Raw genomic sequence first — 288,358 nt, forward strand, 5'->3', positions numbered from 1 at the left:
CAAAAGAAATCAATAACAACATTCTTGTGGTGACTGTACAGCCCACACACCATTCATGTAAGATAAGGAAATTACTTCAAAATAGGAAATCAGAAATGGAGATGGAAATTTCCACACATAGTTATGAACTAGCACGATTAAAGCCTTGCCTTCTCTACTTAACTTGAGACTAAAGAAGCTTTACCACCAGATAAAACTTATTGCAATGTTCAGCCACTCCAGTGCTGGATTCCTGGATTCTCACCCTTACAGACCTGGTTAAAAATGCACTGAAAGACCTCCAAGTTCTAGTATAAATTTTTTTAAGCTTCAGGCTATTTTTGAGCACCTGGAACACTGGCATCATTTGAGTTTCTGTGTTTGAAAGAAATAGGTCTTGGGTCAAGAGAAACAGTATTTTATGCCTGATCAAGGCAATTCAAGCACCTTTTGATGTTCCCTGAACTTCAGGAATACAAAACATACCTCTTTTGATAAAATAAACAGATTCTGGTCTGGTGTTGTATCTTGCCACGGGGAGGGTTGCTACTATTCTCCCACTTAGCCCTGCAAATCCAGTTGCGAGAGGTTTGGGATAGCCATTATCCATAACGCCATTAGTGAAGCGCCAGTACAGGGGACCCTGAGCATTTAAGGAAAAAAAAAAAGAGCTTTAGAGGAAGTTAATTCCTGGTTATTTCAACTGCAAAACAAACATGAAGAATAATCCATAAACAAGCACTACTAGTACTTTAATAGCTACATTGTAAATCTGACTGGAATCACTCCTACATCCAGACAAATGGGAAAAAACTACTACAACTTCATTAAGTACCTCCTGCAGCCTTTTAACCTTTGAGTAGGGCTAGAGTATTTTAAAAGCTAATTTTTAAGGGGGGGGGGGGGGGTACTGAATAAAGGGGTTTCCTTTCTAAATCTCTTAAATTTTCATAGATATACGAGCAGCTTGAATTCCAGGACTGAGTGATTTATTGGGAAGTAACTGCTAACAGCTTTAATGAGGCATGGGTATTTCATTAGCATTTTTTTTCAGGTTGGGAAACATACTAGAAATAATTTTAGGCAATCTTTTTCCCCAGTATTCAATCTGAACCTCCCCTGGTGCAACCTAAGGCCCTTTTCTCTCATCCCTGGGAGTAAAGCCCGACTTCTCTCGGCTGTCCCCTCCTGTCTAGGAGTTGAGCAGAGCCAGAAGGTTCCCCTGAACCTCCTTTTCCCCCAGCTGAGCCTCCCCAGCTGCTCCTCATCAACCTCGCCCCATCGTGCCGGCCGGGACCACTCCCACCTTGACGAAGAAGGTTTTTCCGTCGCAGTTGCACCTGGAGAAGACGGAGTCGATGGGCGAGGGGATGCCCCAGCCGTCGGTGATCCGGCGGGGGTTTGTGGTCGGTGGACTCCGGCCGTTTAGCAGCCAATAATAGTGGCCTGGAGAGGGGGACAGGCGTGAGGGGCGTCGGGGACAGCGAGGGACAGCGCCGTCCTGCCCCCGGGGGACGAGGCTGAGCCGGCCCCATGAGGGGTCTGAGGGGACGGACTCGGCTCGGGAGAGTTCCGTGAGGGGTGAGTGGCACCGGGGAGAGTGAGGGAGGAGAAAGAGGAGGAAGAGCGACGGGGCAGGTGAAGGAGGAAGAGGACGAAGTGATGGTGAAGGTGAAGGATTGGGTTGGGGAAAGGTGAGAGAGGAGGAGAAAGAAGGCTGGGGCAGGTGAGGAAGGAGCTCCGGCGCTGTGCGGGGGAAGGAGGAGGGCCGGGGCCGGTGAAGGAGGAGCGGGGCCACGCCGGGGCAGGTGGAGGATGTTCGGAGCAGCCTCACCTCGGAAGACGGCCAGGGTGCCATTGGGCAGGGCCACCATGCCGTCCGCTGGCTTGCCGCTGCACAGATCCTTCTCGTCGTTCCTCTCTGCAAAACACAGCCAGGTGGGTTTGTTTAAGGTTCCACAAGAACCGCCTTAGCTTTCCCCTCGGCCCCGCCGGTGGGCCAGGGATTAATTCCTCATTGGGGATGTGTTCTCAGGAAGGTCGGCTCTGGTGCTATGGCCCCGGCAGTGCCGAGTGACCAGGTGTGGGTGTCCTTGCTTGTTGCCACGTAAGTACCTATAATTCAGGCAAATGCCTACAAACACCTTATGTGCTACATGCTTTAGGATTTTATTGTTCCTTTAAGCTACTTTAGCAGCTTCTCTTCCCTCTTGTTATTAAAAAAAAAAGCATTTATGCTTCCTTTCAGTTAAATATATATATATATATATATATGCAGTTAAATATAAAGGAAGGATGAATCTCTTTTAGACTGAAATTCAAGTATTTTGCATCTAAACCCCTAGTTTTTTCCCCCAAAACATCTTTCAGTATCTGATTCAAAAATTGCTCAAGAACCTGCAGGCTATGTCTGATTAAAATAAAGAGAAGGCATGAAAAAGGCTGTGGCAAGGCAAGAGACTTCTTGTCTCTTTTATATGATATTTTTAGTTGGTGGCTACAAAATACCAGGTTAGGTACCATGAGGGAGGGTGGGTATGCAGCCTGACTTCTAGCAATTTTTTCATGGGATTTAGAAATTTGTCATCTTTTTCCTTGACTTTTTGTCTGTTTGCATCTTCTACAATAGCAAGCAGGAGGAGGAGAAACTTATAGCAAACAATTTTCAGTAGGACCAATTACTGAAACCAATTATTGTAGATCGTGTTCTAAAGTACCTGGAGGATTTAATTAATTCCACAGCTGCTGATGCTTTTGTACCTGCTGGAATGCACTTACCTGGTGTTTCTCCAGGGAACATTGGCAGGTCCCCAACTTGTATTAAAGGCTTGTTTATCTCGGGCTCTTCTTTTCCTGGCAGAGTTTCAGGTTCAGTTGGATGAGGCTCTTCTAAGGCCTCAGTGACCTCCTGGAAATGTATTGTTGGCTTGGATGTCCCATTAGACACAAGATACATTTCTTCTATTGTGTCCTTTTTATCCCTTGTTGTGGTTTCTTTGGTAACTGTAGTTACCTCTTCTTTGGCAGTACCAGGGGCCTTTTCAGTGACATCTTCCATTTCTTTTCCAGGTGTGGTGCCCATTTCTTGAATGGTTGTTTCCTCTTTTTTACCGGCTGTTGTCATTTCCACAATAACACAAGCAGCACCTGGGCTCTCTTTGTCTGCTGCTGGCCCAGCCTGCTCAGTGTCAGTAGTTGTCTCTTTTTCTTTTGGTGTTACAGCCTCACTGGGCTGAGGAGTTGAATCTTCCTCGATGGTTGTTACCAGCACAGTGTGACTGGGCAAGGGAGCTGTGGCTGCTGTTGTTGCAGTCTTGGTGTCTGTAGAAGTTGTTTCTGATTCAGCTGCTGCAGTGACAGGTTCCTTGGCCATAGGAGCTGCGTTTGGAACATCATCCATACCTTTAGGAGAATCACCTGGTTTAGCTGTTGTCACCATAGCTACAGTAACTGTGTCTTTCCCAGTTGTAGCTGTGAAAATGTCTTTAAGAAGAGTAGTTCTGTCTTTCTTTGGTGTTGTTGTCTCCTTGATCTCCATTGTGGTATCTGAAAGCATTGTCCCTGCCCCAGTTGTGGGGGAATCCTTCCCAACTGTTGTGGGTGCAGCACTACTCGGAGAAGCTGTGGCTTTACTGGCCTCGGGGGCTGCAGGGGTGGTTGGGGAGTCAGCATCCTCTGCTTCAGGGGTGGTGGGAGTGTCTGCCTTGGTGGTTGGCTCTTCTGGGGTTGTTTCTTCAGGTTTTGGGGTAGTAGGAGAGTCTGCCATTGTTGGCTCCTCTGAGGTTGTCTCCTCTGTTATGGGGGTAGTTGGCTCTTCTGGGGTCGTTTCTTCAGGTTTGGGGGTGGTGGGAGAGTGTGCCAAGGTGGTTGGCTCCTCTGGGGTTGTCTTTTCTGGTTTAGGAGTTGTTGGCCCCTCTGGAGTTGTCTCCTCTGGTTTGGGAGTTGTCGCCTCCCCTGGGGTTGTTTCTACTGGTTTAGGAGTTGGCTCTTCTGGTTTAGGAGTTGTGGGCTCCTCTGGGGTTGTCTCCTCTGCTTTAGGAGTTGTGGGCTCCTCTGGAGTTGTCTCCTCTGCTTTAGGAGTTGTGGGCTCCTCTGGGGTGGTCTCCTCTGCTTTAGGAGTTGTGGGCTCCTCTGGGGTGGTCTCTTCTGCTTTAGGAGTTGTGGGCTCCTCTGGGGTGGGCTCCTCTGCTTTAGGAGTTGTGGGCTCCTCTGCTTTAGGAGTTGTGGGCTCCTCTGCTTTAGGAGTTGTGGGCTCCTCTGCTTTAGGAGTTGTGGGCTCCTCTGGGGTGGTCTCTTCTGCTTTAGGAGTTGTGGGCTCCTCTGGGGTGGTCTCTTCTGCTTTAGGAGTTGTGGGCTCCTCTGCTTTAGGAGTTGTTGGTTCTTCTGGGGTTGACTCTTCTGGTTTAGGAGTTGTGGGTTCCTCTGGGGTTGTGGGCTCCTCTGGGGTGGTCTCCTCTGCTTTAGGAGTTGTGGGCTCCTCTGCTTTAGGAGTTGTGGGCTCCTCTGGGGTGGTCTCTTCTGCTTTAGGAGTTGTGGGCTCCTCTGGGGTGGTCTCTTCTGCTTTAGGAGTTGTGGTCTCTTCTGCTTTAGGAGTTGTGGGCTCCTCTGGGGTGGTCTCTTCTGCTTTAGGAGTTGTGGGCTCCTCTGGGGTGGTCTCTTCTGCTTTAGGAGTTGTGGGCTCCTCTGCTTTAGGAGTTGTTGGTTCTTCTGGGGTTGACTTTTCTGGTTTAGGAGTTGTGGGTTCCTCTGGGGTTGTGGGCTCCTCTGGGGTGGTCTCCTCTGGTTTGGGGGTGGTGGGCTCCTCTGGTGTTGGTGTTGTTGGCTCCTCGGGGGTGGTCTCCTCTGGTTTGGGGGTGGTGGGCTCCTCTGGTGGTGGTGTTGTGGGCTCCTCTGGTGGGGGGGTTGTCTCATCAGGTGTTGGTGTGGTTGGTTCTTCTGGGGTTGTCTCTTCTGGTGCTGGCGTTGTTGGCTCCTCTGGTGCTGGCGTTGTCGGCTCCTCTGAGGTCGTCTCTTCTGGTGTTGGTGTTGTCGGCTCCTCTGGGGTCGTCTCCTCTGGTGTTGGTGTTGTCGGCTCCTCTGGGGTCGTCTCCTCTGGTGTTGGTGTTGTCGGCTCCTCTGGGGTCGTCTCCTCTGGTGTTGGTGTTGTCGGCTCCTCTGGGGTCGTCTCCTCTGGTGTTGGTGTTGTCGGCTCCTCTGGGGTCGTCTCCTCTGGTGTTGGTGTTGTCGGCTCCTCTGGGGTCGTCTCCTCTGGTGTTGGTGTTGTCGGCTCCTCTGGCGTCGGCTCCTCTGGTGGGGGGGTTGTCGGCTCCTCTGGTGCGGGGGTTGTCGGCTCCTCTGGGGTTGTCTCCTCTGGTGCTGGTGTTGTCGGCTCCTCTGGGGTTGTCTCCTCTGGTGCTGGTGTTGTCGGCTCCTCTGGGGTTGTCTCCTCTGGTGCTGGTGTTGTCGGCTCCTCTGGGGTTGTCTCCTCTGGTGTGGGGGTTGTCGGTTCTTCTGGGGTTGTCTCCTCTGGTGCTGGTGTTGTTGGTTCTTCTGGAGTTGTCTCCTCTGGTGCTGGTGTTGTTGGCTCCTCTGGGGTTGTCTCCTCTGGTGCTGGTGTTGTCGGCTCCTCTGGGGTTGTCTCCTCTGGTGTGGGGGTTGTTGGTTCTTCTGGGGTTGTCTCCTCTGGTGCTGGTGTTGTCAGCTCCTCTGGGGTTGTCTCCTCTGGTGCTGGTGTTGTTGGTTCCTCTGGAGTTGTCTCCTCTGGTGCTGGTGTTGTTGGCTCCTCTGGGGTTGTCTCCTCTGGTGCTGGTGTTGTCGGCTCCTCTGGGGTTGTCTCCTCTGGTGTGGGGGTTGTCGGTTCTTCTGGAGTTGTCTCCTCTGGTGCTGGTGTTGTCGGTTCTTCTGGGGTTGTCTCCTCTGGTGCTGGTGTTGTCGGTTCTTCTGGGGTTGTCTCCTCTGGTGCTGGTGTTGTCGGTTCCTCTGGGGTTGTCTCCTCTGGTGCTGGAGTTGTCGGCTCCTCTGGGGTTGTCTCCTCTGGTGCTGGAGTTGTCGGCTCCTCTGGGGTTGTCTCCTCTGGTGCTGGAGTTGTCGGCTCCTCTGGGGTTGTCTCCTCTGGTGCTGGAGTTGTCGGCTCCTCTGGGGTTGTCTCCTCTGGTGCTGGAGTTGTCGGCTCCTCTGGGGTTGTCTCCTCTGGTGCTGGAGTTGTCGGCTCCTCTGGGGTTGTCTCCTCTGGTGCTGGTGTTGTCGGCTCCTCTGGGGTTGTCTCCTCTGGTGCTGGAGTTGTCGGCTCCTCTGGGGTTGTCTCCTCTGGTGCTGGAGTTGTCGGCTCCTCTGGGGTTGTCTCCTCTGGTGCTGGAGTTGTCGGCTCCTCTGGGGTTGTCTCCTCTGGTGCTGGTGTTGTCGGCTCCTCTGGGGTTGTCTCCTCTGGTGCTGGTGTTGTCGGCTCCTCTGGGGTTGTCTCCTCTGGTGCTGGAGTTGTCGGCTCCTCTGGGGTTGTCTCCTCTGGTGCTGGAGTTGTCGGCTCCTCTGGGGTTGTCTCCTCTGGTGCTGGAGTTGTCGGCTCCTCTGGGGTTGTCTCCTCTGGTGCTGGAGTTGTCGGCTCCTCTGGGGTTGTCTCCTCTGGTGCTGGAGTTGTCGGCTCCTCTGGGGTTGTCTCCTCTGGTGCTGGAGTTGTCGGCTCCTCTGGGGTTGTCTCCTCTGGTGCTGGAGTTGTCGGCTCCTCTGGGGTTGTCTCCTCTGGTGCTGGTGTTGTCGGCTCCTCTGGGGTTGTCTCCTCTGGTGCTGGTGTTGTCGGCTCCTCTGGGGTTGTCTCCTCTGGTGCTGGAGTTGTCGGCTCCTCTGGGGTTGTCTCCTCTGGTGCTGGAGTTGTCGGCTCCTCTGGGGTTGTCTCCTCTGGTGCTGGAGTTGTCGGCTCCTCTGGGGTTGTCTCCTCTGGTGCTGGAGTTGTCGGCTCCTCTGGGGTTGTCTCCTCTGGTGCTGGAGTTGTCGGCTCCTCTGGGGTTGTCTCCTCTGGTGCTGGTGTTGTCGGTTCTTCTGGGGTTGTCTCCTCTGGTGCTGGTGTTGTCGGTTCTTCTGGGGTTGTCTCCTCTGGTGCTGGTGTTGTCGGTTCTTCTGGGGTTGTCTCCTCTGGTGCTGGTGTTGTTGGTTCTTCTGGGGTTGTCTCCTCTGGTGCTGGTGTTGTTGGTTCTTCTGGGGTTGTCTCCTCTGGTGCTGGTGTTGTTGGTTCTTCTGGGGTTGTCTCCTCAGGCGCCGGGCTGGTGGGAGCCTCGCTGTCGGTTGCTGCTGCCTCGGTGGCATCCGGGGTTGGGTCTTGCGTTGGGGGGAGGTCGGTTGGGTCCATTTCAGTCGGTGGCTCCTCTGTGGCGTCAGGGGTCACATCTTCTGCTGTATCTGGAGTGGGAGGCTCCGCTTCGGTCGCTGGTTCCTCTGTGGCCTCAGGGGTTGTCTCTGCAGGTTCTGTGGTTGGGGCAGGCGTGGTCACTTGGATTTCAGGATCTACAGAACAAATACAAATGCAGTTCAGCCATTGGAGTTACCATGAAGGTAGGTATCGCCCATAATTGTGTTACACCCTTTAGCTACAGGTGCTTCCTTTGGAATAGCGAGTCCTTTTTTAACAGCCAAACTAACCTGGACCCGGTGAAATGGGAGTTCCTTTTGTCTGCATGGAACTTTGCAGCAGCTCAGCTCAGTTTTAGGTGGTCCCTTTTGGCCAACCTGGTGCTGGCCCAAGTTCAGGGTTTAGTTTGGTGCCTGTTGGTGGAGCTGCCAGGGGTTTCCTGCTGCTTTCATGGAATGGAAGCCACTTTGAAAAATAGTCCTTCTAACAGAACACTTCCCTTCTCAGTCTGTTATTTTGATTTATTCCACTGCCCTACATTATAACTTACTCTGCACCAACAACCTGGAATCAGTGGAGAGAGGTAGGGATGCAGGATGAAAATCATTCCTGAACACAGAGCCCTGACTGCATGTCCTGCTGTATCTTTGTTCCTTGGGTTGTTTTCCTCATTGTGATGTATGGATTTAAGGCTCTCTTGTATTTATAGTTACATTGATATCAGTCAAATTGTTATTCAGCAAGAAGAAGAGTAAATTTTTCTGCATTTCAATCTCTCCCTAAGTATTCTCTCTCTGAGATTTTGCAGATTAGTTCTGCATTCACAAATGTTGTGTGTTTAGTATGAGCAGAACATTGCAGAATAGGTTTCACTCCCATCACATGTATCTGAAATACCATAAGCCAGCTGGGATCCTATTAATGGTTATTTGAATTTTCTTTAATTTTCTTTCATTTAACCCACTATAAGGTTTTTAGGATTTTGGGGGGGTTCTTTAGTTGGTTTTTGTTTTGTTTTTTGTTTTGGTTTGGTTTTTTTTTTTTTTTTGTAACAGGAAATTGGAACAGCAGAAAATAAGTACTCCAAATCTAAAACAAAAAATAAGAAGAGGGTGGGAGGATTAAAATATTGACTGACTTCTAGTGTCTTTTCAGTTGTGCTTCAAGTTCAAACTGCTCTCCTGAGTTATCACTTCAAACACTGGAGCGCATTACCAAAGAACACAGGAAAGCAGCATATTTTCCAGTCAGAATAAATAAATAAATGTGTTCTCTGAAGCAGCATAAGGCTGGCTTGATTGAAGCTAAAGAAACCTGCTAGGACGTTTTCCTGTGCTGCCAGTTCACCACTGTCCCACCCTTCCTGTTCCAGCCATGGATGCTGTCCAAGACTGACAATGGTCTGTACCCTGTGTTTGGAGGATGTGTGTGACCATCCAATAGAGACACAGGAGACATCACCTCTCTGCACCGTCTGTGCTGAGTGAACTCTCCAAAGTCCTGAGGGCTTGGTGAGGTAATCAGTTTATAAACCAAGTGCTTCCAAGCTTGCTAACTGTCTGGTAATGTCTAGGATCAGCTTTCTATTTCCAGAGCAGGAAAATGGTCTTTAATTTTCCTTCAGGTAACACCCATCCTGGTGCATCCATATACTTGCCTACCTTCCACAGCTTCCTCTGGTGACTCTTCCTCATCTGTGGAGGACCTTTTAGATGTTGATTTGTTGTCTGGAGGAGTCTCTGGGGTTGGCTTTTCTGTGTGTGCTGAAAGAGAGAAGTGCTCCCATTAACAGATTATTTTATCTTTATAAGTGCTTGGTGTCAACTGTATAAGAGTGATCACAACATTTCAGTGACCCTCTTCCACTCAAAACTAAGTTTCTTTTCATTTATAGGATTCTTTACACAATTATTTGTGTGAAAAAGAGCAAAAATACCCTTTTGATCCTGAAGTGTTTCATCACAGATGGGAGCAATATTTTTCCCAGAAGTTTGAGGTGAGGCATTATTAGCTAATGGCAACTTTGAGGTGGGAAAAGAAATTAATTCTGAGCAGAGCTCTATGTTCTGAAAATTTGCCTTATTTTTTTTTTTTCACTACAGATGACTTTACTACTTGACTTTCACTATACATAACTAACTCTAGTGTAGATAGGAGAGCTGTCACATTAGCCAAGAATTTACTTTGATAATCTCCTTGCAGCTCTTCAGATGTGATAATTCTACACAAATGATTGTTTTGGAGAGATATTTTAAAAGAAATGGTTTCCTTGAAGGAGACAGGAGCTACAAAGCAGTTGTGGACCAAGAAAACAACATGGGTATTAAGCTAACTTCTAGCAGGCTGAGTTTCAGGAGAAATAGGAGGTTTTGTTCAGATTTTTCAGCTCTGAAGAGTGAATGGAAATTCAGTTGCATCCAGTAAGAGCCAGATAATATTTGGTAATTAATTGTTGGCCAAATTGTATAATTGGAAATTAGCTACTGGCATAGCCTTGTAGAAGGAACTTGTTAGTTGTGAAGGAAATGTGGTGGAGCTCAGGGAACTGGCCAAATTATTTTGATACCAGCCAAGGGAGCTGGTAACTGCCAGAGGTGTAATCAGCTTTTTACAAAAGGAATGGATTTTTGTCTCCAAGGGATGACCATGATGTCAAAAGATTTACTTTCACAGTGAGCTAGTGCTCAAAGTAAGGAAGGTTGGGTATTGCACTATATCCTGAAACATTTATTGAGGAAGAGAGAGAAATTGTAGTTGAAGCTGAATGACTCTTTTGAAAGCCAGTTGTTGGGGAGGGGAGCATTTTGTTTATGTGTGTACATGTATTCAGGGATTAAAGCGCTTCTGGAGAACAGGGAAGTTAACAGTGAGCTCTGGATATGCATCGAACACTTGCCTTTACTGTACAGGAAAAAATGTTCAGAGGATGCTAAAACAGCAGATTTATTCCAGGAGGTTTAACAGGTTTCTCAGTTATTCACACATAACATAAATAGTAAAATACTGAGTACAGTGGTTTAGGGGATTTCTGCTGGATTTTTTGACAAAAAATGATAGCAAAGTTTAGTACAACACAGAAGAAATTATTTAAGATTAGAAACAGTTGATTAATTCTTCATTCTATTTTAACTGAAGAAGTGAAATGGTTTAACAGTGTTTTGTGAGTGTTTGGGTGTGATAAACTGAGCAGAAAGAGAGAAATATTAAGCAGCCTCATAAGCAGCAAATTCACCTCAATATGCTTCCAAGACACTTCTCTAGACATTCAGTCAAAAGACATAGAGTCTGTCTGCTGGATAAAGACTCTATTTCAGCCTAAATTACTGTGCAATTGTGTGGCAAAGCCAAGCCACTATCCCAGCACTTGGGGACCACTTGGGTGAAGAGAACCAAATGATAATTTTGACTTGTTGTGTGTTACACTGCAGGCTTTTGGAATTGGCTGCCTTGGGGGTGGGCTGCTCTGTGGATGCAACGACCTCGTGCCAAACCACACTTGTCAAGTGTGTTGACAGAAATTAATTTAGGTCTGTAGGTACCAGAAAGTTTAAGGACATAATGGAATTAAACATATCCTGTTGTTGTTTTTTAGAGTTCATTTGCTGGTGTCCTTAAAGCTACATGAGGGCGGGACTGCACCTCCAGATCTGTGCCTTTGTACTCAGCTGAAACCCCACCAGGCTCTGCAGAAAAGGACAGAACAAAAGAAGTGACTGATTCTGCCCTGGACTGAACTTGCAGCCTAAAGGTAAAATGTGTGTTTTCTTAAATTTTTTCTTGCTACACTGTGAACATGTGACATGCAGTTCCTCCCTCCTACCCTGCAGGATGGGTTTCTGTGTTGGGCTGCTCTTCCCACGTTGGATTTGACATGGGGAGAAGGCAGGATGTGCATCTCTAGTATGCTGCCAGTGACTGTGGTGGCCTCAAGCAAGTGGTCTGGAGCTCCAGGTAGTACAATCCCAAGGCATAGAGTAGCCATTCCCCACTTTTGGATGGGTGGGGATTTTAAGGGGGTTGAACCTTCCACCTTGTTTTTATAAGATGAACTAAACATTTTACTGCAATTCATTTATTCATCTGCCTAGTGGAAAAGGCCCTGGGGGTGCTGGTGCTACATGTGAGCCAGGTGTGCCCAGATGGACCAAGGGCCAATGGCCCTTGGGCTGTGCCAGCCCTGGTGTGGGCACAGGCCCAGGGCAGTGGCTGTGCCCTGTGCTGGCACTGCTGAGGGACCTCGAGTGCTGTGTCCAGTTCTGGCCCTCGTGGCCAGAGAGACCTTGAGGGGCTGGAGCGTGTCCAGGGAAGGGAACGGGGCTGGGGAAGGGGCTGGAGCACCAGGAGGGGCTGAGGGAGCTGGGAAAGGGGCTCAGCCTGGAGCAAAGGAGGCTCAGGGGGCCCTTGTGGCTCTGCACAGCTCCCTGACAGGAGGGGACAGCCGGGGGCGTCGGGCTCTGCTCCCAGGAACATGGGATAGGACAAGAGGAAATGACCCCTAGGAGTTCTAGGGGAGGTTTAGGTTACCAGGCTGCCCAGGGCAGGGGTGGAGTCCCCATCCCTGGAGGGATTTAAAAGCTCTGTGAATGTGGCACTTTGGGGACATGTTTTAGGGGTGGCCTTGGAAGTGCTGGGGGAACGGTTGGATACAATGGTCTCAAAAGATCTTTTCCAAACAAATCTGTTCTGATTCCCCAGCTTCTCTCGCTGAATTCTATTATTGAGGTGCAGACCTTATCTTTACACATGGTATTCTGAGTAAGGTCTCTGACAGAGCATGGCTAGTGCCAAAAGAACCTAATGTAAAATACAACTTTAACCTCAGAATTCACATCTTGGTGATGACTTCCAGGACATCTACCTGGAGGTTTCTGTAAAGTGTTCATGCTTGAGAAGCTGGCCAATTTGTTTGTGAAATTAGGTTTTGTTATTTTTGTTCTATTTTCTTTCGTTTGGTTTTGTTTGTTTTGTTCTGTTTTCTGTTTTTTTCAGTTGTTACCAAAGCCCACAGAGTTTTGTTTATGATAAAGCACCTGTGCTTAAACATGTCTTTGAGAAACAGTTGGAGAAATGCCTTACCCTCTTTACAGTGCTTGGCATAGTCTGGGCAGCATTTTCCGTAGCGCTCGCAGTCGGCGTCGCAGTCACACTCCCTGCCCCTCTCGAAGGCTTCGAAGCAGCGTCCCTCGCAGGAGGCGGCTGCAGGGACACAGAGCACAGTCAGGCTTTGGGCCAGCTCACCTGCAACGCTGGGACCTCTCTACAGTGAAGTCATTGGCTCGGGCTGTGCCAAGAGCAGCTCCGTAAAATCAGGCGCTTATCCTGGTCTGATCCAGGCTTTGTCTGTGATGTGGGGTTTGGATCAGGCAGTGCCACCAGAAGGGCACTGCGCCATGGCAGTGACATTGGATTGACAGTGCGATAAAACCTGACTGCCGCGTTCACTTTAGCCAGGTCCCACCGTAGGAGGCTTCTGCTTCCCCAGCCACAGAGCAGTGATCTCAGGAGTGATCTTGAGATTCTGGGCTGGGTTTGCAGGAAAGTGTTCACCAGGGTATCCCTTTGCAACAAGAATGATGTGTCTACCAAATAATTTCTGAAAAATAATTCACTTAATTAGGTCACAGCCGAGTGTACCTGGTGTGTCCAGGCAAACGCTGCAACCTAATTGTGTGAACAGGTTATCCAAGTTACCTCAAGAGACCAGTTTGGAACTATTTAGTACAGTTCTTAAATTATTAGTACTAAAGGACTATATACCATGTTTTGACATGATTAATAACCACATGATTTTAATATTTCATGTTTGGCTAACTTCTGAAACTTTACTGACCAAACTGCTATTTCATATCAAATAATGACCATGTTGTGTTAGAGTGTGCACAGCTATTAGACTTCAGAAAAAGAACTTTCTCTATGTAGGTCTCTATTGAAGTCATTGCCTCTGTAGCACACAAGGCATAAAATCATGTTATACAACTAAATCAGTATCAAGAAAAATTAGGATTGCTGTATAGGCAAATTCTGAACATCTTTGGATTAGTGCAGTTGTGGAATCAGCGTTGATGGCAATGGATCCATCCCACATGCACAGATGAGAGTTATTTTTATTATCTTAGGGAAATTTTTATTCATAAATAATGTCTGGCGTTTCTGTCATTTAGTCAGTGTTGATTCCACACTAGCTGGACAACAGTCCTTAGACATGCCTGCCTGCATCCTTTCAGGATGGCACCTGCTGTGCTTGCCTGGACTCACTGATTTAGAGTAGAACAGGGAAGACTTCCTCTAGCCTTAAACTTTTGTTAAATGTTGTGCAGAAGCCAGAATACCTTTTGAATCTGACCCACAATGAATAAATAGCCTCCATATTAAAATGCCACACTCTGCATCTTCAGCTGTGAGAAATGCTGATGTCCCCCCACAAAGCAAAATGAGGATGGGGAAGACTGAAAGGCAAAGTGTCCCCAGTGTGTGTCAGGGCAGCAGAACTGGAATCTTAGGGAATGCTATGTCTGCATTTTGAACAACGCTCAGTGGTGTAGCTGGTTCTGAGAAGTATTTGTTACTCCTGAAACCCTACTGGAACCACAGTGTAGTATAACAAACTACTGTTACCCAAATCGCTGACATTTCTGACATTGGCAATTCCTAAGAAAATGCTTTTAATGCTCAGTAAAGCAATAATCTCTTTTTATTTACATTGTGAAGTTTTGCCTATAAATAAAGCATAAATTAATACTCGTCCAAACACCTTTTCCAGCAGACTCTGGACATGGTTCTGATCCAGAGTCAATTTTTGTCCATGGAAGGACACCCTGGCTTTGGATTAAACCCCACAGCATCCACACTTCTTAAATTTGAGTTGGAATATGTCAGAATTTCTTTCTGCAAAACCCTAAATTGGCTTTTAACACTTTTTTTCTTTGTATAAGAGACAGACACATACAGTACAAATGCACTAAGGAGTAGAAAACAAACAGTTTTTGCCAATCTTGCCGAGTTCTGCTTTCATAAAAAGCAAAATTCTTTGCTTGGCAATAATACACAATTTTCTTTGGATTGCAAGAGGTTATCCTGAATATTTGAGGGGAACAACAATACATGTATGAGAGGGAACAAGGACACAGCAAACCAACAGACATTTAAGCATTCAGAGGAGACACTGGTGTGGTAGGGAGATGGGAGGGGAATTTTGAGGAGAGGAACTGGCTGTGTTTGGGAACTTACCCACTGTGCAGACTTTCCTGAAGTCAGGGCAGCACTCCATGTAGTGGTGACAGTTAAAATCACACTGGCAGTCATGCTCTCTAGAATACCCTGCCCCACATCTCCCTGTACAGCTCGATACATCTAAAATCACACAACACTGGTGTAAGCATTGCCCAACCACAACGGTCCTTAAGGAAATGCTGAATGGAAAAGGACTAAAGTTTCTCTCTTTTTTTCCCTACAGAATGTGGTTTCTTCACTCAGTACTGCAGAAGCTGAGGGCCTGGTGTGACCCCTCCTGAAGGTGTGGGGAGCAGAGGTTTGCTCTGAGCCAGCATGAGGACCAGCAGCAGCCTGTGTTCAGGTTAGAGGGGTCTTCCACTGAGCTAACTTAACCTTTTTTGTCTGAAAATTAAGGAATCCTTGAGGATTGGTTCTGTAGTATGACCACAGACTTCCAAACTAGCCCCTTAGACAATATATCAGCTTTGCTGATTTACTTTCCACTTTGATTCACCTTCTGTATGATAATAGGTGTGCATCTACACACCCATACCTGACAGACCCCCTAGATGTCTGATTTTTACTGTTGGTAATGCTGTTCCTAATAACCCATCTAATCAGACTAGCTTGGAAACTGGAGAGCACTGTGATAATAAATACAGGTCCCTGAAACCATTTTTATTGGAAGTTTCAAAATCTGCCTACTCCCTACACTATATTTTTTCCCTGATGTCAAGGAAGAATTTGGTATCAGCTCTCAGGTTAAGAACAGTTGGGATCTAGCCCTGTAACTCCTATGAAGTACATTTTGTTAATTAGAAGATTATGTACTAGCAGACTAACAGAAAAGCTCATCCCATAATGGCTTTACTGCCAGACTGCTAGGAAATGCTGGATAACAAGAAATGGTGCAGATAACAGGTGGCAAAACAAGACATCAGGAGGTGTCCTGCTTTAACCTGTGAGCATTCCAGCTCGGCAGTGCCTTGCTGCCTTCTGCTGCCAAATCAGATATTCACCCTGCAACCCTTCCCTTCCTCTGTGAAATCTCTGAAAACACAACCAGCTAACAGCTTCTTCTGGACATGAAACATGCAGGACCGCAAGTGAAGCGTCCCTAAATACAAACAAAGAAGCTGAACAATCAGCAAGCCCAAACAGATAATCAGCTGAAACATTGAGGAACAACAAGGAAATAACATGTAACACAACACAACACCAAAGACAATTTGTAACACCACACACTCCATGTGTGTGTGTCTGAAGGAAGAGCATGGGATAACAAATATCTGTTACATATACAGTGATTCTCAGACAGTACTTGTAATGCTTGTTATCACTTTGCTACAAATAGAAAAGTGGAACCAAGGGATAACTGGAGACATTAATGGACCTGAGTTACTGGGCTATTAATACAGCAGTTAAAAAGACAAAATGGACATCTTCCTTTATGGGTATATGCCAAATATATTAAACCCTTCTTCCTTTATGGAAAGAAAATAAGTGCAATAGTTATATGGATAATATGTAGTAGTCCAATAGTTGCACCTCTTCACTCATTTGTTTCTTTTAAGTTTATGACTTGTAAGTTATGGAGTTACTTGTAAGGAAAGTGCCTGAATGGTCCTGGTTGCTGTTGGCAAAAGTCTTGATTTTTGCTGAAACTGGTGGGAAGGCATCACTTATCAAGGGGTCAATGTAAGGTTACATCTGGCATGGGGGGTGCCCTGAGGAACTTCTTGGATACATGACATTGTGCTTTCTGCTATCAAGTAGTAATAAATCATTTTCTACCAGCAAGTAATACCTAGTGTCATCCCCCTGAAAATTTGAGAGCTATTAGAAAACTGCAACAGCACAGGATTTGCTAGGGGGCATGTTCTGCTTCATGTAACAGTGTTACTTTAGTAAGGAATCAATCATAGAGCTTGAAGTATCATTAGAGAAATAATTCCCCAAATTTGCCTCAGTAGTGTAATAATGGTGCATTTAATGGGAAAGCCCTTAGCAGGGTAGAGACCTTCCTTTCCCTGAGCTTACTGAAATATTTTTAGCCAACCTTTGTGGATATTCTCATGTTAGATTCTTTCTAAATCAAACTGCAAATCACTAGGGCTAAATACATTAGTATGAGGGCGGGAGACTCTGTAAACTGTCTACAGAAAAAGTAATAGATTCATATACATTTTGCAATATACATTTTGCATTATATTTATATTTTTATGTTATTCCTCAAAAAAAAGAGGACCATGCTACACTAAAATTTATTTATGAAACTATTCAGTGATGATAAAACTGAATAATATTTCCTATCTGAATAAAGTTCTAGAAAGTAGTATTTTTATGAAGGTGCATTTGAAATATTCTTAATGTGTGTCAGGCACACACTCCTAGACACCCTCCCTTCAGCTTTGTATGTTACAGTACCTTGAGAAGACACCTCTGGAATCAAGGACAGTGAAAGGACCACCAGGGATAAGCATAGTATGTTCCATATGATCATAACTTTCAGGTACGACATCATTCCTAAAAAGAAATAATCTCACATCACTATCTGCAATTCACTTAATTCATAATTTTTTTAATGCTGTGCATATCTTTATAGATAAAGACTAACTTGATAAAAATGTAAAATAAATAATAAAATTGTTCAAGGAAAAATCACTAATTTAGATTTTATCCATAAATTCCCTCTTGATTATTAGTCAATTAGCCATTAAATTCTGCAGTAAGACTATAGAAATTCATTAGGAACAATTAATAGAAATAAATTTTTGCAGAATTCTATTACATGAAGACTACAGTCACAGTAATCTTCTAACATAAACTTCAGCACAACTATGTTTAAAGTTATAATACTGATAAATGAAAATCTATAATAAAACCAAATACTGACAGAATATTAGTTATTCAGCAACATAATTTTATAAACCATAACCTAACATTGAAATATGTCAAATGGAAACATAGGCTAAAAGTAAATCTTCTTTCAAAAGGAAAACTTTGGATTTTCTGTCCCAGTTCCTTGTTCTCCTACTGAAGAAGAGCTCTGGGTAGAGACAGGTGTAGCACTTACCTAGCAGAGAGTGTGTCTGCTCCCAGGGCTGTTCCAGAGTCCTTATATATTGCTTTGGAGCTGTGCTGGGGTCAGGTAATTAGGCAGTTTGTTAAACACACCACCACTGACAGCTCATGACAGCAAACTTTCCACAGGGCTTGGAAGAGGGCCCAGATGACTAGACTAACACAACATCTGGAAAATACTCCCATTAAGAAAAACGATTACAGAAAAACTAAATAAGGACTTACTAGTCAAAACACATTTTGATTACTGAGAGAAATGAACAAATTGTCCTCAATGCAGCTGGAAGGCATTAGAGAGTATTGCAGAGCAATAAAAAATCATCACAGGCAAATGCTGAGTGTATTTTCTTTCCTGTCAAATGGAGCTTAGGTGACAGTAGCCTGAAATGATGCAGTATTATCTGCTACTGATGGTGTATCTTCTCCAAAACGTTGTGAGAGCTAATTCATACAGACATAAGTAATTCACCACTTGCACTGAGTATTTTGTACTTTCCCCTGAACGGAATGGAAACGCTGCCAAGGCATTGGCTAGAAATCAAAGAACTGAGTCAAATCACAAAGTTATTGAACATATGATATGTAAGACATCAAAAATGAATGAAAGAGGCCTTAATTGTTTTAATGGTCTTTGTGTTCATTGGTTCCAGATTTGGGATAGTGGAAATGGTCATTTGTAACTCTCAGAGACAGAGTAGGTTTTTACAGTCCTGACTGTTGGTCTTTAGGAGGGATCTTTTATTCAGAAATTATCCTAAAGGCCAGGAAACTTTTAATATACCTCCTTTTTTATATTACTTGAGCCCCAAAGTAGTTCTGTTAACCCCAAAAATAAATATGGTATAGTACACACTGATCCTAGTTGAGGAAAGCACTTCAAATGAGAATAAGTCTCTTAAGGAAAATAATGCAGAACAGGAGTGGGTTTAAACATGTGTTTGAATGTTTCCCTCACTTGGTTCATTGACTGAAAGCTTTAGTAATTTTATGCTAGAATTTCTAATTTCTGTATTATCACAATAGAGAGATTTCCATTCAGTCTTTCTGCATAGTGTGCAGATGGAAGAACTATTTGCTTTAATTAAATGGAGTAACTATTACTTTACTTTGTGGGAAAGGGAAGACTGAGTTTTTATGGAGTTTATTCAAGGTCATACAAAAAGAAGTGTATATTAGATGTCTTATAATAAGACATCTTATTTTCCTTAGTGGACCATAACCTTGATAAAGAAACCCTGGCTTGGGTTGAATGGTACCTGTCTATGATTATTTGAAGCCTGGGGAAGAAGTACTTGTTAGAGTAGCCAAATAGGATCAATAAGATGAGAAGTTTCCTAGAAAAGTACTAAAATCCTTATAACTTAATTTATAATTTGATCAAGCAAAACATCTAAGACTGAATTAATGATTGTATCCTTACTTTGCGATCCATGACATTGAGTAGATTTGTTGTTTTTTCCATCAGTTCACAGCTGGTGCAGCTGTGAGCCCCAGTAAATACTGGCTGGCTACTTGAGGTGAATATATGTGTATGTGTGTGTATGACTCAATAAAAAAACCCAGAAGATCAAAATTATTATCATTTTTCTGTCAACATGCCAGGGCTCAACTGAGTCATACAGTTGGGTACAGACACAGTTGAAAAATGGGTAGTTGTGACTGGCTGCTACATTGTGTTTTGGATGTTCCTTTTGGTAGGATTGTGTTTTTAATTTCTCTTCTGAATTGAACTTTTGGGTTGTTAGAGGTCACATGGAGTTGCAAAGTTTGAGTGAAAAGAATTTGGGAAGTGGATCAACAGGCTCTGAAGAGCACCTAAGTCACCTTAACATTGCAGTGTCACTGTGACATTGAGATGGGTGGGCAGATAACACTAAGGTGAGGGCTGATCCTGACCAGCTTTTGCTGGTCTTCCCTTTGTTTTTAGGCATGGATTTTGAAATCCTGCTTTTAATTACTGTTATAGATTCTCATAGGTGGCAAGAAAAGTATTCAGGGCACACATGCTGGGCAGAGTGTGCTCCTGCTGCTGTGCCCAGGTTGGAGTGCCAGGGAGAAGGGCCCAGAGAGGAATGGGGAGCTGCATCCCAAACACAGATATAACATAGGGAAAGTACAAAATGTTTCATTTCCTTCTTTTGAGTTCAGCTGCCTTTAGGGAAACAAGACTCATTACATTTGCTCATCATTCCTGATGAGTAAATAAGGATACATGGCTTCAGCAGCATTTTATTTTGTCCTAAAGAAGCACATGGGACCTAATATTGTGGTTAGTCACTCCAATCAAAAAGAGAGAACCTTATTTTTTGTCTGATTTTTATTGCTTCACTTAATATCAACTGGCCAGTCATTTGATTTGGCAAGGCTTTCAGGCAACGCAAACCCTTCATCAAACCTTGGCATGTGTATCCAAAATCTTATCTGAACTTCCAATTTCCCTAGTAGGTTGCATTTTGAAAAAAAAGAAGAGGTGAAAAATAAGCCCTTCCTTTGCCTCTGTACTGCAATGATCCCAATTACAGCACAATTGCTGTTATTTTTTGTTTCTGGATGGATTCCTTACACTGATGCCTGTGACCCAGCGGTGCCTTTTCAGGCCTTGGCTTTTTCACAAGCTCATCAGTCAGTCACATTTATGATAGTGGTTTGGGGATGTGATCATATCCACTGGGATCACATGGAAAATGTAAGTCAGTGAAATTCCAGACAACAGTTGTTGGCATGATCTGAGCCTGGTCTGACAGAAGCCATACTGATTTTTCAGTTCACTCATTGGTCCCCTTTGTAGACCCATCAGAATCCTCAGAATATCCTGTGACTTTTGGATGGACACTAAGTTACCTTGGGTGCTCTGAGTCCCTGTAGGATTCAGGGAGAGCTGCTGGGCAATCCCAGCAGAAGTGATAAAGACAAACTGAGCTGAGCAACAGGAAAGGGAAAAGGTATTTGGAGTAGTGTTGGCCTGTTATATATTCACAGATTGGTGAACCCTTATTTCACATAAAAGGAATAGTAGAAAGAATGTAATTGCAAGTTAAATGAGAATGCTGGAGGTCTCATTGAAGTTACTAAGAAAAATTATCAAGAATTACAGAAAAATTTTGGTCTTGCAGAAAGGACTGATAGACTTTCAGGGTTGGGGTCTTGGAGAGGCAAGGAAGGGGATGGTGTAGAGGAGATAGAAGCCTTCATGTGGGAAGCTCATGGGATTGCAGTTCTGGGACAACTGATAATTGATTCTTTGTCTTGCCTTCTACAGTCTGTCACTTTCTTCCATGCACAGCTGGCTACCTTTGACTGGCATTTTATTTGATTGTAGGGGAAAAAAAAGAGTTAATTTGAAAGAGCACCTCTTTCCTTTTAAGAAAAAGGAATATTAACACCCTAGCTTTTCTGTGGTTTATGAGTAGCAGTAGTAGTGCAATGAATTCTTGCTGCACCAAGGCTCAAAATGTTCGCATACATCATCTAGCTGATGTAAATACAGATTTATTGTATTTCCAATTCTGTAAAAGGTGATTAAATTTTTTAAAAGTGAAAAACTAGAGAGGAAAATATGAGAACAAAATAGTTGTTCTCACAGAAATCTCAGGCAAGCCCATAATGATAGGTGGAAGACTGGTAGAATCCCTAAGTCTGTGTTATTTTCATTGTACTACCAATATCAGTACCAGAAATCTTTTTATTCCAGAACAGCCTTTTAACTCGGTGTAGCTGCAGACATTATGGAATATCTTGAAGAGCAGGAGGAGGAGAAGCAGATTTGCTGGCTGGTTACATCTGTGGATGTAATGGACTTCTCTGGAGCCTTGGCTGTAAGTACATCACTTTATAGATGTCATGATATTTCCCAGTGGGTCCTCAAAATTTTCTATAAAATAATTTTAAAGGTTTTATCCCAAAGCTAGAGCATGGGTTTATCTGAGCTATACTGGGATCTCATTTTATGTGGAATCTGTGCTCTGGTTCATCCAACAGGGCAGACTTAGTGGCAGAAAATTACTGGGTGAAATCTTAGGGAGAATGTCTGGCAGAACAGGACCTCGTTAAATAAGAAATGTTGAACTTCTCTTTTTTTTTTCCCCTACAGGAATTATTTCTCTCTGAACCTGGGCCTGGTGAAATGGTTAAAGATTTGAATACAGATAGCTGATAAAAGTGAGTTCTGTTTCATAAAAAATGTCTCACAAAATGAAATATATTTCATCTTGTTGGTTCTTTTTTATTCATACAGTGTATGGACTAGTTCTACTGAATCATAGCTGCAAGAAAGCAAGAGATTTACCTATAGGAAGAAAAAAAGTCAAGCAGCATTTCAACGTGAAGGCCCAGGATAAGAAGAATGAAGAAAAATAACATGAGAAAGGTATATCTAGGAGAGTAAGAAGTTGTATATGTCTGTCTATAATGTAGGAAATTATGTTTAGCAGTTAAACCAGAATTCTCAGTTCAACAGTCGGAGCTGAATTAGCACTGGCTCCTGGAAATCTTGAAAATGAAAGATGCAGACAATTCTTCCAGTTTAGTTACGTCATTACCCCTTCAGGACAGATGGTAGAGACACCCAGAAATAGTCACCATTTTTCATATGGCTGACAAATAACACCCTCAGTTTGGCAAAAGAGCAGTGAAAAGGTGTCAGACTTGGTGTGAGGTAATTTTCTTGTAACATGAAGAATCATCTTTCTTAGACATCACACTCAGGCTACCATAAATAATTCTTTTAACACATTTTCAAGCTTTCCCTTCTTATGTCCTCATGCAAAAATAATCTGTTTAAATGTGTATATGCAAGGGAGGAAATCTTCCTGGATCAGCATAATTGTACAGAAGAGTGAAGAGTAGATTTTAATGTATGTGGTTCTGAGAAGAGGTTTGGGTTTTTTTCTTTTTCTTTTTTTGGTGCTTTTCTGCTGTTGCTTGACTTCAGAGTAAGAACTGAATAGTAACTCGTAATGCACATTCAACAGGAAGCTCTCAAAGGTCGAATATCAAGCTCCTGTACAAAAATTTCCCCTGGCACTATTGAATACTGTATATTAATGGTAGTGGAGAAAGCTTTGGTTAAAGCTGCCAGAAGCTTGTGGAACCTGCTTTCTTTCTTACTGTAAATATTGTTTTACAGGAATTTGAATTATTTCTGTGAAATGTTCAGTACTTCTGTGTATTCAGATTCTGTAGTTTAAAAGACACCTACAGTGAACAAGGGCTGCCTGGGTGTTTGGCAGAGTGAATTGTCCCAGCATGATAAATCCCCTTTTCTTTGGCAGAGGCAAAGGTATTTAAAACACGAGAAAATGTTCATTTCCCCTTCAGTTTCAGTGACCTTTGAAATTGTTGTATTCTCTTTTAAATACTTTCAATATGAACTCTGCCTCTCAAAAATCAGTTTTCTTCTCAGACCTCCTGCAAGAGTTGCACAAGCACAGCATGATTGCAGCAGCTCCAAGCAGGGCACTGAGGCTCAGCAGCTCTGAGTTTGTACTTCAAATATAACAGGAATTTTCTGTCTACAAATGAAACTATGGCAAATATGTAAATTATTCAGCAATGCTATGTTATATCAGAGGTTATGCAGTGTTGATCTGAAGTAGGAATTATCTGCAGCAAAGGCAAAATTCTTGACCTTAACTGATGAGGGAAAATAAAATTCAAAAAATCTCCCAAGCTGTAGTTGTTATCCAGATATCTTTCTGATATATCAGGAAATTTCTAGGCATTGGCTTTTGTTTGTCTTTAATTAAGTCTGGGGTTAGAGCTGAGCATTAGATTTTAGAAATCTAAAACTGAAAGCCCCTGTAATTCCCTGTTTCTCAAGGGCACCAGCATGGGTGCTGGGAGCTCCCTTCTGGCAGGGAGTTCCTTACCTGTCCTGAGCAGTTCTCCTTCACAGCATGGGCTGCCAGCACTCACAGCTGTTGGTGCTGGGGATATGAACTAGTCCCCATATCCTCCCTGAGGGGTGACTGTGCTGGAGGCTGGGGTCAAGGTCAAGTTTTGGAAAGATGAGCCTCTGTGGAATTTAAAAGCTCAAGGAGTTAAGAGGGCTGGCAGCTTTTCTGTTAAAATGATTCATCCCCCTTCTAGACTTCAAATTAATTTTATGGTTTCAATTAAAGTTAGATTATAAGTCAGTGATTCAACTTTGTGGTGTTCAGTTTTAGGGAGGTGCCTGGCATGGCCCTGCTGCTCTCATTTACTGTAGGGATTGATCAATATACTGATATTACTAAGCATTTATTTGGGCTCACAGCCAGGGCTTCTGGTGTTGGAGCTCTGGCACCAGGAGGTTAAAAGGAGGGCTGACAAAGGCCAGCCTTCTGCTTTATCACAGGAATTGAGCTCCACAGTAAAACCCAATTTGGGGTTTTCATGATATTAAAATTTATGGCTAACTTTCAGTATATTCTTAGTAATAGCATTTCAGAGTATTTAATTAAAGTTCAATTTATATATTTCAGTTTTGGTTTAAATTTTCAGAGATTTGTGTGTTTCAGTTGCTTCACATGTTACTGTAGGGATTTGCCTTATTGAGGTTGGCCTAAGGAGGTAGGCTGGGTTAATATTTAGGCTTCTACAGCCCAAAAGATGTCAGCAGACATGACCCACAGCCATGTATTTTACTTTTATAAAGGCACTAACCTCTGCCTATAAGGAAAACTGGATTTATCAATTCAGCACATCAATATATACATTATCTGGGGATTGCAGAGATAGGATTAGAGTTAGGAGAAATCTAATCTGGTACTTAAGATCAGGGTTTAGAGGATTTCAAATTAGGATTATGAAATTTGGAGCCCTATGTAGTATAGGTTTTTGGCCTTTGACATGTCTATGTTTTTAGTGGGGATTGCCTTTGTATTTAGAGTCTGGAGTTCCCAGAACTGCTTTTCTGGTGTACTTTACAGAGCTATAATTTGTACTGATGCCAATCTTTGGGTGCAAATATGTGGTATTTAAACATGTAATAATATTTTTTACTGCATAGATGGGTATGTTGTAGTCTGGTTTGCCATTTAGGAAACTACAGTGTCAGAAACCCATTTTATTGATTGCTGTTATTGGTATATACTTATCCTACCAGGACTTAGACTAAACCCATCACAAACTGTAGCCTTAATAACAGCCAGGGAGCAAATCCTTGTTGTGTTCCCAGAAAGAGAAAACAGAAGCATCTCTCCATCCCAGCTCACTCATCCCCATATAGAGTGTATGAACATGAAGCATGTCTAGAAGAATGTGGGCTATCAACTGCTGTGCTCTAGGACATGTTTAATCACCAGTCAGCAGCAGGAAAAGACAGCTTTCCCTTCCCCAAGGCACAGCATGGGAGTGCAGCTGCATCTGCCAGGATTTTGTACCTTGATTGGCATCAAGGGAAAAGGAACACCAAAGTCTGGCAGCAGTATTCTGTATTTTCTGTGACTGACACCTGAGAATGAGTTGGTGTCACCAAACATGGTCTGCTCTGTTTCTGTCACAGTGTTCTCTGTGCTGATGGCTCTTGAACTCAACTTTTTGAGGGACTCTGAGTTGTAATGAGGACTTAAAAGGAAAATAAAGTCTCTGCAGCAGAGAATCGAGCAGTCTGCATCACTCTCTGATGGGCTGACAGGTTTATAGACAATACCTGCCTGTAATAAAAGCCTGGTTTGAAGAAAGACTATTTCCCTTGGCTGGACTGTGAAGATTCCCTTTCTAGCACAGACAGTGGGAAGGACCCTCTTTTTATCTGTTTTTTTTTCCTCTTATCCCAAAAGATTAGAACAGGATGTCAGATCTGACGTGAGGAGAGAGGTGCATTTGTAAAGGGCATCCTAGGAGAGGGTGTTTAAGGGAAGTAGAAGGTCATCCTTAAAAACTTCTCCCAAAGGAAAAGGAAGGTGCTTTGCAGACCAAACAAGAAAAAGTCCTTTCCCTCAGCACTCAACAATCTTGTTTCAGTACATCATCAGAGATGTATCTGGAGGATGGGACTTTTTACAGTCAGCCTTCTTTTATTCACTTTGGAATGAGTCATATGTTTTTGTGACCAAAGCAGTTGATTTGAAGATGAAAATTATAAATAATGCACCACCCTTAAGACAATTCTATCCCTGAAAGATTGAGCTCAGGGTACTGGCAACATTCTTTGCTCAAAGTTATTTTTCAGAAAATAAGAGAAAATCCTAGGGGTGCTGGTAAAGAATATTGGTTGACATAAGCATATTCTTACAAGAGAACACAATTTATCCTGTGTTTATGGGTGCTGTGCCTGAGAAACAAATATCAAAAAGGCTCATTTAGACTGGAAAGAAAAGAATTTGCATAACTATGATAATATACAATAACTGCTGCTTAAAAGCATGGCCCTCCAGAAATCCTGTCAGTAACAAAATTACATTGCTAATTGCTTCATTTTCTGCTGAGGAGTGAAAACCTTGAGCATGGGGTGGAGATGGAGGTGCATGTGCCAAAGTACTGACAATGAACATTGGAGCCCCTGCTCTGCCTGTGCTTTAGTAAATGATTCAGGCCAATTCTTGCTGCTGTTCAATGCAGGACGTGAGAAATGAGCAGGATGGAGAGACACAATTTATGGGAAAGCTCAGTGTAACAGCATGCCAAAGCCAATCCCACAGGAGCTTAGTGACTACACTGTGATGTCAAATAGCAGTGAAAATGAACTCTCAGATGAATGTGGGGGGCACGTGAGGAAGAACAGCCCAAGATCCTACCATGCTCCTTTCCTGGTACCTGATCATGGGTTCTTGGTTGTCCTGAGTACACTGAAAGGAAAAAGAACCTGGAAAGGGAAGCATTTTGCTCAGCCTCTTATGCTAAGCTTAGTGGAAATTCAGATCTCTTGATGTTTTAATTTTTTGTTTTCCTTAATTCTTAAGGAATATCACATACGTTTCAACTAAGGATGTGCTCCAAACTCACCAGTGTGTTCAGGAGAATAGCAAGTCCTTCTAAGTGTTTAGCATAACTCTTAGATTAAAGTAATTTGATGTGACTGTGATATGAACACCACATTTTCAAAATGATCCTTAGAATCCATGCAGTGGACATCTACTAGAGGAAGAATTGCTAGAAAAGGTTTAAGGATGGAGAAGGTAAAGCAGTGGGACTGCAGGCTGTCTGTCAAATTCTAGGAAATTTATTTCAGAATGCCCAAAAAGATGCAACTTCTGTTTTCAGATAAAGAGTTCCTGTGAAGACACTGTATCTTATATAAAACTGTTGTCGTGTGAAAATATGAGATGAGTTTAAACAAGACAGAACTAAATTATAGAGATAAGGTGCTTCTCCTTGTGTTTTGGGCATGTTTGATCTTTTTAGTTGGGTTAATGTGCTACATAGTCTCATCTCTTTCTATGAATATTTTTTAGCTCCATTAAGCCTAGAAAAAGATAAATTTATATTTGGCTTGAGTGAAATTAGTTTTATAAGCTAAGTGTTCCAGATATCAGACATAAGTGTTTAAATTCCAAATCTATTTTAGGTTTACTTTTAATACATTACAGTGATTTTTATATACAAATACTAGAGCTGTGAGCATAGGCTAGGTTAAAGGGGTTTATTTCTGAAATAGAACATAGATAATATAGGATATTTTTCCAAGCTTATATCAAGCTCTGATGAAGCTTGAATATTAATTGTGCCTATTTTGCCCAGAGTGAAGACCAAACAGAAAAACTCAGTTATTTGCAGTACTTTATAAATGTGATGATAAATGTTTCCTTTAGGCCCTTGCAACAAGTAGTTACTTAAATGATCCTAAGAAAGGATCATTTAACTAGGAAAATTTCATAAATTAATTATTTATGTCAGTAAAATACATACATAAAATAATAGATGTTATTGGAATGTATTCCAGCCTATTACCTCTAAGTGAAAAACCACAAAACATCCAAGGGTTTTTTTCCCATCTGTATCTAATAAATTTTAAACCTTAGGATGCTTTTAAATTCCCAGTTTACAGTAGTTTTAAATTCTCAGTTTCACAGTGGTTTCAGAATATGTACAAATCCTGAATATTGTCTTGAGGCTTTGCTGAGATGGTTGTGGTGTTCCTTTGCAGTATTCCTGATGTGGAAAACATGAAGGACAGACTAGTATTGGGCTATCCTGGTTTGTAGGTAGTGTCCATATGGGATGAACCTTTTTATTTCACCTCAAGTTTACTGAATTATAGATGGCTAGAGGGTGCACTGTGCCAGGGGTTTTAACCAGCTGCATTGTTAGATCCAGTGAGAAATGGGGCCAGTTCAGGAGAATTTTAAATATGGCTTTAATGAGAACTTAGCAGGAGGCAGGTTGAACCTGGGCAGTGAAGATCAAGGGGACTCTGGAAGGCGTAAGCAGAGACCGAGAGGCTCTGGGCACTCAATGAGTCCCTCAGTGTTGGTGGAGATGATGTGCTGGCTTGTTTGGCCAGCGGGGCGTTGATGGGAATGGGCTGGGCTGCAGACACAGGACATGAGAGCAGAAGGAGGATTTGGCGTCAGTGAGCAGCTACCAGGCCATGGGCAGCCAGCACTGCCTGGAATTCTCACTGATGGAGGGGCTGGGAATAGCCCTCCCTGACAGCAGATAGGCTAAAGTGTTTTTGTCTTTGGGAATCCTGAGGGATGGGGGAGATGGCTGTGGAATTTGCAAGGATTGCAGAAGTTTGGCACCATTTTTGGGTTGATGTTATATTCATAACATTCTGTTCCAGGGCTCTGGCTGGGGCTGATGACTCTGCCTTACCTCATGGCAACGCCCTGGTGCTCTGCTCCTCAGGGCTCAGGTTACTCAGTGAACTTCACTGTGTGGCCAGATAAAACTGCCCCATTATTGTGACACGCTGTTCTGGTGACATTTAGACCAGCACAGTTCAGAAATCCAGGGGCCTGGATTCAGTGAAAGCAGACCATGGGGCTTGGTTAATATTTTTATACTGATATGGGATACTGTGAGCAGCTTTGGCTGCCTGAGCACAAGGTACTGAAAGTAAGACAAATGAGAAGAGGCTGCAATAATAAATAAAGTAATGGAAAGATGCAAGAGGAAAGCACGGAGGAGTTCAGTTTGTTAATTCCAGCAAAGAAGGGCTTTATTTCTGTGTGTAAATACCTCCAGGCAATAAGGATATGGGACACCAAGAGAAGAGGATTATTTGAACCTTTAGTTTAATAAAGCCTTTAGCAACAGCAGCCAAAGCCCAGTCATTTTAAGCACTTTGTAAGTAAGATTGCAGGAAGTTAGAACAATGTTCTTAAGCATTATATCACTGAAACTTGGCAACAGCCTGCTGACTAAATGAATTTTAAGATGGAGTTGGATGCATTTTTGAATGAGGAGGGAGACGGATCTTGGTGGCAGGAGTTCCTTCCCAGTGTCCCTCCCTGGCTGCATTGCTGTAAGGGTGCAGTGAAGCTGAGGCTGGAACCTGAGGTGATTTTGGAAGGCTCTTGCTGTGAGACAGTAGAGCAGGGACAGTTATTTTGGAGACATTACTTCAATGTAAACGGATCTGATGTTTTTCCATTTACTAAGTCGTCTATCACAGCCGTCTGTCAGTCTTCTTTGGGCAGCCAGTAAAACCTTGCCATTTCATCATTAATGAAGAGGCAACAACACTCATTTCCCAGCTTCCTGCTGCTGCAGAGCAACTGCCAATGGCCCCAAAATTTTACTTCAGTCCTTCCTCTGCTAGGGTAATTTCTGCTTTCTCAGTGGCTTGGGGTGAGAGGGGAGAATGCCTCAGTCACCCTTCCGAAATTTGTCCTTCCATGTCTGTGAACTCTGTCATTCAATTATTGGTTTCTCTTGCTAACTGTGAAATTTAAGCAAATTTTGACGAGAATAAGAGACAGAAAAATCACTCAGTAGTTGTAAAAGATAAGGTGTGTAGCATCTGCAGCTTTCTGTGTATGAAATTGTGAAAAATATTCATTCCTGCTGCTCAACAGTTTCCCAACCAGTGGTTTGTTTTGGGGGTTTTCACTTTCAGAAGCAATGTTTAAGTAGATAATTGTAGCTGCTGTTAGAGCATTTAGATCACAGTACTAGTTTGCCTTTTAACCCCGTTTTGAAACCAAAGCTAAAATTTAAACTTATACCTCAATGACAAAGATGATGTGTCTGAAAGACTACTTTAGGTTAATGCAAGATAATTTAAAAGCAGCTTGCCTAGTTTGTCGCAAAATCACATCATTAAATAGTGAAGAATGAGAAAGTGTGGATATTTGCCATTAATTCCTCCTTATAACCTTATAACTTATGTACTAATGAAAGGAAATATTGGTATTGGCCTAATGATAAATAAGATTATGATGATCTTTGGAAGTCCATTCCAACTTTGCATTTGTTAATGAAAGCAGTTTAATTCAAAAGCATCACCCTTAATTGTCTCAGTTAATCTATGAACACTCCCTTGAACCATTGAGTTGTCCATAGAACATGATAATCGGTAGGTTTTGCTCCATTTTTCTCTTTTCTTTTCTTTCCTTCATGAACATTGTGCATATTCCCCTTCTGGGATCTTTACTGTCCTGCCAAGACAGTAGTTTGCTTGTGATTCATATGTGAACTTCAGAAAACAGGGACACTTGGTGATGATTTCAGGGATATGATGTTACTCTTATCCTTTTAGGCTTTTTACATTTTTATTATCACTTTATCTGGCATAATATTAAAGAGCATTACAAACAACATTTATTTGGAGTGATTACTCTTGCACAAGACTGTCTGGCAGATTGCAGGCATTTACAGATGTTCTGATTTACAAGTACTGTTGCTCATCTTATTAAAATAAATGTATTTAATGCAAGACCAGAACAGCTTAAAAATAAACAATGACTGCAAAATAAATAAATGCAAACAAAGATTATCTTTACTTACAAAATCTATTTATGGAAAACTGAAATAGGAAATGGACTGAATAACTGACATATCAGTTCTGCTACAGACACAGAAATTACAACTCTCAAAATATTTGATTTTTTTGTTGTTGTTGTTAAAATACAACAGATTTAATCTAAAATCTCAGTCTTCTGAGAACATCTATCAGTAGAAGAGGGCTATCTAACCTGTGACCATTCAGGCAATAGCAATGGTTAGTTTTCATGTCAGTCTCTCTCAAAAGGGATCTACAGCTCACTTGGAACCTGGGGACACAGAATATAACACTCCAGGTGAAATTGTATAGTAACTAATGAAAAATAAGAATGAATGGCATGTAGGCAATGCTTTTTTCAGGTATGTGTAAGGAGCTTTTTCCATCTCTATGTGAGAACATTAACTCTCATTTTATTAATTAATTAGTTAGAGTTTAAATGGAGTTTATCTGGACAGAGTTTGTAAAACTGGAAAAAACAGCTCAAAAACCAACCCTCTCGTAAGGGAAATAATTGTGAAAGCGCTGTTTACCAACATGATGGTGTACTGGAAGGTGTTTAATAGCTTCCAAAACTAATTTTTTAGATAACTTGTACAAAAAATGGTGTTGGACTCATTTCCTGTAGTTACGCATTTCACTATCTTGTATTTATCTCCAATGACAGCCCACAGAGGAGGACTCTGAAGAAAGAGTTGAAAGAGCAAAATGAAGTTGTTCTGTGCAAGGAGCAAACTCTTGCCAAGGGAAAAAAGGCCAATTTGAGAGGAAGGGCAAACAGATCTGGAAGTGTAGCAAGGCTGATTCCTGGCAGTAAAGACAGGCTGAACTTGAAAGGAAAGAAGTAGTGCTTGTGTTTGTAGACTAAGATCAAAGTCTTTGTACCACTACTCAGAGTTATTGTAAGTGAGGGGAAAGGATTTGCTGTAGTCACAGGAGAGGTTATTGCTGTAATTGAGAGGTGGTTGAGAAGTTGATGCATAGGTACATGAAGCTCAGACTTTGACTTCAGTATAATTGGGACCAAATACCTAATTTGAATATGTTGTCTGAATGTGTATCTGAGTGTCAGAAGCATTTGCTGAAAGACACAAATGATGACAGAAAAGTGGAAGAGATTGGGGCTTGCCAAGTGGAACAAGCATCCATTGTGTTTTTCCCAGTTCAGCTTTAGGTGATCAAGGGACTTTGTCAAAATAGTGAAAAAATCTGTGGAAATGGGAGATTGACTCATGCAGCTCTAAATCATGAAAATGTCTCAGACTTTAGCATGGCTGGTTTAAATTCCAGTTTGAGGCTGGAGATTTGTTGATTGTTATTTTCTATTGATTTCTTTCTAGTACACAAGGTGGGAGCAAAACCAGTGCTGTGTGATTTATTTAGATAACCAGCAGGGCTTTGTAAGCAAACAGGGACTAATCTGGTGGTGCTGAACTTCACTGCTGAACCTCACTGCCCAAAAAACAGCTTTTCTTCTCCAAAAAGCTGATTCTCAGCTGGGTTCAGCCTGTTGCCATTAGCTGCTCTGCTGGTGTGTTTTTACATACTGTGGTAATTCATTTTGCAATGGGCTCTTCTGTCCTGTTTATCAGTTTCAAATCTATATCAAGACCATTTGGGTTATATCAGCTCTAAGTAAAACCTAGCTTTGCTATTACTTGTACTATCTGCTGAGACCTTTTCTATGATTAAGAGAGATTTTGATTAGCTGAGGTGCCCAATTTGAAGGCATTTGGAGGATTTTAGCAAGGTCGTGACTGGCTTTCATTAGAAGTGGCTTTTTGGTAATTGCTGATGGATCTTTGCTTGTCTGTAGTAAAGCTACTACAGGTGGTAAAAACACCATGATATTACCTTGCTGTGCATTTGGGCTGGTGAACACAAACCACTTCTGTCTTAGAGCCTCATCTTTTAAAGGACAACATTGTTTATGCATCCAAAAAATTTTCAAAACACGAGCTGTGAAATGTTAGCGGTAATATTTTGGAATGGGTTTGCAGGGTTACACCCAACTTGAGGTTCTCTATCAGTCTCTGCATCACTGAGAGCATTGCAGAGTAACCAGTAAGAAAACCACCAATATTTCCTTTTCAACAAGGCCCCAGCAGCTGAGAAAAGCAGGCTGGCCTGAGGGGTTGGTAAATAGTGAATACTGGTGAGCTAATTCTGCTTGCAGACAGATGAGGAAGGATGAGACAGATGAGGAAGGATGAATAAATTTGATGCAATCAGAGTTATTTACAAGGTTTATATTTAAAGTCCAGTTCTTTTAAGTGAAAGAGAAATTGAAGTGATGGTTTTGTTGCAGATTTTTTCAGCCCATCTCTTTCCCATAAGCTCTGAAGCAAGGGACTTGCTAGGACATCTCAGCAAAAACCATCTGGTTCTGGTGCAAGGAAGCTTTGTCCTCCCTTGCTTATCACTGGGGCTCCTGCAGTCCCTTCAGTGTATGTTTTAATGTTGTTTTCTTATGTTATTTTTGCTTCTTCCATTTCAGTTAGTCATGCAGTGGCACCAGAGACCTCTGCATTTTCTTCTCTGGCCATGGGGAAGTCCTGTTCCTTTGCCTGCTTCATGTGAAGAGGCAGTTGTGAAGGAACCTTGATGCTGTTTGGAACTGGACTTTTTCACGTGCCACTGTGTTTATCAGGGACAGTGGTAATGGGGAATACTCATGGGATTCTTTACTTCAGGGATGCTGGTGGGCTTTGCTTCTGAAGCTGGAGATCCCAAATTAGATACATTGCTTTTTTTGAAGTTTTTACATACAGCTTTGTGTTTGCCAGTGGTTCTGCTACAGTTTTGCATAGCAAGAGTTTGCCTTGCTTGAATTATGGGCTGTGCAGTGCAGATCTCTTGATACCTCTCAGGTGCTCTCTATAAGTGGAGTCCTTGAGACACTTCTTGTGATGGAGCAGGAGGGCAGGACTTGATTTGTGTGATTGCTGTGCAGTGAGCTATTCAAAGGTATGAAGGGGAGCTTGTCTCAGTCCTTAGCAATGAGAATATTAATAAGGAAGTCAGCTGCATCTCACTGCATTGCAAGACTACTGAAGCTATCCAGAACCACAGGAGCTGTGCAGTGGTTCTGGATACAGACAGGGAAAAATAACAGATCGTCTTCTCCTTTCACAGCATTACTTCAGTGCACTTCCTAACCTTTGCTGTGTACTCTGAACAGCCCCTTGGCTTGGTGATATTTATGATGCCCCTATTATTTAGCTATTCATAAACTATAATTTGAATCTGTTAGTGCTGAAGTGCACCTTTTTTATCCATATGCCTTTATCTGTAAGCAAGTCTCCTTCGCTTCCCTTTCTAACACTAAACTTTATCAAAGCAGAATAATCTGGCACCAGTTGTGCCACGAAGATTTGAACATTGAACCCAATGATCTGAGAAGTGATTTGATCTAGTAGAGGAATTGTATTAGAATATCTGTATAGAGGCTTTACCCCAGAGGTCCTGGTTGCCCTCGATGGGCTGCAGCTGCCATGTCCTTAATTGGGCTGCAGCTGTAACCAATGAAGATGACTGGGATAAAAGGGGGTGGGTTAGCCAGTCAGGGAGAGCCTTGGAGGAACCCTGACCTGAGAGAACAGCGTGCAGAAGAAGGAGTCCGTGCAGCGAAGATCTGCAGCCATGAGAATATGCCAAAGAGGTATGGACTTTAGAAATCTAATAACAACAATATGGGACTCTAGAAATAATAGAAGAACAACAATTGGAGTTAAGTGTGTCCAGACATGCAAATTTGTTTATAAAAATCTGCAGCCAGCTAGGGATTACATTTAACCCTATTCAGAGGACCTGGCTGGATGCACTGCTTGGATGTTGAGATGATTAGAGCAATGCTGCTGAAGGTGTGGTGTCTGAGGACCCATTTAGCTCTGGCCATCAGCTGGCACTCTCTGGTGTTTCCTTGCTGTCCCAGCTCTCACCCACAGGCCTGTGCCTCTCAGTTTGACCAGGCTTACAAGGGGCAAATGAAGTAATTCACAAAGAGTTCTTGTAGTCCCTGTGGAGCAGCAGCTCTGCATGAATGCAGGGCTTCTGCATGTGCAAGAGCTGAAAATGTCTCTGATTTCTCCTCAGGAGCTGCACTTAAGCCATTCAGACTCTCCAGCATTAATGGAAGTTGGTGAAGAAGGTGCTTTAGGTTTCCAGACTTCATTGTGGTGCTGAGTGATGGCAGTGAGATCCGTTTGGTTTTGGGCTGAATCAAAGCTCTCCGCTGGATCAGAGACTGAAGCCCACAAGGCCAGAGGAGCCTTATCTGCCTGCAGGATTCTCCACAGAAACAAAGCACAGCAGCCCTCACCCATCCATGCATTTGTACATCCCATATCCTGACAGGTAAGTGGAAATGTGCCAGGTGCCTCCTCTGCACCCCTGCTGGGGGATCCCACAGCCAGTGCTGTGTGTGCTGCTCCCACTCGTGGGCGACAGCGGCGCAGGCGCTGGGATTCCAGCCTTGTAAAATAATCCATGGATTTCAACTGTTGCACTGGGCCAAGTTTTTATTGGCAGCAGCCTTGTATTTGAGCTGCCAGAACTAGAAACGCCTCTGAAGGCAAAGGGCTCCAGAACTCCCCCCTGGACCCTGGGAGCAGTGTCCTGCCTGGAAGTGCCCCGCCGATGTGGGCAGTGACGGCTGCATTACTCAGCATCCGCCTGCGTTTCGCACCCACTGTCTGGATCTGACTTGGAAGTGGACATTTCCAGTCAGGCACAGCTGCTCTGGTCTTTGCTGAGCATCCATCTCACCTGATGACATGTTTTCCCTTTAGCCAACAGCGCTGCGCATCCAGCACAAGCTCATTACTGTACCCATGCAGTAGCTTTTCACTTCAGCCAGTGTGTGAAGGAAAACAAAACCCCAGTGCATTTCCTCTCTCCTGGGGCTGGCAAGATAGATCTCTACAGAAGGTATGAAGGCAATTCCTTACCTGTCTCTGGTTCCTGAACACCTGCCTGTTATGGTGGGTGTGAGATACCTGATGCTGTGGTAGGGCTGGCATTAGGGCATCAGTCACTTTAACAGATGCTGGTTGTGAATTTTCCATCCTTTCTGGCCCCAGTTGGCCCTGGTTTCATCCCTGAACTCCTTTTCCTGCCTTGCTCCTCTCCTAGACCTTAGATTTGGAAGGAATCACATGGGTTTTTCCAAAGGGCTGTATTTAACATGCAGTTTCCTTTAGGCTTTACCAAGAAAGGATTGTTTTTGGGAGGAAGAGTGAGTCTGTTTGTGTTCTTTCAAAGGCTGGGGTTTAGCAGGTGTTCTCCTGGAATACAGGCATGGGCTGAGTGCTCTGGGCACTGCTGCAGCAGCAGGTGGCTGGGATCCAAGGTGTGCCCACAAGGAGGTGAGCTTCAGGAGACTTGTGCCACCAGATGTCACCCTGAAACCACCCCTATGTACCAATTCCTCACTCTGGGAGATACACACCGTGGAAGATGGCAAAAGAGGATTTGTTTGATCCTGGTAAGTGTAGTTAATGAAATGTTGCTATGTTTGCACAGTGGTGAGGGCCAGGAACAGAGGCAGGAACCTGTGGCACAGGACAGTGTTCCAGGGATAAACGTGCCAGGAGAAAATGCTGCTTCAGGAAATCCAATAAGCTGGGGGAACAATAGGCTTGTGCAGAAGGAAGGTAAGCACAGGCCTGAGGTAGCAGTGCAGCATTGACTATCTGTTCATTAACTGCTCTCCCTAAGACTTCCCTTTATTTTTGAAGTATTTTTCTGGTATTGCTCTTAGGATGCTGTTATTAGAGAGTAAGTTCTTTGTGAAAAGAGGGCATTTGCAAATAGTTTTGTGACAAATGCTGTGGTGACCATATCAGCCTTTTATGGGAACGTTTAACTGTGCAAATACTGCTGCAGACTAATAGAGGGGCTTGGACAAAGTGACTGTACAGCCCTGAGACACTGAAAATTGCATCTAAGGGTTGGGAAGCCTTATTCAAAGTGGTAATATATACAGTAGAATATTTGTTGTATTTAAAATTTGAATTTTTGAAAGCAGGATTTTTAACCTTTAGCAAACACCCAATTTCATGTGGGCACATAAACATGTACTAACCTGGCTCTCAAGTTAGACTAGGAAAAGTAATGATAAGCAGCAGCTTTTCCAGCCTGTCAGCAACAGGCCTATGGAGGTAGAGCAGCTGCAGGTACAGTTGCTCTGAGATCTAATTTAACATACTTGCAACCTTTTTAATAGCACAGAAATGAAATTTGTAACACAGCTCAAGACGGCCAAAGAAGAGAAGGCCATGGCACAAGTTCTCCTTTACTCAGCACTTCCCTTCTGAGTCCCGGAGTGAAAACCACCACACCCACAGTGACCACATCTCACTGGTCCCTCAGTCCTGGCATCATCTCAGGGTAAGGAACACCTTCCACATGGACAAGCAGCTCCTCCTTGAGCTGGCTCCTGGAAAGCCTGGATGAGAAGGCAAACTTGGAGCCATGGCTCTGATTAAGTGCCTTCCATCTGGTAAGTGACTGTTACTTTTCGGGTCAGATTGGTCAGAAAAGTTGTCAACTCTGTTGGGTTATTTCCCTTCTCACAAAATATGACAGTAGAAATTTTGGTGTTCTCGGAGTGGAATTAGATTCCCTTAAGTTCATCACTTTCAGTCTGAGTCTCATTCTTAAAAGACACTGAGGTAATTACCTGTACCTATTATAACTTACTCTCATTTCTCCTTCCCTCATGTCTTTTTTATGGGATTTATCATCTTTGAGCTGCTTTTATTTTTCAAGTCAGGTTTCCAAGAAGCAAGCCTGTTCAGTTTAAAGTCTGTAACTCAGATAAATCTGTATAAAGTGCAAAGCAATTTTAAGTCATCCTGGTTTTGCAGGACTGTAGGGGGATGGAATATAAGAAAATAAAGATAGTGTAGAAAGTAATCTTACCCCTAAGGAATTGCAGCTGGGCCAATTATCAAAGATTAGGAACAGGCCTGACTTTAACAGGCCACAGCTGTAAGCAATGAGAAGAAGAGTGCTATAAAAGAGTGGGGGTGGCTGGGTGAGAGGGGAACTGGAGTCAGTGGCTGCTTTGTGAAGAAGAAAGAGTCAGTGCTCTGAGGAGCTGCCCATGAGAAACACCAAGGAGGTATGGAGCTTTTGTGATAAGGAGACAGCAGTATGGAACCCCTGCTATAAGATGACAACAACACAGGACTACTTCACTTAGTGCACTGGAAAGGGAAGAAAAAACAAGGGGACAACAAGTGGGGATAGGGATGTCTAACATTAGTTAATAATATACAAGAATAGAGACGAAGTACTATGGGAGACCATTTGTTCTTGTGGCTGAAAATCTACTTTAAAGCTGGTGATAGTCTCTTACTACCCCAAAGTGCCAGGAAGAGGGAAAAGAGCTGCAGCTGCTCCCTGGTTTGCTGGGCATGGTACCTTCTGCATTGTCCCCTGGTACTTAGGGTGAGAGCTTTAGAAATGGAAAAGATTTTTTTCAAAGATAAAACTCCCAGCAGTCTCAAAGTTGATGGGAACCTTTATTTTGATTATTTTCATTGTACTGACATTGTCCTTTTATGCAAACTTAACTGTAAAACACTCTTGAGATACTGCATAGAAAATACACATAAGAAAAACCACATATATACATGTCCATAAAAATAGAATACATCTTGGCAAAATTACTTGTGTACAGTGTATTGACATTATTGAACCAAACTTACATCACCTTTGGAGAAAAATGTTCCATGTGCGTAAAACCCCAGACCATTTACTGAGCTGGGAGTATGGCAGTGGATATGGGTTTGGGTTAAATAAATGGCTATACCAGAATGGCAGAGTAAAAACAAGTTACAAAATACCTGCTCTATAAAGTAGAAGAAGCCATTTTGGTTTTTTCTTCCAAGAAATAGCAACATCTCTACACTTGCATGGAAACCAAAGATACCAGTTCCAAATTCTCCTGTAGATTCATTAGCTGCAAACAAACTTTAACGTAGTTTGTTTCAGCATTTGCAACCCTTGGGCACAGTGGCATTTGGTGGGTTGGAGCACACAACATAGTATAGCACAGCCCTAATTCTATTGGGTAATTGATAAGGAAAAAAATCTAATAGATATAAAATTTAAAACACTTAGCAACCTTTAAAATATGTAGACCACTTGAAATTATGGGTTTATTTTCTTCAGTTTCTTTCAGTGGAGGCTGCTCCTTGCTTACTTGCTTTGCCTACATGGATTTCTCTGCTGCTTTTCAGAACATACTGTGGAAAGTGACTATTCCAGTGTAATAAATAAAGCAAGTGGTAACAGGTCCTCAAAGCCATGGATCTTCCCCTTGAATTGGAACAACGGAACTGGAGAGGCAGCCTCCAGGAAGCAGGGGAGGAGAAAAGAGCACAGCACCTTTGAAGTGTGGTGGTTGCCCATGTGGGGCAGGCAGCAGAGCAGGCAGGAGCAGCCCTGGCCCCGGGCAGGAGGCTGAGCTCAGTAGGGGAAGGCGGACACGGCGATGTAGATGATGAAGGTGGTGCGGTACTCGACGCTGCCATCGGCGCTGTAGGACAGGGCCCGCACGCCCATGCGGTACGTCCGGGGCTCCCGCAGCGCCCGCGTGGTGAACACCACCCCCTTCCAGTTCTCGTCCCGCAGGGCAAAGGGCACTGCAGGGTCCTCCTCCGCCATCAGGAAGGTGGTCCTGGGGTGCATGACTTGGTCATGAGTGTAGGCCACCAGCCGGATCAGATCCTGCCCCGCAGCAATGCCAAAGGGCAGCGACAGCAGCTTGTACTCCAGGGCGTAGGTGCTCAGGTCACACTCCAGGTCGTTGGCCGGGCAGCTCTTGAGACAGAACCTAGGAAGGAGCAGAAGACTTTAGCCCAGAGAGAAGGCACAGTATCTTAAGTACTGAGATAGGTCTTAGAGGAGAAATTCTTCCCCTGTTTACCCTGCTGCAGATTAGAAGTTCTCTAGAAGTGCTCATGCATTCTTTATCCACCGTTTCCTTAGCCACTGCAGCCCAGTTTAATGTCCCTTTTTGCCTCAACAGGATCATTTCAGAGAGATGTTGGCTGTACTGATGTCATTGATGTCCATAGGGTAAGTTTTAGTGACTGTGTTCTTAAACATTAGAATAGTTTAAAATGTTCTGGGCAGCATTTGAGGTATGTGTCTGTTAGGTCATTAAATAAAGAATTTGGAATGATGGGCAGAATAAAATTTACTTTTATTAATCAAAAGTTAAAACATGAAATCTCTGCTAGTGCAGTTTGCCAGTGCTAATGGAGGTCAAAGGACATGACCTCCATGTCAGCATAGATGTCACTGCAGGTTGAGTTTGATACCAAAAGATGGTTTCTGACTATGAAAAAAGCTATTTTTCTTTGAGGATATTGAAAGATTAAAAGAAATCAATATGGGATTTCTTCCCAGAACAGGGAAATAACAAAGCTTAACAGGAACTTAGAGTTATTTTCATTACTAAAAGAAAGTATTTGATGCTTTGAAGCTGATAGCAAGTCAAGCCATTAGAGAGATTCAGATTAGAGGTTAGGAAGGAATTCTTCCCTGGCAGTTGAGGCAGTAGCACAGATTGCCCAGAGAAATTGTTGCTGCCCCCATCCATTGGAAGTGTCCAAGGCTAGTCTGGACAAGGCTTGGAGCACCCTGGGACAGTGGAAGGTGTCCCTGCCCACAGCAGAGGGTGGGACTGGATGTTCTGTTAAGGTCCTTTCCAACCCAAACCATCCCAGGACTCTGACTCTATGACCTCCAATGGCAATGCCTTACCTTTAGCTACTGTGAGCTCTACTGGTGTCAGGCAAACTTAAATTTTCTCCTTTAACAAGCACAAATTAAGGAGCTGAGCTTGGGACAGGTGAGAAGGGGCTGAGAATAAAACATACCCAGAATGTGGCTCTCGCTGGTAGTTGGGAGGACAAGGGGTGTCTATGCACTGGTAGCTTCCCCTCATGTTGAAACACATCTGATTTGATCCACAATTTATGTCCTCTTCAAGACACTCATCAATATCTGGATGGAAAAACATGCAAGGGATCAACTGCTGGTAGAAGAATTTAAGGGTGAAAATCAAAGTGGGTAAAGGTTGAGCAGGGCTCAGAATGTGCCTCTGTTTGACCCTAGAGCTTGAAGCTCAGTGTGTAATGAGAAAGTCACAGGGGAACTGCAGAGAATCAGAAGTTGCAATTGTCCAGTTTGCTGATGTTTTATGAAACAATAAAGTGTGGCATGTAAAAACTTCTGAAACCTGAAATTTGGGATGCTGACACTCACACAGCCAATCCAGAGAGGTGGCTCAGCCATGTGCTGGGCCTGGCCAGTGTCAGGTTTCTCTGCAGAGCTCCCCCAGAGCCCTGCAGGGACAGCTCTCCTACCTTGGCAGGTTTTGCCGTTGGGCATGAGGCGGTATCCGGCGGGACAGACACACTGGAAGCTGCCCAGGCTGTTCCTGCACTCGTGCTGACACGTGTCTCTGCTCTCACACTCATCAATGTCTGTGGAGAGAAGCACCAACACCTCAGCATTCCCTGAGCCTGCCATGAACACAGGTACTTCTCCCCTATTTATGTACTGCAAGTGTACAGACAGAGCTGGTGGGAGTTGTCTGGATCTCTTTTTCTGATGGGGTTGAACATCTAAGACCAGAGTGTCCTCTTCCCTTACCTGTGCCATTCCTTGTAACTCTGCAGGCACTAAAGGCAGCTTTGAGGGGCTCCTTATGTAAAGTTTTTAGAGCACATTAGCATGGTTTAGACACAGATAATTTGTAATTATAATGGCTTTTGAAACATCTGCCTAGTTCAGGACAGCAGCAAAGTAATCTCAAGCAGGAGTTCAGATTTGCATGGTTAAATAGTGGAAGGAAGGTCTTTGCTTCCCCTGTCTGACTGGCAGGGGTTGCATTAGATCAAAATGCAAACAGAAAAGAGAAACACATGTGACTACAAACATTTGTGCTGTTAGCAAATCCTGATGGTTGCCTATTGAAAAGATTTTCTTTAACAAAAGCATTATTTGGGAGTATTTTTCACATTAAACAATAATTTTAAAATTTAGATGTTTATTCAATGAAATGCAAGTTTCATGGAATATTAATATTAATATTCATGGCATATTAACTAATTCCAACTGGAAGCTGGGATGAAGATCAAAATTGGAAACAAACCCTTCCTTCCTTCAGAGTTGTATACTGGGTCTCTCAAACTCCTACACCATAACAATCCACATGGATGTGACTATTGAAACCTCTCTGGAGCTTAAATACAAGGTTTGATGTCTTCTCCATGCTCACTGAATTACACTGCAACCTGTTTTCTTACATAAAATAATAATAATAATTTAAAAGCCTCTCTGCCTGTTGCCTGTGTGACAGTGGCAGTGCTGGCAGTGGCCCCAGTGTGATTGAGTCTAAAATGTTTATTCCAAACCTTTCTGACACGGATTACTGGTGCCAGTGGGAGTCTGACAGAAGCAGTGTAACTAGGTCGGGGCTTCTGGTGGCTTTTGGAGTGTGAGAAGATTCACCAAGGTGAGCTACCATGATCAGCAGAAAGACAATAACAGAGGGAAATACTTTGCACACAGGTAACAAGCAGCACAATTAAAAAAAGAGGTTATAAGGAGGTTTGAGAACATTTTTGCTACAATGTGAGCCAAGACAGCAGAGACCAGAACATGCAGAACCCTCTGAATATTGACCAGGGTAATAGAAAACACAACCCCAGCACCACAAACCCTCAGCCCTGGTATATATCACACAGTAACCTAAGAATAAGGCCCAAAACAGAGTTGCATAGATAGGACTGACATTTACCTACACATCTGGCATTTCTTGCCTCATAGCCTTCAGGACAAGTTTCTCTAAGGTTCCTTCTAGTCCTGGAGAAAGGTATTCTGCTGTTCCTATACTCTGAGAAGGAGCTGTAGAGATTTGAGGAGTGCCTGTAATAGTGCTGCAGTTGCTGGTTGTCTCTCCCAGGGGAGAACTGAGCATAGTTATAGCTACTGTAAAAGGCACCCGAATTTGGCACCCTCTCCAATCCGGCGCAAGATTTCCCATCACCCAGTAACTGTTGCCCAGGTGGACAGAAACACTTGAAGCTGCCAGGGGTGTTGGTGCAGTGAAGTGCACAGGGTTTAGGCACTTGTTCACATTCATTAATGTCTGCTCATGTGACATGATCCAGAGCCCCAAACCATGTGGAAAGGAGAGAAAACAAACAAACAACAACACATAACTATACGTATATATACACACAGATACTTATCTCAGTATCAGGAACAAGCTGAAGATATAAAAGCGAGGTTTGGAGGCACTAAAACATGGAGAACACTAGGCCAAGCAGGCAGGATCCACTGTCCTGGACTGTAAGAGACCTTCATTCTCCCACAGGCTGATGTGACTGTGCTCACCAGGACAGGAGACCTGCTGAAGCCTTGTTTCAGCCTCAACTGCTCAATACTCTCTTAGTAATTGGGGTTTTTCCTTAAGTGCTCCATAGATGAGCACTTCTGGCTTTTGACTATCAAAAATCTTAGGTTGTTTAAAAAAAAAGAAAGAAAAAACTATTTATCACTTAGGAAAGCTAATCTTGAAGTAGTCATCAGGAAGGAATGCTCTTCTGACATGATACGTAACAGCAACCAAAACCAGCCTCACTTGGTGTTACAAACTCACATTCAGAAATCCTCACTATCAGGGTAGGGCAGCTGTTACATTTTAAGTATTTGACATAAATGCAGTAAAGGTGATGCTAAATGATCCTACTGCCTTCCTGAAGTCTCTTAAATGCCAGGGGAAGTGCTTATGCTTATCCGCTTGCCCTGGCCTCACACATTAAACTCTCCCGCTCCCCACGTCAGAGCTCCAGAGCCTCCTGAGACATGGGAGAAAACCCTGGGTGGCTTTATGCCAAGATGGACAGGGAGTGACTGCATGGCTGGCATTCCTGTGAGTGCCAGGGATCCTATTCCTTCCCTGCTGGGAGCCACCCATGCCAGGAGTGGAGCACTGAGGGAGAAATGCAGATCAGGTCCTTGTGCTCTGTCTACTGAGGAACACCCCTGGCAGTCCTGATCAGGGCAATAGGTGTACTTGGGATGTTCAGGAGCCAAACTCAGTTCTGGGTCTGTTGGGCTTCTTGCAGCTCCTTGGGGTGTGCTCCTAGGGCAACCCACATGACTCCCTGTGTGACTGCCTTCAGGGGTGAGCCAGGGCATGATGAACCAGAGATGAGCACAGCCAGGCACATCAACAAACCCCACCTGATTTTTATAACTGAAGCCTCCTGTGGAGTGGTCATCCATCACAGTGCTCTGAGTCCCTCTTACTCTTTGTTTTCAAAGCACAGCCCCAAACCAATCTCTGTTTGGTACCATTTAGCTCCGACTGTTTGTTTAGAACCATTTAGCTCTGTTTGTTTAGAACAGAACACTTTGTTTTAGACGGCCAATTTGGAAACACAGAGCGAAGGTGTCTCTACAGCGTGGTGTCGCCCAGGGTCAGCACTGCTGGTGTGTTGCAGCAGAAAGGCAGGCAAAGCAGAGCACAGGAGCGAGTGCAGCTTACCCACGCAGGGCCTGGCGGTGCCCTGGGCGCGGAATCCTCGCGGGCACACGCAGCGGTAGCTGCCGCGGGTGTTCTCGCACAGCTGGTTGTAGCGGCACTGGTGCGACCCCGAGCGGCACTCGTCAACATCTGCAGCACACGGCAAGGCAACAGTCACAGCTCTGCAACAGCCCCGCCGCGGGAGGAACCCGGGGCTGCTCCATCCCTGCAGGTGTCCGAGGACAGGCTGCATGGGGCTTGGAGCAACCCAGGATGGTGGATGGTGTCCTTGCTCACAACAAGAGGTAGAAATAGGTGATTTTTAAGGTCCCTTCCAGCCCAAATCATCCCATGATTCCACTAGAACAAAAGCTTTGGTACCACCTGCAACATCCGCTGTGCTTAAAACCCTCCCTGATAAGCAGCAGGGACCTGTGATCTAGATTGAGAGCTCTTGAGCCAAACTCTTAAGAAATCATGCACACACAAAGCAAAATATTTCAGTCAATGAATAACTGAGAGAAATCAAGGTTCCAACACAGAAAAGACCACCAAGGGAAATCTTACTGTTCTTGCTTAAGAACAGTGGAAAACTAGAGGTAGCAAGGATGCATCTGCTTTTTAATACCAACTACAAAGAAAGTTAAATAGAGATGCTCCATAAGCAAAAACAAGTTGGTGCTTTAGTATGTACAAATATTAGTAACTGGAGATGGACAATCTTCAGGATTATTTATAAAAATAAATATCATCATTGTCCCTCTGTTTCCCAGAGCCACACAGTGCATTAATGCTTCTACTCACCAATGCAAGTCCCGTTCTCTGCTTTGGTCATTCCACTGGGACAGAGATCAATGCACTTATAGCCACCACGGGTGTTCTTGCAGAGCTGATCAGGCCTGCACACATTCTGCCTGCACTCATTGACATCTTATTCAAACAAAAGCCAAAAAAAAAAAAAAAAAGCAAGATTGGACTCAATTATGTAATGAAATTACCCTGTGTCCACACATTGAATCATTTCATGCACATGGATCAGTCAGCCCAATTCCTGCTGCTTCTGGCTTTCAGTACTGCTTGACAGATTCCAAACTGTACATCAAGTATATCATCCACAGCAGCATTTTCTTTCATAAGAGAGCAACAAATAAATGTTGAACTCTGTCTGTTGGAAAGAGGAAATGGACATTCAGAACTTCATCCCTACCCACACATTTTCTGCCCTTCAGCTGGAATCCTGGGTCACAGCCACAGTGGAAACTTCCTATGGTATTGAAGCAACGCTGATGGCAGGAGTTGGACTCTTGACACTCGTTAATGTCTGTGGAACAACACAAATCCTTGGCACCAGGGCTGGCAGTTACCCTGTGGGCACTACCTGAGCAGGCTTTGGCTGAGTTCTGCTCAGGAGTTTGCTGCTCTCTCATCTTTGTACAAGAAAATTCACATGGGACACAAACCCAAGAATGCTAATTTCTTCCCTGACAGGATTTTAAATTTTCTAAAGACAGAAGAAGCAAAAGATTAAAAAACAAAACAAACCTAAAGACCAAACCCCCAAAACTCCACAACCTTAAGAATGAAAATGTATAGACAGGTACTTGGAGGCTCCCTCTACAGTGAGTTTCAGCTGCAGAGAGCTGGTGGCCGAGGTGTACCTTGGCAGCTGAAGCCGTCGGGCGTCCGTCGGAAGCCGCTCCCGCAGCGCAGCACGCAGCGGAAGGAGCCGGGCAGGTTCTCACAGTCCTGTCCTGCATGGCAGCTCTGCCCCCCCAGAGCACACTCATCGATGTCTGCAATGGGAAACAAGCTGCAAACCCTGCCCAGCCAGCACAGGGGACACACCAACCTGGTGCCTTCAGCACCAGCAACTAGAAACACGTGACTGCAAGTACATTCAGCTATGAAATAGAATACCACCAATAAATTGTGTTCTTTTAATGAGAAAACGACCCGAATAAAACCTCTCCTTAGCAATTTAAGTGCCTCTTAAGGCATTTTAAGGCCTTCAATTATCTAAAGGGCATTGTATCCAAGCTGTTCCCAGCACCTTCCTTACCCTGACATGTTCTGCCATCAGCAGAGATGGTGAAGCCTTTGGGACAGGAGCAGTAGTAGGATCCCACAGCATTGTGACAGATGTGGGAACAAGGATTTCCCACAGCACATTCGTCTTCATCTGGAACAAGAAAATGTTTGAAAAACCAGTGAGACCTCCCAATCAGTCAGACTACTCCAATCTGATCCTTCCTCAGAGGTGTGCAACTAGTAAACCCCACAGGGCAAAACCAGATCCAGTAATTTCCTTCATCTGCAATCTTTCAAGAAGTAATGAAATAAATCCACAAAATCATCTCAGATTATTTTTCCCTAAAACAACCCCAACTCTTAGAGAGACAGCACTCATGTGCTTCTCTCCACCTCCATCCCCCAAGCAGGAACATGTGGGCTCCTGTCTGAGGTGCCAACACTCAGCCTTTCCTCCACACAGGTCACCCAAGTCCTTCATTGCTCTGCAGGCTCATTGTCCTCCAGGTGTACATGAAGTACTGATTTAAAAGCTGTCTGGGCACTACTCCTATTGTAGGTGAGGACAGAAGTAACATCTTCAGCTGCCCTTGGATCTACAGCCTTTTCGCAAGGATAAGTCACACTTTTAGAAGTGCACACATAAGGGGCTTCCCTTGGATCTACAACCTTTTAGCAAGGATAAGTCACACTTTTAGAAGTGCACACATAAGGGGGATGTAGGTTCTGGTGGTTTAGTAATGTGCCCAGCTCTGGAGCCCTCAGCACAAGGTGGACACGGACCTCTTAGATCAGGTCCAGAGGACACCACGGAGATGCGCCAAGGGCTGGAACCCCTCTGCTCTGAAGCCAGCCTGGGAGAGCTGGAGAGGGACTGTTTACAGGGGCCTGGAGTCACAGGAGAAGGGGAATGGATAACCATTGCCAGAGGGCAGGGATAGATGGGATACTGGGAAGGAATTGTTCTCTGAGATGGTGGGGAGGCCCTGGCACAGGGTGCCCAGAGAAGCTGTCCAAGAAGTGTCCAAGGTCAGGCTGGACAGGGCTTGGAGCACTCTAGGCTAGTGGAAGGTGTCCTTGCCCATGGCAGGGGTGGAAATAGGGGATCTTTAAGGCCCCTTCCCACCCAAAGCAGTCCAGGAGTCCATGGTCACACCCAGCCATGTCAGTCCTTACCTGAGCAGTAAGGCCCAGACGAGTCCAAAGCAAACCCTGCAGGGCACTGGTTGCTCCGATCCCCTGTATGATAAAGGAAGCACACATCACTTGTGGATAAAAATATGGCCATTTCACTACTTTAACAGTGAGAACTGCAGCCCAGCAATTTTACAGTCTTTACTATATTTCAACACCAAACCAGACACTTTTAAATCCAGCCTTTAGTGGTTTTTCTACTTTGGCATCAAAAGTCAGAATTGCATGGCTTCTGCTGGTTTTAGTAACACTGAACAGGTGTGTGGGGGTCCCCTCAGAGTGAGCTGCAAGTCCCATCCCAGCCTAATGCACCCTGGAAAGTTTCTTATTGAAAGAATAAAGAGCATTCAGTTTTACTTCACGTAACAGAAGAACAGTAGACCCAAACCAAACAAATGTCACCATGTCACAAATCTTAGGAGGTCACTGTAGAAGACAACCATGTACTACAAACTGCAATGAGAAACTCAGGGAGAGACTCCTCAAAGGAGACAGGGCTTTGGCTGCTTGAAAACTGAAATTTAAAAAAAATCCCAAGCACCAGTATCTTAATTGTTGGAGGAAATAAATGCTAGTTCAGTAAAGGCTTAGCCAGATTTAATCACAGGCATATCTTCATCCAGAGATTCCCTTTTATCAGATCTCTTTTTAAATTAGAATAAAATGTATTTGGTTTTCAAACTGTACAATGAGTCCATAGTCTGGCAAGTGGGAAAAACCTTATTTTACTTAATTTAGAATCTTGTTACTGAAAAAGAAAGACTGAGACAGCCAATCCCTCTGTTTCATTTACTTCCAAACTAGAGTAATTTCCCTACCACATTAAAAGAAAAGCCCAAATAGCATTAAAAGAAGTAACAGGCCAGCTTGCTCATTAATTAGAGTTTCTGAAAGGAAAATGTGCTCACCTAAATCCATGCCTGTCCCCTTTGGTCACTCAGGTTCATAAAAGCCAGCAGTCAGCAATGCTAACTAATAGTTAATTAAGGGTTACATCAACAAGGTCCTGAGATCTACACTAAAGCTACCCAAGTTTCACAGAACTTCCTTTTGAGACTACAGGTGACTCAATGAATTCTAGGCAGAGAGGACAGTCTTTCCCCATTGTTTGATTCCTGGGAAGGCCTAGAACAATACCTTTTGCAATGGAAGCCTGGATTTTGAAAGCCACGGCCTCCTGCAGCGGGTGGTACTCTGTGGTGATGGAGGCAGCGCGCAGTGTCTGCACCAGGAAGGGCATCCTGCCCTTGGAGGGCTCGTAGGTGATGGAGTGGTTCCACGTGTAGGGAACGCTGACCCCGTCTGCCGCAAAGAGCCGCGTGGAGTGCGCGTGCAGCTGCCCAGGGCCCGTCTGGATGTAATCCTCTGTGTAATCCTGCAACACAACCCTGGCCTTCAGCTGCTCCCACACCAGCACCACCTGGGCTGTGCTTCAGAGCTGGGAGATGTGCTTAGAGAAAGGGGCTTATCTTAACCGCTGAACAAAGAGTATTGCACAAGCACAGGTCCTTTTCACTGTTATTTTAACTGTTGAATCTTAACACTGCCTGGTCTATTACTTTAAAAAACAATTCAGACTGATGTACTGAGGATCCTGATGATGGAAGCCACAGCAGGGGATTTCTAAAAAATATCTTACTCCTCAATAACAATCTTTTGAGGTCTAAATATTTGGCTTTTATTTGAAGTCAGATGCTGACAAATGTGCTAAATAAATAAGTGGTGGAGAAACATTCTGCCACTCAAGAGGGGTATAAATATTGGACATACTACAAATTGCGGTTTTCCAAAATATCAACAACTTCAGGTATATTTATTGCGTGGTAGGATTAATACAGTAAAATACTGGTGGGATTAATACAGTAAAGTACTGTTACTAATTACTACAAGAGGTTAAAGATGCACCTTTCTAGCTCTGCCCAAAGCAACCCTGACATGCCAGCCATCAATAACTACCCTGAAGACCCTCCTCAACACTACCTGCCAACACCTCAAACTCTTGAGAGACTAACACCACCCTCCTAATGAGAACTTTCTGCTTTCAAAGGCAACATCAGCATCATCAGTTCAACCAAACACAAAAGAAGTCACATACAGTACAGCAGGTTGCAGGACTCAGTGTTTCCTGCTTTCCTCTGAGTGAGAGAAGTACAGATGCACGAGAGCAGGGGTGGTACCTGAAGCAGCTTTACCTTGACACTGACGTCAGCCACCGACTGGAGCTGCAGCACGTGGCCACTCACAACAACATCAAGCAGCAGGGCCCCATCCGTGTCCAGGCCCCGGGCAACGTGCGTCATGCGCAGGATCTCACCTGGCAGTTTAACAGCACACTCATTTGGCACACATTCCCAACAGTGACTCCCAACAGCCACATGGAATCGAAACTGGAGTTCCCTGACCAGTAATTTATACTTACATTTTGTAAGCTGTAACATGCCCATTAGAAAAAACATGACATATTTCAAACTACAGCTCTAAAAGGTGGAATAAAGGCTCAGAAGGCTACAGTCAGTCTGAAAATATTAGTGTAAGCACAAGACCCAAATGATCCTCTGCTGTCTTTTCAGAAATGCAGCCTCCATCTGACTTACTGGATACAGAGCTGATCCATCCCAGGCAACTCACCAGTTGCAAACTCCACTTGAGTTTCTCTCTTGAAGACAGCATCAGTGAGTGTAAACCCATTCATTGCTTCCCCAATTTCTTTGGCAGTTGTCCAGTAAACTGGGCTGAGTATGGAAACGAGCTTTCTCATCGCTGGGCCTGAAGGAAACACCACAGAAAATCGGGGAGCTTTGATCTCATCACAGACCCACATGCACAGGAGCTGAATATGAAGATCTAGAACTAGTGTAACCCTTCAGATTTAAACCAGAATACCATAAGTATTGGTGTATTCAGAGAAAAAATTGATCAAAGTCAAAGAGACCTACCAAGGGTCCGAGGGACGTTTGTGATCTTTGCCTGTATCACTCTAGTGTCAGAATCCGGGCTGTCCGTTACTGTGGCGTTCAGGAAAGCAATCCCAAATTCCACATCATTGATATTGCCAATGATGCTGCCCTTGGCACGTGCAGGCCCACCTGTGCAGGGGATGGGGGAGAGGCAAAGCACAACCCCATGTGATAAGTGCTGTTGGGTATTTTAGGGAAGAGAGAACTGGGCTTTAGTTGCAGGGCAGATTTAAGCCCAAAAACTTAAATTACCCAGTCAACTGGCCAAGATGAGAGATAGCACCAGTGAAATCAGGATTGCCACAGACTTTCAGCACACTGTCACTGCATGCAGGCTGTAAATACTCACCAGGACATGCTTGGGTGTTGCACCTGGATATCTGGGAGGAGTCCCCAGGGCAAGGACGGCCACGATTCAATGGGGCCGGGCTGCTGCACAGGCGCACCCGGGTCTGCTCTCCTCCTCCACAGGAAGCAGAGCACTGGCTCCATGACTGCCACTGCCCCCAGTTTCCATCCACTGCAGAATAAAGAATGAAGAAAGCAATTTTTCAATTTAAATGCTTCAGGCCACATTGATCATGCTGAAGTCAATTCCTTCCTGGAGGAACCAAGATTCTAAAGGAATAGCTTAAAGGACAACAAAACCATTGTAACAGGCAGGTGTGAACGCTCCTGCCATCAGAAACACAGAATCCCAGACTGGTTTGGGTTGGAGGGACCTTAAAGCTCATTCAGTCCCACCCCTACCACAGGCAAGGACACCTTTCATTGTCCCAGGTTGCTCCAAGCCCAGTCCAACCTGGCCTTGGACACTTCCTAGGCCAGGTGGTGTCTAGGAAGGTGGTCTGCATTCCTCATGTGGCAGATACCCTGATGTCTTCCAGGGAAAGCTGCATTGCCACTGCTGTTGCGAGCACTGACCTGGGCACAGGTCCGTGCTGCACCTCTGGATCTGCACGTCAGCCCCAGCACAGGCCCTGCCGCCGCTGGCCGGCCGTGGGTTGTCACAGCTCCGGTACCGCCTCGTCTGGCCCCCGTTGCACGTCCGACTGCAAGTTCCCCAACTGCTCCATGGGCCCCAGTTGCCATGAACTGCAGGAATAAGTCAGATTTGATCTTCCTCAGGGATTTACAACCAGACAGTCAAACTGGGAAAGTACTTTTGTTGGAGAGTAACTTCTTTGGTTTTTTTCCTCCCAAAAGAAAACAACCAGACTCAGAGGGTGGGCAAACAGCCCAACCCAAAGCACTCACCTGGGCAAGGATCACTGTTGCAAAAATCCATTTGTATGTCACTCCCCTCACACTTGTGTCCCCCAAACTGTGGGGCTGGGTCAGAGCAGTGGCGCGTCCTCTGCCTGCTGCCTCCCCCGCAGGACACGCTGCAGGAGCTCCAGCTGCTCCATGGGGACCACTTCCCATCCACTGGGGAGAGAGGCACAGCAGTTACAGCCCCAGACTCCAGCAGCAACACAGCACAGAAATGCTGCATCGGGGAAAACTGAACATTGATGGCTCTGCCTCTCTACAGCATCTCAGCTACTCAGGGATTTCTCCCCAGGGACCTGGGGGTGGGTGAGAGCTGGACCAGAACTCCCCATGCCCTGGGCTGACCCCCTGCCTGGGCAGCAGGGAAGAGGGATTCTACCTGTCTGCCCTTCTCAGGTGAGACCCCACCTGCAGAGCTGCTCCAGCCCTGAGGCCAGAAGCAAAGGAATGGAGCTGCTGGAGAGGGTCCAGAGGAGGCTCCAGAGCTGCTCTCAGGGCTAGAGACCCTCTCCACTGGAGCCAGTTTAGGGTTGGAAGGGACATCAAAGCTCTGTCTCCGGGAGAGCTAAGGGTGTTCATCTAGAGAAGAAATGGGGTCCATTTGCAGGGTATATAGCAGATGCTAGGTAGTGACAGAATCAGTGACAATAAAAAGCTTGAAGGGGAGTTTTTTCAGGGATTAGACTTTTAGAACCAGAAAGCGTTAACCACGAGCGAAGCAGAATGCGGGGAGGGAAGGAGAAGTTTGGTCTCACCTGGGCAGCGGCGGCGGAAGCAGAGCTGGAGCTGCGTGTCGGGGCCCTGGCAGCGGGGGCCGCCGTGCGCCGGGGCCGGGCTGGTGCAGAGCCGCGGCCGCGTCTGGCTGCCCTTCCCGCACGTGGTGCTGCACGGCCCCCAGGGGCCCCAGGGGCTCCACTCGCCGGCCACTGCAAGGGCAGCACCGCTTAAACACTGCCCCAGAACGGGCACACACCTGGGATATCCCTGATCCCACACACACTGCCCCAGAACGGGCACACAGCCGGGATATCCCTGATTCCACACACACTGCCCCAGAACGGGCACACACCTGGGATATCCCTGATCACACACACACTGCCCCAGAACAGACACACAGCTGGGATATCCCTGATCCCACACACACTGCCCCAGAACGGGCACACAGCTGGGATATCCCTGATCCCACACACACTGCCCCAGAACGGGCACACAGCCAGGATATCCCTGATCCCACACACTGCCCCAGAACGGGCACACAGCTGGGATATCCCTGATCCCACACACACTGCCTCAGAACGGGCACACAGCCAGGATATCCCTGATCCCACACACTGCCCCAGAACGGGCACACACCTGGGATATCCCTGATCCCACACACTGCCCTAGAACGGGCACACACCTGGGATATCCCTGATCCCACACACTGCCCCAGAACAGACACACACCTGGGATATCCCTGATCCCATACACACTGCCCCAGAACTGACACACAGCCAGGATATCCCTGATCCCACACACTGCCCCAGAACAGACACACACCTGAGATATCCCTGATCACACACACACTGCCCCAGAACTGACACACACCTGGGATATCCCAGACCCCCCCAAAATGTCATGAGCAGTGGCCCAAACAGCACTTTGACAAGCAAAGATTGACTCTTCCCTTTCTGTTTTTTAGCTACATCACCTCACCGCCATCGTGGAACATCGTGAACACTTAATCAAATCTGGAGTTTCCCAATTCCCTGGGTAGGATGGAGGCCTGAGCAGGGCCAAGGCAGCCTGGCTAAAAGCTGCCAGAGAGCAGCAGCCAGAGCTGATTTTCCTGCCAAAACCTAGAGAAATGAGTCTCAGGCCTATGGATGAGTATTTGGCATCACAGTGGCAGCAGAGCCAGGGAAAAATGGAAAAATCGAACACTAAAAATTGTGCAGAAGGGAACATGACAGTGGTGAAGGCTCTGAATAAACTACAACCTGTCAAATGTGGGAAATACTCATGGTACAGGAAGGAAACTTGAACATTCAGGTAGCTGGGAGCAAAATATGGCTAAAAATTATAACAACAGAGGAAAATACACAGATAAGGTCTTAAATTACTAACAATCATTTTTACATAGCTTTAAATAGTTGGTGGTTTGGGTTTGGTTCTTTTCTTATTTAAACTGGCTTTTCAGGATAGGTTTAGAGAAAATTTACACTGTGAGGATGTGGGTAACAAGTACTGGAAAACTAAAATACAAATTAATATTTTTATTTGTGTAAAAATAAAAAAAAAAAAAAGAAATTGCTAAGATTTCTTACACTTACTTTTGTGATTCCTATTTCCAAGAACTCGTGCCATTCAATTTGAAAAAAATAAGTAATGAACAACTAAAAATAAGCTGAGATAATTTGGGTTTGGAGAAACAAAGAGACCTGTATGTGAAGCCTCTCATGCAAATAAGGTTAAATTACTCTTCTCTTACCTGGGCAAGGCTTAAGGTTGCACATGACTGACTCCAGAGCGCTGCCCTCACAGGGCTTCCCTCCGTGCTGAGCTGGGGGGTTACTGCAGGTCCTGCTCCTTGTCCTGTTCCCTTGGCCACAGCTCCTTGAACACTCTTCCCACAGCCCCCACTCTGACCAGCTCCCATCCACTAAGGACCAGAAAAAGCCCAGTTTTCATTAAACAGTATTTTTGCAGTATTTTTGAAATTTCCTATTCCCTTCCAAAACTAATTACAACTACTTAGAAAAATTAATCTGCCATCAAGATCCATGGTGATAAAAGTTCATTGTTTGGGCACTTAATGCAAGGCACATTAAAACTGTCAATTCATTGTGGCTTTTCAGAACTTAAACAGTGTTTACAAAATAGAGGGAGGGAGACTTAGATGGGCAGACAGCAATAGGACAGGGGGCAAAGGTTTTAAATTAGAAGACGAGATATTTAGATTAGGTATTTGGAAGGAATTGCTCTCTGTGAGGGTGGGCAGGCCCTGGCACAGGGTGCCCAGAGCAGCTGTGGCTGCCCCTGGATCCCTGGCAGTGTCCAAGGCCAGGCTGGATGGGGCTTGGAGCACCCTGGGACAATGGAAGGTGTCCCTGCCCATGGCAGGGGTGGCACTGGATGGCTTTGGGGTGCCTCCAACCCAGACCCGTGTGGGACTGTGTCAGCAGCAGTACCTGGGCAGGGCTGGCGGTGGCAGCTGCGCCGGTCGCTGTGGGGCCCCTGGCAGCCGCGGCCCCCGTTGGCCGGCACGGGGCTGTCGCACTGCCGGACGCGCTCCTGCACGCCCTGGCCACAGGTGACGCTGCACGCCCGCCATTCCAGCCAGCTGGAGAACCCGCCGTGCACTGCAACGGGAGCAGGGATGCTGCTGGGCACCGCCGGGGCCTGCAGCTCCCTTAGGCAGGCACAGAGAAGGGAAAACTGCACCTCCTGACCCCTGGAAATCCACCTCACTTCATGTCGTTACTGTGCACAAATCTCTGACCATAGTTCAAAGACAATTACTGTGTATGCTCCTAAATGCTTTTCTTTAGAGACACAGTTCAGTTATGACATGTTCTGAGGACAGGATCTGATTCAAGATCCTTTCATTATAATTTTTGTCTCTCACCCTTCACAGCCTCTATCTCTCCCAGCTGGATGAATAGAATAAAATAAAATCATGAAAGAGAACCCCACTGACACTTCAGACCAGGCTTACCCGAGACCTAGTGCTTATTAAGACCAAACATCTCATCCATAAACATGAGCAAGATGAATATTGACCACATTTGATCCAGATTAATGCTGTCATCTACCAGCTTCAAAGTCACTCTGCTGTTTTGTGCACTTACCCTGCACAGTGAGGGGCACTGTGACGAGGACGGAGCCCAGGAGGTTCCTGGCCACACACTCGTACTGGGAGGTGTCCTCCCTCTGCAGCGCGGCAATGCGCAGGGAGCCGTTGGGCAGCAGGGTCACTCTGTCACTGTCCAGCAGGGGCTGGCCCTGCCGGGACCAGCTGATGGCAGGAGGGGGCTCTCCCCTGGCCTGGCAGTCCAGCACTGCCGTGGCACCGGCCTCCAGCACGGTGCCCACCGGTTCCACAGTGATCACTGGGGGGCCTGAAGAGAAAGGGTCCTTTGGGTGACAGCACATGGGCACAGGCCTGATTGATTTAGTGCTAAAGTGAGTGCAGAGAAATCCCAAGTCAGGTTACTTTGACTAAAATCATTATTGCTGATCCCCTGCTGGCTAAACAGAAACACAGAATCCTTAAGGTTGGAAAACAGATCATCAAGTCCAACTATCGACCCAACACCACCACCGATGTTCACCACTAAACCACGTTCCCCAGTGCCACCAAACAGGCACGTTACAATGCCAACAAGCTGAACATGAACATGCAGCAATCTGAGGACTAAAGCTGAGATTAAGGCCCAGCTATAAGAGCCCATGTTCTTCTTTATTGCTAAAATGGTTTGTTTTTCATAAAACCCACAAGAAGATGATATTATTCATGTCCAGAGACAATTGAGAGGTAAGGAACATACCCACAATGCTTGAGGCTACAGTAGGAGAGGCATGTTTAGAAATTATCCCAGTAGCAAAGAAAACCTCTAACGGATTATTTTTGCCAAAACTAAAATACTGACAATGAGAATTAGAATTCACCTCATATAAGTTGAGAGTCTAGTTTATTCCAGTTGTATTGAGTGAACTAAGAGAAACAAGCCCTTGCAGAAAGTAGTTCAGCTCGTTCCACACTACTTTCTATGATGAGGCTCAACCACTCTTTAGATCCCTCTCTCTTCTTGGATGTCAATCACAGCTTAGATCAGACTCTCACATATTCATAATGAAAGATGCCCAGAGAAGCTCTTGGCTGCCTCATCCCTGAAGTGTTCAAGGACCAACCAGCTCTAGTGGAAGGTATCCCTGCCCACAGCAGGTGATCTTTAAAGTCCCTTCCAACCCAAGCCCCTTCTACAACTCCATGAAAGAGAAGATGAGTCCAAACCTCCAGGGCAGTGCCCAACCTGAAACACTCCCCCAGGAGCTGCCTGCACCTCCCCACAAGCAGTTTACACTCCCTTAAGGGGCCTCCCTTTGAGCCTTACTCTGCAGGGTCAGTGTCAGGCTGCGCTCCACCACACCCACGTCATTGGTCGCCACGCACTTGTAGTCACCAGCATCTTCATTCTGAGGAACAAAACAGGGGCTCAGTCTACAGGGCTCCTCCTGGCAGTGAATTTTAATCCCAATTCAAAATACAGACATGACTACATGGGGAGAAATAGGAGTCTTACTGTTCAGATTAGGATTTTAGATTTGGAATAAGAGATTTGCACAAGGAGAATGCCATTGCTTTTCAGCTGACCTGTAGAAGCCCGGCTCTCTTAAGGTCAGAAGCAAAGGTCCCATTTAACTGGTCATGACCAGGATCTCACACACCAACAATTAGTATGTAAATTCAGTCCTTCTGACAAGCAGGGAGAACTCTGACCCTGTGGGGATTTTTGCCTCAATAATTTGAATCTAATTCCAGTCTGAATTAAAACATTTTTTAAAGTTGAAAGCAAAGAAGGGTAAATGTCTAGCCTAACTCATTGAAACCAATATGATCAGGAACATCTTTATCAATCAAGTTCAAAGCAGACACTCACAGTATAGGGGCAGGACTCACCACGGTGCCATAGATAGCAAGGGAACCATTCCCAAGCTGTCGGATCCTGTTACTAATCTGAACTCCTACTCCTTTTCTGCTCCACTGGATGGTTGGAGGGGGATCTCCTCTGACTTCACAATTCAACATGGCATTGCCACCCAAGGGCTCAATTCTGCTGGAGTGATAATCCCCTTTGAAGACTGGAGGCTCTTAAAAAACAAGAGATGGCAGAGAAATAGTAGAGCCAAAATAAAGTGTGCTAATTGAGAACAGTTGGCAGGGATCACTCACCTCTGACTTTCTGAAGGGAGAATTTCCATCTGTTCAGATTTTTCCCATTTAGCCATTGGCAAGGGGGAACAGCTTTAAACTGAATCTACCTGACAGCAGGTAGATTCAAGTTGGATATTAGGGAGAAATTGTTCCCTGTGAGGGTGGGCAGGCCTTAGCCCAGGTTGCCCAGGAAAGCTGTGGCTGCCCCTGGATCCCTGGAAGTGTCCAAGCTCAGGCTGGATGGGGCTTGGAGCAGCCTGGGATAGTGGAGGTGTCCCTGCCCATGGCAGGGGGTGGCACTGGATGAGGTTTAAGTCTCCCTTCCCCTGCCTCCCATTCCAACTCCACTATCCAAACCCAGGATAGTGGTTGCTGGAGCTGTCCAGCAACAAGCACAACTGCTGAATTTCATGTACCTTTGACATACACAAAGCCAATGGCCTTGATGGAGCCCACTGTGTTCTCTGCAGAGCACACATAAGTCCCAGAGTCCTCCTTGGACACCCTGTCGATGAGCAGCTCACTGTGCCCGTTGACATCGTCGTACTGTGCTGGAGGGAGAGCAGGGAAAGAGTCATTGCAGGGATTGAAATGTACACAGCTCACAGGAGTGCTTGGATCTGTGCACTCTTTGCAGCTCAGCCATGGGGTCCTGTGCATCCCTGAGACACTCCAGGAATGCACAGAAAGTCACTGCTGTGACCTTTGCCCACATGTACCAGTTCACTTCAGCTACCCCGTGATTTTGAGCATCAATTGCTCCTGGATGCTGAGTAAATACCATAAGCTAGGAATGTTTTTAATGTGCTACATTATTGGCTACAGAAGAGGGATCATCTTTTAATCACCTTACAGCTCTGTCTCAGAGGCAGTTTAATTACATGATTGCATAACACTAAAGATATTCCTCACACAATCACTAACAGTTTATTCTAGCTAGAGTTTTCTTCTTCCCTGCCCTAAACTGCAATGCTGCACAGGGGAAAAAAAATCTGCAGCCAAATGGCCATCAGGGACCTACCTGGAATGATGTTATTGTTAAAGGTCCACGTTATTCTGGGGACAGGTACCCCAGTTGCTTTGCAGGTTAACCTCAGCTGTTCTCCTTTGGCCAAGGCTACGTCTCCAGGCAGTTCAGTGAAGGCTGGGAGCACGTGAACTGTCAGGGTGACTGTGTGTGTGTCCTCCCCAGCAGCGTTGGTGGCAATGCAGGTGTAACTGCCAGAGTCTTCAGGCTGGAAGGAAACATGGTGGGGAAATTTCAGCTGGGATATATCCTACAGCACATGCCACTTGTATCAGCAAGATAATCTTGAAAGGCTTGGAACAAGCATTCAGCAGAAATGCTCAGCTGAGCTCTTCTACATCCCTAAATTTCAAGGATGACTAACACTTTTTACCCTTCCTGAGGATTTACCACTACAAATTCTTCACAGATTTTACTCCCCAGTGGAAAATGAAACTTCTGTAATTATTTTGGAACATTAAGAACAAGAAATCAAAATAAAACAATGACTAACCCAGAAGTGGACCTTATCACTGCCAAATGTGTCCGGTAATAGCTTAGACTCAGGGAGCTTACCACAACACTGTCCAAAATGAGGTCTCCACCAGGCACAGTCTGGTATTTTCCCACTGTGTCTTTTAACAACATGTTGTCCTTCCTCCAGTTAATTGTTGGTGCTGGGATCCCCTCAGCCCCACAGGACAGAACAGCCTGGGAGCTCTCCGTGACCGTGTACTGCGTATCCATGCTGCGGATCCTGGGTGGGACTGTGGGGAGATCATTTGAAACATTTCCTCTGGGCATTATCCAAGCACAACACTGGACTGAAGAAATCCCTTGCCTGGACCACCTGGATTGTCCATTTCCATCAATGACTGTGTGCCAAAGTTCAAGCAACTGGCCAATATTACAACTTAATAACACTCCCCTATATTAAGTAGCACAATTTTCCTGAACTCCTCCCTGTACATCCCTAGCTCCTTATTCTCTGTAGGGTCACACTGGTAACACACATAATTTCCCTACAGTCCCACTTATCATGGAATCACAGGATGGTTTGGGCCGGAAGGAACCTTAGAGCCCATCTCATTCCAACTCCCTGCTGTGCACAGGGACATCTTTGACCATCCCAGGTTGTTCCAAGCCCTGTCCAACCCGGCCTTGAACACTCCAGGGATGGGGAGTCCTCAGCCTGTCAGGAGCAGCTGTTGCAGTGCCCCCCATGCTCCTAGGAAGAGCTCCTTACCATGCACAGCCAGCTCTGTGCTGGAGGTGCTGGATCCTGCGGGATTCACCGCAGTGCAGGTGTAGCGGCCGCTGTCCCCAGGCTGCACAAACAGGATCTGCAGAGCTCCCGTGCTCAGCATTCTCCTTCTCATGGACTCTGTTATCTGCTGCCCATCCTTGTGCCAGCTGACCTCTGGCCCAGGGTAGCCTTCAGCCTCACACTGCAGAGTGACAGACTGATCAACAGCAACAACATATTCCTCCACGTGGGACTTGATAACAGGAGGAACTGAAAGGAAGAAAGACAATTATTGAAAGAATTAGATGCTGTAAGAAGCAAGGAACTCTTTTGTTATTGGTGAAAATAACTGTAAAAGCATGCCTTAAAGCAGACATTGAACTAAAGGGAATACACCTCCTGAGCTCTGTTCAGTATCACATCAAACAGGAAAGCACCAGGTCCCTTTCTGTTGCTCAGAATTGTATTTGGACCAAGAGAAGGACTTTAAAAGGTGATTTACCTTGAACTTTCAGCTTGATCTTCCCCAGAGCAGTGCCTGCTGGATTCTGAGCAACACACATATAAGTGCCAGCATCTTCCACAGCTGCTCTGGCAATCTGTAAACTGCCACTTGGCTGGACCATGTAACTGTTCCCTAAAACAGATGTAATCAAAGTATGACACTTCTGGTTTGGTGAACTAGAGGAGAAGAGAAACCCAAGTTCCAGAAATGAAAATGGGTGTCTGTGTCACAGGAGCAGGCAAGGTCCCAGGCTTTGGGAGAATACCTGTGGTGATGATGTTGATGCCCTCCTTCTGCCACGTGATCACAGGCTGAGGAGTGCCCATGGCCTCACAGGGCAGCACAATGGGATTGTTCACGATGACATCCAATGCCCCTGGCTGGGCCTGGATAACGGGTGGCTCTGTGGAATGAAAGAAAAAGGGAAAAGCCAACATTCAAGGCTAGGACAATACAGAAGAGCACTACAACTGTACAACTTGAGCAGGCTGAAGTAGCAATGCTGGCTGCCAGCCTTGCTCATCAGCCTCCAGCTTACCCTGCACGTGCAGAGTGACGTGCCTGTGGGCAGAGCCCGCGGCGTTCTGGGCCACGCAGGTGTACCTGCCCCCATGGGCCAGCTGGGCAGAGGGGATCTCCACAGCTCCTGGAGCAGAGAGAGCACCACAACATGCAGAGCATCCTCCAGGCACAGCTGCTCCCATACAGCATCCCTTATTTCATTCCAAGCCATCAGAGAGAGGATCTCTGGGGGATTGTTTGCATTTCTGTAATTCATTACTTATGGATGTGTCTGATTGCACTGATCTCCTGCAGCACATTACCTGAAGAGAGAATTCTGTAGCCATCTCCTCTAGGAAGCAACTTGATGCCATTTTTGGTCCAATGAACTGAGGGGATGGGAACACCAGAGGCAGTGCAGGAAACCACAACTGGAGAGAGCTTTGTCACCAGGAGCTCTGTGGCTTCATCTGCTATGGATGGGGGCACTGAAAATCAAGAGCAGGGCAAAGGTTACTTGTCCACATTCATTTGTTACAAATTCTTGAAAATACCAGAGACTCATGAATATCAGTATCAAAGAGGAATGAAATAAAAATCTCATCTCAACACCAGAACACCCCAAAGAAGTTCTGGGTGGCACACACATGTATAGCAATATCCCGTCTACCTTGAACAGTGAGATCAATTGCCCTTTGATCTTCTCCTGCATCATTTGACACAAAGCACTCATAGACAGCAGTGTCATCCACAGTGGGAGAAATGATTACTAAGGAACCTGAAGACAGAAGTCTGAACAAAGAAAAAAGAAAGTAAAAGCCATTGAAATACTTCTTTCCTTCTCAGGTGATCAGCCCACTGAATTTGCTGGCTAGGCAATGTAATGTTTAAGCACAGACAGATTTTTCAAGTGCCAAAATCATCCCTGAAAACTTGAAACCCACAATGAAAAAGAAAACACCTCTCACCTGTATGTATTCTGGTTTTGATCAACACTAAGCAGATGCCCATTCTTTTTCCAGCTAATTGCTGGTCTGGGAATTCCAGTGGCTTCACAAGGCAAAGTGGTTTGCACATTTACAGTAACTGTGATATTCGTCTGCCCAGGAGCAATAGTTGGAGGAACTAAGGACAAACAAAGCCTAATTATTTAGAATAATTATATATATGTGTATATATATATACACACATTTCTTGTGAGAAATAGATTTGTAAAGGATTCTCAAAACCTGCCTGAAAGTTCACATAATCTTGTACATTTGTATGCAAACTCTGAGATAAGGCGTGGTGACTTAGAAAGGCCATGGAACAGAGATGACATTGTTGAGAGAGACTGAACTAGAAACAAGTTTCAAAAGATGGCCTTGCAAAAAGACCAGATATTTTGGAAAATTAGAGCTGTGAAAGATGCATTGTAGCAAGACCACATGGGGTAAAATAATAGGTGATTGGTGTTAGAAGTATTAGCAGCATTGTGTGACAAAGCTAACAGGCAGAAAAGCATTTCTAAGGTACTGTAATCAGGAAATAGGTTGGCTTCTGATAGAATGGCATTGAGTTTTACATCTCTTATGTCTCACCCTTCAACAAGACTGATAATAGAATAAAATCTTTTAAAACACCTCTCAGTTGCCCCATCTCTGTAAAGCTGGGATTTTCCAGCAACTTCTCCCCTGTTTTTTTTTTAACCAGAGCAGCTAGGAAGGGGCTAAACTGAGACTGCCTGTGTCAGGAGAAGCCTGCAGGCAGTGGACTGAGCAGCCGTACCGAGGACGTGCAGGTCGAGGCGCTGGCGCTCGCTGCCCGCGGCGTTGGTGGCCATGCACACGTATCTGCCCGTGTCAGCCACCTGAGCCCAGGGGATGTGCAGGGAGCCATCCTCCAGCACCAAATACCTGCAACAGAGCAAACGGGGCTGCCCTCCAGCCATCCACAGGGCACCCTGCCAGAGCACAGAAGAGATGACTCAGGGGACACAACCAACAGCCCAAATGAAGCATGCATTAATTGGGACACAGAGTTTTCTCATTGATTTCACTCTTTCCCAGCATGTGCATTTCCCAAAGAAATGACGAAATCTGGCTGACATGGTGATTTCACATAAAAGATACTGGATTTACAGAAAACAGCTAACTCCCTTTTTTATGGTTTCTCATTTAACCTTAAAAATCTTAATTAATGCCTGTACTTTTTCTTTGAGATATAACAGAATTCCTTAGCATTTGGCTCAGTTCTCAAAAATGCCAAACTTCTTCCTTCTAAAACAGTCAGGAGACAGAAACCATTCACTATGATAAAAGTTGGTATTAGAATATGTATAAAAAGTTTCAGGTATTAGAAAATGCAGAATCGCTTTTGGTCTACATGAAATTGCTTGGCTTCATCCCAAAACTCTGTGTATATATAAAAATCTAAAGATTTTTACATTTACTCTTCAAAATCTCTAATGTCAGAATGAGTATATTTGGTTGCCAAAGGAATTTTTTATCCTTCTTAACAACAAAAAGGTGAAACCTTTGGTGCTGCCACTTTTCTCTAGAACAATCTCATGTATAATTAAGTTTCTGTAATAAATAGATTCTTAAGTAGCAATGAAGACTATTTATGCTAAAAATTCTGGGCAATACCTGGAATTGTTTCCAGTAAAAACAGCCCCATCCTTTCTCCAGGTGATCCTGGGGGCTGGAACTCCTTCTGCAGCACACTCCAGCAGGGCAGAGGTGTTGATGTGCACCATGACAGTCTGGGGGCTGCTCCGGATCGTGGGAGCCACTGCAAGGGAAAATTGCTGATGACACAAAAGAAGTAACTCTACAGTGCAGTGATTGAAACTGAACACATGAAAAGAGGTGCAGCAGTGGGTTTGGGCTCACTGCAAAGACAGGAACAAGTTTCTTACCATTCTGGGTGACGGTAATTGCCAAGGTGCAGCAGGAAAGGAGAAAGAAATTTTGGCTGAAATGCATTGCAAAGGTCAGTTCTGCAAGTTACTGCAAAGGGTACCACTGAGCTAAAACAGCAGCAGTTGAGCACAGGGAATTCAGCAAGCTAAGGCTGCTGAATCCTTGCTTCCTGATCACACACTAAGGAGAAAAAAGGACTTTAGCTGGACCAGGTAAGGCCAGTCTTTGGGGGCACAGGGTAAGGCAGGGCCCACATGACTGGGCTGTAAACAGAATAGAAAACAGGGGGGAAAGTTCCTTCCAGTCACCTGAGTGTGAGAGTAGAATAACTTCTCATCAGAATAGAGGTGAGAAAATAAAAAGGTTTAAAATGTAGCTCAGGGCTATGGTAGCACAGGACAAGTATGAAGCATAAGGCCCCTCAAGCCCTGTCCTCTGCAGGTGCAGAGAAGCTGCCACAGCTCTCAAGTAACCTGTCAAGCCAGCTGTGAAACCTTGTCCCAAGGGTGCCAGTCAAATGCTTCAAAGAATTGCTCTGGGTTTGTTCGAGAGCATTTGTCAGTCCTGGATATGGGTGCTCACTCTGGATGTACCATGACTCCCTGTCAGGATGATGGCTGGATGCAGCCACAAATGGTGAGTGAAGCACACAGATGTGACTGAGCCATTGCAAGTGCCCAGCAGGTCCCTTAGTCTGGGGGCCAGCTGTGGGCTCAGCAGTGGGACATGAGGCCATGCACATGGCCCCACAGTTTGGGCATGGCCTGAGAGGCCAACACATGGCTGGAAAGTGACCACAAATGCTCAGTTCCTGCTGCCTGAACTGCTGCAAAGCCCAAGGTGCCCGAGGCTGCTGCGTGAGGTTACCGTGCACTGCCAGCAGGAACTCCCTGGTGGTCTCCCCTGCCACGTTCCTGGCCACACAGGTGTATGTGGCACTGTCCCCCAGCTCGGCGTTGTTGATCTGCAGGTACCTCCCGCCGGACAGGATCCGCAGCCGGGGCCCTCCCTGCGGGCACACAGACACAGGCAGGGCTTTAGCCCTTCTCTGCTGGCCTCTGCACACAACATCTGCACTGCACTAAGAGCCAGCAGAGAAGGGCACCAATGAACCAGGGACTGAACTCACTGTTCCTTTACATCCCTGAAGAGAAGAGGGTGAAAAAAAACTTCTAAAACTTAGCATTGGTTACTGGTTCTCCATTGAAACCCCTACTGAGGCTTGTGCCTGAAGGAGGCACCTGTTACAGAGCCAAAGGGCTTTGGAGCTTTTATGGAAAGGGGCACCTAATAGCACATGATTAATTTAATTTATCTGGTTGTCTATGCACACCACAGGCAGAAGGAATCAAAGTTTCTCTACACTTCCAGCATCACAGTGTGGCTCAGCTGGGAGGCAGCACAGGCTTAGCCAGCTCAGTTTACCAGCCAGGAATTCACCAGCCAGCAGTTCTGGGCACAGGCTGCCCCTCTTCCCAGCCCTGCAGTGACTCCACAGCCCCTGCCAGGAGCCAATTCAGTGAGAGCTTCACCACACCCAGCCTGGGCTGTGTCTGCATCAATCACTGACAGCAACATCAGCTACAAGTGCTCAGAGACCTGACTGGATAAAAAACAGCAGGAAAAAGAGCACAAACTTAGCTTTTCCAGTATGTGCTACCTATCCTCTGGATGGAACTCAAAGCTGACATTCCCATCTACTCTTCTGGTTAGAGGGTCTGAGAAGGGCACCCCAGAGAGATGAAACTCCACTGGCTCTGCACCAGCACCCTGGTACTCTGCTCTCACACCAGGCACCAGCTCCAAGGCTGCAGTGCAGGGCTGGAGCTCTGAGGTGACACAATTCACCACCAGGGTGGGTTACTGGCAGATTCTGGGCTATCACTGGCCTTTCCTGTTGAGAACACAACCTATGTGATTGCTTCTAACAGAAACCTAGAGATAACAGAAGAAAGGCAATGAAGCTATAACTTAATCCTTAGGCTCTACTCAAAGTAAGCCAGAAAACTCATGTTGGAAAAAAAAATTCAAACTCAGCAAGTCTTTTAGTGTTTGAAAAAAGCCAGGTTAGGCTAGGAGGCTCCTATTCTTTTCTTAACTCTCAATGTGCATTTCCAAAATCCCTCAAGAGTGCCACAACTTCAAAGCTGCTGGAGGCCAGATCTTTCCATAGTTCTGCTGCTAGAGAAGGTGATGCTGCACAATTCCATCAGTCAGCACACAGAGATGGACTAGGGCAGGCCTCACCTCAAAATCTGCCCAGTGGAAGACAACAAAAGCGGGAGGAATGACAAACTCCACAAGGCTGCTTCACAAAACCAGTGATATTTAAATTGAAATAACACTGTGGGCTGAGAACCTGCCTTTCTCCAGCCCTCTCCTGTCACTGCAGCACCTCCACTTTTCCAGGAAAGGAGGATGATTTGCCAAGGAGCTCCTCACCTCTCCTCCCACACCCAAGGACACCCATTTCCAGCTGCTCAGGATTAGTCAGCTGTTACATTTCTTTGGAGTTGAGAAAGCAGCTGAACACTGGGGAGGACACTGATTTCTCCTGATGTCCAGCATATGAGCTCATGGGTGGGCAGGCCCTGGCACAGGGTGCCCAGAGAAGCTGTGGCTGCCCCTGGATCCCTGGAAGTGTCCAAGGCCAGGCTGGACAGGGCTCAGAGCAACCTGGTATAGGGGAAGGTGTCCCTGCCCACAGCAGAGGGTGGCATTGGATGGGCTTTGAAGTCCCAAGAAGCTTTAGCCCCCACATTCTGACATGAGTTCATGAGGCAGGAGAAGAACTAACAGTGCAAAGATAATTCCCAGGTTACCATCTGAGCACCTCTGGCTGTCACAATGTTCCTCTACTTTTGTTTTCTAGTGAATATTTTTAACAGGAGCTCCTTTTCATGGTTTATGTTCCTTAAGCACTGCTTTCCAAACACAAGCTTTCCAATGAAGGCCAAGGCAAAAAGCATTCCTGTATTTTATTTCCAAGCTTTGTTCAACCTTGTTTTCATTTAAAAACCTCACCACCCAATTAGAGAATCAACTGTCCAGAAGTAGAATGGTCCTGTTAAATTTGTTTCCAGTTGGTTCCTGGGCTATATTAAGATCATGGTCCCTAGCAGCACTTTTTAAGACATGTTCACCCACCAGATCTTTCTTCCAGTTACATTTAATTCTTCTAAATCAACCACAGAGAAAGAGTCTGAGGAATGACATGTCAGAGGAAAGCAAACAAGCTGAAACTTGGGTGAAGATTTAGTGATGGATCACAGCTAAAGGAGAAAATTCATAATCTGTATTTGTTTCTTCTTTATTAATGAACAAAGGTTGAGAGAAAAAAATTAATTTGTAACTGAACTTTAATGTTCAGTTAAGAAGGACCTGGTTTGTGAGTGGTCCCAAGAGTGGGAAGGAAAAAATTCTTTCTTTATAAACCATCTTCATCTTGGTAATTGTCTCTCAACCAGAAAAGACTGTATGCCTTGCCATGGCACTATGGAATTCTGAGTGGGAAAGATGCACTTGGTACAAAACCTGGTGATTAGCAACCCATTTTCTTTTAAATAACTTTGAATTCCTTTCTAAATGCTACTAGAGTAGGAGGATGCATAATATAGCCAAAGGAAACATAGAGTGCAGTCTTGTCTCAGCTACCTTTCCTGGGAAGCCATTCAGGAGTTTACCGAAGGCTTCTAGCATTGCTCAGAGGATCCAGGAGGAGCAAGGGATCCCCCTAAAGGAAAAAAGAACAAGTAACAGCGGGATGGCCACTCCACCCACTGGCTCTGGGCCTCATTGGGGCTGACTGCAGAGGCACTGGGGCTACCCAGCTGCTCTGAGCTGGGGGCATGTGACTCGGGCTGAGGGGTGAGTGAGCAGAGCAGGAGACCTGGAGCACTGCTGTGACAACTGCAGCGAGCAGAAGGCCAGCACCAAGGCTGCAAGCTCAGTACCTCCAGCAGCTCTCCATTCTTCAGCCAGGAGATGGTGGGAGGGGGCACAGCATCCGACCTGCACTCCAGAATGGCCTGGCTGTTCTGCAGCACCGCCAGCTCCTGGGGCCCTCCGGTACCGGCGATGTTGGGGGGGACTGGGACAAAAAACAGAGAACAAAATCAACACCACACATATGAACTGTCAAGAAAAGTAGTGATTGAAAATTTCCAGTTTATCTCAAGTTGAAAATAAATGCAAAGCTGGGGTATCATTAATTAGTTCTTCCTCTCAACAGCTGTGTTAAATATAGCAGTGTATTTCACATCTCTATAGAGTGAGCACAGCAAACTTGATCCAACCAATACTGACATCTGTGAGCTTCCTGGATATTCAAAATAAGACTTGGAATTGTAACAGAAATCAGGTGGAACTTCCCTTCTTATTGTGTTGTCACCATGATATTTTCTGAAAAATCCTCATTGCCCCAGATTTTCTCCTGGGAAGCTGAGAAGCTTCAGAGAGGAATGAAAACAATAATTATCTGATTGCTGCTCCTGTGTTTGCTGCTTTGGAATGTGGCTTGGACACTGTTTACCAACAGGTGAATGTTTGATTGGTTCCATGCGAATTGTTTTAATTTAATGACCAATCATGGTTCAGCTGTGTCCAGGCTCTGAGGAGTCACAGGTTTTTCTTTATCACTCTTGTTAAGCTTTCTGATGTCTACTTTCTCTTTCTTTAGCATAGTTTTAGTAAAGCATTCTTTTAATATAATATAGTATAATATCATAAAATAATAAATCTCCATCTGAGACATGGAGTCAGATTCATCTCTTCCCTCATCCTGGGGACCCTCACAAACACCACATTGTGTATCACATTCAGAATAACCATCTTTAATGAGAAACACTATTATGACCATATCATAAAATATTTCATCTTTAGGAATATGTGTTTGTTAAATGAGATGCTGAACATGTATCTTAACAGTTTACAGTTTGAGGAAATTTTTTTTTCCCTAAATTAAACTTACCATGCACTCGTACTAAATACTCCTTGTCATCATCTCCTGCCGGGCTAGATGCTAAACACGTGTATCTTCCTGTGTCCTCCACCTGGAAACACAGGAACAATTTCAGCAGAAACTCCAGATTATGGGAGAAATTCAGCAAAACCAAGAAATACAAACACAGTAACAACATACAACAGGCAGCACTAGAACACAAGGACAGGAGACACAGAAAGAAAGTAATGAAGTTGTTGAATATTTCTTTATTTCACTTTGATGGGGTTATTCAGAGATGGCTCAGGAGTTTCAGGACTTCCTAAAATCCCACTGGACAATGTGTGTCCAGCACTGAAGATGGAATTGGCTATAGGGATCCACCTAAGGAAGGCTCAGGTTTGGGTACTGAGGAAATCCTCTTGTGCACACAGTCATTAACATCTTTATGGTTTCTCCTTCCTATGAACTCCTCATTGTACAGCCCAGAAGTGTTTCTTTTACAAACAAAACAAGCAGTAATCAATCCCAAGCTCTATCCCACTTCTGTCTGGGGAACTTCACCTGGGCATCCACAGCTGGACCCAGCCTCTGGTTATTGATGCAGGTTTTTAAAGGTTGTTTGACCTGGACCCTTCTCTAACTACAAATGCAGGTGGGTGAATTTCAGAGGCTTTTAGGACACCTCTGAGGATGGTCCTAAGGCAGGAACCATTTTAGGGATTGCAGAACTGAGACTATTTTGAAACAAACACTCTACCTGAGCACTGGTAATTCGGAGGGCTTCTCTTAGCACATGAATATTGTCAGTCTGCAGCAGTGGGCGCCCATCCTTCATCCATGAGATTTTGGGCACTGGGATGCCAGAGGAGATGCAGAGAAGCTCAAGTGGGTTGTTAACAATGACAGAGAGCTCTTCTGGTTCATCTGAACCATTGATATGGGGAGGCTCTGCAGAAAGAAAAACATTCCAGTTCTTTATGGACTTAAAACACCTGTAAAAACTAATTGATCTTGTGGGTAGAGTCAGTAGAATTAGTCTACATTTAATTATTTCTGACTGTATCATGAACTCACTGAGGAACTCAGGTAATTTCTATCTGACTCTGCCTATTAATTTTCATATTTTATTATTTAGAATTTTAAGTTAAAAAATGTTTTAAAAAATACACAGAAAACACTGTATGATTTCAGCAACTATATTTATCAGCCTTTTTACTGCCGTGCTTTCAGCTGTTCATCTTCCTGTCAAGCTGAGTTTCTGCTAAGCAGAGTTACTAATTTATAGCATATAATTATATTAATTATAGCACATTTCAGTACTTGGGAAATACATAGTGTATTGCACATTCACACATCTTTAGGTATCTTTCATTTCCTTATTCCTCTCATTTATCATAAAGGAAATGACCAGGCTGGACAGGGCTTGCAGCAGCCTGGGATAGTGGAAGGTGTCCCTGCTCATGGCAGGGGGTGGAACTGGATGGGCTTTAAGGTCCCTCCCAACCCAAACCACTCTGGGATTCTGTGAGCCTATGGAAACAGTCTTTATCCCTGGAGGTGTTTAAAGTGTCATGCTGACAGGTGAGCACTCACCCAGCACCTTTAGGACGAAGTGCTTGCTGCTGTGCCCAGCGGCGTTGGAGGCCACACAGGTGTATCTGCCCGTGTCGGCAGGCTCTGCCCGCAGCACCTGCAGCACCATCCCGCGCCTGCCTGAGCTCAGGCGGGCCCCCAGGGGCGGGGACAGGGCCAGGCCATCCTTGAGCCACGACACGCTGGGGACAGGGGAGCCATCGCTCACACAGCCCAGCATGGCCGTGTCACCCCGCAGCACCAGCACCTCCTCCGTGCTCCCCGCGCTGTCCAGGCTGGGCGGCACTGCGGGGACACAGATCAGTCACACACAGGACAGAGGCACTGCGGGGACACAGATCAGTCACACACAGGAGAGAGGCACTGCAGGGACACAGATCAGTCACACACAGGAGAGAGGCACTGCAGGGACAGAGCTCAGTCACACACGGGACAGGGACAGGGGACAGAGCTCAGTCACACACAGCACAGGGACAGAGCTCAGTCACACACAGCACAGGGGCACTGCAAGGACAATGCTCTGTCACACATATCACAAGGGTATTCCAGGAACAGAACAGCTGGAACAAGCTGCCCCTTCTGCACTTCCCCACTTACATAGCTGTGCTAAGCTTTGCTTACAAATTGAATATTATTCTTTCTAAAAAAACCTGTGACACATTATGGGAGTTGGAACTAGATGAGCTTTAAGGTCCCTTCCAACCCAAACCACTATGTGATTTTATGGTTATGAGTGATAATTCAAGTAAGGACTTTTCTAGGGTTAAAACACTTCTCATTTTAAAAAAACCCAACATTTTGCAAGTTAGTATTTTCCCAGTGATCATCTCTAAGATGTACTTGTGGCTATCTGCAATAAGGTGTTGGTGAGAAAGAAAATTAAAGAGTAGGTTTAAGAAATCAAGAAATAAGATTCTTTACATAAAACATTTCAGAAACACTCACCCAAAACTTGCAGGTTGTAATGTTTGTTGTGCACTCCAGCCCTGTTAGATGCTACACAAGTGTACACTCCAGTATCAGATATCTGCACTCGGGTAAGCCTAAGGAAAAAAGCAATTCAAGCAAGCTGTAAATGGAATACATGGAACACATTACCTTTATTATAAGTGGTTTGGACCAAATTTTACTCTTGCTTCCAAAAATACAGCAGAATTATGCTGATACTGCAAAAAAGAACAGAAAGTCAGCCAGTTAAAAGAAAAGAAAACCAACCTGAGGATCTGCCCAGCTGAGAGGAGCTTGATCTGGGAGGAGACAGACAGAGGAAGGCCATTCTTCAGCCAGTGGAGCTGTGGTGGGGGGGTCCCAGCAGCAGCACATTCAATATTTAGGGAGGTGTCCAAAAGGGCAGTGAGCTCCTCTGCTTCATCTTTACTATTGGCTATCGTTGGAGGAACTGCATTTTGCAGATGATGGAAAGGAATGCATTAAAACAGGCTCTTGAAACCATTTCACCCTGCAGGAAATCCTGCCCCCAATGCCCCACTGGCAATTCACTAACAGGATCCCATTTTTGGTAGAGCAAATCCTCAGACAATAATACTGAGCACTAAAAATTATCCACTTATATATTTCAAATCAGAGGCACTGTACAATGACAGCAGACTTCTCTTTGATTTGCCAGCCTGCAGCAAGCAAGACAGAGCTTAGGGCCTGAAATTCTTGGGGAGAGAAGGACAGTGCAGGAAGGGATGGGCTGAACCCAGGGCCAGAAGGGACCACTCAAACTCATGGCCTTCAATAAATCTTAAACACAGTGAAATCACAGAGGAGGAAAGTTAATTTGTTGATGTCTGGATGCATCTGCTTATTTCATTCTTAAATGGAGAAAGTTCAAAATGCCTAGGTAAGTATTCTGGATGATGACACAAACTGCTGCTTTGGGGCTCTTTGGGGTTACAGGTTAGTTTGAAAGCCATGGCCTTGGGGGGTTCACTACATAAAGAAGCCCAGCCAGGTGCAGCTCCAGGCACTGGCTCAGTTAGGATCCCATCACTCACTGTGACAGTGACACCAATAAGACTTTTAAGTTGGTTATTGCTTGAACTTCAGCCAATGCAAACTGAGCACAAACTCCCTGCTGTTGTGCAGAGCCATTCTGTGCCAAAAAGATGTGCTGTGATCATTCAGCACTGTTTTTTATGATACCAAAGGTCATCTCTTATTGATCTCCTTGTGCCTGTGTTCCCAGTGACTCTGTGTAAGTGGGACAGACACCTACCCTGCAGTGAAACCCTACCTGGACAGAACTCTCCTCTCCTCCCTCCACTTAATGACCACATTTTCCACAATTTAAAATATCCACTCTCTATGCTGCTAAAGGATTACACTAACTAGCCACTGGATGTCAAACTGTGCAATTTCCTCCAACACTCCCTCATTTTTAAACTCTCGGGACCTTTAACTATCAGCTCCCTTCATACCACTCTGTTCATAGCTGATGTGCTTTGATTGGAATTAGGGAAGATAATACAACAAAACAGCAGGGTCACAGGAAATCAGCCCCAATATAATCTTCCCTACAAGAAATAAAAAATCACCGCAAGCAGAATCCCTCTATTATGAAATCCACCCAAAATTAATTCCTGTTTATCCCAAAACACATTTACCAGCAATTTCAACCCTTTTGTCATTGACAGAGCATCCTGTGTAATATCTACAGCACAGGCAATTAGAAACATGTGCATGCAGGATTCCACTGCAGACAGGCATTCCTCTCTGGGCTCTCCCTTGGGAGCACTCCCAAGGATAGGATTATGGAGCAGCCTTGGGTTTCACATCTGGCAGAACTCACCATATACATTCAGGTTGAAAATCCTGTCCTCCTCTCCTGCAGGGTTAGTAGCCACACAAGTGTATTTTCCTGTGTCTGAGGTGAGAGCTCTGGAGATGTTTAATGTGCTGCCATCTGGAGTCACTCTACAAGGACCATCACAAAGCACTGGGAGTTTGTTTAGTGCTCCTCTGACACAGCAAATAAACAATCTGGTCTGGACATTTCAGTAACTACCTCTATCCTCCTGGGAGCTTGATGAGAGAAGCATTGTGTTTTGCAAAATATTTCTGTTAGAGACAGGCTTAGAAGTTTTTCCTAGAGATGTCCTGCTTAACTTGGTTTTAAGATTCAACTCCAGCCAGGCTTTTGAAGGACCCATAATGATAAGCATTAAGTAAAATATTTCCATGCCTCAGATCTTTCCCCCCCAAAGGAACTAAATGACCTTAATAAACTTTCATGAAGCTGATAAACATTTATGGAATTTATTAACTGAGAAAGACATAAGTATCATAAACTTATCTCTGTTAAGAAAATGAAGTTTTTAAAAATCAAAGTACTAACAAATTATACTTGATTTATAGAAGCTAAGGAGGGAGATGATGTTCTTAACCTGGCTAAGCTCCAGTTCAGGCTCTCCTCCCATTCCCCCCTTAGGGCCCTTAAAATTATAGAAGAGAATCTATACTAGCAGTGTCTGCTAGTTTTTCTTGCCTTATCCTCTGTAAATCATCGCTGGCAACTGTTTTTCCATCCTTCAGCCACTGCACATCCGGGGTGGGCACTCCAGTGGCATTGCAGAGCAGCTGGACACTCTCCCCCAGGAGGACACTGACCTCGCTCGGCATCTCAGAGCCAGCAATACTGGGAGGAACTGGAAATGCACCATGGAAGGATGAGATTCAGCAGCAAGAAATGTAACCTGAACTAGAAACAGCCCCACTGCAGTAGCTCATGAGCACCAGCAGTGAGTACAGCACCTGGGGCAGGCTCCCAGCAGCTGTGGCTGCCCCTGGACCCATGGAAGTGTCCAAGGCCAGGATGGATGGGGTTTGGATAGTGGAAGGTCCCAGCCAACGGCAGGGGGTGGCACTGGATGGGCTTTAAGGTCTCTTGTAGCCCAAACCAGTCTGGGATTCTGTGACCAACACCATCATAGCCCTGTGAACAGTCACACTAATAATTCCATCCTAGTCAAAGCCATTTCCAGCCTGCATTCCCAAGGAACAAGGATGAAAGTCCTGCTATCCATGAAGTCAAGACTGTCAGTTCCACTAATAAGTCCTGAGCGTTTCAAGCAATTTCAGACACATTTGATCAAACAACCAGCTTGACATTCCATTCCTGAACTTGGGGGAAAACTGGCAGGCAGGGGTACACCAGTGCAATTAGTGGGGATGAGTCATTAGGAACAGAGGAAAACACAACAATCACAGGCTAAGAGTGATTCACAGCGAGGCAGGAGGCAATTCCATAGCAAATAAGGGTTTGTCATTTGAGGTGGGGGTGGAAATTCTGGCAGTAGGTCTTTGTTAACTCCTGCCATGGCACAACAGGTGACACTGCTCCTGAATCCATCTCTGTGTGCTGATTCACAGCCAACCAAGGCAGCTCCAGTGCTCAGCAGGAGCAGGGATGTGACCAACAGCAGACACACACGAGCTGCACAACTCTCTTCAAGTTCCACAGTCAGGGATTAAGGATATTCTTTTCCGTTAAATTTTGGACTACAATTATGGAACTCTCCAACCACTCTCCCCTCTGGTTCCAGAAGTAACCGTCCAAATTCTCCACTTTTCTATGTGGTTATGTGATCTCAGTGTCCCCAGCACAGACAGTTTCACATTTACCCAATGTTCAACCAGTTCTGCTCCCTGCATCTTCCCCCATTCCTTACCTTGGATGGAAAGCACATAGGTTTTCTGAGCTTTCCCCTCTGGATTGGAGGCAATACAAGTGTAGGTGCCACTGTCCAGGAGCTGAGAGCGAGCGATCTGAAGCTTGCTTCCACCAGATAAAATATGAACTTCAAGAGAATCCAAGTTTTCTGAAATACATAAACAAGTCATCATTCCAAACCAGCTACAGGGAGCAAACATCTCTTTTGGGAGAAATTGTTCCATCAAAGTTTCAAAACAAAGATTCCAATCAGTTCTCATAAGAGTGTCTAGAGACAAATAAAGAAGAAACACAAACCAGACAGCAAAGTTGCCTCTAAGAGGGGAAGAAGAGGAGTGAAAAGCATGAGACAATGTTACCTATAGGTTTTCCATTCTTAAGCCACACTAACGTGGGTGGAGGAATTCCAGTGGCATCACACACAAAGGTGACAGGATTACTGATGGATTCACTGACCAGCTCTTGTTCAGGGCCCTCTATACTTGGAGGCACTGTGAATGGAATGGAAGCAGTAAGAATGTTATGTAAACTGATTTTGGAGTGCCTGATCTGCTAAGTTTATGTTATTACAATAACTATTGTAGATGATGCAGAGGGTCTGCTTACCATAAACATTGAGATGGAAATTTTTATCATCTCGTCCTGCAATATTTATGGCTTTGCACACATACTGTCCTGTGTCAGAAACCTGAAATAAAAACAAGTTTTAAAAGAAATCATTATGGATTCTTATTTTAATGCTACAGTTTAGAGCATTAAAGTAAGTGTGCCTCTGTGCCCCTGCCAACTCAGAGTGCTTCTCACAGGATGTAAAGCCTCCAGGAAACACACCTCCCATGTACAGCAACTAAAACACACCACTAAAGACTGAAATAATTGCCAGGCAGAGGCAGAGCAGTGGCAGATGCAGCCTCCCCCCAGCCTGGCCCACCTCTGCAGCCTTTATCCGCAGGGTCTGCCCGTCTGCCAGGACCTCCAGGGCAGCGGAGTCGGGGATGAGGCGGCCGTTCTTGTACCAGGTGATGACGGGCGCGGGGATGGCGTTGGACTCGCAGTCCAGGGTCACCGGGGTGCCCACGCGCACGGTCAGCGCTGTCACCGACGCTCCCCCCTGCGCCTTGATGCTCGGGGGCACTGCGGAAGGAGCCCACAGTCAGTTCTGCACTGCGCTGAAACAACCCCATAAAGCAGATAAGCCTCCCCACACTTCCCAGGCAATAGATCCTATTTCAGAAAACAGTAAAACACGAACCAAGGACAGTCAGGAAGCTCTTCTTCTGACTCTCCCCAGCTTGGTTCCTGGCAGTACAAGTGTATTCTCCACCATCTGACAGCCTGGCTCGGGGAATCTGCAGCGTCCGAGCACCTGGAGCAAGGAGAGAAGGCTGGAGGTTTGCTCTGTGCTGACTGTGTCAATCCCAGAGGCTGGTTTAGAATTGCAGGTGCAACAGGCTGAGCACAGGCCCCATGAAGAGTGGCCATGGGCCCTGTCAGGACAAACCAGACAGAAGCTGAGCCCAAAGGCTGCAGAATAGTTGAGATTCCTCACCGGGCACAATAAAAGTGTTGGAATTTGAACTGATAGGCTTTCCATTCTTGAGCCAGATGAGATCAGGAGGTGGAAAGCCTGTGACCTCACAAGTCAGAGAGATGAAATTATTCACCACCACAGTCAGATTCTCAGGGTTAGTCCCAACAACACTTGGAGGAACTGTGGAGAGAGAAATACATTAATAGCACCTATTACTGCATCAGCAAAGGATTTCCCACAAGATCATGATTTACTATATTAAAGCTGAATTGCTGCATTTTGCCAAAGGGCCAGGTTTCAAAAAATCTTTCACATCCTATGAATGGATCTACTGCTCTTTGGATGCATCTGGAAATGAGACTGAAACAATCTAATGGTCATTCCTGCTCCTGTACTTCACAACAATGTCAATTACTCCATTTGCAGTCCTTCTGTGCTGGAGGTTTGGGAGGGCTAATGAACCTACACAAGACCCTGACAATGCACTGTCAATTTTCTAACACTGCTCACGGACATTTGCTGTGTGAGGCAGCACAGAGCAAATTCCCATTTTCAGGATATGTAGGATGACTATCACTTCTTCATGATTCCTTGTTGCTCCCGTTCTCTCTGGAACAATCCATTTTCTACCTACAGAGACCCCAAACTTATTCCTCCCAACACAGTTCAGAGTGGTTCTGTCAACCAGACAAACCTGTTGCTTAGCAGTGAGCTAAGCACTGGAAAATCCTGGCATGCAGCATTGCTCCAAGGGGTGCATTCCTTAAGCTTACAAGTCCCAGAATTTTTAAATCAAGAATAGTTTGACATGTGACCTTTCTACAAGAACGATTTAGAATGAAAGAACTGTAAATCTCTTCCTTTTAATAACCCCCAAGCTCTAGTTGCCATGTTTTTGCAGTGGGGATATATAAAACACTTAAGAGGAAGGCAAAAGCATGTTCTTGGCTTTATTGGGTGGAAAAATCATTCCAAAGAACACAAGGAATCCTCCTCTTCAAAGACAGAAACGCTGAAGTATTTTGGCCCATCTTCCCCTGAAAAGCTCCAGCTGTTTGCTGCCACTTGAGTGACACAAACCAGTCATTAAGGCAACTTTATGGCTCCTCTGGGCACTGCACAAACAAGAGCAGTCCATGTAAATGAGGAATTCAGTCTGTATTTTTCAGCTTGGAATAACTGAAGAATATTTCCCTGATAAAGAGGATAAATTGGTTCACTAGAGCAAGTGGAGAATTCGGATCTGACGGCATTTGATAGTTATTTATATTTATTTACTTTTACAGTTCATCTTCCACAGATGTGATTATTGGCGGTGGGTAATTTAATGTACAGGGCCAAATGTCAGCTGTCTTAAATGAAACTTGCTTAAATTGTGTCAGTGGTTGATTTCAATTTCTGCAGCAAAAAGCACCCACAAATGTACCACAGGTAATCTGCATATGCAAATGTATCTGTATGTGCATAAAGACACAGGGGCTCAAATACAGCACTCAGCATGAAAAATACCTATTATTTCCCTACTATTTTAAATCTGGGTGCTTATTTCCTATGGTTTAAAAGGTGTTATATTAGTTTTATTACTCAGATCATCTTTAGTATTTTATTTAAATTTATGAAAGCAATTCTATTAGAAACCCATAAAAATGCTGGGAAACAGCCTTTTTTTGTGACATTGACAAAACACAGATCCTGGTGCTTACTGATAATGCATTTTCCTTAGTGCTTCACCCTGTGTGGTCTTTCCTGAACAGCTACATTCTAATTTTTCAAATTAAACTGCATTAAGAAAAATAGATCTAAGTTGGTAATACTGTTGAGTTAGAACTGAAACTTCATGCAAATATTTCTTTTAAGAGAATAGTATTTAGCCATAGTCACTAAAACCAGATGTTTTTAAGACAGAAGTTTAAATTTAAACACGAATGTCAGGAAAAGTGAAATATTTTGATTTAAATGCAAAACTCACACATCAGGAAATCTGGGCAGACTCCACTGTCTGACCAGAAAATAATTTCTCAGAGAACAACTTTAGGGCAAATTCTTCCCACGACAACACTATTTTTGGCTAAGTGCATTGCTGAGCAGGAAAAATTGCTATAGATCTGTGCCATGTAGTAGGTAAATTTGCTGCACGTGTGACAGAGGAAAAAAAGCAATTATTCTGGGTTTAATAAGTTGACTCCTCACTTTCCTGGGATGCTGGTACTGTCTTTAGATGGGAGAAAGGACAGCCCTTGTTTTCTATCAGATAAAGCAGAAAAAAATGTAGCTGCCAGTACTCCTTGTCAGGTTGAAACATGGAATGGTACAGAAGAATTAGTGGGAATGATACTCCTTTTCTCTTCAGGATGGAAAGCTGAAAGTGGGCAGAAATAGAAGGGGAAGTCTGGGTTTTCTCTGAAACATTAATTAGAGATGTCTTGATTTTCTGAAATTATCAGGAGAGGGAAGGGGAGGTAGTGAAAACTGCTTCATGAAAAATGTCTTGATTGTATTTGTCTTAGAGTTCTGATGCCTAAAGCCAACATTTACTTTAACCCTATTGTAACTCCACAAGAAAACCAAAAATAGAGAACAGAAAGGAACCTCAAAGGGCACATTTCTAAAAACCAAGCTTTTACAAGCTATGTACCTTTGTTTGATGCTTTCTATCAGTCATTTCTTTGAAAAAATGCATTTTCTGAATAAATCAAAACAGCCTATAATCCAACCTACTTATAATTCATGATTCCAGGGCTCAGCAACCCCAACTGGGTAAAGACAGCCACCACAAAAGGCTCCCTCAATTACAATTCCCACCTTTCTGAAACATATATGAGGAGCCAAAACCAGGTGGTATCAAAACCCATATGTTGTCAAGGTACTTTTGAGTTCTGGTCTGTCAGAATCTCCATCAAACCCAGTAGGGCTCACATGAATGATACTGAGGGGGTCTAGGCAGTCTGCTAAAAATAACACACCCAAGCTGAACCAGCATTTGACAGAAGACAGAAGTTATGGATGACAGTACTTACCGTGAACATTGAGGTTAAAATACTTCTTGGCACTTCCAGCTACGTTTTCTGCAATGCAGACATACCTGCCAGTATCTGTTATTTGGGAATTCAAAATCTAAGGCAGAAAAAGACAAAATATGGCTTTGGAGCTAATATATAGACAATTCATTGCCAAAGAATCAAGTGGAGAGGATTAAGCCCAGCTCTCTGCTTTCATTGTTTCATTCCATTTTCATTCATCAATAGGGAAGAAAGTTCTTCAGAATACACTGTTTTCACTATTTGCTCAAAAAAAAAATCAATAATATTTAAGTGATTTCAACTGATGTGGTTCACAACATGACCCCACAAATGGTTAGATCTGAGGAATTACATGGGAGTGAGAAGCAGCAGGTGAGGGACAGGAACAAAGGACAAAAACTCCTAAGGTGCTATTTGCAACAACTTGTAGGAGAAAGAAAATACTCTCTACTCAGCAAAACCAGGCAGATTTTTGTTGCCAAAACCCAGTTTTTCCACTACAAAAAAGAGGACACTACCTGTAACCTCCTTCCATTGGACAGCAATGTGTGTTTGTCATCCTCTGCTAGGAGCTGGCCATCCTTCTGCCAGGTGATCCTTGGGGAAGGGCTCCCAGTGGGAATGCAGTCCATGGCTGCCTCCTTGCTCACCAGCACAGTCACCTCCTCGGGCACATCCCCATCAGCCCCACTGATGGATGGGGGAGCTGCAGGGAGCAAAAGCGAGGAGAACACTCACTCAGCACCTCTCAGGTGGTTGTGAGATTAGACTGGGTTTGCAGGAGGAAAGAGTTCAACCTCCTGTGAATCCAGTGACAGATAAAGCCATCCCATGAGTAGTTCAGCTGGAACAACTCAGCCTACCTCCAAGGACTGCAGCAGAGCTACACTCATTCACAGCACACAGAGAGAAGGAGAGGTGAAAACCCATTTTCCAATTATTCCACTGTGTTCTTTGCCATCAAAATAGAAAATAATTTCCAAGACATGACCCCTTTGTAACAATAAATCAGTATTTTCAGTGGTATAACGCCACCATAAAAGCAAAGAAGTGTTTCCCAAGGCTAAAGCACTGACAGATCAACAGACACAAAAGGTCATCCAAATGGCTGAGGAGGCATTCATTAATCTAAATCCTCAGTTCCCTTCAGGCTTTGGGAGTTCTGCAGAAATTGTAGAAAATGATGGCCAAAGTAAAGAAAGAGAGGAAAGTCTTGGTCACAATTCTCAATGGGAAGCTGAAGAGAGAACAAGAGATACCAAGACAAAACCTGGATTTTTACCTATGCTTTTCTTTCTGGTGAATGGTGAGAGCTGTAACACAACTGAGTTCCTGTAAGAATGACCTACACACATGGAACTAAAAACATCAACACTGTTCACACAAATCTGTACAGCTCCAGCACCCTGAACACATTAATGTCATCGCTTACAAATAATCATTAAAAACACTATGGACTCCTGGGCTGTAACGGTTGGTTATTTTGCACAGAACCCTTTTTTTGGCACTCAGAGGAGAAGGGGAGCTCACAGAGCACTCGGACGTCGTAGTGGATGGAGTCCTGCCCGGCCTCGTTGACTGCCACACACACGTATCTGCCGGCGTCGGCCGCGCGCGCCCGCGCGATCTGCAGCACCCGGCCTCCTGCAAACAAAAGGCCAAGGCAGCATCAAGCACTCTCCATCATCTCCACACCACATCCCACCAGAGACCTGAGCAAGCAAATTTATGAATGGTCAGCATTTGGTCTGAATTATAAGTAGCTGAAGGTTTTTATTTCCTGGCTACTTTTTCTACAGGCGGATAGTTGGAGTGTAGCCATGCTCATACTGAAATGTTAGAAGAGAGCAATTAATTCCACATAAAGGAAGATCATGCTGCAGCAATATGTAGCCAGGCATTACTCTTCCATCAAAAATAGAAATATTTCTCAGTAAGATGGCACAACACTAATAGGCAAAAGGAAATATAAGCACAGAATATTCTACTCCAAACTGAACAGATTCACTTCTGAGGCGGAGAGGAACTTTTCACTCTATTCTTCATAAAAGCATAGCCATGTACATACCTTCAAAAGGAGAGGAGATCTTAGGAATACACTTTGGGAGTATTTGTCATTGCTTTCTCAAGAGATGAACAAGATGGACAAACAAGTGCTCCCCTTTTACCACTGCCCTTCCTTAAACACTCCATCCCAAACCATCTCTGCATAGCAACACTCATGACTGCAGGCAGCTCTTTTCCTGCCCCACAAGCTTAAGAAGGGGATTATGGCCATTTTTCTGCTGCAGACATGCTTTCCATGCCTCATCCCTTGGTTAAGAGGCTTTTCTACTCCAATTATCTTTTTGTCAAAGCAAATTTAATAAGGAAATAAATCAGGAACACATCAGAGAGAAGGTATCATTGCTGCATTTCATCTTGCAACACAATGAAGTGTCCAAGGCCAGGTTGGATGGGGCTTGGAGCAACCTGGGATAGTGGAAAGTGTCCCTGCCCATGGCAGAGGGTGGAATGAGATGGGCCTTAAGATTCCTTCAAACCAAACTGTTCTGCAATTCCATGATTCACTGTGAGAGTTCAATAGTGAGATTCACACCATTTTAGGGACTACTTCTTAAATTAAAGAAAACAACTTAAGGCCAAGGACTGGAGAGAAATATTTCCAGCTAATGAAGTCTGAAAAAAACATTAAAGAAGTGTTCTGAAGGAGAAAAGTGTCTCATCACTACACAAATACCAGCACTAAGGCCACTTCTTAATCATAGAATCATAGAACTGTTTGGGTTGGAAAGGACCTTAGAGCCCATCCAATGGAACCCCCTGCCATGGGCAGGGACACCTTCCACTGTCCCAGGTTGCTCCAAGCCCCATCCAGCCTGGCCTTGGACACTGCCACGGACCCAGGGCCTCCCCACTCTCATAGGGAAGAACTTCTTCCCAATATCCCATCTAAACCCATTTTCTTTTGAGTCTATACCCCCTTGTCCTGTCCCTCCATCCCTTGTAAACAGCCTCTCTCCATGTTTCCTGTCAGCCCCTTCAGGCACTGGAGGCCACAATGAGGTCAGCCTGAAGCTTCCAGCCCGAACAATCCCAACTCTCCCAGCCTTTTCTCACAGGAGAGGGGCTCCATCCCTCTGATCACCTCAGTGCAGGGCCAGAGAGTGCCAGATGCACACCCACCTGGCAGGATGAGCACTCTGTCACTGGAGCTCAGGGGATGCCCATCCTTAAACCACGTGAGCACAGGGGGAGGAACAGCGTTGGTCTCACAGTACAGTGAGAGGGGGTTGTTGACAATCACATCTTTCCTTTCTCCACCTCTTTCTGCATCCACCATGTTCCCAGCTTCCCATTCCCTGTAAGACTTTTGGAAGCTAGGAGGAACTACAACAAAGAAGAGGAATAATGTTAGCATTTTGCAGCACAAGTAGCTCATTTTGAAGTCAAGACATAAGAAGGTATTGTAATGTTCAATAGCAGCAATAAAAATTAAGTGTATTAAATAAACTCCTCCCCCACATTAAGTTACTCAGGAAAACTCTAGTTCTCCTAGAAGAAACAATTGAGCAATTTACTAAGTATTTTTTGAAGAGTAATAAATAACAGTGTAAGATGACCTGGTAACAAACACAGAGGGTATTCATCAACAAAAATACTTAAACAATGTGGTATCTGGTTTCACTCAAGCTCTCATCTTGTCTAAATTTTCAGAAATTATTCATGACTGGTTCCTTGTATTTACACACAGTAGGGCAATAGGGTGCTTATGTCTGCGGCCTCTAAATACTACTTGAAACAGAAAAGTGAAGTATGTCTTAGTTCAAAACAAATTAAAATTTTTCATGGCATTTAAAGGAAGATCAGAGTTCCTATGTCCTTGCACTGATTTCATAAACACATCATAAAAAAGAATAATCAAATACTACATGTCAGCAATGAGCAAAATATCCCTAAAAACACAAAAGCATTGGGTTTGACCATGCAAGGGTAAAGGACCTAAAATTATTAATTCCAACATCCCAGAACACTAAAAAAAGCAGGCTACCAGGAGAGTTTTATTACCCTTTTACCTTGTATATTTACATCAAATTCCAGCTCATCCTCCCCAGCAATGTTGGAGGCCAGACAAGTGTAGCGCCCCGTGTCTGACACCTGGGCCTCCTTGATGTGCAGGGTGTGGCCACTGCCCTGGATCAGGACATGCTCATCTGCCTGCACTGGCTGCAATGTCAATTCAAATGAAAATTAATACTCAGCAAAGAACACACCAGAAATAGCCAGATTTGTGGTAGTGATATAGAGTAAACTCAATCAAGCTCCAAGTTCCTGGAGACAATTTTCTTTTCACGGTTGTCAGAAACTCTGCATCTTCATCCTTCCAATCGTGGTGGCTGGTCTCCTCAAGGATGTGATTTTCCATCACTCCTAGCCCCAGGATGCTCCTGAGAGGAGCAATGCCATTCCCATCAGGCCAGTGCTTTTGTGGCATTGGATCCAATCAGGTTGATCCAATGCCTGACTCACAGGCCAAGCTTCCAATACCTGGAAAATTCCCAGCTTTCTGTGAGGTGAACAAATGGATCTAACCCATCCTACAGATCTGCTGCCAGCAAGGACATGGTGTGAACATAGAATAGACAAAGCAGCAGCACAGAGAGACACAGGATTAGATATTCCTGTGCCCAAATGTGGCTCACAGGTGGCAGCAGAGGCTGCAGTGACACAGCCTGTGTGTCCAGAATACATTACATGTGCTCATCTACATCAGCAGCCTGGTCTAGTGGTCTCTGCCCATGGCAGGGGTGGAACTGGATGGGCTTTGAGGTCCCTGCCAACCCACACCATGCCATGAGCCCATGCTTCCATGATTAGGGAGTCAGCACTGAACTCCAGTCCTGCAGGGGAGAATTCATTCAGTCCATGGACAGGAGTGAGAGCCTTTCACCCAGGGCAGCCTAGGGAGCAGCAGCTGCTGTGCCAGTGGCAGTCAGGTGTGCACGGTCACTGCCTTTGGGGACCTCTTAACTCCCCAAACTGAGTTTTTCTTTGGCAATACAGCCAGGACTCCCAGGGATCCCAGAACAGCAGGGCACACCTGAAACAGTCAGCGGGTGATCATCGACATTACTCCCACATGCTCCTTAAATCCAGGAAGAGCTGTTCCACAACGAGTGCCCTACCAAGAACAACTCAAGCAAGAGAGTCTATTCTCCTGTCTTACAGGGAAGCAGCACAGGTCCTTTTTTATTCATCCCCTGTGCTGTATTTCAGTGTGTCCGCGTGGCCCTGCCCTTCCCAGCTCCCCAGACAGATTCATGGAGCGCTGTGTGTGGCAGGACTTGTGCCTCACCCCCGCCCCCCCCGGAGCAGCCAGATGCTCTTGTGGCTTTCTGAGCTCTGCCAGGACCAAGGGGGAGGCTCTGCAACTTCTGCAAGGGCAGCACTTGAGAGAACCATCTGTAAATAACAGGGCCTTTGGGGGTTTTACACAACAGCCACAGCCCTGTGGTCACACCATGGGATGCTCCTGCCAAGAAGGGCACTCCCTCTCCCAGCACAGGCCAGTGCCAGGCCTGGAAACTCCAGCCCCGGTGTCCCAGGCACTGCCAGGCACCCAGCAAAAGCCAGGGTGTTGATTAGCAGAGGTCTGGGTGCCAGCAAACACCCTGAACTGCTGGGCAATGCTTCTGCCAGCAGCAGGGAGTGACAGTGACTCCTCTCCCTGTATGGATGCTATTTCCAGGGACAGTGAACACACAGCTGTCCCTGTCCCACATCTCCTCAGAGGAAGGAATTGAGTTTGTGACTGGCCTGTCCATCCTTGTACCAGCTGATGGCAGCAGCAGGAATGGCATGGGCTTCACACTCCAGGGTCAGGCTGTGGTTCACTTTGATCTTCACCTCCTTGGGGGACAGCCCTGTCCCTGAGACATCCCCTTTGGCAATGGTGGGTGGAACTGCGCACAGACAAAGGCAGAGAGGAGACAGACTGTCATGGTTTACTGGCTGCTGCAGCATTTCAACATTAACTAAGATGATAACCTACTGGAAAGTGCATTCCCCCAATAAACTGTGGGCCTCCTGCCCACAGTCAAATGCCAAATTATTACTTATATATATATATGTATTTTCAGCTATTTTTAGTACAGTTATTATGTACAAAAATATATAAAACTGTGTTCAACACTTTTAAACATGCAGGTTTTTAAGCATGCAAACCTGACTACAGCCCTACCTAACTACAGCACTTCATTATTACGTGCCTGGCTTCAATTCTATAAAGTTCAGGGTATTGTAGTCATTAAAGAGCATTTTAATGGAAACTAATATTCCCAGAAACATGTTTGATCACAAGTCTGCACTCAGGGTAACTAGTCAAAACTCAGCATTTCCACTGAAATCCCAGTGTTGCAAAATCCTTGTTTCTTTCTGAATCAGAAGGAAAATAGAATGTTTCAAAATTCTTCAGCTGCCCCCCAGCTTGGTCTCATAATATTTTTGAAATTATGTAAAATGCTTTCAGAGAATCTTCTACTCTTCTTTTCCACTGGGAATTTTTAAAATTTCCCCTAATACTTACAGTATCCTAATAACAACTGACAGTTGCAATGGCATTTGGGGGTGGAGGGCATTACATTCCCACATAGACATGCATTAGTAATAAACTCATTTGTCACCTTCTCATTATTCCAAATCCAGAGGGGCCTTATTAAGGACTTGGTGCAATTAAATAACAGTATGGGTACTGTAAGGGAGCAAACCAATTCCAAATAAGACTGGGAAATTTTAAAAAAAGGTAAAAATCACACTTGATTGAGCCCATAATGAAGCATTTGAGCATTAAAATTGAGTAGGTAGAGATTCTCAAAGGAAAATGAGCTGACAGAAAGATTTGAACAGGAAAACTTTTGTGCATATGGGATCTTATGGAAGGATATAAAAATAGTATCCTTCTGTTTTGCCTTCCTCAATAAAGTGTCCCATTAGATATTAGAGGCCCTCTCCTGTTTTTCTAAAATGGTTTCTGTGCTCAGGAGATTCTCTGCTCTCATCTCTCATTGTGCTGCACTCATTTGACCAGAAAATCAGCACCAAAAGAAGCATTTCAGAGGAAACTGGAGTTCAGTGTTTCTTAGATGTCCTCCCCTGAGGGACATAAAGGCTTTTAGCACAACTGTAGCATTGCAAAGTATGCAACAATCAACTTTTCTGGTGTCTTTCCTCCAGCAATGCCAGAGCTAATACAGATGTCTGCTCAGCAAAGCCATTAATAGGAAATCTTGTATTCACCAGGACAGATAACACTGCAATGGGGAAAATGGAAGAATGCAAAACTAGAATTTCAAAAACTGAAAGCATTGCCATACTGTAGACTTTCACTTCATAGTGCCTCAGTGTCTCCCCAGCCTCGTTTGTGGCGATGCAGGTGTATCTTCCAGCGCTGTCCTGCTGGGCATTCAGGATCTGCAGGGTCCGCCCACCTGCCAAAGACACAACCTTGAATGGCACTCACACCACACTCTTGCTTCCCAGTTATTTAAATACTTCCTGCAGCATATTTCCAACCCTTTGGTCCAAAATCTGCCCTTTGGAGAGCAGAAAACCTGACTGCTTACTATGCTTACTACCATGTGTAACAAATGAGTGCATGATTCATGGCAGTGCCGTGGATCACAACTCCTGTTGAATATGGATTCTTGAGAAATTTGTTAACAAATTCCATCAAGAAATTTGTGCAGGGAATTTCTCGAAGATATTTAACCAAGACTCATTCTTTCTCTGAACACTTGCAGTTAACAAGGTAATCTACTCATACAACTACAGTACTCCAGTGTTCCCTCTGAAGCTTGTTCCCATTTTCCACCTCCACAGATACTAGGGAGAAATTATTCTACTAACTAAAAATGGCAAACTACTAATGATCTAGAAAAATCCCACCTTATTCTCTTTATTAATTTTTATCTCTCTCCATCTAATTTCCACATTTAATTGCAAGTCATTTATATACATCATTAACTCATATGAATTTTCCCATCATTTTGCTTGATGGTACAAAATGATAAATACATAATAAAACACAAATAAACAATCAGTTAATGTGAAGCACTTAAAAATATTGGAATAGGGAGTGCTAGAGAAGTACAAAGAATCCCAGAATGGTTTGGGCTGGAAGGAACTTAAGGCCCATTCATGGGTAGGGACACCTTCCACTGTCCCAGGTTGCTCCAAGCCCTGTCCAGCCTGGCCTTGGACACCTCCAGGGATGGGACAGCCACAACTTCTCTGGGCAACCTGTGCCAGTGCATTGCACTTAACAGAAATATATCCTTTGATTTTTTTAAAAGAAGTCTGTAACAGAAAAACATGCAATAAAATAATCAGGCGTTATTTCTCAATAGGAACCGAGTTTACCTGGCAGAATGCGGATGTTTCTGCTGGACTCTAAGGGATTCCCATCTTTCAGCCAGGTGATGGTGGCTGGGGGGTAGGAATAAGCTTCACAGACCAGTGAGGTGGGGCTGTTGAGGATAACGGTGATATCCTCTGCATTCCCTTGGCTGTCTGCTCCCACAATGCTTGGAGCCACTGGGAACAACAAAATCAGTAACCACAGGGAGGAAAGCCCCTCTCTGAAAAGCCTATTTTCTGGTCCTTGCTTAGTCCAGAAATCTGGCTGCAGCCTCAGCTAGCTGGGGGGCAGTCCTACAAGAAGCACCAAAACCCAGACCCAGATAACACTCAGCTGGTTTTATGTTTTGTCCTGAAGTCAGCAGTGATCCCAAACCAGTGGAATTCACTCCCACTCGTGCCTTTGTCAAGCACAGCTCCCCAGGAAGCCAGCCACCACTCCTTGAGCAGAGCTGCTGCTTGATGATCCTGGAAGGAGGGATGAGCCTAGGAACAAGGCTGTGGAAAACAAACTCACCATTGTTTGCACTTCGTTGTGCAATAATCCTCATGGAAAAAAAAAAAAAAAATAAGGAGTGCAGATGGTTTCAGCTTTTCTGAAGAGATCACAATCTGAAATGCTCTTCAGATGCTCCTTGCTTGAATCACAACAAACCAAAGTGCTGTCCTGCCCATTCCATAGGGAGTATACCCTGTGAAGGTTCCCTGTGTTCCAGCTCTGTTGTCTAAAGCACAGCACTGGCGTTTCTATTAAACCACTACCACCTATCAATTACTAAGATGTAAAATCCTAATCACAGACAGGCAACCTTTTGCACTGCTGCCAAAAAAGCCCTATAGGATTCCAACAGGACTCTTTCTGAGCTGCCTGTTCCTGTGGCAGAGGCAGCCCAGCTGCTCACCAAGCACGTTGAGGCTGTAGGTTTTGCTCCTGTCCCCAGCAGAGTTGGATGCCACGCAGGTGTAGCGCCCCATGTCCAGGAGCTGCGCCTCGGAGATGTGCAGGGATCGCCCGCTGGACACGATCCTGGGATCTCCAGCCTCAGCCAGAGCCTGCCCATCCTTCAGCCACGTGACCTGTGGCACAGGGTTCCCTTGATGGAGTTGGGAAAATGGCAAACATGAGCTGTGCATAACCTCTAGGATATACCAAGATTTCTGAGAAACAGGAAAAAACAGTTTCAGGTGTCCTTTTCATGTATATTCAAGGAGGGAAGTTTTGGAAAATGCATTCTGAAGTCTCTGAACCTCCTGAATGCATACACCTCCTCTGAAATTCCATAGGCCTTTGGAGAAGAAATATCATAGCAACATCCCTCTGGCTTCATCTCATCCAACCTTTACAAGCAGTGCTTAGTCCTGCTCTAAGCACCACAGTTAAATCTGAGATTTAAAAATCCTGCTGAGCTGAAATCCCCTTAAAAACAGGCTGTGCAGCACCAGTAGTGATCTGACCATGGCTTTGATGAGCAAAGGGAAATCATAACCTGCTCTTTTACCTGTCACCTCACACGTCAGGGTAACTCCATGCTTCTCCTTCACTTTCACATCTTCCAGAGCATTTTCCCCCACAATCCCTGGAGGCACTGCAACAGGCAAGGACACAACATCAGCATGGATTCCTTGCAACACTGAAATACAACAGGCTGCTTGATGCTGCTGCTAGGAGGGATGAGTCCAGGAACACAAGACTAGGAGAACAAATTCACCACTGTTTGTGTTTGGTTACACAGTAACTGCCATAAAAAACCAAGAGCAATACAACAGATTCTGAACAAGTGGATGCTGTGCTACAGCTGATCAGTGTTCTCTGCAAATACAGCTAATTCCATATGGGAATGAACCATTACATTGGTCTAAAGGCACCTGGCTGTGGTACAAATTACATTTCTCTAGGGAAGTAGAAGATAAAATCCTTAAAATACATATCACCCCCCCCCCCCCCCCCCCCCCAAACAGCCAACCCAAGGCAAGGAAACTCCTACTGTATGGCTGATGTGGCTGACATGTTTCCAAATTATCCTGGTCAACTTGTGCTTTTGGATGTGGAGGGAAGATTATGAGCATGTTGGGGAGTAGCTGTGCTGGTTAAAAGTTGTGATCAATTATTTCTTTCAAGGTAGAGGCATTTGTAGATCAGGCCAAAAGAAATTGGCACTACAAGTTGAAGCAGGCATGGAGTGTAACAGGCTGGAAAGGAGACCTGTAGTTATTAGAAAGGTGCTCCATCTCCAGGAGATATAGGACATTTTGTAACAAAAGAATCAGAGTAAGGAGCCTGATTTATATTTTAATAATCCTGCAAAATGCAAACTTTCAGCCTAGATAGAAGACCTAAGAAGAAAGGAATTAAAATATATTTAATATATTTAACAGCTTGTTTGTGTTCTAGCTCACTGCTGGAAACAAACAAAAGTAAGAATCATGGAAATATGCAGAATTCATTGTCAACAGAGACAAGAATGTTACACCAGATTTCTGAGAACTAATGAAGGGTTAAAACTTGAGTGAAGGAAACAGATGGGGGAAAACAAAACTTAATATCATAAAGTTCAGGACTTAAGTCAGGCCAAAAGTTACTACTATTCATAAACAAAGACAGCAACTCATTGCTTTGACTCCAAAAGAATACAGTAAGTCGTCAACACATCTTAATTTCAAAAATATGGCAAAGCCACACCAAACCTTTTTCAAATATATAAATATTGTGCTTATTACACCAAGTTCTGCCTGCAGACTGCTGCGCCTCCTACAATAACCCAGAAAAACCCTGGCATGTCTGTGTACAGTTCCCACTGACAGCAACTGGTGAGGATTCTGTGCCACTGTCAGGACCCATTCCAGTAACTTTCCTCTAGAAAGACAAAGAAATTATTGGGGGGAGGGAAGAGAAGACTGAACAATGGAATTTTCCACTTGAAATCAGCTTCACTGAGCATTTTTCTTCAAGGAAAACAAAGCCTATGCAATAGAGATTCCCAGAACCCTCGAGAACACCCTGCTACTAAAACCCTCCAAAGAAAACAGTGAGACAATGAATGCTTTCCAGTGTTTATCCATCTCTTCCATTCTACCACACTTACACTTCCATGAGCTCATCAAATAAACATGAACTGACTTGAATAGGAGTTATCATTTACCAGCTGAATATGCCCAAATCAGCTGGAGGCAAAGGAAGATGAGGGTGCTCAGCACTCAGAGAAAGGAAACTAAGAACAAAATTCTACACAGAAATCCTAAAAGAAAACTTCCACTGTGCCAGGCCTGACAGTTATTGATAAAAATAACAGTTACTAAAACAAAAAGTAGTGTTTTCTGGGGAAAACACCGATTTGCAAAACTAAGCAATGTGATAGAATAATACATTAATGGTTCCAAATAGCATCTAAAGAGCCTGCTGGAGAACTCCTGGTCTAAGTACATCAGCAGGATCACCCCCTACCACATTGGTTTATATCCTCTGTCATAGTAAATGCTCTGCTGACTAAAGGTTTCCACTGTACTGGAGTTGGGATTGCTGACCCTGGAGAAGACTCTGAGGAGACTCTGGAGACCCTTCTAGGACATCAATGGGCTCCAGGAGAGCTGGAGAGGGACTTTGGACAAGGATCTGGAGGGACAGGATAAGGGGGAATGGTCTCCTACAGCCAGAGGGCAGGGTCAGATGGGATATTGGGAAGGAATTTTTCCCTTTGAGGGTGGGGAGGTTGTGGCACAGATTGCCATCCCTGAAAGTACCCAAGGCCAGGCTGGACAGGGCTTGGAGCAAGCTGGGATAGTGGTGCTCATGGGGAGGAGGTGGGGGAAGTTTAGAATGAGACGTGCTTTAAGGAAGTCCCTTCCAATCTAAACCCTTCTAGGTTTCTATGATTCTATGTAGAAGAAGCTTCTCTTTACAGCCCAATTTTCAGTCTGTGGTAACAAATTCACTTTTTTCCCCCTAAGGATGTGTGTTTCGGCGTAATATTTTTTTAAAATACCAGCAATGTGTACAGAATGCCCTCCCCCTTAGTGTATAAACCCCTCTCTTGTGCTGCCCCAAACCCTAGCAGGTACTCACCCAGGACAGAGAGGTGGAAGTCCTTCCTGGCCTCTCCTGCAGCATTGGTCACCACACAGGTGTAATGTCCCTCATCTGCCACACCCACAGGGCTGAGCCGCAGTGTCCGGCCCCCTGAGACAGCCAAAACAGCATCAGAGTCCTGCTCTGCCACCCAGCACCATCCCAGGCTGGGCAGGGCACACACACCCTGCTCTGCCACCCAGCACCATCCCAGGCTGGACAGGGCACACACACCCTGCCCTGCCACCCAGCACCATCCCAGGCTGGACAGGGCACACACACCCTGCCCTGCCACCCAGCACCATCCCAGGCTGGACAGGGCACACACACCCTGCCCTGCCACCCAGCACCATCCCAGGCTGGACAGGGCACACACACCCTGCCCTGCCACCCAGCACCATCCCAGGCTGGACAGGGCGCACACACCCTGCTTCACTGCATGGGATTCATGGAATGGCACTTAGGACATGGCAGGAACACTCTGCTTGTAACACACACTGCTGGGCAGGAAATTGGGACAGCACAGAGTGCTTCAGACAGCAGGGTTTTCACTGAGAAGGGTGCTTTGCTGTATTGAGATTCTAGATGAATATTCATGAAAATTAATAATGTCTCATCAGTGCTTTTTATGTGTGTATACACAAAAATAAGCTTAACTCTATAAGTACCTTGTTATATAAACACCCTTAAGGTATTTTCATTGATAAGGAATAAAATTCCACCTCTCCCTTCCAGCATTTGCATTAATTGTACCATCAATAATAAGAGTAACAGCTGATAATAGCACTGGTTTACATACAATGGTTTGAAAGAACAGATTCTTCTTGACTCTGTAGTAGTCAAGTCACCTCTGCACAGACACGTTCATTTAAAAGGAAGATTTGCAAGTATGTTTGACCAAGGATGAGGAATCTCCCTGCTTTGCCATCACAGAGTAACTCCTCTTTTCTTGCTTTTTGGCAGAGGAACAGTAGAACAGACATTAGGGAGCATTTCAGTGTGAAGCCAAAGGCAGCAGCCAGCCTGCAGCTTTTCCCAGTTTCTGGTTAGCAGCATTCCCTAACCCACACCACACCAGCCCTGCCTGTGGCTATCACAGTTGAGACACAGCCCAGAAAGTGATGACCCTGGTCATGCACTTGGAGGAACAAACTGCTGAGCTGGTTACTGGATGTGCCTCTGCCCAAGGAATCCTGCCCTGCCAGAGGGAGCATTGGGACACTGAGGGAGGCTCAGGTCTGCCAGCCTCGTGTCTCCCTGATCCCTTCTCCCATCCAGCCCTGCACAAGGCCAAAGCAGAGGCAGAAACCTGCCTGCAGGACATTGACTGTGACCTTCCCTGGTATCACACACCAAGCCCTCCAGTGCTGAGGCAGGACAGATTTTCTACATTTGGCTAAACAAAAGCTCTTCTCCTTCCTAAAGCCCATGTGCAGGGCCAGGAGCTGGACTGGTGGTCCTTGTGGGTCCCTTCCAGATCAGGATATTCTGTGATTCCATGATCTGAATTAACTGACTAAAAGCTGCCAGCAGTGTGTCCACACACTGAAATTATCCACAATGCCAAGTATGTTTTCAGTCAACAGAACCAAAATCTTGCTTTGGCAAAGTATTTAAATCCAAAATTAGAGGAGGATTTTTGTTGTTGTTGTTGTTTTTTACAGCTTTACAAGCAGAAATAAAGCTCCAAGTGCCATGCTGGCTACAGTTCACTACCACAACATGTATCTTTCTGAAGCACAAAGTCTGGAGGAAAACAAAGCCCTGAGCCCTGGCGTGTTTCCCCTCCCACACAGCCAACATCCAGAGACAATAAACATCTTTTTGTCTCTCCCTTCCTGACTCTTGATCCGGGAGGTGAGATTAGTGTGGGTGTAGAAAGCAACAGACAGGACAGAAACAATCAAGCCCAGAAGATGTTATTTTTGTTGATGGCAACTTGAAACAGAAGGGAATGGAGAGCACTCCCAGAGCCAGGTTCATACTGGGAAATAATCAGACACCCACTCCTTTTTCCATACACCATATGCAAAAATGGGAAAGCATAGGACAGGACTATCTGTAACATTAAAAGCTGCACTCATTAAAATATCCTGAAGCTGATCAGCTTCAAATGCAGTCTTATCTGAGCTCTTAAACATCTTCCAGCTCTTTACCTGTCTGATAGTTTTCTTAGGTTCATGATGCAGGCTTTGCATGGTGGCTATCATAAAACTTCATAACAAGTTATTGTCATGAGATTTCTACTTGCCAGTGGCAAATCCAAGGTCAAAGAAACAACACAGCCAGAAATGCTTTTACATGCACTCATTTCTGAGGCTCTCTTTCGTTTCATACACAGACCCCTAGAAATTAGAGATGTGCTTTGGTTTTTGTCATTTGTTCTTTCAAAGATTTTTCCTCTTTAAATGATAAAACAATTGTGAAGAGGAAGAGGTGGCAAAAAATAAATAGGAGAGATAATGAAGAGTATTTCTGGGCATGACAAAGTGAGATGTTGCCATGTGCCCTCCAACTTCTGTACCTGAGAGGATTTGCACTGAGCTGTTCAAGGTGATGGGCAACCCATTCTTGAGCCACGTGATTGCTGGCAATGGGATTCCTGAGGCTTCACAAACCAGGGAGATGGGATTCTTCTCCACAGTGCTGATGTTTTCAGGCAGCTGCAGGTAACCACCAATACTTGGGGGAACTACAGCAAAGAGTAAAGAAAAGCCATACTTCAGAGCAAATACAAATTTATTTTGCTCACAAAAAATTGTGTCACCCACATATTAGTTTACTGAGGGTGAGTAGCAGGGTGGTCTTGGTTAAACCTTAATTTCTCTCTCCAACAACAGAGTATTTCCCACCATGACATTCACCCCAGTATAATGTAAAATTGTACCATATCCTGGTTATCTTGGGAGATGAAGCAACTTGTGGTAGATTGATATTAACAGAAAGAGGGCTACAATTTTAAAATATTCAGGAGTTATAAACCAGCATTTGGGCTTTTCCTAACGGTGCAACTAGAGCTGCATCCCCTGCAGCAGATGCAGGAGGTGCACTGAGCTGCCCACCATTGCTCGGCCACCCAGTGGCCAATCTCCACATGTCCCAGGTGCCCCCACTCACCGTGCACGCTGAGGTCGTATTTCCTGTCGGCCAGGCCGGCGGCGTTGGTGGCCACGCAGACGTAGCGGCCGGTGTCGGACACCCGGGCGCGCTGCAGCCGCAGGACACGGCCCCCGGCCAGCACTGCCACCTCCCTGCCACTGGCCAGCGCCCGCCCGTCCTTCAGCCACATCACTGCTGGCTCAGGAATGCCCTGAGCCTCACACTCCAGGGATATTTCGCTTCCCTGGGTGACAACAACCTCTGATGGGTGGGGACCACTGTTGGATATAGTTGGTCGAGCTAGGGAAGAACAAGGGACGCAGTCAGTGTAGGAGTCAACTGGGAGCTGCCCTTCAGAACCTTCACCTGCTGCTGAGCCAATTTTCCAGAGCAGCAGGGTCAGTAAAAGGCAAATCAGCTCCTTTCCCCCTCTCCCACATCATAAAGTAAAAATGTTTTTTTTTAAATGTTAACTTACGGGCAATTTTTAAAATACAAATGAGAAAAAATTAAATTAAAAAAGACTGTCCCCACACTATCAATCCCTACAGATTTTGGAAAATTTTCTTCTCTGTAGGTTTGTTTAAAAATACGTCCTTTTATTCCCAACAAAAATATAGTACAGTCTAAGGGAATTAAGAGAAATCTAAGTTCATTCAGTTGTCATCACTACTGCAGCTTGGGGACAACACTAAAGGGGTTACATCAGTGGATTGTGCACTTTCAACAGGGATGTGCAATATCTTGGTCAAGCTACAGGTCCAAATTGCCAAAATTTTAATGACATAACACTCTCCTTGAACTACCTCTAAATAGTCCTACAGCCAGCACTCCACCTCTGGAGACCGGGCAGCTCAACATCACACTCCCCTAACATTACTGCACAACTGGTAAATTGTGATCAGAGTTTTCCTGGCACTTACTGTACACTTGCAGGCTGTACTCCTTGGTGGCACTCCCAGCCACGTTTGAAGCAATACAGGTGTAAGATGCAGCATCAGATCTGTCAGCAACTGCAACCTGGAGCTGTCTGCCCCCAGACAGCACCCGCACCCTTCCCGATGACTCTGGCACCACAGGAGAGCCTGCAAGACACTTTCTGTCACATAAAACCACACAAGCAGCCAGGAGCAAATGAAAGTCATGTGGTGTGAAGTCCACTGGCTCATTCAAAAGGACTGAGTTGCACATTTGCCCATTTTAGAAGTACTCTGTCAGAGTTTTTCCAGAGAGCAGGAACTTGGCACAAGCAGATCCTGAGGACTTTTTGTATTAACCACTGATTTCATGGCATACCCTGAGCTAAAGCACACTGACTCTCCCTCACATCCATGCAGTTTGGAACGCCACTGAGCAGAAAGCTCAGCACTTGCAGTAAAAGGTGACTCATTTTTCAGTGTATAATTGTCTCACCCAGAAATATATATAGAAATATATAGTTTAGGTTTCACACTATCTATGTGCTGTGTGTCACAGGCTTCTTCTCAGGAAATCAGTAGCAGAAATGTGACAGCAAACTCCCACTGCATTCTTTGAGCAGATTCTTCAGTCTTGGGAGACCTCAGGTTGTCCATTTTCATCTTTCCAAACTGCAGGGAGACTTCCTGACAGAAGGAATGCACCTGCCATGGATACTTCTAAGAAGCTTAATCTTCATTTCCCTCTTGTGCATTTACAGTCCTCTCTACAAAGTGCACCAAATGTCAAACATGCTGAAAAATATACTCTTCCTTTCTAACTGCTTTTCTAGACTTTCTAGCAGGTTTAAGTCTCCTTCCTGCCATTAAGTGTACACACATTAGCCTTGCAGTGCATTTACATGTCATACAAGGCCTTTCTAGCTTCCAAGAGACAGGGTTTAAAAAGAACTTCCTGTTCTCTGAAAATGTTATGCATTGGAAAAAGCGTTCTGTAATTAAAAACTGCTCTTTCCATGAGCCAAAATTAATTAAAACAAGTACATACCATATTGAATTGTTCTGCTTAGAAAAACACAAATATAAGTAAGATTGATTAATAACACAAGAATTACCACACTGGAAAAGTAAATTATCTTATTTTGTCCTGTATTCTCTCTCCAGCAATGCTAAAGGAAGGTGCTGAAAATAGCTGGCTTTGTCTGCCAACTCCTAAAGAGGTGTTTGGCAATGTAACTTTGACCCCTAAAGCACGAGGTGTGCAGACTACTCTTGAACAAGATGGGAGGAGAGAAAGGGTTTGGTGAATCCCCAAAGCAATGACTACAACTACACCTATCTTCACCACTTGGCAGGATGCCATGGCTGTAGATTTAAAACCAGCTCAGAGAATTTGTGTTATGCAGTGGATCACAGGGCAGAAACTCAACTTCACACCAAGGGACTCCCAGTGACCCTGGCCCTGACATCTGGGATCCACAAACAAGTCTTACAATCCCAGAATGGGACTGGAAGGGACCGTAAGGATCATCTCGTTCCAACTCTCTGCTATGGGCCCAGACACCTTCCACTTGCTCAGAAGACAGCTACCCTGGTCTGTGGGGCACTGTGCTGCTGTCCTGCTGCACCCATGGTAAATAAGCATTTTAAGTACTCCACAGTTCATTTTTGTCAGCTGAGCAATCTCAGCACTGCATTTCTCTTACACCTTTAGAAACACCTAATCCAAGCAGAGGTGAGATAGAGAGAAGGGAATAATCTGCTCCTGGAGCCCACATTATTTAATGCCAGGATTATGCAGATATATCTGCACATCTGAACTCCTCAGAACACACCATCCAAAATCTACACAAGATGAAAAGCAAACCCAGCAGGTCAGAGTTATCCCATCTGCTTTATAAAACAGGCAATTGGCAGTTACCCACCATTCTTTTTCCAGGTAAGACTGGGTGGTGGGATGCCACTGGACTCACAGATCAGGCTAATCAAGCTCCCTTCAGTGACTGTCAGCTGAGAGCTGTCATCTGAGCCAGAAATACTTGGTGACACTGCAAAGAAAAGCCAAATAAGTGCAGTCTTTGAAACAACATATTATCAGCCAGCAGTAAACCTCAAATGACCTCCATGCAAATCTCTCCCATTCAGCTCTGCAGCAATGCAAGGATTGTCTCCTCAATGCTAACCAGGCCCTGGGTAGGGAAAAATACACTTGGGAATGACTGCATCCATCCTTCTGGGCTCTAAGGGCTGCTGCGTGCACAGGCTTTAATTTGGGCTGCCTTTAATGGACTTCACTGAACAAAGCTGGTTTGGGGAACTTTGTCAAGTGACTCCAACTCTAAGAGCCTGCCTCATTCATGGCCTCAGCTAATAAACCCACAGAGATCATCATCATCATTGACTTTTAAAATTCATCCTACATTTTTCCTTTGAATGTTTCCTACATCAGCATGCTGGCTGCCACATCCAAAGCTATGGATCCCATCCCTCTGATCACCCTCCTGCAACAAAAGGATCACTTTGCTTTACAGCTCTGTGACTCTAAACCAGCTGCAGACAAAAGGGACCAATGTTTTACTCTGATTCTCAAAGTCTTAAAAAACTTTGGTTCAATTGCTAGGGAAGGGCTAATTGCCTCTCAGGAATCAGGGAATCATTTTCATCCAATGAAAACAGAGTAGGTAGAGACCAAGAAAAAGCAGAGGAGAATGTAGGTTGAACTTGGCAAATAGAACCTCCCAGGTGAGCAACTTATGCAGTACTTTTTTAATGCATGTGACAATAGCCAGCTTCTCCTTCTGACACCTCCAGCTCTCCAGCAGCAACCAGATGTGTGGGGTTTGAAACAACGAGGGCCTTATGGTACTGTCTGCTTTACCCTTTATTTGTCCTGCTTCCAGCCAGGACAAGCCTGTGCTGTTCTCTTCATTTAACTCATAGGCTGGCTCCTGGATCCACACTTAGTTCTCACAAATCCTCAGAAGGATACATTTCCTGGATTTAAAATCTCAAAATATAGCAAGGAGGACTTTGGATGCTGGGGCATAAATGAAAGCTATAATTCAAAACAATTACCCACAGATGGCTTTCACAGACAGCCTGTGGTTTCCATCAAGCTTATCCCATCAAAGCTGCTAACTAGCAAAGAATTATCCCTCCATTCAAATCCTACTGGAATGGTCCTACTGCACAAAGGAACAAATCTAAATCCCTCCAGCAAAGGTCCTGTGTAAAAGTCTGGGAGAGAGAGAGGAGAGCAGAGGCTGACCTGCACAGTAAATGGTATTTACTTCAGCATGGGAAAATGGCATGGTACTACAACACCCACTTCTAACTTAAATGCCATGAATGGGTCTTTTAATAATGACAGACTTGAAATCTGAACTGAAAAATGTCATTTTAGTGTTACAAACCCTCGTCTGTAACTCTAGTCTTGTGACTCCAAAGCAGTTGGAGTTTGAACATGAGAAGAAAATGATGGTACAGAAGACCCCCTCAAAAGCAATTACTAAAATAATGTTCTAAGCCACATTCATCACAGAGCCATAGAAAAAAATATTAAAGCTGGTTTTATGATTCAGCACTAATAAGTTTGTAAGGCAGCTTTTATTTATCTGAATTTCCAATGCTTCAGCATTTCACTAAGTGGAAAGTTGGTATGTTACTTTAAATGGCATTAAAGCTACGGATCCAAACCCAGGTATTTATCATAGAATCACGATCACAGAATGGTGTGGGCTGGAAGGGACCTTAAAGATCATCTTGTTTCAAGTCCCTGCCATGAAAAGGGATTCCACTCACTAGTTATAGTTCTCACTACTCACATTCCTGCAAGCTCAACAAAGGCCTGCAGAGTAACTGGTGTTAATTTAGAACTAAATTAAAGCAATTTGAAAAATGTGTGCACTGTCTTGGGCCCATTCAACTACAGCAAATACAACAATATATCCTGTACGAGCCTCAGCAACTGAGTGTTGATGAACTACAGAAGATTTCAGTGTCTCACATCATAATTCAGCTCTGAGCCTCATTCCCCTTTCTGGAACAAGCTTAATAAATCTTACCCCAAATATTGACATTATAGTTCTTCTCAGTTTTCCCAGCAACATTTGTCGCTTCACAAGTGTAGCGTCCAGTGTCCTGCACTTGAGCTCCTTCAATCTGGGGACAAAAGCAAAACCTGGGTTTCTTCTTCCCACATAATTATTCATTAAATGTGCAGGGAGAGGGGGCTCAGGTTTCAATTTTATTTTTACATATGTGTCCATAATATTAATAAAAGAACATGAATTCAGCAAGCTCTGTACCCAGACAGCTGGGGTACATCTCTGCCATCCCTCCCTCCTCACACACTACTCTGTTGTCCCACCTCCATGGAGGGTGCAGCTTCCCAGGGTGAGCCCCAGCCTGCCCTGCCTGCCCAGCTTACCTTCAGCAGGCTGCCATCTGCAGAGATGCTCAGGCCTGGCTTCTCCAGCAAGGGCCGCCCGTCCCTGAGCCAGGCAAGGCGGGGCGGGGGCACGGCGCTGCCCTGGCACCGCAGCTCCAGGGCCTGCCCCAGCAGCACTGACACGTTCTGCTCCTCGCCCACGATGTCAGGAGGGACTGCACCAACACAATCACACACTTGGTTACCTTGGAAAAGCCCTCTGAGACCATCCAGGCTAACCACTCCCCAGCACTGTCCCCAGAGGCAACATCCACAGGTCTTAAATCCCTCCAGGGATGGCAACTCCACCCCTGCCCTGGGCAGATGTGCCAGTGCCTGACCATCCCTCCTGTGAAGAATTTTTCCTAATATCCAATCTGAACCTCCCCTGGCATGACCTGAGGCTCTTTTGTCCTATTGTTCAAACCAAGGGACCTTTGGGCACTGAAGATTTCACAGAGCAAATATAATGTGGAGTTAAGGGACTTTACTGCACAAAGATAAAATGACACTTACACCTTCAGTTACACACAACTTCAGTCTCCTTTTTACCACAAAACCCACAAGAATAATTTTTGTTACTTACACAATATGTTCCACACAAAATACACACTAGTGAGGTATCAGCTACAGAGGAATCATAAGGAGAAGCAAAGATTAGCAAAAAAAAACCCCTTTAAATGTAGCTAGAAAGGAAAATCCCCAGTATATACAAATGGGGGAATGCATTCCTGCAAGAAAGAAAAAGAGCTGCTGAGTGAAAAAGGTCATGAGATAACAATCAGCCCCAGAAGCTGAAAATGTCTTAAGCTGCTCCAGACAGTGCCAAGAAGGATACTTAGCTTTAAGAAAAACTCTGACCTACAGATAAGTTGTCCAGAGATGGCCAAATACAGCTGACTGAATAAGTCATATAAAGAATTCATGATCGGCAAGCAAGTCAATAGGTTAATGACTTAATCAACAAATAATAATAATCTACAATTAGCTCATGTATCAGGTTTTTTTGGTAGATCCATTTTTTTTGGATCTATCAATTAATGCCGCTGTTGGCACTGAGCGCTATATTTACGTTTGTCCTGCAGTTCAGTGATAACCTCATTATTACACTATTATTTCCAAATCAGACATTAGAAAAATCCCCTTTTGAAAGCAAAGTTTTCTTTGTAGAAATAAAAAACACCAGAACACTGGACACTTCAACTGAAACCCATTAGCTGTTCTTGAACAGTGCCAGAATTTAAGAAAACACATTTTCCCCCCTATTTTTTAATTCTGTGTTTCCACAAGCAGAAAAACAAAAGTAACTGAGAAGGCAATTAAGAACTAAACCTTGAACACAGCAAATCAGAAATTTTCCACAGGCAAAGTGTTCATGGCGGGAGTCAAAAAGAACACAGACAAAATACTGCCCCCAAGAAGTTGGCCAGGACCATATATAAGAACCTTTATTGTCACATTTCCTTTGTCCTTTAGTTTTGGGATCCATGACCCCAGACACTGAGAGTCTGAGTGCACAGAACTTTGGGGTGAGAAGGGAGGCAGTGGGACCATCTGTGAGAACAAGCACAGTAGGTTAATCACACATGGGAGAGCAGAATGTGTCCCAAAGTGGCACTCAGGGGACAGCAAGACAGCTCTTGAGGTGGCCTGAAAGACCAGGAACAATCAAGCTTGGTGTTTCATGCCCAGGAAGTACAGAGCAGAGCTGCTGATTTCACAGTTTGGAAATAATTTAGGGAAAAGCCTGGTCCCTGTGGATAAGAAATATAGTAAGTGAAAAAAAATCTGTTTATCTTTTTATCTTTCTAGATCTCACAAAGGTCCAGATTCTTTATGAGTATTGTGGAACTGAGACTTGGAAGCTGATCCATTCCTGCAGAAGGCAAATTTATTTCCAAAGACTTTTCAACCATTTACTTTTCCTCTCAGCTCAATGAGTTGAAATGTGCTCAAAAGGAAACTGAGTTTATGACACAGACACTAAAGCACTTATTTCTGAAGGAAATTTCTGAAGGAAATCTGAAGGGGTTTAAAATTAATCTAATTATGCTCATAGTAACTGTAAGTAACTGAACTTGTTCCAATTCCTGGCTCAGTGCACATTTCCAACCAACCCAGCTCCAACTCTACTCCAAATAATTTTCCTCCTGTGGCTTCTTAATTAGATTGCCCTTATGAGGCAAGTCTGAAGAGCAATATTACTTTTTGGTGACAGCCTCACTCAAGCTGGTCCTGCAGCTGAGCTCAACCCTGGCCAGCTCCTAATACAACATTAATTTTAAACATACACAACTCCTAACTCTTTTCATTTCCTCCAGCTAAAATGGACAGAGGTTCCAGAAAATAAAAGAGGAATAATAAATATACCTATGTCACATTACACAGACATACACACCTGTCCTCAAAGTCCAAAGGAGACCCTGATATTCCTTGCTCTAGACATGAAATCTTTTGGCCTATATTAACTTTGGCTCACTTGCCAGAGCAGAGTCCTGGGTTTCTAACTGTCCCTTCCAGATGCAAAAGTCACCAGGACTTCAGTCAGGGGTACCCTAACCAAGGGAGACAATTCTGAAAGCCAAACTCAGGAGCAAATAACTTGGCCAGCTGCCCCTTCTTAGAACTCATCCAAACTCCTAACTTTTCTTGCAAGGTTTTCCACAGGGGATTGCCATAATGCTGCAGACTGGCAGAGTCCACTGACCTTCTGAAAGCAGAAGCAAAACCCCAAAGGTGCTTCAATTCCAAATGCCTCTCTACACATCTGGAACTGTAACATTTCTAAAACAAATGTCAGATTATTGTTCATCCTCATTTTGCTGCTGGACAAATCCTCTGAGATGTCCAAGGGAACTCAAAACCTGCTACAGTCACACTCCCTGGCATCCCTGCTGGCACAGCATCCAAGGGCTCTGAGAACACAACATGGGTGACCTTAGGGACCCTTCCAGTGCCTGAGGAGGCTCCAAGAGAACTGGAGAGAGACTCTGGACAAGGGCCTGGAGGGACAGGACAATTAGGAGTGCCTTCCAGAGGGCAGGGTTAGATGGGATTTTGGGAAGAATCCTTCCCTGTGAGGGTGGGGAGGCCCTGGCACAGGGTGCCCAGAGAAGCTGTGGCTTCCCCTGTATCCCTGGAAATATCCAAGACCAGAGTGGATGGTGCTTGGAGCAAGCTGGGATAGTGGGAGGTGTCCCTACCCATGGCAGGGGTGGGACTGGATGGGCTTTAAGCTCCCTTCTAACCCAAACCATTCTATGAATATGAAAAGGCATCTGATGCAAGTTACAATAAATACAGGATGAAATTCATACAAGTTACAAGAAAGCACAGAATCACAGAATATCCTGAGTTGGAAGAGACCCACAGGGTTCACCAAAATCCTCCATAGGACAGTCCCAATAATGCCAGCAGGCATCTGAGAGCATTGCCCAAATCAGAAGGGAGGAGGAATTTACACAAGTTCAGGCAAAAAAAATGAAATCAGAATTAACTCACTGACAATCTGGAAAACTGACTAACTGAAAAAACACTTCTTTCCTGCTCCTTGAAGGAGACAGAGCTGACTGGCTGGACTCAATACAGTGTCACTATTTAGCACTAGAAGAGTCCCCTCCATTTAGGCAGGCAGAGCAAGGCTTGAGAGTGGCTTGGGAACTGCAGAGCTGGATGGGGAAATCCCACTACTTCCTTCTGATGCAATAAACACAACAGAGCACTGGGTCCAAGAATATCTCTCACCTGGCAGACCTATCTGGTTTACACAAACACGTGTTTTCTTTCATCATTTGTAAAGGAGCTTTTATGCATTAGACCTGTAAATTCACTGCTGTAACTTCAATGTAGTTTATAAATTCAATGTAGTAACATTTCTTCAAGGATATGCAGAAGGACACACCTACCCACTTTAGTAAATGGAGGTGGATGTGCATATATACATTTTAACTTCCATACACAAACCACTCCTCCTCACTTGGCCTTCCATTACAGGTTTAGACTATTTTTACTCAGTGCTGCTCAGGGTCTGGGCCCACAGTGTTACATTAACGCTTGAAGAAAAGCTCTCAGAGCCAAAAGGAAGACGTTTGTCACTCACCATACACGCGGAGGTCGATGTCCCTCTGGCTCTCCCCCGCAGCGTTGACTGCCACACACGTGTATGTCCCTGTGTCACTGAGCTGGGCACTGGGCAGTGCCAGCACCCGGCCCCCCGACAGGACCTGCAACGGGAGCACAGCACCTTCAGGCACACCCCAGTGCCAAACACAGGTGGGGGAACTCCTAGGCCTCCTTTCAAAATGGAACACTTGTTTTGCCACTGCTTCCCACCATCTCCCTGCACTCCAGTGTTCTCCTCCAATCCAGACTTGAAAAGCAGAACTCCAACTTCATGCCAGTCCCCAAGGAATTCCTGGCATTGTCAAGACATTGCAGGATCTGGACACCCCTCCCTCCCACCAGCTTCAAACATGCTGTCACACCTTTTATCTGTGCCCTGAGCTGGTCCCACAGAACACAAATTCTCCCTCTTCCCTTTCAGATTATAAAATCAACTTCCAAAAACCAACCACAGCCTCTCATTTTACCTCTGAAATATCTCCTTATATCAGAGGCTGGTTTTCTTTTCTGAATTACTGCTGTATGTAATGAGCTTTCCAGATCTCTACACCAGAGAAATTTGGTCTAGTTTCCTCTTCTGCCCATAAGTGGAAAATTTGTTGATGCCAATTTTCTCAGTATGACATCAGCTATATGACATTTATTTCAATGTATCTCTATCTTCCACTTCACACAGTAAGTGGAGCTAAACTCACACAAACAACCCAGAGCAAAAGGCCTTATATTATTATTCCAAATCCTCCATCTCATTCTCTTCCATTAAACTGCCCTGACTTAAAAGCCTCCTCCCACAAGAGGGAACACCATAGAGAGCAGGATCTGTCCCTGGTACCTGGAGGCCGTTGCTGACGCTGGACACAGGGCTCCCATCCTTCAGCCATGTCAGGATAGGGGCAGGGATGCCTCTGGCTTCACACTCCAGTCTCACTGCATTATTGACCACTACTGTCACCATGTCACTGCTGCCAGAGATGGATGGGGGGACTGAAAAAAACATACACAGAAAAAAGGGCTGTAACAGCTACATAAGAGTACTAATCACAACAACATTAAATAGGCTGCATAGTTTTGGATGTTATTTCTCTTTTCTCATGTTATTCTTGCTGAACTCTTGTAATGTCTTTGCTCTGTGCCAGATCCTGTTCTTCCCTAGCATGAGCAGGCAGATAACTGCAGCGAAACTACTGTGAGCAAGGTATGTAGGACTGGGCCCACAGCCCAGAGGACAGCTGTGAAACCCAGGAACCACACCATAAAGCCAGAAAATATTCCCTCAAACTCTTCTACTATTCCATTTAGACCTTGTGAAAGACTTTAGGAGTGGTGGGATTAAAGAAAGGAGTTTACCATATAAACCACATAAAGCAAATCCATACACAGAGCGATAAATTGGCCTGGCAGAGCATATGGAAACGTTTATCAGATTAGACTGGAAAACATCTGCCGCTCTGATGACACAAAACATTGCAATGGAACATCTAAAGCACTTACTCTAGGCACACAGTCTAGCAAATGTTGTAGGGCTCTGGTAGAAAGGGAGACAAGAATCATTAAAAAAGGAAGATGTTTCATGCACTAGGAGAATCAAAACTATTCTGTTTGCGCCTATCATTAATAACTTAGCGATAAAGTTTAAAAGTCAGTATCAGATAAAAACTTAATGCTTAAAGTCACTCCTGCAAAGAAATGAGAATGGTGTGAGCTACTCATACCTATAGCCCTGTGTGAGGAGAGAAAACATTTAAAATTCTGCACTGAAAATAAGATTCATTAATGAATTTAGCAACTTCTAAGAACCTGTAACTCAGGCTGTGGCTGCCCCACTATGGTTGTGTCCAAGGCCAGGCTGGACAGGGCTTGGAGCAACCTGGGCTAGTGGGAGGTGTCTCTGCCTACAGCAGGGGCTGGCACTGGATGGGCTGAAAGGTCCCTTTCAACCCAAACCACCCTGGAATTCTGCAATCATGTGATGAGTGACACCAAGTCTGTTAAGCAGACTGGAAAAGGAGGAAAGCAAAGGTGGAGCTTGCATGTATTCTTCCTAAGTGTCACAATACAGGGCAAGAGGAAGCAGCCTCAAGTTGTGCTGGGGGTAGGGAGGTTAATTTGGATATTAGCACAAGTTTCTTCATGGATAGGGTAGGCAGCAACTGGCACAGCTGCCTGGGGCAGTGGTGGGGTCCCCATCCCTGGTGGGGTTTAAAAGCCATGTGGATATAGCACTTGGGGACACGGATCAGTGGTGGCCTTGGCAGCACTGGGCAATGCTCAGTGCTCACTGGGACTCAAGGCTCTCAGAAGTGTTCCCCGAGCCCCAGGAGTGGCATCTCCCTGGTTGTGCACTCACCATGAACCTGGAGGCTGTAGAGCAGCTCGGCCGTGCCCGCGGCGTTGGCAGCCAGGCACCTGTAGAGGCCGGAGTCGGCCACCTGCGCGCCCTCGATGCGCAGCACCTGTCCCCGGTCACCCAGAGCGCGCCCGTCCTTGGACCACGACACGGCTGCGGGGGAGAGCGGGGACAAATCACTGACAGCCCCAAAACATGTGGCACCACACAGCTGTCACGCTGGCCACCTCAGCTTTCATGCACACGCCAACGTTTAACAGTCAATGGCAGCGTTAGGCGTGCTTAAGAATAATAAAATGGAACAAATAAGATTTGCTGACTATGCCCCACAATTTAACAGCAAATCTGACACCATCATCCACACCCCCCATATATTTATGGAAAACTGTTGTGAAATTGAGAAATTATCATACAAAGCAAATTACAGGAAATTTACCTATTTTATACTAAGGTAAAGAGCAGCTGTTTAAAACCACACAAAAATATGAAGTTGTCCCTGCCCGTGGCAGAGGGATGGAAGGAGATGAGCTTTCAGGTCCCTTCCAACCCAAACCATTCAGGGATACTATTAATATCCCTATATATTATAGATATATATAATAGGGTATACATAGAGGATCCATCCAGGGATTCTATAACACATATCAATTTTTTTTTCCTTTTACTTTAAATTAGCACTACATTAAACTGAACTACCTGGACAAAGAATCAAAACATAAGCAACCAAATCAAAGTGAAACTGGCAGATCAAAAATCTGAAAATAAAGAGCAGAAAACTTGGTGTTACTGCAGAAGAAAATTTTATAGGAAGTTGACAACCAAGAAAATCTGCAGATTTTGCATCTCAGCCAAAAGATGGCACCATCCATCAGGAGAATGGGTCATTGAGACTTTGGGGGCACCACTTCACTACTCAGATGAAATTAGCGCTCATGGAAGGATTATCAATAATACACAAAGGGGTTTTGGGGAAAGACTCACACCCACCAAGTGCTCTGGCCTGACTGACAGATAAGACTTGCACACAGCTTCTCTCTTTTCCAGTGGGATGCTGTGCTCTGACTTTCCTGACTCATGTTATATCTTGACAATAGGATGTGCCATTGCATCACACCAGGGGTGATCAAACTGTTCTTACTGCATAAATTACCTGAAATCCATCGTTTTAGTTGTTGATAACTAAAATAACTGAAAATTTGGAGGATAAAGGAGAAAAAATTTAAAAGGAGCGTAAAATAGACATAAAATTCTTATGCTTTTATAACATTTTACTTCCTCAATATTTTAACTTCTTTAATGTAAGAATAAATTATTCTACAAACTAATACTTTGCTGTGAATTAATTCTTAAAAAGGCAGAAAAGGAGAAGCTGGATGCACATCTGAAATGTAATAACACCTTTCATCTGAAAACGTTGCTATAATCAGCATGAGAATAATTTGCTATATTAGATATAAGCTCTTATTAACAATTCCCCCTGTTTTGCCCTACATTAATTAATACAGCAAGTTGCTCTCATAATAATACGTCTTTTTATATCTTGCCAGGTAAAGAAGTCCTAGACATGAGCACACTTGACAGGCACACTCAATCCACAAAGTATTTCAGGTCTGCCTTACACTAACAAATACTGAACTGACAGGAGATGAAAGTGGATGTGTTTAAGGCTCATTCAGTAGAAATCAAATAGTGCTCTTGCCTGTGGACAGGGCATCACAAGGGAATAGATTATCCTTGTGATGTGTTTTCACTCATTTATCAGTGGGGATCACTGAATTCCTCAATCTTCCCTCCATGTCAGCCCATACATTGACATTTCCCATCACACAGTTTTTAGCTGGTTTAAAATCACACAATTAGCTCCACATTCAGTGTATCCATTACTTTCCAAAGACACATGAAAGTGAAACCCCTGACGAGATGTTCCCTGAGGTGCACATGGATACCTGGCAGAGGGTTCCCAGATGCTCTGCATTCAAGATGGATTGGATTGTTCACCACCACTGTTTCATTTAATATTTTTCCTGCATCTTCCAAACTGGGTGGTTCTGGGAAGAGACAAAAGCAGCAGGTTTCCATTAATTCAGCCACCCAGCTAGCAGAGCATATGATCACAAAGTCATCTACCGTGGAGAAACTTTGGGCAATGAGTTGCACAAGCTTCAGCTGCTGGGTGACCCAGGAATTTCTCCAGAAATTTCATCTCTGAAATGGGAATACTCTCTAATTATATAATCTCATTAGTGGTAAGAGGAATAAAACATTATTTTTACTAATTTTAATTTTTTTTCCAGGAAAAATGGAACTTAAAGATTTTCAAGTAATGGGTACACAACACAGAACAGCAATTCTTTCTCGTGGCAAGCTCCTCTCACTTCAGCTGGTGATAGTAAACTGAGTAGTGTAGACAGCTTTTACCTTCCTGAAGTTCCAAAATCTGAAACATGACAGAAACACCAGATAGTAACAGTTTGAACATGAAGACTGAGAGCAAAGGAGAGCTTTATGAGCATGGGATTGACACTGAAGTTAGTTGTGATGCAATTATCACAGTCTGAATGTGGCTCCTCTTTCTAAGTCCCACCCACAGAGACTCTGCAACCTCTCCTCGCTCCAATTTAACGCCTTCCAGTTACTGGCTTGGTTTAGCAATAAAAGTCAGCGTAGCCATACTCTGTGAAAATATTGCCACAGTCTATTCCTGCACCTCCTGAGGATTTCCCACCCCTCCTTTGAGGACTGGGTCACATCAGCAATGCACAACACTTCGTGACCGCTTCTAAGCCAAATATATGTAAATCATGGTGAGAGCATTTAATAAATTCACAGCTTCTCAAGTTTCCCTGATTCTTCTTCTATTGTTTTTAGCTGCAAAAGAAAATTCTCTTAAACAAGGTGAAAAATCCCCGCACAAGAAAATGTTCGTTTCTCAGAAAAGTTATTCCTGTAAAAATTTCCCATTTCCCAGGGTCACAGGGAATACCAATATCCACAAAAACCTTGGATGAAATTAGTAATGACAGCGGTGGTATATCACACATTGATTCAGAAACACAGAGTGCCCTTCTGAGGGGTGGGTTAGTAGGAATGTGTTTGACTTTTTGGGATACCTCTGAGCAGCAGAGGTACCTGGAAAGACATTCATTCATTTCTGTATCCTTTACAGGAGAGAGGCCAAACTCCACAAAAGCCAGTTTTTGCCCTCACTCCTTACTAATGGAGTGGGACAGAGAGAGAACTGAGAGGTGGACGTGCAGAGCCAGGAGAAAAGCCAGAGCAAGGTGAGCCCAGGTGCAAGAGCCGCGTGGACAGCCCCGTTTGGGCGCGTTACCGTGCACGTGGAGCCGGGTGTGCTGCTGGGCCTCCCCCGCAGCGTTGGTGGCCACGCAGGTGTAGCGGGCGGCATCTCCGGGCAGGGCCTTGCCAAGCTGCAGGACACGGCCCGAGGCCTCCAGCTGTTCCCAAACACAGAGAGGAGCTGTGTGACACCCCTGCCCCCAGCACAGCCGCTCGGGGTGAGCGGACACGGCCAGGCTCATCCCCTCCCAACCATGGAACATGGATTGCTTGGTCAGAGATTTCCCTGGGACAGCAGCATCAGGAGCTGTACAGGTGTGAGGAGACCTGGCTGGTGAGGGGCAGACAGGCAGAGGAGACTGCAGGCAAGGTACCAAAAACTGCTCCAGCCATAGGGAATCAAAGCCACTGCAAGCACTCACCTCCAGAACATGCAAGCACTGGGGAGGGCTCTTCATGGAAAGGCAGGATCTCACCAGGAAAAGGGAATTACAGGTAGCTGCTTCAGTGACCACAGAACAGCTCTGCTAATCCCAGGGATGAGTGGCTAGAGCCACCTCACAATCAGCAGATAAGCATTTGACCTTGAAGGGCTAAGTACAACTGAAAGGAGACAGATTCTGAATTTCCAGTCATGGACTCTTCTGATATGAGGTGTCTAGTGGGATTCAGTCTACTGAACACTGCTATTACCTGAGACACCACCCTAATCAGGCAGAAAGCCCCTCACTCTGCAGGATGGCTCTTGAGCACTTTTGCATTACAGTGTGAGAGAAGCAAAAGGAAAGGAAGCACTAACATGCATAACTTACAGCAATTATCTTCCATGGTTTGGATCCCATAAAAGAATCATGCTTACTCTGATATTTCCCCTGGCTGTGTTTACTGGCTGTCCATCTTTTAACCAGGTTATGGAAGGGCTGGGGATGCCACTGGCTATGCATTGCAGTGTCACAGGCTTGTGGAGTACAACTGCTCTCTCGGAAGGCCCAGCCGATTTAATGGTTGGAGGAACTGCAAAAAGCACCAGAAAAAAACATTGCCTCATTTAAATATGCACATTTAAATATAGAGAAGCAGTGTCCCAGAGGTAAGTGTAGCTTTACTTCTACTTCCAGATCTAGTGGAAGGTGTCCCTTGCCATGGCTGGTGTCCAACTCAAACCATTCTATGATTCTATTTCATCTAATCTCCTCTCCAGTTTTACAACCTGCTAATGCAAATAAACTTTTATAAAAAGTTTGAGCACCTTCTTGCCAGCAATTTGAAACAAAAGCAGTCTGCTGCTTCCGGCCCACCTTGAGTAACCTACCATGCACTGTAACATCAAATTCCTTTTCATGTTCTCCTGCCTTGTTTGCAGCCACACATTTATAGCGGCCGCTGTCTGACACTTGAGCTTGAGAGATGACAAGTTTCTGTCCATTTAGTAAGACCTTGTGTCCAGCCTCCTCTCCAACTGGCTGACCATCTTTGAACCATCTACCAAAAAGAAAGTTCCATTTCAGTAGTCATTGAAAGTAAGATCAACAACAATCTTAAAATAGGCACAATTCTATTAAACAGAATGTCTCAGTAACTCTGTTTGCATTTCTAGAGAAGTCTGGAAGCATCAGGTTGTATTCCTCATGTCTGAGTGCCATAAATTGTAGGGTTTATCAGAAGGGAGTATTAGGGAATGGCCACTAAAAACAGTGCCAGAAAGGTGACAGCAGATACCACCAGAGGCAGAGAGGAATTCCCAAAGCAAAAGCAATCATGGGTGGCAGAACAAAGGGGACATTAAGTTGCATTAGCAAAGGACAAAGTTTTCTCTGCTCTTCTTTTCTATCCTCATCTCCAGGACATGAATATTGGCACAACAAACCAAACTACTTTAAAATGAAATCCTGATGTTGCCAAGTGAGTGCCTGATGGTGCTATCACTGGAGCCAGGAGTTTGTCTTCTACTCATTAACCACCATTGATTAACACAGGTGGCTCATTAAGCTCACCTAACCAACCAGCAGATTTATTTCTATTTTTCTACTGTCATACCAGTGCCCTTACGTGATAGTTGGTGAGGGTGTCCCTCTTGCTGAACAATCCAGCTCCAAAGGGCTGTGGAGAATCACAATGTAGCCCAAGAGCTCATCCCCACCTTCCACAAATGGTGGCACTGTAACAGAGGAAAATCCACCAAGAGAAACATTTACACATCAGAAATTTCAAACAAGTCTCTCTCAAATAGCACTGTTAAACACACACTGATTCATTATGAACCACTGTTCCTTTCTGAAGGGAAACATCTGCCTAGTGACATTCTGTGGCTGCAAATCACTGCTCTCACTTTTTTACTTTCTTGTTTGGTTGTGTTTTCCAGATTCTGTCAAAACAGCCTTGTGAAAGGAAGGGAAGGGAGGGTGCTTTTGGCACCCTTTGTCAGCAAAACAAAGATGCAGAGGATTGTCTTCCAGGTCCTCTTCACCCTGTCTCATCCTCTCTGGGAAGGGAGCACTGCCACACAGCTCCTCTACAATAACAACCAGTGACATTTACCTGCAGAAGCAGAAGGGATGCTCTGCATCTGCATTCAGTATTATGTTCAAGTGAGCAAAACCTAAAAATCAGTTCTTTACAGTTCTCTTCCATGTCAGGAGAAGACCTCAAGACATTCAGAAGGGACTGCTGAGATACAGACTGTGTAACGGATTCAAGATATACAGAAGAAAAAGTATTTTTTTTTCAGTATAAGGTTCAAAACTTGCACAACACAAATTCAGAGAAAAATGTCCTCTCCCAGAGGCAGCTGCTAGGTGATATTTCTAATGGATTTCTGTGATGTTCTTCTCTGAAGGCAAGTAAGAATTTTAGAGGTTGCTGAGAATATTTACCTACCACATGCACAAAAATCCTTCAAGAACTAACTTGAAAGTACAAGTCTTAAACTACCCTGTAGCCCTGGACAGAAAACTTGTGCAGTGCTAGTTCAGCTAGACACAGAGCATGACTAACTCAACTTAAAATATTAATACCAACAGAAATAAAACTATAGATTTTATGGACATTTTTTCACTTCAGGTTTATGGGAACCTGATAAATCTTCAGCTCACACACCTAAGATTTCAACGTCATACTTGATTTCTTGTTCTCCAGCTATGCTTGTGGCCACACACCAGTACTGGCCCTGGTCAGCCTCGACAGCGTTCAGGATCTCCAGCTGCTTCCCCCCAGCCAGGACACGGAGCTTGTCACTTGCTTTCACAGGAACTCTATCTTTTAACCAGGTCAGGAGAGGGGGAGGGTTGCCAGCAGCCTTACACTCCAATGTCAGGGAATTCCCAGCAACCACCTGCCTGCTCTGGGCTGTGTCAGCATCGCCCTCAATTACTGGAGGAACTGCAGAAAGGAAGAAATATATTGCAAGCCATTAATTCTGTAGCCAGAAAATGTATTAAGAGAAAATGGTTTTGTTCCACCCACTCTGGCTCCATCTGCCATCACGTCACGCACAATTTCACGTGAAAATTTGCTGCTGGGGCAAGGCAAAGCAGAGAAGTCAGATGATGTAGCTCAAAATTGACCAGCTGTATAAAACAGAGGATATGCAGTACTTTAAGAGGGAAGAACTAGACAAGAAGGACTTAAAGGAGTACAGTACAGATCCCATCCAGAATGGTTCTTTCAACTAAGTATTGCTTAGCATGCAGATGTGAGATAGAGAATGGAAATACATGGAAGAGAAATAGCTGAGTAGAAGAAAGCATGGCACCAAGCCCAGTGAAGGGAGGGCAGGGTTAGATGGCATATAGGGAAGGAATCGCTCCCTGTGAGGGTGAGAAGGCCCTGGCACAAGGTGCCCAGAGAAGCTGTAGCTGTTCCTGGATCTCTGAAAGTGTCCAAGGCCAGGTTGGATGGGGCTTGGAGCAAATCTGGGACAGTGGAAGGTGTCCCTACCCATGGCAGGGGTGGCACTGGATGGGCTTTAAGGTCCCTTTCAACCCACACCATTTTATGATTCCATGAAGTCAAGAGCTGTCAGAGAGGTCTAAAGCCAAAGGTCTAAATCTCCCTCTACACAGCCCTACCAACAGAGGCCAGAATTTAATCACAGCCACTGCCAGGCAGCAGAGGCTGAAGATCTCTTCCTCAGCCGTTCTGCAGGAGCAGTAAGGCAGCCCAGGAGCTGTCCCTCACCATAGACATCCACGTGGAAGAGCTTCTCTGCGGCCCCCGCAGTGCTGCTGGCGCGACACGAGTACTGGGCAGAGTCTGACACCTGTGCCCGCGGGATCTGCAGGAACTGCCCTCTGTCCACATACAGAGCCTGGGGGCTGGAAATCACACGCTGCCCATCCTTGTACCAGGTGATGGTGGGCACAGGGATTCCCTTGGTTTCACATTCCAGATTTATCAGGTTGTTGAGGAGCACAGATACCTCTGTGGTAATGTTTCCTCCTTTAATACTGGGGGGGACTAATTCAAAAGACAAAAACAACAACATTAAAGCCTTAGACTACAAACTATGTGCAGATTTAAACAAAACATTAGAATGCTGTAAGAATAAAAGATCTCTATCAGCCTTCCAACTCTTCTTGCTGTGCTCTGTTTGGTTCTTTGCCCAGCAGAGCTCATCTATCACCTGTACAGTCCTTCAAGGCACACGGGGTAGAAAGCATGAAGAGAACACAAAAAAAAGGCCACCAGGCTCCAACATGAGGCAGGTGAGGACAGCTGGGCCTCCATGCCTCCTGCAATGTAGTTGGGTAGCCCTTTTCCCTGTCTCCAAAGAAAGAGCAATCCCTGGATGCCTTGGGAGGTGCATCTTCCCAGCAAGGATCCTGCTATTGAAAATACCAAACACACCCAAGAGCCTCCACAACGTCAGTGGGAACTGCTCCATGCTTCAAACTTTTGAGGATGAAGTCAGTTACTTTGAGACTAAGTATGAGCTTAATAGTCTTGCTTTATGTTCCTATTTTTGAAGGTTTTTGGCCCATAGTCATTTCCCTCGTTCTCTAGGCAGCAGGACTTGGATTTTTCTAGCAAACAAGCTCTTGTGTAAATCAGCCAATATAAAGAGTCCGTAAATCTCTATAGAAGCAATAAAAACACAGTGCAATTGGCAACGACTAAATTTATGGCTGCTGAAAGGACCAGACACATCTGGCAGACACATTGACTCCTCTGCTGCCAAACATGCTCAGTTCATCCACAGATTCCTCTGACTTCCACAGTGGTCATTGAGAACACCACTGCAGAAATGCAAAGTGTCTGTTAAGGGATGGATCCCCACCTGAGACAGGTCCTGCAGTTACCAAAACACAATGAAATATTTACTAATTAAACATGTTTTGTATCAAAAACCCCAAATCCACTGAATATCCTGAAACGCGCCCAGTTCAAAGGCAACTGCACTTCTCTATTAGAGATGAGGAATGATTTTAATATGGTGTTTTGGGAAAATATCAAAGCCAAAAGCAGGGCTAAACAGCTGAAACAAAGCAAGAACTAGCAAGAATTAGCACTGAGGTTCCTCACTTATTCTGTGGGCTTCTGTTTGTCTAGTGACTAATGAGAAATACAAAAGTAAAGAGAAGTTCCATTCTGCTGTCACAAATTCATCTTTCCTGAAGAACCTGAAATAAATCTACTCATCTGCAAGGATTTTACCTGTGGGGAAGTGGGGGAAGCTGTTTTACTCCTCTAATCTCAGAACAGCCACAATCCCCTGAAAGTCCTCCCAGGAGAGTCTCTTTGTTCCTGATAGAAAAAGGTCTCACCGAGACTGGTGTGCAGCCACATTCCTGTGCCTATGGGTGCTCTGTGTTTTACAAATGTCCCAGATGAGGGAAATAACGCACATCAAGTTCAGAAAAACACACACAATGTTCAGGAACAAATCCATAGCAAGGGAAGACTCGAGAGCTAACAGACTCAAATCCCTACCCTTCACACTCCAGGCACAAGAATTTGTGAGTCCCATGAAGTACAGGGTGTCATCCTGGCACCAGGTTAAGAAAAATAAGACCAAATGTGTATTAAAATCAAAATCTTAATAATTTTCCCCTCCCTAAGATCAAAACAATGAAGACAATGTGATAATAAAAATTCAGTTGAAACTAACAGCAGAAGCTGAGAACACCTTCAAGATTTTTTACTTTCACTAATTAGAAAAAGAAGCGTATAAGCAACATTTCAGGGCATTTTTCCAACGCTGCAAAAACTACATCCCTACTTAACTTCATACATAAAAATACTTAAAAAGGTCGTTTTGTGAACACATGACTATTAAATTAAATTTACACACAAACTTTGTAGCATCAGAGACTTAATTTGCATTTGCCTGAGTATCTCCATTCAAACAGAAACCTTAAGAGTAGAACAAGAGGATTTTCTGGGATCAGGCATTCCATAAACTTACCATGGACAATGAGCCTGACCTCCTTCACTTGTTTGCCAGCAGTGTTGGTGGCACTGCACTGGTAGCGACCCTTGTCAACCCTGCGAGCACTCTTGATCTGGAGAACTTGGTCCCTGTCCAGGAGCTCAACATTGGGATCACCCAAAAACAAGGGCCTGAAACAGAGACCATTTTGCTTCACAGAATTCTGCCCCCACCCTTTCAGCACTGATTTAAACTGACAGTAAGAAGAAGAGGTCCTTTGGTGGCAATAATTGTACCATTCCAGAGTGCCATTTAGACTAAATTAATAGCTTTAATCACAAGAACCAACATGCAGTGACAAGCTATTATGATTAACTCTACTCCTGACTTCTAAAAGAAACCAAACCACAAAAAGTACTTTTCTCAGACCTCCAGGATGCCAGAGTCAGAGTCACATACCTGACTTCAGCTCCTTTTCCTAATTTATTTAGTCAGGCCAGGCTTTTGCTGATAACGAAATGTCAAGTACTACACAAGAACAGCACATCCACAGCAAAGGGTAAGGAACTGTCACAGCAGAGTATCTGTGAGTCCTGAGCAATGCCTATACTAAACCACCTTGGTTAAACACCAAAAACACCCAGCCCAGCTGGGTTTTAAGGTAATGTTTAAGAATTCTTCTGCTGTGCTTTCCTGGAAGATGAGATGAAGAACAGAAAACATGCAGGCTATAAATGTTTTCAAACATATATATATGTACATATAACCTTTCAGACCTTTAATGTATATATGCAGAACTGCACGATGCACTAGCCAGCAAAACATCTGATATGAGTTCTATCTACCACTGAAAAAATCACCTCAGCTAAAATACTACATTTTTAATTAATAATGTTTGAAAAATAATCCAGGTAGAATAACTCACAGAAAAAACTCAAAGAAATGGTTCTGCTTATCTTGCTTCAACCATCATCTCTCTCCAAAAACCCAAAATCTGCTCTGCAAATGCCAATAATGGGTGAGTTCAGAAAGGAAAGTGGGATGTTAAGTTTTGATTAAAGAATTTACTACCTCACACCATCCCAAATTCTGTGACATTAAGTTAACACGAAGTAGTTAAACATTGCACCTCCTTCCTCTCTGCTCTAGGACAGGAAGAGCCTGACACAAACCACAAAAGCTGCAATATACTCACTTGCCATCCTTGAACCAGTGAATGTCAGGATCAGGGAAGCCTTTGGCTCTGCATTCCAGACGGATTTCCTGGTTGAGGATGACTGCCACTTCATCAGGGCTATCGGCACCTATTATGCTCGGTGGAACTTCAAAAAGACAAACATTAAGGAAAGACTGGTATTCAGCCAGGGAACCTGTGCCCTGTGACTGAAGGGAATGCAGCTGGATTTTACTATTCCCTTAAAACACCTTTAGTGTTTACTGCAGAGGGAATTCCGCAGATCACAACAGCGTGTCTATTGTGACAAGCACTTCCACACCTGCACTGGTGAACTGTACCAGGGAACACCTCTACATCACACTGCACACCCCAAATACAAAACAAAGCACCAAAGCCCAGAAATCAAAAGCAATATTTTGTCTGTGTTGCTACAAAAATGGCAAAGTTTAAGCACTCAGTGCTTCAGCAGCCAATAATTCATGGGCAGTGAGTAGAACAATCTATTTATAATGAGTTGAAATTTATTGGCTTCTTAAATATCAACTGTTTTTCCAATCACCAACTAAAATCCAAACCCAAAGCCATGGAACTAACCAAGTATATGGAGGTTAAACAGCTTCTCAGAACTTCCGGCTACGTTTATGGCTTTGCATGAATACTGTCCTGCGTCCTCAGTAGTAGCTTTCAGGAGCTTCAGTATCTTCCCATTGTGCAAAATCTGGAGAGCACTGCTTTCCACAACCTTAGAGGAACCCGAGACATTAGCCTTATGTGATCCAAGCTACAGCAGCCAAGTATCACAGCTGGATTTTTATAAGAAAATGGTAGTTTTAGTGGAAGGATAATCTGTTTCCCCTTTCAGTTTCAGCACTAATCTCCTGCCCTGCTGCAATGTATTCAATATGGTTTATAGCTCAGCCTAGGGCAGGGAGTGGGGAACTCCAACAGGCAGCAATGGGCAGTCCCAGGAGTGCATAAAGGGACCTGTCCTCATCTTAAGCTACAACTTATCAGCTACAAGTGGAAACAGAGGACTCAAGGATAATCCTGAGGAATTCAATTCACCTCCAAAAGTTCTTATTTCTCCATCTACAGAATGAAAAAAATGGCAATATCGGTCCCCTCTGCAAGGATTAGAATCTACAATACTGGGGGATTGCCAAGGTCAATTCCTAAGGGAATACTGAAAATAAAGAGTTTACATTTGACTTACAGAATTAATGGATGAACCGTATTTAGCTGCCTTTTTGCAGGGGTCTTCTTAGAGCGCTTAAACTTACATAAAGGCATTTATCTGTATTTATTTTGAATGAATTCTCATACCAAACCCTCAAAAGTCCACAGTTAGATTAATTCAACATACCTGGATATCATCCTTATACCAGGAGATGACTGGAGAGGGGTTACCAGTTACTTCACAGAAGAGACTTACAGGGTGATGAACAACCACAGATGTATTTGTCACCTTATCTTGATCTCTAATTTCAGGAGGAACTGCAAGAAAGCTCAACATCATGACTTAAGTCTTCTTATTCCAGTGCTTTCCCCTTTCTTCCTTTCCATCCCAGACAAGGACCACTAAAAATCAAATTTTCTGAAACCCTCCTCATTCCCTTCCCAACATTTCCATTTGTCTTTAGGTCTGGACATATCTCCCTGCATCCTTTCTTCTCTTTGCCAAAAACAGTCTTCTCTTGCTCAATAACAGACTCCCAGGGAAATTCACTCAAACACAAGCACCATCAACATTTTAAAAGAATAATCTTAAAATTAATCTGAAATTTAATTTTGAAATCTAGTATTATTTGTTTAGCATATGAAGGTAACGTATTCCAGAGTTATCCTTCCTCTTCACTGGTCCCGTCATGCCCAAGAACCCCATCTATCATTTGTCCCACTATGAATGCAGAGAGAATGGCCTTAAATTGTGGATTAGAAAGTCCCAACCCCACTGAGGAGCCCTGCTGGTACAAGATGGAATTCCTGCCCTTCTCAAAATAAGGATATAGTCCTTCTCAGGTATTAGAACTTACTGTCATGGGAAGCGAACAAGTCTGGAATAAAAGTAGTTTGTACGGTTTCTATTTACTAACTAGGATTCTGGAAGAGGAAGGATACCAGGAAATAGAAAATCTCCTAGTCTATGTTCAATCTGATGACTCTTCTCTCATTTGAAATGCAGATCTAGCCCCCAATCTGTAACTTCTACAGTACAAAGCTTCATTTGCTATTTGCATTAAAATTTTCAAGTAAAACTGGAGTTTCTATCAAATAAGATCCTTAAGCAAAACAAGGATGGTTTGTGCATAAAGCCACAGAGAACAGAAAAAACAGGGTAAAAGAAAAACTATAGAGAGTATAAAAAACTCAGAAAAATAGGAAGTACTCAGATTTTATAATTCAACAGCACAAGGGCAGATTTGGGCCATGCAATTTGCAAGAAGAAAACAGAAGATACTTTCCCAAGGCAGCTCCCCAAGGGCTGTGTGTATTATTTACCATGGACTTTGAGGCTGTATCTCCTCTGTGTGCTCCCAGCCTCGTTGGCTGCCACGCAGACATAGTCCCCACTGTCTGAGGGTGTGAGGGCAGCTATGACCAGCAGGGTCCCGTCCTCCAGCACCGAGAGCCCCGGCTCAGCCCCGCTCAGCTCCCGCCCGTTCCGCAGCCATTTGATGGCAGGTTTGGGAATACCTGCAAGGAAAAGGGGAAACGACCACAAATGCTTCCCTCAGCTCAGAACAAGATTGATTCAAACAACTCCTGCTGCTTGCTGGAAGGACAACACACAGGGAGGCCAGAAGCTTCCAAGAGGAAGCTCCAGCTGTTACAAGATGATTTTAACATTAAAAATCTTCATCCTAAACACTATAAAATCCTTTTTGGCTAGCAATGACTTTCCACAGGACTTCCACACACAGTGCTGATTTAAAACACTGTTAGTTTGAATTTTTCCATATAAAGTGTACATGGAAAATACTGTGTGAATTGGACATTTTTACAGCAGCATTGTAATGTGCAGATAAAGATCTTTTTATCACCAAGACATTCACCTTTTGCAGGGCATGGGAATGCAATGTGCTGGTTGGCCACTCTTTCTTGGAAAGGGCTATTGAATGGAGGGTCCAGGTCCTCAATAGTGGGAGGCTCTGAAAGAAAATTAGACCCAAAAAACTGTTTGATCTCTGCTCCAAATAGAAAAATACAGTTTGACATTACATAACACTAAGTCTCTCTCATTCACACGAGGTCACATTCCAATAACCCTCTTTACATTGACTGGAATGCGTACTGCAAAAGTAGTTTCCATTTCAGTGGGAATATTTAGGAAGTAAGCAGGACAAAGAGGCTTTCAAACTTGACAGAAAATAGTTCTCTTGAAATCTTGCTAAATTTATTTTCAAAGCAATGTTTCTGCATAATCTGAAAAATATTATTTTAACTGTTTTTTTCAAAAATATTTTAACTGTTTTTTCCCCCACCACATATTTTAGTGCTACTGCCATCCTTTGTTCTCAAGTCTCATTTTAAACTCCTGTGCAGACTGAGAGTATATGAAGCATATTCTTTATAATTAAACCGTTACTGAGAGTTCTTTGTTGCCTGTAGGAAGCATTTCTCAGCATCTCTAATCCAAAGGGATTAGAACATTGCCTTTAGACTTTTGCAAAGAAGAAACAATTCCTGCTTAGCTTAAGTCAGTCATGCTCCATTGACATCTGTCAGCCCTCAGGTGAGGAGCTGCACTACATATTTAAATTGGCACATTGACCACTTACCCTTTTACCATTTCAACATCATTTTTGAATTTAAATATAGAGAGAGTGTGTGCACACTTTTTTTTTTATTTCTGTAACCTCTCCAAAGACTAGTTGCTCATTCTAACTCTCCTCAATTACCATCAGAACATAACATCTAAACCAGATGTGGCTTTTGCATCACGTAACAGTGGGTGAGAGAAAGCCCTGCCCTGCAAGGCCCCACCCCACACCAGTCTGGGCCAGGGAAGAAGCATGGCCCCAAACGAGTACCTTGCACTTGTACTGTGACCTCTGCCGTGTCACTGCCAGCACTGTTGGTGGCCACACAGGTGTAGATACCAGCATCAGGGAGCTGGACACTGCTGATGGCCAGAGCTCCATCTGGGCTCTGCAGGAACTTCCCCCCGTCTGTGGGCACGGCACTTGTGCCTCGGAACCAAGAGACCGAGGGGGCAGGGACGCCCTGGGCACTGCAGGGAAGCTCCACTCGCTGCCCAGCCTGCACTTTCAGAACTCGAGGCCCACGCTGGATCCTTGGAGGAACTGAGGAAGATAATTTCAGTCCACAGAAAAGTTAAAGAAACAACATACAGGATCATTCTACAAGCTGGGAGAGCTGGGGTGTTCAGCCTGGTGAAGAGAAGGCTCCAGGGAGACCCCAGAGCACCTTCCAGTGCCTAAAGGGGCTCCGGGAGAGCTGGAGGGACAAGACAAGGGAGAACTATTTTAAACTAAGAGAGGGGAGATTCTGACCAAGTATAAGAAAGAAATTATTTATGCTGAGGGTGGTGAGGAATTGGCACAGGGTGCCCAAAGAAGCTGCGACTGCCCCTGGATCCCTGGAAGGGTCCAAGGCCAGGCTGGACAGGGCATGGGGCACCCTGGGATAGTGGGAGGTGTCACTGCCCATGGCAGGGGTGGCACTGGATGTCCTTTTAAAAGTCTCTTTCAACTCAAATAATTTTATGATCCTATGAAATTCTTTTCTATTTTTATCATTTTACAAAATGTTCCTTATTTACTGAAATCAAATGCCCTCAGGTGACTACAAGAGCAGCCCTGCATGTTCTCTGCACAGAACAGGACGGGAGATCCTTGGTGCTGAATTTATTTGAACAAGCCACACTGCACAACTCCCATGAGCACTGTCACATTCTGAGCACACTGGAAGAGCTGCGGGTACTGGCTCTTCATAACACAAAACAATTCAAAAGCTTTTATGATAGAGGTAATCACATTTTCCTTTTGGAATTTTAATTTCCTTTCCCTAATCCCTGATCTTTGTATGTTTCCAAACACAAGTTCAGACAAAGGAGACAAAATATGACTGGAAGTGATTTTGCTGGTCCTACAGAATAATATCAATTCACCATAATTCTTTTGCCACAATATTTTTTTTTCCTAAGGATCACTGGCAATAAAAAGACTTGAAAAAATGCCTGAAACAATAACAAGTGACATTTTTCCACACTTGACATTGTGTGAGTGTTTAAGAGACAGTGATTGGGCCCCAGTGTGGGAAGAGCAGGAGAGAGACAAAGGAACAATAAGAGATAAAGGTAAGGAAAGAGAGAGGGACACAGGTCCTGACTGGAGCCACTGGACACCTTTACACATGTCTATGTATTTTTTGGGTGTTTATACAATATTTACTTTCCACAAAATCAATAACTCACATATGAAGATAATACAACCTGAAAGAAAAACAGCTGAGAGGATTTATTGTCAATTAGGAAAAAACTTTAGAAACCTCTTAAAGATGCTCAGTTCCATGTGGAAACTTGCAGATGATGAACCCTGGAGTTCCAACTCACCATGTACGCTGAGCTTCACTGACTGAGTCACGTTCCCAGCAATGTTTGTGGCGACACAGACATACGTTCCACTGTCTGAGACTTGGGTCTCGCTGATCTTCATTGACCCTGAGGGGAGGAAAGTGTGTCTGGAAAAAGAAGAAGCAGATAAACTGTATAAATATGGACGTAAAGGTGAACGACCTCTCCCAGCACGCTGCTAATGTTTGCTATGAGCTGAAATAACACCACTCTGACCATATTACGCAACTATGACTTATATTTACTCCTCTTTTTTCTAACTCTTTATGGAGCCCCCATATTCAGAATACACAGCAAATATCTAAAATTTAAGATCCAAATTATATAATTTGGTTCTAGCTATTTCATATGACTTATTAAATGTGATAAAGGCAGAGAACTCGAGCTCTTCACCCTCTTGTTAAAATTTTTTGTTTAGCTCAGGTGAGTAGGGTCAGAAAGTTAAAACTTTTATTACTGCTTCATCCTGGCAAAAAAAGTGATGCTACATTGATTCAAGATGGAAAACAGGATTTTGATTCAGAACTGCCAGTTCTGGTGTTTATAGGAATTGCCATTATTCCCCAGTAAATAATTAACTACACAGCATTAAGTTCTCCCACAGTTCTGGTCACAGAATCTTACACAAATCTTCTGTAAGAGTCAAAGGTAACAGAGACAGAGAAAATAAGTGAGGAGGAAAGAAAAATGACAGCTAAGGATTGACGAGAAGAAATCCAAGCCTGCCACTCCAGAACTGGTGGATCATCTGTTCTCTTTTCTTGGCACTAATTAGGTCAACGTTATCGCAAGGACATCAATGGTGAATTTGGGGATTGTAAGGCTGGAGAGATGAATGAAAGTGAAATGTATTTTCTCCAGTGTAAAATCTGTCTGAGACTACAATTCCTACTATGCTGCCTGTATCTTTCCAAACTTTTTGGCACTTTTTTAATAAGCCCAAAAGATAAATTTCTGAGGCAACTTCTCCTCCTTGATTTTGTCCAGTAATTACATTTGCTTTCTGATAAAAGTTCCTTCATATCTGATTTCCCTCTCCCTTTGTTTAACATTCACATTTCTAACAAGATCTTTGGGTGGTCTCAAACAGTTCTGTTTGGACTAATCTGTAACTTTTGCTGACATCTGTAAACAATTTTATGGAATGGGCTGAGCTGGACTTCTGTTCCTCTGGACAACTTGGATCTCACCACAACAGCCACGAGCAAGTACCCTAATTTATCAGTGTCTCCTGAGGTAAAACGAGGACAACTTAGAGACGAAGAACACAGATTTGTTAGCACATGCAACATGCTCACAGGACACAGCAGAAAATCCCTCATGGATTACTGACAACAAGCCAAATCCCTGCACATGAGTCTCCTTCAGCAGACATAGTGGCAAAAGATCTGCTGAGGCTGTCACAGGCTCCCTGGAACGTCTCCAAGGTGCAGGTTTGGCCACAAGGCAAAGAGGACCTCGAGTACAACTCCTTAGGTCAGACACTGGCTGATTCCATCCATGGGATCACTGGGAGACACCAGCAAGCACAGTGTGCCTGTGGGCAGCCTTGCCATTCCCTGTTTTATGGACACAACTGGTGCCTGGCCCTTCTGAGGGACCCTGAGGAGCAGAAAGCAGCAGCACAGCTGGTGACACTATCTGGCACTCCAATGGGGAGTGTCCAGGGAATAGCCACCAGCTCATCTCCCTCTTGTTCTGTGCAACATTAAATAATAAGGGAGAACTCCAACACTGTCCAACACAGTCCCCAGATCTTCATTCTCTAAGGCTGTCAGCTCAACATTTTACAAGTATTTAACTCTGCTTTCACATGTTCAAAAGTCTCTGGTGAGTTTTTCGATCCAAAATACAGCACACAACATGCCCTTGTCAGCACACCCAAACATTTATCATCATCATCTGTATCCTACTGGCAGCCCAGGCTTCATGTAAATCACAGACAGTGCTCCCCTGACATAAATGTGAAGTACATAAGAAAAGAAACACGGTTTTTAAACAATTATAACCATGCACAGATGATGTGGGTCTCTGGGCTCCACCACAGTACAAATACCCAGGATCTCTTTCCCCCTGGCCCCCTGAGATTGTATATAAGCACATGCTGGAATGGGAGCTGTGCAACCATGCACAGGCTTAGCAGGCTTGGGAAAGAGGGTTTCAAGACCCAGTACAAGAGGTCAGCTGGGACAAAGTAACACAGTAACACCTTCTGAGCGATCCTGTGGCAGTCAGAAATCACACACCCTTCCAAAATCCTGACAGTTAAGAGGCAGTTTCAGTTTTCTTTAGTTTTTCATCAAACATTATTACCTTGGAGAGAATGGAGATATGAGCTGCATTTCTTTGGCCCAGGTAATTATGGGGGGTGGCAAGCTCCTCACTTCACATGGAAGTGTGACATCTTCCCCTGAAGTTACTGAGACCTCTATGGGTTTATCATGCGCATTTCCTTGCTGGTCTCCAGGCCTGGACACTCTGGGTTTCACTATAACATGGAACACATTAAGAAGCTGCAATGAATATACATATTTGTACAAATGTAACACCATACAACATCTCTCTTTTTATCAGGTATAAAACATTACAATCCTGTTTTAATGACCTGTCTGCAACAGAGATAAATCCCTGCCATGCTGCTGTATTGTGCCTGTAGCCCAGACACAGGCTGATGCCCACATGGAACACCAGAAAGCCTGGACGATCCATTCAAAAAGATGGACACAACAAATGGCTGTAATTCCTGTGTGTGCTGAGCTCTGTACTGCATAGGTAGTTAGCAACCACTCCCTGGACTGTTACACAACAGCCCCAGTAACTCCAAGCCATAAAAGCCCTGCAAAGCACACCTACACCTGAACCAAATTTATTAACATTGGATTGATGATGACAGGAAGGCTTCAGACTGGTGGGATTAAGGGATCTTCATTCCTCTCCCAGCAGGAAATTCTACTCCTGTACAGATGCTTCCTATCCACTTCCATAAAGCTGAAATTATGCTCAGCCCAAGGTCTGTGACCTTGAGGTAAGAGGGATAAGGAGGCTTTAAGGGAATTATAATGACTGAGGGACAGGCCTTTTGGGATCAGCCACATACAGAACTGCCTGGTTTGGGGATCCAAAAGCACTACCTAGAGAAGAGTTCCCATGCCATGTGTTCTGGGTGTGTCTTTCTCCCAAAGCACTGGCTGGGTGGCAGGGGTAGTGCAGCTGAGCTGAGGTGACACCCACCATAGACAGTCAGCTGCACCTTCCTGGTGGCATAGCCAGCAGCATTGGTGGCAGTGCACACGTATTCCCCGCTCTCTTCTCCCCCTGGGGACACCACATACAGGCTTCCATCCGACCCTGCCGAGAACCTCACATTGCTGGGAAGGATTACCTCTCCTTTCTGTGGAAAGAAAAATAATCAAAGTCCACAGTGCCTGGATTTTCCAAAATAAAATACAATTATTTAATTGTAATCATTTAATCCAAATTACAATTATTTAATTCAATAAAAGCTGCTTTTATTTTTTCAAGGCTGAGATGGACAAAATATCTCATATCAGCAAAGAAACTTGGCCGTAAAATTCCATTTACACAAACTAATTAACTACAATTAACTTTTCACAGTCCTTGAGTATCACTTTCTAAACAGTAACAAGAACAGATGCACAGGGATTCTTATGCAGAAAACTTAATACATTTTACAGACCCAAAGGCTTAAAAGAAAATTTAAAAAATAATAGTGAAGAATAATAATCAAGATTTTAACTGAGTTAATTTTGACATTGATTTCTGATGTCAAAATGAATCTTGTATACATTACAGAAACTTGTTCTTGGTCAGCTGCCTCCTCCATGTCTGCGGTTGAGTAAGTGATAAAATAAAAAGAAATCCTCCAATATTCTCTTCCCTACCAAACCAACAGTTAACCATGTTCTATTTCTTCTTTGAAACAAAGTTGTTCCCAAGGTCCCAATCAGTTACATCTGCACAACTTTTGAGACCCAAAAGTACCTCCACACCATATCATGTGAGCTGTAACATAACCCAAATACCTATTACTATCCAAAATTATCCTGTTCAAGGAGGAAAAAACCTAAAACTGGCTTTAAGACAAATTCCCTCAAAGGCTGAGGTCCTCCTCAGTGCACATCTTGCCAAGGCCATGACCGAAAAGTCATGGGTTAACAATGCCATTATTAAATACACTTTTCTCAGAGAAAAAAGTCAGAGCTCCACAAGAAAAATGAACTCTCAGCCTGTGGCAGGCTGCCTAAAATCAAATTATCAACTCACAACAGGAACAGGAACAATTTCTAAAGTGTAAACCCCATAAAGATACAGCGATAACCTAAGCCCTGCCAAATAATGGAACATTGAGCTGCGGCAGGACCACGGCCAAAAGCTCTGCTCTAAGAAACAAAAGCAGCTCTGAACAAACAGAGATTTCCAGGTTCCTCACAAGTGCAGTTTTCAGCCATGTTCTTTGAATATAGTGTTTATGGCAACTAAATTATGTGTTCAACCCATTTTTCAGCATGATCACCTCAAGGGTGAGGAGTTACCTTGGACCAGACAATGGATGGCTTGGGAACTCCACTTGCTTTGCAGGGCAGTGTCACTGGGATTCCTTCGATGGTGCTGAATATCTGCTGTCCATGCTGAATGACAGGCACGACTACAAACACAGGCAAATATTAAAAACACACAGAACACATTTCAACATGGAACAACTATTATGATAAAATCCTTATATTCAATTACTACTTCCTACAGGCAAGGAGGGTTTGGGACCTTTTGGCCTCTTCTCCAACCCTAACATGGACAAGGAGCCGCTTTCCAGCCTTTCAGGACAGAATAAATCCCTGTTCACTACAGAGCCTGCCAGCCATAGGCTCATCACTGCATTATGTACACACAGTTTTAGATCAACTGCAGGTATTCCACTGACTGAAATTACTTCAGAATGGCTTTGTCACATTATCCTCTGATAACATTTTAGGCTTTGCGTTGCAAAATCAGTATCAGGAAGACAAGAAAAACCTGAATTCTCTCACTCAATTGAGCTGCCTTTGAACTAACAAAAAAATAAGGTAAGATTTAAGGGTACAATACCAAAACCTAGATATTTCTAAGCACGTACAAAGATATTCCTTTTTGTTCTCAAGCTCTGAAACATCCAAGAAAATAGTGTTGACATGGAAAATCTTATGAGTACTTGCCTGTACTAAAAATTTATAGTCATTCTTTATATAAAAGGAGGTTTCAGCATCTTCAGTGAAGCTCAAAATAAATCTCCCATGATTAATTTAACATGTGAGAAAATTTAACATGTGTGAAAATATGAAGTGATTGTAGCCTCACAAAGTTAACACAAATATGCTCAGCTGAAATACAGATGGGTTACCCAAAATGCTAACACTTTGTCTTGCTGTCAGTGCAGTTTTTGGTATGTTTTAATTAAAGGGAAAAAAATAAGCAGGAGGAGAATGGGGATGACACCAAAAACAACAAACAAATTATGACTTTTGCCAAACTCATAATTCATTTTCTTTCATTCTAGTTCTCCCATGAGCTGTGCTTCCTTACACCAGTTATGAAACATTCAGACAGCACTTCTCATGGTTTTCCAGCCAACTCCCACTTGCACCTGCTTGTTAATTAAACCAGATGAAGACTGCACAGCCCAGCTCTGAATGAGGATCTTTTGCGAACACAAAATAGTTTTATTTGATTTTACTTCAAAAACAGTCTTGATCACTCAGCTCTTCCCTGCACAGTGGACCCAGTCTCCCCTGTGCCACTTTACAAAGCAGCATCATGCCAGAAGAGGCACCGTGGGCAGCTGTAAGTGCAGCGAAGCAGCGAGAGCTGCTGCGGTCAGTGCTGCCCCTCCTGCCCCAGGCTGGAAGGGCAGGCTGCTGCTCACCGAAGACGTGGACAGTGGTGGTGCTGTTGCTGGTGCCCGCCACGCTGCTGGCCATGCAGGTGTAATCCCCCCCATCCTGCAGCCGAACCCGCTCCAGGTGCAGGCTGCCGTCGCTGCGCACGCTCACGTAGGGATTGGGAACCAGCTGCCAAAGGAGAGAGGGAACCTTTCACTGGGAAATACTCCTGATGGTGTGCACTTGGGGATGCTGTGTGGCTCTGCTTGGCTATGTCACATTGTTAAAAACGGTGTTCCTGCAGAATTTTACTAGAGCTTTTCCTACTTTCCATCTTTCATACAAAGCTAATTTTACTTAAGAGTTTCAGTAGCACCTCGTATTTACTGCTGGAGTGAGAGTAAGAACTGCAAGAGACACTGCCACAGCATATCCTGTTCTGCCACTCCTGCTTTTAATGAAGCAAACCCAAATTTAGCTCAATTACTTCACTGTATTTTTATTGGTTATTCCAGTAATTGATAAGTGCAATGACTTGTTCTTCTTCCACAAGCAGACTATTTTCCTTTACAGTTATCAAAACCTTCTAACTTCCATATCCATCAAATAGATTGGCTCTGAAGCAAGCCATTGTGAAAGAGAATTGTAACTTTCACCAAGGAGTAACCCTTGAAGAGTTATGTATCCTACAGCAACATCAAACACCCTGAGCTTGGCAGCATAGCCTTCTCTCATAAAGAGTTGTTAGAAAGCAAATCTGTTCCAGTCACACTCAGAAGCAGCTGAATTCTTCTCTAAATATAACTTACTCCAACACTTTCCTTGGAGCACAGCATTTCCCAGCAGTTTACAATGACAGGAAACCAGCACTACTAGAGAGAGGAATTAGCAACTCAACAAGGAGGATCCTGCCAGTATTTCTCACAGAGCTTTACAGCCTGTGCTCCTTGCACAGCCTAAGGAAAAGCCAGTGATTCCCAGAGACACCTAAACTGAGCTGGAAACCTGAACAGGGGTCAGGTAGCACCAGGTTCTGCCTTGTGACAATACATTAGGCATTTTGCTAGAGTATTTTAATTCCAGTTGTGTAGAAAGGGTTTTAGGGAGAAATTAGGAACAAAGATAAAAAGCAGCTTCATAGGGTAAAGACAGAAATTTTAGGATTAAAGAACTGAAGTTTCATTCACACAACCAAGCCAGGTGTGGTGCCTACAGCATCCTTCTAAAAATCTCAGAGTGATTTGGGAAGAGACCATAAAGATGACCTAGCTGTGTCTGCAGGAGGTATAAACTGGCAATGGTATGTTCCCAAGGGGGAAAGAAAACACACTCATTCATGCTCTGAGTACAGCATCCCCAGGAAAGGAGGATATGGAACAGGGATACTGGTATTTAATTCAGCCCATCAGCAACAGGAAAAGTCAGGATGTTAAAACATCCTAAATCTACAGAAATTTTCTGGTACCTTTATTTTAAAAAACCCACTTTTGTCATTCTAGTAGGTATATTTCACTAGCATTCCCATATTCAGAGTCCAAGGCTGAAGTTCATGAGCTACAAAAATGCATAAAACTTCTTTGAAAGGAAGCAAAAGAGAAGATAAAAGGATAACTCACAAATACTTTGGTTCCAAGTTCTTTTCTAGACCTCCACATCCCTCACTGCCATCTCCTATTCCCTCATCTCTACATCAGGGTCAGAAATTTCCTGGCACAGGCAGCAATCACATTAACTTTTCTAAATTAAACCAAGCTGTTATCATGCCTTGAGATGTCAGTTGTAGCTTTCCTCTGCCAATAAATCTTACAGGAAACAAAGTAGTCTTACCACCACATTGTTTTTAATCCACCTCCTCTCTGGAATGGGGTTCCCAGCAAGCAAAACACAAGGCAAAGTGAGCTGCTGGCCCTCAATGACATTGGCTGTGGCTGGGCTTGCTCCAATCAGAGGAGTGACTTGAACAAAAAAGGAGAACGAGAAGAAATTACTAGGAATTCTTATATATTCATGTAACATATTAAATTAAATCAGTATTAAATTGAAGACATGAGAAAAAGAGAAACAAATGTAGGGGTGGGGGTAGCACAGGAGAGATGGGAAGCTGGGGAAATACACCAACAGTGATCCTTAGTCTAAGGAATGGGAGCAAATGGAAGATGCTATTCAGCTGAAACTGGATCCAATCAAGGGTTTCCCTGTGAACTCCTGCTCCTCTGGCACCAAGTTGATTTATCATTTTTCCTTACTTGGGCAAAATACTGAAGAATAGACGTAGTGGGTTTGGAGAGGACAAAAAGTAATTTGTAATTTCCATTGGGCATAAAATTGTGAAGGATCAGAAGAGAGGTCACAGCCCAGCAGAAAACCTGCACATTCTGTGAAAAGCCAACAGCAAACATGACTGGACACATGGCTGAGAAATTAAATTAAGTACTGGGAATTAAATAATACTTCTAAACAGGTAAAAACATGTCTATTAAACCCTACCAGTATTACTGGCTCTTGCAATAAGTTTGAAGCTAACAAATGGTTTCTTTGATGGCAGAGAGACACTGTTCTTTGCCTCATGCAAATGTACACATTCCATTGCATTATTTTTTCTTTTTATTGCCAGATGTCAAACTGAGATAACAAGCAAGCCTCTAACAGCATGGATATTTGAAAGAGAGTAGGGTTAAATGGGATATTGGGAAGGAATTGTTCCCTGGGAGGGTGGGCAGGCCCTGGCCAGGGTACCCAGAGCAGCTGTGGCTGCCCCTGGATCCCTGGCAGTGTCCAAGGCCAGGCTGGACAGGGCTTGGAGCAACCTGGGACAGTGTAAGGTGTCTGTGTCCATGGCAGGGGGTGGCACTGGATGGGCTTTAAGGTCCCTTCCAACTCAAATCACGTTGTGGGAATCTGTGGTGAAGTCCAGACATCTATTGTCTTCTTGGATCACCAAGATTCCTTCCCACTTATCTCAACACTGACACAACCACATTTATTGCTGCCTTTTTTGTTTGTTTGTTTTAAGATTAATTAAATAGCAGGAACTCCATCATTAGCATCCATCATTATAGTCATTTTTTCATTCCTCAGTAAATGTACTTAGGAATAAGAAAAAATACATAGGATAAATCACTTCTTTAAGGTCCTAGATAAAAGTGCAGGTGGAATTGATTCTAACTACACAGTTAGTGTAGCCAGTCAAAAAAATGTTCTAACAAGCAAAATCCACTGAAATAAATTACAATATTCCATGTAAATGTTTCTTATTCAGTTTGTATAGATGACACAGAAATACAGCACACAGATAGGTCAGCATGTATAGACATAATCCCCAGGCATCCTGCCTGCTGCCCAAACACCAACAGTTCCCACTGCTCTTACCCAGTCCTGTCACTGTGACCGTGGCTGGCCGGGACTGAATCCTTCCAAACTGGTTCTCAGCTTCACACACATAAGTCCCTTCATCACTGACCCACAGATCTACAGGGGAAGAAAAGAACTGACTGCAGTATCTGAAACAATGCTGCCCCTCCCTCTCCACATGGACACCATGTCCCTGTCTCTCCCACCACCTTCACACACTCAGCTTGAAACAAAGCACTCCTTTCCACCAGTCACCAAGTACAGAAGCAATGAAAATATAGAAAGGAATTAAAAGCTAATTAAGAAAACACAATAATACTGCTTAGCGTAAGAGTGACTGAAATGCTGCAAAATAATCAAAATTACAAAGCCACTTGCAAAGTTTTTGATTATTACCCAAATTAGGACAGATCTAAAACACTGAGTTTGGAACCAATTCTCTACCAAAAAAAAAAAAAAACAAAAACAAAAAACCAACCAAAAAAACCCACAAAACCACAAAATAAAAAAAAAAAAACAACTGCACCAAAACAAAAGAAAACCCACCAAAAATGAAAATTTGTGGCTCCTCAGGATCAGAGACCACAGCGCCTATGTGTACTTCAACAAAGATTAATAATAATTTACATGAAGAGTGAAGGCAATGACCAAACACAACTCAGAGCAAAATGAACTGCATGTCAACAGCATTGATGTCACTATCACAAACACGATCTGTGATAGAAATCCAGTCTCTTTACACAGTTAACTTAATGTAGTCATACAGTAACTTAAATGCCTTGCAAATGTCTTAGCTCCTCGTGGAGTCTGTTCTTTAAACGTTGAGTCTACCTACTCTGGATGGCCAGTGCGCCCGTCCTGAGCTGGCTGCTGGAGCTGAGCACAAAGGGCCGGGAGAAGAGGGGAGCCCCATCCAGCCTCCTCCAGGTGACCCTGGGCTCAGGGTAGCCCTGCACGTAGCACGGCAGCGTCACGTTGGAGCCCAGATCCGCGGATTCGTCACCCGGCTCCTGCGTGAAAACAGGGGGAGCTGGGGAGAGAGCACAGAAAGTGAGCACTGTAACACAGCCATCCCATGCTCTAGCACCACTGATGACCTCAATTTATGTCCCACTGTGCATAGGTTTTCTTCTAACATTCCCAACTCTAGAAACACTTTAAATATCAGCGTTGCTAAATTCCTTGTCTTCTGCAAGCAGTGCCATGCGTTCAGAAAGCAGATGCGCCTAACAGGAACATTTAACAGGATACAATGTGTCAGGCCACAGGCAGATGGAAAGAATTAGGAAAGGAGGAGAGGAAGGGCTAAATTACAATAACCTCACATAGTAACTCAAGTTTCTGTAATTAATTCTGTTTGAGAATTTTGTTAGGTTGAGGTTTTAACAGCTTCCTCCTCCTGTGCCTCTCTTCCTCCCCATAACCTCTTTACTTTGCAAAAGACATTAAGACTGGGCTGAAAACAGATGGGTTTTAAGGTCCCTTCCAACCCAAACTATTCAATCATTCCAAGCTGGAGTCCAAATGGGACAAGGAAGCTGCTTAACCAACACCATCAAAAGGTGTTCCTAGCACACACACAGATCTGTCAGAAAGAACTGAGGAGCCAAGGCACCACTCCATGACCAGTACAGCAACTCAGCAATCTGAGTGTGCCCCATGCAGGTTTTAACTACTTACACCCAACATCCAGAGTTATCTTGCCAGCAGCTCTCCCTGCCTCATTGGTGGCCACGCACGTGTAGTCACCAGCATCCAAGTCTTGTGTTTCCTGGATCTTCAGAAGACCCCGGTGAGTATCAATAACAAGAAATGCTGATGCCCTCAACTCTAAGTCACCTAAGTCCAGATAGAAAAAAGGCAATATAACTCTTCATATCAAATATATGCCTATATTTATCAAAATTATCCCCACTAAACAGTGTCCAAGTTTGAGTTAGTTCACAACATAGCAGCTGCACGAACTCAGCAGATGAGAACTCTGACTCCCACTCAACTGAGAGGAAACGTTCATTACTATATTAAATACATCTTTTTTAAATTTATTGGTTCCACAAGGCAAAGACAAGTATCTCTGGGCAGAGATCAGCATTAGGACAGTGTGTCAGGCTGTACTTCTTCCCTAATTAGAGGCTACATGAAAACACAATAATAAGGGCTAGAGAAAAATATTTTCTGATTTTTGTAGCATAAAGCTAAATGTTTATTGAAAGAACAAACCTTATGTAAGCAGGCAGGAGGCTCAGCTTTGTTTTACTATTATTATTACTTATGCTACAGTGTGTTAATTCACCATGTTTAAATAGAAGCAGGAATTTATGCCCTAGAGGTCAATGCCATTTCTTCTAGATTTAGAGAATTTCACAGGTCTTGTCACTGGTTGAATACAACATAATGCTCTTGACAGAAATGAAGTCACTTCCTGATCATTGTTTAAAATATTGCTGCTAAATAAATGACTCAATCACGAAGAAATGAGCACACCTTTAAACCATTTCACTTGAGGGGGTGGGATTCCAGTTGTTTTACACTCCATAACAGTCGTGTCTCCAAGACCAACCAGAATTTCACTCTGAGCTACGGTCAATGTTGGGCCCTCTAAAAAGAAACGAGACAGAAAAAAATAAGCTCTGAACCCAAAGTACAGGTAATTTTTAAGATATAAAGCATGAAAGAATCTTATTTTCTCTTGTTATATGGAAGAATGTTTGCATTAAAAGTCAAACAGACCTTAAAGTGGAAGATAAACACTGGGAAACAAGGAAAAGTAAAGTCTGGTCCAGAGCACCTGAATCATATGCAAAATGTACATGAACTATAAGGACAAGATCAGAAAAGCTTCACCATGTAGAAAGTAGTAACATGAAATCATTCTCCTCCTCCAGCTAGATGCTAGTCATAAAATAGTTTAATACTCTGCTATCAATATTTTAACACAGTATTTTGATACAGAAACACAATTTCTTTTCTAAAGGACTCAGGCTTCCCAGTCTATCTCATAGCAAGACCCTATTTTAGGGGGTATTTTAACCTAAAAAGTTTTCTTTTTAGAAAGAGCATCAAGCTCCAAATACTACCTAACAATACTACTCAGGTTTGAATCATAAGCAAAAGGGACATCTGTGAGCTGTTCAACATATCTTCTGAGGTTTTTGAAATTTCTACCAGAATGTTCTGCAAGGTTCTACTCATTTTAACAGCTCCTCCTCCCTGATAACGAATTAGTTTATTTTTTAAATTTTAATACATAGTTTTCCTCACTTTCTCACTTACCAATGTATGTGAGGATGGATGTCTGTTTCTCTGTCCCAGCTGAGTTACTTGCCAAACAGCCATAAATTCCTGCATCTCTGGGAGTTGCCTTTCTTATGATTAAGGTGCCTTCTGGGGTCATTTTGTACCTGGGAACACACAAGCGACCAAGCAATATGATTAGAAAGAACAATGGTCATATCCACATTGCAAGCAGCCACAGCAGCATGAGCAGATGGTTTATAAATATAACTGTTTCTGGGTTTTTTTTCCCCATGATAAACACTATTAGTACTATTATATCTAGTACTACATTTTGTGAAAAGTACATAAATTAATCTTGTAAAAAAACCTGGAAAATAGAACTAAAGTGTTTCTCTGTTAGAGATGAGGTAATGCAATTAAAGAGTTATCAAAGTAAAGACTGAGGTACTGTTTCCAAAACTGACAGACTCCTATTGAAGGAGTAAAATATGTTGGCACTATTCAAACCTTCTTTCTCACATATGATATTAAAATAAATGGAGACAACTTCAAGTCCCACCTGCTGGAGCCAATGATAAACATATCATTGAGTGTCCACACAACCGTTGGCTTTGGGTAACCTGTGGCGGAACACCTGATGGACACTTCAGAACCTTCTGTAAAAGTCTGGTTCTTGGGTGAAATTACAAGCTTCGGAGGTTCTACCAAAAGAAATTAAAAACAGCATTTAAAAATGTCTTGTTAAAAGGACAGGTTATGATAAGAACTTCATTGCCACTTTCAAATAGCTACATGGTGAGAAAGCAACCACTTGTTTCCACTGGCACAGTCCAAGTCTCAGACTAAAACACCTTTATAATGGGCATTAGGTCAAAATTCAGGCATCAGCTTTCCTGAGATGGGGTTAAAAAGGCAGCAAAAGAGTCAACTTTGACAAACACCAGACAACGAGCAACATGGAAGGTGTCCCTGCCCATGGCAGGGGTCAGAACAAAATGAGATTTGAGGTACCTTCCAACACACACCATTCTTTGATTCTATGAAATTTATTCAGACTACTGGACACTAAAGCCCACAAACCTTCCTATGGGTCAATTGTCAGAATGCAACCTGAGGGATAAGAATGAAAGTCACAATAGATGTGCAGACACACAAGTGCAAGAGAAGTGAATCTGCAGTGTTAACAATTGTAAAGAATGTTATGGATTTCAGAGGTGTTTTCACTAGAAAAGCAATTGGTGAACTCAATAGAATTAATTCATTTTTAACCCAGAGAGGTTGTGGACTCCCCACTCCTGGAAGTGTCCAAGACCAGCTTGGAGAGGGCTTAGAGCAACCTGGGGTAGTGGAAAGTGTCCCTGCCCATGGCAGAGGGTGACACTGAATGGGTTTTAAGGTGTCTGCAGCACAAACCATTCTGTGATTCCATAATCCTCAGTAAAAAACGACCACCAAAGCAGTTCACTTGGACAACAGACACTTTCTATGGTAGGTATGACTTTATCTTACAGGGGCAAGAAGATCCATACCCATGGATGAAGTTAGTCGAGACCAGTGAAACTGGCTGCTACAAAATAAGTAGAATCAATCTTCATCTTTGGAGCTTTGTCTTTTACTCATCACTCTGTATTTATGAATTCCTGGACAAACCAGAGGACAAAAGCCTAAGTCCAACTCCCCTTTGTGAAAGTCCAAGAGGCTGAACACATGGAATGTAGAGGTACCTCACATCTAGGGCTGCTCTGCACAGCCCTTCTTTCTGTGTTCCAGGAGGAATTACCCCATCCCACTGGCCCAGGGGACACTTGACATGTTTCAGTGGCTGCTAAAGAGCAGTGTGTGCAAGAGCCAGCACACAGCACGAGTGGCAGGAAGGGGCCAGAAATGGTTCCATGTTACAGAACTGTTCCCCAGTGATTCATGATATGCACAGCTGGCTCACCTATTTTTATTTGGTTTGAAATCCTGCCAAGAGATGCTGGGGGTATTCTGCATGCTCTGGTCACAGGAAGGTCTCTTCTCCTATTGGGATTAGGAAACTGGCTCTGATGGCAATTACACATCAGGCTTTGGTAACACACTACTGTCCATGCCAGTATTTTCACATGGTATTAACAGGTAAGCAGAACAGGAAAGAAATTTTAACTTGTATTATATTTGTAATAAAATTATTAGAAAAAAAATCAATATACACAGCTGTAATAATCAAGATATTGACTAAGATCATTTGCCACCATTTAACCATCTTGTCTTCTTGCCCAAATGCCAGGGATCAGGCAGGCACACAGAAGGGCTGTCTTGTATATCAGGTCCATTTAATTTCTTTGTGTTGTTCTCTGTATCTCAGAGGTGAAGATTTGTAGATGAAAGGAGAAGCACAAGCTCGTTACAGTGCCCACCTCATTCAAGGCTGCACAATGAAACCTTTTAAAGAACACAGATCATCTGCAAAGCTTCTCAAGAGACCCCAACTACAGAGCTGCCTCCAGCTCTGGGCCTCCAACATCAGAAGGACAAGGAGCTGACAGAGCAACTCCAGAGGAGGCCATGGAGATGCTCCCAGGGCTGGAGCCCCTCTGCTCTGAAGCCAGCCTGAGAGAACTGGGGGTGCTCACCTGGAGAGGGCAAGCCTCCAGGGAGACCTTGAGCCCCTTCCAGTGCCTAAAGAGGCTCCAGGAGAGCTGGAGAGGGACTTGGCACAAGGGCCTGGAGGGACAGGAAAAAGGGGGGAATGGCTTCCACTGCCAGAGGGCAGGGTCAGATGGGATACTGGCAAGGGTGATGGGATACCTGTGAGGGTGGGGAGGCCCATTTTCACTGTGCTAAAGATCTCAGAGCAGTATAACCAGTTCCTCTCTGCCCATTATCACAGTGTGCATCCACAGACCTAAGTAAGCAATATTCACACCATCAGTTAGAGAGAGATCTGAAAGACCAGGATGTTTATTTCTGCATTGTATCTTTTCAGAGAAAGGAGCAGAAAAATTTTCCATTGGGAAAAAGTAATCGACTGCCAGCTTTCCCAGTGGCTGCATACAGAAGCTGAACGGTATCTGAAGGGTTTGCAAGTACTGTTACTTGTGATCATTTTAATTTGCCTGGAAAAAATGATTTCCATCAGATTTCTGGGGGTACTCAGTGTGTGATTGTCATGTACAGCTTGCAGTCCTTGTTACAGCCTGGAGTAGTTTTCAAAACCAGTTTTTATTTGGCAGTTAAGAGTAAAGGGTGGCCAGATGTAAGAGCTACAGCTTTATGGGCTTGTCATTATTAACATGCCAAAGAGGGAAATTTGAAGTCTTGTTTATTGATAGAGATGGGTCTGTGCTTTGTGTAGTTGTAAGTAATTCAGAAGGTCAAATTAAATTCATCCTGAAGCCCTTTATTATTGTTGGACCAGCTCCATGTAGATCTCTGAATTTCAGATCATAAGAAAATAAACACTGCTTTCATCCCCATTTTCTCTCTGGGGTGAGTTAAGGCAGAGAACAAATACTGGTGGCTCTAAAAATAACCCAGCATCTGCTTTTCCTGCTGAAGGGGGTTGTAGTAAACCCTTGTTTTGAAAGTGTTGGGTTTGATGATGCTTTTTCTGAAATGGAACATTAATGTGACTCCTGTGCCAGCATCTGTGCAAGTACAGCCTGGAGCCTTCATGGGGCTGACTTTGTGCCCCAGTTGTGTGCTCTGTGCTCAGGAGAACACACTGTCCCCATCTCTCACTGCTCCCCACGACCAGGACACAGGTAGGGCATAGCCCTGTGTGAAACTTGGGCCTCTCTGTCAGCTGGGGGTGCTGCCCAGAGCACTCTGGAAGGTCCTGGAATGCAGTTTGATAAAGCCCATGGAGTGCTAGGACTAAAAAGTATGTGCTCAAATTCAGAGTTGTGCAAGAGTGGCTATGTAGTGTGAGTTGCTCAAGTCCTCCCATCAGATTGGTCTTGTATGGAAACATAAATGAATTTATGAGGGGATTCCTTACTTTTTCAGGTGCCTAGAGGACTATGTTGCAGCTTGATGGAAATAATTTTTTCCAGGCAAATTAAAAGGATCACAAGTAACAGTACTTGCAAACCCTTCAGATACCATTCAGCTTCTGTATGCAGCCATTGGGAAAGCTGGCAGTAGATTACTTTTTCCAAACAAAAGAGGCAGGCACTACTGCAGAAAGCTGAATTCAGCTGCAGCTTAGTGTTTCCTATGTATTTATTCTGTTCTAAGCATCCTTTACAAAAAATAAACTCAACTCCGACTCTCAGCTAAGGCTGTCTGAGCTGCCCAAGAGGGCTCTCCTCAAACATGTTTGAAAGCTGTTAGCACTACCAGGACCAGTCAAAATGTAATTCCCAACCATTTGATACAATCTTTCCACATATATAAGGGATTTGAAACCTAATATTCTGTTGTGGCAGCAGTAAAACTCTGTTAGATTTACTAGAAAAAAAAAACACCAGAAGCAATTTGGTCAGTGTATTAAAGCTCCCAGCTGAGCGACAGACGTTAGGGAGGAAAACCTAAATCTCAGGAAGAGAAGAACGAGGGAGAAGCATTTCTCTTGATGCCTTTGACATGCTTGAATGAGTATCTTGATGGAAAAATACTGTACAATTCAAAACTAAGTTTTCCAAATGGATGGGAGTTGAGGTTTTTTCATTACTTTTTTCCTTTCAGCTTTGTTAAAAATTTAGGTTAGAGAAATCTAAGTTAGTTAGAACTTAAGTATAACTCTGCTGTAGCAATCTAAGGTAATTCAAACAGATATTGAAAAACCACACTTCATTCTGCTGCATTTTGTACTAGACCCTACACAAGTGGTTCCACACCTACTTTGCTCTACCTTGGTAACCAATATGGGAAAAACAACATCCCTTTAATAACTTTTACAACTCCACTTTCGACCTCTGTTTTGGAGCACCTCAGGTCAAGCTATATAATTCAATTTTTTTTTTTAATGACAGTCCCCTCTCAGCACAGAACATGGCCCAGCAGAAATCTGTTGGAATCACCTATAAGTGACAATAATTTTCTCTAAGATTTTGAGCTCTGTCTCTCCTCACCCATAAACAGATACCAAAGAACCAAGGTTCAAACCTCCACACAATCAAGGCAAATAGAAAAAAAAATCCTGCAGTACTTCCAAATTTTAAAAATATTTGCTCCAATACCAAATATTGCATTTATACATATTTGTTCCTGGTATACTGCGAAAGCCCAGACCTAGATTTGTTTGGTACCGCTCATGCTGCCTTTTTTAGTTCTGACTAATTTTTTATGAAATCACACAATGGTTTGGGTTGGAAGGGATATTAAAGCCCCTCTCGTTCCACCCCCTGCCGTGGGCTGGGACACGTTCCACCATCCCAGGTCGCTCTGAGCTCCATCCAGCCTTGGACACTCGCAGGGATGGGCCTGTCCAAGGCTGTGTGCAGCCTGTTCCACCAGGAGCCCTGCCAAGTGAGCCGCGTGCGCGGTATGCCGTCCTTACCTTGCACGGTGAGGAAGACAGAAGCCGTGGCAGATCCGCCCTCATTGGCAGCAGTGCAGCTGTAGCTGCCCGCGTCCGAGAGCCGGGCCGGCCTCAGCTCCAGGGACAGGTTGGCCAGGACACGGAGGCGCAGCGGGTCCTGCAGGCGCGCGTCGCGCCCGTGCCGCTGCCAGGTGAGGTTGTAGCGGCCCGCGCTCAGCACCAGGCAGCTCAGCACCGCCCCGGCCCCAGGCAGCACCGTCACGTTAGCGGGCACCTGCAGCACGGGCGGGGGCTCTGTGGGAACGAGAGCAACGGGGTCAGAGACAATTTCAGCAACTGTGGCATTCACATTCTCTGAAAAAACTCCTTCACCTAGGATTTTTCTCCTGGGAAGCTGAGAGGCCTCAGAGAAAAAGTAAAACATTAACCCATTTGCCTGTGTTGTTCACAAGTGGAATGCATTGTGGAAGACTGTCTACCTGAACGGAATTGATAATTGGATTCTGCTGTGAGTTGTTTTGACTTATTGGCCAATTACAGCCAAGCTGTGTCGAGACTCTGGAAAGAGTCACGAGTTTTCATTATCTTTTTAGCATTAAGTATACTTTCTGGATTCTTTAGTATAGTATAGTATTCTTTAATATAATATAGTACTATAAAGTAATAAATTAGCCTTCTGAGAACATGGAGTCAGGTGCATCGTTCCTGCCTTGGTCGGGGCATTCCCAGCAAATACAATATGCAACCTTTCAGCATTTGCATTCCTGATAAACAACTCTAGGCACACTACAGAACAAAAAAAAGGTAATATTTAAATATTAAAATATTTATCTAATACGTTAGGTGTTAAATAATTTAATAAATTGAGTTATTTAATGATTCTGGTTTAATATTAGTTTCATCTCCCATTCTGAAGCCACAAATAGAACCCAAGGCAGCAGCCTCATTCTCTGATGCTGAGCTACCTGCCAGGAGCTCTCATCACAAGGACACACTTGGTCTAGAGCCAAACTACCACAACCTGTGGAATGAAAAATGACATCCTGTATGAGAAGAGGCAGCTCTGTGTTTTTTGAACACAGCCAACAAGGGATCCGTGTGACAGCAACAGGAGGGAAGGAGACAGGACCACCACAGGCCTCTGAGTCTCATCTCTGCCCCAGGTGTGACCCCACCTGGTGGCATCTGAGCTGCGTAGTAGATTTTTACAGGTTGTATATGGAAAAAAAATATGTTAGTAGGAAATGCTTGCAAGAGCAACAACGGAACCAAGTTAACACCATTAGTATTAGCACTGTTAGTGAGCTATTTTCATGATGGATTCTATAAAAAAAGGTGAAAGGAGAAAGCATCCATACTCTGATTAAGGACCTCATGAAATAGGGTAAGAAAAGGGGAGGTAATAAACAGTACACACGCAGACAGACAGCAGACACAATGCCAACAGCCACTCCTCCTCATGCTGACTGAAGGGCACCAAAAGTTACCAGCATCATTGCACAGAGGGGCCAGCCCAGGCTGTGCAGCTGGTAAGGACACAAACCCGAGGTCCCTGCTATGATGGGGCTGAGGGGCAGCTGGCAAACTCATGAAGGAATATGCAGGGAAGTGAATCAGAGAGGAGAAAAGAGAGGAATAGGCAGGAAGGGGCATAAAACAGGCCTGTCCCCTGCAAAGCACCACCAGCCGGTGCCCTGTCTGCCCCAGCCCCAGCCTGGCCAGCACAGCTTGTCCTCTCTCACTAGTAAATCCCTTCTTTAAGTCTCCCAGGGTAACCTCAGTCCCTGTCCCTTCTCCGTATCCCTGCAAATATTAAGTGCCAGCTACTGGGGGACTGGTGTGAGTAGACTGGGTGCCAGCTGCTGGAGTCACACCAGGGGTTTAGGAACCCCATGTCAGTGGCACCACTCCTGGGGGCCTGGGGTCCCAGCCCCAGCTCTTGGAGCCCACAGGAACCTTGTGCAGTGCTGTGCTGCTGCACACCAGGTGTCCCTGGGTACATGGGTGAGCTCTGACAGCCAGGCAGGAGGAATTCCTGCAGCTATGTACAACATCCTTCAACTCTCACTTCCACTCAAATCTCTGGGAATTTCATTATCGTCTCCTGTACATATTTTATGTTGTAACTCCCAGTATTTGTTACCTTCTTTCTACCTGACCCATCTGTACAGTTCTATCATGCTCCCAGAAAAAAGAAGATGCAGTAATATTCTACTGAAATTAAACTTTGAAATCACAGATGGTTAAAATAGCAGCAGTCATTCTGCTCCTCCTTGAGATATTATTGATCAAGGAGGCAACATTTCAAGAAAGAAAATTAATTATTTATGACTTTATGCATTCCCATTAAAAATATCACATGTTTTCCCATTTGGTTTTCCCCAGACTGGTTCTTGAACAAAGAAAACTCTGCAATAAATAATACTTGGGAGAGGGATGCTTGTGCAGAAATGAGACAGCTGTAAGAGCAAGACCAAATCTTTATCAGTACACACTAAAACACAACTATCCTAAAAAAGCAAGGATAACAGGAAATTCTTAAAAAGAATCGGTATTTATTAAGGGTTAAAGTTACTCCTAAGCCCAGAACCAGCCATAAATCCTCCTCCTCAAGGTCTCCTGGGGGGGCTCAGATGAGGTTCACAAGCTCAGTGCTGGATCCCTGCACAGCACTGTGTGCTGGGTGTGCAGCTCTGCCTCCCTACAAACAAAGTCCTGACCGCAATCACTCCATTGCCAAATCCATAGACTTTAACCCATGCAGAGGAGAGTCATGGAAAGCTACACTTGCTTACCGAAGGGAATGTCTCCCCTGTACTTGTATGTTTGTGGTGTTTGGGAGAAACAATAAATCTACTGCTTTCCACAGGCTTATCAGCAAATATGTTACCTAAACTCAGGAGAGAGAGATGAGGCCAGTACAGGACTGGAATCCTCATCTTTTGACTGCCAGTCTAGTGGGACAACACAAGTTTTGGACTACCCCAGCCACTGCCCACAGCAGTGCTCACACTCAGCCATCCCCCAGCACTTCAGGGCCCTTCAATTAGGGTGCTGCACAGGCTAACGAACCATTTGACATTTTAGAGATTTAATAGGAGTAAAAGTCAAACTCAAGTGCTCGCTTTCTGTGAAATGAGAAAATGTTGGCACAGCTCCAGTACCTTTCACACAACAGTTGCCAGAATGGATTATCTGTGCTATACTGTCTGTCAGCTGGGTAAACCAAGAACACTTGAAAAGATTGTTTACTTTGCTTCAAGAAGAAATTTCAAGGAATTTTCTTGCAAATATTTGTACACAAGGATTTCAAAGCATCTCCCTCCCATTAATCCTCTGCAGGGCTCTGAACAGAACAAATTGTCATGTTTACACAGTGACTCAGTTCCAGGCCATCTCTTGTGCTTTGTAAACGAGGGGATATGGGATATTCCCCCTTATTACTCTTGGCTTTCAAGTGCTACCAACATCACAAGAAAAAGGTCAGGATTCTCCTTCACGTTTCTCTTTGATGAGGAGAATGGTTGCAACTTCCAGACTGAGAATCTTTATGCCCACAACTGCTTGCCCTCTAAGCCATGGTTGGAAACAAGCATCTGGGAATATCCTTTCTGCTTGAAGGATTTTTGTGGCTAAAATATAAACTAGTGCTCTAGAACCAGGACTTGGGTTAGGACAGATGTTACTGTTCCCTTCTATTCACTACTTCATGTGAATAAAAGGATGTTCCTCTCCTCAAATGCATCCTTTGGTCTAAAAGGACTCTTTCTCTACAAACTTTGCCTTGCATAAAATCAATGCTATCACACTGGTTTCTTAGAATTTGCTCATAGTACAATGAAAGTACCTTTGCCTGGAAAAGAGAAGGTGAAGGGTTATGGAGCCACTCTCTTCAGCTACTGAGAGAGTTGTTTTAGGGAATACACAATTAGACTGTTCTCAGGGCACAGGAGAGGGGGAAGAAAAGATGAGAGTCTTTGTTCCTAACATGCAGCAGGGGAAATTCTGACCAGATATACAAAATATTTTCCTAGTGGGGCTAGTTAAGCACTGAAGGCTGCCCATGAACTTGTGAAATCTCCACCCTTGGGGACATTCAAAAACTGATTGGACAAGTTCCTGAAAAACATAATCACGCCTGGAAGCTAATTCCCTTTGAGCTGTGAATTGGACTAGATGACTTCTAAAGGTGCCTCCAGCCTGAATTGTTTTGTGATTCTGTGATTCATAATCCACCTGGAGTGGCTACCTGGAGTAGCTACTGCAAGAGTTAAGAGGCAAGACAACTTTAATTTCAAGCCATTAAATGAAACCCTGAGTTGAAAATGTTCTGAGTTCTCCCATTCCTCCCTGTCACAGTTTACCTGCTCCAGTGTTTTTCCAGCTCACCAGCAACAGCTTTCATTTGCTCCAAGACTCATATCTGATCAACACCAGCACAAGGCTGTATAGAATGGACCTTTACTACAAACCAGAAATTATTTTTCCCTCTCACTCTGTCTACACTGCAACTGTGAAAAATTAAGTGACAAAATTTGCTATAGTATGGGCAGGGTTCTCATCCATCCACCCACAGACAGAAATAAGCATACTGTTTATTCAAAACTATCTTTGTGATAAGCCCTATTTTTCACCTCATTCATTTTACTTCCTCAAATTTATTACCACTTTTAAGAAATTCAAGGTAATAGATGAGATTTCCAGCAATTTACTGAATTTTGTATTGTAAAAAAGCAGAAATTTGAACACAACTTTCATACTTCCTTGTCTATCAGGCAACACATGCATACAATCAAGCCAACATATAATTGGTACAAAGTGAAATAAAAATGAGAACAGTTTATATCTGAGATTTAGGTTTTGGATTTTACAGGTCAGATCTATTCTGCAAGTCCAACTCATAGCAGGAACCAAAACCAAACCAACTCTGATATTTAAAGCAGGTTTGTTGAATAAACCTCAGCTCACTTGTGGACACAGGTGAGGAAAAAACACAGTAATTAAAAACACACTTAAAACTGGGAATGTATTTTATCAGCGCCATGTGCCTTTCCTAAGTGTTGTAGCCCAAGTAACCCACCCCAGAGGGGCGGCTGGGACGCACCTGACACGTCGAGGAACGTCTGCGCGCGTCCTGTCCCCGCAGTGCTGCTGGCCACGCACTCATAGAAGCCCTCGTCGGACACCGACACCTGGGCAATGTCCCAGCTCATGCTGGATGATTCCCTGCAGGAGAAAAGGGCACCCACTGAATCCCTCAAAGAGCCAAGAGCTACACCAGCTTGGTTTCCTGACTGCAGGCACAGGAGAGTTTCACAATCATTAAGAGGCAAGACAGACCCTCTGATGAATCAAATTGGATGACATTTTATGGATGCTATTTTCTCCTAAGATTTTGCAGAATGTCCCACTTGTACATCAAAAAATAAACCTTTAACAAGTCAGCAGTTGTCACACAATACCCAAAGGCAGTATATTTGCTGCTTGTGTTCTGTTGTATTCAACACCTGAGAAGACACATTCCTTGATGCCAGCAAGTTTCTGTGCAGAACCAGTGTGTGGTACCAAACCCAAGGCTCTTACCAGCAAAGGCAACAAGGTCTCATCCTCCCACCTGAGCTTCCCAAACTCACAGGTACAGCAATCCAGAGAACCACTGCAGGTATTTTCTAGATCCCAGCAAGGCCAAGGCTGCTGGGCAGTAACACCACATTGGTATCACACACAATGTGAAAGCAAGAAGGGAATAAAATTGTAGCTATGTAGGCTGCTTACACATGCTTCAAAACAAACATTCTCGGTCTCTTATGATACAAAACCACATTTTATAAACTTCTGGTGCTACAGACACACAGAGGACAACATAAATGAGCAAACCAGTGGTTCTGCAGTATTCCAGTGCTCCCCATGGCCTGTTGCTATGGCACATAAACAAAACTGATAAGCACCAAAATATCTGTGAGAGCTTTGGCAAGTCATTGCCACATTACAGGAAAACACTACATTAATGACCCCTTTGTTTGTCTGAATAGATTGATTTATCAGCCCTTAAAGGATACAGCAGGAACAAGAGACTTGGAATATGCATGGAAGGTCAATGCTGTAGCTCCATGAGACAGACAATCCAACCACACCACAAATGAAAACAGTGTACAGTGACCTTAAATGGCTTTCTACTTGTTCCCTCTTACTTCATACTTACTCTAGATAACCTAATATATCATACTTCAAATCTATGACATTTCCCACTGCAATGCTGGCACATGGACATGGCAGCAACTGCCAGCACTAAAGAATAAGGTGGTATTTCTTCCAAATAACGAGTGAGAAACTCCTTTATTTCATGGAAAGTATGTTAAAAGTGAGGTTAGGCAATCCTGTTCTGCTTCCTTCCTGACTTGTGCTACATGCCAGATGTCAAACATGGAAGCCTTGAGAACAGAAGCACAAAGGGAAATGTGCCCAGGGGCATGGAACAGCTTGGCAAAACAAAGACCAGTGGTGGACTATTAAAGAAAAATTTAGAAATCAAACCAACACTGGCAGCAAGGACTAGCACACAGCTCACGGCATCTGCTCCACACATGGGCACTGGGTGAGGAGCTGTAACTGCACACAAATCACAGCACATGTCATGGGATAATTCAGCACCTTCCAGCACCACCCTTATCTACCAAATTCATTTTACTGTACATGCAATCTGCTGACTGGGCTGTTTGTGTGGGCAGCTGGGCAACTACAAACACTCACACTCCACAGCCCAGGTGAACCCCTGGCTCTCAGTCATGCAGAGAGCACGGTGGTGCTTGGGTTGTGTCAGACCTCACCTCCTGGACATCCCCACCATGCTGCTCCAGACCCAGCTGGGAGCTCACCAGCAGAAGGCTACAGCTCACAGGCAGAAATGAAACCTATCATTTCACTTCCTAGCACATGGTTTGGAGGGATATATTCTGCATAGTTTACTAGACTTAAATAGGAACCACAAATAGCAGTTGATTATCAGTGAATTTTTTAATTATCATGATTGTTATTTTGATTAACTACATGAATTACCTTCCTTGTCAGAATTTAATGTCTTATTTTTGCTGGTTCTAATCTCTGCAGGATTGGTGGGATCTGCTATTTATAATTCAGAATGGACAGCTCAGCTCCCACTGCCCACTGGAATGAGGTGCTCAACTCCTGCTCTTGATCTCCTTTATCAGGCTGGTAAAAAGTGCACTGGGATATTAAGCAAAACACAAATTTTCTTACTACAGTACCACAGGATGCAGAAATGTAGAAAGACAAAGCTGTTACAATTTGAACAAAATTTCTTGTTCCTAACATATGTTATTAATTTAAAATTAGGAATTATTACTGGAGCTGATAGTACCTCTGGAAGTAAAAAAAAAAAAAAAAATCAGATTTCAAAGTCTGTTCTCCTCATGAACCTTAAGCCTGTAGTCATTCTAAGGGTACTTTCATATAGACAACTGTCACAATAGAAATACAATATTCAACTCATAAACCATTTAGGTTTTAAAATAAATATTAAAACAGCTGAGTGAAGATATCTCAACACCGAAACAAAACTCATTCAATGCAGAGGAATACTACAGTTCAAATCTGCACTGAACTACTAAGCTGGACAAACCCTGCCTGGAACTTCACTACAAATAAGAAGCAAACAAGCCAAGCTGAATTAGATCCTATTTAACTGTGACTAACAATATCTGGCTTGAGATATGTTTTGTTAAATTAACTTGGATGATGTGTTCATTCATCTGCTCTGTAACAGAAAAAAGAGAAATGCGGTCGAATCAGCAGTGCTGGATGTGTGAAGAACAAGGAGAAGCATGGGGTTTGATACCTAAGGAATGGAAAACATTACACAGCAGCCCAAGTATGTGCTGTGCTGGGGCTGACTGTGTGTCAGTGGCACCTCATTAAAACCCAAACTACACCAAGCTGCAGCATTTCCCACTGCCAGCAGTGCACAAGGGAGCTGCAGGATGCGTTCACTTGGGTATGCTGTACCTGCTGGGGAATGCAGAATTTAGTCTACAGTCTGCTCCTGAGGTGCTTTGGGCTGCACAGGAGGCTGCTGACGCTGTTTCCTAGGGCACACTTACCTTTTGGTTTTAACAAACAGAATTAAAAGGGGCACTTTATGAGTATTTTAACCAATTAACCTTTTTTTTTTTATTATTATTCTCTCACCCTACAAAGAAAGGGCAAACAATTCTTTTTCTATACAGAAATCTGAAGAGCTTTCTGGTATATCCCACATAAATTTTGCTCTTTGAGAGATTTTCTGAAGATGAAGGTTTCTAGGGCAAGTCATAGGACATACTTCTAGGGCCTCCATGAAAGGCATCAAAAATCAAAACTTAATGTATGCCCAGTCATCTACATATCACTAGGGCCAGAGTGAGGGGTGTGTTTAATAAACAAAGCTAGTTACCGATTTTGCATAATATTTAAAAATATAAATTAAAACCATTTGCCTTCTAGACTTTTAGACCCAGTTTATCATAATTTCAGAGCACACATTTGAGGGGAATTTAGGCCAGAACCTTAAAAATCCCATCATATGCAGAGTGTACATCCTCCTATACATCATATATAGATATATCTCTCTGTATATAAATATTATCAATATCTCCATAAAATACAGCTTTCCTGATGAAGAGCACCAAAAATAATAGACTAGAAGTAGCAGGATGTAGACAGCACACAGCAGTAAATAATAATAGAGAGCATAAGCTATAAATAGGAAATGAAGCAGCACTGTGAAAAAAGGCTACTACTTACTTGAAGAACTGATCCACTCCCAGTTTCACTCCATTTTTAGTAAAACGCTGAGTAAAAGGTATAAGGCTATCAACATGGCAAGGAACAGAGCCTGGCTGTAAATAATATCCTGGAGTCTTCATGGGCATTGTAACTTTGGGGGCATCTGAAGAAAGAAAACATTGCCCAGAACATATGTTAACAGCTACTAACACAAATCCTATCCTTTCCTTTTATTAAAAGAAAGCTCAATTTCTGATAAAAGCTCCACTTAGTAGGTATTGACCATTATGAACTAGAGACAGAACTTTGGAAGGAAACAGCACAGAAAGTACTTGCAGAAGTTATAAAAGCATACAAGACCTCAATTTCAACTGACTCAGATGAGACAAATGAACAGTCATTTCAAGTTAAAGTCACTTACCAGGAATAATACTAGAAAACAAAACACTTGAAACTCTCTGAAAAAGATAACCATCCTTGTCATAGCCCATTATTTTAACAAAAAAAGCTTCATCTGGTGGAATGAAGTCAGAAATATTCCACAGTCCATAGGGTTTTCTGTCAGGATAATATTTCACAGGCAAGGTCTTAAGGAGTTCCCCTGTAATACTCAGAAGTTCCAGTCGGTCTACTCTAGCTGGAAGCAGGATCCCTGTGGTATTCAGCAGCATGAAGGTAGGAATCCCTAGAAAAACAGAAACACACTATTTTAAGTGCTAAAGAAAACAGATAATTAAAACATGAAAGATTAAATTCCATCTGCATTGCTCACTACCCCACGAATGCAGCATTCAGCTCCAACCCTTACCTACTGAGTAGGGAAAGACTAAATTGGGCTCAGCTGAGCTCTGCTTATTAGCCGTGAGTAGACCCAGCTGGGGAGAGTTTAAATTACTGATTTCCAACAGGTGTTTCTGAAAAAAGCAGCTTCTTTATTAACTCCTCACCATGCCTCTAGGTCAAAGGCTTTTTCTGAAGCTTCAAAAATAACAGGAACAGCACTGCAATTTTGAGGCATAGTTAAGAATATCTGTATTTATGTCACACAGATACAAAGCCCCTTCCAGGAACCACCCCACAGCATCCCCAGAGTTATCACAAGGCTCATCTTAGAGCTCTACTCGACTTTGGGGACCTGAAGGTATCTAATATGGATTGAAGTGGAAACAAACCTTGCACTGGCCTGCTGGATGTTTTTTTGAAGTCCAAGGTGGGCCTTCTGGAGAAGCCAGCCCTGAAGTCGATGGTGCTGAGCCCCGTGATGCGCACAGAGTGCCTCCCGCTGCTCGAGGTCTGCAAAACAGCCAGCACATGGAACCAGCACTGCAGGCACTGCACAGAGCTGAGCCAGCCCTGAGCTCAGGGACTGACTCCAGCATGGCTCACAGCAGCACAGACAGGAGCCTCATGGCTCAGGTGGTAAGGAAAAGCACCTTGAATAAAGCTTTGCTTTCACACCCAGCCCTACAATCGTTGGTGTCAGCAAAGACAGCCAGTTTGTCTTGGAAGGAAATCACACCAACAAATCCACAACCCCTTGCCACATGCTAGTGCCTGCAATGGCACTGGTCTGGGAGTTAGGACCTGACCATTACAAACTCCACTAGAAAATGGTGAGTGAATCAGAACTCAACAGAAAAATCTATGCATTAAAGGTGCTTCTCTTCCCTGGCCAAGGGGGAACAGGGGGTGCACAGGTACCTCTCCCCTCTGGTCTGTACCCTTGTACTCTCACCTTGTCATTCTGCTTCAACCAGCAAAAAACAAATCAGAACAACCCCCCCCCCCCCCCCATCCATTATCCTTGAACAGCCTGAGCGTCATGTTCTGGAGAGTACAGCTGCTTTGATGCACATCTTTCATCTTAAAGAAGACAAATCAAAGTAATTATAATTTACTTCCTATGATTCTACGCAGAGAAAGAAAGGTCAGGGGCTACTTGCCAAAGGTGCACAGGAACCCATGGCTTTTCCTCCTCACCTACTTCTACACCCTTCAGGTGTCTGGAAGCTTCCATTGAGCTTCCCTGGAGTTTTACCTCATCCATTCTCAAATTCCTGCAGCTCTCTGGGAGAGGTTCCTCCAGAGTAACCCCCTCTGCCACCACTGCATGTGAATATCAAATTAAACAGTTGTTTCTTCTAACTAACAGCCTTTGGACAGGCATTAGACACCATGACAAATCAATGTCTATCTGATTAAAACAACACATTTCCTTCTATTTAGTTAGCCTTTCACCTCAGAAACAGAACCACTAAAGCCTTTTTTATATAAGCCAGCTGTTAACAATATAAAGAAATATTTAATTGTGCCAAACAACTCAAGGTATCAAGCGTTAATTGCCAGTTAAAATTTCATTAGATAAATTCAGTGATAAAGTTCTGTTTTTATAGCTTGGTGCATCTGTATAAGGAGTTTATGGTGTGAATAAAATTTTCACAAAACTTAAGTCTTAAAATCTTTGTGTAAATAAACCAAGCCAGTCACTAAAGCCAAGTAAACAATCCACAGAAAAATATACTGGGAAATCATTTCTCTTTATGAATTACTCAGACCTTTGGTTATTTGCAACTTTTAAGGCCGGAATAACCTTATAAAATTTTACCATTTCCTAATAACAATAAACACATCTCTCACTGTCATGTCTAGGAGCTGGAGGTGTTTAGGTAAACAGAAGGAATTAGTTTTATCACACAGGACTGCTTTCCGATTATTAGCTTTAGGTCTTTTCTCATTATTTGTAGTTGAACACGGATTACAGAGACTGTACTTTAGTGTTTGCCATCCCAGGCTGGATGAGTATAACCAAAAGAGCAAATACATATTTGTGAAAGATGCTTTCCTGTCTTGCAAACAACATCAAAAAATTGCCCAAAATACAGGTATCTTATGAAAAAATGCATGACCTGCCTTGCTCATAGAATTTATATTTAAATATTTCAACTATATATTCAAGAGATTTTTCTTCATTTCTTTTTTAGCCCAAAATATATAAATTTGAATGTTTCATCCATGCTCTCCATAGAGCTGGAGACAGCATTATGCTGAGATTAGGAAAAAAAAACCAAAAAAACCTCCCAACCCCCAAAAAGCTCGCAGGCCCTGCCTGCAGGAGCAGCCTGATGGCTCAACAGGGCTGCTGTCCTGCTGCCAGGAGTGCATGCCACCAGTGGCAGCCTGGGCATGAGGGGACTGTTGGCCCTGCAGGGGTCCCGCCCTGAGGCCAGGACTCGTCCCCAGCAGCCAGCACTTGGTGCTGACACACAGCAGTGGCTCAGCTCCCATCACACAGCCAGGAGCACACAGGGCTCTTCCTGCACTCCCCCTCTGCGCTGCAGGGCACTGGATACTTGCTGCACTGATCCCTCTCCCTAGAAGCCTCCAACAAGTGACAGAAGTGAATCCTACTGCACTGACTTGTAGGAAAAGGTCTCAGGACCCAATGTGGATCACATTATCATGTCCAGCAGGACCCAAACCTTTTTCACTTTCAATAGCCCACCAGATTGTCTCTGTACTGGTTTTCAGCACTTTTGGTCACAGAATCATGGAATTGGAAATGACCTTAAAAAGTCACCCAGTGCCACCCCCTGCCACAGGCAGGGACACCTTCCACTGTCCCAGGTTGCTCCAAGCCCCATCCAGCCTGGCCTTGGACACTGCCAGGGATCCAGGGGCAGCCACAGCTGCTCTGGGCACCCTGTGCCAGGGCCTCCCCACCCTCACAGGGAACAATTCCTTCCCAAGAGCCCATCCAGCCCTCCCCTCTGGCAGTTAAAATCCTTTCCCTCTTGTCCCATATATCTGCCCATATAAAAAGTCCCTGTCCCTCATTTGGTAAGCCCCCAGTCCTAGACAGACATTCAAACAATTCTACCCAGAGCTGCTGAGCTCAACATGCCTTTGTAGCTGCAGTTCTGCAGCAGGATCAACAGCTTCCCCCAGGGCTGTGTGTGAATTAATGGTCCTTTTCAAAGCACCTCTGTGCTTAGGGCAGGGACAATGCACAGCAGGATCCATTCAGCACTGCCTATAAAGTGCCTCACCCGGGTGCCTTCCCCTCCAAAAATGACTATAGAGTATTTACACTGCTACAATGGAATAGTTCAGTCAGAAAGGATCTACACCAGTAGGATTGTTTCCACATCTATTTAGGAAAGCTGGGATCATGCAGCTTTACCTACATAAAGAGGTATACAACAATATTAAATACAAGATCACAGGACATTTACTGTAACACAGACTCAGCTGTAAGTATCTATGATAAATAACATAGCAAATCATTATACAACCCACTTATATGTTACAGGACAATCACTCAGAAGTTCTGCAATAACTTTACCTTAATTGTCCATGTTCCAGGCTCTGGATCTTTGACATTTACTACCTTTGCAGAGTTTTGGATATTTAGCAATTCATTCAGTCCTGATGCCTTACTGAGCTGCTTCCCTGAAAAAATAGAAACAGGAACTAAATACAGGATGGAGTAAACACAGCATTGCTTTTAAAAAACAGAGAGTAAATACAATATTTTTGTTTTGGACCAATGTATTTCTGATATTTGACTTACTACTTAGTAGTCAATCACATTTACAACAGTCAAAATTCCCTATAATTCTTTGACAGAATACTGAAAATGTTCATTTATATGTGGGTGGTTGTGTGCAGGAATTGGCCCTCTAGAGAGGGATTTTGCTCCCTAAAGGCTGACCCTGAAGAATCATCAGCACTAAAACTCATCTGGCTCCTTCACAGCACTAAAGGGAAAAAAGAAGTGGAGACTGGGATGTCCCAGTGCCCATTTTCAAAACCTACTAGATTTGCCTTGAGTAATTTCAGTGAACCCTGATCATGGAGCTGATCCATGAGAAAGGCCAAAAAGAGGTGGGGTCACAGCTTCAGGGAAGCCTGACACTTGCACCCAGGGCTGTGTGTTGCCATGGCTTGAACACAGACATTGAGCAAACCTCTTTCCTGTAAACAAGAATGCTTCAGTGCAGGACAGACCAGACCACATTGCAGGGAACTCATCCTGGGCAGAAAATATTTCCCAGCTACTCAAGCTATATCCTTAGGCAAAAGTCATTCAGAGAATACAAAATATGATCCAAATTTATTTCTGGAGTGCTGTTCCAAGTTCCTAGGGCATCAACTTAATAATAAACAACAGATTTGTTCAAAACAGCTTTTATTACAAATTAGCTCCAAGTCTGTCATTGCATTCTCCATCACACACTGCTCAGCTGGAGATGGGCAGGGGAGACAGGTTTGGTTCTGAATGTTCTCAGTTCAAAAAAGCTAGACCATGGTTGAACTTTCCTCACATAAAACCCAACCATCATGTACAACCCTTAAACGATGGTTCAGGGAATATAAAAACAGATGAAAGACTCAAGTGTCCAGTAATCCGGAATGCAAGGTAAAATTGTAACAAAGAAGATGGAGGTGAGACGAAGTGGGCAGAATAAGGAAGTTTTTTCCAGTTTCCCCCAAGTGAAAAAACCCCATGGAATATTGGAAAAAAAATAAAATACCAGAAGGGTTTTTTCCTTCCCTTTTTTCTATACCACAAAAGAAAGTATAAAGTACTTCACCTAGAGGATTATGAATCTCCATTGCTGGCGAAGGACCACTCAAGGACACTGTAACTTCCTTCAGACTGGGATCAAAAGGGATCTGCCAAGTATTTACAGCCATGGATAGATGGTCTGTAGACAAGAGATGCACTTTGGAGGCTTGAACTGCTTCTTCAACCCATTTTAACACCTAGAAGAGAAAAGAACAGTAACTATACTATCAGCAGTACTGGCTGTTGAAATATTTTCTGCTGAAATGCCTCTCTCTACTGTCTTGTAGAGATTCCATATTGGTTTATTTTTTAAAAAAATGTGAATACTTAAAGGAAATGCAACTTTAATAGAAGATACTAGCAAAGCCATGGTCAGCATGGTGTTTAAAGGAGTTCACCAGCACACCTGGATTCATCTCTACACAACAACCACAGGTAAATTTTTAAAGGAATTAGGGATACAAACCTGTAAGCATTTCTGCTCATCAATTATTAGTTGCATGAAGCAACAAGGAAAATATTCTCATCCAGATGTACTGAGTAATTGCTATCTCTGGACTTCTCCAGGTTTTTTTTTTCCCCTAAAACACCTAATACAAATTATTGTTAGGCACAGAACAGAGCTGGGGCTGGAAGAGAACACAGTTTTGGATAGTATGTCCCTGCAGGGCACAGAGGCTCCCACACCAGGGACAGGACAGCAGCCCATAGGAGAGCCCACAGTGAGGGAAAGGAAGAGTGTGAGGAGGAAGAGCAGCCAGGAGAAACCTGTAAATATTGACCACAACCCCATTCCTGATGGCACCGGGGGAGGGAGAAGGAATCAGGGGAAGAGTTGAGTTGGGCAAGTGGAGGCAAAGGTGCCCCTACCTGTCTTTGCTTCCCACTGCCTGAAGGAATAATTGAATATCTATTTTAATTGGCAACAAATTAATTTTCCTTAAGCCAACTTTGTCTTGCCCTCAACAACTGGTGACGTCCCTGCCTTTATCTCAACTCAGAAGCTTCCTCAAACCATTCCTCCTCTGCAAGGGATGAGTGAGTGGCTGAGTGAGAGCCTGACAATCAGCCAAGGGAAACCCACCACAACCAACCCAGCCTCCTCAGAAACACACCTGGTTTGTCAAACTATATGATTTTGCATCACCTCTGCACATCATAGAGCTGCAGCATATTTTTAAAATCCCACTGAAGTAATATTGGGTTTGTGTAGCAATGTGAATGTGAGACACAGTAATGCTGAACTGTGGTTTTAAGCTGCAGTTGACCATGGGGGCATTGGGAAACATCTTGTAAAGGAGAGCCATCATTAGGTTATGTCAGTTCAAGACTTGGAAACCAGCAAGAAACTAACCTGATATGTTACCCCTCAGTACTGGGGATCTCCAGGGCAAGTCCTTCAACCTAGGACCCAATTCAACACATTGCCCAAAAGAACCTCATTTCCAAAAGAACCTCATTCCCCTGGTTTATCCCACACTATTTGCTAACTTTATAATTTAAAAAATGGAAATATGCCATAGGTTTGTGTGTGAGATGACTTTGGGGTAGAAACTAGATTCCAGCCTCCTATAAAAGTGTACTTGTTTTCATATGTTACAGTAAGAATGCCCAGCAACCTTTGTACAAGGATGAAATAAGTTTAAATAAACATCATTGAAAATACATTTGAAATGGTGGGGGCAGGTTTTCATCAACCATTCCCCTTCCACTCTTAGGAATGTCCCACCTGAGCTATGCTGAGTGCTCCCAGCACAGGGTGAGACAGCACTGACCAGGTGTCCCCTCACCAAGGGTGTGCACAAACGAGCTGCTGGGGCATGTCTGCAAAACAACATACCCAAAAAACCACAGTAAAACTGCCTGAGCTGCTCAAAGCCCTGCAGCAACGTGGCCCAAGAGAGAACTGGGGCTTGTGCAACAGCTGGTGACACCAGCTAGGGAGCAACTTGTGTTTGCTTTAGACAAGCCTGGAACAGGAATCACAAGGCTTCAAAAAGATCCAACTCATTCAAGTTCTACTTTAGAAATTATACATCTGGGTCCAAAAATGCTTCCAAAGAAATTTCAATGTTCTACTACCAGTGAGGTGAACCCAACACTTTTTTCTATGAGGCATATGGAAAAGTTCCCATTTAATTCCAGGATCTCACCTCCACAGGTAAGTTTTTTAATGGATTGTAAAATTCAATGAACCCATACAAACTTCAGTTTCTGAGAGTTTTTCAAGATCAAAACTGAAAATGGAAGGCAACAAAACAACCCAGCTGTCTGCAGTCTGGCAGCAGCTTGCTTGTGTAAGTTCAATTCTGGGAGATCCATTTCCCAACCCTGTCATTCCAAAGAGCTTTGCAATAATGCTGTAACACTGGTTTAAAAGTAGGTTTTTTCTCATCCAGGAGCTTTACAGAAAGCCCCCAAAAGAACAGCAGCTTTTGTTGTTCTGCCAAAATGTGACGTGATGAATTTTATTAGAGAGGGAAGGGCAAATAGAGCAATGATTTATAACTTTTCCCCAAAAAATTTGCTCTTGCAACCTGCCCTGCTGTCAGGTCATTTCTTGGAATGCATACTGAAACCTGGAAAATCTGTGGAGCATGGCCTCTATTCCCATTTGTTTATTCTGGGACTCAAGAATATTTCTCAAGCAGTCAAAGCAATAGGATTTCAGATTAACTGTTTCATTGCTGAAGTAAGTTTAGGTTCATACTTACACCCAAAGAGAAAAAATGTTCTAATAATGTTTTCAAATGCACATCAAAAATATAACTGAGACAGTGCATGAGAGAACAATACTGTAAAAATAAACCATGAATTATATATATAACATGTATGAAAACCACATGACTGAAAAGTTTTAGTGCTGGATCTCAAGCTCTTCAAAGTTAGGAACACAAGAACTAAGCCTGTCTGCTTTCAAAAGCCCTTCTGCAGTTGCTTTATGACAAAAAGCCTTAGGTACATGATCATGGTTTATTTTTTCCACAGACTCCAAATTCCATAGAAAAACAGAGAAAGACCAGCTGTAACTATTTGTTTTTCCTTTCTTTGTTTGGCATTCACTGTACATTATGTATCTTCAGAATAGAAGCATTCAGCTGCTTCTCCCATGAAACCATTCCTCCTTTTTCTATGAAAATGGACAATGCCTGTTTGGGACCAGGGAGGAGAAAAGGCGAAACAGAGGTATGCAAGAAACCTTCATTCTCTAATGTAATTTTGAACTTCTGACTTTGTCACCTGCATTGTATCCTTGAAAAGCAGTGGAGGGGCTTTTTACACCTTTAACTGAGGGAAACAGGATTTCAAACTGCTTCCTCTGCAGCATCATCCAAACACACACTGGTCATACACAGCAGGGACCTGTAACACCAACCCCAGCTGTGTTGGTATTACCCTTGCATTGCCATCCCCTGGGAGGACTAAGAGCCAGCAGAAATGGGATGTTCTCCAGTGGGTTTAGGGACCTCTATCTACAGCAGAGCACTTGTGAGTGAACACCACCAGACCCCATTCCCTGTGACCTTAGAGATGATACTTTCCCCACAACAACAACCCCTTTTGCACCATCCTTTCTAAATGTTCTGTCACCAGTGTTGTCTTCAGTCCCCCCTCAATCTCATCTCATCCACAGCATCCCTTTAATTCACAGGCTTCTCATCCAATTCCAAACTCTCCTGGTTTTCCCATATAGGTTCATCCAGCTTTCAAGTCACTCAACAACACCCCCTTCTTCCATCAACGTCCAAGCTGTGCCCCCATGTCATTCTCAGTTCTCCTCCCATCAATATTCTGTATATGGAAGATCCATTTCTACTTATTTTAAAAATCAGGAAAAAATATGTATTTTTAGGCAGTTTAAGGACAGGAATTCTTCCCTTCTTACAGAAAGGTTAGAAGTAAGAAAAATCAAGTGCTTCAACACTAAAAGAAATGGAAAAAAAAAAAAACCACTCACCAGCTCAGTCCTTGTGAACTCCTAGCTCTACACTGATCAATCCAGTTCATCAGACATAGGAATGACTCATTTTTGCCACAAACAATCAAAACGACTGGAAGACATGACCTGAACTGCCAATTACTAATAAATCTCCACTATTTTCTACAGCACCATATTCACACTCTGCTGATCATCACAGTTCATCTCAACACCCCCTCTGGCACCAGTACAAACCTTTGGGCATCACAACCATTTACAGGAATTTCCTTACAGAAGGATAATTAGGTGTGGTGGAATGTAACTTCAGTTCATGTCAAAATTAGTACCTTTTGGAAACTGGGCACAGTTAGGAAAATAGAGAATGTGCTCCTAACAGGGAATTTAACCCATGCTTGATGAATATTCTCAATGCCATGAGAACAGAACCTGAGGGAATGGCTGGAGCTGTTCCAGGGAGGGTGAGGCTGGAGCTCAGGGAAAGGTTCTTCCCCAGAGGGTGCTGGGCACTGCCCAGGCTCCCCAGGGAATGGGCACAGCCCCAAGGCTGCCAGAGCCCCAGGAGGGTTTGGACAAAGCTCCCAGGGATGCAGAGCCCGGGATTGTTGGGGTGTCTGGGCAGGACCAGGGGTTGGACTCAATCCTTGCAGATTCCAAGGATCCTCTCCAGCTCAGGATAGTCTGTGATTCATTTAAATTTCAAGCAATTATTGTAAATTAAGCCCTGAGTCTACAAAAGCAACCAGAGAAATGTCACCTAAAGAAACACTTTTCAAAACCAGGACTTCAATGCTTTGATAAAGCACTTTGATAAAGGCTTTCCAAGACATGGGGGACAACATTTCAGAATATTATGATCCTGTAATGGTTTGTGTTGGAAGGGACATTAAAGCCCACCTTGTCTCACCCCCCTGCCATAGGCAGGGACACCTTCCAATAGGCCAGGTTTTTCACAGCCCCACAACATGGGCCTTGAACACTCCCAGGGATGGGGCCTTGATACTCTAACTAGACAAATATTCTCATTTATCTAATGCACAGAAATCACTGTGAGTTTGTAAAAATAGGACCTTCATCCCAGACTCTTAGATGAGCTACCTTCAGCAGGTAAGTGGAGATACAAAAGTATTTCATGCTTTGCTGGACTGAACCCAACACAACTTTGTCAATCATCAATAATTTTGCCCAAGTTAATTGTAGTATTTGAAATCAGAACATGTTTTTCAGAGTAAAAAAGAGGCACTAAGTTTTCACAGTCTTCTCAGTACACAAGCATTGGATGTGTATCAAGTACTGTTTTGCTGTGTTTCCTTGTATCTAGCTTAGAATATTGCTTCATTCGGCACTTAATGCTCAAAGGGCAAGAACAAGAGGAATGGTTTGAAACTTTATATACTAAAAATAGCTTTGTTTGAGTTTTTGGGGGGTAGAATAATCAAAATGTTTTAACAAAACAAGTCGTTGGTTTGGCAGGGTACTCGGCAGGGACTTTGTAGCCATTCCCTAATCCCCAGTCCAGCACTGGCTGTCTCTAGGCCCACAACGGTGAGTGTGCTTCAGCGTTTATAAACTGCATTCTTTACACATCATTGACTCCTCAGAGAAAAAGGAGGGCAAGCGTGATTGCTTGATTGCAGCTGAATCCTGCCTGAGGGGTATCCCACAAACAGCTGATCAGATCTCTGTGAGATGTCTTGTTTGTTTGCATCCACCCACTGGTGGATGTGCTTCTTGGAATCAATGCTGATCCAGAACTGACACCACAGAGAAGGTTTTATTTGGGATGGCAGCAATTTGGTCAACTCATTTTCACGGTCACTTGGCCCAGACACAGATTTATGTAATGCCAACAATCACTAAAATTGCAGTCTTTTGGGTTTGGCTTTGACACAAATTGTTCAGCAGTTATTGTGGAAGACTTCTGAAAGTTATTTAGGGTTTGCTTTTTTTCCACCTTAGGCAAACTCTTACACTGTTTAAGCATCTCTTTCCAGTGGCCATAGGCTGTATTTTTCCCTCTCTCTCAAAAAACACTGCAAAAATTTCACCTACTAATTTCACCCTCTGCTATTGTGCAGAGGTGGTGAGGCCCTGGCACAGGGTGCCCAGAGGAGTTGTGGCTGTCCATGGATTCCTGGAAGTATCCAAGGCCAGGCTGGATGAGGCTTGGAGCACCCTGGGCTAGTGGAAGGTGTCCCTGCCCATGGCAGGGGGTAGAATGAGATGATCCTCAAGATATCTTGCAACACAGGACACCTTACGACTTGACAATTCTACAATTATTTACTCAAAAGAAATGTTGCAATGAAGCTGGAAGGGGGTGAAAGTAGCTACTAAAATCCCCTGCTTAAAACCTTACCCAAAACTCCAAGGCAGTCTATTCTTACAGGCAGAAGCTGGTGATTTTAGAAACAGGGAAGTGCCAAGTTCAGAAAGCAGCAGCAGGCACTCAGGAAAGCAGCTCGTGCCAGCTCCACTCCAGAACACAGTGCTGTCTAGCTTTATCTGTTGGCTTTATCTGCTCACTTCTACCTCTCAAAAGTAGAAGAAAACAAAAGCACAACATTCCAACTGAACTTTTACCCTAAAATTACAGTCCTGGTAAAGAGCATTCCCCACTGGCAGTATCAGAGGGTGGCAGAATTGGTTGGGTTGGAAGGGCCCTTAAAGACCATCTCGCTCCATGATGATCCCTTCTGTATAAGGGATTTCATGGAGTGTCACAGAGAAGTTTTACGCTTTATACATAACAGCAAAATGCAGGCCAGGAACAGACCAAACAGGTAATTTCTTTCCTTCCAAATTTTAACCTAATTTTTGGAGGATAAATCTTCTGGGAAGTTTCTGCTTTTGATCACCTTCACATCACTGCCAATAGCTTCGATCATTCCCAATGAGAACTTCAATTTTTCTAGGCAACAGCTGTAGAAAAAATGCAATTTATCTCCAACATTTATCATTGTCAAAATTTCAGAACATAAAGAAGAAGGAACAAACCAGGGTAAATTTTTATTAAATAACTTCAGCTAGCTATTGCCTACACTGAGAATTCAAAGGAGAATGTTTACAACATTTATAAACAATTCCAGCTCTCCAGATAAATACAATGTGATTTCAACCCTCTCCAAACTGTTTTCTCACGCACTTCTGAAGTTTCATTCCTGTCTGAGACTCACCGAAGTTCCCAAAGCAAATAGTCATTCATGGCTGTGGGTCAGGAACCACAGTTAGCAGGAGGGCAGCAGAGGTAGCAAAAGTATTGCAGTGATAACCTCAATTAAAAAGTTACTTCCATGACTCTGTGAACAATGCAAACCTGAGAGTTCACACTATCTATCCTATGTGGGGAACATTTCTGTTTAGGCTGAGTAGTCCTTTGCTTGTTCACAAAATAGTCATTTAAAGCTAAATGTGTGCTCTTGTTTTGAGCAGAAAAGCCACTATGTTACACAGAGCCCAGAACTGCTCCTTTTTTTAAAGGCTCTTCTCCTGGAAGCCTTCTGGCACAGGCAGAGGGAAGTTGGGGAGGTTATAGTATGATATGCCACTTCACACTTCCCTGTTGTCAACAAAAGTCACAGAATTGCATCCTGATACAGAAGATGGAGAAAGGAAGGAAAGAATAAGTGGAAGAGAGTCCACATACTAAGACCAGAACATTCAGAAGTTCCCCTTCTGCTCTCTAACCCATCGCCAGGTCTCTTAAAGATTTACAGTGTAACTCTTGCCTCATTTTCTTTATCAATTGTAAAACTCAAGCAAAGTTACCTCATTAACTTGTTTTTTGTCCAAGTGAAAAATTTGACCAGAACTTGTTGAAGCAATTTCTTCATAGACCTTGTAACCAATATGATCCCTGTCATCACAGTCTCCAGTCAGCACAAACACCACCTGGATTTAAGAAAAAGCAGTGAATCATTGGACACATGGTGCATAGGTGAGGAAAACACTGCCATGGCAGCATTAAGGCAAGACAACAGAAGAATATGTCAGTTGAGATGGGTTTGTTACTCTGCATGAGTTACTGAGGCATTGCACTCAGTAATGATGGAAAAAGCAATGCAGAAGAAAAGGAATAGAAAAAAATCCCTTTAAAAATGAATCAGCTCTGTCATTCACATAATACCTCTTTTAGAACAACAACAAAAAAATCCACATAAGTGATAAGCTTCCAAAACCACATATACTGGTAGAAGATTCGGTTACATTATTTAATTCACAATAATAAAAGAATTTCCACTAAGTTTTTCCTTACCCAGATCAGTTAACTCTATTAAAAAAAAAATACTTAGAATGCAGTATTATGGTCCCTTCTGTAAAAAGATTTCACCAAGTTTCACACAGGAGAATTCTACCCTTAGTCATCAAGAAAACAGAGCATTAAACACACAACCCAGCTGGGAATGCAAATCCCCTCAGTACCTGTGACTGTTTCTGTTGGATGAGTTGAAGCACTTCATGGGTCAGTCTGTAATCTTTGGATCGGGCATCAGTAAAAACATAGATGAAAGAGCCAGGCAGGGAAATTTCTAGAGCAATCTTTATTGCCCCAATGCTCATCTCTGGACAGTCTCCACCACCCTGTTCACAAATAGAAATAAAACATAACTTATTTTCTTTTAAGAAAAAAAACCATACCAAATAAGTTACTTTTTTTTGGGACATTCAATAGATAGTTCCTCAGCCTCTAACCATTTATTCACCTTTTCTACCCTAAGGATTTTATGGTTTCTTCAGAGTGCTGTAACACACTCACAACCAGCAACTGCAAGAATTCCAAAAGGGAAATAAAGTCAAAGGAAGAGCCCTGATCTGATGTTGGCTGGTGTCACGGTCACTCCTATCCACGTCCTGCTCAGCTCCAGCTTTTGTGACAGTTCCATTTCCCACACTGACATGCTCCCTTCCTGGCTGACAGCTCCCCTGCTCTGGTAGCACACAGCAGCTGCAGAAGGCCAGGGGCACACACAGATGGGAAATGGTCCCAGGCAGGCAGGGCCAAGCTCCAGGAGCATCTCTGCACACCAGAGCAGGCAGAACCTGCCCTGGACTCCACCCTGGGACAGGGAGCTCAGCAGAGGGCACAGGTGCTGTGCTCCCACAGCTCTGCACTGCAGCTGCTGCAGAGCTGGAGGTTTTTCAGGCCATGTGTTCAATCAAAATGCTTCCAAGTATGACTTTATCTTTATAGGAAAGGATTCATTTTTCTCACTGAATGAAGAATTTGGGGAAAATACTGTTTAAATAAAAGCTAACTTACATAAAAATTAACTTGGCATATTGAAGACAGAACTTTCCAAAGAGCTGATACAAACTGTAAAACTTGCCCTGTCATCTACAATAGATCTCTGCATACTAAGTATTAAATATAAAATTGATTTCTTTTATTTTTACAATCAACATGCCTTCACACAAACATATGTACAAATCTACACATGCTGGGAAAGAAGAAGGCAAAAAGAGAGCAGTCCCTCATACTTAAGAATTTTGTTTGTCCTCAGAGAAATGTTCATGTTGGGAACAAGTTTAATCTATCAGTATCCTCAATCCAATTTCAAAGCAAGAATATTAATAAGTTTCTCATCTATGCTAAAGAATAAGCATATGGTCACTGTTTTTCTGTAAGTCATATAAGAACCCCTGTTCTTTTTCAAAGTCAGTTCTCCTAAATGTAGCCTTAGTTTTATGGGAAAAGCAAGTGGTAGGCTCCAGACAGCCTGAAATTCAACAGAGAACTCCAAAAAGATTTTTGACACATGTCAGAACTTTATCTTGGCAATGCCTATACAGTCCAATGGGACACATCAGTATTTCCAAATTCTTTCAGCAGAAGACTCTTCCACATAAAGCTTTAATTTGTGGGCAAAGTCAAAATAATAGCTAATTTATACAGACATCTACTTGGAACAGGAAAATTTCTATTCCCACTTCAAGTCTACTTGATTATCATCTCATATTATTCTGTATGGCAGCATCTGTTTTCTACATAGAACACGAAAAGCACTACTGAGCAAAATGGTTGCTCTGAGAACTAGCATGGACTTTTTTATTCCTATAATGTAGAATAATACTGTTAAAAGTCAGCTGGTAGAACAACAAAACATCATGATCATGGAATGGTTTGGATTGGAAGGACCTTAAAGCCCATCCAGTGTCACCCCTGCCATGGGCAGGGGCACCTTCCACTATCCCAGGCTGTTTCAAGCCCCATCCCACCTGGCTTGGGACACTGCCAGGGATCCAGGGGCAGCCACAGCTTCTCTGGGCACCCTGTGCCAGGGCCTCACCCCCCCTTCACAGGCAGAATTGCTTCCTAACATTTAACATTAGTATTGTCTTTACTTAAATTTTAAAAAGTAGAAAATTTTCCATTCAGTACATTCAGTATTTCCTGCCTTTCTCTCCAAATTGAAATTAAATACAACTACCTCATGAAACTTTCTGGAAAAGCTGAGGTGAGTGAAGCTCAGGAAGCTTCATTTTCCCTTCAGTTTAAACAGGCCCACAGAAATGCACAAAAAATCTGCTTAAAAAAAAAACAACCCAAAAAACCACCAAAAAACCAAAAACAACACTAAGGAGCCATTGCTGCCCAAGTACACATTCTTATCATATTGTCTGTAAGAATGATTCAAAGGTAACTACAGATGAAATATAGGTGATACCCCCTAAGGTGATCCTGTATCCAAGGATGTCTTTTATCACAATGAATGTAAAAGGAACAGGGCCCAGTTTCTGCAGTGAAATGTACACAGCCTAAATTTTACCTCATGTCAAATGGCAGCCAAAAGACCCTTCAACTATTCTGTGACAGATGAATGGAAAACAAGAGCTGGACTTACCCTGATGTTCAGGGAGGAAAGTTGAGCATATTTTGATATAATATGTTTTATACACAAGATGCCTTGAAATATTTATCTTCACCTTAATTTTAGCTTTGTTCACTAATGAGAGTATTTGGTCCATGCTCTTTCTCAAAATGAACCCAGCTTGAAATTTTCTCTACCTCCACAACATTCACTCTTGCATCTTTTATCAGTTGTTTTGGAAAAATACCAGTAACAAACCTGTAGAAAGTGTTTATGTTTTCTCTACTGCAATATGACCTATCAGTCCTGTTCTAATCATTTTTTGATTTCTGTTTTGGCCCTTCACTACTACAGTGGATGAATACAAGTCAATGAGAGCCTCTATATAGCAGAATGAGCATATCTTGAAAGTAATTATGAAATATGCAATCAACCAGCATTAAAAAATGAAACTTAAAATTAATTAGACAGAAACTTTTAAACAACTTGATTAGAAATTAAGAGTTTGAAATTCCCAAAAGCTTTACCTAAATAATCCACCTTTTAGAAACAGCTGCAATTACTGTCCAGTACAACTACTGAGGAAACAAAACATGAAAACTGGATGGAGTTTTAAAGCTTAAATTTCCCCATGAAGGAGAAAACTGCAATAGCTATTGTTTTCTCTGGATTTCAAACCTCCTGCCAACTTTTGAAGTAATCTTCAAGCAATCTGCTTTTACAGGGATTATATCATGTGCCAGTTTCTGAGGGAGAGCCTGTCTGGCACCACTAACTCCAGCAAAGTTCACCACAGGTCAGAAGCATTTTCCTTGGTTAAAGACAGGACAATAGGAGCATATGTTCTGTCAGTAAGGATAACTCCACTCCAGTACTTCCTCCTTCCTTTCTATCAGCTGGAGGAACAGCTGGAGCAGAGGCAGGCCAGAGTCAGGTTGGATCTCAGGAGAAGGTTCTTCCCCAGAGGGTGCTGGGCACTGCCCAGGTTCCCCAGGGCATGGGCACAGCCCTGAGGCTGCCAGAGCTCCAGGAGCATCTGGGCAACACTCTCAGGGATGCACAGGGTGGGATTGCTGGGTTATTTGGGCAGGCACAGGGGTTGGTCCTGTGGGTCCCTTCCCACTCAGGATATTCTGTGATTCTCAGAAGCCTTTAAATAAGTAAGTGCCAAGTAACACACGGCAGGGAAGGCAGCACCTATGGAAAACCTGATGGATCTTACAGACCTCTCGTTTGAATGGTGTTCATGGAATGTAATATCCATAATACAGTAAAAGTCCATAAATGTGTCTGTGGACAAGTGGCAGGACTAATGGAAATGCCAACTAAATGTTAGCATTACCTAACTATTCCTTCTTGTGTTATTGAACTGAGTCTCCACACAATGATAAGACAAAGGAATGACTCGTAACCCTAAATTAGGATGAGCAGGAAGTTGACAGTTTGTGCAAGCAAAATGACAGAGGTAAGTGATCTACATCCTCATGAATTCCTGCAGCAGGAATATCAGCACAAGAGGAAAGCTGGTGTGAGGAAACAGTCTTTGCTAGAACTGCATAGGAAACAAGTTACTCACCTGAACATAAAGTTCCCTAAGTTCAAATTGAAATTTCTTGGGATCTGTGGTTATTGTCACAGGACCAATTTCTAGAATGAAATACAAAAAAAACAAAGTTATCCAAAGACACACGGTAGTAAAAAAAATTGAAACTAAAAGCACTCAAAATAGTAGAGAATGATATCCCCAGTACTGAAACCTGTGATTTCAAATCTGGTAACTTCAATATTCAAGTATTACCAACCTCTATGTGCCTTAAACATTCATAGGCACATAAAGCCTTTCACCTTTGATTCTGATCAAGCATTTAATTGTTCTCAGTAATAAAAAAGGAACAAAAATTCCCAGAACAAATGTTGCTGGACCAAGAAATAATGTATTTTTCCAGAAAGAGCCTCTTCAGACTGGAGTAAACGAGGCTTCAGGAAAACCTTATAGCAGCCTTCCAGTGCCTAAAGGTGCTCAAGGAGAGTTGGAGAGGGACTTTGGACAATGGCCTGGAGGAAAAGGACAAGGGAAATGGCTTCAGACTTAGCAGATATTAGATACTTGGGAAGCAGCTCTTCCCTGTGAGGGTGGGCAGGCCCTGCCACAGAGTGCTCAGAGAAGCTGTGGCTGCCCCTGGATCCTTGGAAGTGTCCAAGATCAGGCTGGATGGGGCATGGAGTAACCTGGGTAGTGGAAGGTATCCCTGCCCATGGCTGTGGGTGAAACAAGATGAATTTGAGGTCCCTTCCAACCTAAACCATTCCACAACTATGTGATTCTAGGTAAACATGTAAAGACCTCTTTGGACAGAACACACATACTTGGCGTTGCAATTTTACTCGTGTAAAAAAAATAGAGAAAAAAAAAAGACATGTGCCACATCTCTTCCCTGAAAAAAAAAAATCTACCTCTAGAAATATCCCAGTGTGAGCCCTATCCCCAATCCAGCACATCTAGCAGGAGCTGTCAGAAAGAACCAAAGCAGAAACAACTTTATTCATGGCATTTGCCATGCCTGGCTACTGATGAAGGGCAGGACATCCAAGTGAAGTTGCCTGGGGTGTGTAACAGCAGCACACGTGAGCATCTCCCAGTCCCATGGAGCTGTCCCTCTGCTCCTCACACAGCTGCCTTCCTGACTGGTATCACATGTGATTCCAGCCAGCTGGTTCCTATGCTGTGATTTCCTGCCAGTTCACCTCAATCTGCCTTAGCACCAGTGCCCTCCATTCTCTGCCTGGCCCGGGCAGGCATTGCTGCCCTGGCCATGGGCACTCACCCAGCTCAGCAAGCGCAGTCAGGGTGCTATGCCAAAAATCAATAAATAAACACACACACACACACAAATGAAGAGATTTCTGCCAGCTGAGTGCTCCAAAGCACTCAAAGAGATCAGCTGAGTCCCAACAGAGCAAATGGGGCACAATTCTGCTGTCAGGGTAAAAGCCAAGCATGAAACTGCAACGGTGCCAATTTAATACAGCTGCAGCTTACAGGGAAGTGCTGCCTCAGCAGACCTCACAACACTTTCCAAGCTCTATAAAAGTTAATACGCACTTATCTTCCATATAACACAGACATTTTTCTTTTTTAAACAATCCAAAGTTTTATTTCACTGGAGTTACAACAACTGCCATCACTAAGTTCTACTCTAATCACACTAGTATTTGCTGGGCAAGCTCTATTTATGGATGTCTTTTGGTTTAATTTCTTTGAAAGTCACCCACGAGATCACACAAAACCTTTCCTAGAATATTAAACTGTCCTTGGGGATTTTTTGTATGGCTGTGAGTCATTTATCTGTGAATGCCATGTACTCAAATGCTGCACTACCATTAAAAGAGCCATTATAAGGACTCTGTTCCTTCACATACCTCATCCTGCTGCGCTCCTGCTCCCCCCCTGGCACTATTCTCCTTTGGGTATCCTTTACAGCCAACACCTGGAATAAAGCTACCTCCAAATTGTTTTGCTTCCAATCTTCCCCTTGCCAAGCACTGTCTAAAGCACATCACTGACTGGAGTTTATCCATACAGTAACCCCACTAGCTTCATTATTCCCATCCTTGAGGGATTCAGTGTTTCAGTCTAGAGCAGTAAATCCTTTGGAAAGGCTTTCTTCCCCTATAAAATAAAGATCTGAAAGGCAAGACTCCTTCAGCTATGCTAAAACAGCCCATCAGGTCAGCTGGGCTGAGAACTTGGCCTTATTCCCCCATAGGCAGCACAGGCTGGCTTCAGCAGTGCCGATGCCAAGCAGAGCCTGGCCAGTTTCCTGCAGGATCAGGGCTCCAGCTGCCCTCTGCTGAGAGCTCAGCTGGGAAATGGCACCCAGGCCACAAGAGCCAGGCATGGTCAGTCAGCATCAAGTGCTGTGGGCAGGACAGAGCAGAGAGCCCCACAGGAGCCCTGCAGGGCAGATGCCCTCAGCTGATTCCACAGCCAAGGCCATGTCTGAGTGGTGATGGTGCTCCTCCTCACCACCTGAACACTCACCAGATCGTCTAAAAAAGCCCAGCAGCTGTCCTTCACATACTGCTGTGCCACCAGCTTATGTCACCTGCCTGCCAGAGGAGCTTTAATAGCCTTCACTAGCTTCAGTTTCTTTCTTCCTCATTTGGTGACCTCCAAGTACAGCCCAAATAAGGCTGTTTCACCAGGACAGGTGAACACAGGCCTTCAAAGTGTCCAGAATATAAAAAAAGAAAGGGCATTATGGGAAGCAATTTAAATTTACTTAACAAGCAGAGTTTAAACAAAATATTCACTCAGAAACTACATCCTGTAAACACACCAAGCAGAAGAAAATAATAAGCTTTTTAGCTTCATTAGCTCTTTAGGTGAAGCTTGACACATGGAATACTCTAACAGAATACAGAATTACAGAATGGTTTGGGTTGGAAGGGACCTTAGAGTCCCACCCTCTGCCATGGGCAGGGACACCTTCCACTAGCCCAGGATGCTCCAAGCTCCATCCAACCTGGCCTTGGACATTTCCAGTGATGGGGAGGTGTGGTTTTCCATTCTCATGCTGCAATCTGAATCCATTTTTAGAGACTGATATGGGATTATTTGGAACTGGTTTGTTGTGGGGGTCTCTCCACTGCTCACTACTCCAAAACTTTCATGGTCACCCAGAGGGAGCTGTGCAAAGGTAAAAAAGCTGACACAGCCCAAGAATGGCACCAAGTCTTTTTGAGGCACCAACCCAATCCTCTGGCCTCACAGTGTAAATGTCAGCTCTTCTAGACTGACTTGGGAATTAACAGTCAGATTTGCACACACACAAACTGGTACCAGCCAAAAGGAAACGTTTTAAAGGAATGGCTGCACATCCCTGAGCAAAGCCTGGACTTCTGAAACTGGAATCACAAAAGTCAATGTAGCCACTGTGGCATCTAAGCTTGTACCTAAGCAATTAAACTATGACAAGACATGACTGAGTAACATAGAAATCAAGGATTTTGATGCTTCCTTTCTGGGGAAAGTCTTGTAAAAACCATCTCACTGGTAAATAAGGAGAAAAGCCTGCAGCAACCTGAGAAACTGGCCATTCCAAAAGGCCCTGCTGTTTTTCCATGGCTTTCTGCCACACCTCAAATGGCCACATGCTTATGTGCAAGCTGAGCAGCAAGCATGTTGGGAAAACCACAGATTTCCCCATGACACACAATCGCACATAATTAGCACTGACGGTGATTGCAAATTTGGCACTCCCCTAGTCCTGACCACGGAACACATCTGCACCAAATGTCTGCTCTGGACAGCTGGGTGCTTTAGGAGATCTAGCAAAGGAATATGGAAGTCTTTTGGCTACCTCTCACCAACTCAGAACACTGGATTTGTTTATTCCAGAAGGAATAAGAAAGCTGTAAGTGATACATGGTAGCTGAAGGAATTTTGGCAGACATACTAAACCTTGTGGAGTGCTCTCACCCACAGAATTCCTTCTTCTAATTCACAGCAAGGATGTTCTCCTGATGCAAAGCCACATCCAGAATTAAAACTAACTAACTAAATAAATAAAGCAAGGATATCCCCCCAAAAGTCCTCCACACCTTTGAATACTTCCAAAAAAATATAAATTTCAAAGCAATGACACTACAAATGAAAAAGTAAAATAGAAAAAACCAAAACCTCAAAGCCTACCACAGAATAGCAACAAATCCCTGATATTCCAATATCAATATTAATATTATATAATATATATACCAAAATAATTATACTGTTACATTATATAACTACATAAATTATATACTAACAAAAACTAATATTATAGTTATCTCTATAGTTATTAGTAGATTTAGTTATCTCTTCATAACACAGTATGCACAGCAAAAACCTGTGTGACATTTATCTTCCACATTCTTTTTTATTTTTGAAGTGGACTGACAAGTCTAGCACTGGGCAATTCTGACAGTTTTTGAGATCAGAGGATTACTATGGGTTTCCCATACCCATATATACAAATCCTCACCTGGCCACTGATATATGTGTGTGTTATGAGTACACGTATATCAAATAATTTTCACCACAAATGAAGCGATGCTCAAGGATTAGGAGTAATCAGATTAAACAGCTGAAATGCCTAAACCAAGATCCTTGCCAGAAGAACTGGTGTACAATTATTCCCTAAGAGCCATTTCCTAAGAGTGCTGAGAACTGATTTTTATCTGATTTAATGTTCTTCTCAGAGAAAGAAGAGAACTGTATCCAATCCATTGCAAAGCTCTGCTTATAATGTCTCTGAAGACCTTTAGGAGCAGCCACTGCCAACAATTCAGAGAATAAGAACAATGGTAGAGCTGCTCCAGCCAGCTGTCCATCCTGAGGGCACAGAAGCAGAAACCTGCAATTTTCCAACAGCAAATTGGGTCCTGCAGGCTCTTCCCTCTACAGATCCCTCATGGGCTGCCACTGGAAGTGCTTCACAGGGCTCTCCTTCCCCTTAAAGAGAGAGTCATCACACAGGTGAAACTACATAGAAGAAAACCACTTGTAACTGACATCTCAAATTATAGTGAATGGTTTTGTTCCTCACACAGCTGACAAGTACATGCACACAGGATCAGAAGCTGTTTCATAGCATTGTGTTTTAATGCACCAAAAAATGCTGCTCCATTTTAACTGATTGCAAATTTCTGTTGTAGACTACCAAACCAAGAAGCTGACTCCACCATGGAGTAAAAAAGACCAAACTTAAAGCCTTGTGCTTTGTGCTCTGAAGTGAAGGACAGCCCCAGCTCCCGTTCAGATGATGGGAGCTGTGGATAGAAACCTTGATGAATTTTTCCAGGAGCATAAGGCAGCACTGGAGATGCTGCCTACAGCCATGAGCCCCCCCAATGACTAACACACATCCCATGGGAATGACCATCCCAATGGATTCAGGGAGCACTGAGTAAGCCAAGATGCTTAGCACTAGAACCTTGTAACAGGTTATTTAAAGTTTCCTCCTAAATGATATTTCCTCATGACTCAGCTGCTTTCAGATTCTAACCTGGCTATAATGAATTTTTGAAGAGCCCAGAAACTGCAGCGATCAACTTTTATCAGATTCTTAACCAGAGAGAAATGAGCCAAACCAGCCCAGCAAGCCCACATTTCCTTAACACATTCACTTTTTTATTTCTAAAATCATTTTTCAGCCTCATGACTTATGACTAGTAAGTGTAACAGCAGACAGGAAGGAGTCAGACTGCTCACAGTTTTTCACCCAGTTTTTCTTGAGTTGGCCGTTCACAGACAAACCAGATAGATTATCCTGGGAACTGCAGAGGCCTGCTAAGCAATCCAACCCAGCACCAGTGAAACTGATGAAGCTCCATCCTCATGGATGGCAAGGGCCACCACCCTCATGCATCAAACTCTTCACCTCAGGACAGTGGCCAGAGCCTGGCTGAAACTCAGTGACCAAAGATCTAACACAAGCTTTACTAGCAATGTGCCTTAGCAAGTGCCACGTTTGTGATGTTATTTCCCATTGTTTTAATAGTTATGAGCTCATGACTTTTTTTTTAAATAAAAATAACAATGACAAAAAAAAAAAGCATTATACATGCTTCATTTCTTGGAAAAGAAAGCTCACTTGGAGACCCACAGTGTATAAAATGTATTATTCTCATCTTTTGTCTATTGCAACAAGCACTAAGTTTAGCTTATGAGCCTCAAGTGTAGCTGTCTAAAAGTTATTAACCACATGCAGTAAGAAACAATAAAAATCAGGGACAGATTTGCCCAGCACATTGTTAACTCCACCTTCTCAGAACTACAGTCACAAACCACAGGGTGTGGAGAGTAACCTCCTGTACCCAGAAATAGTTAAAATAAATCCAGGTTTGCTACAAAAGCTCTCTTAAATAGGTGATGCACTAAACAGTCTTGGAACTTCTCAAACCCTTTGCATGAGTGGCACATCCCATTAACCAAGGAATCCTAATTAAATAAACTACTCCCTTAGGCTGGAAATGAGAAAAAGATAGCTTCAATGCAATAGAAACACAGGTTGATTATTGTTCTGAAGAAGCAATCCATCTGAACATCCCCTCTAGCTCCACTGCAAGGTCAGAAGTTTTTGTCTATTGCTGGTGCACAACTATGAGCAAAGAACACTTGAGTCCATGTGCTTCAGATTTAAAGTAACGACTTTACTGGCTAATAAATGTCCCAAAAAAAGGACACAAATCAAGGTTTTTTCCTTTCTGGGGACAAGCAAACACACTGAATGCTGAAATCTGGAGCAGCCCCACCTTCCTCCTCCCTGCCTCAGCCTTTTGCACAGCCTGGAGGTCCGTTCCCAGCGGGGCCACAGTGCCGTGTGTGAGCTGGCTGTGCTGCCTCTGGCCAGCCCTCTGTGGATGGCTGCCCAGCTCCCAGCCCAGCCACGGCTGGCAGCTCGGCTGACAGGCCCTGAGAGAGGCCAAGGCCCGAGCGAGCCACGGACATTATGGGAAGCTCTTACAACTAGGTGGTCCCTGACATGCAAGCCTTGAGCTTGAGCTCCATCCCAGCACTGACTATGTCCAGGACTGCAGCCTGTGCTCTCCTGCATCTCCTGTGTGCCCAGAGCTTGGGGTTTGTGCTTGGCGTTCATGGGGCTGCTTTGCTTTTCCAACAACAAAAGGCACAAGCAGACACAAGGGGAAAAAGCTTTGAGCAATTTGCTTCACTCAGCCTACAGTAAAGGACAAACAGCTGATAAGGACTGCAGACACAGCTTCCTTACTGTCCAGCCTGGGAGCAGTGCTGGATCCCAGGGCTGGCCCGCGCTCCCAACTCCCACTGAACATCTGAGAAGGTCATCAGCTCACTTTCTGTTTGTGTTTATTTCCCCTTGTTAACAACAGGCTGAGCAGAGTAAAACTCAGTTCATAATGCTCTTTAAATTCTTTCTCCAGACTGAACTCCAGTTCAGTCCAGGTCTATTTCTGTCTCATCTCTGGGTCTGTGTATTTTGGCACTGCTCCTTCTGCACTTGTAATGGCACCGGATAAAAACGTGCACTGAGGAATTGGGCAGGAACAAATGCAACTACTCATTTCACAGTGCTGCTTTGTGATTAATTACCTTACCATGCTGAAGTCAAATCAAGAAGGATTTAAAACACAATTTTTAACTCACAATTTATACTTAATATTGCATTACAAGATGAACTTATTTACTGTGACATCTAGCATGATTGATTTTGAGCTGCTGTCCGCGCCGCTGTCTGGCGGGAATGTCCGAGCTCCACCGTCGGGAGCCTCCTGGCACTGCAGGGTACCACAGCCTCATCCATAAAGCTCCTTCTCCTTCTTCATGGAACTCAGGCTCCCACTGTGTCCCCAAATGTACCTCACCATAAGAGGGGTTCAGTGGCTGACTGGCAAAAAAGTGACTGCTTCTTTTATTGGCAGCATAGATTAAGTCAATTACAATGGCTAATTAAAAGCTTCTTCTGCTTGGAAGATTATATTCCCAGATTACTTCCTTCAAAGAGATTTGGAAGATCCTTGGAGAGAGCTACCTTACTGAAGCCAAGTCAGCTTTTTGATCTTGAGACATCAGCAAACTGAAAAGCAACTGGCTCTTTCCTGCTGAAAGTGCAGCTGCATTGCTTTCCCAAAGGATAACGAGCTACTAATGTACTCGGAACCCACAGCTACACAAAAGCAGACCCTGTAAGCAAATAAGTCACCATCAGCAACCCAAGCATCCTGGGAGCAGGATAACCCAGTCCTGCTCAGTCTGGTATGAGGGGAAAGATTCTACATCCCCATCATGTAGCATAAACCAAAGTCCCAAGGCAGGAACAGTACTTAACAGGGGTAATTACCCCCCAGTTATTAATAAAGCAGCAGTCAGTGTTTTCTTCAAGAAGCCATTCTCCTAACAAGCTTTATGGAGACCATGGCACTAATCCATCAGTCCTTAAAAGTGCCAAAAGACCATGGGAACATTAGGACCTCCCAGTGTATGTTCCCATATTAACCCTATCCTGCTCTTTAACAAGCTTATGTTGGGGGTTGCTTTCACATGGTAAAAGTTCATTTTATTTTAAATCATCATAGAATCATAGGCTTAAGTAGGAAGGGATCTTAAAGCTCATCTAGTTCCATCCCCTGGGCAGGGACATTCCACTGTCCCAGGCTGCTCCAAGCCCTGTCCAGCCTGGCCTTGGACACTTCCAGGGATGGGGTAGCTACAGCTTCTCAGGGCACCCTGTGCCAGGGCCTGCCCACCCTCACAGGGAACAATTCCTTCCTAACACTGAATCAATGCTGCCCTCTGTCAGTGGGAAGCCATTCCCCCTTGTCCTGTCCCTCCATCCCATGTAAAAAGTCTCTCTCCATCTTTCCTGTGGGCTCCCCTCAGGCACTGGAAGGCCACAGTGAGGTCACCACAGAGCTCCTCATCTCCAGGCTGACCAATCCCAATGTTCTCAGCCTTTCCCCATAGGAGAGGGGCTCCATGCCCCGATCCCCTTGGTGGCTCTCCATCTGACCATGGATACACTATGGTCCATTAGGTTTAAATGGGTCTCTGGAAGTTTCTTTGGCTGGAAGGAGTTACATGGCCTGGGACAAAAACACCACTGTTGGATATGAAGCTCAAACACATTGTCGTAAGTTTTAGGGTTTTTTCCCTAAAAGAAACACAAAAAAGTAGACTGAGCTAGAATTCCTTCAGATGCCAGACACAATCCTTGAAACACTAATTAAACTTTGCTCAGCAAAGTATCAGCAAACCACATAATTACTCAATTGGCCCTAAACAAAGGAAAAAGATAGACACTAAACACAGACCTACCTACTTGAATAATTCAAGCACTACTAAATAGAGCCCCTCAGTTTTCATACCAAGCTACCTGTCTCTCAATAGAACACAAGGAAGAAAGAAAAAAGTTCAATTTTGAAAATCCTAGGAGAATAAAACCAAGGTTCTAGGACATGACCTGTGTCTGCCTGCACACATATACATACATGTGCATGAACATCATCATTTAGATACTCAAAAAGGCTTTAGGATATATCTAGCTGCCATCCTTTGAGAATGCATATTTCCAGACATAACAAAAATCACGTAATCTGACGCCAGCTGCTGGGAGAAAGAAGTGTCACATTCAGTACAAAATTCAGATATTCTGCATGAGGTTACTCTGTACCTAAAATATTCTTTTTTTCCTTTTAACTACTAGAAATGCATCTGCCTTCTTTCCAAGTAACTGACAGAGTTTTTATTGATTTCAGTCAGAACAGACCCCAGCTCCCGTCCAAGTATTCCACTATAAAGTGAATTGCTAAAGGATTACCAGAGTAAAACCATTAGAAACCTCAAGCCTGTCCTTTCAGGCATTACAACTGTAAATTCAAATCTCTGTATCATTCCAGACAAGTCTCCACTTCACAGAACTAATCCATGTACAGCTGACAGAACACGGAATGTTACAGCAGATAACACTGTCCGTGTACACCAATTATTCACTCTGACAATATCCAATTGGGAATATTATCCCTAGGGCTCTAACAAGGGTCCAGTGATGCCTCCAATACTGCTGTGAATAAAGAGGCATCGATTAGTTGAAATTAAAACACTCATTTTAAGGATGTTCAAAGAAGGGCTGTTACTGGTGTTCCAGGTTAACATGGACTTTCTGCTCTTTTTAAAAATCTATTACTAACTTAAACAGTGAAGACTCTAAATAATCCATTTTCAATTTCTACCTATCAGACACATTTCTTACTCCTGGTGAGGCTCTGTTTGAGAAGTTGGATCAGATGATTTTTTCAAGGTGCCTTCTAACCTGGGCTGTTGCAGGGCTCTATTGTACAAGAAAGCAGTGGGAAAAAGAAGCAGAAAATAAGACTGCAAAATAACTTATCTGACAGAGCCAACCCAGGAAAAAGAGGATACTGAAACATTTTCGTTCTATTTTTAATGATATGTGGTTTGGATTGAAATGCCAATTTCAAAAGAAAGATATAGCAAGTTTTTCATGGCCAGATGAGCTCTCAAAAGCTTCATTACAGCACTGTTTACTTTGGTAACTGGCGAGTCAGCTGGAAGCAGCTCTCTCCCATCCCTTCACTTTTGCCTGCATCATTTGTAATTGTGTCATTTTCTAAATGGCACCAAGAAAAACATTTTTAAGCAAAAACCATTCAAGTAAGGGATAAACTTCTTGCGGAAGTCTAGAGAACCAAGGCTGAGAAACTGGAACGCTCACCACAACCCAGGGGAAGGGGAAAGGAGCCGGGCCAGGCTGAGCAGTGTCTCCACACTGCCAGAATAGCTCAGTGGTGACCGTGGTCTCATGTGCCTCCTGGCTCTCCATGGGCCACAGCAGTCAGAATGCCTTGCCTCTGGCTCTTCCCAGCTCTGAGTCTGGCCCAGCAGCGCACACAGCTCTCCTCCCTGGGACAGGCTGCAGTCCCTGGAGCTGGGCTGCTAGGAGCCATTTACACAGAGGCACAGAGGCTCTTCTCCTCTCTCTGCAGCACTGCACTCATTTCATGGTTTTCATCTGCCAGGAGAACTGAAAACCAGAACTTCTCCCCACAGCAGTCACACAAGCCCTGAGAATGACAATTTGGTAAATGAATCCTGTTGCACAGAAGTCTCACACTCAGTGCTGCTGAGGGTCTGGCTGCAAGACACACATCTTTAGTTGTCATTTTGGAAAGACAATCTGCACATTCACTGACTTATGTAAACTGTGTGGTATGTAAACAATCCCACAATCCATGTCTAAGCATCATTTCTGCCCAAAGTCATTTGTCATATAAAATTGACATCTCAGTCAGAGAGCAAAACACCTTATAATAGAGAATCATGGAATCATTTAGGATGGAAAAGCCCTCTAAGATCATGGAGTCAAACCATTGATCCAGCACTGCCAAGGCCACCACCAACCACGTCCACAAGTGACACATCCACACAGCTTTTAAATCCCTCCAAGGACGGCGACACTTCCCTGGGCAACCTATTCCAATGCTTGTCAACTCTTTGAGGCAAGACATTTTCTTAATATCAATTTAAAGCTCCCCTGGAGCAACCTGAAGCTGTTTCCTCCTGTCTTATATAACAATATAGCTTTAAATGTCAACTGAGAAAAGACCAGAAAGAAGCCCAAAGCAAGAAGAGCCATGCACTTCTTCAGGAAGAATTTCAGGTTCAGAATTTCAGCTTCTCCAGCTCTGAAACAGCAGCTCTGAGGGTTCATCACCAGCAGCTCAGCCAAGAACTCAGAGCATGTCACTGTCTCAGTGTGACCTGGATCCCTGCAGGACACAGAACCCTAAAAAGCTCATCAGGTCCTTTCTTCATCATCCTTCAGAGTCTACCTAAACCCTCAAGGCTATGAGAAGTTTTCAAAGCAGATGACCTGCCCCAGCAAGCTGAAGGACTTGCCCTGAGAGGCCATGGCTGCCCCATTCCTGGAAGTGTCCAAGGCCAGGCTGTGCCCTTTGCATGGGACAGCCGGGGATGGGGGACATTTGTCCCTGGTGGAACTGCATGGTAACCCCTCACCTCCAATCAAGCTGTGAGAAGGACTCCACCAATGGATGATGGAGCAGGGTCAGCTGGCAGACTTTGGGAGAGGCCAACTACATCTAAGAAAAATATTAAAATATGTATGACCACTCATAAATATTCATGTTGCTGATGCAATTCCCAGGTGCACAAAAGGCGTAGCCGCCATTTTGTGAACGAGCCCCTGGCATCGAACCACACTCCCAGTGCTGTCCCTTTTGCTTTGTGTTTTCAATAAAACTTTTTATAACTCATCCCCACTCAGGGTCTGAGTCGTTTATAACAAGCTCCCTTACAACCACGCTGCCTCCTGCCAGCTCCTCTACACAAGCAAGAACTCTGGGCAGCTCGTTACAGCAGGATCCACGAGAGCTTAACTGGGGAGCTGCTAATCCGGGCAGCTTTGCCCAGCCTTGTCTGCCCAGCAGCAGAATCCCAGCTGTGCAGATCTCTATCACCTCCCCACACGGGCCCAGTGCCCCTGCACTGACACACAGACACAGCACAGCCCACAGGAGCACTGGGACACCTCCCTAGAAGAAAGCTGTTTCAGGGCTTTGGAAGAAGAAGAAAAAAGGCATCAGAATATTTCTGCTCTTGATGCAGGTTTCAGTGCTCAGTAGTTTTTAGGAAGCTGTGGAAGAGAGGGAAAAACTAAATATTATCTGTGGGTTGTAAAATTCCACGGAGTTTTACTGGTGTAAAAATGCAAGCATGCTCCAAACTAACTCAAAAAGCAGATGTGAACAGAGAGGGAAGAGGGAAAGAGGATGAGAACATTAACTTTTTTGTCCTAATCAGCTAAACAGGAATACATTAGGCAAAACCTTTTTTTCTGTTCAGTCATCTTGTAAAATTTGTTTGAAATAATGCCACTATTTATGTTTCAATAGAAATTAATTTAGACTAACTCATTTGTCTTGAACCTTGTATTTCCCAGTTTTACTCTCCATCTGGCCTAGCCCAAACAGACTGGAATGTACTCAGCTGACTACTGGAAAAACATGGAACTCTCACAGGGCAATGAAATAATCAATTGCTAAATAATTACCAAACTTATTCTAAAAGAATGATTACAGTTTAAAAACAGAAGCATTTACCATGATGATTGTTTTCACTAAACTAGTTCAGCCTGTTTATACAACACAGAGCACAAAGATATCTTCTCTGGGGAATTTGGATCTATGACCATAAAGCCATCAAGCTCCAAAAATCAATGTTACCACCTGACTTGCACTGTTTGTGTAGGTCAATCTAAAGCATATTTTCTCAGGGTCTGCATTGTGTCTGGAAGAAAACCCACTCCCTGAACTGGCAGGTCCTTTCAAATACAGTCTGACAGCTCACACTGAATATTTGAAGTGGTTGAGAGGAGTTGACTCCCCTCATGAGTCAACACAAGTGAAGGGTGAGTGCTAATTCCTGAGCTGCTGCAGCAAGTACAGTCACTGAGGATGCCACCAGTGAATGGCATGGAATCATGGAATGGCTTGGGTTTGGAAGGGACCTTAAAGCTCATCTCATTCCACCCCCTGCCATGGGCAGAGACACCTTCCACTAGGTTATTCCAAGCCCCTCCAACGTGGCCTTGGACACTTCCAGGGAGCCAGGGGCAGTCACAGCTTCTCTGGGCACCCTGTGCTAGGACCTCCCCACCTTCACAAGGAATAACTTCTCCCCAGTACCCCACCTAACCCTGCCTTCTGGCCATGGGAAGCCATTCCCCCTCCAGGCCCTTGTCCCAAGCCCCTCTCCAGCTCTCTTGGAACCCCCTTTAGGCACTGGAAGGGGCTCTCAGGTCTCCCCAGAAACCTTTCTTCTCTAGGTGAACTCCCACAGCTCTCCCAGCCTGTCTTCAATCTTTCCCTTAGAGACTGGTCCTGTCTTTGCCCTGCTGTGCTTCTCAGTGCTCGAGCTGCAAACTCTCTCGGGCCTCCCCTCCAGTGTCTTTAAGACATTCACAAACCAACATGGAATTCCTGCATACATTGGGAGTCAAGGCAATTTTCCTGAACATGAAGGCCAAGGAACAAAGATTGCAAGGGCATCACTAATTCTTTAAACAACAGCCTGTTGGGCAGGCTCATGGCACCATTTTTTTGTACCAACTGCCCACTGGAATGGTCACAGCGAAGACTTGTCATTTCATGGAATTCAGGAGCTATTCAGGTACAGACATGGATAGTCACCCAGCCTCTCCTGAAGATCTTGTTCAGGTGTCTGCAGTACAAAATGGTATCCAAATGATTATGGCAGGATGGCTCAGGTTTAAATCATCAGTTCTGCCAAACATCCCCTTTGCAGCCAGAGGAAAATCTTCAGGCCTCACTCAGGAAAACACTAAAGGATATGCGAAAAGGGTATCAAAATCAACAGAATATATATAAAAACATTCCAAAGTGTTTTGCTTAACTTTGTGCCTGAGGTCTCCAAACTAAATGAGGTGGCGTTTCCCATCTCCTATCCCTTCTTTATCCCTAGAGCTGGGGCTGGATATCCTGGGCAGGATTATTTATCATCACATGAATGTAGCAATACTATACCAGCATAAACCCAACTGTAAAAATGTTAAGACAAATGTTATGGATTAATTCTGGAATGATTACGAGGCCCGAGACCCCAGTGTCCAGCTAAACTATATAAACACAGATAAAACTGTCCAAACTGCAAACCTGAATAATAAACCCTATTAACTAACAGAATAGCCTAGGTGAAATTCCAGCTGTCCTTCTCACATGATAAATTAAAATACTCTGTAAGAAAGTTCAGTGTACACTTCTACAAAGGAAATATCAACAAAACCAGGAAAAATTTAATTCATTTCATCCTCCAAAGTCACATCTCACATTTACTGAGCCCTTCCAAACATGTTATGTTGCTGATTAGCAGTAATGCCTTAAGGTACTCTTTTTTCCTTTTTTCTGATCTTTGGAGTTAAAAACTGCTTTAAAACATCACTGAGGCACATAATTCTTACTGAACGATAATGTCGGGGAGCACCCTGTAATTTAAAACACTGCACTTCTAATGGACAAAATTGAGTCAAGTAGGAAAAGCAGGATGGATCCAGATCCCAGCCTGAGCACAATCAGACTTCAAACAGGGCTGAAAAAATGAAAACCAGCTGAGCTAATAAAAACCAGACCCTGCTCAAACAATCTTTCATCAAGTAAACTTCACCTATGTTGTTACTCTTGGAATTTGGTAAAGTAGGAGGAGCCAGCAAGGTCTGAAGACAAGATGAGAAAGGTTATTTGGGAAGGATGTAATATTTAGCAAAATAAGATGGCAGACAACCAAAGCCAGACTCTGAGCTCAGTTGTACTGGTGTAAATCCAAACTAGCACCACTGACTGTAATGGAATTACTCTGGATTTACTCCATGTTAACTGAGATCAAAACCTAATCACAGACAGAATATCAAACTGGGAAAAAAAGGCCTTTGTATCTACAAAATGGGACATTTCATTGCAAGTAACTAAGCAAGTGTTTAATGCTTAACATTAAACAACCCAAGGTGAGATGGACTTGAGTTATCCCGTAAATACCCACAGCCAAAATTCTCTACAGAGCAAAAAGTTTTATGTACTTCAAATCTACCCCTAAGCAAGATTTATGCAAATTAATGAGTTAATTCAAAACATGTTTCAATTATTCAGTGCTTTTCTTATTTGCTTGTTTTGTAGAAAGGATAGTTTGAAATGAACCAAGACTCATCCCCACAAAGCAGGAATGCAAAAGCATCTCTTCAGTTGCCTCCCTTGTGTCCTTTCCAGAAAGGAATACAGACTCTTACCATTTGCTAAGGTGCAGCTCCAGCTCCAGACCATACCATACACCTCTAGACTGGGGAGCATTTCTGTGCCTTCCCTCTAGACAAAGTCCCAGCCACAGGTACACATCATATCGGTGGCTGTGACAAACCACCAAGCCATTAAAAGATTTGCTTGATGTGGTAAAATTGCCAATTATTCAAAATGCCATTTAGCCAACAGTTATTATTTTCACCTCCCTACACCACGACTCATTTGGATAACAGAATGACATTCAAATCAACTTTGAAAAGTAGAGAAAGGACCAACGTTTTACAGCAATGACATGATCCCCACTTTTCACACCCTAAGCATATGCCACACCAGGAATATTGAGAACAAAGCTTGACACACAAAGCAGCCTCATTTTTCCCCCACTGTCAGCATTCACAGAGACTGTCCAGATTCTCCCTCATACACAGATCCCATGTAACTCAATCCTTCCAGTTCATTAGCACTAGGGATGCTCCCTCCCTGCTGCAGCTCTGCCAGTTAAGCCCACTGCCAGTCCTGCTGGCCAGAACCACCACAACACAAACCATCATCACCTCCTCTGCTCAGCCCCAGGGTGGCTCATGCACTCTAACCAAGCTCCCAAACTGAAGAGCTTCTTCAGCCTCTACTAACCTGGACTGTTTGGGAATGAATCTGGGATTGCCAGGCAGCACTGATGGCTGGGGATCAGAAAAAGCCATGACCTTAGAGAAGAGGGAAGCAGGAAGCAGTGCAGAACAATAATTATTTTGTCCACTACACTTACAACTTTAGGAAAGTGTAACTTAACAGATTCAGCACAATTTCAGAATACAAAACATCAGGGTCAGTTGGTCCAATTTTGACCCAGAACAAAATCTACAAAAGTACTCACTCCCATAGCCAACATGTGAAGTGGGAATGAGATGTGTCCTAGCTACCAGCCTCAATCAGGCTGAGGCAAACACTGCCTGGCAGGTCGAGAGAGGGGATTCTCCCCTCAGTTCTACTCTGGTGAGACTCCACCCTCAGCACAAGAAATACTTGGAGACATGGACCTGCTGCACAGAGTCCAGAGGAGGCCATGGAGATGCTGCTGGGGCTGGAGCGCCTCTGCTGGGAGAGCTGGGGGTGTTCACCTGGAGAAGAGAAAGCTCCAGGGAGATGTTACAGCCCTTTGCAGTGCCTAAAGGGGCCAGGAGAGCTGGAGAGGGACTTAGGACAAGGGCTTGGAGTGACAGAAGAAGGGATTGCTTTGAGCAATCTGAACTAGTGCAGGGTGTCCCTGCCCATGGCAGTGAGCTGGAACTAGATGGTCTTTGAAGTCCCTTCTAACCCAACCCATTCCACAATTCTGAGTTCCCCTGCACAAACCTTTTTGTGGGTAACACAGCACCTCTTTCAGAGCAAGAATATATTCTCTTTAGCACCAGCACACTTCACCACCAGGATCCAGTGTGTATATGCAAAAGATACCCCAGACTGCCAAGAAATCTTGAGATATGGAGGGGAGTAACTGAGAAGGGACACTGAACCTCTGAGGGAAAAGGGTCAGTGGAAATTTTGAGGAAGTGATCGGCTGAATACAGAGACAAAGATAAAAAGATGAGGAGTCAGACAGACTAGGAAAGAAATGAAAAGAGGGAATAAACATTTCAGGGAGAAAAAAATGATTTGTGGTTTTGTGGTTAACACAGAGAACTGTGACTCAGGGGTAGGTCACATGAATTCCCTGTGATTTGATTCAGCTTATGTAAAATTTAAAAAGGGAAAGACATGACCAAAACAAAACAAACAAAAAAAACCCAAGACTCAAAAAAAAAAAAAGAAATCAAACCAACAAAACAAAGCAAAGCACACAGATATCTGAAATATCCTAAGACACTGAGATGTAAGGGTTTAAGTGTATGCTGTTAAATCTGGAGTAAACAATCCTGAGCAAGCACCATTGTGAACATAACATTGCTTGTTATGTTCTCCAAATGCTGTAGGAATGTAGCCAAAATGTTACCCCAGCCAGTGCACACCATGTCTTAATTCAACAAGCATCACCAGGGACACCACCCTGCGTTCTTGTTGTGTTTCTGGTACTCAGGCTCTGGTACATGACAGCAATTACTGTGCACAGTGATGCTAAAGATCTCTAATTAAAAATCACACCACTATTGTATTGGCGTAAGTAACAGAAAATGGGAAAAGATCTGCCCAAAGATGGGCAGAATCACAGGTTCTCTGCCTGGGTGCTCCAGCTATTACTCTTTTACCTCAAATTGTGTGCTTGTCCAAACATTTCCCCTATTCACAGCCTAAAAACCTGGCTCTGACACAGTAGCTTAAAGTCACAATCTCATGAAGACCTTAGTAAACAGAAATACAAATTAATATGGGGGCATAAAAGAAATTACAGTACTCCTAGCTGTCCTAAGACAGAGCCCATCATTTCTCCTGCACAGTTTCCCTCCTCTTCTTCTGTTCCCCACTAAGTTCCAACAGCAAAAGCATAGTACTCAAGTGAACTAAGACCTCACTAACTAAACAAAAAGCTCCATCCTTTGGAAAACAGACTCGGACATACCATTGCAGAGCTTAAGAGAACTCAGGAAATGTTTCAGAGATATTCAGCATCCCCAGAGACACTTCACTTCAGCTCATGAAAATACACTGGTGTCCAAGACATGAAAATTACAATGGCTTCCTGCTGACCACCCCAGCCCCCGGGCTAGGAATCTAATTTAAACAAGCTGGCAGGAGTCCAGCAGTAACCTACAGTCACAGCTCAGAGCTGCTATCCCGAGCAAACAGCCCAGACATTTAGCAGGGACTACAGCAACACAAGACATTCCTTCATTTTCATTCCATGCTGCAAACCCACCCCCACTCACTCCACTGCAGCAGCATTTTTCCAGGCTGAGAACTGGGGTACTGTTCTGCTTTGGTTACCTCTCATTGCTGAGCAAGCTCTGCTGGTTGTAATTTATCCCATAAAGTTGATATTTGGCTCCACTATGTATCAGGCTACATGAAATTGGCTTTTAATGCTGCATAATATTCATTCATTGTACCTATATCACACACTTACTGGCCTATTCCCAAGAGCAAATGGTAAGGAAGCCACGATTCCAGTGAGAATGGGTGAGCCTGCTAACAGGGACACATCACTGAGAGCAAATTCAACCCTTTCTGGTTGTTTGCAATGTTTGACACATGCTGGCTCGCTGTCTGGGAATATGTCATTTCCAAAAATGCATACATCTTACCAGTAATGCCTTGTAGACTGAAATCTAGGCTAGGAATGTTGTAGGAGAAGGGGTACAACTTGGCAAAGCAGTCAGAGTGAAGAGGAGTACCAAGGGTGCCAAAGCAAATCAAGATGGAGGAGCAGAGGGACACAGAACAGTACATGAACACACACAGCATCAGGTGCATCCCAGCCCCTGCTTGGGGACTGTCCCATGGCACCATCTGTCAGCCTTGGAGCTGCCAGTGTCACTCCTTTAGCTGACACAGAAGGGGTCTCTGAACACCCAAGGTTCAAACCCTGCCAGTAATCTATGGAGAGAGCAAAGGAGGTGCATAAGCTGCTGAGTAGCCCCGTGATCAGACACACACCAAGGCCCTTGGCAGAGCAGGCTCACAGGAGCCCTCAGGGTGTGCTGAGGCTGCCCAGCCAGGGGCCTTCTTCAGCTGCTGATGGGAGCCAGGGAATCACCATGTGGGAATAACCCATTCCCCCTGAGGGGCCCTTGGTACCCATTGGTAGGATGAAAACCTAGGTGTGAAACAAACCTCAGGGACTATTATGTGGACAATCAGCCCAGTGCAGAATGTTAGAAAGCAGAAAGCCTCTCAATTAACTTCCTGTGTTCTAAATTCAGGGCTTTGACTGAACTAACCTTTGCTTCCCCTACAGCCAGTGAAAGCAAATGAGATCTCCAAAGAGTATTTCAAAATTCACAGGGGATTAATTGCTCCTTAAGGTGTCAGTTTCATTCTGTGATTTATAGAAAGAGCCTCTGGGTCACCAGCCCCTCAGCTGAGAGTGATCACTGAAGTGCCTGAAGCGAAACGGGATTAATCCTGTCCTCAGTGCCGTGGCTTCATGCGTCTTGACATAACATGATCCCATCCAAGTGCTTCAGAAACATGAAGTCATTGTGCTTCTCCCTGGCAAAACCAGTTACCAAAGAGTAGGTTGCTCATGTTCCTCAAAAAGCAACAAAAGAAGCTTACCCATAGACCACAAGGGGATATTGCCATAAACCCTTTTGATCCCCCTTAAAAATGCAACACTGCAAACAATCCCTTTGCAAAATGCAAATCTTGGACCCAGAGTTCACCCAACAGCAACTGCACGGCATGAATTCACTGCCAGCATCGCTGAAGGATCTCGTAAATCTGATCTCAGAGCAGCACACCTCAAACAGGAAATCCTAAACACCAGCACCAGTTATAAAAAACACATTATGTTCAACAATGTAAGTGAGGGGTAGAACATTCTCCCTGGCTGGAGTAATGAAGCACAAAAAGCAGCCAGCCCAGAGCATATTTCATTGAATCCATCCTATTCCCTCTAACAAAACTGCTGATTACCAAGGCATGGTGAGCTGATCAAGTAACGCCATCACTCTCAACAGAGAAACTGTTTTGCCATTTGCAAACTGAAAAACATATGTTCTCAATATTTCCTCTGATGCATGTGTCTCCTTCAAAACCAAAGCCACAGCATATGCCAACAATTAAATCATTGACTGGAAAATATATACCAACTGGCATCTGAGGGCTCTCTGTCTGAAGGGTTCCTCCTACCAGGCTTTAGGCCATATTCAAAGTACATTAGCTAAATGAAATATCTGCTCCTTTTCCATAGTCCTTAATCTGGTTTAGCCAGATCCTCCACTGAGCAGAATCCACTCTAGTATGAATTCCAAGCAGCCTCTGATACACACACAAAGGATAAAGAACACGTAAGAAAAAAAGACGACAGAGAAGACCTCAAGTCATAGAATCACAAAGTGAGTTCATAGGGATCCACAAGGATTACCCAGTCCAATTCCTGGCCCCACACAAGACACCCCAACAATCCCATCCTGTGCCTGAGAGCATTGTCCAAAAGCTCCTGGAGCTCTGGCAGCCTTTGGGTCCTGACCATCCCCTGTTTTCACAGTACAGGGGAAATAGCTCTAAGGTTTCTAACAAGTTGGTCCAGCAGGATGCAGAATGAACATTGCACAATTCATTGAAAAAAATCATCAACCCAATACAAACTCCCTTTTCTTCCCATTGGTTAAGAAAAGCTCAAACACAACTTGTACCAGCACAGGGAGTCCCATCACTCCACGCCCCCTCTGCAGGACAGGTACTGTTCACTCTCTGCAGTAACACACAGCACACCTCTGCATCACCCTTGGTGAGCTTTCCAAGGCACCTGGGCAGGGCCTCATGCCTGCTCCTTACCAAGGCAGTACTGCTGGACAGCAGGGCAGCACACAGAGCAAGGATTAAGGATCACAGTGTCAGTTTCACCAATTTTAGGTCTTGGGTGGTTCTTTTCCTTCATTCTCCCTTGAGAACTCAACTTCATTCTCTTCCCTAAAGGCATTCATTCACTATTAATTCATGTCCAGGGAAGGGAACAGAGCTGGGGAAGGGGCTGGAGCACCAGGAGGGGCTGAGGGAGCTGGGAAAGGGGCTCAGCCTGGAGAAAAGGAGGCTCAGGGGGCCCTTGTGGCTCTGCACAACTCCCTGACAGGAGGGGACAGCCAGGGAGGTTGGGCTCTGCTCCAAGGGAACAAGGGACAAGATGAGAGGAAAAAGCCTCAAATTGCTCCTGGGGAGGTTAAGATTGAATATTGGAAAAAATGTCTTCACCAGGCACTGGAGCAGGCTGCCCAGAGCAGTGGAAGAGTCACCATCCCAGCAGGTGCCCAAAAGACATGTCAATATGGCACCTGGGAACATGCTTCAGTATTGGATTAGTGGTTGGACTCAGTGAGCTTAAGAAGTCTCATCCAACCTCTAAACAATTAACCTCGCTTAACAATTCTATGATTCTAATTCCCCACAGCAAAGACATTTTTTTCTAGTTTTCCTCTAGGATTGGCACTTGAAAAGAGGAAGCTCAGCATTTCAAGAGGGAAATGCTTTGATTGGCCTCCTTTTCAACTTTCCTGTCATATTTTTGTGACAATTCTCTTTACAATCAACACTATTGCCTCAGTTAAAGTGAGATAAAGATGTGTACAATATTCATGGCTCCTTATTCACTTCATTACCATGCATTTTCAGAAAACAGTTGTTTTCTACAGATGAAAATGGGACACTGATCAGCCTCAGGGAGGGACAGTTGATTCATAGCTTAAAAGTACTTGAGGATCTGCATCAAATATCTGCTTTTCATACAGAAGTAGGAATTTGATTTGTGTGCATTTAAACCAATCCAGGAGATGCATGCAGCAGCAGAAATTGCTCTTTGCTTTCCACACCACAGAGCTCCCATCAAGACCCATAGCCAGTGTTAAACAATTACTGCCATGAATAGGATTAATTGGGCTTCTCTGTGTGATTGTGTGAAATACAAGCTGCTGTAAGCCCTGGGAGATAAATTCAGAGTGCAGGGAAAAGAGAGGAAGGTGAAGGGGGAAGTTTCTTTGTTTAAAAAGTGGTTAAGAAACTGGGAGGAGATCCCTCTGTAAATTGTACCTAAAAGCTGAGTTAACAAGGGCACTGTGACTTTTACATGGGGCACAACAGGTGAAGTATCCTCTATGCAAATTCCAGAAGCTCCAGGGAAAAGGTGCACACTGCTAACAAGCAGCAAGACTCACCTGATAAATGACATCAGTAGTAATTATAAGGACAGAATAGCACTGTTACTGAGCTGCAGAGCTTCCCTTGGAATTATAACCACTTGGAGCTGAGGAGAGCAAAGCATAGAATAAGTAGCTTCTAGGTTCCATAGGCAACAATTTCAAAGGTAACATGAAAAATAATTTGTAATTCAAAGCAGAAAAAAGAATTATGTATTTGAGGCATTATCATTTCTTTCCCAAGGAAAGAATCTCTACTGTATCTTCAAATAAAAACAGGGAGAATAATCCTTCCCCTTGCCAGAAGGATTCAAGAACCAGAGGGGAAATTCACCCTTGTGCATATCTTCTGGGCTGGACATGCAGAGTTAAGACAGCAGAAAAATAAGTTGTAAGTGATGCTCTAACAGGCTTTTGGATCATGTCACAACATTTTGGCTGCCTCACAGATTTTGGAGCTTCTGGCACTGGCAATACTTACTGTCATCTCTAATCTATATAAGCAGCTACTTTTAGAGGGACCCCAGATAAATCCCTCTAGAGGAACAAGAAAACATCCATGCAATCACAGGGAATTCATTTTATAGATATCACAATGTCTCTGTTAAGGGTGACAATAAGGTTTCAAACATTCATTTCCCACAGGCTTAGTCCAGTTATCCCAGAAGCCTCAGAGATGTAAAATGTCTTTAAGTGCTTTAGATTTTATCCTTATCAGCCCAGAGCTCTCCACTTCCACAGTGCTGGTGACAGCCACTCACCTCATGACAGCAACAATAACACTTGATAGTGGTAACAACATTGAGCAGTTTTTGAGCTTTAGGGAAGCAGTATTTCCCATTGAAATTGTCACTTGTGAAATATTAATAGCAATACTTCATCAGTTTTAGCACGAAAGAGCAGAATTTCCAGTTATTATGCCCAAGTCTACTTATCATTCACCCTCAGACATACCAAGGCTGCACTGAACAGCTGTACCTTTACACTGCATCTCCTGAAACACCTGGAAAAAACTCAGAATTTGGATATGTGCTCATTATTGCTGTCACTGTGTATCTCAGTCCAAGATAAACCAGCTTCCTAAAAACCCCAAATCCTTACACATCCTTGACTTTTCAGATGGGATGTCCACCAATTTGAGGCCACCAAAACACAGAGCTCTGACAGATCAGCTGTCACCAGCTTTAATCTGGTATTCTGTGATCCATCAGAAGAAGAGGGAGATGAGACTTCCTGAATTAGCACTTTTTCTTCCCACTTTCAACATTGGTAGCAATATAAAAGCTATTCAACTCTCAAATAAGACAACTACTTGAATTAAGTGGAGAGCATCATTTTCTTGGCTTCTGACCTTACTCTTTTCAAAGAGAATTGAGGCAATTCTTCTCTATCTATCTGCTGTGGTTTGACACTGGCCCAATGCCAAGCACCCACAGGAGTTGCTTGCTCATCCTCCCCTGCCACAGCTGGGCAAAGGAGAGGAAAAAAAAGTTAACAAAGTCTTTGTGAATTGAGATAAAAACTGGGAGAAAACACTTCAAGGGCAAACTTAAGGTTGCAAAGTGAACTTTATTACTAACAGAATCAGAGGAGGATAATGAGAAGTAAAATAAGCCCTTAAAACACCTTTTTCCCCCCAGCCCTTCCCACTGACAGCACAGGGAGACAGGGCATGGGGGTTTTGGTCAGTTCATCACTGAGATTTTCTCCTGCTGCTCAGGAGAGGAGTCCTTTCCCTGTGAGACCATGGGGGCCCTCCCATGGGAGACAGTTCCCTGTGAACTTCTCCAGCTGCTCAAGAGCAGCAGCCAAACCACACCTGCCACAAGGCGAGTCCCTCTCACAGGCACACAGCCCTCCCAAACCGCTGCGGCGTGTGGCTCTCTCTCTCCATGGGGTGCAGTCCTCCAAGGACAGGCTGCTCCAGCCTGGAAGCAGGATCCATCTCTCCACTGGGTCTCCCACTGGAGCACAGCCTCCTCCAGGGATCCACCTGCTCCAGCGTGGGCACCTCCCCCAGGGGCTGTGGGTGGGTCTCTGCATCCCCCCTGCATCCCCATGGGCTGTGGGTGGGTCTCTGCCTCCCCCATGGATCCCCATGGGCTGCGGGTGGATCTCTGCATCCCTCATGGATCCCCATGGGCTGTGGGTGGGTCTCTGCATCCCCCATGGATCCCCAGGGGCTGTGGGTGGATCTCTGCATCCCCCATGGATCCCCAGGGGCTGTGGGTGGGTCTCTGCATCCCCCATGGATCCCCAGGGGCTGTGGGTGGGTCTCTGCATCCCCCATGGATCCCCAGGGGCTGTGGGTGGATCTCTGCATCCCCCATGGATCCCCATGGGCTGTGGGTGGATCTCTGCATCCCCCATGGATCCCCATGGGCTGTGGGTGGATCTCTGCATCCCCCATGGATCCCCAGGGGCTGTGGGTGGATCTCTGCATTCCCCCTGGGCTGTGGTGGATCTCTGCATCCCCTGTGGATCCCCATGAAGGGGCACAGCTGCTTCATCCTGCTCTCACCACAGCCTGCAGGGCAATCTCGGCTCTGGCCCCTGGAGCACCTCCTGCCCCTCCTTCTCCCCTGACCTTGGTGTTGCCATGTTGTTTCCCTCACATGTTCTCACCTCCTCTTCTTCTCTGACTAGGAGCAAAAATCCATGACTTGGTTTCAATTTTTCTTCTTAAATTAATCATCACAGAAGCATTACCAGCCTCTCTCATTGGCCCAGTTTTGGCCAGCAGCATGTCCAGCTTCAAAGCCATCTGAGATTGGCTCTGCTGGACATGGTGGAAGCTTCCAGGAGCCATCTCTGTGAGACCCCTGCTACCAAACAACCAATACATTATCCTATAGAAACTATGGGATTTTGATAAGTACCCAGTAAGAAATATTTGCCCACAGAAACTTCACTTGTAAGCAGTTTATTTTTTCTGGGCAACCTAATAATTTGTCTAGTTCAAACAGAAGACAGTTTTCAAACAATTTTAAGCAGTTTTACCTACTAAGGAAGGTAAGAAGGCCTCCAGAATGTGGACAGGAACACAGGGTCATATTCCTGTTCCTCTTTCAACTGTCTCCCTTTTCATTAAAATTAGAAAATCACAGGCTGGGTTCGGTCAGCAGGGATCTTAAAGCCCACTAAGATCTTCCTTCCACTCTCCCAGGTTGCTCCAAGTCCCATCCAAACAGGCCTTGGACACTTCCAGGGATCCAGGGACAGCCACAGCTGCTGTGACACCAATCTTTTCTCATGCTGCTCCCATCCCATTTCCGTGGTGTGGGCAAACTCAGATACCAGCACAGAATAACACTTTTCCCTTAAACTTGTTCTCCCTGCTTTGAAAACCACTGCTGCAGTAGTGTTTCTCCACAGCCATGTTCCTAATAACAAGTCTTGAAGCACTTCTTCTGCCCCACAAAAGAAGCAGAGGGAATGCTGAAGACAATGCCCCTTCTTCTTCTATACCAGAAGGGCCATTCTTCATCTTCTCCAACTGATTTACACACATGCAGCCTCTGCCTGAGAAGTTCAGACATCCATAAATCTGAGAGTAAAGCCCAAGATCAAAGACCTCAAGTGACAGAAGAATGCAAAAGTGCAGGGCAGCAGATGGGAGAAGGGCTATCAGGAGAGCTGGATGTGAGAGGCAGAGGCAGTGACACCAGCTGTGACACCATCCAGCTGAGGGTACAGCAAGGACACAGGAGTGCCTTCCCCTCTCCCTTCCATTATCCATCTGCACACCCACACTCCTTTTTCTGTCAGGAACTATGAAAAACTTTAACTCCATTAATAGCCTCATTTTAATTTCACAGGATTCCTCCTCTGGAAAAAACATTACTTCTTCATTATAACTTCTAAAAAAAAACTATCAAACCTGCAAAGCCCAAAGTTCCCAGACTTTTCATATGACCTCCTGAATTTGATCCAAGCTAGTATGTGGTTCAGCAGCCTAACCATGTTACAGACACAGCCCTGCCAGTCTGTTAAAGGAGACTCCAGTTAAACATAACTACGTGCATAACTTCACTCCAAGATAGGAAAGAGCTTTACTCTCTCAAAAGAGAGGAGTGGGATCAAGGCAAAACAAAATATTCCTTGTTCTCCTACACATTTACTATGTGACTTAAGTTCAATACTGTTTCCCATCTAAACTAAGCATTATCAACGTTTCCCCTTTTCTCACACAGTGTTTTCTCTTTGATTTGTAGGAAAAGGGTCAGGAGATGCTCAGAGTTCTCTAGATATTGCAGAGTATGAACAGGCAAACACCATTCTCTACCCTAGGAAGTCCAGAGATTACATATTCCCTTCATTTTTGTCTTAATTACTGGAGTTTGGTCTATAGAATAGCCATTCACACTAAAGGAATGCTTGATTAAATCACACAGAGTGAGTTATGACTGGTATAATTCCATTAGCTTTACAGAAAAATAATAGGGATGAATTAGTCCTCTCAGGCTTATTTTGCATTCCAAAATTCCTTAATGGCATAAAGAAAAAATAGCAAAGCTGGCCACAGATGTTAAATAAAGACATTCCAAGTCCAATCCCATTTCCACAGGATACAATGGGAGTTAGTAGGACATCAGGACCCACAGCACGCAACTACAAAAGCATTTGCTGATCTCCAGCTTTAGCTCCAGTTCAAAATTTTCCTGTGCCAACTCTTCTTAAATTTGGGACAATTTTCCACCCCCCACGCCAGTTTTTCCATTGAACACAAATCTGGCAAGAGCTTTCTTAGTCAACAGCCCTTTCCACTATCTACAAAAGTTCTGTGATCACATTTAGGCATTGAAAGCCCACAATAAAAAAAATTCCCTGTAATCTGTTAAAGCACTGGACATGGTTATTCACAAAGTAGAATCCAAAGCAAAGGTTTTTCCAGAGTTGAGCTCTCTGCATCCCACCAAATGGTACATGGTATAGAAATGTGACAAGTTTTTCCGTAAGCCATAATTCTGTGCCAAAAGTCTCAGGTTTGATACTAAAAATATACTTGTATTCCTGTTTCACCAAAATCCCACTGCAGCAGGGAAAACACGACATTTAAACCTACCATCACACACCCCAGTGCATTGGCACATCACAATCATGGAATCACAGAACCATTCAGGTTGGAAAAGACCTTTCACATCATCAAGTCCAACCATCAACCCAACACCACCACCACTAAACTCTGTCCCCAAGTGCCACATGCACTTGGTTGTTGACCACCTCCAGAGATGGGGATTCCACCACTGCTCAGGGCAGCCTGTGCAAATGCTTTACAAGCCCTTTCTGTGAAAAGGTTTTCCCTAATGTCCAACCTGAGCCTGCCCTGGCCCAGCCTGAGGCCGTTCCCTCTGCTCCTGTCCCTGTTCCTGGGAGCAGAGCCCGACCCCCCCGGCTGTCCCCTCCTGTCAGGAGCTGTGCAGAGCCACAAGGGCCCCCTGAGCCTCCTTTGCTCCAGGCTGAGCCCCTTTCCCAGCTCCCTCAGCCGCTCCTGCAGCCCCAGCCCCCTCCCTAGCTTCATTCCCTTCCTTGGACAAGCTCCAGTGCCTCAATACAGCACTAATAATGCCACACTTTGAGTTATTTTTAAAATGCTCCTATATTCTGCTAGACTACATTTATACCAAATTATTTACAATCCAGCTGTACCCTGTGGGATGCCAAGTGCACTCTGCAATACAAACTAGGAAAACAAGAGTTCAAAACCAAATCCACACCCAATTTAAATTGCAATTACCTATCAATAGTGTATCTGCATCAGGGCACCTTTATACAAGGAGAAGCTCCTTGGACCTGAACCCCAACTGTATCTGTAGCCCCTGTAGAATCCCATCTGCCCCAGAGACCACAGCACCTCACCAAAACATCCAGAAAATCTGCCTATGAGGCAACTACATAAAAGGTCTTTTTTTTTGGAAGAAGAATTGAGTGAATAACAACACACCTTGTGAAAAAAATAGCTTCATGCTCATTAATTCAGTTGAGCAACCTTCAGAAAGAACAACACTAGGTAAACAAATTGGACGCCATGAAATAGTTGCCAAGCAATATTTTTATGAGGTTTTTGAGTAAAGTTACTTCTCTATAAATTAAAAAAAAAGAGGCTGAAGTGGTCACAACCGCATTTCTTACATTTTCCTTTCAAGTGCCTCAGCATGGTCATCATCAGATGTACGGTACAGATGACCAGGAGTCATCTGGACCTTACATGGAATTCAAGACATTGGGCTGTGGTGTGTCTAACTCTGAGAAAGACCAAAAAAGTAGTTTTCAGAAACCAGGACAAAATGAAGTTGAAAATTGTCCATCCTCACTTTGACAGCGCTCCCTGCCCTCACAGGTTATCCATCACTCTAAGAGGCAAGGCCCCCTCAGGGAAGTTGGGCTTCCACACAGAGAGGTGTAACAGGATACTCTGAGGCACGTTTGCCAGCAGCTCTGGGCTCTGCAGGTCAGTTCTCTGCAGGTTTAAGTTTCAGTCACTCCACTGAATGAAGTTTAACAGTTGCCAAGGAAAGGGATCTCCTGTGCAAGGAGAGGGAATGGGGGAGGCAAGGAAGCAAGGAGTCAGTGAGTGGGAAAATGTGACTCAAGGAGGGGAAGGTGGCAGTGGATTTGTTGCTGGTGAGGTTTGTACAGAGCAAGGAGGGATGGTTACAGCAAAGCATGGTCAAAGGAGTCAGTCTGGAACACAAGCAAAGAACCTAGAGAGGCACTGGAAGCAAAGACAGTGAGGAGGATACAAAAAAGGACTGAAAAGGTGAAAACGTACAGAAGAAAAATGGAATGAAAACATATGAGATGAGAAAGAAAACAGGAGCTATTGAAACAGACGAAGTGCAAGTGTCTGTGATGAAAACTAAGCACAGGACTACCCATGAGAGAAAGCTGAGACTTCTTTCTACTGAGTGCACACAAGAACAAAGGACCATCACACAAACCTGCACAGTAAAAGTGCACCACACAAGATCTTCTTGCTCTTGTGGATGCACCCAATCCCTCTGAAAAAGAGAACTATCAACTCCTACCCTGAACCCCTTTCTGCTCACTAAAGTGAAGATAAGCCATCATTGAAACTCCTAATCCATCCTCCTTGATTTTTCTGGCCATTCCATGGAAAAAGAGCTCTAAAGAGATGAACTTGATTTTCCAGAAGGATATAAAACAGTTCTAGGTTGTACACTTGACCCAAATCTTTCCCTTCTTGTTCATTTCTGTGGCATGATGCTTTTTAAGTCCCATAGTAAGTTTGTTCCATAAACTAACAAAAAACAGGGGGCCAAGGGGAACAGAAGGAAAACAAAAAGAAAATTACACCAAATGTGGAAACAGTAGGGACCCTTTTGTGGTAGAACACTCTGATATTACAATGAAGAACTCTGTAATAAAAAAGAGAACCTATACAAGCAATTCCCTCTAATTTTCTAAGCATTTGGTTTAAGGTATTTACACCAATAGCAAACATATATCTTGTAAGCAGAAGTATCTGTGACTGGGGGGAAATAGAGAGGATGTCCACTTCTTTTGCTGACATTCCTGCCAAAATGAAACTCTTAAGCATTGAGCACATTCTGAGATATTCCATGGGAACTAAAGCCAAAAGATCATTTTCAAGAGCTTTTTTGCACTTTCTGATTCTTTTTTCTTTTTTTTTAAGAGAGTTTTTACTGCACAGTACAGCACACATCACCAGCCTGAGGCATCCTGTTCCTATTTCCTCTTCAAGTCAACAGAAGAATTTGACAAGCAAAGAGGAAGAAAGCCAGAGAAAATGAATAGGAAGGGAACAAAAAACAGATGCTGAAAGAGAGGAACACACGATGTACAGCAGAAAGGGGGGGGAAGAAAGAAGACCCCAAACAAAACAAAACAAAACAAAACAACAAACACACCACACCATGTTCATTTCACTGCAAGTTTCTGAATGTAAACATGGGATCATAGAACAAGAGGAAGAGTGCAACTGCATTATTCACCTTCTTAAGTGCACTCCCTTGGAAGGGCATTGGAAAATAACTCAGTAGCACCGTTACTACTACACGTGCAGTTCAGTGACGCTACTTCAGCTCGTATCTGGACAATTAAGGGGAGTATTTGATCCCTTAAGCTACTCCTTGGTGCACAAAGCGCACTTAGAGCCCACTCCAGTCTATTCTGAAGGCTTTGGGAAGCTTTGTAGGGAGATAGGGAGGTGGTGGTCACAAAACGTTACTCGCCCTCGGCAGAGAAACGCGTGCGGCAAGAACGACTGCGATGGGACAGGAATACTTAGGCTCCAGTCCCTGCAAGCGCATGCAACCCAATCTTTTGCCAGCCCTCGGGAGCTCCCTGCTGCCCTTCCCGGCTCCTGCCCGCCCCAGCCAGGTCCCGCTCGGCCGGCCCTACCTGGGTCGTGGAACGGCACCAGCGCGAAGTTGTACAGCGGCCGCTTGGGTCTCTTCAGCGATGTCTCCAGGATCTTGGATGCGCCCTCGATAACTTGCACCAAGTCGTCGTACATGGAGCCGGTCACATCGAAGACGAAGGCCAGGGTGGAGGCTCCCTCGGGCACCGCCTCGGGCTCGGGCACGGCGCGGGCGCTCAGGGCGAGCAGCAGCAGCAGCAGCACCGTGCCCGGCGCCCCGGGGTTCCCACCGACTGCCATCGCGGCGGCCCCCGCGGCGGCCGGGAACGGCACCGGGGGCAGTCGGGCCGGGAGAACGGAGACAGACCGGGACGAACCGCGGAGAGAGCGGGGATGGAGCCCGGACGGACCCGGGAGAGCGCGGGGATAAACCGGGACGGAGCGAGGAGAGTGCTGGGACCGACCCGGGACGGACCCGGGAGAGTGCTGGGACCGACCTGGGACGGACCCAGGAGAGCGCTGGGATAAACCGGGAAAGCGGGGACAGACCGAGGGGAGTAAAGACCGAGAGGGGAGAGCGGACCCCGTCGCCCACCGCCCTCTCCCCTCAGGCGCGGCGCAGGAAGCACCGCCGCTTTTGTCTGCGCGCGGCTGCGGCCCCGCTCCGCCTTCCCTACCGGGCAGGGCTGGGGCAGCGCCGCCCCAAGGGACAGGGCTGAGCCCCGGCCGTGCCGCGGGGCCGCTGCTGCCAGCCAGGCTGGGGATGGAGCTGCGCCTGCCGCCCCGGGAGCACCGGCTGCGCGTTGAGGCGGCGCCCGCCCCCGTCCCGCCTCCCGTGGCCCGCTGCGGCCCCGGTTCTCACCTGGGGTCTCCCCTCACTTCGGGGTCGGCGACCTTACGCCGGGGTCTCGCCCCCTCCTCGGGGTCCCGCCCTTACCTAGGGCCACTCCCTCACCTGGGGTCCCTCCCGCATCTCGTGGTCGCCGTTCTCACGCAGGGATCCCGCCTTCACTTGGGGATCACTCCCTCACCTTGGGGATCCCTCCATCACCCCCGGGGCCCCTCACCTCACCTGGGTCCCTCCCTCACTCCGGGCTTCCATCCCTCACCTCACCTGGGTCCCTTCCTCACCTGGGGTCCCGCCCTCACTTGGGGGTCCCTTCATCACCCCCGAGGTCCCTCCTTCACCTTGGGGACTCGCCCTCACTCCAGGCTTCCATCCCTCATCTCACCTGGGGTCCCTCCCTCACCTGGGTCCCTCCCTCACGCCGGGGTCCTTCCCTCACCTGGGGTCCTTCCCTCACCTGAGGTCCTTCCCTCACGCAGGGGTCCTTCCCTCACCTGGTGTCCCTCCCTCATGCCGGGGTCCTTCCCTCACCTGGGGTCCCGCCCTCACGCCGGGGTCCTTCCCTCACCTGGGGTCCCGCCCTCACCTGGGGTCCTGCCCTCACCTGGGGTCCTTCCCTCACCTGGGGTCCCATCCTCACCTGGGATCCCGCCCTCACGCCAGGGTCCTTCCCTCACCTGGGGTCCCGTCCTCACCTGGGGTCCCGCCCTCACGCCAGGGTCCTTCCCTCACCTGGGGTCCTCTTGCTCCCCAGCCCCTCCCGGCCCAGGCTGTGTGTCCGCACCTGCCGCAGGTGAGGGTGGCAGTGCCGGCTCGTCCCAGAAGAGCAGGGTCGGATTGGATATTGGGCAGGAATTGTTCCCTGTGAGGGTGGGCAGGCCCTGGCACAGGGTGCCCAGAGAAGCTGTGGCTGCCCCTGGATCCCTAGAAGTGTCCAAGACCAGGGTGGACGGGGCTTGGAGCAACCTGGGATAGTAGGAGAAGTCCCTCCCCATGGCAGAGGGTGGAACTGGATGAGCTCTATGGTCTCTTCTAACCCAAACCATTCTGGGATTCTGTGATTTTTAGTGTTTTATTACTGGAAACGTGATACAAGACTGAAATCATTCTGACATGCGCTACCACTCTGGCTGTCCCTTGGCTTCAGTTACACATCCACTACTACTACTGAAGCCCTCCTCAGTGCCCATGAGCATATCCCTAAATTTAATAGTTTAAAGGGAGTAGAAAAGACTCCAGACTGTGACCAGGACAATGGCACCAGCCACTGTCAGTTTTCTGCTGCAAGAAAAAGCCTGGAAAACAAAGGAAGGGAAGTGACCAGAGTGGAGTTTTAACTCTGCTCAGGCAGTGAAAGAGATTAGAGGCTTTATATTTCAGGCCTCAGTTGTTAGGGATGCAGCAATGTCCCAGCAGGCATCTTTGGAAAACTCAGTCCTGACCCAATGCCACACAGAAGGGCTCCATAGAGAGTCATGAGCCAAATTCCCTTTGCTCCAGCTCACCTCAGTGCTGCTGTGTAAGCTTCCTTGCCATGGGCTGCCTCCTGCACTGTGGGGAGTAACAGGACATCATTTTAAAAACCAGATGGGAGGGAAATCCCCAGCCTTTGCACAATGTTCAGTGCAGCTCAGAAAGGTAGACCGTGAAGCAGGATTTACCTCATTAGTTTCCATCCTTATTTTACTAATCTTCAAACTGCTGCTAAAACTGTGCATTGTTGTGACTGGAAAATAAATCATGTAGAAACATTGCTTATCCTAATCAAGTTATAAGCCTGGAATTGAATTATAAAAAGCAGATGTTTACATTCTTTCTCCCCTTCAGCACTGATGTCATGAGAAGGGAGCACATAACCAGAGCTGTGTGAAGCATTCGCAATAAAACCCCAAACCATGGAAAACTTGTCTCATCTGTAACTCTGCTAGCAGAAAACTAGGACCAGGTTTGTCAAAAATACTCACAAATTGTGTAAGGAGAGATGCACTCACGCCATTAAATAGGAATATGTATTTCGAACATCCCAAGGACTGGCAGCATTTGGATTTAAGGATTGCCTTCAGTCCTTTAGGAGGACAAATTCCTGTTATGTTTTGCATCATAAAGAAAGCCATCGTGTTCTTTCTGTCTCAAATTATTTCCCAATTTGCTGTGAACAAGAAAGAACAAACCCAATGGCTGTATGAAAAAATAACCCTCTGGGGTACCTACTTCTGTGTCCCAAAACACACATCGCTGAACATGGCTTTTAAGGTACCACATAAAGCAAAACCTTTATATTGTAACAGTGGAAACTGATTCTTATTTTGGTTGCCTCACACTTTCCACTATAAAATAGCCTTGCAGCTTGGAAGCTCTGACACTATTATTCACAGCAGGCCTTTGAAATTTGCAGAAAGTCCTGTAGCAAGAGGAACAACTTTTTTTCTTCTTCTCCAATGAAATGGTTTTCATAGTTTGCCAAAGATTCATCTATTGGAAAAAAAATCCTTGTTTTCCTTCTGACATGCTCTCCAGTAAGGTTTTGACACGATGCCAGAATGAGAGCGAAGCACAGGCACTCTGAGGTCAGGCACTGTGGGAGTGCTCCGTGGCAGGAACACCTGGGGATTGTCAGGGTGGGGGCTGTGGGCAGGGCATGCAGGGGTGCAGGGTTGGGGTACCCCAGAGGGAGCAGCCCTGGCTCTGCCACAGCGGGTGCCACCCTCACAAGGTCCCTGGAGTCTCCTTCATATGCACAGATATTGCAGTTGTATTCACACTTCCTAATTCTGAACATTTCTAGCTTCACCTTGATCATCTTTTTGTGCCTGTTTTGGGGTTGGAATTTAGCATTTTCTTTATGTAATTTGGGAGCATGGAAGAATCCAACAGATCTGGTCTTAATAGTGTAAACCCCTGCCACCACACTCCTGTACTGTCACACTGAGTGTGGGTAAAGCTGACCTTTAGAGGTCCCTTCCAACCCAAACAGTCCATGAGTCTTTCCCTATGTATTTCTCCTGGACTGTTGTAAAGTATTAGCTGAGGTGGAGTAAAGAAATAAGTTGTTTAGTTCCTTTTTCTAGCTCATCTCAGTTAAAATGAATAAAATTTTTATACTAGCTTAGAAGATTGGGAAGGAAATACTTTTCACCCTTTGTGCTTCTGTCTGAATCTGCTCCATTTTGTAATTTGCAGCTAAAAATAGTTACTGTCCAGTGGCTGCTAATGAGGAAAGAGCTGGCTGTTTCATCCTCATTTATAATAAACAAGACTCCTCTTCAAAAACCCAAGTTTCCATCTGAAGGAGAACATCAAAATGATTGTTTTTAAAGCTGATGCTGCTCTCTAATTACAGAGCAACTGCTGCTCCCAAAACAGATGCTCCTCCTGGGATCCCATGGACCACTCGCAGCAGGCTGCATCCACCAGAGCTCTTTCTCACGACACCTCTCTCCTGGCCAGCAAGTTCTGCACATATCCCAGATACTCTGGGCTGCCTTGTCACAGGCATTTGACAGTATTTTGTTTCCTCTGGAACTCCATAAAGCTTTTTATGCATTCATGCATTTAAAGCTTTTATTCCAACTCCTCCTAAAAGTCCCATCCCTCCTTTCCTTTTTTTGTTTTTTCCGTTTGAAGTTGATTAATTGTGGAAAAGGAGGGAATGGGTGCTGTTTGTTTTGGGTAGGTGGCTTTGGCTCTCCCTGTGAGAAGTGTGTGTATTGTAGAGTGAGATCTCTCCAGTTCACTGACTGTATTTTCTTAGCCAACATTTAGTCCTGTCTTTGTATTTTATGTATGCAGACACTCTGGTCCTGTATATGAGAGCTGCAAATTCACTGCTCTAAAACTAAAAATAACCTTTTTTGTCTCAAATTCTTGCATGCAGGCAGAATCTATGCTGCTTTTGGCAAGGGCAGGGTTAAAGTGCCATCCCAGGACAGGAATGCTACAACAGGAATTAGCAGGTATGTCAGGAGTCTGAAAGCAGGTAATGAAGCTCACTGGAGCTGCTGCTTAGAGATCTGCAAGGAAAGATAAGCAAGGTGCAGAAAAGAGAAAGGGCTGATAGATTAATGTGTGGTTATATTGTTATAATCTTCATATTCATCTACAGAGACCATGAAAAGACCTGCACAGCTTCTGGGGGAGATTTTGAAATGTGAATGCCATTATATGATGAGTGTTCAGACTCTGAAGGGATCAAATAACCGCTGACCCTTTTCCAGCCTGTGCCCTGTGGTTTCAGCTGTGCAGCTGCTGTCACACGTGGACAGTGTGTTTTTAGTACTCATCTCTCTGCTCTGTGACCAAGGCATCTCACTGAAGATGGTTAAAAGCTGTGCTGCAGACAGAACCAGAGAGCCTCTATACTGAACAATCTCAAGGCCTTTCAGTCACAGAGGATTCACAGATTCCTGTGAGGTACCTTACTTTTCCCAACAATATAAAAACTGTGATTTAATATAAACATGGGATGTATGTAACTTTGGTTCTACTTCTGCCTTCTGACTCTTCAGAAGGGTAATACATTGTGAGTTTTCTCCAGCATCCACATGACTAGAAACAACCTGCTCTAGTTAAGGAAACCCTTGGATTCTAACATCTGAGTAGGAATAAATGTTTTTATTACATAATCCAGGTGCTGAAGAACTTGCAAGTTTCTGATCTCTACTTTCCCAAAAGGTTTGAATCTGAAACAAGGTTTGAATCTGAACAGGCTATGTTCTCTGCTCCTACCCTACAGCTATAAAGAGATAAGCTGGGAACTGAAATCTGTTTTGAAATGTTCACACCTATAGTGTCTGGCTGAATTCTGGCCTTCCTGTGTTTTATGGTTCCTGCTTCCTTTTTAAACTCAGTCTGCTCTAATATTTCATGGCTTTGCCAATTAATGCTTTCCAGCAGAATCAGAGCAGACAGGTGAATGGTAGCAATTCCCTGTGTTCTACAAACATTTCTGATGACAGGCAGTTTTTCATGTAAAAGTTGTAAAAATGAGATATTGTAACATGCTGTGTGCTCTACACTGTGAAGAATCTAGAAGTCCTGCAGAGACGCTTCTGCCATTTTGAATCTTCTTTCTGTTCCACAGAGGTTTGCTGAAATACAAATGTCAGTTTGATTCACAGTTCAACACATTTCAAACTCTCACATCCCAGTGAAAAAGAGTAAGACACAGGCCTAAGTAGCTGTAGCAACTGGAGTAGTTTGTTTAACAAACCCTGTGCCTGAGCCAAGAGACCATTTCACCCTGCTGTAGCACTGAATCATCTCTCATCTGCAAGATGAAATCACTTTGCTTTTGGTTATAAAACATTTGTTTTATACAACAGGCCATCCTGTGATCATGACATAGGAGTCAGGGGTCAAAAGTTTTGTTTCTGGCTCAGAAGCAGAGTTGCTGCCTTCATTAATACAATTATGGAGCAAGACCAGGACCAAGTTAGGACCTGCTCTGCTGCTTACTTGGAAAAACAAAAGAGAAGATAAACTGACAGATGGAGATTTCAATATATTAAATATTTAATGAGAAAAGTAATGTATTTCTTTATTAAAACACCAGGAACATTATCACACACTGAAAGCAGAAGAACCATGCAATAAAGGTCATTTTTCAAGATCAGCTCCATGAAGATCAATAAATCATGTACTTAATTTTTTTAATTCTGCACATGGGGAATTCATGCTAATTATCCATTATTCCAAGCTATTTTTACCCAAAGCCATGTCATCATGCAAACCTTACATGTGGTTGTGTATTAAATGCAGTGCATGAGGCAGTGTGGGGTCCATTGCCCCTAAAGTATCATTATCTCCACTGACCATGGGTGTCCACATCCACCCTAAACACCTGGAGCTCCTTTTCCAGTCCATGGAGATCTCCCACTTGATTTCTCCAAGAAATCCCCATGTTAATGCATTAACATGCATTAAATTGCACACATGAGCTTTACATCAAATTATATTTATAGAGAACTAGATGTATAGATGTAAAAAAAACAAGAAAGAGAGGAAATGGCCTCAAGATCTACCAAGGGAGATTTAGATTGGAGGTTTCTGGGAAAATTTCTTCATGGAAAGAGTGTTCAGGCATTGGAACAGATTGCTCAGGATAGTAGTGGAGTCCCCATCCCTGGAGGTGCTCAAATAATGTGAGGCACTTGGGTCAGTGGAGAATGGCTGGACTCAGTGGTCTTGGATGGCTTTTTTCCACCCTAAACAATTCCATGATTCTATGAAAACAGATAAAGTTACTACACAGTTACTACTTTCACCACTGGAGTAATTGCCAGTTGCATATAGGAACTTTTTGAAAAAGAATTTTTAAAGGTATTTTAAATTTTTTTTTCCTTGGCAAGGATTGTATTCTGGAGAATTTCAACATATTGTATGGACCATGTCAGGGTTATCAATACATTTACAATTAGGCAACCAGGCTGTGTTAGGAAAGCAAGAGGAAGAACAAGAACATGATCTCCCTCTGCTGGTACATCACAATGAAATGTTGTGAGAAGGGATTAGAGAAAGGATGGATTTTTAGCATTATTTTTAATAAAGTTAGAGAATAAAAGATGAAATTACTTTTCACACGTGAGATTGAAAACAACCTTAAAATAGCAGCAAACACCACAGATCCACACAGACCCTCCCTATGCCCAAATGTTTTGTACTTAATATTTACATAAGTCTTTTCTATAGGAAGGTTTTCTGGAAAGTAAATTAAGTTGCACAGAGAGATTCTAGTGATAGGAGAATTCAAAAAGCAAGAGTACTTTTTATATTGGGGGGGAAAATGTATTTACTTAGAATATATTTTTTTTCAAAACTGGTCCAATGATAGATTTGTTTAATAATTTGATCAGAGAAAATCTAGCATTCAATACCTTTCTGTTGTCTCCTTAATAGTTCTGAATTACTTAAAATGAACTTTGATATTCAGAAAAATCTACAAAAGTTCCATCACATGACAGTCTATAACATGTAACAGCAATTTCGGATATGCAGAACTGTTCTCAATTATTTTATTATTAAAGCAAGTCCTATACACTGCAGAAGGACCTGAGGTTAGATGTTTGCTACATTGCTGACAGAATTAGTCCAGAGCATAGCTCTGCAATCCCTTATCTGCCAGGCAAGCAGCAATATTTCCTGGCTGACATCCAGAATAGGTTCTGAAAGAAGAGGAAATTACTTCAAGTATCATAATCCTGTTACAAAGGGCAGCTGCTTTGCCACTTTGGCTCTACAGACAAAAACTTGTTTTGGAGTCAATGACAGACACTCAAACCATAGATAAAATCACAAAGCATCCCATTCCCCTCATACCTGGAGCTATCCTCTGGAATGCAGTTGACAGATGAGCTTAATTACTGCACCTCATGCCTTGGAATGAACCCTTCTAGTTTTAACTTCTCAGGAGGAGTGAGTTAGGGTTCAGCATCAAATCAACACCCCGTGACAGAAATTAGATAGAGCTGGTCTCTGGGTGTGTTCTGATAAAGCTGAAGTGAAAGAGATCCAGGCATCCTTGATCATAAATCATGAAATAAAACTACTTCATGGAATGACAAACCATAGAATCCTAGAATGGTTTGGGGTGGAAGGGATCTTAAAGCCCATTCCATTTCACCCCCTGCCATGGGCAGGGACACCTTCCACTAGCCAAGGTTGCTCCAAGCCCTGTCCAACCTGGCCTAGAGCCCTGCCAGGAATGGGAATGAGTTTGGTGTTTGTGCCATTTGCATAGTAAAGAAGGAAATAAATATTTAGTTCTCCAGAGTTGTAGTTTTGCTCCTTTTAAGCCTGTCAGAAAAATATTTTGTTTTAAACCAAACATAAGTCCAGGTTCCAGGCACCTGTCTGTACAGGCTGAGACTCTGATGAAAATTGCTTGGCACTTCTCTCCCCACCTATCCTCACTGGCATGAAAGTGTTAGCTCACCGTTCCAATCTCAATATTATATTTTTGTGTGTGTGTCAACCTGGCTAATTTAAATATTTCTCACATTATTAAAAATCCTGCTTTAGATTTCTTCAGCCACAGAGCACTAAATATCTTCAGGCATATGAGATGTGTTTTCCCAGCATTTGAAGAAACCAAGTTCCCCCAATTTATGAGTTCATAATTTTTGAGTCATTTTTTTTAGTCTGCAGTTTCAGTTTTTACATTTAAGCCCATAAAGACCAAAGCATCCTTTAAAATCCTGCCAGACTGTAAGTTAGCACCTCCCCAGTAGTTAACAAGGATAAATTTCCAAGACCTCTAGGTAGTGGAGAGCTAGTTTTACTACCAATATGGACTGTATTCTCCACAGTCACACTCTTCTTGGCATAACAGAGGTATTCTTAAAACTTGGAATGTTTTGCATATAAATTCTTTCATTATTGTCTGTTTCTCTTCCTGCTGTGAAATGTGAGCCTTCTGTCAGGCACAGCATTTTCTAGGATTAAAGGGATGAGTTAAGTAAGAGTGGACTTGAGCCTTTATTCATAATAAGAATAAAAAGCCTTTCATAGGAAAGGGTGATAAAAAAGGTTTCCTCTTACAAAACATAGTTGCTAATGCATACACACACAACAACAGAAATGGCTAATCATCATTTGGCATCAGGTAACCTGGCATTTTCCATTCCAAACCTGCTTTCAGGGCCTTATTGTTTTGTTAGATTCATGGTCTGGTTTGAAATTTTCCAGATAAAAGTCTGCTCTGAGGTGATTTTGTTGGCTTTCCACTGAAAGAACTCAGGAATTTCCAAGAGCACTCACTGCCCCAGACAAGACCATCTGTACCCTTCTCTGCACCGGTTTTGCAAAGCACAGTGCAGGGAGCCAAATGGTGTCCAAAGTAGGAACCAGCAGTATCAGGAGCTCTGTATCAAAGATGGAAGGAATCACAGAATCATGAAGATTGGAAAAGACATCCAAGACCATCAAGTCCAACTTCTGACCAAATCCCACCATGCCAAGCAAAGCATATCATGAAGTGCTATGGATGCTCAGTTTTTGATCTGCAGGAATGGTGACTCCAGCACTGCCTGGGCAGCCTGTGACAGTGCTTCACCACTCTTTACATATAGAAATTTTTCCTACTATCCAATCTGAATGTCCCCTGGCACTACTTGAGACCAGGCTCCTGAGTCAGCACAGGTCAACCGACACCATTTCGATTGTGGTGACTCTTTGGTCACAGATAGTGAACCCAGCACAGAGCAGGGCTCTGAGATGGAGCCAAGTGAAGTTCTGAAGCTCTGAGCCTGGTGCTGGTGGCAAGAGCCAGGCTTGCAGCTCTGCAAACTGGAGAGCAGGAGCCACAGGTCTATGCTGCCAGGATTTCAAGCTCATTTTCTGAGACTTGAGAACATCTAATTGTTTGCACAAATACCCACAGCTATGGCTGCAGCCGGTCTGCACAGCCCTGACAGGCTGTCCAGCTTTACCTTATAACACATACCAAAGCCAACCTGCTGGTCTGCAGCTCTAGTGGGTGTCAAATGAGGTCCTGAATGGACCTCAGGAGGTTGATGCAGCAGCAGTGTGGGGCTAAAGCCAGCTGTAAGCAGCAGAGGTCACTCCCCTGTGGTCACCAAATCCCTCGGTCACAGTCTGAGCACAGCGGTGGTTCCTGTCACTACTCTAAGACCTCAGTCTTAAGTGAGTTTTGCCAGTGCCTGTGGCAGGCTGAACTTCTCTTACAAAGCCTGACTTGCAAGAGAGAAATTTGGTTTGGAGCCAAGCCACAGCAGCATGTGAGACAAGCAAGCCCATTCTGCTCCAGCTCAGTGGAGCATCAAGTGATGCTCTGGTCACTGCCTGTGGTTTGTCTCTGCTCCAAAAGAGTGAGCAGCAGATTCACTTCATGTAAATCAATGCCAAGCCCTTTCTGAAGCACCACAGTGAATCTTGGTAAATTCACATCATCAGTAAATGACATAAGCTGGGCTGGGAAAACGAATTGTTTCTGCAACTGCAGCATCTGGCCTATGCACAGGGACAGCTCCTGTAAGGAATGATCACAGCTATGCTTAAAAAGACAAATTACTATTTCAATGCTCCAGTCCCAGGTATATTTACCTCCTGCCTTCAGGCTCCTGGGTCTGAAAGTCTGAAAGAAAAATGTTATCTGTTATACTGAAAGGTGTCAGAAATAATGTTGATTCCAGTTAAATACAAACAATAACACATTCCTGGCCTGAAGAGGTGAACCAACTCCTTCACTTCCTTCCCAGCCATCTCTGGATCAGCCCATCCCTGTTTAACCAGGCAATGTACTCAGACCCAGAATAAGCTGCTCCTTCAGTATGAGAGGCCACACACCAATCACAAGCAGCCTAATAAACTTTGCCATTTCTCCTACCCGTGTACGTCATTTCCATTGGGAGATTTTCTGAATCCACTGATTAGGGTGCCAAGTATATTGGCATGTATAGAAATTCCAAAAATGCAGGGCCTAGATTAGCAAGACTGCTGCTGAAGCCCATGGGTCTGCTGGCAGCGTTCTGCATGACTCCTTTCTACCCCTGTCTGTGCCCAGTAATTAACATGTAACAACAGTACTAAACTAATTTTCATGAGTTTTAGAATCCAGTCAGTATAATACAGAGAAACCTCTCCTTTCCATGGCTTGTAGATGAGCTGAAGGTGAGGGGAAGTGCCCTTTCCATGTATGCCAGCCACAGAACATCTTAAAAACACATATTGTCTTTTCCCAGCCTTCCTGAGCTGCTGTGAAGATTTTTAAGATACTCACATTTTAATAACTTAAAATATAAACTTCTGTGTGTACAATAAAATAATTTACAGGAAGGTAATGCATCATATTTTTTCTGTTACACTTCTTGAATGCCAAGATAAAATGCATTCTTGCTTAATAACACCAGTGCCAGTATTACAGGGTTTGGGTATGTTCTTTTGATCAAAGCATTTCTGCAGACTTCTTGGAATGCCTGTTACACTAATTTAGTTCCTGTTGCTTGCAGTTACAGAGTTTTTATTGTTGTATTTTTTGTTCTGGTTAAAGTACTTCTAAATCCACTCCTCAAAACCAGAACAAACAGAGAGAACACACAGCTGAACTGCAATATTCAGCATCCAAATAACCTTTTCTGGTAGTGCCACTCTATGATGCTCAATGTGACTTTCCCAGCACAGGCTCAGGAACCCAAGAAGCAGAGGGTGGACCTTCTTTGCTGATAAATAAGTACTAGTAGGCAGTGTCGTAAATGTATTTTAGAAGCTCTACTGTAGATGGTCTCATCAAGGGACTGTTCTTGAGGGTCTTCAATTAAAAAAAAAATCTGGAAGCAGAAAGTTTACAGTCTCTTGCAAAATAAAATATTCTAAGGTTTCAGTAATTGGTTTTAAGCATAGGAGTTTTATCTCACTGATGCCACAGTTGTTCTGTAGAAAGGACCTACAAGAAAGCTGGGGAAAGACTTTGTACAAGGGAATGGAGTGACAGGACAAGGGGAAATGGCTTTAAGCTGAAAGAGAGTAAGTTTAGATAGGATATTCAGAGGAAACTCTTCCCTGTGAGGGTGGCAGGCCCTGGCACAGGGTGCCCAGAGAAGCTGTGGCTGCCCCTGGATCCCTGGCAGTGTCCAAGGCCAGGCTGGACAGGGCTTTGGGGCAAGCTGGGCTAGTGGAAGGTGTCCCTGCCCATGGCAGGGGATGGAATTGGATGGGCTTTAAAGTCCCTCCAACCCAAACCATTCTGGGACTGTATTGTTTTTAACTATTTGACTAACAAGACAGCCTTCAGAAAAAGGCAGGCAGTAAGATTTTGCTTTCAGGGCAAGACATCAGATAGAAACTGAAGTGGTACCACTATAACTTTTGGGTTAGTGCTCAGAGCTTGTTTCTCTGTATATTCAATGGAGTTTGGATGTACAGAGCTCTCAGGTAAAACAATTGCCCTCTTCACAAGCATTTGTGTTATTTCATAGTATTCCAGAATGGTTTGGATTGAAAGGGACCTTAAACATAATTTGCTTCCACTCCCTGCCATGGGCAGGGATGCCACTTACTGGATCAGTTTGCTCAGGGCCCCATCCCACCTCCCCTGGTTGCCCTTTTGGGCTCAGAATCACCTGTTACCCTCTATTCTGATTTCAAAGTGACACGGCTGTAATGATTACTGGCTCTCTAAATTATTCATTTTTATTAATCAAACAGAAGCTGCTGCACCAAATATTGCTCCCATAGCACAGTGACAGCTTTGCTTTCAATGAAAGCTTATCTCCCAGTGGCAGGCCGTGGTAACAAAGGCAGAGATTAGATTTGCTATCTTGGGCAGAGACATTTCCTGGAGCTCCTGGGCCGGAACAAAGGAGCGTGTGCATAAACCCAAAGGCACAACTCAGTTATTAAACCACTGGGAATTCTTCTCCTGAGCACTGAAATGGGAATAGTGGGTAAAGAATGGGCTTTGACTGTCTTCAGACCAGGACAATTTTGTCAGAGAATTGAAAAAGAAACTGGGAAGAAAAATGAGTTATCTGTACAAAAAATGAAAATTAGTTCAATATCTAAGTTGTTTACATTCTCTCACTGGATTTGGAAGAAAGGTATTTTTGAAACAAATACTTTGACCTGCAGGATGGATAAAATCAAGAAAGGGTCCACAGTTTATTTTCAATTATTATTAGTAATTACAGTACTTAGATTTGTCACATTGTTTTAAATGTGACCTGGCAAAGAAAAAGGATCTGTTTGGGTTTGATCTAGTTAAATCCACTCAGAGTCTTGATGAAGCTTGTGGTTTTTCTTTTAGAGAGCAGGAAGAAGCATACAAGTGGAGAATATTCATGTGACATGGGTAGCTTGGGACTTCCAAAGATCAATTTTATTTTACTTTTTAAAAAAAATTCTCTTTTCAGAATATATTCAAAGACCTTATTAAGTGGGAAATGAGGATTAGTACAAACCTCAGCAGAACCCCAGCTCTCATGATCAAATAGAGATCTCTAATCTCTGTGGAATACCAACCTTCAGGATCAAACAGCATTGTTTAAACCACAGCTGTGTACAGTCCTGGAGAAGCAGCTCATATTTCCTTGGGGGCAGGGGCCAGAGGTGGAGGATATGAGAAAGGAAAAGCAAGCTCTGCTTACAAGGGGTAGCCTTGTGCAGCACCATTGTGTTTGTCCTCTTGGGAACAGCACCTTTGGGACCACCATCACTGCCTCAGAAGGTTGGGCTGAGCAGGGCTGGGAAAGGAAGTGGGAATTCAATCATCCTCTGTCAAATGAGGTGGCCAGAATCTCACTGAAGTACTGGGGAGAAGAGAGCAGAGGGCAAATCCCATCCTGGGGGCATCACACACAGCCCTGATCCAGAAAGGGCATGGTCCTGCTGGGCTCAGCGTGGGCTCACCTGGAGCTCCATGTGCAGGGCTGGCCCCAACACTGGAGAAGGATGTGGAGGTCCTTGGATGCATCCAGAGGGTGACAGGGCTGAAGGCAGGTCCTGGGAGAGGCAGCTGAGGGCTCTGGGCTTGTCTAGTTTGAAGAGAAGGAGGTTGAGGAACAGCCTGAGGAGGGAATGTGCAAAGAGAGATGCTGAGCTCTTCTCCCTGGGTTCCAGGGTCAAGATGGGTGGGAATGGTTCAAAGCTGTGCCAGGGGCACTTCAGACTGGATATTAGGAAGCATTTCTGTACTGAACAGGTAGTCAGACATTGGAATAGGCTTCCAAATAAACTGGTGGATGCCCCAGGCCTGTCAGTGAGACATTTGGACAATATGCCCTTAACAACACACTGTAATACTGGTGGGCCCTGAAGTGCTCAGGCAGTTGGGTTGATGATTCTTGTGGTCCATTCCAACTGAAATACTCTATTATATTATAAAACTTCTAAACTTGGCCAGCCATATCTAGTCAAAAGGTTTCTACAAGCAGTTTTCAGTGTCTCCTCTCAGCCAACAGCCGTTTACAAAACCAGCCTATATCTGAGCTCCTTGCTGCCATCTGAGGTATCTCAGCTGTTTTACTCCTTGCCTGACCAGAAAGCCACCTGTCTCACAGCCTGATGCAGTTCTGATCTGCATTATGAGGTGTCTCATGGGCACAGAGACAGGATCACACAGCACCTGGGCATGGCCAGGCCAGACTGGTGTCTCTCGAGTCTGCTTAAGGTCTGCTAGAGGTTAAACAAAATGTGCTCAACATGCAAAGGAATGCAAGCAGCATCCTCCCCTTTGTCCTTTCAATTTCCTTGAGAAAAATCCAGAGGAGGAACATGAAGATGGTGAAGGGTCTGGAGGGGCCATACAAGGAGCAAGTGAGGGCATTTGGCTTGTTCAGTGGGAGGATACCGAGGGCAGAGCTCACCAGGAGCTGGCTGCAGCTCTTCCCAAAGGACAGCTCCAATCTCTGTTTTCTGTGCCCAGGGACAGGGCCCAGGGAATGGCTGGAGCTGTTCCAGGGCAGGGTCAGGCTGGAGCTCAGGGAAAGGTTCTTCCCCAGAGGGTGCTGGGCACTGCCCAGGCTCCCCAGGGCATGGGCACAGCCCCAAGGCTGCCAGAGCCCCAGGAGGGTTTGGACAAAGCTCCCAGGGATGCACAGGGTGGGATTGTTGGGGTGTCTGGGCAGGGCAGGGGTCAGACTCCATGATCCCTGTGTGTCCCTTCCCACTCAGGATATTCTGTGACTCTGTGACCGGGTCAAAGGACAGCCCAGGACACCGCTGCTTTAACACCATCCCTCACATTCCTCTCACACGGTTTTAGGATTCCCAAAAGACTCATTAGGGAAGTAAGCAAAACGTGCAAGGCGCCTAGCATTACCGGTAAGTTAAATTCCAGCCATGCCGGGTGCTGCCGGCTCCTTGCACAGCACAGCCACGAGGTGGAGGCCTTTACAACGCTTAGTCCAATTATAGCAATTACCCCCAAAGCCTTTTTACCTGCCCGGAGAGCCCCGGGCGGTGTGAGGGGGACACGGCCCGGCTCCCCGGAGAGCACACAGAACACGCGGCGTGGCACAGCGGGGACACCGTGACCCGCAGGGCTGGGTCAGTGCCCCCGGTCAGAGTCAGCGTCCCTCGGTCAGGGGCAGTGCCCTCGGTCAGGGTCAGTAGCCCCGGTCAGGATCAGTGTCCCTGGTCAGGGTCAGTGATCAGTGCCCCCTGGTCAGGGTCAGTATCCCCAGTCAGAGTCAGTGTCCTCCGGTCAGGGACAGTGTCCCCCGGTCAGGGACAGTGATCAGTGTCCCCCGGTCAGGGACAGTGTCCTCCAGTCAGGGTGAGTGATCAGCGTCCCCCAGTCGGGATCAGTGTCCCCCGGTCAGGGACAGTGTCCCCCGGTCAGGATCAGTGTCCCCCGGTCAGGGACAGTGATCAGTGTCCCCCGGTCAGGATCAGTGCCCCCTGGTCAGGGGCAGTGCCAGAGCCGTGGCACCAGCAGGGCAGAACAGTGCCCTGTGCTCACAAACACACCTGTGTGGCTGGACACATTTACACTTTTGTGACAGAGATTCTTCGGGATTAATGTCATAGGACTGAAAGCTTTGCTTTTGAAGACATAGAATGATAAACTAGTTCAGGTTGGAAGGGATCTTAAAGCCCATCCAGTGCCATCCCCTGCCAAGGGCAGGGACACCTTCCACTAGCCCAGCCTGCTCCAGCCCATCCAACCTGGCTTGGGACACTGCCAGGGATAGGGCAGCCACAGCTCCTCTGGGCACCCTGTGCCAGTGTCCCACGATCCTCAGCAGCCAAGAATTGTTTCCTAATAGCTAGTTTAGACCTGCCCTGCTTCAGCTCAAAGCCATTAACAAAGCCCGTGTTCCACAAAACTCCCTGACTGCATCAACTCCATCTTTAGCCTGTAGCACTTTGCTGATGCTCTGCCCTCCCTTGCCCTGGGACTCTTACCAGAACTGACACTGAGCAAACAGCCCACAGACATTCTGGGTCACCTTTTTATCCTTTCAAACATTTCAAATATATGGCAAACCTCCAAACCATTGGTGTTTTTCCCATTTAAAAAGGCAAAACCTACAGTTCTGAGGAATTTCAGAAAGTTATTGGTTAAATTAGAAACAGCTGAGCCAGCCTGAATGGTTTCAACTTCCCCCACATTTTTGCCTTAGCTTGAATAACATTGTATTTTTGTCTTACATGAAGGGCAGAAAATTAGATTTAATACTCTTGTGTTTGATTTTTTTGCTTTGGCATAGAAGCAGCTGTAATATCTCTAACTGGGATTATAAATAGGCTATATATAGGGAATAACAGGCCATGGATCTAATGCAGACTCAAGAATTAAGTATATAAATGTAGTGGGAAATAGTATTTTTTCCCAAATGCTGGAAAGGACTAAAGATCTTTGTGCCATAATCTGATTAAACACAGAAAGTCTCCTTCAGGAGGAATAATCTCTTTCAATACAAGTGGTTGACAAATTGGCAAACAAAATAGGAAACTCCTCCAAAGGCTATGAAATATATGGTATGTGTAATGCACAAGAGATTATTATTTATGCTACAATCCCCAGAAATCCTGCTGTGACTTCTTCAGGGCCATTACATCCATAAAGTCAATCACTATGCCCCATTCTTTTGGGAATAACCTACTGTTCCTCCTAACCCCCACCACCATCTGCTCCTATTTAACCCCCCTGGCAATGGCTGAGCAAACTCTTTATGTTTTATAACTGGCTCCACATCTCAGATTTAATTGATCACATAACAATAAAAACTTTGATAAATAAAAAGAGTCCAGACTGTAAAGACCTCCTACCTTGAGAGCATTCATATGCTTCCAAAAAAGCCAGGCCAACAGAGAAGAAAAAAATGCAAAAAAGCAATTTTAAAATAGTTGTAACATACCCATAACTTACTTGTTTCCTGTGTACTTCCAACTGATAGATCATGGGATCCAAATGCAGCCACATCTCAGAGACAGTCCTTCCAACTCCTCCTGAAGGCACTTGCAGCAGAGGGCAATAGAGAATGTTCATTTCCTCTCACAGCCTTTGATTTCCTGAGCAGGTAAGTCAAAGGCTGGAATGTCCATTTTTTTAGCCAATACAAATATGCTGATGAAGAGCAGTTTTGAGACTACAATTTAATATTTCAAGTGTTGCCCTACTCTTATAGTAATAGAACCATTGAGAGAAAATCTCTTGTGTAATTTAGAGGCACAAACCTTTCTGTAATGCTGAATATTCTGATAAGAAGATATGCATGAAGCAGTTACTCAGCTCCTTACAGAAACTAGTCTGGATTTATGCCTTGTGTTTATCTAGTTTTAAGTGTTTTCCAATACAAAATATTCATCCTTAGAAGTCAGCTTTGTATTCACTGACCTTCAATGAAGTGCAGGCCTAGATATGAAATAGTATTAGGGATATGAATAGTAGGGATATGAAAATAGTATTTTCACTTTAAATTCAATGTAAAATCATTATGTCAGCAGGAAAACCAAATCACAGCCAGATTTGTTACATTAACTTTTCTAATTAACTCTTCTACATTGCTGTGTGATGAGTATAACTGCTGTAAAGAATCAGGCTCTTCCCAGAAGTTCCATTAGACCCAGATTCCTAAATGCACAAATTCTCACCTACTTGCTGTAGAGAGCAAGGACTGTTCCATGATTCCTTCACTAGCAAGCAGAAAAGGAATCCATGAAAGTCCATTTATGAACAGAAATGAACAGGTAAAGTGTTCAGAAGTGGCCACAAGCTGCTTGTGCCAGCAGACAGGTGGGTGTCTGTGCTAAGCAAGGTGTTCTTTTCCTGAGTGCTGGGTGTATAATTTAATAAACCAAAGACCAACCTTGCTCCACAAGAGCCTGTCTTGGACCAGCAGCAAGGCAGAGGTTTGCACACAACCAGTTCCTCTCCTTTTACCATCAGCTTTGTGTACAAGACACTTTGGTATTCTAAGCACACAGGGATTTTGCTCAGTATCTTGTTCATGCTCACAGCACATACTGAAATCAGGAACTGATAAGGTGAGGAGATTTGATATGTACAAGGCTCAGGGTTTATTTAATCAAAGGGCCAAAATGCATGATATTGGCTGGAAGCAGAAAAGAAAAGGAAAGGGGAGGCCAGAGGCATAGCAAAATACAAATTGCTTATGTGAGGTTGAGTCACACTTTGCGAGTGAAATGAAAATTAAAGCTTTTAAATTAAAAGGAAAAAAAAAAGAAATCAACCACTTAAAATATTGGCTAAAGGAAACACAGAACTGTTCTATCACTATCCATTAGTGATGCCAGCAAGTAATCTCCAAATGACTAGACAAGAATACAAACTTACAGGTACACTCCCACACTTGTAAGCAAAGTAACAAGTAATGCAGAGGAAAAGAAAACAGAACCATTTAGGCTTATTTTTTACCTTTCAAACGCTGAAAATAATAATGAAAATAATAATGTACAATAAGCACTTCATTAAATAGAAGACAGGCTTGTTAATTGGCTCAGATTAAGGTGCACTGGTCATTTAATTTCTTGCCTCCCAGCTTTCAGATGATACTTTTACATTAAAACAGTCTCCATTGTCTCTCTCTTTTCAGAACTTTCATCTATGATGGAATGTTTTTATTTAGGGATCTATTTTTTTTCATGAAGATACTGAATACAAAATGCAGCCAAATGGCTTGCAGGAGTCACAATTTGCAGTTCATTGTTAGAATTGAACCTGTGCATCCAATTCTCTGCTCCTCAGCCCACTCCTCCTCTTTTACAGGCACCTGCCTCAACAATCAGGAAAACTTTGGGATGGCTGTGGATGTGGAGGGCAGGAAGGGGGTTAGGAGCAAACCCTCCCAGGGCACAGAGAATCCTACAGCTCTTCAGGAAATGTTAATGTTATTCCAGTACTGGAGCAGCTTTGCTCCCTTAGAAGTGTTCCTGCCATCTCTGCTCATCAGCAGGCAGAATGTTTCCCCCAACTATCCCTGGGGATGTTCCCTTCCCAGCCTGCCTACATCACTCAAGCTGCTAAGGTCAACATTTCCTTGGTATCTCTTTCCAGCAGGAAAACGTTTTCTGTCCACTGAAAAACGCTGCACATCAGGAAATGTTGTGAAGTAGCAAACAGTTATTGATCAAACAAAGAGAAGCTCAATGAAATTCAAATTATTTTGAAAACAAAGAACCCATCACCAGCAGCTAATACTGATTATCTGCACGTCTATAGTCAAAGCTGCATTATGAGTATTAAGGAAGAGAAAGAACTGGGAAGGTTCCCAAAGTTCACTAAATCCTTTGCATTCCAGAAAGAGATAAATTTCTCATTCATATCTCTATCATGAGCTCTGTATATAGAGAGGACACAGCTCTGCTTTCTGTGAGCATCAACATGCCTCACATATTTTTTCTCCCCACTTGTGCCAAATCATTAAAATGTGAGAAAAGAAACACTGAGCACAAAATGTTTGGGGGATTAACAGAGACATCTCCTCTCTCCAGTTTCTCTTTGTGCCTCTCTTTCCTTTCAGACTCCCTCTTCTGTTGGAGTCATTTTGCCCAAGGTTTGATGATATTTGAATAATTTAGCTTAGTTTTGGAGGGAGATGGACTCAAAATTGAATGACATTTCTTTGCCCTGCTTTAATGACTCCAGAGCTCCTGCTAAAAGGTAGGAGCTCTAATTCCCCTTACTGGCCCATGGAAAGCTGTCCTTCCACCACTGGGAGGAAGCCAGAGGGGATCCTGGCTGCTGAGTGCCTCCAGCTCTTCCCCAGATGAGGAGGTGGTAAGAGGAGAGAATGCAGGCTGTCAAAACATGGCAACAGGTCAGCCCTCAGTCCTAGCAGAAAATATTTGCACCAGAGTCCAACCCCCCATCCCCATGCCCAGTGATGAATTTGTCCAATTAAACAGGTCAGAAATATCTCCCTGACTCCACCTAAGGATGAGGCTGGAAGCAGAGGAATATATAACTCTTCACTTCTTGCCAGATAACTGCAAAGTAGTTTCTGGAATAGTTTCCTGCCATGTAGAAAACAATGCTCTGGCAGCAGGGATGTGTGTGAGTGCTCTGCAGGGAGAGCATTGTCTGGTGTGTCAGTGTGTTTGTGTACACAAATATTAATGAAACAGGGGCCAAACAGGAACTCAACTCTCTCTGGGAACTGCTCCTCCATGGCATACCCAGGGAAAAAGGGAATGAAATATTCAACAACTGTGCAGAAACTGCTGGAAAACAAACACCACTGTCTTCTATTGTGTTTATCTTTTGGGGAAAATCACATTGAGAAACTCTGCAAGTGTGTTTATGCTGCTCTCAAGTGAGGTTTTGAGTTGTGTTATTTTGTGTCATTGCAAACTCTAATGCAATTCAAGGCCACATGAAATGTTTTGTAATTTGCTTTAGATAATTTTTGGAGGCCCAGAGTGACTGGATTCTACAAGCTCTGGGCAGCCACAGCTTCTCTGGGCAACCTGTGCCAGAGAAGGGAGGGAAGAATTTCCTTCCAATATCCCATCTAACCCTGCCTCTGGCAGCCTATGGCCATTCCCCCTTGTCCTGTCCCTCCAGGCCCCTGTCCAAAGTCCCTCTCCATCATTCCTGTAGGTTCCCCTCAGGCACTGGAAGGCCTCCCCTTCTCAAACATTTACACCAGAACATCAAACACACAGATGATGTCTTTATTTAGGAGGAACTCCATTTCCCCTACCTCACACAGGAAAAATGTGCTTTCTAGGGATGAAAATAAGTAATTTCTTTTAAAAAACTCCCTAAAGGAAAAGTGGGTTCCATGGTTATTGTTTTATTATAAAACTGATCAAGAAAGAAGAAACAGAACAAGTGCCAGGTCTTGAGAGAATGGCCAATGTGCTGAGTGTGAGGCCCTTTTGGAGGTTTCTGGAAGGACCTACCTTTTTAAAATCTTATTTTAATTCTTACTGTGACTACAAATTCTTAGCTGTGACAGCAGTGTGCCATCTGTATAACAGGACCCTGTTAGAGTATCCATCTGGTAAGGAAAGGATTACTTCATCAAATCTTACAGTTTAAAATCCTCATGAGTGGGCAACATATTTACCCTGGATGCTGTGAAGGGAGGAACACAAGGCAGCACAAGAGCTGGAAATTTCCCTGCCCAAATGACAGACCATCAGCATCCACTAAGGTTTTGAGGTGGTTTAAATTGTTAAAAATGAGCCATTACTTCATTTTTTATTACATTACATCTCCCTCTGGAGAGACCCACCTCAGCCAACAGCATAATGCAGGGCTGGAGTTTTGAAGAGCTCACAGGCAACACCTAAAGGAATGACAAAGCAGCTGCAGGAAAACCTTGCTTTAAAGAGGATGCTATTTCATTTTCATATGAAATACAGAACCCTGAACTCTAGCTTTGTCACTTTTTTCTGTTCCCATTTATTGCTTGAAAGACCAGGCTAATACTTAGACAAAGGATTCATTAGTGATTTTTACAGGAGGATGAAAACACCCAAAACAAGGAAAGGAGTCTGTTGTGCTTTGACAAGAAAATCATGGGGGGAAGAAGAGAAGCAGAGAGAAAGGGAGAGTGGTGTAGCTTTAAAGAGAGGCAATCCAGTGACTTTTGAATAATTAAAATTAATTTTTAATCTTTCTCAAAGAAAAATGAGATGGGTTCTGCCCAAGCAGCAGGAAGGCTTAAATATATCCTGTATTGGACTAGTAGTTCAGCTTTAGTAGGAGGGAAAAAGTGAACATCTCTGAAAGAGGAAAAGGCAAATAAGCCAAGACAAAATGAACAAAACCTGTACAAACCTTTCAGAGAACATCATGGAGAAACCAGAGCACTGAACCAACACCAACACTTCCCAAGGCTTACAGACAAGCCGGGATCAGCAAAGAGTCCTGGCTGGGGCACACAAAAGGGAAAGGACCAAAAGCAGCCCATGACAGTGGGGCTGTCTGGAATGCTTGGTGAGCTTCCCAGCCAACTGCTTCAGGACCTCCAGGCCAAATTCACCTGAAAATTCATGCCTAGGTGAACTCAACAGCTGATTCTACATCAAATGCATAGGTTGAAAAAATGCATTTCTACTAGCCAAGCTACTTGAGTTGTGCTCTCAGCAGGTGGCACACATTTACCACATTGTGACCCATTACTGAATTTAGTTGAAATGATTTTTACCAAGAGAAAGTATCAGAAATCTCCATTTTAACAAGAAGGAAAGAAATCTACTCCATTCATAATTAGAACATCTTTGGTATATTCTGCCTCAAAAATAATTTTGTTTTCAAGAGTATTATAAAGGGAACATCTTCATGTAGAAGTAGTTCTGCCCACCTGCTGTTCTTTGTAAAGTGAAGGAGAGGAATAAAAGAAAATTGCCTGACCTGTGACCACCTTTGGATAAAACTTTCTGGCACAAAAATCATGGTGCCAAAGGCAGGATTTCCACTGTTCCCTGGTGCAGGAGCTGATTAGTCAGTGCCCTAGGAGCAGAAATGATGCAGTGTGACTTCCAAGGCAGGCTCAGGACCCTCCTCATGGACAAATTCTGCACTCCAGGTACAATACATTTCCACACACAGATGTTAAACCGAGGGGCAAACAGGAAAAGTCAGTAAGTACAGCTTTCTCAAAGTTTGCTGGTAGGAGGAATCCTATCAGTTCTGTGGGATACAGCAGTTGCAGTAATATGAAAAATAATGCCCAGGTTTCACAGAATCACAGAGGTTGGAAAAGACCCCCCAGGGCCACCAAGTCCATCCTTCCAATCCCACAGTGCCCACTAAACCATATCATGAAATGCCACATCTACTCATGTCCTCAACTCTTCCAGGGAATGAGGAAAGGGAAAGGGATTTCTTTACAACTCACCTCCTGATTAAGGCAGGCATCAAAATGGGGAAGGGAAGGGGAAGGGGAAGGGGAAGGGGAAGGGGAAGGGGAAGGGGAAGGGGAAGGGGAAGGGGAAGGGGAAGGGGAAGGGGAGCCTTTCCCACTGCTGGCCTTGAGCAATTTACTTCAGTGTGAGGGAAAGAGATAATTCTGTTTACATTTCCATTCCCTGGAAAGATCACAAGATGATTTAGATGATGTCTAGACAGTGCTCTGAACATGCAGAAGAGTCACATAAAGCTCAGCTTCATGAGGAATAGTCTCCCCTTTTTTTTTAATACTCTAATTTCCAAATACATACAGGCAGCCAAAATGCAGAGCTGAGTATGCCAGCAATGCTGGGTAAATCCCTGGCACCACACATCAATCTGCTCTTTCATGTGAAATTAAAGTGTCCTCTCTGAGCAGAGTGGAAACAAAAGGCGGGCACGGAATAGTCAAAGGAAAAACAGAGACTGGGGAGAGAGGGATTGGAACAAATTGGGCTGAGTTAACCTGTCTGCTTGACTCTAACCACAGGGCAGATAAAGAAAACCATTTTCTGCCCAGCTGATGAGCCACAAACACACCAAGAGGCTCCTCAGCAGGCCCTCACCAGCCACATGCCACATCCAGTGTCCATCATTCCCTGCATGCAACTTCCATAGGTGTCTCCCACCTAAAAATGCAGTGTTAGAAGGTTCTGTGGCTCACCCTTATACAGCTGTCCTGGAGTGACCTGGAAGAAATCACCCACTTTTCTGCACTCCCCATACACACAGCCAGATAAAATACAATTTACATTCTGAGCTTTGCAAGACAGTTTGGATGGTAAAACAGCCTGAAATGTTGAATTAAAAGGTATTACAGAAACATTATCAATTTTAAAGTAAAATATTCAGTTTATTACTTGGTTTAATTGCCCTGAATTTTCACACATTAACATGCAAACCACATTGAGTGTGGTGCTGTTTCCAATTACAGCAGCTGATTTATCCAGGATGGAGGTTAGAGGCATGATAACACTTTCACTTTGCTTAACAACCCACCCATTTCAGAGAGTCAATGAAGATCTGCTCCTCCTAGAAGTTACACTCTACTTCCATAGCTGTGCTCCTGCAACTATAGAAGGAAATTAAGAGGAAATTAGCTGGAAATAGACCTCCCTGTTCATCAAATTCTCTCTCCAGCTGGCACAATCAGTGTTTCTGTATCATTATGATATAATCCCTTTCTTAATGCACCAAGTTCCCTCCTCCTCCTCCTCCTCCCAGGAAATCTTCTAAGAACCTCATTACTGCTTGAAAGCCTCCATGCAGTTTCCAGCTTATGCTTGGACAATCCATATCCTCTTGTCCTTTTGACAGCCTCACCTCCAGCTTCCCAGCTTTTCCCCTGCTGGCACAGGCCCCCAGCTCTCTCCTTAGACAGGAGTGATCCCATGGACTCCCACAGGTCCCAGCTCCAGCTGAAAGAACCACAAAGGAAATCCAGAGACCAGCCCAGGGAAGAGCAGGGAAAGCCCAGTTCTGTGGATGGGCACCTGGGACCTGCCAGTGCCATGGCACTGAGCAAAATTCACCTGGCCCTGCTGTGTCTCCTCAGTAGTGAAGCTGCCTGAACCCCTAAAGGCCTTTTCTCCCTTTCCTGCCAGGGTTATCCAGGCAGAAGGAAGCCCCTTGCTGCTGCCCTGCCTGTTCCTGGGACGGAGGGTGTGCAGGGTGGCCCATGCTGGTCACACTCTGCAGCCCTTCACCAGAACACTGATGGGTCTCAGTCTGCAGCAGCAATTCTGTCCTCAAAATAGCACAGCATGTGCTCTCTGCATCTTGGGAACCTCCTGGCAGCCTGATGGGCCTCAGGTGGGAAAAGGTGAACATTAGCAGGACAAACAGCAACATAACTCTGTGCTGGGGCTTGGGGTGGAGGCCATTTCCCACACATTTGAAGAAAACAATCCCAGGGGATTTTAAAAAATCACAGCTTTTTTTTTTTTTTTTCATAAAATCTACAATAAAAACAGACCATATTAAGCAGAAATGAGCCTACCAGAACTTATGAATAACTTGAATTCTTCCACTGGAGCCCAGCCAGCTGCCCTTGGAAAAAAATCCTGTTTACTTTGTAGTGAATGTGAGAGATATGCAGTCTGCCAGAAGCTGCTACGACAGTAAAAACACAGCCAGGGGCTGTCACAAATGGGGAAATCACAGAGAAAGTTAACTTTTTAACTTCAAGGACTAGATTAAAATAATATCTATTTGGTTAAAAGTTATTTACTTTATCACACAGAAGACTTAAGTTGCCTTTACATGAAAGCTGGTTTAGTTCAAAGGCAAATTTCAGCTGCTTTTTCAATAGTTAGCTTGGTTTTAAACATTTTTATTAGATTTACAAAGGAAATGTCTTTCCTTGTTGTTGTCAGTTGGGCTGAGATTAATATTTTGCCCTACAACTGCATCTTTCTTCCCCCAAGCCTCAGGCAGGATGGTTGCACCAGGAATTCCTGACAGTGTCCTCACTCAAGGTGCTTCCTAAATCCTGGGGGATGATTAGACATGCCTGACCTTGTGGCTCCTCAGCACTGTGATCCTAAGGTGATTCCTACATAAATCCTGTCCTAAGCTGTAGGTCTGTGATTTCAGAAATTGCACAAAACATATTCCCAGTGCCCCCAAGCCTGAATACTGAGGCTGATTAAGTGACAGCCTCTTTGAGAGAAAAAGAGGGTAATAAGTAACCTTAGAGCTCCTGTGTTTTGTGCTGTAAGTTGGGATTTCTTCCCTCCTGATCTCCAACACAGCTGGATTGATTTTTTTATCATTTCCACTCCTTTGTATACATTATTTGTACTCCTTCTGTATTGGCAAAGCTTATTGTAACCTTAAATTGAACATGCTGGCACTTTCTCCTGTTAATTTATGTTCTTAATTAATCTTTTCATTTATCTTATCTTTCATAACCAACTTTCCTTTTGTCCCACAAAGGCAGTCAAAGGCCCATGACTGCAGATGTCTCTCCTCCCACAACAGCCCCTGCATCCCTGCTGTCACAATCCCTCCCTGTCTCTTACAAATTTTCCCATTGTCCCTCTCATCCCTTTAAAGCCCATTTTCTAGGCTTTGTTGTTGTGTTTTATACTTGAAACCAAGAACATGTTTAAGTCTCTTCCTGCACCCAAATCCAAGAAGGGCTGCCCTGATAACCCCACAGCAGCAGTGAAAACAGGAGACAAATGTCACCTCAAAGGGACACTTGAGCATATCTGGCCCTGTCAGGAGCAGGAAATACCACGAGTCTTACGTCAAAGATTTCTAACCTAAATCTGCAGACCCAAGAGGGCTGGAATGGCTTGAATACATTTCAGATAAACATCCAGACCTTGTGATGATTATCCAAACTCTTTGGGAATGTGGAAGTTGTGAGGTTCACCCGTCAGCAGTACCTTGGGCGCATCCTGCACCTTGAGGCCAGCCCTGATAAGGCTGTTTGGCGGAAGCCAAGGGCAGCAGCGTTAATTAAATCACGTTGGGAGGAAGCTGGGAACCAAGGGATGCTGCAGACATTGCCAAGTGGCTCAGGAGAAATAAATCAGAGTTGTCCAAAGCACAGCCGCATACCAGCTACTGGGAAGAAAATTAACTCTGCCCCGGCCAAAACCAGCATGAGAGACTATAAATATTTTCAGAGTAAGAATAGTGGTAATTATTCACTGCCCAAGAAAAGCGGGATCTTCAAGATGGGAGAAAACATTTTGAGCACCTCCTCACAGAAATTCAGGAGTCTAGTAACTTTAATTTGACCTTGGAAATTAAGTCAGCTATATCAAATTAGGACCAGATTAATTCTGATTATGATTAACCACCCAAAGGCTTAATACAGTTTGACAAATACATGTTAAAATCACATTTTTAGTTCATTTAAATTATATCTTAATTGTTCCTGCAAAGGTGAGTCCTAAATCTCAACAATATTAATCAGCAAAAGAAAGGAGGTTTTGCATTTAACTGATCTTTCTCTATTTGTTTCATAACATCTTCATTGTGAAACCTGCTCAGCATAGTGCATTAAAAGACCTGTCAGGCTGCATTGGAAAAACCCTGTTAGTTTGATTAAATTACTCAGGAGAATAAAAAGGACAGGTATTTTCAGAGCTGGTTGGTAAGAACACCTGGCTCAAGGATTTCTGCAGGCAGCCTGAGAATTCAGCTGGGGTTACACACAAATGGACTAATTCATAGAATCTTAGGATGGTCTGGGTTAAAAGGGGACAAACCCCCAATTAATTATTAATTATGATTTGCAATAACAGCATGAAAATTCACTGTCTCCAGCTTCTTAAAGAAAAGGGAAAAAACACCTGAATTTCCATTGAGTCTCAACAGCCAATTTCCATAGACATGGGTATTATCTTTAGTGGGCAAAAGTCTGGGCAGACACAAACTCCAGTGTCCCTCAGGCTGACTCTGTTAGCAAGGGATTCACAGGGTGTCTGAGAAGCTGCTCTTCCCTTCCAGCTTCCCAGCAGCAGCTCCTACCCCTGATGCAGCATCACCCACAGACACAGCAACCCATCAACTCATTCCCCCCTGTTCCCTGGCCTTTTGCAGACCTTTTGCATCTCCCAGGTATTGTTTACAGGTGTAAACTGTCCAACCGGAATCACAACTGCTCAACCTGGAGCACCTCTTGCCAGTTACTGCCTTTAAGGAGCAAAAAGCCATGAGCAGAGTTGCCTCATCACACCTCCAGGAGGGCCTGGCTGCCCAACCCTTTGGCTGTTAATCACCAGTTACAGTAATTGGTGTCCCAGAGGATATTGACCCTCCCTTCACACCCTGCTTGCTTTTCCTGGCAGGCAGCTGCAGCTAAATCATGAACACAGACAGCAATTGCCAAAGGGCTGGTGCTCCCTTTCCTCCTGCTGGGGTTCTCACAGTTATTCAAAACATGCACAACTGTCCATCACAACACAGCACCTCTCATCCCACAGACCCTAAATGACCCTAATTACTGATTATGCCCATTCCTAAAAAGAAACAGCATTTATCATAGAAACCCAGACTGGCTTGGGTTGGAAGGGACATTAAAGCCCATCTTGCTCCACCCCTTCCATGGGCAGGGACTCCTTCTGCTATCCCAGGTTGCTCCAAGCCCCATCCAACCTGGCCTTGGACACTGCCAGGGATCCAGGGCAGCCACAGCTTCTCTAAGGCCAGGGCTCCCTCACAGGGATTCCTTCCCAAGGTCCCATCTGACCCTGCCCTCTGGCAGTAGGAAGCCATTCCCTGTGCCCTGTCCCTCCATCCCTGGTCCCAGGTTCCTCTCCAGCTCTCTTGGAGCCCCTTTAGGCACTGGAAGGGGCTCTGAGGTCTCCCCAGAGCCTTCTCTTCTCCAGGTGAACACCCTCAGCTCTCCCAGGCTGGCTTCAGAGCAGAGGAGCTCCAGCCCTCAAAGCATCTGTATTTATCATCATCATCCTTTATAGTTCTCACTAGTCAGGATTTTATATGCCAGCCCTGCTGAATTTTATATTTTTGTAGAGATGATTGAGAGAAATAAGGTACTATTTACAGAAAACTTCCCAACAGGGTCCTAACAGGCTCTCATGAAACACATTGTTTTGCTTTCTTATTTGTTGTCCCTGTGGAACTGTAACCCACTGCTCCAGATTATCCACCCCTATCTATTCCTATGCAGCAATGAATGTGAAGACACCCAAGGCTGGCTGCTGGTACCAAAATCCTGTAAGGACATTTACTGCCACTAGGAATATTTTTACTTCAAAGGAAAGGATTAAAAGATTATGGAAATGATCCTCAATCTCTGCAATTCCACTGACCTGCTTTTCCCCAGATAGCACAGAATGATTTGTTAAGATATGTGTCAGCCATATGAGAGAAATGTTAAGTGAAGTGCAGAGTGGGAAGTGCAATATTTGAGATGTACACACCACTTCCAAGGTAAAAATACTTGGGAAATGGCCCCTTTCCCCCAGGGACAGCCCTGGACACACACAGTGCACAGGGAAATGCCCCTTTCCCCAGGGATAGCCCTGGGCACACACTGTGCACAGGGAAATGCCCCTTTCCCCAGGGATAGCCCTGGATGTGCACTGTGCACAGGGAAATGCCCCTTTCCCCAGGGATAGCCCTGGATGTGCACTGTGCACAGGGAAATGCCCCTTTCCCTCAGGGATAGCCCTGGGCACACACTGTGCACAGGGAAATGCCCCTTTCCCTCAGGGACAGCCCTGGATGTGCACTGTGCACAGGGAAATGCCCCTTTCCCTCAGGGATAGCCCTGGATGTGCACTGTGCACAGAGAAATGCCCCTTTCCCTCAGGGATAGCCCTGGGCACACACTGTGCACAGGGAAATGCCCCTTTCCCTCAGGGACAGCCCTGGACACACACTGTGCACAGGGAAATGCCCCTTTCCCCCAGGGATAGCCCTGGGCACACACTGTGCACAGGGAAATGCCCCTTTCCCTCAGGGATAGCCCTGGACACACACTGTGCACAGGGAAATGCCCCTTTCCTTTCCCTGCTCCCTTAGGAATACCTCCTTTGAGACAAACACATCAGGGCTTATCCCAACACATTGGATGTAACTCTGTAAGAAATATGAATAATGCAGCTCACTTGCAAAGGAGCAGAACTGGCGTGTTGTACAAGTTCCTGGTGCACTCTGTGAAGAGCTGTTTCCCTTCCTAACTAACAATCTTTAGGTACCTAAGTTAGGTACCAGCCATCTCATCCTTAAACCCAGTTTTCTAAGTCAGTAAATGCAGTTTCCCAGACTGGAAAGTGCTGGGGTTTCCAACTCCTGGGGTTTCCAAGTGCTGGGGAAACTCTTGGGCTCTCTCCTGTTTAAATGGAGATGTATTTGCATTTTAAAACAAGAAAAAAGACCCATCTGTAGGAGTATGTGAATAGCTGCACAGCTAGTTTGGGGCACAGCTATTGCAAGGTGAGGATTCCATCAGCATCACCAGAGCTCCTTGAGAGGGCTCTGTGCCAGGTGGGGGACTCAGAGCTTGGTGCTGCCCCAGAGTTGTGCCATCACAAATGTCATACACAAAGGCAAGCTGGCTTTTAATTTCTGATAAATAAGAAATGGAATGAGCAGCTTTTTTGCCCCTGCCAATCAAATGTTATGTGCCCTGCAATTACCATTGACAACAGATGGAAAATTGCAGTGACTAAACCCCAGATGCTGGTGTTTTTCTACTTCTAAATTAGTAGTTTAGTGGATTAAGGTAAAATATTTGCCTATTGCTCTATCACCCTGAAAGTACATTAAACATTGGGTTAGGGAACAATGCTGTGAGTAGCCAAGGAAATACAAAATCTGTAACTAAACCTCTATTTGCAGGTAGGAACCAAGAGATCAGAGAGACACAAACAAAGCTCCTACACCCACAGAGGAGCTGCTCTGTGTTTTGTTAGAAGTACCATGTGAGAAAATGCAAAATAAAGTGCTAGTGAATAATTTGCACATGCAAATCCAGCCCCCAAGATGAAGTGCTGACTTTTGATCTCCATGAGCAGAGCTCTGTGCAATGCCCATTCCTCCAGGCCTTGGAGCCACACTGCCAGTTTTGCCTCAGTTCCCAATGGGGGTTCTTCGTGCTTCCCTCCTGGAAGCCTTTTTTTCCACCACAGAAGCTTAATAGGAAACTGGACTTTGGTATTCAGTGGCTGAGGAATGGCTCTGTTTCCACCATAAGGTGGGAAGAGGGAGGTGGCATGGAAAACCAAAAGGAAATGCTCAGACCTGGACTGCAGATCCTGCTGCCAGGAATAGTTATAAAGGCAGAGGCAGATCCTGCCCTACACACTCCTCTTCTTTCCTTCCACTGCAGCAGCAAAACAACCACAGCAATCCTGCTGCTGCCTTAAACCATCAAGTGCTTTTCCAGTGATAGTTTTCTGTGGGGAGACAAAAGCCACACAGTTCTGAGGACTGTGTTATCTTCCATTTTCTTTGGTTTGACATCTCCTACAGCCTCCAGGAAGAAGGCATCCAATCCAGAGCCCTTCCTCAGCACTCTGGCAGGACAGCAAACATCCTCAGTTCCATAGCACCAGGATTCAAGCACAGTTCAGAGAGCCCTCTCCATTTGCACATCTATTCCTTTCCAATATGTTGAAGCTGTCAATACTGCAACTAACATTTTAATACTCCAATTAATATTCTCTCTGCCCACTCTGCTAGGGCAGAGCAGAATGCATGGCTGTTTGTTACTTTAAACAAGGAGACTTGCAGGAGAAGCTGCCAGGAGCTGCAGCAGGACAGAGCAGCAGGAGCACACCTGAAAGGGTGAAGGGAAAGAGGAAACCTCTTGGGCCAGGCTGGAGAGAGAACTGAGGCTACAGCAGCCAGAGGAAGCAACAAAGTGACACAGGCAATGCAAGTCTAAACCTTTGAGCTCAGGAGCTTTCATAATTCATACCATCACAAATTCTTCTGTCTTGCATGAGTCTTAGCTGGATTTACAGGATCCAAGAGTGAAGTGTTGGGGAGGAGACTACTCAAGCTATAAATAACTGAAGAGAAAAGCAACAGGAGATTTCAAGGCTTTGTTGATTCAACAAGAAGGCATGAAATTCCTCTCTCTCACTATTTAAACAGTTACTCAAAATAGAGCTCTTAAAAGTAAGGATATTGGAATATTAGTGCCAGCAGGATATGCTGACAGCCCTCATACTCTCATTTAGTCCTTATGAAGTGTAGCAACAGGAATGTGAAAACCATAAATTGCAAAGGTAGCATCTGCAAGCCTTCATTCAAGGTTCCTAATTGCTCTATGATTCAACCAGACATGTGGCTCTTTTTATTTGTTATTTGTGCACATTCAGGCAAACTGGCTGGTATTAGCACATGCCTGGGGAATGGCCTTTTTCAGGGAGGTGTTGGCATATTTTGTTTTTAGGAGGTCAGTGGTTTGGGACCAGACTGAAACATTCCAAAGCCAGCATAAACACTTATTTTCTTTCAGATTATCCTCAGGGAAATAATAGTCTGGCCATTGTAGCTTTAAGAGTTACAGCCTTACAGCCAGTGCTTTCATTCCCGGCTTACACCAACACCAGTACAATTCCACAACCCTCCAGGTGCACTTCACCCCTCAAAAGGATCAGAGATTGATTTGGAGCTCCAAGACCAGAAGCAGATGCTGTTTGAGAGCATGTACATGTAATACAAGGAGGACAATCAGTGCTACAGAAGTAGTCCTCAGAGCCTGCAGATTCATTTTCAAGAGTACAGTAATGCTCCAGGTCACTGGCTTTATATTCAAAGACAGGCTGTGTTTCAACTCCACAGCTGTGGTAAACACCTACACAACACTCCCTGGGAAGCAAAGCACAAGCACAAAACCAACTGCAAGCACAAAACCAACACAGGGTGAACCCTGGTTTCAGTTCTCTTCTAAGCCAAAGAGATACACATTGTCATGAGAATATGCACTAAATAGCCTAAACTTTCCAAAAGTACATATCCAGCTATCCACCTCAAGAAAACAATACCCTAAAACATGGAAACTGGGACTCATTTACCCTGTGCAGGAAACATACCCCTCTCTGGGGGAAGGTGTCCCTGCCCATGGCAGAGGGCTGGAATGTGATGATCTTTAGGGTCCTTACAGCTCAGAGCAGTCTCTGATTCTGTGATTTTATTAACACTGCAGATGTAACCTTGAGGGACACTGGGACAGCTCAGGGACCCTGGGACAGCTCTGACTTAGCCTGCCTCCTTCTATTTCTGCTAAAAGGCTTTATTATGAGCACTGGGCTAATAAAATCCTTTTGAGTGATCTCAAAAAATCTCCTAGTTTGTTATTAGGTCACAGTTTGAAAGACAGGTGTCTGCCAAGGGAGGTGGGAACCTCCCTTGGAATGGAGAACACGACCCCCCTCTCTCTGAGTTATCATAACTTTGAAATTTAGGGGCTTTCAGGCAAAGATATGGAAAAAGGAATAACAGTTCTTTAGTAGTATGTTCGTGCACAACGAGGCAAACAAACGACAACAAGAAAGAGAAGAAATCAAGGATAAGGCATGAAACTCAAAGAAGGTTCCTCCCGCTCGGTAGGCAATGCCCCTGCGCTGCAGTTCCGCGCACAGCCGGCAGGGGCGCTGCTGCTCCCGCCGGGCACGGGCGGCGGTGGCTCCCCCGGCCTGCAGGGGGCGCCCCTTGGCGAGCACACGGGAAATGGCGGGCAGGGAGGGAGGAGAGGCTGTGCTCCACAAACCCCGGGATAACCGAGCCTGGTGCCCCAGCAGGACCCTTGGGAGCAGCGAGCTGGAATGGCAGGAATGAGCAAAATCCCAGAGTGGTAGATGAGATGTACCAGAAACTCCGCAGCTGTAGCTGGAACCATCCGGCAGGCAGGGGTTGCATGGCTGCAATGGCTCGAATAACTCGGGGGATGCTGGGCAGGAACAGCCCGAGTCTGGAACAGGGCATAGAGAGAGGGGACAGGGGATCCCGGGATCTCCCCTGAACCGCCCCGGCAGATGGTGAAGGGTTTTTGTTGGGTGAGGTAGGGTCCCAGTGCAGCAGCTGCTCTATGAGCAGAGCTCCATTCACGGCAGAAGGCAGCAGAAGGCAGAACCCCGCAGTGGTGGTGAATTCTTCCCACAGCGAGCGCAGCCTCCTTCCCCTCCCAGTGCCGAGAGCTCAAGAGAAAGTTGGCAGCTGCCTAAGCCCCTTTTCCCCAGCCCAGTTCTCGGGGTATCTCTGCCCCCCTTCCACCGAGAGAAACCCTCAGATAAGAGAAGTGCGGCCAGATGCCCTCCTTTCCTGAGCTGGGCAACTTCTTTTTGTCTGGGTCATTATTGTCTTCTAGCAATATATGGGAGAAAATTCCCTAAGAGAAAGAAACAAAAGGAAGAATCTTAAACCCCAACAGTCACTACAAAAGGAGAAAAATAGACCACTGGGATCCTAGTTGCTTTAACTGATATCCAAGCAAATCACTCAAGAAACAGATTTTTCATAGATGAGTGGAGGAGAATGGCTTTTAGGTCAAGTTTGCAAACTTGCCCTGCACTCCCCCCACACTGACATTGTGCCAACATCCCAGAACTCAAAGCTGGGCCTCAAGCCATCCTTACTCAGCCCTTGGCTCAGGAGACAGTGGCAGAACAGAGGGAATTTCTCCAGACAAGGACTGGGGGTGTAGTACCCAAGGGCATCTCCCAAGGCTTTCTGTATTTCCCACAGGCAGCAGTTTTGCAGTTACTGTTTTGTAAAACCATTTAGGTTTTTCACCTGAGTGCTGAGCTCTTTATCTAACATCCTTTCTACAGCCAGAACACAGAGAGCCACAGAGCAGAGGCTTTTACCCTGGCAGGGCTGCTCAGCAGTGCTGGCTGTACACACACCAGGCCTCCTTGTCTTTTGCTCTCAGCAAGATCAAGTCTGTCTCTTCCCCTTTAGTGTCTCAACACCCTCCTCCTCACACACTGCAAACAGTATTACAACACCCCAGTGTTTAATACACCTTCCAGCTGCTGCAGACTTTCTTGCTTTTCACTTGTTCCCAGCTTTTTGAACACAGAATCTCTCTTTTCATAGAAAAAAAAAAAAAAAACCACCAAAACCACATTGTTGACAACCTGAGCTTGAAAACAAGAACATAAGATGCAGGACTTACACTGATCTTGACAGCAGCCAACTCTGACTGCACCAAGGGGCTGCAGAATTCCTTCTCCTCCATGCAGGGAATTGGTGATTGTGCCTGCAAGAAGGCATTTTTCTGTGGTCATCCTTTAAAAAGAATGAAAGTGAGAATAGGTGTGATAATTATAAATGGCTTAAGCCACTTTCAATTCTGGGCACTCCAGCAACTACAACATTTTATATGCTGTACAATTCTGTTCTATTTCTATTCTAGAACATGTCCTGGGCCTCTCATAGACCCCCTTATAGAAGGGATTTCAGAAATATGCAAGCACAGCCTGAATCCTGAGAAAACAAATAACAGTATTTTCCAGCATATTCAGTGAGTATTATTGCCAGCTCTGCAAAGTTTGCTTTCTGCAACTTAAAAAAAAAAAAAAAACAAAAAACTAACAGGCACAACACAAAATAGGAAAAAACAGAGGAAACCATAACTACACATAAACAGCCTGAACTTCCTCCTCCTTCCTCAGCAAGAGGGCTTTGTTTTTCCTCTCACAGCTGTTCAGATGTTAGGAGAGGTCACTTGAGTGCTCAGGCAGCTGAGGGTGATGAAACTCACTGCTCCTCTCTGTGTTAGGGAGCAGGGAACTCCCTCGTTTTCAAGATGAGTTTCACAAACCACAAAAATCGAGTGCTGAGAGCCTGAAGAGCTCTAGAGATAGTCCTGTAGGTGTCAGGAGAAAACCTGCAGCCTGTTTCACTGGGGAGAGGCTGGATCCAGAGCAGAGTTTCACATTCACAGAGCCTTTCCTTGCACAAGTGATGCTCTGGCTCAAAGCTGCCTCATGCTCAGGAAGGGGGGCAGAGCTATGAGCAGAGCTGAGTGAAGAAAACAGAAATCCTTGGGGGTGAGCAGGAAGGGAAGAAATAATGAATTTCAAGTCACAAAGTATGCAGGAGAAATTAGTCCAGTGTATGATATGTGCAGCCATGACCATGGCCTGTGTGACTGGGAGCCCAGACCCCACATCTGACTGACAGGAGCTGTGGTTGTTCTTCTCCTTGCCTTTTGTTACCTGTGCACACAGTAAATCCAGCTCAGGAGCAAAACTAAAAAAGAGTGCTACTATATTTCAAAACAGTTTAATAACAGGCAACACCATAAGCAAGATATAGTGGTAAATCTGGAACAAATCCAGCTGTCTGTTGGAAAAGATTCCAAGCCCTTTCAAGGCTGGTACGTGTAACACTTGTCCTTGTCTTACCATTGGTGCCAGACACCCATAAACACTTGTGCAGGAGTAGCTGGGGGAAATAAATGTCAGAAGGCCCTGCAGGCTTCTGTGAGTCAGTTTGGGAATGTGAGCCTGGGGATGAGCTTGGTTGGACATGGATACAGGTGTGCACATCCAGAACCACGTCACATACCTGCTGTGTGCAAGGCTGGGATGTACGTGACAAAGGGAAGGGGCTGGGGAAGAAGAGCTTTGGGAATGAGGAACTGAAGCCTTACACAACCACAGCACTGCCTGCAGTGTGACATGAACAAGTGGCTGAACAGTGAGTTATGGATCAGTATGACCAGCTGAAAGAAAAAACAAGCCAAGAAAATGATCATTCAGCACTCTGGAATATGGGATTTTTATATACCTGGATGCAGCCTTGCTAGTGCATAGTACAAGAATACAAAATACATGAGACTCACTGGTCCATAGTATGTGATTTTATCACAAATCTCTCCAGACACATCAGCTGATGTGCAGGACCCCAAGCTGTGCCACTCATGCACCCTCCACTGGATCAGTTCTATCTGTAGGACATGAAGCATTGCAAACACCAGTGTAGGTGCACTGATATGGGCAGAAACATTTCACTGATTCTTCAGAGCCTGGTGCTTTCACTGCTTGTAAAAGTCCTTATCATGCTAAAAAATACTGAATGCTTCTCCTGCTTGTACAGAAACACTGCAGGCAAATTAATCAGGCAAACAACAGTTTGATTTCACCAAAGTAACCCTCACCAAATCATGGATTTCTTGAGCTGGGAAGCTGTTTGGGCTTAGCTAGGCCTGACAGCCAGCTGCAGAGGATGGAAATATATACCCCAATAAAAACCAAGCCCACGTGTTAGATGATTCCATAATTTTTTCAGGATGCACAGAAACCTTTCAACACATTATGAACCAATATTTCTAACTTTGCATCAGAACAATGGGGGACTGAGTTTGCCTACAGCAACTGATGATCCCCAGAGATTCCTGTGTGTGCAGAGCCTGTTCTTGCATTGTCCAAACACAGAGGGAAAACACCCTGATGTGATTCCAGCCCCCAGCCCCTTTCATCCCCAACCTAGAGCTCTTTGTGTATCCAAAGGAAGAACACACAACGTGCACTCAACCAGACAGAGCTGAACTGCCTGCAGCCAAAATACAAAAGATTGGATATCTGATTTTTTTTTGGTAGTTTAATCATTCTTTCATGTATAATGGATGCACAGGCAGAGTTTGGGCTTTTGAAAACCTAGAGCAAAGCTTTACTTTATTCCTGTAAATCTCATGGGCTTCAAATTGAAGCATTCTCTTCTGTCAGCAGCACAATGCTTAGCAATGAAATTCCATGGCTCCAATTGGACACTGAGGATTTAATTACACTTGGAAAATAGATTGCTACCAATGGGTTTGCTATTTTGGGGGCATATAAGATTCATAAGCTTTAGTATAGCTGTAAACCCACCCATAAAGGGTGTGGGAAGGAAGGGACCAAACAGATTTCCCCAAAATTCTGTTTTCTTCATTGAAGACTGAAGATTCCTAGAAGTGTGAGAGTGGAAGAAGCTAAAGGTTTTGGGGGGGGGAACGGCTCAAACTATCTGGATGGGAAAGAAATTGGTGGGTATATTCTCCAGCCCTAAGGAATTGGGCAATCTTTATCAGTCTGCTCCAGGGAAGAAGCAGAGCAAAGATGGAAAGTTAAGGGGTTTTTGCTTAGTGGAGGTTGGAGAGGTGGGGGGACAGCAAAGAGGTTACAAGAAGAGATACTGTGAACCCTCCCTAACCAGAGCAAACAAAATAAATTAAGGTAATGAATGTTTAATATGGAAGTTTAGGTTCTCTCTCTGACAAAGCTGCTAAAGGCTCATAATGCCAGATATGAAATTACCCCAGCTATGCTGCACCATCTCTGGAAGTGTCCAAGGCCAGGTTGGACAGGGCTTGGAGCAACCTGGGATGAGGGAAGCTGTTCCTGCCCATGGCAGGGGATGGAATGGGAGGGGCTTTAAGGTCACTCCCAACCCAAACCATTCCATGATTCTATGATTTTATGTGGTTTCATTTTCCTCCCAGGACATCAGAAATGTTGTCAGCCTTGTTTTACAGAAGCAAAGAGCAGATGACATGCCTGGAGTCAGCCAGGGGCACAGGTGGGGATGAGGCCATGCCCCATCTTTTTTAGGTGACCTAACTGCAAGGTCACAGCTGCTTTCCTAAACAAAAATCAGATTTCCATAGTGATGAGTCTGAGCTGCAGAGCTCAAATCGTGATCAAAGGTTTGGATGCCTGGCATGTAGGGCACTCATGGCACTGGAAGAGGCTGCCCACAGCAGTCAGATCCAGATTTTCCGGTTTTGATGTGGTCAGCACTGAAATGCTGGTTCTGAAAGCCCCTGCTCAGGCTTGGTCAGGTGTCCTTTGTGTTGCCATAACCTCCACACAACTGATAACAACCCACACACTCGTGGCTGTATCAGAGCCCCCAGGAGCTCCCAGAGCCCCTACTGCTCCCTGTGCCTCCCTGCTCCTCACCACAATCCAGGAGCAGCACTGTAACCTCAGCCCTGCCGAGCTTTCAGGAAAGGGAGGAAATTCCACCAGCACAAGCACTCCGAGCTATCCAGAAGAGGGAGTGCACAGCATGTCCATGCACACGGGGACATCAGGGGCTGCTGTGCTGTGTCCTCACTGCCCAGCACAGGGGCTCTGCAAATGTCTTGCCACAGCTCATCTGCACATACTGCTCCTCCTGGACATGTGTCTGCTTGAGATTTTTCCCGGGGGGGGGGGCTGTATAAGAAGTGTATTTTTACTCTTTGATAAGCTTGCTTTACGTATCAGCTCTCTAGTCAAAATTAATTAAGTACCTTTTGTTCCAAGTCCCTTGCTCCCTGATTTGATAAGTAACTTGTAGGCAATGTTGCAGAATGCAAACTTGGAGATAATTTCTCAGACTTAGTCAAGAGTGAAGTTTAAAAATTCCCTTTCTGTGAGCAACAGAGTTTTTCCAAGTGGAACTTCCACTCGTGTTTATCTGGGTTTGCAGCAACAGCCTGGACACTGCTGTAGGTGCCCTTGACAATTAAAAATGCAGTCAAGTACAGGAACAAAGCCACAGGCAACCACCATGTGCAGTGATTAACCAGTCAAACCTACATTATGAAAAGGAAGCAAGAAATGGGCAGCAAGTTTATAAAGCAAACAATTCCAATAATGTTTCCATGTTTTTCTCCTTTCTCCACTGACACATCCTCTTCCTCCCCCAGCACGTGCTGTTCAGCTGTTCTCCTGCTCAATTACCTTCTTTTATATTGGCCTAAATTATTGACCTTAGTTTGACTTTTTTCCACTTTGCTTATCTTTGTCCTTCACTCTAGTTAAGAAAAACCCCACAAGACTTAGCTCTGGAAGGTTTGAAAGGCAATATTAATTCTGTTTAGCTCCCAGTAACAGTGTAAACAGCAATAACATGATTCTTTAATGATTATTACCTGATTTTATGTGCCTTCCTTACCTAACCTTTCTCTTTTTTTTGATGTCTCTTACAGATTATCAAGAGCCAGTATTCTGTTGACTTTTGTTATTCATTAAAAATTAAGTTCAAGGTCAACTGATAAATACATGTCGCTATTACAGTTTTGAAAACAAATAACTTCCATTGCAATGCAGTGAGAAAGATTTAAAAAAAAAAAAAAAAAAGGAAAGGAACTTCCTGCCTGTGCTGCATTATTATGCAATTCTAAGTGGGTTAAAAAGAAATGCACTGCTGTACTTTGAATTATCAGTACAATAATACACTCTTTATCTTGCTCAACTTCAACTTGCACCATCTTTCTGCAGAGAAGTCAAAATAGCAAGTTCAGGTAATAACCTCTGGTTATCTCCGGCAAGGTAAATACCTGAGAAAGTAATTGGCATTAACTTGCAGTTTCTTAACAGTGGTTCAGCTCTGTTATCAAGCCCTGAAGAGGTTAAGGTCCAAGTGCAGCCCAGGTTCACCTGATCCCTGACTGTGTGTAGGGAGCAAAGGCAGCCTGAGGAAGGCACAGTCTGGGCAGCAGCACAGCAAAGGCACCTCCTGTAATGGTCCTCAGTGCAGGAGGCCAGGCTGGACAAGGCTGGGAGCACCCTGGTTCAGTGGAAGGTGTCCCTGCACATGGCAGGGGGTGGCACTGGAGGGGCTTGAAGCTCTCTCTCATGCCAGCAGCAATGGCTTCCCCTGTCCCCCACACCATGTGCCCTGGGAAGGATGCTGGCTGCATCCCACGTGAAGGTGCTCTGGCTGCCAGGGGCTGCAGGGCAATGCTCACAGGTGAGCACCAAGGGGTAAGGGACTGAGCAGCACACTGGGGTAATTTAACAGCCCAGGCTCTGCAGGAACCAGAAGGATGTCCATGGACACCTGGAGAGCAGGAGATAGAAGCCACTGTGTGCTCATGTCCTTTAGCAGGCCCAAGGCAGGGGCTGTGAGAGCCTCCAAGGTGCCCTTTAGGAACCAGACTGCAGCCACTCTGCTTGCTGGTACAATGGGCATTCTGCCTCCTTTCCACTAAACTCCCAAGGCTTTTCCAGCGTAAGGATGACTGGGCACACACAACAACTTGCATTGCAAGGCTTGGCAAAGACAGCAGCTTTTGTTTAGCAGGGTGCAAAGGACTAATAAACCACTCAATGATTTGTGTTCAAACACTGAGCAGAGCCATCGACAGCAGCCATCAGCACTGGGGCTCCAGCAGTGGCTCAGCCCTTGGCTGGGCTGGGAGTTCAAAGCCTGGCCAGCAACAAGGGCTGGAAAAGATCTAATCCTCCCTTATTTACATGTATAAATATTGGAACAAAGGAAGGAATAGCAGCAAATGACATCAGTGAACAACCAGGATCAATAAGAACAGTCATGGAGAGTGGAAATTAACCTGGGTGGAAAAGAGTGCAATGGATCACTCTCACCTGATTTTGCTTTCTTCCAACCATGAGGGTATGTTGTTCCTTTCATGCCCTGCCCCAAGGATTGATTGGTTGATTTTCTGAACCTGAACCTGTTTCGAAAAAGAAACATTGTTATTTTTATTTTACTTAGTGGTTGAGCTAAGCTGGAAAAAACACCCCAAACATAAAATCTATGCCATGGTGGAATCCAGTGCAAGCTTTTCTAAAGGAGTAGAAAAATTAGGAGAACTCAAATCCCTATTTATGGATCACATTTCTGGACTGCAGTATAGGAAGAACAAAAACCCACAGAACATCTTGTTGGACAAACCAGCCATTATTAGCTTAACACAGGAGCTGAAGCTCTCTGTATAATCATTCCAGCCTTCTGAGTTACCCAAAGCATGAACTTAGAGGCTTCTTTCCTTCTGCTGAGCCCAAAGAGTGGTTTTGTTCACAAGTTACAACCATACCTTCCACAAATACTTATAAAATAGTTCTTTACAACATCCTGAAGTTCTGAACTCCTTTAGTTTCTTTACTCCTTGAGTTTTTGCTGGGATTTGCATAACCATACTAAAAGCAGGGCTATTCACCTGCCTGATCTGATAAGAAAACTCATTTCCTGCTACAGCAGGAATTTTATTTATTTTTAAATACAAATGCATGATGCTGGCAGAGTAGCCATCAAAGATAAGGAAGGATCTAGAAGTTCTGAGCCCCTGACTTTAACCAGCAAGAAAACACTAACAGTGACAGTCTGTACCTATTGTTTTCAAAGTTGTTTAATAAACTTCATGTTTTCAAGGAGTTTAACAGCATATCTGATGTCCTACAGGTTGTTTGAAAACAAAATTTCAATGTACCTTTTTTCCCTTTAATAGTCTCCAAATAAGCACTACACAGAGAGGTTAAGCCACGACAGGGAAGAAAGAAAATCAACAGAAATTCACATCATTTGCACAATTGCCATCCCACATGTTTAGAAAGATCACAAATATTGGGGCAAATGAAGACCACAGGAAGCACTGCACACTCTGGCAGCATAAATGCAAAACACAAATTGAAAATAAAACATTAAGGCAGGCCACAAGAAAGGTTTTGGAAAACAATTTTTAAAGGACTAAGAAGCAGTTATTGATAAAGACAAAAATGAACTGTGACATGACACAAGGATCATGATCATGAAGGAATTTGGTGATCCATCCAGAGGACCTGAAGTCTGTTAGAAGTCAGTGCAAGGCACAAGATTCCTGTGGTCACACTGCTCTTGTGGTTCCCCTCCAGCATGGATGACTGGATTGGAACAGATAGGTTTTGGTGTTATTTTCCAAGGGTTGCTTCCTCTACCACAGTTTTACAGTAGAGTCGTGATATGACAAAGGCTTAAATTACTCTGAGTAGCTTGCTGGTCTCTGAAATAAAGAGTAATTTCTTCTTCTCCTTTCACTCATCCTGGCATTGCTACTTCAATGTTTGATTTTGGTGGCTTTAAGGCGACCACATACCAGAGCCATTCAGAGGGTTCCTGTTTTTCCAGTTAATTTTGAATATGTATGGTTATGCATTTGTTCCCTTCTTTCAAGAATTAAGCTTCTTCAGTACTGACACATGCATTCTGCCTCAGAACATTATTTAGAACTAGTTCTTCATGATTTGTCATGTGTAGAGCAACTAAATGCCCTTAAAGAACCAGTATATTTCACCTCCAATCTATCCTGGTTGGAATCTGTTTCCCACAAGTTATAAGAAAGCATGGAGTCTTGTTCTGCCCTTTCTTCCCACCAGGGTGACTGTAAGCACCCAGAGAAACATCCAAAATCAGCTCATACTGTTCCAGTGAAAGTATCCATCTGAATGTTACCAGCACAGCCTTAGACAGTGTCCCACAGGGATAAGGAATTCCTGGGACCAAGGCCACTCAATAGTTATGTTGCAAATGCAGATGTACCCCCAGGCTGACAGAGGCTCAGTCTGTAAACCAGACTCCTGCACAACAGAGACTGATCCTTTGGCAAGGCCTTCTCTGGTCCCTGGTTTAAAATTCACACCAAAACTGGTCCACAAAAGGTCCCTTTGTAATTTTCTCCTCCTGATTAATAGATCTTAGATATCAAGATGAGATCACTCTCACTTATGCTGTCTAGTTACACTGGAGTTCTCTTGATTTCACATGCATGAATTGCAATTAGTTTTGAGATGGGGAAAAAAGGTATAAACTTGTTCAACAGAAGTTCAGTTTTGCTCCATCCAGGATGTTGAGAGCACTTGGGGCTGTTGCCTGTGAGACTGTGTGCTTTTATGGAATGGTTTTAACAGCTGTTATAATTGCACAGAATTTAAATGCACCATAAATTTGTGTGCCACTATATGTATTTCACCTGCTATGTTGACCAAAATTGGTGTGGAAGCAGAAATACAGGGGAAGTTATTCTTAATACTTGAAAACAATTAAAAAACAAAAACCTAAAAAACCCCACCAACAAACAACAATAAAAACCAGAGAGACTAATTAAAGTAAATGTACAAACCCTTAGTCCTGTGAGTAATCCTTTCCCTTGCAAATCATTCACTGACGTCAGGTGACACTCTGTATGTGAGGCAGGATTATTTACTTGTCCCAGGGCTTGCAAGATTAAGTCTGAACACTATTCCAGAAAGAGTCCTCAGAGGTCTCCAACTTTATCTTCATTATTCTGCCCTCTGTAAAGCAGCCATTCAACTGAAATTCCCTCCAATATATTCAATTTCTTCTCTGGGCTTTTTCTTACCTCTGGGTTGGGTTTTAGTTGTTTTCCTGTAGTCACAGGAACTAGAAGAGTGACCTGAGGCTGAATTTGGAATTGTAAGGTAATGCTGTTGCAGGAATAGCTTAGGCTGGACTTCTGGTATAAAGTCTGGTTTTAGCTCATCACTGTGAAGAATCAGAGTTCAAACACTGATATATAAATATAGTAGATACTGATACATACCCAGTCTTTCACTGAGTTCCAGCAATGCCAGTGCATCACTGTTTCCTTTGAACTGCTTGATACAAGATTCCAGTGTCAGATTATCTCATCATAGATGCAGAAAGCTGGCTGGTACAAAGTTTAAAGCTTTTACTATACAATTGACAAAAAACTCACCTTTTTTCATTGTTTTCCAATTGTGTGACTCCACAGGAAAAAAGGATGGTGTAAATTGTAGTCCATATCAGTAATGTATCACCATAATAAAGTCACATATCAGATTCATCCTTGTTCTAGTGAATTTTTAGCCTTGCTCCAATATAACACTGTTCTATTGAGTTATATAGTAGTATATTTGGAGGATCACTGCCTCAATCTAAGCTCAATAGTGTCTATGGTTTTTATTATGCATCATGAAAAGGAGACAACAAAAGAGTTTGTTAGTTCAGAAGCCACCTTCTTTGACACTTGTTGAATTGAACTGGCCCTTAAAATTGAGTGTATTAAAATATTCATGTACCAGACTACTGTAAGGGAGTGGATGATATTGTTCCTCTTGTGGCACTTTGAATCCCTTCTCCTAAGCAGTACAGAGAGCTGGCCATGTCTCTGTGTTCCCATCTGCACCTGGAACACATGGATGAGCACATTTGTGCTGAGTGCTCAGGTGCACAAGTTTTCCAAGAAATGGGGCAGTTTTCAGTTTTTCTGCCTCCAGCTGTAGTGCCAGTACTCAATCGAGTTCCCCACTGCTGGGTTTAAGATGAAGAGAAAACAGGAGCTCCTGCCCTGTGAGAGAGCAGAAGTGTGAAGTGCTCCCAGAGCCAGCTTGAAGGCATAGATAGAAGTTCTGCTCAGTGGATCTTTAGAACACACCTCATGTGGCCTCAAAACAGAGAAGGCAGCAGAAGGTGGCCATTAAGAGCCATTTTGGTTTGGCTTTGATACAGAAGTGTGCTCTGGCATGCCTTACCAATTAACTCATCACCTGCTGTCCATTATCCCCCAGGGCCACTGTGGATCAAGTTAAGGATAAGCACAACCCTGCCTGATTTCCAGAACAGCACCACCAGCAGGACTGATACAATTTAGGGTTGCAAGAGAGAAACTCAGACCAATCTGTGGGATAGATTTGAAGCCCAGATTTGCAGTTGGAGGTGATCTTGGTTATTTAGGCCATACCTAATGCTGTTTCTAGATTCAGCATGCACACAGAGGCTCAGGAAAATCCTGCTGTTGTGGGAGCATTATACTGAGGAGGACTCAGCCTCCAGAATTTCCTGGTGTCCATTTCAAAGGGACAGAATTTGATCTGTGATTTTGGCCAATGGTCCATCAATCATTCCCACAAGGACTAAAAAACCAGTTGATGCTGCACAGTCCTACCCAAGGGCAAAAAGGGATGAGTAACAAGGCAGGTAACATCATTTTTTTCTGAGGAATTTGAACATAGAAGGAATTCATCTGGAATAAATCCTCATCACTACTACAACAAGCTTATAAATGACAAGTATCCACCATGACAACACTGGATCATAGCCTCAGCACAAGCAGCAGGAAAACCCTTCTCAATTCAGAGTCCATATCCATCTCAGCTGGATTCCCTGTGCAGTTGCAGGTTTACTTGTCCTTAAACCAGATGGGATCCATAGCTTTATGCAACAGCCAGTTACCATTGTGTTGTGATGATCAGGATTCTAAGGATTCTTTTCAAAGAGATTCACTTTCTAAATGATGATTAGACTCTATAACAGTTTCATGTACCCACAGCCTATTTGTGATTGGTGAAACACTGGCCTTAGTAGAGAAACATTGGCCTCAGTAGTGAAACTAAGGTATAGATGTCCAAGTGAGGAATATCCCCCTGAAAATTTAGGCTTTTTAATGGTTAAGAGGGGGAAAAGAAATTCCATCTTGCCCAGGACATATCATGAAGGATCGTGGTACAATTCTTGGGCAGAGGATGAGGAGCAGGGGCAGAAGTCCTGCCCAAACAGCACCTCTGCCCAGCCCAGTCACTCTGATACAGGAGATATTTCTCCTGAGAACAGCAAAGTGCCAATGCTGCCACTTTCCCCTGATGGGCTTCCCCTGAGAAACAGGGTGGAAGTGAGAGCTGCATCCAGAGGCACCTGCTTGCCAGGAAGTGCTTTTTCCTCTTGGATTCCTGTCACTCCCCTCTTCTCCAAAGGTGGATTTTAGTGGTAAGACCGTAAGCCGTGACTCACATTTACACAAACCGCTGTGAACCCTCAAGGGAACACAGCCCTTTGGGAAATTTGATCAATGCCACAGAATAAGCCTGCAAAGAAGCCAAAATTCAGGAGTATCACTTCCAATTCTAGTGGGATTTGATCTCATTTTTTTAGAGAATCATAGAATTATAGAATTGTTAAGGTTGAAAAAGACCTTTAAGAGCACCAAGTCCAACCACCAGCCAGTACCACCCCCATGTCCAACATAAACATGGTTTTTGAACACCTCCAGGGATGGGCACTCCACCACTGCCCTGGGCAGCCTGTGCTGGGCTTTATAGTGGGGTTTTGGTTTTGACTTGGTTTTTAAAGTACTAAAAGCTGTAATTCTCACCCAAATCACAACACTCTACACGTGGATGAGAGGGGGGAAGATACCACCACAGATTTAGGGACACTGTCATCCATCCTGTAACACTGCTGGAGCAGCTGGCCAAATAATTGAGCTGTTGCATTTTAGCATGAGTCATTTGTTTGTTGTCAGTTTTAGCAGATGAATCAGTGACCCTGTGTGTCAAAGTCTCTAATGTTGATTTGTTTTGATATTTTCCTAAAATGTTAAATTGAACCATCTATTTCATTTGCCAGGTAATCTTGCAAATTATTAACACTGCAATCCATAATAAAATAAATCATCAACAGCAGAACAGAAAGGTCTTACCAGGACAAAAACAATCATTTAAAAAAGCCCCAGGCTCTAAACATTAAGTTATTTCTTTCTATTTTGAGTTGCTTGTATCTCTGGTTAGGAAAAATGCAATCCCAAATGAAAAGCTCTCCCTGAGAAGATCAGCACAGCCCACACTCTAGCCAGCATCTTTAAAGTTTGAGCTTCTCTGGAAACTGCAAACTCCTACTGCAGGAAGAGAAGGACAACAAATCTCCCCAAATCTGTGCTGTGTGTATCCTCCCAGCTCTAAGTAACTGATAGACAATGAATCACAATGTTCTTTGCCTTCCTCCCTCGATAACAGTGTTTAAATTCAACCAATCACTTCAGAGAAACTGTTCATGGACAATTTTTCTGGACCTGTGCTTTAACTGCACAAACAATTGGTCCCCAAAGCCAGCCTGGCTTATCAGCAGAATAACCCTTTGAGAGACTGAAATGCACTGTTCTAAGAGAAACCATCAGCCTCTGAAAATACTTTCCTTCTGGGACCAACACAGTCATTTATATCAATATAACAAAGAGAACATTTACTGTGAGAAAAAGCCTTCACTATATTATGAACATAATAAATCAGGGCCAGTTGCTTGGAATTCTAGTTTCATTTAGGCCACTAAAATAAATCTGCAAACATTTGCCTGAGCTCTGTTTGTTCTTCCTCTGAGGACATTAGTGCTGTAAGATCTAAAACTCCCACACATACCTCTATTTCTTTCTATTTACCCTTTAAAAGTAGAAAAGGTCTGATCAGGAATGCCCTGTGCTGGCATCCCTCACTTTATCAAGCTCCTTAGGGACAGACAAAAATCCTAAAAAGTTAAGATAAGGCTGCACACAGGATTTAAGTCCATTACTTACTGACTTCAGATCAACCACGTGAAACAGATACTGACTTCCAAGTCTCTTCTACCCTTTTAAAAAAAAGTGCAGCCTTTTAAAATGAGATTTTCATCTGCCTCTGTGCAAAGTAGATGCACAAATGTCTCATTGTGCCATTTCAGGGGCACTGCTGCCAGGCTTAGACTGAATTTTCAGGCTCAGGAATGCAGGAGTGGGCACCAAAACACCTCCCTTGTGTTCTGTGAGGATTCATTTCCAGTGTGGCCATTTCCATCCTGAGCACTTGGTTTGCAGAAGAAGCCCACTGAAACTGTCAGTGCCTTGACTCTGAGTGAGCTCCTGACAGGGTCTGTCTGCCTGATCCTCACTCCATCCCCAGCCCAGGGTTCATTTCCAGCATCTCTGCAGGCTTAGAGCCAGTAAATAGGGAATAGCTGGTACTGAGAATGAGTCTTGGCAACAGGTCCCAAGGCTTTTAGGCCATCCTGCCTTACAAACCCTAAGGAAACACACACCAAGCCTGCTTTTCCATCTGTAGGGCTTTTCCATTTGTCAGTGCCCACTGCCATGGGTTTGAACTCATGCCCAGCTGTGTCTCAGACAGAGGAACAGTGAAGAAAACTTTCCATTAGGTGTTGCTAACATTGATTTACTATCAATAGAGATTTACTATCAATGTATTTCCATAACAGCTAAATCCAGCACCGTGGTAAAGGCTCTATCTGCCAATTAAGGGATTTCCTCTGTAAGGCTTAGAGTACTTTAGATTTGTACTTATGTATAAAAGGAATATCTTTATATATCTAATTACATTTCTATTCTTGCACTTCCCCTCACAAAAAGGAAAAGTTTTCTGAGTTGCTTTTCTTCAACACAACAAATATTGCTGTATTTCATCAGACTGAAAGTCATGTGTATTTTGTCTGCCTGCCTTATTGGTCTTGTACACATGGCCTATATAATGTGTCATACCTTTTACAAGAGTAAATTTTTAATCCACTGCAGTCTTGGTGATCTCCTTTGGAGCATTCAAAGTACGAGTCTGGCTTGGTTTACATATTGATAGCCACTCCAGAACATGATCAGTGAGCCATGGAGGTGTTTCCACATGAACTATGCTGCCAGCAGTTGGTCACACTAAAGCACACCCAGTAACAGCTGCCTGTCCTGGCAGCACCTGGCACAGACTCCTCTGGTGCAGGCAGAGCCAGCTCTGCCCCACATTATTTTCTCTGTATCCAGGCTGACTTCAGTCCCTGTTCCTCAGAGGATTTTCAGGCATGCCTGAGCACAGGCCTGTCACAGCTGAGACAGCCACAGTAGACAGAATATCATCACACAATCCCAGAAAGCTTCAACCCATACAGAACCCCACCTTACCACTTCAGAAGGCTGCAAGCATCCACCCTTCTTGTTCTTTAGCCCAGCCTTTTATCCCCTCCTGTTGATGCCCTGCCCCTGTGTGCCTCTGCTCCCTTTGGTGGTTGCTCAGTGCCCCTGGGCACTCCATGGCTCATTGCTGTCAGTGCTGCTCACCTGCTGCTCACAGCTGCACCCACTGGGGATGAGGCTCCAATTACCACAAACTGTGCCTACACAGGCCTCTCATCCAGGAGTGTTCTACAGATTATGTACCTACAGTCAACTTTGGCTCCCAAAAAACAGGGGCTAAAACACCTCCATGTACAGTAACAGACATGAAAAGCTACTGAGCTCTTCAGGTATCTGGCAGCAGGTGGGATCTTTGATCCCAGTGGATTTACTGATGTACATGAGATACAAGTGAAAATGTTGGTGGAGAGGCTGCCTCACCTCCTGCTATCCCAAGAGGTGGAAACACCAAGGAAGGGCAGTCAGGCTGAAGAATTGAAGGGAAGGAGGACAGGCAGAGCTCATTCCAGGCAGCAGTGACACACAGCACCATTTCCCAGCCTGGAGCAGGTGGAGTTTTCCAGGGTAGTTGGAAATTGTTTCTTTTTGGCAGCCTGGAAGCCAGAACTGAGTGGCCCTAAGGATACACCACAGCCCTCAGTGGGGAAAGGCTGCCTGGTTTTTCCTTAGGGAGTTGTACCCTGGGAAGAAATGGAGAAGAAGCCACACGTACAAAAGCACATAATAAACCCTATAAAAACACCTACATATTATAGCAAGCAGTGCTATTAAATCAAGTGAGTAAGCATAAATAGATCTATACAGAGACAAGGGGAAATATGAGCACAGAGTCCTCAGAGGAAATCAGAAAATTTCTCTTTCTGAACAAATAGATTATCCCTTTTGAAATACTTGTGTCTTGCATGCAGACTAAGCAGAAATATGGTTTCTTCTGCTTAATGGAAGAACTTCTCCAAATCACTAGCCAGTTTATTTTATTTCCTAGAAATTTATATAAAGCAGCTCTCCAGCTAGTTAGAGAGATGGATGGAAATCTTGCATTTCCATGGTTTTAGACAGTTTGTTGTTAGCTACTTGCAAAGTGTCCTGAACATCTGATGAATGGGAAAAATATGGATTACTAAATAAAATTGGATCTGCTTCAATGCCAGTTACCCTATGCTGCCTACCACCATTTGTTTTGTGTATAATAGATAAATAGTACCAAGAGTTTGGGGGTGTTAGTAAGGGCTTGTTTCTGTGACCCTTCTCAAGGCTGCACAGAGTGTTCCCTCAGCCTCACACTTGACCTACTCCTTGTGCTAATATTGTTGTTGTTGTTTTTAACCACCTGAAATTGATTTGTTTGAATGACCCACGTCCCAGTGTCAACCTGGCCACAAAAATCAGCAAGTTCAGAAGAAACTGCTTGGACACAGAAGGTGGGAATCCACAGACAGGAATTTCTGTCTCACTGGCAGGTTTCCAGGGAGAAGTGGCTGTGTCTTGTTGACACAGAGCTGAGCAGACACCCAGTACCAGAGGGGACACTGGACAGGCAGAAACCTGTTCTCTGGAACATAGTCAGGAGGACACCCAAACACCACCCTTCCACCTCATGATTTTTTTTCAGTCTGAATCAGGATTGCACCCAGACACTCCCAGGACACAGAAACACTCATATTTCCTTTTAAATACTTACAACAGAATGGAAAACATGAGTTTTACTGCCTTTGCCCCAAAAGTGTGCACAACCACTGTGCAGTTATATTAGTGCAGTCTTGGACTCTGCTCCTTCCCATCTAGGACCCTTCTGAACCATTCCTTTATTTCACACAGCTCACTCAATGAGCCCTCTCCAATCCATCCCAGTTCAGCATGTGCTGTGTCCCTTCAGGGATATGGGCTGTTTACCTAAGCTTGATAAAACAGGATTTGACCTGCAGCGTGTTGAGGAAATACACCACTGTCTTTAAAAAGAAAAGGTAGAAGGAAATCTGAGGTCAGCCTTTAATCCCTTGGAAACTCATGCACAAACAAATATGAGACAAGAAGGCAGCAAGTTATGTCAAAGCCACGCATGTTCTTGGTGCAGTGAATGGCCCAGGGGCAGGGGGGAAGCCACAGAGGCTTCTTCCCTTCCCTTGGAATGTCCCACAGGACATTCTGGGAAGGAACTGTCACCTGGAGTGTAGCTACCAAACCACAGATATGCAACTCACTGAAAAAATGTGAGTTTTTCTCCAAATGTAGCCATCAGGAGAAGATTCACTATCAAACCCTGAGGGTGTTGCAAGTGGGATTGTATCATTTAGGGTGAGCCTAAAAGTTACAGCTTAATGCAGTGACTGCAGTGAGAATAGAGAAACTTCATTTACAAAATTTACAAAGAAATTTCTGGAAGCCAGGATCAAAACTCAAAGTTGTCTTGACAAAATTAAAATTAGGTCAAAAAGCAAAGAAACAGGACCTTCAAGAGACTATCTTATCTACCCTCTGACCATAGGATCAGTTCTGTCAATACAGTTGATTCCAGTAATTTGTCAAACTTACTCTTAAAATCCTCTAGTGGTATTCCACGTGCTCCCTCTGTGTTTTGGGTTTGTTTCCAAGGTGTAGGTACATTTACTGCTTTTCCAAAAATCAACCCAAATCTCCCTTACTGTAATTAGTCTTTTTTTTTGTCTTGTCTGCTTCTGGACATAGAAGACATACTGTTTCCTTTCTTTTTGCAGCAGCTCTTTAAGGCCTTCAGATTTATGTCCCACTCTCCTGCTTTCAATTGCTTTTTAAGTGTTAGAATAGGGGTTGTTTTTAGCCTTGCCCTGAGAGCTGTATTTCTTAGATCTCTGAGCACCTTCAGTGCTTCCCTCCCAGTGCTCCCCAGTCAGCCCATGTCTCTCCTGAAATGTAGCATCCAAAGCTGGACCAGGTCCTACTAATGCTGACTAGAGCAGACAGATTACACTTTTTCAAATAATGCTCCTTCTTGTACACCCTCACATGATATTTACCTTCTCAATCCCAGCAGACCATTATTGATCAGCCCTTGATTGATTGGCTTTTAGACTCCCCCTCAATTCCTTCTCTGCAGAACAGGGGCCTTGGGGCACAGGGTCAAACTAAACCTCTTGGAATCAAACCAGAAGCTGAGGGCTCCAAAGCCAGGTATCCATGTCTCCATTTTCCCAGGGAAAGGCCAAATGACAGGGACATTATGAGCATGGTTGGTGGCACAGTTTGGATGTTTTAAGGATTGGCAAATACTGTTGGGGTTTGGATGCCAGCAGGCAGAAGTTTTCTGTTTTACACACATGGATCCATCACTGTGACATGGAGCTGATTTCCCAAAATGCAGACAGTGCAAGACCAGCAAGATGCCCCCTCCCAGCACCTTCTTGGGCACGATATTTCCTTCTAGCACCTGCACAAAAGTGATCCTGATCCTGTTGGAATCAAAGTGACAAGTGACACCCTGCTTCCCAAGGAACTCAATTCAATCCCAGCGTGTCACCTGGCTGCAGTCCCTGCCCTGTCCCCTGGGGTCCTGCAGGGAGACAGACCTTTGTGCTTTGTGTAGGCAGTGCCTCCTTTGATCCCTGAGCTCTGGCAAACCCGCTGCGTCACTGGGTCAGCTGAGGTGACCTGAACCTTTAGATCTGTTCCTTTGCTGTTGTTTCCAAGAGCATTATTGGGAGGCTCCTTTTCAGGCACTGCACTGCTGGCTGGGGCATTTCCTCCATTTGCTCAGGCCCTGAGCAAGCAAGGGAATGCACAAGATCTTTGTCTTTCTTTCCTGTACTTCAATTCCTCTTTTCTTCCCCCCCCACTCATCTCTTTCACTTTCTTCCTCTTTCTCTCTTCCTTCCTGTACACAGAATAATAGAATGGTTTGGGTTGGAATGAACCTTAAAGATAATCTCATTCCACTCCCTGCCATGGGCAGGGGCACCTTCCACTATCCCAGCTTGTTCCAAACCCTGTCCAGCCTGGCCTTGGGCACATCCAGGGATCCAGGGGCAGCCACAGCTTCTCTGGGAACCTGTGGCCTGCCCATCCTCACAGGGTGTTCCTTCCTATACACCCTGCCCATTCCCAGCATACATCCCAGCTACAGCTAACAATGCTAAGCCCAGCCCATTAAAGATTCAGTTATTCAGATATTCTCCTTTCACCACAGCAAGCCAGCATCCCATTTCCCATTTTCAGTGATGTCAGAAAGTCAATGCTTTAAAAGCCCACAGGCACTCTCAGTAAATACCATAATCCCATTACAGATGGGATTTCTATTTAATTGGAAATAAATAAGCAGGCAAAATAGCCCAACAGCCCTCCCCTACCCCCAAGCCACGCTGTCATCCACCACTACTCTAGTTTCAAATCCATATCCATTATTAAAGACACTAGGGAAGTGTGACCATGCAAGGCCCCAATCCTACACTTATCCATGGAAGGGTGACACGGAGGAACAAAAGCTTTTCCTCATTGCCCTGCTATGGTCACAGGTAGAGAGGGAAGTCAGCCCCTGTCAGCTGGAGGGGTTTTTGTCAGGGAGAGCACTAAAGGCAGTGCAAATCCTGCAGGAGAAGGAAGGCTGGGATCAGTCACTCCCAGTAATCCCCACTGAGCTCTGCTGGCTGACATCTGTCATGCTAAGTCACTGATGGCTGAGGAGATGGAAATCGTGCTGAAGCACCCATGGATGGGAACTGTGTCCAGCTGCCAAAGTGGAGAGAAAATATGTGATGTAAACCACAGAAAGAGCTGCTTCAGCTGGAAGCTTTCCACCAGAAAAGCAGGATTCCAGACACTGTGAAATACACCAAGTTTTGCATCAAATAAGTTGTTAGCAAATCTTCTACTTAAATCTTTTCTTGCCCTCAAAGATAATAAAAATGTCATTTTGCCACTTATTCATTTCCCTCTCTTTTCCCAAAAAGTCCTTGTCCAACTGTCTTTCCAATACTTTCTGTAAAAGTAATGATGTCAAAAGGAAAACATGCAAAGGAAAATATGTAAGAGATCTAAACATCATCCTGCAAGCCTCTTCCAAAACAAACAAACAAACAAAAAGTAGAGAAAGTAGAGGAAAGGCAAGGAAAAATGCAAGAATGCAAGAAATGGAATATTCAGAAAGTCAGATATATGAATATAAGACACATAAGACAATCCAGTTCACTTTCCAACAATTGTTTTACCATAAAAAGCTACACGGGAGAGTAAAAGGAGCACTTCATCCATGCTTCTGCACATTTTTAAGGGACCCTTAGCCCCAAACTGCAATGCCCAAGAAGGGAGTACATATAATAAATCCTCCCATCTTACTCCATCAGACATGCTAAAGGTTGGAATTTTTTTCTTGGAAGCTTCCAAATCCTGCAGCACTGCCATTGCTCAGGTTGGGTCACACAATCTGAAATCAACAGCAGACAACAAGAAGCACTATTGGTTTTATCTGCCTCTTCATTATAAGAAATCAGGCAATAAATAGAGCCTATAAAAATGGAGCCAGGAGAATTCTGTAGTTCTGTTTCACCTGAACAAAGTCAGGGCCGTTGGCTCACAGAGCATCTCATAGAAAACTAAGGGAGAGTTGGGAGAGGAGTCAGAAATCACAAATCAAGAAGCAGTTTTATAGCAACCTCCTTGCCAAATCTTTCACTTCTCCTTAAGTCTTTAGGCACTGGATCCTGTTTTCATCTATTTTATGATGCTCTTTTAGAACAGAAATAATTTATTTAAGGAAAATGGGGACAGAAGGTGATTTTCATCTAGGAACAGTCATTAAAATTACTAAAAATACTCTAGGAAAGGTTAAAAACAAACCAAAGGTTAAAATCAAACAAACAAAAATCATGAGATTATCTTAAAGTACAGATCAGGAAGTGCTTGCCAGTGGTGAAATGTTTACAGAAGCTCCACTGAAATGGCAACATTTCTAGCAGCTTTTGTTATTTCTACTAACTTACCAGGATTTGCAAATATATTCATTTGAAGTTGTATAAAAACTACATGCAAATATGTTTCTTTGAATAAAAACAAAATAAGTGAGGGCTGCAGAGGAAATTAGATGAGCATCTACATAAAACATCTGAACAATATCTCAGCATTTATTCCTCCTCAGCCTTAGCACACTCAAGGCAGCAGAGTTAACCAAAAATTTCCACTGAATGTTTCCCAAAGATCACATCTTTAGTTTCATAGGGCTTGCAGCAAAGAATCACCAAATCTGTTCATAGTATGCTCACAGTAAATACTGGGGACTAAAGAGGAAAAAAGGCTCTAGGAAAATGACTGAGATTTAGCCCCTAAGTGGCCACAGAACACATGGGGTGCATAGAATCAAAATACAAAAGCTTTGCTTCTGATTTAGGGGGAGTAATGTATAGATGAGCATTTACACCAAGACCTGTGGGCAACCTATGTCTGATCAGGGACACCTGCAAGAATGAAGAAAAGCAAGGCAAAGAAACAAACCCCACTGCAAATCTAGTCCTATAATCTTGTACAGTGCAGGTCTAAGCCCATCAGTGGAGCTCAGGAAGTTCTAAGTCAGTTTGCTATTTTTAACATCCAACATTAAACAGCAATAAAAGACAGGATTCCAAGGAAAGGTTTATCCATGTTAATCATTTCTCAGGGAACCACTGACAATTTATCAGGAAACAACAGTGCTATAGATACCTATGTGCTCACTAATTGCTCACCAGTCTTGTATCTTTAAAGCTTTAAGCAGGGACTCTGAGGGAAGCAAGGCAACTGGGATGTTGTTTAATCTGTCACTAAGAAATACTAATTTATCAAAAAATAAAAAATTGAAAATTGTTGTGACTATTAAATGGAATCAATGTGATTATTAAGTAGAATCAATGTGATTATTAAATGGAATCAATGATTCTGTGATTTTTACATATCAACATATCAAACTCTATGATTCTTGTGAGTCCCTTCCAGCTCAGGATATCCTGTGATTCTGTGATTATAAAATCCTTATATTAATGTGATATTCATTGACTGGTGACTGATGTTCTACTGTAATGGCACACAGGGAAACAGTGCTGCATTTTGGGCAAATAGGACTTCAACCATCCAAGGGAGTTTTTTATAAATGGTATTAGGTACTTTCAGAATTAATCTCCTCCAGGTCGTTGTTCATCCCCTGAACATGCCCCATGCCCTGTACCAGCTCCCAATATAGTTCCTGATGTGACAGGATCTCCAAGCCCCACAACACCCCAGGGAATGGGGACACAGAAAATACCAGCATGTTTTTATTGATTTAGAGTCAGCAGTGGCAAACCAGCATTGACAGCTGGAGATAAATGTAACCTACATTTGGCAGGGGACACGTTGGAAAAAAGGAAGTGGGGCAACAAAAGGCCAATCTCAATTAGCTTTTATTGACCCTGTTGCATAAACAGGCCAGACAGCAGCCTCAGTGCAGAGGTCTAGATGCATTTTTCCCTTCAGTTGTTTTCCAAAAGATCCAAGGATATTCCATCCTAACTACATGTGGAGCACAGCATGGAGCAGCCTTAAGACATTTGCACACAGACCAGCCTGGAAAGTAGCTGAGTAATAGTCTGGCCACAGGGTTGAGCAACTTCTGGGGAAAAATAACAACTGCACACTCACAAATTAATTTCTGGAGAAAAGCTTTCATCAGTTCCACAATATTTTAAAATGCAAATTCTATTTTTACCATGTGTTCCCTTAGTATGGTAAACCACAGTGAGAGTCCACTACCAGTTCTGACAAAAATGGCATTTCTAAGCAGTTCTGGGTGCTATAGTAGGTATTTTTTTCAGAAGATACTTGCCAAAAAAAAAAAAAAAGTGTTTAAAGAGGCACCAAGAAGAGGCTGACATTCATAGAAACATAGAATCCTGGATTATGGAATGGTTTGTGTTGGAAGGAGCCATCTCATTCCACCCCCTGCCATGGGCAGGGACACCTTCCACTATCCCAGGTTGCTCCAAGCTCTGTCCAGCCTGGCCTTGGGCACTGCCAGGGATCCAGGGGCAGCCACAGCTGCTCTGGGCACCCTGTGCCAGGGCCTGCCCACCCTCACAGGGAACAATTCCTGCCCAATATCCCATCTAACCCTGCCCTCTGGCAGTGGAAAGCCATTTCCCCTTGTCCTGGCCTTCTGTTCCTTTCCAAACTGACCCAAGTTCCTTTCCAATTCTCCTGAAGCCCCTCTAGGTACTGGAAGGCTGCTAATTACAACACTTCTAATTAAAAATACTCCAAGAGGAGATGCAAACAGTGACTGGATGCTAAACTTATCATTATCTGAGGAACAAACCCCACAACCAGCTCAGACACACCATCAATGAATTTTGTCTAGCAAGTGAATGTTCATTGGTCAAAATTCATGCCCAACTGTCACTGAGACCCTCATCTGGCCAGGTGTTCGTGAAAAGCCAAGAGGTGAAGGGGTGATGATATTTACTGTTCTAAATAGTGTCTGTAACAGATATTAAAAAATAAATCTTAACATAAAGGCCAGCAAGTAGAGCTGGGAAGAGTCACTGCCACTGCCTTACAGACCTTCTGTTCCATACCTGGAGAGAGCAGCACCCTTCACCTTGTCCACAAGTTCTTTGAGGAAGCTGAATTTTGCTTTTTAATTTTTTTAAGCATTCTTTTCCTGACCTTCCCCTCCTATTTCCCAGTGTTTTCACCCTGCTGGTAGGAGGTGCCTCTCTGCTGACGTCCATTCTGACTCATCCACCCCTGACAATTGCAGCACTTGCCACGTCTCAGCTCAGGCACAGAGCCTAAGGTGAGGTATGTCAAGCGTGCTGCAGCCTTTCCCAAGGAGAAACAGCCGTCCCTAATGTGCATTTTAAAGGGCACCTCTTTTTCCAGCCTGGCAAGGAATTATCTTTGAAACAAAGTTTTAAAACAAACAAAGATAGATTTTAGCCACATGACTATGGAAAATAAACATCTTTAGCAAACACACCTCACTGTTCTGGGTGTGTTAAACATGCCAACTGGCCTTTAATGGAGCTGCAGCACTGTCAGAACTTGGCCTCAGACAAAAGCTGGCCAATTCTAATTCCTTAATCATCTTAACTGAGATACTTTAAGCCCGAAGCACTGATTTCTTGGCAATATTAGAATTTCCAGGTAATTACAGTAATAGGTATTTGGAAATGAAATACAGACTTACACTATATAGGAAGCAATTCTAGAGTCTGATTCTGATGTTGTACCAATAAAAATTACTCTGGCAATAGCTCTTCACTAGCTATTGACTGCTGAAGAACTGAAAATGACCCACACAAAGGACAAGATCAGAATTTAAATCAATTTCATGACCATCCATAAGAATATCACTTATATGTAGCAGGCAGGTGATGTTTTGGCTCTCCAAAGTGCTTGACATGCACATTAGATACTGTAAGCAGTAGGAGCATTGTCCATTGCATATCACAAGTGTAGAAAACAAATGCAGCACTAGAACCAAAGTTTACCCCAGCTGAAACACCACAGGCAAGCACAGTTCAGTTCCACCCTCTGCAAACCAGCAATTTTAACTGTGCCCTCAGCTGACACATTCAGACAAGTTTAGGCCAGCAGGAATAGGAAAATTCACCATGTTTCTAGTTTTAGAGCCTATTATCAGGAAACAAAACCATATAGTTATTGCCACTGAATCTCAGGTGCTGATTCTAATAAAGAAAGAAAGGTAAAACCTCAAAAAGCAAAATTAAATTGGGATGGGAGAAGGGAATCCAGTACTGGATATCTGTGATCATCTAACTCTGGAGGATACAGCTTTCCCACATAAAAGCAACAACAGAAACTAAAGGGCAAAAGAGGTATTAAAAAATGGGGGTTTCCTCACAAGTGCTGTGGTCACTACGCACCCACTGAAACATTGGGAAATGTCCACCCCAGCTGCACAAACCCCAGAAGGATCCCAGGAAGAACTCAGTGGAACTTCCAGAGATTCTTACAGAATTTTCCTTTTTCAGTATGCATTTTAGAAAAGGTTGTAGTAAGATTTATATTTTTACATCCAGTGCCTCAAGACACCAAATTAAGCTGTGCATGAACTTGTGCATTGTTCCAGCCAAACAGGAAGTGAGACTTGCTCCACACATTTTCTGCTGTGTGTCTCTGCCATGGCATTAGAGGGGTTCATTAAGAGCCCATTTAAAAGCACATCACTTTCCATTAAACTCCTTGATTCTCACAGAAGCTCAATTGTTTCATCCTTATTAAATTCTTGAGAACTTGTCTGTGAGAGTATTCTAACAGAGGCTGACAAACTGTGAAGACTTCAAAGATATTCTAAGCATTAGATTATTTACATCCTTAAGAACACTCTGCTCCAGACAGTGAAATTAATTCAAGCTGGCCTGCCCTAAATTTTTTCCAGCTCCTCAAGACATTTTGCTACTGGGTTTAACAATATCAAGCTGGTAAAGAACAAAGTACCACAAGATTTGTAGAACAATCTGTAAATTGTATGTAGAATAAAAGTTCATGGAATTAGATCTTTTTGAAATAAAGGAATTATAATTCCTTTATATTCAAAGAATAAAGTGGAAAAAAAGAGTGATGTTCTTTCTACACAGTAAGTCCAGATCTCTAATTGGGTTTCTTTTCTACAAAATATCTTTGGAAAGTATTATTTGACTACTTTTGCCAGCTACAGGTAGGACTGGGAAAGTATGAAAGAAGCTTCACACAGCATTTGCTACTTGAAAGCCTGCAGAAGGGTGCCACAACATCTAATACATTTTAAACTTGTTCCTTTTTCACTAGGAAGAGCATATCAAAACTCTTTGACAATGAGAGCTTCTCCTGGAGCAGCAGCAGCAGTCCTGGAGCCACCATTGCCACTGCAAGGATCAACAGGGTGTTAGTTCACTTTCTGGGAGATGTGGGTATTCCAGGTGTGCTGAGGTTCTTACTGCACTTCTGACTGTCCAGCTGCTGCCTGGCCTCACCACAGGAATAACAGACCTTTCTTTCCAGAGCTCTGTGGTGGAGACATGGCAGTTGCCCAGAAAATCTGCTGCAAACTCATTTTATCATGAAATTCACTATAGATTTCATAGACAGGAAAAACAAGGTAGTATCTTTGCCGTTACTGCAGGTTTTTTGTCCTTGAAAACTTAGGTTCTTCTGCAGTCTCCTTTTCCTTTCTCATGCTTTTCTTCACAGAAAGGGTTGCAAAACATGGGCACAGGCTGCCCAGAGCAGTGGTGGAGTGCCCATCCCTGGCAGTGTTCAAAAACCAGGCGGATGTGACACCTGAGGACAAGGTTTAGTGGTGGACATGGTGGTGGTATTGGGCTGATGGTTGGATTTAATGATTTCCTGATGCCTCAGACACCTTATTTTCCATATCCCTGATAACTCCCACCACTCAGCTGGGGACTGCTGCCATTGGTCCCCTCCATCTCATTCTTGCAAGGCACATTTCAAACACTGAAAACTGAACAACTCCCCTGACAGAAGGCCTTGCCAAAGGCAAAAACTCCTTCCCTGAAACCACTAAGGAAGATTTTGCTATGGGAAAAAAAGACCCAGACCTTGGGTTAGTGAGGCTGAAGTAATGGAATTATGGTCAATTCTATTGTGAGAGAATGACCAAAAAAAAAAAAAAAAAAGAAATGCCAATATTACTTTTCAGCTGCAGATTTTGATGATTGGTTGTAAGTGTGTGAAGATGTTTTCAGTACTTGAAGGTACCTTGTTCATTTATCCATTACAAAGCATGTGGAAGTGCAGATGGCACAGCTCTGTTTCACATATTGTGTTACACAACTATGATTGGAGTGACCCCAAACTGCCACAACGAGACATTTAACCCTCATTTCAGGCCTAATGCAAAAAAAATATTCAGATGCCTAAAGATGCAGATTGAAATCACTCAAATGATTAAAGCAAATTCAATTCAGCATGCATATACAAGTATGATCTTGTAAATAGTTGTAATGAAAACAGTGTTCATTAGTTTGGGAGTTATTAAATCAACATTTTGAACAGCTTCAGGAAAACAGGCACAGCAAGAACTGAGCTTAGATGAAGACTTACAAAAAATCATCAACTCAGTGGCTGGCAGCTGTCAAAAAGTAAAGTCTCAGGAGTGGTTACAGAAGCAGAACAGCATGAAACAGGTAAGAAGATTATACCATTATATACGTCTGTGGATCTTTCATACTGAGTACTCTGGGAAGCTTTGGTGAAACACAAAACATGCAAAGTGGAAAAGGGTCAAAATAGAGCAAAGACAATGATGAAATGTATGGACCAGCTTCCATATGGGGATTGACTGAGCAGACACCCTGCAGCACAGGAAAGGTTTGACTTACAGGGGATATTTTAGAAGGGTATGTATTCTTGAATAGCCTGGAGGAGGTGAGTAAAAATCAACTATCACTCTGATGCACCAGTTCTTGTGCTGGAAGAGGAAGGGAAGTTAGCAGAAGTTGGGTTCTGAACAAACCAAGGCTGTTGGTTTTTCCAAAGCACTTGTTCAGCTCTTTCAAAGTACTGTAAATTTTGTGCATCTACAACATCCTTTGGTGAAGAGTTCTGCAGGTCTACCACAAGCTACAACAATGTCTCCCTTTGTGTTTTGGCTGTGGAGTTCTGCCCAATCAAACCTCACATGGATGCTATTCTGCACCCTTGTTGCCTTTCCATTTGCTGCCTTTTCCATTTTTAATAAGCAGAAAGCTCCCAAAGCAACTGGACAAATGCTTAACAAGGGCTGTAGTTGGAATTATAAAAGTGACAAATCCCATCAGCCATGCCTAAATATACAGCTGGGAGATCACATGGGATTAGTCAGAGAGAAGAAGGGGAGAGGGAAAGGTATGATACACACCCTATTTTTACTTTTTTCTTGGCATCCATCTCCTTCTAGCCACTTGGGTCAGAGTCAAAGCAGTGGCCAACTTGGTCCCAAGTCAGCATATGTGTTCCTATGTTAAAATCAGAGTGAAATTAAAAAAACAAAATAATTAGTCTTTTATCCAATAAAAAACTAAACAGTATTTGTTGTTCTGCCTTGAGCTGTTATTTTTATAGCACCATTAGCTAGGAATAATTACTAGTAATTGGTGAACCCTTACTGTGAATCTTGCTGTAGAGTTTATTGTTTATCAAGATGGTTAGTGAAGATGCATTCTCATGACTCAGATGTGAGGATAATGTTTTCCTTCAGGATTCCTGCAGGTTCCCTGCCATGACTCAGTGCTGTTATTTATTCTCCATGCTAAGGACACAGCTGGTTTGTGAGAATAAGTGGCCAGACTGATGCATTCCCATCACAACCAAAACCAGAGGGGATGGATGGCTTCAACCTCTCACACAGTGTTAATGCTATCACACAAAATGCCCATAAACTGAGCTAAAGACACAAACAAGTCACTCCAGATTTTGGAGTATGTCCAATATTCTGACACACAGATGTTGTGAAAACGTCTTACTCCTTATCTTTGATAGGGCAGATGCCAGAAACCTGGGATTTTGTGTTATAAAAAGCTGATAAGCACACACAGATGCTTCCTGCTTGATACTGTAGGGTTCAGCAGAGCCCCCAGTATCAGCAGACAATGATGAACAAACTCTTTTATCTTTGTTGGTATTTTGAGTCCTTTGATCCTCTTATTTCAAATCTGGATCCAAAAATTCCTAATCTATCTTTATTTTAGGTTCCTGAGAGAGAAAACAATCCTTTAAGACCCATTAAACTCCTGAGTAGTGATGAAACTCTGTATTTTGAAAACATTTTTCAATCCCAGCAGCATTCTGAGGGTAAGGCTGGGCTCAAGAACAGGATTACTGTTTCTTAATAAGAGGTGGTTCTCTGTTGTATCACTACAGGCTCAAAGCTTATTGACATTTTTTACCCCCTTCCCTGTACAGAAAAGTTTCACTTCAAGCATCAGGCAAACCTTGGGGCTCCCCTGTCCACATTTACTCTGCTATTTACACACCAAAAATATCCACCTTCAAAAGAGGAGCGTGAACCAGTGCTTTGGTGTTTTTCTAGCAGGAACCCAAATAAAAGAAATCAGTGCTTATATTTGCAAAGCCATTTGCTACATCAGATTACAGGCCAACGTGCTGCATTTATAAATTCCTTTGCCAGGCAATATTTGGGGAGCAGCAGGAAGAAAACTTTCAGTAGACAAACAAGCTCTGTGTAATCAGGAAGTTAGTAAACCCTGTTGTGGAACAGCAGCATAAGCTGCATAACACTTCTACATTTCATCACTGACAAACAAAAGAGAATTCCTAGATTTAAAAAGGGAACAGCTAACAGATGAAAGTGAATGAAAAATGCCTTTGCTGCCTGCCCTTAGGAAGTTCCCTGTCTGTGAGCCTGCAGGCACAGCCATCAGCGTTCACACACAGCCAGCCAGGTGCCTCTATGGACCAGGCAACAGCAGCACCTCAGAAAACAAATAGAAAGAGTACATAAAACCTTACAAGGCTTCATAGATCCCTTTATTCATAAGGACACTACAAGAACTGAACCAACCCTTAAGCCCATCAGCAGCAAGACCTTATTTTGAGTATAAACAGCACGAGTGACATCACGGAGGAGAGACTTCACCTCCAATCCAATTTGCATTGTCTGATCTGCTCCAGACACAAACGCTCTGAATTCCTGCAGGGGTAACCTGGGAGCGGGTTCCCAGGCTGATCAGCTTGCCTCTGTGGGCCAGGCCAGCTCTGCCAGCCCAGGAGCTGTGACACTGACCTTAGCTGGGCATTTGGGTCACTCCTGGCTGGCCTCGGTGACTCCGCACACAGGAGCCCCACAGCAGCTCCCCCACAGGAGGGAGGAGCTGTGAAGCCTCTGTGAAGCTCAATGCTCAGCTTCTCAGCATTGAAGCTAGACAACAACATAGGCTGGCAACAGAACAGGCCTTAGCAGGAAAATACATTGGATGGCTTGAGATTTTTTTCACAGAAAGCATGACTAGTCTTTTTTTTCTTTTTTTTTTTTTTTAGCAGTTGTCCTGTGCTATTATAGAAACATAAAGCTTAAATCTGATTTTTTCCTGAGCTGAAAATACAGTATTTCCCCACTCTCTTTATTCAAAACTGTTGCTTGCTGTCAGAGACTTAGGAAATACAGCAATTCCCAAAAGTATACGGAAAAGTTTATTTTTACTTTGCCTACTCAGACAGTATTTCCCTTTAGCCCTGTCATACTGCTCTTTCCACCAGATGGTTTGCTGGTTCCTATTCTAGCTAAGAGGGATTTAACCAGCTTGAATTAATCCTTACAGTTGTCATCGACTAAGTGTTAATGCTCTGACACTGCTTTAATCCTTAGGGATTTCTTTCCCCTGTGCCCCCACCCTGCCGTGTCCCAAGGAGGGAGGGAGGAGGGCACTGGGGATGCTGAGCTGACAGAACAGCCCCGTGCTCTAGTTCAGTGACAAGGTTACAGGCACTCACCTGGATAATCCATCCCAGGACATTCATAAGGGAGATAAACAACCCCCAGCAGCTTCTATCACTGCAGGAAAACTCAATAATTTCAGTGATTATGTGTGAAGCAGGAGCACATGTACACATGCAAGATTTGGCTTGTCACTTTTTAGCTTACTCAGAGTATTTTATGTCTTCCACACAGCGATTTTTAAAAAAATTTCTGGTTTAATGTAGTCCCTGTTTCCTGAAAAGTAAATCTGATACAAAGTAGCTTTCATCCTCGTAGGGGTTTCCTTCTAGAGCCCCTATTTTCTGTTGTACTGCTGAGCTCATGAAGCCAGCACACCTGCATGCCCTCTGTTTGCATTAGGAACACCTCCTGGAATTTGGGTCATTAGCATATCACTAATCTCCACAAACTCATTATTATGTGCACACCCGATTCACACTGACCTTTTCACCCAGCTGCACCACTGACACACTCCCACCTTCCCCTTCCCCCTCAGGAAATCGTGGATTACTGGGTGTTCCCAGGGGGTGCAGGGATTTACCTGGCAGGCATTTACCATTCTGGAAGAGATGGTAACGTCTGCCACTTGGTTAGCAACAGAAGCAAATATTCAGGGGGGAAACTAATTCAATTAGAATTTAAGAAGCCTCTTTGCTACTGATGGAGTTCTACGGCAAACCTTGCCTCCAGAAAACATCTGAGCTCCTTCTGCAGGGCTACAGACAGCAGCCTGGGAAGCATTCATTGAAAGCTGGGTGGTTATTCAGGGGGCGCTGTTCCCACTGTCCTTGCAGGAAAGCTACACATAACAAAGAAATTATTTGGACTATTACATCAGAAACCATTTACTACAGGAGTGATTTGAAACCACGAAGCACCAGGTCTAATTGTGACAAAACAGTCAACCTGCCACCCCTAGATTTGAAAGCAGCTGTATTTGAATTCTTCTGGAAAATGCTTTGAGAGGCTTATAAATTGCCTCAGCAGCACCCAGACAGCCCTAGACATGCTACATTCAGTAAACTAAACATGAAGTAATTCAGGAGAACTTAGACCATGATCTCACATCCATTGAGCTTAATAAGCATTCACAAGTATGAAATTAATACCTTTAGACATTTGCAGGGAAAATGATTTAAATAAACATTTCCAGGTAGTGAACAATTTCAAAAGAAAATATAAGCCTTCTCTGGTTAGGCTGGGGTCCCAAAGGGGCCATTCATAGTTCCAATTTTATCTTTTCTGTCAGCTGGTTTTCTACTTTTTGCATTAGCATTTTAAGGAGCATAACCAAAGTATTTTTATAATAGAAGTGTATATTTATTCTGTTTTATTCTACTTTTCTGCAGTGCTTTCAAGAAGCAGCAAAGGAATTTTTCCTCAGGTTTTATAAGCTTATTCTTCAAGCAGCAACAGGGTGGGCAGGAGTTCTACCCAAAACATGAAGCAGGTGGAGTCATGCTGGTATAATGGAAACCTTAGCAAGGCTGCAGCTGGCATGAGCAGCCTCCAGTGTTAGAGTTTGGGTTATATTTATATTTGTCTGTGTATATAACTTCTAAAGTGCTTTCCTACCCCTCCACATGTTTATACACTTGGTGCATTCCCTTTTTTCCATATGCCCAACTTTACCTGGATCACTTTTCTTCCCCAGTGCAGATCTGGGCTCTGGCCTCTCAATCCTTCCACAGAGAAGAAGATGAACAAGCACAACTTCTCAATCCACTTCTGTGAATCATGGTTCCAGAATTTATACCTCATGTTATTTTTAAGCAAACTCTTGAACAGGGATACTGGAAGATAAAATTATATGTAAAATGCAATTAGAAATGGTGGGAAGGTTTAGTGTGCTGGGACAGCTTTTATTATCCATTTTCACACTACACCAAAGCTGCTTGTGTACTTATAATTGATACTGACTTTTTTTCCTCCTGTTCCTCTGTTCCACATAATGATAGAAACACAGAATTATAGAAAGGTTTGGGCTGGAAGGGGCCCTAAAGCTCATCTCTTTCCACCCCCTGCCATGAGCAAGGACACCTTTCACTATCCCAGGCTGCTCCAAGCTCTGTCCAGCCTGGCCTTGGACACTGCCAGGGATCCAGGGGCAGCCACAGCTTCTCTGGGCACCCTGTACCAGTGTCCCACCAAAATATATAATTATGTATATTATTAAATACATGTTGTAATATATGCAAATATCTACAAAACTGCAAGGGTCCCAGCACAGCAAAGCAGGACTGGTGACTGATGGTAGTGAAGGCCCAGTTTAAACTGATTCACAGCACTGTGGGATGTCTGCGGTGTCTGCATGAGGCACAGAAATCATGAGTCACCTCCTCTCATCCAACTGATCCCTGGTTCCTAAAACTGACAGTATAAATTGAAACATTAAAGGGAAAATTGGGGTTTCAGTCTGCCCTCCAGTTTGCACACACACAGAGTTCCCATTGTTCTGGGGACAGCAGTGGCACTGCGGCATTGCCTGTCCTCACCTACCTGCAGCAAGAAACTTGGTTTGAATCAAGCTACTGCAAACTGATCCCAAGAAGGGAATCATGTCCCCAGTATCAGGGCAGCCAGGCAAAGGATCCCACTTTGGATCACTTTAAAAACACTGAATTCTGCTTGGACAAAGACACAGGGCCATGTGGGAATGTGAGTTTCACAGATATTCACTGTACATCCTGCCACTGAATTCCCTGTGTCCATTAAATACTGTAAGACTCTAAATAAAAACTGAACAGTAGTAGCAGTAGAAATAATCACATTGTAAATAATCACAAGAATTGGTGCTCCAAAAGTTATCATTTCTACATGAAACCCTTTTTAGAGGTCCTCAGCCAGCCAAAAATGTCACAGGTAAATTAAAATGTGTGGTTATTCTATATGCCACTGCACAAAACCAGCTGAAGTCTTGGTGGCAATAGTTGTGTCTAATAAAAGTGTTGAACTACTGATTGATTTATGGACATCTAATATTTAGGATTTCTCCAAAGTGCTTATGGGAAGACTTCCCCTTTAGGAGGATTATCCCTCTCTAAAAATGACCCATCTCCTCAGGCTGAGGTCCTGATCCTTGTTCCTCTCTGCTGTGCTCCAGAGGTTGAGCAGATTTATTTTGATTATGTGTAATACCTTTACTTGCTTTTAAAATTATGGCCATGATTCTTATCCCCTAAAGACAGTTAATTAAAAAAATCCATTCATGGCAGCATTATTTTGCATGATGTCAGTGATTACCTCTGCTCTTACTCAGGACAACATCTTGTGCAAACCTGTGCCCCACAATTAGTAGGATAGTACTCCCAGTCAAAAAAAAGGGGGGCAGCAATTGTTTTAATCACATCCTTCAGTGAATTTAAGCCCTGACATGTACACCTGCTTATGCTAAACACCTCTGGTTATTGTCTCTTCATCAATTTAAATATGAATGTCTATTACTCTAACCCAACACAAAGCTCTGAGTAGAACATGTAGCAACTAAGATTCTTGCTCGTGTTGTGACCTGCAACGATCGCCATACTTTCCACCACTCTGGTTTAATGTTTGCTTTGCTGAATATTTTCCCCTCAGCTCACCAGTTCAAACAGCAGGAGAGTTGCCCTGGCCCAGTGGGTGCACGTGGTCTGCACACCGCCTGTCCTCCATGGAGAGGCAAGGACAGGGACAAAGGAGCTCACAGCAGGCTTGTTCCACAAGAAAAGCTATTCCCCTGTGCTGCAGCCTCCCCATCAAGCAGCCTCTGACAGAAAGGAGGAGGAAAGGCTTCACAGAGCAGCTCCCTCCCCTGCAGAGAGGACAGGGATAAAGAAAAAGCAGCAGCAGAGCTATTCTTGCACTGAGAGGACTTAAAGCCTGTTCTCAGCTGGACCTTGTAAATGGAAGTTCTGGAGAAGACAAGGGACAGCTGATGTCTGCTCCACTAAACCCACCTGCCTGACCTTTACATATTGATGTAATGGGTGCTAGCAGGAAGGAAACAGGAATTCTGCACTTGATAGAGTAAAGCCCCTGTCTGGAAAATCCCTGTGCCTGGAGTAGCTGGCAGAGCTCCAGGGCAGCCCAGCACACCATCCCCTTCTGCTCAAAGAATTCCAGTGGACTCAGCCAATACTGTTTGATTCAAACTCTTGCCCAGATCTCACCCCATAAGGTTGCAAAGTCTCACAGCCCCAGGGTCTGTTTGGGCTGCCAAACAGACTAACCAGCTACTCACAACTACCCAGAGGTCCCCAGCAAAAAAAAACCCAGGTAAATTAAAATGTATGGTTATTCTATATCCCACTGCAGGTACTGCTGGAGAACTGCAAATTTAATCCGGTGAAATGTGCTGTGATTAAACCATACCAGATTCCTTGTTCTGTCAAGTTAACAAGCCTTCCCATCCCTGGCTTTATTGCAGGAATTCAGAGCTCTGCTTTCAAAGGAAATAGCTTTAGGCTGCATCACATGTTCTACCTCCATATGGGGAATAGATATAAAACTCTTTTTTTCAACATATCCAGGAAAACTGAGTTGCTGTCAAGGCTGACATAACAGTCTGCTTTATCTCCTCAGTGGATGAGCAGACTAAAATAGCCTTTTCCTCACAGAATGCTAACACAGCTCTGTTTCTATATAAAAGCCTATGGATTTATTGCAAATCTACTCATAAAACTATGCAGTAACTTATGCAGACTACTACTCGGGGATTTTTTTCCTCTTTAGAAAATTTGAATTTACTAGTATTTTTTTCCTTTTAAATCTTTTAATAAGTTGCTTTAGGAAGACAGCTTTATTTCAGTGCATTTCCTAATTTGACAAGCACCTCAGAAAGCAGACATGAACCAAACAGTGCTAACTCATGTCTTTGGGCTGCCTCTGGAAGGCAGCTTGGAAGGGACCTTGAAGGTAATTTCATTCCACCCCCTTTATCCCACCTTCCACCAGAGCAGGTGAAATTAAATACATGCCTTAATTTATCAAACGTCCATCTAACAGCATGGTTAATTCCAGCTCTGTTGGCAGTGGTAATGTCTGACCCTGTCTGCTCAGATCTGACCTGGTGGCAAGTTTTTGGGAGGCTGCATTCCACTGCCAGTCACATGCACCCTGCCAGCTCCCAAACACCTTCCTGTCCTTTATGGCTTTGCCTGAAGCATAGGAATTCTTCCTTTTAGACACACATTCTGTAGACTGCTAGAAGCTGATGGTATGCTTTCTCCTCAACTATTTCCAGTTCTCCAAACAAACATTTATGCAAATCTTTTTTTAGTAGCCTGCAAGTGACCTTAAAGGCATATTCCAGCCTAAATGAGTATATGAAAAAAAAGAAAGCAAAATGGATTATTTAGGTAAGCATTCAGCAGTTTTTTTTATACTTCTGAACTTTTTTCTCTCTGCTGTAGTTACTGGCAGGTTCCAACTACTTGTGGATTCAAGTTCAAGACCTGATGTAATTCTGACAACAATAGACCACACCTTTTTAAGGCTTCTAAGAAAGGTGTGGTCTGGACAGTTTCTAAGTTGTGGTAACTATTTGTGTGTCTTGTGCTTGGAGGAATGAGTAAAGGGGTGAAAGGCAGCTGCATTGGGAAGTGCTATTATATAATGCACCCAGCTTGAGCTCCAATTATCCAGTAATGCAGTTTTTTTGTTTTCTTAAAGTTCCTCTTTTTTCTGCTGTTAAATCAACATGGGCTTTAAGTGTGAGAATTTTCCTTTAACACTTCTCAGCAACTGGTTTCCATTTCCTGGTAATTAGTAAGTGCTGGCCTAGATATGCCAGAGCTATAGGAGAACAAAGGAGACAGAATCCTTGGATGAAGCCAGAGGGGAGGGGGGACTGGCTCTGGTATTCTAACTCAGCAGCTTGTTCATGCTGCTCCCTTCTTTGCAGTTTCTAAGGAGGATTTAAGGCTCATATTTTTTTTTCTTTTAATTCCTTGATTTTCCCTAAATGCAGACAGTCATGCAATGATAGTCACAAGCAGCTATGCTGGCCCTCAGCTCTCCATGCTCACAGCAGGTGAAAGCCTGCACAGAAAGCCTGGGTGACCCAGACATCTGAAGCAGATGGAAATCCAGGGGAAGGTGGGGTGGGAGGGGTCAGATCTGATGCAGTGACACTTGCATCCTCCTTTATTACTCACACACTGACTGCCTAGAAATCCTTCCTAAATGGGATAATTATATTGCTCTTCAGCTCTGGTGTTTTTATTTAAATGCTCCTATGTCTTGCTCACCTTCATTTACTGACATGTCATGGGGTTTTAAGATGGCAAATTAAAAAGCTGTCACAGAAACTTAAGCTGAGGCACCCAGGAAAGTTCAAGATATTCCCTTCCCTGGGAAACATGAAGCGGAACAAAAATGAAGAACAGATCTTGCAGCACAGTTGGTATTTCCCATTATTATAATTTGCACTCTCTGCATGTTGGGTATTGGAAGGGAAAATAAACAGCCCTGAAACATCTCTTCGTTGCTCCTGAACAGTCTAGCTGGTCTCATTAGTCAGCCAGACACTCCTACTATTTTCACCTCCTTGCTTTGTTTACCCATGATAGCAAGATTGAATACATTTCTCCCTTACCATGCAAGTAGGTGTTATAATTTATGCTTTGTTTTCTCAAATAACCTCCTACAACAGACTCCTTCCTCTTCAAAATATAATCTCCACTGCACTTCTACTTTTCCACAGGCACCAGCTGAGGTCCCACTCATGTTGTCATTGCTGCAACCCCTGAAGTCTGATCCCAACACAAGAAGATGTAGACCCCTTGGAATGAGTCCAAAGGAGGCCAGAAAGTTGATCCCAGGGCTGGAGCCCCTCTGCTCTGGAGCCAGCCTGGGAGAGCTGGGGGAGTTCACCTGAAGAAGAAAAGGCTCCAGGAACACCTTAGAGCCCCTTCCAGAGCATAAAGGGGCTCCAGGAGAGCTGGAGAGGAACTTGGGGCAAGGGATGGAGGGACAGGACACAGGGAATGGTATCCCACTGCCAGAGGGCAGGGTTAGATGGGATTTGGGAGGGAATTCTTCCCTGTGAGGGTGGGGAGGTCATGGCACACGGTGCCCAGAGAAGCTGTGGCTGCCCCTGGATCCCTGGAAGTGTCCAGGGCCAGGCTGGATGGGGCTTGGAGCATCCTGGGATAGCAGAAGGTGTCCCTGCCCATGGCAGGGGGTGGGACTGGATGGGCTTTAATGTCCCTTCCAACCCAAACCATCCTGGGATTCTGTAAGTGAGGCAGCCTTGCTAGAACTGGGCAGGACTTTCTCAGGACTCACTGAGAGCTGCCTGTCAGCCAAACTTTGATGTAAGAAACACATTGAGGGGCTATGGGGAGACAGGAAGAGTTCAGCCTTCAAATGTCTTCCACCCTTGTCTTTTCTATTGAACATTTTGGGAGAAGAAATCCTTGTCTGTCAGGAATAGAACAGAAATCACATCTATCTGCCAGCCCAAATTATACAGGTTTTAACCCAATCCAAACCTGAGTGTGCACTGACCAGTTTATAGATGAAAATAATAAAACGTCAGCCTTCAAACCAATGATTCTTTACCACTGAATGCTACATAAAAATAAATAATTATGTTCTGCACATATCTGCCCACAACATCTTCAGGTTGTAGCACTGATGCTGATCTGTGATTCTACTGTTTTACAAGTCAAAACTACAAAAATCTTCTTGATACAGCACAAGAATTTCCAAAATTTCCAAATCCAGCTAAAAATTATGGACCTTTGTAGAAGAAAAAATGTTACCTCAGAAAAAAAATACTTACTTTGCAATTACTGCTGAATAAAGCAGAGTAAATAGAGGAGGCTTAGTACACTGTACTCACTATTGGATACACAATTCTCAATCAGGCCTGCTATTTCCCAAATACATGGATAGTATTTACATTACAGATTAACTATCCTTGGAGTAAAAACATTACAAAACCTTGTCACTAGGTAAATATCTTTAAGCTAAATGTTCAAGTTAAACTTCAAACTCCTTTGTCCAGTTCATTATGTCCTACTGGGCAATGTTTTTCTGTTAAATACCTTTCTGAGTTGGTTTTGCTCTGGCTCATTATTCTTAAACAATCCCTTGAGGAAGTTCACAGGATAAGGACTTAGCATGTCTTTCCAAATACAAATGCCTCTCTCAAACTGTGCTGTCATAACAGTCACGAGGTCTCCCAGCCTTGTTACTGTGCATGTGGTGAGAAACAAGAAAAATATTGTACTTAGGAATTTTGGAACTTAAAAATAAAAGCACAGCTGATCACAGACTCTGTTAGTTCAGTTATCCCACACAGCCTGCCTAGAAAAGACCTGCTCTGCCACAACAAAGTGCAGAACCCTCTGTCAGAAGCAGACAAAGTACTTCTGGTTCCCTTCATCTTCAGGTGAAGTCACTTGACCTCCTCAAGAGGCCACTTAATACTCCTTGTGAGTAAAATATGCTCAGGTTTACCCAGAGTTGCTGTCTTGTAATATAACCTCCACAACACATTCAAAGAACAAAAAAAAAATGTTGCTATAAAAAGGCAGAATCCTTTTTCTCTGACAGAAAAACCTAGCAAGTTTGACAGCTTCATCAATATAAAATAGCCTGGACTCAACTAAAACTTTTGTAACCCAATCTGTAACAGATCTGTTTTACCAACATAAAATGCCATTAATAATTAGATACCTCACTCCTCTGACCACAGGAACAAAATTATGTGTACCACATAACATCCTCCTTGCTTCAGAAATCTTTTCATCTCTGTGTTAGTTACCTTTTCATCACTGTCATTATAAAAATGGATATGGATTTGAAAATGGGTCATGCAAAATGAAAACATTCCAGAAATGATGCCCCAAGACATAATCAGAACCCTTACATCTTTATATTTCACTGGGTTCAGTGGAACTATAGTGACTTAAGTAATTCTTTTCATGGTAGTCAGTGATCAGAAAATACTTCTGCACATTCAGTAATGCATCATCACTCATTCTTTACACACTATAGCAGTTTATTTTTCAATTTATACTCATGAGTTTGGTCTCAGGAGGTTAGTGGCAATTTCACATATTCATATAAGCTCTCAGTTTCATAAATGTAGGGTCATGAATAATTGTCATCACCCAAGAGGGATGTAAAAGCCTACCAAGATTTTTTTTTTTTTTTTAAGAATTGAATAACCCTTATCTCACACCAGGGATTTCTTGGTTTTAAGTGTCTCCAATTAATTACTGCTGCCTTATAGATTCATAAGCTGTCCAATATTTCCTGGAGAGACACAGAGGCAGAATTCTTTCAGAGAAGCACATCCAGAAAATATCACTCCCTCACTAAAGAGAATGCTCCCAACTGACTGTGCTAACAGATAATGTTTCTTACATCTTCAACAGCTTCAGTCTTGAAAATATTTACAACTTGATCTTTCCCCTTTCTCATGGTGTCATATGAAATCTGACTGGCATCATTAACTTTTTGAAATGCCCTGCATATCATTTGGAGCTGGACTATTCTCATGTGAAATCATTTTAATTGAATTTGAGTAAGAAGTTCTTGCTCCATCCACCAAGTCTGGTTTGTTTTAGCTCCACCTTTCAAACTGCCCAAATCCATGACATCTCCCATAAATGTACAGTGTATCTACTATGAGGTGAGACCCAACTTAGTTTGTGCTATTGAAGCCTGATCATTTCCCATAGAAATTAATTTAAAACATTGTGTTAGTGAAAACTGATTTTGGCCCTCAAAGAGCGAGACTCTGCTTATATGGACTCAGAATAAGGTATTTCTTTGACTGTTTAAAGAGAGAATGAAAATTCAGGAATCTCTTATTAGAGAGAAGGAGAGAGATAAGGACATAATTCCAGTGAAGTCAGCAGAGATAAACTGATAGAACTGCTTTCAGATGAAATCTGATGAATGATGCAAAACCAGAGTAGCTGTTACAGCCTCAGGTTAAAACCAAGACACAAAATAGAGATATTTCACAAGATAGAGACAGTGCTGTGCTAATGAACATAATGACACATATTCAGCTCAGCATTTTCATCTTTTTCCTTTCATACTTGCATTTATGATCTCATCTGGGTTTCCTGCCCTTGATTTCTTAGCAGCCATAACCTGCAGTACTCTGAGCTTAGGGACTCTGTGAGTTGCCCTGATTGTTCCAGCACCAGTGGGACACTGCAGCAGCACTGTCCCCTGGACAACTTAAGCTCTTACACTACAGCTTTCTTATTTTGCAAACTGTACCTCACGTAGGGCTAGAGAGGGTTCCCTGCAAAACAAGCTTACCCACCTCAGTTGAGGTTCAGAGGTCTTCCTGGGCTCTCTTGGATCTTTCCAAGTGAAGGATAGCAGCTGAAAATGCTGAATTAGTCTGTGTGTGACTGGGCTTTTTGGGGTTCCTGCAATGAGCTCTGAAACCCTTTCTGGGTTTCCATAGAGCAGGGACCAGGCTGAAGCTGTTACCACCTGGTGGGTGTGAAGTGACGGGGCACCCACTGCTTCCCTCCTTATCTAAAACTTGGCAGCATTCATCTCTAGTAGGAGAATTCCTGTGTATCTGCACCAACCCTGGAACAGATCTTGGCCTTTGCATGTGATCAATCATCACTGATGAAGTGCTGAAGTAGCAGTTCTAAAAGCTTTAAATTATTTTATACTTAAAAAAGAGCTGTATACTCACAGAGAATCTGGATTTTTGGAAAAATCAGAGTCATAGAGTGGTTCCTGTTGGAAGGTCATGTCATTCCACCCCCTGCCATGGGCAGGGACACTTTCCACTATCCCAGGTTGCTCCAAGCCCTGTCCAACCTGGCCTTGGACATTTCCAGGGATCCAGGGGCACCCACAGCTTCTCTGGGCAACCTCTAATTCGGCTTACAGATGAGTAACCTCCACTACTGAAAATAAAGTAGCTGAGCCTCCAGCCACATGAAATGCTTTGTCTGTTTAATTGATCTGGTTTTGCAAGTGAAAAAGTGTATTGAATGTTAAAGCCCAGCTGCTTTTTGGTGGGACAGTTTCCATAACTGGGAAAGAGAGAAAAAAAAATTCCCATGCTCATTTCAACACTGAGGCTCTTCATTAAAACAAAAAATACATTAAGCGTGGAATATAAATACTAATTTTAGAAGAAAGAGCAAATAAGGCACTGTTAATAAAGACAGTGAGTAAGGAAACATAACTGAGATGGATTTGATTAATACATTAGGAATGACAAAATAACCCAAGAAATGTTCAGTTTCCCAGCATTAAGTAACCTTAATTACTTTGTACTTCTCTAATATGTGTTTGCCACAGGGCATCAATCTACCATGCTGAACAGTAAATTTATGTATTTCCTTATGTAAGTCTCAGTATCAGCAGCCTCTTTTAAAAAGCAAAGTTAAGGTCATGCAATGTTCTATATTTGCAGTCTACAGCCCACTGGAGCCAGATTCAGTCTCCCACTGAATTCCCAGCCACCAGCCTGAGCCTGGTTAATGTGAGATTTTTTACCCTGGGGAGTGTAATTGCTGTCTGGTCTGTCTGCCACCCACCGAAAGAGTGCATTTACCACTTGCTCTAGGTGAGAAAGTGAGTAGCAAGACTATAACTCCATGTCTCTACCAGGTTTTACAGCTGTATGTATTTTTATATATGAACACTTACCTGCATTTTCCAGGGGTAGGTAGTGATAGAATGAGGGATAATGACTTTAAACTGAATGAGGTAGATTGGATATTAGAAGGAATTCTTCCCTCTGAGTTTGGTGAGACCCTGGCACAGGGTGCCCACAAAGCTGTGGCTTCCCCTGGATCCCTGGAAGTGTCCAAGGCCAGGCTGGACAGGGCTTGGAGCACCCTGGGCTAGTGGAAGGTGTCTCTGCCTATGGCAGGGGTGGATGATCTTTAAGGTCCCTTCCCACCCAAACCATTCTGGGATTCTGTGACATTGCCAGGAGGTTGTGGAGAGCAGCAGTAATGAGGGAAGATTTGCTGCTGCCCAACTCTCATCAGCCCAATCTCAGCCAAACCTTTTGTCATTATATTACAAGAGTTCCATCATCATTACATTGCAAAGGTTCCATACTGCTAGAGTTTCATACCTCCTTGATGTTTCCTGTAGGCAGCTCCTCTAGGCACTGGCTCTTTCTTGTCCTCACAGTACCCAACCAACTCCAGTTCCCCTCAACCAACCATCCACTCTTTTATAACACTCTTCTTATTGGCTACAGCTGTGGCCTGTTAAAATCAGGCCTGTTCCCCATTTCTAATGGTTGGCTCAGCTGCAGCTCCTTAATGGGGTAAGATTACTTTCTATACTATCTATATTTTCTTATATTGTATCCCCCTACAAAACCTGTATCAAGAGCAAAGTGCTCTGAATTCCCCCCTTGCCTATGGCTGGCAATGATTTTGTGCCCCTGGATGTCATGTGCAGAGGAGCCAAGGGCTGCACTGGTGCTCCCCAGCTGTGCTGTGCCTTTTCCCCCTTCCCAGGAGAAGGGTGGCCAGCCCAACACTGCTGTCAGAGCTACTGCTGGGGCTCCTTAGACACAGCCTGCTGCCAGGTGGCCAAAGACCCCAAATGAACTCTGAAAGGATAAAGAGGGATAAAGGAAGAGTTAACATGAAACATCTGAAACCACATTCCCCTATTTTCAAATTCTCCATATATAATGTAAATTATCTGTAGAGAGAAAGAGATAATGGCTGTTTATAGAAGCCATTTCTATGAAATAAGAGCAAATTCTGAAAAAAGTAAAATTATCTAAATTATGAGAGAGGTAGTTAAACCTCACAGTGGTGACATTTCAAACTGTAAATATTGGAATGAAGCAAGCAAGTGAATAATCCCTTTCCATAAAGTATTGCCCATAATAGTTGATATTTTCCAGACCCTATTTTAGCTCTTTGCTGCATGTCAAATACTACTGCCACACAAAAATATAAATTTCAACTTTGAAATGTTATGGAAATAACTCCTCACTAACCTGAGGAAAGATGTCACTGTCAAATCAAACCAAACTAATTCACTAGCATAAACTAGCTTGTCTTTTGGTATGAATGGACTGCAAAGAAATAAGTTGACATTTGGAAAAAGACAAACAGAATTGGAGTAAGGGGCCAGAGTGCCTTTCTGGAGGAATCTGATGGATTATTATTTTACATTACATTTTATTGGTGTTGTATTGAGCCCATCAACCACTGTGCATCCAGTTCTGAGCAGGGAACATCTGAGTTTTATTCATCAGAAGCACTTTTAATATTTACTCTGCTACAACCAAAAGCAGTTTTGCATTTCAAAGGGATTCCTTGTATTTATCCCCTCATTAAACAACCTATTTTTCTGCTGGAGACAGGTTTCATCGAGTGAAGTGTTAATATTTAAAACTAACATCTTCACATGTTGAGGATGCTACCTGCTGATTAAACCAGGGATTCAGCTCAGCTGGGCAAGTTACTTCACATCTCTGAGATGTCAGCACTCATGGCATCAGATTGATAGCCTCTCCTCTGTGGAAAGATGGGGCAAGGTTTATTAGGGCTTTGTAAAGTTTAAATGAAGGATACTGATCCTGAGATGTGAGGAAGATCTTGCTCTTCCTCCCAATCCAGCACAAAATTTAGGTTTCACAGTCTGAGCCTGGGGTGGCTGGGCTGTGGCCTATTGACCCACTGCTAAGCAGCATGTAGGTGAGCATTTAAACATCAAAGCCTGACTGGGGAGGGTGAGATGATCCAGGTTAAGCAGCTTCCATGAAGTTTAGCTTTTGGGCTGCACAATGCCCTTACATACGAGGCAGAGAAGCTCAGTTGGAGTTTGGCAGTCAAGGGTGGCTCCCCTCAGTCTGTCACCACACTAAAAGTCAAGGTCCTGCTACTCTGATGCTTTTAGGGCTTAGGAGAATATTTTATTTTTGCATTTGTTCTCAGGAAGAATTTGCTTAAGAATTTATGAGCATGGAAGTGTACAAGAAATATCTGAATGTGGCACTTAGTGCTCTGGGCTGGGTGACATGGTGGGGGATCAGTCACAGATTGGATTTGATAACTTTGGAGACCTTTTCCAACCTGAATGATTCTTGGATTCTGTGTTTTCCACAGACAAGGTGTGTGAGTTGATTCTCACATTGCTTTTGAACTTAGGAGACCTCTTCCTGCTCAGCAGTTATATCTGAGCTACATTCCCAAGCTCAAGCAGAACAAGCTAATTCCTGAGAGACTTGCTGTACACAGAACTACTAATTGCAGTTAGAGTATAACACACAAGAAGGTTGACATTAAATTTTGCCACCTGGCCTCCATCAGCTCACATGGACTGGGGTTATACACTTCATTTCCCATCACATGACTTCCCTGTGTATTCCATGGCAGTCAGCCTTGAAAGACACCAGTTATAATCTACAAGCCCCATTAAATTTTCATAAATATTCAGCTTTGGTGGTGATCTCCTGAACACCCTGCACTTGATGTTGTCTTTCACCTGGGAATAATTTCCCTTGATAAATATTGATGAAAATGCATTCAAAGTTAATTGATAGGATTTCCATTTTTCACTCTGAGCATAGTTACACTTGAGTTTGCTCTGTTGCACGTGCCAAGGATCAGTTGTCTTAGAGAGGGACTTACTATGCCTGAGTGACTACAGCATCTTCCCACAGGCATTTGTGTGACAGTCTCCTCCAGTCAGCCAGAAGTCTTTTGCCAGCCATTTTGAGTCTCAAGGATAGCATCAATCTCGTGGTGGGAAACATTATGAAACTGAAAGCTGCTGTCACCATCAGCTATCCAGACACTCTCCCTCCCTTTCACATAACAGTGTGATTTCTCCCTGAAGAGATGTTTCCCAGAAAACAGATGTTTCTCTTTGAACTAGAATTATTTTTAAAGGTACTTTTTAGAAGTTTAATTTATCTTTTAGGGGCAGTGGTATCAGGAGCATCATCGTGAAGTCTGGCAGTGTTCCACGTCTCCTAGACGGAAGTGATAGCACTGAACTGCCTCTAATCAAAACCCACTTGATATTTAGTGCCATAACTACCTTAATTAAAAATAACAGCACAAATTTGTCAAGGTTTTTACAACATTTGATATCATTAGTTCAAAACAGGAAGAGAATCAGCAAATATAATGTGGTTTTGTATTGCTTATTGCTTCTGATGGCATTATGTCCACAGACTGCTTTCTGCAGACATGCCTCCATCTTACAGATAATTTCCTTGCTCAAAGCCCTCCAAAGATTAGTGCCTATGTCAACATGGGTTTGTACAAGAGCAGCCCTCAGGGCCAGAGCAGGATAGTTGTAAAGTTGGAAATGCTACAAGAAAAATGCCTTAAACATATGAGTGTGTCACTCTGTTCTTAGTGGAAGTTAAAAAGCACCATCATTATATTAAGAATTCCAAATGTTTTCCATTCCCTGCTGATTTACAGGAAAATCATCACCCAGCTCCTAAAGATTCAGCAATTGCCAAAAGCTTCTCTGCAACATTTTCCATTTTGTTCTTGTCCATTTGCCAGGTACCTTTGCTGTTTCCCTTTTCCTGTTCTTGCTGTAGCTGGAGAAGCCAACCTGGTTGTGTTTACTTTGCATGAACAAGACTGTGCAGAGGGAATCAGACACACCAACCTGCTGGGGAATGGGCAGGGTCAGAGAGCATCAGGAAGATCTGAGGATTCAGTTACCTGATCTCATCTTCCAGCTCATGGATTGCTGCAAGGCCAGCTCTGCTGAGCTCCTCCTGCTTTGGGAATTAGGATGTCTGGGCACCTCACATCACTGGGCTCATCATGTGTAGGTTACCTGTGATCAAACCATATGGGAAATCACCCCTGAGGCACATAAAGGGAAATAGAAAGACCATTTATCTTTTCATTCTTGTTACTGGAATTGTACAGCAAACTAATCCTTTCCCTATTCTCTGCTGTGAGGGTGGGCAGGCCCTGGCACAGGGTGCCCAGAGAAGCTGTGGCTGCCCCTGGATCCCTGGCAGTGTCCAAGGCCAGGCTGGATGGGACTTGGAGCAACCAGAGATAATGGAAGGTGTCCCTGCCCATGGCAGGAGAGCTGGGTGAGGTGATCTTTAAGATCCCTTCCAACCCAAACCAGTTTGGAATTTTGTGATTCTGTTGATGGCATTTTCAAAGCAAAGCCACAATTTTAGCATCCCAAGTTGATTTATTTACAATTAAATCCTTAATACCAGGTGTTTGGAAATATTTGAGCCTTGAACAAAAGGAAAAGCTTCAGGTGCTTATGAAAGGGCTCTATTTTTCACAAGTTATCCATCAGCCTTTTTCCTTGGAAAAGGCACAGAGTTCAGTCTCTTGGTCCTAAAATTTCCACATCAGGATATGCAAATAGTGGGGCTTGGCTGTCTTCTTCATCATTTGGGGAGAATTTATGCTACTTTACATGGATACTGGGCCATGACGAAGTATATTGCACTCAAAAAATATAGAGAGATCCACAAAAAGAGATCAGTCCCTAGGGATTTAGCCTAAAAACAAACTGGGATGTCAGTTAGATGCCTAATGGGACTTTCAAAAGTACCTTCATAGATTCAGCATCCAGATGCACTGAGATTTAGGCATCTCATTTTCTTTTTCTTAGATTTTCCTTTGAAAATGTGATGTCTGAGTGCCAACTGCATTTCTAGGGATACAACAATCTCTGGAAATTTGGCTTCAGTTAATTTGCCAGGCAGCACATGGTATGTCAGTGAGCAAGTGCAAGAGCTCTCCAGGCTGCTAGCTGTGGCTCTGTTGGAAGCTCATCCTTGGGCATTCAAGACATTTCAGTACATGACAACATCTGATTGACATGAACAAAAATACCTGTAAATAAAGATATTGAAATATCCCTTGAAATCCCTTATAGAGATATATTATGAAATAAATGTGTATATATATAATATAGATATATTGAAAAATATATCCTAGGCCCCTCCATTCCACCTTAAGTGGAAGAAATAACATGTATTTGTAATTCCACACATGGAGGAAAAAAAGGGAAAATTTTAAATTAACCTAAATTTTGGCTCTAAAAGACTGAATTAAATTATTTTTACCTCCTCTCCAGATCTTATTTGTTTCCTATAGTGTCTGAACTCTTCTTGTGCATATTATCATATTATTTCCTATTTATTTCTTTTTAAATCCCTCCTTTAGGGCTCTGCATCCTACACTCCCTCTTATTTTTCATGGAAATTTTTACCATGAAAAAAAAGAGGAGCAGACAGAGTTAAGGTAAAGAATACTTTATTTAACTTGGCCTCTTCCTAGACCTAAATATTTGTTTATGATTTGCAAGGTTCCTGCTTTCATCCAGGCAGAAAATAGTTGCTAAGAAGCAGCATTGCTTTATAAAAGGCAGAGGCAGGGCTTGATCTGCCCTGACTTGTGCTTCTGGCTACTCCCTCCCCAAGGAAGGGAACTTGGATATACCTCCCACCTATGCACTAATCTGTGTCTGTGTACAGCTCCCAGTGTCCTGGTTTGGGCTTGGATAAAATTTGGACACATGGGTATATATGTGTAAACACACACACACACACATATATCTGTGTGTGAGAGAGATAAAAAGAAATTATATTTTTGTTCTTGTGTGTATTTCTGGGTGCACTGGTACAAATCAACTTAAAACTTAGTGACTGCCTTCTTAAATGCATGAATTTAAGTGTGCTGGTGGTATGAAGCTGGTCCACTGATTTTTGCCTTGGAAAAATCCATCTTTAAAACCTTGCATCAGATTTTTGAGTTCCTTGCCAGATTTCAAACACAAAAGTGAAAAGCTTTGAAACAAAGCAGAGAGCTTTGTAATATATACAAAAACTGTCAAATAATGTCTCAGCCTTTTTTGCCTTGTCATGCCTCTGCCATTATTTTTACTAAAAAGCATCTCTTTCATTGAAATTTATGCAAGTGTGTGAGGTGCATAAAACTCTAGAAATGTTTGGAGGTTTTGTTCATTAATTCTCACTGTATTTTTATATTTGATCTTGGACACAGCAGCCAGTAGGTTGCTTGTTGCTTCTCAGCTCATTAAACAGACCAAAAGCCTTAGAGGAGATGAGTGCAAATATACAGTGTTTATAAATCTATAATACAATTGTAATAGGATATGAAATGTGTATATTATCTAATCAGTAATGTGAATTCATCCAAACTGGTGTAAAGCTACCATCCCACAAGACCCAGAAGCTAGAGTCAGAGATTCCTTCAGGCTGAAAAATTCTTTTAAGATCATCATTCCCCCAGCACAAGGCCACCACTAACCCCTGTCACATTCACACATGTTCTGAACTCTCCACTGGGACAGAGACTCCACCACTTCCCTGGGCAGCCTATTCTAACACTTGATCAGCATTTCCATGAAGTAATTTTTCCTAAACTGGGGTGCTCTTACTCTTCAGAGTGCTTTACACAGGTTACCTGGCTCCCAGTATTGCTCCTGAGACAAGTCCAGGGCCTGGATGCTGGGACCACGTGTGGGAAGCCACCCAAAGCACTGCAGTGGCTTCTTTAAATCCATAAGAATGAGCTGGATTGAGGAGAAGTGCCATAAATTCCTGACTTGATAAGCCTGACGGTAAATAGGCTGAACTTCAACCCCTAAACTTAACTCCTGAAATTCCCCAGGCATGGCACACATTGCCAGGTGACTGGGGGCAATTTGCAGGGATTCTCCACACTCTGTGTAATGCAGAGCTCTGGCTCAGCTGGGAGATGCTGGGATCACAAATGGGACAACACACTCATGCCCAACTGCTCCTCCTTGGGATCATGGCAGAGACCCAGGAGAGGAATGAGAGGATGGCGCTTCAGGAGAACACAGAGTTCCCTTTGGAGGCACAGCTGGCCCAGGCTAGATCCCTGGCACACAAAGTCAGAGCAAAACAAAACAAGGTTCAAAAGCAACTACATGGAGACCAGGTTGTTACAGCTCTGAAACACCACAGAGAGGCCAAGGAAAAGCTGGGTTTAGTCATCAGTGGTTGTTTTGCTGATCCAGCTGGGATTACACAAGGTACTTCAATGAGAATTTCAGTCGCACCCTCTACCTGTGTTTATTATTTTTTTTGCTTACCCACTTTCATAGGCCTTAATATTTAATTGACTAGAAATGAACACAATTCCCAAAAAATGAGAGTGTAGCCTGTGTTTCTCAATTTTTCCCACTGCTGCTAACATTAATTTGTTTCACTATTGATTAAAAAAGACAATTCTAGTACCTTCAACATGAACTTTAGATGCATATAATCAGATGTACACCTCCCATATTCTATAACATCAGGTCAATACCAGAGTTTAACACAACTTCTCAGCACAACTTTCTTAAGATATGAAAACTTAATGTTTTGCCCAAATCTCCAGTTCTCAGGAAAACTTACTGCTTTTTCTCTTTGGTGTTGAAAAGCAAAACTGATTGAAAGTGTATTTTTAAAAAGCCAGTGGGAAGCTAAAAAGAGAAGTCACACATGACTCGTGGTCCTGGAAACAGCTGTGCTGCTTTTGGTGACAAAGGGCTGGCTTAGGCCTTATATAACTCCAGGAAAATCAATATGCAGCAAACGTACTGAGCCAGAAAGGAATCTGAGCCTAAATTTTAAAAATCATACAGGCTGTCTCCTCTCATATCTTTAAATGGGGGTTCTTTGTCCCCCAAATACCTTATTTGCTGTCATGAATAATGCATTGGCAGTAGATTGGGTCAGGTGACAGGTTCAACATTAATCACTGCTGTATCTTAACAAAATGAGGAGTATGTTGATCCATTAAAAATTGCCAAAATCGAAGCTGCACTCTGCCTAACTGCAGGCATCTTCAGAAGAGATAAAAAGGGCTGCATGGTACAGCCATACCATTCCCCTGGAAAGTCAGTCTCCAGAGATCTCTGCAAGTCCTCACAAAACTGTTCCTTTCCACACCTCAAAAATATCCTGGAAACCAGAGCAAGAATGCTGAGTGTCTCTTTAAGGCACAAATTCTATTTGATACCAAAAGTGCTGGACCTTGAAAGAGTAAAGTCCTCCTCAGCACGTACTTGAAATGGATATTGTTGTGCCTGGCTGTTTGTTTCCCAATATTCCTGACAATGTTTTATCTGGTGTTTATGTTCACAGTAGTCTGTTCACAGATTTTTGGCTACTTACTACTCAATGGTAAAGTAAATCCAAATATCTGGGATACATATTTAGCAATCCCAGTCCTATTTATATAGTGCCCTTAGGGCACTGGTCCATCTCAGACAAGTGAGAACAGAAAATGCTGTCTCAGGCAAGGCCATGAGCCACTTCCTGTGGCTCTCCTAATGCCCCAGTGAGAGGATCCATCTCTGTATCACTGCACATAGCACTGCAATCCTCACCCCATGGGCCATTGGCTGTAGTAGCAAAAGTAGGTGCAAGAATCACCAGTCCCTGCCCATTCCCATGCAAAATCAACCTGCTGAATGATTCAGGTCGGAAACAAGAAAAACTCCTCAGAAAGGTGATTCCTAGGTTAGGTGATTTCATTGTGCATTAGAGTATGTCCCAGCACATACCTGCAGTGCTGCAGAACAGAAAAATGCTAACATGTAATGTTTGTCATATTTCTATTTTCATAGAAACAGATCTAGATCTTCCTAAAAAAACCCTCTCTCCTTTCTTTGTTATGAACAGAATTACAGGTGATTGTAGAATACATCCACTTTCCTCCCTTTTTACCCTAATCTGCAGAACCCTGTAAATCTGTGTCTAACTGAGGTGTGTCTTGAAGCACTTGTCCCATCAACCTTCCAAAGTTACTGCAGGTTTTGGACTTTTTTTTTCTCTAGTTTGGCTTGGCTTTTTAATTCTGAAGTTCAAAATCCTGGAAAGCTTGAGAATGTTTCCTTCTTTCATTTGTTTCACCAAACTTTTCACTATGACCATGCCATTACCTATTCTTTCCCCAAATATACAGTTTCCCAGTCCCAACATTTAATTTTTCAGAGAGGTAGGTAGGAAATATAGGAAAATACCTGCACAGCAATATCTGCAGCCAGCCAGTTATTTTGCAGGGCATCAGCCTCTATTGATGAGTTTAAAAAGCTGAAGTTTTTAATCTTATCTAAATCATAATAATCTTTCTAGATATTTCCTCCCTAAGATCATATAGTAGATTATATGGTTAATCATATTCATAAGGTGGTCCTCTTCTAAATGATCATACAGAAAAGACATGTTACATGCATGACTCATATTGTTCTTTCCCTCACAACAGAACAGCTTTAGGGTGAAAGTGTTAATACAGGACTTGAATGATTCCAATTTAATTCACAGTTTTGCTCCATTCTTCCTTTGTAACTCAAATCAATGATGTGGCCTTTTTGAGCCTCAGCTTCTTAAGCTGCAAAATGAGGTCTATAAATCTCTCCAAGATGCTGTGAGACTACAACCATTTATCTTGGTGATGGGATCAGAGATTACACTGGAGAAAAATTAAAGAAAATAACTACAGTAGAATTCCAAATAACAACAGGGCATAATCCTGATTCACTCATAAAAAGGAAGTGATCATAAACCCAAGAGGGATTCAGGTTTCACTTACAGCTTTTAAACTGGAGTTTGTAAATGGTTCTGCCATTTCCCCATCAAACACATTCAAATACCCTTCATGTATATGCAAAAGGAGAGATAAGGCATCCCACAAAAGTGTCACAAGGTAAAGACACTGGAGATTGTTCTCTCTACTGAAGAGTTGGTAATTTATCACCTTGGAGTTTGCCAAGTGGCATAAAAGCAGGCAATGAAAATTACTGAAGAAAGGACATTGAGAAGACAAAGCCAAAAATGAACAAGAGGCAAAAATTCAAGAGATGAATTCTTCATCCCTTGAATTTTCTCTCTTCATCTTCAAGACAGGAAGAGAGATTATCAGTTTTGGGGGAAAGCAAGACAACATTCTCAGTTTGTTTTTAGCACTTTGGGCCTCAGCAATACAAAGTGGACTGATAAAAAATGAACATCCCTTTTGTTTACTCTAGTGCCTACCAGAACTGACAAAAGCTGAATACATTCTCTATTTTTTGGAGTGGCTGTGTGACTTTTTGGTTTGTGTGTATTATCTGAACATGGTAGAAAACCACTAATAACTTTTTCTCTTTTTCCTAAATGTATATCAGTCCTAATACAGGAGACCTGGATGGTAATTAAGATTGTAAAACTGTAAGTAAAATGTGCTGCAATTACCTGAGTAATTTGGTTCAAATAAACTCAGAGATTAATGAATATATGCTTCTGCAGTCAATTATTTCCCACAGCTCCACACTGGGCCAGTTCTTGCTCCAACCAATTTCAAAGGAAGATGTGCCTTTAGCTCTGACAAGAGCAGGAATTTGCTGTTGACTGGTAGGAATGGATGGCTGCAGAGCTTTGAAGCTGGAATATAACACACAAGGCCATCACACACCAGCAATTGTCTTGGCACCACAAACATTGACATATCAGCATGCTACGTACTCTTCATTTTATGTGTGACAGTAAAATAACTGAGACTTTAATGTTAGGGGCAATGTGGACTATTTCATCTTAATAAAAATAGAGTTTATTGTTTAACTTCCTCTCCTGACTATCCTAGTATGTACAAAATGTAAGAAGGGCACAGTGAAATGCACAGATAGAGATGCTTGAGCGTGTCCAGAGGAGGGCAGCTAGGTTGGTGAGGGGTTTGGAACACAAACCCTGTGAGGAACGACTGAGGGAGCTGGGGGTGTTCAGCCTGGAGAAAAGGAGACTCAGGGGTGACCTTATCACTCTCTACAACCTCCTGAAAGGTGCCTGCAGTCAGGTGGGGTTGGTCTCTTTCTCCAGGCAGCACTGACAGAACAAGAGGACACAGTCACAAGCTGTGCCAAGGGAAATACAGGTTGGATAGTGGGAAAAAGTTTTTCACAGACAGAGTCATAAAGTTCTGCAATGGCTGCCTGGGGAGGTGGTGGAGTCACCATCCCTGGATGTGTTTAAAAAGCCTGGATGTGGCACTGGGTGCCAGGGTTTAGTTGAGGTGTTGGGGCATGGGTTGGACTTGATGATCTTTAAGGTCTCTTCCAACCCAGTCATTCTGTGATTCTGTGAATATATATTTAAAGAAATAAGCTGGGCATTTCCCCGCAGTGTTTGGGCAACCAACAGCACTATTAATACTCCAGTGTAACATGAGGCAGCTTGTGGTGGTTCTCCCTCTCTGTGCTAAAAGGATGGGGCCAGAAAGTCAGATGCATGACCTTAATAGTGGAATTTGCAGTCCTCAGGAGAGCAGATGTCATTGCATGTGTGTCAAATACTCTTATTGCATCTAGTCCATCCCCATTGGCAGCCATCAGGCTGAAATTTTAAATCTCTCCAGCCTTTTTGTCCCCTCTCAAGGCTGGCTGGGCAGTAATTTAGATTCTGGAAGGGACACTGGTGCTGCAGGAAAAGTATTTCCCACTCCAAATGTGTTCCTTTACACTTTTCCCCTGTGCTGCTCTACCTTCCATAACCCTTCCAGTGCTCATTCTGTTTTGCACTCATGTGCATATCTTCAAAGTGCACTGCATTTTCATTATGAAGATGTTCTGTGCCTGCATTACAAGGTGTTGCAACTTGAGGTTGCTTCTGTGCAATTAGTGATTCCTGATCCTATAAAAATATGCACTGACTAGCTCTAAAATAAGACCACTTTGTTCCTGTTTACTTCTATTTAAATTGAATGTTCTTGTTATGGAGAAACTCGCAATTACTCGTGTCCCTGTATTTTAATGATGATGATTTCCTTAGTAGAAACAGGTCATACTAAACATATTATACACAAACCTCTCCCCCTTAAATTGTCAGAGATTTGCTGGAATTAGCATTGCAACCAGAAGCTCCCAGCAGAATATGAAACAGGAGCTGGGAGCAGTGACGTGCTCTGTTTTCAAAGGCAGCATGCACACAGAGCGGCCTCAGCTGCCCCAGCTCTCCTTTCACCCACCCCTTAAAGCAAATCCTGCTGCAGTAGGGAGTAAAATAAAGTTCTTCTCACATTCCTTACCCAGCCCCTGTTCCCCATATCCCTTCTAGTGAGCCCTAGCCTCTTCCAGGCTCCAAGGAGAGCAGGCACAGGCAGTTACCTCCCTGCACTGAGGGGGAGAGGTAGGCATTGAAGATCCACCCCCACATAGATCTCATGAGGGAGTACTTGGGTTGAAGCAGTTCAGCTAAAAATCAGGTAATTCTGTAACCTGCCCTTAAATAGCATTCACATTATCTGCTTTCTGCTGCAGCTCCCTCTCTTTACTCCCTCCCAGGTATCGTGATCATCCCACGCATCAGACACACACCATATGCTGCACTTGCAGAAGTCCCCCAAAAATTCTGATGAGTGCAGACTGCCCTCATCTTCCTTTCACCATATTCTCTCCAGATTCAAGAGCTGGAAAACTTCATTTCTGTCAGCAATGCCAATCCTTGCACTTTGGTGGTGTCAACCAGGTCAGACAGCTCTCTCCATGCACTCCACTCAGCTGTGGAAACAAACACCACTGAAAAGTGAAACATAAATATTAAATAGTTATCATCTCCTATGCATTTCTGTATTTCTGTGCTGCAGAATTAATTTACATATAGCTCTGAGGTCTTCCAACAGAAAGAGTTACAGAAATGCAAGGTACTGTGAGTTATGTGAAAGAAATAATTTCCACACAAACTCTACCTTCAGTTGAAAGACCTCATTTCCATGGAAGCTTTCCTCAGCCCTATCAGAACCTACTCTATGACA

The 288,358-nt window shown here is 44.0% G+C and overlaps 1 protein-coding gene and 1 long non-coding RNA gene across 2 annotated transcripts; both read right to left on the minus strand.

Annotated features, from left to right (window-relative positions):
• Window positions 1-37,971: 37,971 nt before the first annotated feature.
• On the minus strand, window positions 37,972-199,341 carry HMCN1 (hemicentin 1). The gene is made up of 107 exons (XM_071435950.1): window positions 198,700-199,341; window positions 167,742-167,812; window positions 163,779-163,937; window positions 163,125-163,247; window positions 155,445-155,616; window positions 154,193-154,299; window positions 151,023-151,143; window positions 150,272-150,535; window positions 149,869-150,013; window positions 146,174-146,295; window positions 141,088-141,363; window positions 136,162-136,303; window positions 135,639-135,766; window positions 134,850-134,963; window positions 134,046-134,204; window positions 133,201-133,395; window positions 132,384-132,482; window positions 130,842-130,969; window positions 129,059-129,203; window positions 127,695-127,807; window positions 126,373-126,532; window positions 125,455-125,629; window positions 123,121-123,248; window positions 121,577-121,849; window positions 120,599-120,694; window positions 120,045-120,239; window positions 118,909-119,039; window positions 118,140-118,287; window positions 117,564-117,690; window positions 116,405-116,559; window positions 114,178-114,456; window positions 113,098-113,379; window positions 112,051-112,159; window positions 111,314-111,483; window positions 110,861-111,015; window positions 110,036-110,159; window positions 108,651-108,752; window positions 106,705-106,857; window positions 105,190-105,341; window positions 104,335-104,458; window positions 100,236-100,411; window positions 99,871-99,967; window positions 97,732-97,854; window positions 95,813-95,974; window positions 94,908-95,189; window positions 94,315-94,482; window positions 91,788-91,901; window positions 89,227-89,313; window positions 88,630-88,821; window positions 87,731-87,904; window positions 86,686-86,799; window positions 85,130-85,275; window positions 83,389-83,539; window positions 82,499-82,702; window positions 80,843-80,956; window positions 79,831-80,018; window positions 79,310-79,406; window positions 76,311-76,472; window positions 76,014-76,127; window positions 75,693-75,895; window positions 75,368-75,449; window positions 75,121-75,252; window positions 74,760-74,909; window positions 73,577-73,736; window positions 72,881-73,005; window positions 71,299-71,482; window positions 71,029-71,126; window positions 70,084-70,368; window positions 69,248-69,438; window positions 68,518-68,599; window positions 67,502-67,638; window positions 64,416-64,557; window positions 63,273-63,417; window positions 62,413-62,540; window positions 61,614-61,770; window positions 61,316-61,437; window positions 60,969-61,133; window positions 60,683-60,790; window positions 60,410-60,547; window positions 60,142-60,276; window positions 59,640-59,909; window positions 58,970-59,160; window positions 58,409-58,622; window positions 57,804-57,938; window positions 57,133-57,323; window positions 56,567-56,648; window positions 55,301-55,570; window positions 54,641-54,811; window positions 53,941-54,111; window positions 52,226-52,396; window positions 51,456-51,626; window positions 51,123-51,293; window positions 50,548-50,718; window positions 50,178-50,327; window positions 49,870-50,007; window positions 49,434-49,555; window positions 48,379-48,616; window positions 47,224-47,286; window positions 46,079-46,198; window positions 45,678-45,812; window positions 45,227-45,340; window positions 44,824-44,949; window positions 44,041-44,169; window positions 42,286-42,636; window positions 40,847-40,966; window positions 40,358-40,484; window positions 37,972-39,306 (listed from the first exon to the last, which is right to left on the minus strand). Exons 1-107 carry the CDS (start codon window positions 198,956-198,958, stop codon window positions 38,940-38,942), a joined length of 16,893 nt encoding a protein of 5,630 aa, XP_071292051.1. The 5' UTR covers window positions 198,959-199,341; the 3' UTR covers window positions 37,972-38,939.
• A 32,720-nt stretch (window positions 199,342-232,061) lies between these two features.
• LOC139594022 (uncharacterized) lies at window positions 232,062-240,215 on the minus strand. Its single transcript, XR_011680488.1, has 3 exons — window positions 240,126-240,215; window positions 233,939-234,022; window positions 232,062-233,149 (listed from the first exon to the last, which is right to left on the minus strand). It is a non-coding gene; the product is annotated as an uncharacterized lncRNA (long non-coding RNA).
• Between the last annotated feature and the right edge of the window lie 48,143 nt (window positions 240,216-288,358).

The sequence above is a fragment of the Agelaius tricolor genome, unplaced genomic scaffold (assembly GCF_023055355.1).
Source record: "Agelaius tricolor isolate 1412-34295 unplaced genomic scaffold, bAgeTri1.0.p SCAF_11, whole genome shotgun sequence".
Lineage (NCBI taxonomy): Eukaryota > Metazoa > Chordata > Aves > Passeriformes > Icteridae > Agelaius > Agelaius tricolor.

Bases quoted from the DNA above. Each gene is read 5' to 3' on its own strand.
- HMCN1 (XM_071435950.1), bottom strand. From the start codon at position 198,958: ATGGCAGTCGGTGGGAACCCCGGGGCGCCGGGCACGGTGCTGCTGCTG. The intron at 111,016-111,313 runs GTAGGTTACTCA...TGCTTTTTGCAG, and splicing joins ATTTGATGTTACAGTGCATG to TTCCTCCAACCATTAAATCG. The intron at 61,438-61,613 runs GTGAGAGGTGTT...TTCTTTGTTCAG, and splicing joins CAAAACCAGAATACATACAG to ACTTCTGTCTTCAGGTTCCT.